This window comes from Mercenaria mercenaria, chromosome 1 (genome assembly GCF_021730395.1).
Source record: "Mercenaria mercenaria strain notata chromosome 1, MADL_Memer_1, whole genome shotgun sequence".
Classification (NCBI taxonomy): domain Eukaryota; kingdom Metazoa; phylum Mollusca; class Bivalvia; order Venerida; family Veneridae; genus Mercenaria; species Mercenaria mercenaria.
Genome location: NC_069361.1, coordinates 37,625,734 through 37,905,153, shown reverse-complemented (window position 1 = coordinate 37,905,153; position 279,420 = coordinate 37,625,734). Strand labels below are relative to the sequence as shown.

Genomic DNA, 279,420 nt, shown 5'->3' with positions numbered 1-279,420 from the left:
TTGATACTAAGATATGTTCCATCAATTTTGATGCAATACAAGTAAGAGAGATGTGCCTGTAGTTGTAAGGGCCATAACTCTGTAATTTTGTCACTGAAAAAAGTAAAACAATTTAAGTTTGGGAAATTTAGCTTTGAAATTGGGAAAAAAGCATTGGGACTGGGGACCAATTTCGGCCCAAATTGGCCAGAAAAATAATTAACACTGTGTTGTGTTAAGATAGAACTCACTGAAAAGTACACAAGAGTGTTTAAACATGTGTACATAAATTTATCGTTCTGGAACGTACGGTGTCCCGATCGGGACGCACTGGTCAAGAGGGCTAAGTCGCTTAATTTCCTTCGGAGGTGAAGGCCCCGAGTTCGATTCCTGGCTACTTTATTACGATTGCCTCGGTCGACCCAGCTGTAATTGGGTACCAGCAAATTGCTGAGGGTAAGGTATAATTTGTTTTAACTGTTCGTTCAAAAGCTCTACAATGCTCAATGTTCCTTTACTGTTACCGTTAGCAGGGCCAGACCCAGGGAGACTGTGCGCTTCCGCCCCCCACCCCCCATCCCCTCAGCTGAGTATACTCGTCAATGTTGCACCAAACTATTTTGGCAAAGGATGTGTCTGTAGGACAAAGGGTGTGCCCCCACTGATATATTTGTCACAAATAAAGGGAAATAATTCAAATGTTTGCAGTTTTAAGGGAATATAGCCTCAACAAACATTTTATATAAAGGATTCATTATTCTGGACCATAAACCTTTTGCGCTATGAGCATCACAAACAAAAATCCAAATTATTTTGGCTATTTCAAGGGCTATAACTCTGTAATAAGCGCTATGAATGTCAAATGCAAGATCACATCATGATAAAGACTCGTGCAAGGTTTCATGAATTTACATCAAATACTTTTTGAGCTTGGCACGTCTTTAGGTGAATATGTGCATTTTCGACTATTTCAGTGGTTATAACATTAAAGATAGGGGGTGGAGCCAGACCAAAAATAAGAGATGCGCAATTTTATATCATGATAAAGACTCATGTAAGTTTTCATCGATTTATATCTAATACTTTTGACCTAGAGGCGTCACAAGGTGAAAATGTGCATTTTTGACTATTTCAGGAGACATAACTCTGTAAATCGGGGGCGGGGTCAGACGAGAAATAGGAGGTGCACAAGTTCATATCATGATAAAGACTCCTGCAAGGTTTAATCAATTTATATGAAATACTTTTTGAGCTAGGCATGTCACAATGTGAATATGTGCATTTTTTTACATTTCAGGGGCCATAACTCTAGAAATAGGGGGTGGAGCCAGACAAAAAATAGGAGGTGCGCAAGTTCATATCACGATAAAGACTCATGCAAGGTTTCATCAATTTATATGAAAAACGTTTTGAGCTAGGCGCGTCACAAGGTGAAAATGTGCATTTTTTGACTATTTTAGGGGCCATAACTCTAAAAATAGGGGGCGGTTCCAGATGAAAATACGAGGTGCGCAAGTTCATATCATGATTAAGACTCATGCAAGGTTACATCAATCTATATCAAATACGTTTTGAGGTAGGCACGTCACAATGTGAAACTGTGCATTTTTTACTATTTCAGGGGCCATTACTCTTACTCTGGAAATAGGGGGCGGAGCCAGACAAAAATTAGGAGATGCGCAAGTTCATATCGTGATAAAGACTCAGGCAAGGTTTTATCAATTTATATCAAATACTTTTTGAGCTAGGTGCGTCACAAACTTCGGACGGACGGACGCACGCACGCATGCACACACGCACGTACAAGACCAAATCTATATGCCCCCACCACTCATGGGGGGGGGGGGGGGGGGGGGGGGCACACAAAGATAAAGCACTTGTTACCAGCGTTTCAAGAAAATCAATACTAGAAGAAATAACAGTCAGAATTTGTGAAGTATTGTAAAATATTGTTAATAAAAGCAATATCGATAACAAAATTACACTGATTTTTTTAAAAAAAAAAAGAAGTCTGTGATGTTTTTGAACTCCTGGTAACGTGCATGGAAGTCAGACAACTTACCATCATGCCACCGTATCATTGGTTATTTATATAGGTTATTTCAGTAATATAGTTATTTTTCAGGCTACAGATATTGCGTAAACTACCGAAAATCCCCGAAAATATTGTCAAACATTAATGAGTGCCAGGTCAATACTTGCAGACAATACGTTTATGATACAGTCAGTGATATCTCGCTGGCCGAGCGGTTACGGTATTCGTAGTATAATTTTTCGTTGGGAGTTCGATTTCCAGATCCGTTAAAATCATGTTTTTAAAACTTTTTTTTCTTCAAACCAGTTTGGGATTCAAATATTCACGTTTCCGTTTATTTGGTGTTTATTAAAAATAAAACTAGAAAAGCCTTTGCTTTATAACTAGAGCCGACAGGCCTAGCTTGCCAGAGAGGGGTCACATTGGCCCAGTGGTGATTTAACTTGACACACTAAAGAACCAGGGAAGGTTCTGGAATTAGTGTTTTCTGCATCTTGCAGTTTCTTCCAACTAAAAATTAGCCTTCTGGAGGAGTTACACATATGGGTTACTGGCGGCAACTGTAAGATATTGTGCGTTTTAATCGACCTGGCAGGGCGGGGTTTCGCGACGGTCCACTGCATTATTGTGCAGGATAATTATGTAGAATATATGTATTTACTATCGTTCTCGTTTTAGTTCATTAATTTTTCTTATAAGGAAAGTAGGTTAAATTTACGTACCTGACCTATGCTTATATAAGGCACGGAATAGGCGGGAATAGGTTATTCGAGGTTCAACGGGCAAACGGTTTTGTTCTATTGATTTCCCTCCCGCCCACCCGTACGTTTAATTATCATTTTTGTTTTATCTCGCATTTGTTTAAAGAGACTGAGTTTTCATAAATAACAATGCTTTGTTAATAACATGAATTTAGTAAATATATTATTATTTTCCAAAGTATTTGATAAGTTCACGAGCTATGTTTATGTTCTCTCGTATACGGATTACATAATAGTATTAATTCACTGTTTGTTACATTCTTTGTCTAAAATTAGAATTCATTATTTGTTCAGTAAAAATAATGTTAATTTTTACTAATTTGTGGTTTAATGGATTCGATGTTTACATATACTGTAATTTGCTTTCTCTTTTGTAGATAAACGAATTTTTGTCGTTTACAAGTTGTGAGAGGATTTACGTTTATATTGGATAAGAGAGGATGGTTTCTGAGACATTTCTTTTATTTATTCTGTTTCTCAACTTATGTTAAGTGCATGGACACAACAACACAATCAGTGTTTTCCTGGATACAGAAGCCATCGGTTGGATGTGGTTAGTGAGTTAGAGTGGTATACTGGGACAGTACTTTGATACATCTTGTATCATGATTTTTCCGTATAATTTATTTGTATAAGTGCACGGACACACTAAATTAGTGACTTACCACATTCTGTGGATTTTTTTTTTCACCCAATACCATTGTGTACGAGTGAATAATATGTTTAATAATTGAAATAAATTAGTTTGCCTGTTGACCACTCCTATCTTTTGTTTGTTGTTTATTATTCAAAGGTTACTTGAGTTAGATGGTAAATTATTTATGTTTGTCTGAATGGAATGAAAGAAAACAGAATTGGCAACCCGATGTCTTATACAGTGGCCATCTACCTTACAGCTCGTTTAAATGGGTCAACCGTGTTGATGCACTTATAAAATAGACTGGCCCGGTTTATAGGTTGGTCAGGGCTACGATATGTATTGTATTTTGCTATCCAAATATTCTTATAAAAGGCTTCTTCCCCTTCCGTTTGGGTCCGTCTATGTTTACAAACAAGTTTGTTTATTTTATGAACTGTACGTTGTAACCAATGTAGCGTTGAATTTTAGTCGTAGTCGTTGGGTTACCGATATATTATGGAATTAAACAATGATATTGCTCTACCTATTTCGCTTGTATTTTTGGGATTAGTATTATTTGCATAAGTCAGAGATTAACTCTGCCCCATCAGGTCAAATAAAACGCACAATACATGGCTTATTTAATAGATAACAAGAGCACCGCCTTGCGGGTGCTGACGCTCATCTGATTTTTTTTAGTGTAATAGAAATATTGTCCTACCCATGATTTTCTAAGTCTAAAAAGGGCCATCATTCTTGCAAAAAGCAGGATAGAGTTATGTTTCTTGATGTACAGTGTCCACTTATGATGGTGAAAAACTGTTGCAAGTTTTAAAGCAATAGCTTTGATAGTTTATGAGAAAAGTTGACTTAAACATAATACTCAACCAAGAAAATGATTTTCTAAGTCCAAAAGGGGCAATAATTATTGCAAAAAGCAGGATGGAGTTATGTTGCTTGCTGTACAGGGTCAGCTTATGATGGTGAACAAGTATTCCAAGTTTCAAAGCAATAGCTTTGATAGTTTAAGAGAAAAAGTTGACCTAAACATAAAACTTAACCAAGAAATCTGATATTTTCTAAGTCCAAAAGGGGCCATAAATCTTGCAAAAAGCAAGATGGAGTTATGTTTCTTGCTATACAGGGTCAGCTTATGATGGTGAACAAGTATTCCAAGTTTCAAAGCAATATCTTTGATAGTTTAGGAGAAAAGCTGACCTAAACATAAAACTTAACCAGGCAACGCCGACGCAGACGCCGACGCCGAGAACCGCTCAAGTGATGACAATAACTCATCATTTTTTTTCAAAAAATCAGATGAGCTAAAAACAAACTAACTCATGACAGATTATAAATTCAGTGGTCGCAAGTTCAACTTTTCAGTTTATCAGTTTCTGACAACTGACAGAAGATTTTTCATTTACAGGAACTAATTTTGTCCACCAGTGCCATTTCTTAGGCAATTTATACATACATGAGGATTTATCACATACATCATTTGAATGGAATTTAAACAGAGCAATAACAAATTTTGCATTCAGACTCAGAAAAAATATGCAGGTACTCTAGATGAATAATTTGATTTTTTGTCCCATTCTGTTATACTCCAATAACAGTGGTTGAACCTTTTTGATAAAATCAATTAACAGTGTCATAAATTTATAAAGGTAAAATCACTTATTTATTTGACCTCTCATAATTATGATATTGGTGGTAATTGTTAACAACTTTTTAGTCAAATTATAGGGTTTTCACTAAACAAACACTAGTAAGTACTGCACCAGGTTTAATACCAGGAACACTCCTAGTAGAGAGACTGCTGTTGTATTCTTAAAGGCATTGACTTGGAGATTTTGGCTAAGAATGATCATGCCAAATCCAGATAAAAACATGTCCAGGTTGGGAATCGAACCAGGGCAACCTCAGCAACAAAATTTTCCCTGCAGTATTGACCAATACACCACGTAGGAATACATACTTAACGATCATTACAGGTTTTTTTGTGGGAGTGAAATAAAGCCATAACAAATTTGGTATTACACTGGTGAAATAAAGTTTCATGTATAGGAAACGTTGGTCAAATTTACTTGGTCTATAACAGGCAAAGAAAGAAAGAAAGAAATGTTGATGTTTCAGCAGGAAAAGCTTACATGTTGTAAACAGAATATTACATTTGTGATGTTCCACATTGAATTTGTTAAACAAGTTGAATAAAATTGATAAAATGCTTAGCACAGCCTGACATTATATTATGTTATTCAACTCATTAATTCAATTTGAAAATGAAAAGACATGTATGATAATATCCTCTATATTATTAATACAGACTTTTAGTACCTGGTACAAATCCGTTAGAAACGCTTTTCAATTTTGAATGGAAACTGGTAAAACAATTCTTATTTGGTTCCACAACAGATAATCTGTCTGAAACTAAGTTTCAAAGCCTTCTTAAGAAATATAGTAATTATTTTCTAATATCTAAAAAATTTCTTCTTTGTACGATCTGAAGGTTGGTGCCTCTAAAGCCACCATCTAAACGATTTTTAAAGTCAATTCAAGCTTTAGAATAAATCAGTTTCATTTCCGCAGAAGTCTAATAAGCTGACTTGAGAAATTTAAGTGACTTAGTCTTTTCAATATATACCTGAATTTGAATGTTATACCAAGAATTACTTTGCTTTCTTAGTGGGGTTAAAGTATACTGGCAATACAGCTGAAAAATTAAAAAGAAAAAAAAAGATTTTTTTTAGAAGTTTTTTTTCTTTCAATTGACACAATTACAACAGTTACTTTGAAATGTGATTGAAATTGGCTAACTGGTATAAAAGGAGATCTGTGGTTTGAAAAAGTATGGGCATGAAAGGAAGGATGGCGAGTAATCACAGAAGCTCATCCCAGCTACAAAATGGAAAAGCTACAAAGAAACATAACAAGGTGTATGTTTTAAAAAGTTTAATTAAAGACACTTTGTAAATTATTATTTCAGATAAATACATATATAGAGCACAATTGTGCTCACTGGCTTCACATATATTCTTGAGACGGTCGCAATTATTTGAAAAATTATTCTTTTGAATTACTGCAACCCAAGTAGTATATATTTGTGTACCTTTGTTAAAGCAAAAGATGGCAGAGTATTAGATTTTTCCATTAATTTATCATAGCACAGTAACTTCTGACGAGTTTACTACGGACAAGGCTAATGATTTCTTCCAAAAACAGAAATATTCACTGTGTCAGATGTTCCATAAACACCTGTTGCATTTTCGATCATGTTTGGTTACTGTATCCTCCTATTTTTGACTGTCAGATTTTCCCCAAGTTTTTGTTAGGATTTCTTAATAATAAGTCCCATAGTCTTTGGTATAAACTTTTCTGGTTACTGCCCTGGCAGCTATTCCTGACTGTTTGATGTTCCATAAACTTCTGTCTGATTTAATAACTGTTTTATTATAAACTAGTCTCCTTGTTAAAATTGATGTCAAACTTACTGTGCACCTAGAAATTTCAGCACTGTTTATGTTCACCTCTCAATTTACCAACATTTTTCCAGCGAATGTGAAATGAAATTTCTTCTGTTCTCCTTAATTTAAATTCTTAGAAATTTCAGCTTTGTACATATTCTCTACTTTCAATCCATACATATTTAAATGCCGCACCAGCTGCCAATGTCATTAGCCTGAAATAAAACCAGAACTTTGAAAATGATTGAAAATATTTCTGCATATTTAAAAAATTGATTGAAAATATTTCTGCATATTTAAAAAATAGATTTAACCAAAATGCATTACCTATTTTCAATCACAGAATCAAATATGATGTAAAGGATCATGTGTTAACTATACTGAATTTTTATTATCTTCAAACAATTGAAAATTAAGCAGTTTCACCAATATGTTGAGAAATTATTTATAATCTAGAGTTAACACATTTTTTTTTATATAGAAAAATCTGCAGAATTCTGAGGGACTGGTTGGTGCATTAACCAATAGGGCGAGTGCAAAAGCATATCCTGAGGGATTCTGCAGATGTTCCAGAAAGAAAGGTGTGTTATCACTATTCTTTCAGCAAACAGTTTATTTTTTTATCAAATGTTTGTTTGTTTGTTTGTTTGTTTGTTTTGGGTTTAACGCCGTTTTTCAACAGTATTTAAGTCATGTAACGGCGGGCAGTTAACCTAACCAGTGTTCCTGGATTCTGTACCAGTACTAACCTGTTCTCCGCAAGTAACTGCCAACTTCCCCACATGAATCAGAGGTGGAGGACTAATGATTTCAGACACAATGTCGTTTATCAAATAGTCACGGAGATTATCAAATGTTAAAATCATTATAAAAGAAATGACTGACATTCGCCTCTTGTTATTTTGTTTGTTTGTTTTGGGTTTAACGCCGTTTTTCAACAGTATTTCAGTCATGTAACGGCGGGCAGTTTACCTAACCAGTGTTCCTAGATTTTGTACCAGTACAAACCTTTTCTCCGCAAGTAACTGCCAACTTCCCCACATGAATCAGAGGTGGAGGACTAATGACTGCAGACACAATGTCGTTTATCAAATAGTCACGGAGAACATACGCCATGCCCGAGGATCGAACTCACGACCCCGTGATCCGTAGACCAACGCTCTTACCTACTGAGCAAAGCGGGCAGGCTGTTATTTTGAAATTTAAGTCATGTGATACTGGATAAAATCAGAACTGTATTTTTTGGAAGCTTTGAAATATTGGATCAGAAACATTCACCAACAATTAAGGCTTGCAAGAATTTTAACAGGCTAAATGATATAAAGCTGTAACTTCTGAGTACAAATGTGTAGAACAACCTTAAAGAGGATATACTTACAAATAGAAGATACTTGCACTTGATTGATGGTAGAAGAGACATGCAAGGGTTGGCACCATTTCCATCAGACTAAAGTTTAACTCCCATATCTGAAAAAAAGAGCCAAAACAGGAAAAGCTGCCAAAATAATTTTATAATAGAACGGTTTGCTTTAATGCGACTAGAATTCAGTTATACAGAAGCGAGTTGAAGTCTGCTTACAAAGAAAAAGTAATCTGTCAACCTTGCCAGTCCTGGTAACGGAAGGCAAATGTTAACAAAATATCTGGAAAAAAAAGAGAAACATCCTGCCTTCGGCTGTTTCCGGCAGGCCTTGAACCTGAAAGAGATATAAATCCTGCCCAATGTACGTTCCGTCCATGTTAAACACACATTAGTTGCCTTAGGCAGGGGGTGTACCTGAAGCAAAGAAAAAATCCTCACAATCCCTGATTCCCATCTCTCGTCACTAAGGAAAAACTATCATCTAGCAACCCGCCGGCGCAGAATTGTAGACCAGTTGCCCCCACACGATTCCATCTTGCGGACATATTGTCACCGGAGCCCTTGATGGTCACGATAGCAGTCTCGATCAATGGTTAAGGGATCTGCCAGGCCTTGAACCCTACAAGAAAAGTTCTGCCATCTGTAAGTACGTACAGCTGCTGTATGCAGACCTTGAATCTGGAAAAGAGAAAATCCTGCCTACCTCATGGAGAGGTTGTCCTAGGCAGGTCTCGGCGCTGAAAGAAATTCCTGCCGATTGTATGTATGGACGGGACATACAGTCAGTTGTCATTGGCAGGGTATGTACCTGAAAGAACAAGAAATCCTCACAATCCCTGATTCCTATCTCTCTCAACTAAGGAACAACCTTCATCTAAATACTGCCGGCGCAGAATTTTAGACCAGTTACTCCCATACGACTCCATCTTGCGGATATATTGGCACCGGAATCCTCGATGGTACCGCTGGCAGTCTCGATCAACAGTTAAGGGATCTGTCAGGCCTTGGCAGCTGTAACAAAAAACAACTCTACCAATCTTCCTCCTTGCAGTCTGGAAGATTGGCAGCAAAAACAATTGCTCACTCAAACTCACTCCTGTATGAAAAAAGACTTATTCCTAGCCATCTTTTATGCTGTTTTATGAAAATGTTATAAAGCTTTTATTCTTTTAACTTACAAAAAGAAAATAATTGAAAAATACCTTATGATACTGGATAAGAAAATGCACCCTAGACTTACAGTAAATGTGTAATTTATACAAAAGGGCCAAGATGGCCCCAGCCCCAGGTCGCTCACCTAAGAACACATCATAGTGTAAACATGTTTGGCCTAGTGATTTCATGGAGACAAATATTCTGACCACTTTTTATTAAGATTGGACCAAAAAGGTGGTCTGTTGAGTGTAAACAAGTATTTTCTTTGATTTGACCTACTGACCTAGTTTTTGACCCCAGATGACCCAGATTCGTGCTTGTCCAAGATTCCATAAAAACAAACATTCTGACAAAGTTTAGGGAAGATTGGAGCAAAAAAGTGGCCTCTAGTGTATACAACCCTTTGATTTGACCTAGTGACCTAGCTTTTGGCCCAAAGTGACCCAGATTCGAAATCATCCAAGACTTTATAAACAAGAGCTGTCTCCATAGGATGACACATGCCCCCGATGGCACTTTGAATGAATAGTTATGGCCGATGTTAGAGTTTAGGACCTTTGAACTACGGACCTGGGTCTTGCGCGGGACACGTCATCTTACTGTGGTACACATTCATGCGTAGTTATTTTAAAATCCATGCATGAATGACAAAGATATGGACCGGACATGCCCATCATTACACTATCATGAAATATGACCTTTAACGTCTAAGTGTGACCTTGACTTTTGGGCTACGGACCTTGGTCTTGCGCGCGACACGTCGTCTTACTGTGGTACACATTCATGCCAAGTTATTTGAAAATCCATCCATGGATGACAAAGATATGGACCGGACACGAAAATTGCGGACAGACAGACAGACGGTTCTAAAACTATATGCCTCCCTTCGGGGGCATAGAAATATTCTGACCAATGAAGGCAGAATAAAAATATGTGGCCCCTAGAGTGTAAACAAGCTTATTTTTTTATTTGACCTGGTGACCTAGTTTTTTACCCCACATGACCCAGATAAAAAGTAATCCGAGATTTCATGCTGACAAACATTCTGACAAAGTTTAATGCACTTCAAATGACAAAATGCAGCCCCTATTGCATACAAAAGGTTTTTCTGTTATTTCAACAAGTGACCTAGTTTTTGACCCCACATGACCCAGATTTGAAATTGGGCTAAAGATCATCAAGATAAACATTTTGACTTAAATTTCATGAAGATATGGTCATAAACGTGGCCTCTAGAGTGTTATCAAGCTTTTCCTTTGATTTGACTGGATGACCTAGTTTTTGACCCAACATGACCCCGATTCAAACTTGACCTAGAGGTCATCAAGACAAACATACTGACCAATTCTCATGAGCTTCAAGACAAATATTCTGATAATTTCTCATGAGTTTCAAACTTAAATTATCGTCTCTAGAGTGTTAACAAGACTCTCCTCTGATCTGGCCTACTGACCTAGTTTTTGACCCTGAATAACCCAGTTTCCAACTTGACCTAGAGATTGTCAAGGCAAATATTCTGACCAAGTTTCATAAAGATTGAGTCATAACTGTGGCCTCTAGAGTGTTCACAAGCTTTTCCTTTGATTTGACCAGGTGACCTAGTTTTTGATCCCACATGACCCAGATTCGAAATTGGGCTAAAGATCATCAAGATAAACATTTTGACCAAACTTCGTGAAGATATGGTCATAAACATGGCCTCTTGAGTGTTTTCAAGCTTTTCCTTTGATTAGACTTGATGACCTAGTTTTTGAACCAACATGACCCCGATTCAAACCTGACCTAGAGGTCATTAAGACAAACATACTGACCAATTCTTATGAGTGTCAAACTTAAACTGTGGACTCCGGAGTGTTAACAAGATTTTCCTTTGATCTCGCCTAACGACCTAGTTTTTGATCCATATGACCCTGTTTCAAATTTGACATAGAGATCATCAAGACAAACATTCTGGCCAAGTTTTGTAAAGATTGAGTCACAACTATGGCCTTGAGAATGTTCACAAGGTTTTCCTTTGCTTTGACCGGATTACCTAGTTTTTGACCCCACACGACCCAGATTCAAACTTGACCTAGCGGTCATCTAGACAAATATTCTGGTAATTAAAGTTTCAAACTTAAATTGAGTGTTCACAAGCTGTTCCTTTGATTTGACCGGGTGACCTAGTTTTTGACCCCACATGACCCAGATTCAAACTTGACCTAGAAATCATCAAGACAAACATTCTGACCAAGTTTCATAAAGACTGAGTCTCTAGTGTTCACAAGCTTTTCCTTTGATCTGGCCTACTGACCTAGTTTTTGACCCCACATGACCCAGTTTTGAACCTGACCTAGAGATCATCAAGTTCTGACCAAGTTTCATACAGATTGGGTCACAACTGTGGCCTCTAGTGTTCACAAGGCAAATATTGACGGACGCCGGACAATGACCGGTCACAATACCTCACCTTGAGCACTGTGCTCAAGTGAGCTAAAAAGAAAAATCAACAAAAATGTTATGCCTGACATAAGAGTTTAGGGAAATGTGTAACATGAGACAAAAGGAAAACAATCAACTGAACATCTCCGAGACTTGCAAAAAAATTTTAGTATAAAAAATTATTCAATATTGGCAACACAATTCAGTGTGGTCCCAATAAAAATTTGAATTATGTATCTAATGTACTAAAAACTGAAACACTTTTGGGCTTTAGAATAACTGACAATCAAAAATTATTTTTATAATATAAAATGCTTTGTGACAGGCAGGGTAAAATCTGGTAATTAAACTAAAGTGAGCTTACAATATGTAAAATAAATTGCCAATGTTGTCTGTTCTAGTGAAGGAAAGTAAAAGATGACAGGACACACAAAAATATGAGCATTAAAAGGCAATTTCTATGACTATACAAAATAGTTCTTGACCTCAGATGCCCAAATTAAATGTCAAAGATTTAACCTAGTAACCCTGATTTTGACCCCAGATGACACAGCCTCTATCAGAGACTAACAACATTTTGACCTCCATTTACACCACTTTTCCAATGTATTTTACAAATTTTCTTAAACAGACATTGCAACTAGATTTTTCCTAGATTAATTATTTTACAAAAATGCCAAATATTTTAAAATGCAATTCATTTAACTTTTTGCAATTTAAGATATACCTATAAATAACCAAAAATATTATGCAGAAGGTTGTAGATCATTTCAATGCTTTTAAAATAATGCAGAAAATTTACATTCTTCTTGCATTTTTATCAATATCTAACTTTTAGTTTGCCCACTTTATCATTTTTCAGTGTCATATAATATACATTCTAGATCTATCCCGAACTTAGTGGAAATGAAACAAACTGTGGGCAAGTACGTAGTTTTAAAAGTAGATCTAATTTATTTTAATTGGATTGCCAGAAAAACAACTGGCACATAACTGTAAAGATGTTGTAGAACTACCATGCAGAAAAATTTTGATACAGCATCTTTACTGAAGCAGTCTAGATAATTTGTAATCTTACCGGTAGTTTTACTTATTCAATAATTTTGACTAATTAAAGGGCCATAACTGAGAATTGGTGCTGATCTAAGCTGATGGTCAGGCATTAAATGTTATAGTAAAACGTTCTTACAAGTAGGATGCCAACTTTTGCAATACTGATTAATTCAAGGGCCATAACTCTGGAGAAACTGGTCCAACATGGCTGATAAATACATACGACCTTGATTACATAGCAAAATATATTTTGTATAAGTATAGTTGAGATAAAAGAACAAATATTCTATTTTGCTGGCACTGTATTTTTTTTTTTGCCATTTTTACTAATACAAAGGAAGCAACTGGAGATACTGGTCCAAACTGGCTACCTTGGCTGCTGGTTTACCTCCAAAAACAAATACCAAGCAACTCAAATGATCTATCTAAATTTTGCCTAGATATGTCTTTATGCCCATAAACATTCTGTCCAAGTTTGGAGAATATTGGATAAGGATAGCTCAAATATATGCGCAACTATTGTTGATCCTGCAAGCTCACCCTGGATGATCCCATAATACAACACATCAAGGCATAAATAATAACAAAGAATATCCCTTGGTTTCTGGACTAGGAATAATTTGCACTTATAAAAAGTTTGAGTTCATGTTCAAATGTTCCTTTTGGAACATGGACATTCCTGCTGAATCTTTGACCTTGTTTCGAAAATAACACCCTTTGATATTTTATTTGATTAATTTTCCCAGAACTTTTTATTGTGTGAAACAACCATTTTGATGCAGATTTTAAAAAAATTTAGACATTATTTTCTAGAATTGCTTAAATAAAGACATAATGCATACAAGCTGGCTTTTTTTGCTATAATCTGAGAGTAGGCTAATTTAACTGGTATAACCTTATCGTTTGGATATACATGCAATTTGAATCAAAATATTTAAAGGACTGAAAGACAGACCAAGGAGAAAGAAAAACAGAGATGATAAGAATATCAGCACAATCAAAGAGCTGACTGAATGGAATATTCAGCTAGCTAGACTGATTGAGGAGGTAGCTAAATGGAATATACAGCCAAAGGGAATGGTGAATGGAATATACAGTAAATAGAATGATAGGGAGAATCAGCATGAGCTAGCTGGCTGCATGCAACATACAACACCTGGTAGCTCAATGAAAGAGAGGCAGCTGCATGGAATATACAGTAAATAGAATGATAGGGAGAATCAGCATGAACTAGCTGGCTGCATGCAACATACAAGACCCGGTAGGCCTTAGCTCAATGAAAGTGAGAGGCAGCTGAATGGAATATACTGTAAATAGAATGATAGGGAGAATCAGCACGAGCTTTGCAACATACATAACCTGGTAGCTCAATGAAAGAGAGAGGCAGCTGCATAGAATATACAGTAAATAGAATGATAGGGAGAATCAGCATGTGCTAGCTAGCTGCATGCAACATACAAACCTGGTAGCACAATGAAAGTGGCAGCTGAATGGAATATACAGTAAACAGAATGATAGGAAGAATCAGCATGAGCTAGCTGGCTTCATGCAACATACAAACCTGGTAGCACAATGAAAGTGGCAGCTGAATGGAATATACAGTAAATAGAATGATAGGGAGAATCAGCATGAGCTAGCTGGCTGCATGCCACATACAACACCTGGTAGAACAATGAAAGAGAGGAAGCTGGGTGAAATATACAGTGAATAGAATGATAGGGAGAATCAGCATGTGCTAGCTGGCTGCATGCAACATACAATACCTGGTAGCTCAATGAAAGAGAGTCAGCTGCATGGAATATACAGTAAATAGAATGATAGGGAGAATCAGCATGTGCTAGCTGGCTGCATGCAGCATACATCACCTGGTAGCACAATGAAAGAGAGGCAGCTGCATGGAATATACAGTAAATAGAATGATAGGGAGAATCAGCATGTGCTAGCTGGCTGCATGCAACATACAATACCTGGTAGCTCAATGGAAGAGAGAGAAAGCTGGATGGAATACTAGTAAAATGATAGGGAGAATCAGCATTGGCTAGCTGGCTGCATACAACACCCGGTAGCACAATGAGAGAGAGAAAGAGTGAGAGGAGAGAGAGAGAGACTGGAATAACGACCCTGATGGCAGCATGTGATGGTAGTTTAACAGATAGAGAAATGAATGTGTAGGATGACAGACAGAATGAATATGACCATATCGTTCAGCCTTTTAAAAACTTATCAATCTTTTCTAAATATTTATTCAGTAATTTATATTTAACTTGTCTTATTTCATTTCATTTTTATATTACTTGAGAAGACAGTAAAGAAATGTGGAGACCACGTAATATATACAAACTCAAATAAGAAATAATTTTCAAATTGCAAAAAAATCCCTTTCAAAGACTAAATTTGTGAATGGAATCAAACTGTTACACGAGTTGCTCAGACATTTTAAATCTGCACTAAAATGGTTTTTCTCATGTTGATATCCCCAAGCCTACACTTTGTTTTAGCTGAATTAGTTCTTAAATGAAAAATCTATTTTTTCTTGGACTTTTTTTCTGAAGCTAGTCCAGCAACAAAGGGACATTCATTCCATAATTAACTAGATAGCTCTTTAAAAAGTGCATGTTTCTCCATACAGCTTCATTTAAATAGTAGGGAGAATTCATTTGTAATAATTCTAACCACAGCTTAAAGAAAAATGTTTTGGCCCACTGAAAGTTGTGCACATTGTCATATGATCTTGAATTAATAGTCTTTTTATGGTAACATTAATTTTGTGGCATATTATCTTAAAATTCTTTCACAGGGTAGCATGTAAACTTGCCTGTGTGACCTTTGTAAACTTGCTTAACTGACTTTTGATCTCACTATACAACCTTGACCTGTGATGACTAACAATTTTGTAAATTTTGTTATTGCAAATATTTCTGTCAAGTTACTCTAAAATTTGTGCTCGGGTTTAACGTTTTTCAACAATTTTTCACTCATATAAACAACGGTTTCTACTTGTAGCAATGAGCAAATTGCCCAACTTTATAGTCTGAATTGGTTCTAAATACGGTTTTAAACATATAAACTTGATCTAGTATGTCTAAAAATGTCAATATAAAATTATTTGAAAATCATTTCAGGGAATAGAGATATAGTGCCAGCATGTAAAATTGCCTATCTGACCTTTGATATCACCATACGTTGACATGACGCAACTAAAATTAACATTTTGTAAGTGGTTTTATTTTGACCAAAAGAAAATAAAAAACACCTTATTTTCTGTCATTTTCATTCAATTAGGTCCTTCAAAAGATATAGAACATATGTAAAATACAACCTGACCTTTGACTGCATGACCTTGACCTTCAAATGATATAACATTTGTGTCAACTCCACTGAAATCCTTCTAACATGTAAAATGATACAGTACTACTAAATTGGCATTTGTTCTCATCATGTAACCTTGATTGTTAACAGACATGGCTGAAAAAAGTTGCATTTTGTGCAACATCTTATTTTGGCAAACCTTTGCTTAAATTTTACTGAAATTCTTCAATCACATATAAAATACAGAGTTTACATATAATACTGCCTGTATGACCTTTGACCTTGCCACAGAACCAGTGTTACATTATAATGATTTTTTGTAGAGATCTACCATATAAAAATGAGGCTTAGTATCTTTGCAAATTTAACCTATCGTTTTTGTCGTGTTGGGCGACTGTGAAGTTTCTACTTTTCTCTATTAGGTTTCAATTTCTCAGTACAAATGAAAACAATGTCTCTTATTAAACACAAGTAGCCAGTAATTACCTAAATCAATCCTGCATTATTTTGTTACAACAGCTATTGGGATAAATTTCCATAGAAACAAGAGCTGTCTCCATAGCAACACATGCCCCCGATGGCACTTTGAATGAATAGTTATGGCCGATGTTAGAGTTTAGGACCTTTGACCTACGGAGCTGGGACTTGCGCGCGACACGTCTTCTTACTGTGTCACACATTCATGCGTAGTTATTTTAAAATCCATGCATGAATGACAAAGATATGGACCGGACACGCCCATTAATGCACTCTCATGAAAAATTACCTTTAACGTCTAAGTGTGACCTTGACCTTTGAGCTACGGACCTGGGTCTTGCGCATGACACGTCGTCTTACTGTGGTACACATTCATGCCAAGTTATTTGAAAATCCATCCATCGATGACAAAGATATGGACCGGACACGCCCATCAATGCACTATCCTTTAACGTCTAAGTGTGACCTTGACCTTTGAGCTACGGACCTGGGTCTTGCGCGCGACACGTCGTCTTACTGTGGTACACATTCATGCCAAGTTATTTGAAAATCCATTCATGGATGACAAAGATATGGACCGGACACGCCCATCAATGCACTACCCTTTAAAGTCTAAGTGTGACCTTGCCCTTTGAGCTTTGGACATGGGTCTTGCGCGCGACACGTCGTCTTACTGTGGTACACATTCATGCCAAGTTATTTGAAAATCCTCCATCGATGACAAAGATATGGACCGGACACGCCCATCAATGCACTATCCTTTAATGTCTAAGTGTGACCTTGACCTTTGAGCTACGGACCTGGGTCTTGCGCGCGACACGTCGTCTTACTGTGGTACACATTCATGCCAAGTTATTTGAAAATCCATCCATCGATGACAAAGATATGGACCGGACACGAAAATTGCGGACAGACTGACAGACCGACAGACCGACAGACGGACAGACGGTTCAAAAACTATATGCCTCCCTTCGGGGGCATAAAAAAATGCAAATGCAAATGCAACAAGAAAACATATTGTTTTTTTTTTACAAATATTTATCCGTAACCCTGCCTGCTAAGGTAGAAATACTGTTATCAATTTTTTGAAATCTTTCCAGGACCTTATATCTACATGTATATGGAAGTTTCAAGACTGATGTAATTTGAACCAATAATTTCATTTTTGTCTAAAATCACGGTTTATTGTTTCAACTGGTTATCAAATTTTAATAAAAGCAAAACCCATGAAATATCTGGGAAAGAAATCCTTAAAACAAACAAAAAAAGTATCTTCCTAAATTGTGCAGAAACAAAAATATGCACCTTTAACATACCATCACTATTTATGAAATTGAGAATAGGATGTAAACTGTAGAAGCCTTGAACACACACTGTACAAATGATATAATAATATTATGAAGTCAAAGTGAAATTGGACATTGTGATTTCACTGTTAATTTGACCTAAAGACCTTGCTACTGTAACTTGGACATTAATTTGACCTAAATACCTTGCTATGGTATCTATGAAAAATTTAACCTAGAGACCCTGCCACTGTATCTTGGACATTAATTGGACCTAAAGACCTTGCTACTGTCTCTTTGACAAATTTAACCTATATAGAGACTCTGCCACTGTATCTTGGACATTAATTTGACCTAGAGACCATGCCACTGTATACTGTATCTTTGGCAAATTTAACCTAGAGACTCCGCTACTGTGTCTTGGACATTAATTTGCCAAAGACCTTGCTACTGTATCTCTGACAAATTTAACCTAGAGACTCTGCCACTGTATCTTGGTCATTAATTTGACATAAAACCTTGCTACTGTATCTCTGACAAATTTAACGAAGATACTCTGCCACTGTATTTCTGACATTAATTTGACCTAAAGACCTTGTTACTGTATCTCTGACAAATTTATCCTATATAGAGACTCTGCCACTGTATCTTGGACATTAATTTGACCTAGAGACCATGTCAATGTATACTTATCTTTGGCAAATTTAACCTAGAGACTCTGCAACTGCATCTTGGACATTAATTTGACCTAAAGGCCTTGCTACTGTATCTTTGATAAATTTAACCTAGAGACTCTGCCACTGTGTCTTGGGTGTAAATTTGACCTAAAGACCTTGCTGCTGTATCTTTGACAAATTTGACATTAATTTGACCTAAAGACCTTGACACTCTATCTTTGACAAATTTAACCTAGAGACCTTGCCACTGTATTTTGGACATTAATTTGACCTAAAGACCTTGATACTGTATCTTTGACAAATTTAACCTAAAGACCTTGCCACTGTTTCTTGGACATTAATTTGACCTAAAGACCTTGCAACTGTATCTTTGACAAATTTAACCTAGAGACTCTGCCACTGTATCTTGGTCATTAATTTGACCTGAAGACCTTGCTACTGTATCTTTGACAAATTTAACCAAGAGACTCTGCCACTGTATCTCGGACACTTATTTGACCTAAAGATCTTGCTACTGTATCTTTGACAAAATAAACCTATATAGAGACTGCCACTGTACCTTGTACATTAATTTGACCTAAAGACCTTGCTACTGTATCTTTGACAAATTTAACCAAGAGACTCTGCCACTGTATCTCGGACACTTATTTCACCTAAAGATCTTGCTACTGTATCTTTGACAAAATTAACCTACATAGAGACTCTGCCACTGTACCTTGGACATTAATTTGACCTAGAGACCATGCCACTGTATACTGTATCTTTGGCAAATTTAACCTAGAGACTCTGCCACTGTATCTTGGACATAAATGTGACCTAAAAACCTTGCTACTGTATGTTTGACAAATTTAACCTAGAGACTGCCACTGTATCTTGGTCATTAATTTGACCTATATAAAGACCTTGCTGCTGTCTCTTAGATAAATGTAACCTAGAGACTCTGCCACTGTGTCTTGGATGTTAATTTGACCTAAAGACCTTACTACTGTATCTTTGACAAATTTGACATTAATTGGACCTAAAGACCTTGATACTGTATCTTTGACAAATTTAACCTAGAGACCATGCCACTGTATTTTGGACATTAATTTGACCTAGAGAAAATGCCACTGTATACTGTATCTTTGGCAAATTTAACCTAGAGACCATGTCACTGTATACTGTATCTTTGACAAATTTAACCTAGAGACCATGCCACTGTGTCTTGGACATTAATTTGACCTAAAGACCTTGCTACTGTTTCTTTGACAAAGGCTTTAGCCTAGAGACTCTGCCACTGTATCTTGGTCATTAATTTGACCTAAAGACCTTGCTACTGTATCTTTGACAAATTTAACCAAGAGACTCTGCCACTGTATCTTGGACATTAATTTGACCTAAAGACCTTGCAACTGTATCTTTGACAAATTTAACCTAAATAGAGACTCTGCCACTGTATCTTGGACATTAATTCGACCTACAGACCATGCCACTGTATACTGCATCTTTGGCAAATTTAACCTAGAGACTCTGCCACTGTATCTTGGACATTAATTTGACCTAAAGACCTTGCTACTGTATCTTTGACAAATTTAACCAAGAGACTCTGCCACTGTATCTTGGACATTAATTTGACCTAAAGACATTGCTACTGTATCTTTGACAGCTTTAACCAAGAGACTCTGCCACTGTATCTTGGACATTAATTCGACCTACAGACCATGCCACTGTATACTGCATCTTTGGCAAATTTAACCTAGAGACTCTGCCACTGTATCTTGGACATTAATTTGACCTAAAGACCTTGTTACTGTATCTTTGACAAATTTAATCTAGAGACTCTGCCACTGTATCTTGGTCATTAATTATACCAAAAGACCTTGCTACTGTCTCTTTGATAAATTCAACCTAGAGACTCTGCCACTGTGTCTTCGATGTTAATTTGACCTAAAGACCTTGCTGCTGTATCTTTGACAAATTTGACTTTAGTTTGACCTAAAGACCTTGATACTATATCTTTGACAAATTTAACCTAGAGACCTTGCCACTGTATTTTGGACATTAATTTCACCTAAAAACCTTGCTACTGTACCTTTGACAAATTTAACATTAATTTGACCTAAAGACCTTGATACTGTATCTTTGACAAATTTAACCTTGAGACCTTGCCACTGTATTTCGGACATTAATTTGACCTAAAGACATTGCTACTATATATTTGACAAATTTAACCTAGAGACTCTGCAACTGTATCTTGGTCATTAATTTGACCTAAAGAGCTTGCTACTGTATCTTTGACAAATTTAACCTAGAGACTCTGCCACTGTATCCTGGACATTAATTTGTCCTAAATACCTTGCTACTGTATCTTTGACAAATTTAACCTAGGGACTGCCACTGTATATTGGTAATTAATTTGACCTATTTAAAGACCTTGCTACTGTCTCTTAGATAAATTTAACCTAGAGACTCTGCCACTGTGTCCTGGATGTTAATTTGACCTAAAGACCTCCCTACTGTATCTTTGAAAAATTTGACATTAATTTGACCTAAAGACCATGCCACTGTATCTTAGACATTAATTTGACCTAAAGACCTTGACACTGTATATTGTATCTTTGGCAAATTTAACCTAGAGACTCTGCCACTGTGTCTTGGACATTAATTTGACCTAAAGACCTTGCTACTGTTTCTTTGACAAATTTAACCTATAGACTCTGCCACTGTATCTTGGTCAATTATTTGACCTGAAGACCTTGCTACTGTATCTTTGACAGATTTAACCAAGAGACTCTGCCACTGTATCTTGGACATTAATTTGACCTAAAGACCATGCCACTGTATACTGTATCTTGGCAAATTTAACCTAGAGACTCTGCCACTGTGTCTTGGACATTAATTTGACCTAGAGACCATGCCACTGTATACTGTATCTTTGGCAAATTTAACCTAGAGACTCTGCCACTGTGTCTTGGACATTAATTTGACCTAAAGACCTTGCTATTGTTTCTTTGACAAATTTAACCTATAGACTCTGCCACTGTATCTTGGTCAATTATTTTACCTGAAGACCTGGCTACTGTATCTTTGACAAATTTAACCAAGAGACTCTGCCACTGTATCTTGGACATTAATTTGACCTAAAGACCTTTCAACTGTATCTTTGACAAATTTAACCTATATAGAGACTCTGCTACTGTATCTTGGACATTAATTTGACCTAAAACCCTTGTTACTGTATCTTTGACAAATTTAACCAAGAGACTCTGCCACTGTATCTTGGACATTAATTTGACCTAAAGACCTTTCAACTGTATCTTTGACAAATTTAACCTATATAGAGACTCTGCCACTGTACCTTGGACATTAATTTGACCTAGAGACCATGCCACTGTATACTGTATCTTTGGCAAATTTAACCTAGAGACTCTGCCACTGTATATTGGACATAAATGTGACCTAAAAACCTTGATACTGTATTTTTGACAAATTTAACCTAGAGACTGCCACTGTATCTTGGTCATTAATTTGACCTATATAAAGACCTTGCTACTGTCTCTTAGATAAATGTAACCTAGAGACTCTGCCACTGTGTCTTGGATGTTAATTTGACCTAAAGACCTTACTACTGTATCTTTGACAAATTTGACATTAATTGGACCTAAAGACCTTGATACTGTATCTTTGACAAATTTAACCTAGAGACCTTGCCACGGTATCTTGGACATTAATTTGACCTAGAGAACATGCCACTGTTTACTGTATCTTTGGCAAATGTAACCTAGAGACCATGCCACTGTATACTGTATCTTTGACAAATTTAACCTAGAGACCATGCCACTGTGTCTTGGACATTAATTTGACCTAAAGACCTTGCTACTGTTTCTTTGACAAATTTAACCTAGAGACTCTGCCACTGTATCTTGGTCATTAATTTGACCTAAAGACCTTGCTACTGTATCTTTGACAAATTTAACCTAGAGACTCTGCCACTGTATCTTGGACATTAATTTGACCTAAAGACCTTGCAACTGTATCTTTGACAAATTTAACCTATATAGAGACTCTGCCACTGTATCTTGGGCATTAATTCGACCTACAGACCATGCCACTGTAAACTGCATCTTTGGCAAATTTAACCTAGAGACTCTGCCACTGTATCTTGGACATTAATTTGACCTAAAGACCTTGTTACTGAATCTTTGACAAATTTAATCTAGAGACTCTGCCACTGTATCTTGGTCATTAATTTGACCAAAAGACCTTGCTACTGTCTCTTTGATAAATTCAACCTAGAGACTCTGCCACTGTGTCTTCGATGTTAATTTGACCTAAAGACCTTGCTGCTGTATCTTTGACAAATTTGACTTTAGTTTGACCTAAAGACCTTGATACTATATCTTTGACAAATTTAACCTAGAGACCTTGCCACTGTATTTAGGACATTAATTTCACCTAAAGACCTTGCTACTGTACCTTTGACAAATTTAACATTAATTTGACCTAAAGACCTTGATACTGTATCTTTGACAAATTTAACCTTGAGACCTTGCCACTATATTTTGGACATTAATTTGACCTAAAGACCTTGATACTGTATTTTTGACAAATTTAACCTAGAGACCCTGCCACAGTATCTTGGACATTAATTTGACCTAAAGACATTCCTACTGTATATTTGACAAATTTTACCTAGAGACTCTGCAACTGTATCTTGGTCATTAATTTGACATAGAGACCTTGCTACTGTTTCTTTGACAAATTTAACCTAGAGACTCTGCCACTGTATCTTGGTCATTAATTTGACCTAAAGACCTTGCTACTGTTTCTTTGACAAATTTAACCTAGAGACTCTGCCACTGTATCTTGGTCATTAATTTGACCTAAAGAGCTTGACTACTGTATCTTTGACAAATTTAACTAGAGACTCTGCACTGTATCCTGGACATTAATTTTGTCCTAAATACTTGCTACTGTTATCTTTGACAAAATTTAACCTAGGAGACTGCCACTGATCTTTGGTAATTAATTTGACCTATTTATAGACCTTGCTACTGTCTCTTAGATAAATTTAACCTAGAGACTGCCACTGTATATTGGTAATTAATTTGACCTATTTAAAGACCTTGCTACTGTCTCTTAGATAAATTTAACCTAGAGACTCTGCCACTGTGTCCTGGATGTTAATTTGACCTAAAGACCTCCCTACTGTATCTTTGAAAAATTTGACATTAATTTGACCTAAAGACCATGCTACTGTATCTTTGACAAATTTAACCTAGGGACTGCCACTGTATATTGGTAATTAATTTGACCTATTTAAAGACCTTGCTACTGTCTCTTAGATAAATTTAACCTAGAGACTCTGCCACTGTGTCCTGGATGTTAATTTGACCTAAAGACCTCCCTACTGTATCTTTGAAAAATTTGACATTAATTTGACCTAAAGACCATGCCACTGTATCTTGGACATTAATTTGACCTAAAGACCTTGACACTGTATACTGTATCTTTGGCAAATTTGACCCAGAAACTCTGCTACTGTATCTGTTTCTTTGACAAATTTAACCTATAGACTCTGGCACTGTATCTTGGTCAATTATTTGACCTGAAGACCTTGCTACTGTATCTTTGACAGCTTTAACCAAGAGACTCTGCCACTGTATCTTGGACATTAATTTGACCTAAAGACCATGCCACTGTATACTGTATCTTGGCAAATTTAACCTAGAGACTCTGCCACTGTGTCTTGGACATTAATTTGACCTAGAGACCTTTCAACTGTATCTTTGACAAATTTAACCTAGAGACCTTGCCACTGTATCTTGAACATTAATTTGACCTAAAGAAGTTGCTATTGTATCTTTGACAAATTTGACCCAGAAACTCTGCTACTGTATCTTGGACATTAATTTGACCTCACTATCTTTGACAAATTTGACTTTAGTTTGACCTTGATACTATATCTTTGACAAATTTAACCTAGAGACCTTGCCACTGTATTTTGGACATTGATTCGACCTAAAGACCTTCCTACTGTATCTTTGGCAAATTTGACCTAAAGACCTTGACACTGTATTTTTGATAAATTTAACCTAGAGACCATGCCACTGTATCTTGGACATTAATTTGACCTAAAGATATTGCTACTGTATCTTTGACAAATTTAACCTAGAGATTCTGCCACTGTATCTTGGATATTCTTTAGATTAAGTCTCTCACACTGTAGCATCACATTAATTTAACCTAAATACCCTGCCACTGACTAACACCTCATCCCACCATTGCGTTTTCAGTATTAAGATAACTTCATGTCTTATGTTGTCACTGTGTCTTATTTAACCTAAGATCATGCCACAGTATCATAGTCATTATTTAACCTCAATACCTTGACACTGCTTCTTTAACTCAAGGCAGTCTGAAAGACAGCTAAATCCCCCGCTACCGTTATGGATAGTGAAAGGCTAAACCTTTGACCTTGAGCTGTGACCTTGACCTTGAACTGACTTGACTGTCTCATGAATTCTGCACATCATCTTGATGAGGTGATCATTTGACCCAAGTTTCAAGAAAACTCTTCAAGGGGTTTAGGAGATATAGAGCACAAACCGTAGACCTTGAGTTGTGACCTTGACCTTGAGTCGACATGGCTGACTCATGAGTTCTTGTTGGGTAATCATTGGACCCAAATTTAATGAAAATCCTTCAAGTGGTTTAGGAGATACAGAGTGGACACAAAATGGAAGGCTCAAACCTTTGTGACCTTGACCTTGAGCCGGCATGGCTGACTCATGAGTTCTGCACATCATCTAGATGAGGTGATCATTTGACCCAGGTTTCATATGAATCCTTCAAGGGGATTAGGAGATACAGAGCAGACACAAAATGGAAGGCTCAAACCTTTGACCTTGCATTGTGACCTTGACCTTAAGCAGACATGGCTGATTCATGAGTTCTGCATATTGTCTTGATGAGGTGATCATTTGACCCAAGTTTCATGAAAATCCTTCAAGGGGTTTAAGAGATATGGAGCAAACACGAAAGTATTACGGACGGACATACGGAAGGATTGTCGTCTTAGTTAACCTAATGGTCATGCAGCAGTATCTTGGCCATTGATATAAATACTGGATACATTCATAATGTTTCTCACACATTAATGTAATGCTGCATCTTGGCAATTAACCTAAACCTTACCACTGTGTAACATTAAATCAACCTAGTTGTCTTATGTAACCTCAACACCATGAGGCAGTACCTTGGATATTAATTAAACTAAACTTGCCCTGCCAGTATATCTCAGACATTAATTTGACCTAAAAATCTTATCGCTGTGTCTTCAATTTTACCTGAAGTCCTTGCTACTATGTCATATACATCAATTTAATCTAGACACCTTGCAACTGGGTCTTTAATTTAACCTAAAGGCATTGCTATTGGTTCAGACACATTACTTTTACCAAGGGACATTTATACCACTTAATCTTAGACATTGATCTAACTTTATACCTTTGCCACTTAATCTTGGACATTAATTTAACTTTATACCTTTGCCACTGTGTCTTGGACATCAATTTAACCAATATGGTCACTGTATCTCAGACATCAATTTAACCAACCTTGACATCAATTTAACCTAAAAGCTTTGCCATTGTGTTTTACACATCAGCTTAAGCTAAAGACTCTGCCACTGCATCCTAAACATAAATTTAACCTGAAGACTTGCAACTATGTCTGACCTAAAGCCATAACCTCTGTATCTTGGTCATTAATCTAACAGGAATGTTGCCACTGTGTCTTTAGCAATAACTTAACCTCAAAACATTGACACTTTATGTCAGACATTGATTCAACCCAAAGACCCTGCAACTAATCAATTAACTTAAAGACATCTGCTGTGTCTTATCAATTTGACCTAAATATTTCACCATTAATATGTTTTACACATCAGTTGAAGATGAAGACCCTGCCCTAGTACCTTCAACATAAATTTTACCTAAAAACTTGCTCCTCTGCCTAATCTGAAGATATAATCTATTTATCTTTTGCCATTAATTTAACCTAGACCTTGCCACTGTGTCTTTAACATGAATTTAATCTAAAAACTTTGGCACTGCATCTCTGACAGACATTTATTTAACCTAAATACCTTGCCACTGTATCTTTAATTAAATCTAAAGACCATGCCACTTACTTACACATCAGTTTAGCACTGTATTTTCTGCATTAGGTTAACCTAATTATGTTGTCCCTGCATCTTATTTGATTTACCGGTAAGACAATGACGCAGTATCATGGACATTAATTTAACCAAATGACCTTTGCAGTCTCTTTAAGATCAAGTAAACCTAAAAACTTTGCCACTGTTGTCTTATATAATCTAAAGTCCATGTGCAGTAACTTTGACATCATATTTATCTAAAGACCTTGATAAATTTATGTTGGACATTAATTTAACCTGAAGACCATACCCATGTGTCTTTTAAGTTTTACCTAAAGGAAATGCTACTTTGTCATAAACATCAATTTAACCTAGACACCTTGCCAATGTACCATGAACATTATTTTAACCTAACGACCTTGCAAATGCGTCTTTAACTTAACCTAAAGATAAGAATATTACCACTATCTTGGATATAAATTTAACCTAAAAACCTTCTGATTCTATCTCGGCCATTCATTTTCCTTATGACTTTGTGTCACTGTGTCTCAATTAGTTTAATTTAACGCCCTTCCACTGTATCAATTTAACCTAAAGTCTTCTGGCCACTGTATCTTGGGACATTAAATTTGACCTGCTGGTATAAACCTTACCATTGTATCTGGTACATTAACTTAACCTAAAGACACTGCCACTGTATGTTGGATGTAAATAACGTTAGAATCTTGCCACAATGTGTAACATTATTTTAACCTTCAGACTCTGCTATACAGATTTAACCTAGTGTCACCTTGCCACTTTTTATGTGACATTACCTGAACCATTGTCTTAGAGACCTTGCCACTGGGTCTTAAACTTCTGTTTAACCTAAAGACGCTGAAACTGTATCTGGGTCATTGCTTTAAACCTTACTTTCACATAAATAACCTGCAACTGTCTTGATTTAACCCATTTTTATATTGCCGCTGTATCTAGGACATTAATTTCTCCAGAACATTGCCACTATATCTTTAACATTATAATTTTTATCTAACTTAAAGACCTTGCCACTGTGTCTTTAACATCAATTTAACCCAAGGACTTTGCCTATGTGTTTTACAAATCAGCTTAAGCAAAAGACATTGCTGCCATTTCTTGGACATAAATGTAACTTGAAGACTTGTCACTGTGTTTTTAACATTAATTTAACCTTATGAACCTGCTGTTGTATCTTAGGCATAAATATTAAGACATTTAACCTAACTAGATGCCCACGCCCGCCAGCTGTCAAAAGGACTAGGAGTTGCACATGACACCCTGTCTCATTGAGGCAAACATTTATGCCAAATAAAAAATGATTGCAAAAAGTTACAACATAAGTTGTTTATAGTAATAACAAAGGGAAGTAAATCTTTAAAAAAAATCCACACAAAAATCCTTAGCAGTAGAGATAGGTCAAAATACACCTCAAAATTGGATGTAACATGCATACTGTACTACAGAAAAGTGGTCTTGACTTTTCCCTATGACCAGTAATAAAAAAGTTACAATATAAGCTATTTACAGTAACAACAAAGGGAAGTAATTAGGTTCTTGCACATGACACTCCGTCTCATGATGGTGAACAATTGTGCCAAGTTACATCAAAATCCCTCTATGCATGAAAAAGAAATGCTCCGGACAAAGTCATTCTTGTATCGGATCTTTGACCTCTTAAGTGTGACCTTGAACTTAGACCTAGGGTCCTGGTTCTTGTGCATGACACTCCCATAACATGGTTGTGAACATTTGTGCCAAGTTACATCAAAATCCCTCCATGCATGAGGAAAAATGCTCCAGACAGTCATTATTGAATTTAACCTTTGACCTCCAAGTGTGACCTTGACCTTTCAGATAGGAACCTGCGGTTTGCGCATGACACTCCGTCTCACTGAGGTTAACATTCATGCCAAATATAAACGAGATTGCTCCATGCATGTCAATTAAAGTTATGGTCTAGACAAACAAATCCAGACGGACGCACGCACATACACCGAACAGCCATTTGGACAAAGTTCTATGTCTTCGCTTCCGCAAGTGGGCTCAACAAAAACACTGTTGCCAATGTGCTTAACCAAAAAACATTGCCACTCATCTTGGCCATTAATTTAACCTAAACTTTGTCGCTGTGTCTTTAACATTAATTTCATCTTAAGACACTGCCACTGTATTGATTTAACCTTAAGTTACTTTGCCACAGTATCTTAAAGACTGATTCAACCCCTGTATCTATGATATTCAGATAACCTGAAGACTGTCACTATGTCTGCAACTTATCTTAAAGACCTTGCCAATGTGTCTTTAATACAATTTGGATGTAAATGTAGCCTTTGAAGCTTTTAACAATGTGTAACATTACTTTAACCTTCAGACTCTATTGTACTGATTTAACCTAATGTTACCTTGCTACAGTATATGCAACATTAATTGAACTAAGAGACCTTGCCACTGAGTCTTAAACTTCAGTTTAGCCTAAAGATCCTGTCATTGTTTTAACCACAACATTACTAGAACCTTAATACCTTTCAATTGTCTTGATTTTCCCCTTGCAATTGTATCTAGGGCATTAATTTTGCCTTTAAGATATTGCCACTATGTCTTAAACATCAATTTAACCATGTGTTTTACAAAGCAACTTAAGCAAAAGACCTTGCTGCTGTATCTTGGACATTAATTTATCCTGAAGACATGCCACTGTGTCTTTAACACTAATTTAACCTAAACAACTTGCCACTTATCTTAGGCATGCATTTAAAGACAAATATTTAACCTAAAGCCACTGTTGTATCTTGGCTGTTAATTTAACCTAGACCTTGCCGCTGTGTCTTTAACATTAATTTAACTTAATCTAAAGACCCTGCCACTGTATTGATTTAACCTAACCTTTCATTGCTACATTATATCTAAGATTAATTTAACCTGAAGAAATTGTTCCCTTATTGACATTAAGTTAACCTGGAGACTGTCAATACATCTCTCTGTTAAAGACCTTGTTACGATGTCTTTAATTTAACCAAAACACCCTGCTACTGCATCTGGAACAATAATTTAACTTAAAGTCACCCTGCCACTGCATCTTAAACACTAATTCAACTTAAGACCCTGACACTGAACTTTGAACATTGATATAACCCAAAGGCCATAACAGTTATCTTTGAAACTTATTTAATCTAAAGACCTTGTCACTGTGTCTTACCCATTAGTTTAAAGACATTTCTATTATCTTAATGGAACTGCCATGCACAGAGGTTTGGATACAGAAATTTTACAGAACAGTCAGACAGAAAAATAATTGTACTTAATCTAGTAACCTAATGGTCTACCCTACTAATATATTCCTCTAACCAAAATGCACTTCCTTTAAAAAAAATTGGATTTTTATTCTTTGAAACATTTTATATTATAATTACAAGATACAGTATCCTATATTACTCATTGCGGAGACAAAAAGTAGAGGAAAAACAACTAAGTCATAGTGTAAAGAATATCCCTTGGTTGCTGGACTAGATTTTGAATAATTTCCTCAAATAATATTTCCAAGATCTTCCCCAAAAATCACTTTATCATTTAATGTTTGATAAATTAGTAGGTATTTATAATTTGTGAATATAAAAACCTTCATAATTATCTTAAAGAAATTCATCTTAGCAGCATTCATTCTGATAACAGGTTGTTAAAAAAGGTAAGGACTGAAAGTCTAGGGTCAAGAAAAAAGAACAATTTAATGGCTGAATTATCACGCAGTGTGATAGAGCCATGTAACAGAAATATACAGCAAATAAGAAGGGGGTGCTGGCTTACTTGAGTATGCAGCACATAAAGAAGAAAGAGAGTGCTGACTTAATGGAATATGCAGCAAATAAGAACTAAGGGGGAGGGGATGGGGGACTGGCTTTATGGACATGCAGCAAACAGGAACCAAGGGAGTGCTAGCATAAAGGAATATGCAGCAAACAAAAAACAAGGAAATGCTAGCTTAATGAAATATGCAGCAAACAAGAAGCAAGGGGTGCTGGCTTAATGGAATATGCAGCAAACAAGAAGCAAGTAGTGCTGGCTTAATGGAACATGCAGATAACAAGAAGCAAGGGGGTGCTGGCTAACTAGAATATGCAGCAAACAAGAAGCAAGGGGTGCTGGCTTAATGGAATATGCAGCAAACAAGAAGCAAGGGGTGCTGGCTTAATGGAATATGCAGCAAACAAGAAGCAAGGGGTGCTGGCTTAATGGAATATGCAGCAAACAAGAAGCAAGGGATGCTGGCTTACTAGAATATGCAGCACATAAGAAGGAAGTGAGTGCTAGCTTAATGAAAAGCTAGCTAGTTGTATACAACATCTAACTTGGTAGCAGCTTGTACTAGCTTGTTGGATGAAGTATACCTCAGTAGCACACAGGAGAGCAAGATGGATGTACTACTGACCCTCATGGCAGCATGGGCTAGTAGCATGGGAGGCCTATGTGGATGTAAGATACACCAGTGTAACACCATGGGATAGCTAGCATAATTTAATACCCATCTAATATGGCAGCAACTTGAGAAAGGTAGCCAGGACCTGCATGGAAAATAATGAGAATAGATAGAAAAGCAGAAGAACAGAATTAAGAGTAAACTGTATAAGAATACAGTCATAAAGTATTGATTGAACCCTTTCCTTCAGTCCCTAGAAAAATCTGCGATGAATCAATTGCAATTTTAGAAAGTTAAGGAATACAGAAAACCATGTACTTTATTTAAACTTAAATTCAGTAGATAAAATCTTACTAAAGTTTTGAAAATTATTTACAGTCTAATGTTACTGTAAATACCTCTATAGTAAAAAGATTTTACAAAATTTCTAATATCAATGCAATAAGGCGTAAAAAAAAATTGTTTGTTTCCGGTATCCCGACCTACCCTAAATTTTCAGCCTGACCCTAAATGTTTTTATGGCCTTGGAGAATTTTTTTTTTCAACTTTTTAACAAAAAGTTGCAAAACTGCACTTTTTATGCTTTAAACATGGCCAATGATGTTAGAAATCAACTTACTGATGCTCTAAAGGCATAACCCCCTTATTTGTATTCATTTTTTTACACAAAAATAATTTCCGAAAAGTCTCCTTTAATAAAAAGAATTTCAAAAAAAAAATTTCCGACCTACCTACCCACCCTAATTTTTTTGAGCATGTTACCGGAAACAAGGAATTTTTTTTTTTAGGCCTAAACAGTAACCTAAAATAATATCATTATGCCAGTCCAGCAACAAATGGATAGTCATTCCATCATTATAATCATTGTTTTTGAAATGGACATTCATCTCAATAAAGCTTTATTCAAACAGCGAGATGAAATGAAATGAGATGTCTGACCACAGATAAAAGCATGGTTTCTTCTTTTGACAAGTGGCAGTTCTGTTTGAACATGATCCTAGTCTTTATACCAAGTTTGATGACTGTTAAGTTTTCTATTTTTAGTAACAGCAACCTTAGATCTGGACTCTAGCAGCATAAAACTGCATCCCAACCTTTAATGGCTTTCCTTCCATTCAAATTCATTACAAAAGTTATTACCTAACAGAGTTTTCAATTTGAAATAATTTCTGTATTTTAAGTGACAATGACCTTGACTTTTGCATAAGCAGTCCCATATACAATTTAAAAGTAAGTCTCCACATAAGTAAGCAACCAACTTTGATGATGACACAGATCAATCTAAACTTAAGTTGAATCAGCCAGAAACTGTTTTCCTTTTTTGGCTATGGTGATCTTGACAATGACAATAGTCTTTCCCAAGAAAAAATTAGCAATCATTGCAATTCCTTTGTATTAACCACATGGCTAGCCAGCATAACGATTGGCTTGTTATTCCCAAGAAAAAAAAAACAGTCATATATCACACTTCCTTAATATTAACCAGTAGACTAGCCAGCATAATGATTGGCTAGTTATACCCAAGAGAAACAAGAGCACCGCCTTGCGGGTGCTGACGCTCATCTGATTTTTTTTGTATAATAGAAATATTGTCCTAACCATGATTTTCTAAGTCTAAAAAGGGCCATCATTCTTGCAAAAAGCAGGATAGAGTTATGTTTCTTGAGGTACAGCGTCCGCTTATGATAGTGAAAAACTGTTGCAAGTTTTAAAGCAATAGCTTTGATAGTTTATGAGAAAAGCTGACTTAAATATAATACTCAACCAAGACAACTGATTTTCTAAGTCCAAAAGGGGCAATAATTATTGCAAAAAGCAGGATGGAGTTATGTTTCTTGATGTACAGGGTCAGCTTATGATGGTGAACAAGTGTTGCAAGTTTCAAAGCAATTACTTTGACAGTTTAAGAGAAAAAGTTGACAAACATAAAACTTAACCAAGAAATCCAATATTTTCTAAGTCCAAAAGGGGCCATAAATCTTTCAAAAAGCAGGACAGAGTTATGTTTCTTGCTGTACAAGGTCAGCTTATGATGGTGAACATGTGTTGCAAGTTTTGAAGCAATAGCTTTGACAGTTTAAGAAAAAAGTTGACCAACATAAAACTTAACCAAGAAATCCAATATTTTCTAAGTCCAAAAGGGGCCATAAATCTTTCAAAAAGCAGGACAGAGTTATGTTTCTTGCTGTACAAGGTCAGCTTATGATGGTGAACAAGTGTTGCAAGTTTTAAAGCAATAGCATTGATAGTTTAGGAAAAAAGCAGGCCTAAACATAAAACTTAACCAAGAAAACTGATTTTCTAAGTCCAAAAGGGGCAATAATTCTTGCAAAAAGCAGGATGGAGTTATGTTTCTTGATGTACAGGGTCAGCTTATGATGGTGAACAAGTGTTGCAAGTTTCAAAGCAATAGCTTTGATAGTTTAGGAAGTTGACCTAAACATAAAACTTAACCAAGAAATCTGATATTTTCTAAGTACAAAAGGGGCCATAAATCTTGCAAAAAGCAGGATGGCGTAATGTTTCTGGCTGTACAGGGTCAGCTGTGATGGTGAACAAGTGTTGCAAGTTTCAAAGCAATAGCTTTGATAGTTTAGGAGAAAAACTGACCTAAACATAAAACTTAACCAGGCAACGCCGACGCCGATCAAGTGATGACAATGACTCATCATTTTTTTCCAAAAAATCAGATGAGCTAAAAAACAGCATCACACTTCCTTAATATTAACCAGCAGACTAGCCAGCATAATGATTGGCTAGTTATTCCCAAGAAAAAAAAAGAGGGAAAAAAGAGGTAAAAACAAACAAACACAAAACAACTATTGTCATCACACTTCCTTAATATTAACCAATAGCCAGAATAATAACTAGCTAACAATCTTTAATTAAATCTCTAATTTGAAAGAAAAAACATAAAAAGCAAAGGCAGTTACCACACTTCTGGAATATGTAACCAATAGTCAGCAAAATAGTTTATAATACACCCCGCCCCACAAAATAACCAAATGCAGTTACCACATTTCTTAATGATAACCAACAGCCGAAGCTACGAGTTTAAAGCAAAGGAGCAAAGGCTTTTTCCTTCACTCCCTCCGCTAGAAAAGGAAAAGATAATCAGCAGCAGTAACAAGTAGCCAACTTGACTGGCTTACAATACACGAGTCCTTAGCAATAGCTTTTATACCTAAAATAAAGATAAGTAAAAGAAGCATAAGTTACTTTTTAAGTGTCCACATTTTGCCCCTTTAAACATAGCTATTTTGACTTATGACATAGTCTGGGCTATTATGGTGGCATAAATAAAGTGATATGATAATGAAAATCATTGAAAAATCCTTCAATATCAATGTGAAACTTGTGCCTTTAAAATGTACAGTGGCAAAAGCCTTAATTCTGATAAGTGATACAGAAATCAGTGGCTTACAATTTCTTAAAGTGTATGTGGTCATTTTATTCCTAAACAGTTACCTATTTCTGGATATCTATCTTAAAATCAGTGGCTATCATTTTCTGCGATCATGTGGTAAATGTTGCATCATTAAAAAATGAAATTTTGCCCCATCACCACCACCCCCCACCCAAGAAAAACGTACCCCAGTCATAAACAAGAGCTGTCCATAAAACAGCGCGCTCGACCTTTCTCAGTGCTTGACTCTGAATTAGAGCTTTGCCAGTGAAAAAAATTCCAAGAGACATAACTCTGTCAAAATTCAAAACAGAGTTATGGGGATTGTTTCCGCGGGTGTAGACTTTGATGGTAAATATGTATTTTAAGTTTCAAGTCAAAAGCTTTGATAGTAACAGAGATATTTGATTTTATCAAAACCTTTAACCAAAAATTCTAAGTTAAAAAGGGGCATAATTCTGTCAAAATTGAAATCAGAGTTATGGGGATTGTTTCTCCTGGTGTAGACTTTGATAGTAAATAACTATTTTAAGTTTCAAGTCAATAGCTTTAATAGTAACAGAGATATTTGACTATTAAAAATTTAAAAAAAAATTCTAAGTTAAAAAGAGGGCATAATTGACCAGTATCACTTTCCCTAGACTTTGATGGTAAATAAGTATTTTAAGTTTCAAGTCAATAGCTTTGATAGTAACAGAGATATTTGACTTTATCAAAAACTTTAACCAAAATATCTTAAGTTAAAAAGGGGCATAATTCTGTCAAAATTCAAATCAGAGTTACGAGGATTGTTTCTCCTGGTGTAGACTTTGATAGTAAATAACTATTTTATATTTCAAGTCTATAGCTTTGATAGTAACAGATATTTGACTTTATCAAAAACTTTAACCAACGGCGACGTAGACGCGGGGGCGAGTACAATAGCTCTACTTTTTCTTCGAAAAGTCGAGCTAAAAAGGAAAGTTACCTGGTTCAAAATTAATAAAAATGTGGCGTATTAAGTGTTGGTTAAATAATCAGCAACAAACAATCCTTAAATATACAGCTGTAATGAGATTTTCATAAAACTCAGTAGCCAAAGTCTACAATATCGATAATTGTTCAATTTCATCCCCCAGTTTTTTCACAGATATGCAAATACATGCTTGTAACCTTGACCTTGAAAGTACTAACTGGACTATTGCCCGTCATCTTGACCTTAGAAGTACTGACTTGACTGTTGCACACACAACTTCTCAATAATGCTTTAACATTCATGTAAAGTTTCGTTGTAATCTCTCCAATTGTTTAAAGTTATGTCTTAGACACGAAATACTATATTTCGAAGTAATTGCCTTTGCCTTGAGGTATAGACCAGACTCTTGCCCTCAGCATAACTGTTCATAAACATTTGTTAGAAGTTTCATTGGAATCACTTGAATTGATGAAAACTTGTGTTAGCAAGACACAAAATACTATAAATGAATGTGTCTTCAAGTTTTTTTTTTTGTCTCTGACCTTGAACTTGGCGGTACTTTACCTTTTCAAGCATGACACATCATGCTTAAATGTTTGGTAAAGTTTTATTGGAATCCTTTCACATAATTTCATGACAGAAAAACTAAACATGCCCTTAAAATGCAAATCAAGAAACCTTTTCCTTTATCCAGTATCACTTTCCCAATGCTGACCTAAGTAAATATACATGCCCTTAAAATGCAAATCATGAATTTGCTGACCTTAGTAAATGTGCATGCCCTTAAAATGCAAATCATGAATTTGAAGAAACCTGTTCCTATAACCAGTATCACTTTCTCTAATGCTGACCCAAGAAAATGCAAATCAAGAAACCTTTTCCTTAGTAACCAGTATCACTTTCCCTTGTAAGTCTTTGGCAAATTGTAATCTTGTAAATTTGTTTCCTTTAGTTTGGAAAGTTATGTTTTTATGAAAGCATATGTGATACCATTTGGTATTACCAATTTGGTAACATTTTTTTTTAGCCATCAGTGTCGCAGCCATCTTGAATTTCAAAAGGAACCTGTTATCACTTTCCTAATGCTGACTAAGAAAATGCCAATCAAGAAACCTTTTCCTACAACCAGTATCACTTTCCCTTAAAGAATGACCTAAGTAAATGTCCTTAAAATGCAAATCATGAAACCTGTTCCTATAACCAGTATCACTTTCCCTTTTGCTATTCTAAATATGGTAAAAGTACATGTCTTTAAAATGCAAATTAAGGAACCTTTTCCTATAACCAATATCACTTGCCCCAATGCGGCCCTAGACAAATGTACATGTCCTTAAATTGCAAATCAAGAAACCTTTTCCTATAACCAGTATCACTTTCCTAATGCTGACCTAAGTAAATGTACATTCCCTTAAAATGCAAATCAAGAAACCTTTTTCTATAACCAGTATCACTTTCCCTAATGCTGACCTAAGTAAATGTACATGTCCTTAAAATGCAAATCATGATTTTGAAGAAACCTGTTCCTGTAACCAGTATCACTTTCCCTATTGCTGACCTAAGTAAAGGTAAATCAAGAAACCTTTTCCTATAACCAGTATCACTTTCCTCAATGATGCCCTTAATAAATGTATATGTCCTTAAAATGCAAATCAAGAATTTGAAGAAACCTGTTCCTATTACCAGTATCACTTTCCCTAAGAATGACCTAAATAAATGTACAAGCCCTTAAAATGCAAGTCAAAACATCTTTTCTTGCATCCAGTATCACTTTCCTTATTTTGTTTCATCAGATGTAACCTTGCCTTGAATTAATGGAAATATCAATTATCTGTAAAATGCAGTGAAGAAAGCAATTATATCAGATAAGTCTAAGGCTGAAAATATTCTTATTCAGTCCCCTACTGAATGCTCATTTTGTTGAACATTTGTGTAAAGTTTCATTGGAATTCAATTGTTTTAAATTCATTATTGTATAGAGTGTATATAAGTGTTCTTGCCTGTCACCTTGACCTTGAACTCACTGACCTAATTATTGACTGTCACTTTGACCTTGACTATTGCACACAAATTTCATTGGAATGCCAAGTCATAAAATACTATAAATGCATGAGTGTGTATATATGTGCCGTTTCTTGTAACTTTGACCTTGAAAGTGCTAACTGGACTATTGCCTGTCATCTTGACCTTGGAAGTATTGACCTGACTGTTGCACACACAACTTCTCATAATATGTGCAACATTCATATAAAGTTTCACTGGAATCTCTCCAATTGTTTAAAGTTATTTCTTAGACATTAAATACTCTATTTTGAAGTAATTGCCCTTGCCTTAAGGTACAGACCAGACTCTTGCCCTCAGCATAACCGTTCATTAACACTAATATAAGAAGTTTCATTGGAATCCCTAGAATTTATGAAAACTTGTTAGCAAGACACAAAATACTACGTAAATGACAACTTATCATCATGCTTTAAGTTTCTGTAAAGTTCCATTGGAATCCTTTGTATGCAAAGCGGTTTAAACGGAAAAACTAAATAGAAACAGTTTGATTATGTGAAGGCATAAAAATTAACAAAATTTTGATGGCACATTATACCAAACTCGACTCAGAACTTTAAGAAGAAGGCAAGCAAAGCGAGGAGTGCATGCTGGGAAATGGAACAGTGCAAGGGAACAGTGCAAGGGGAAGATGCAAAATACTTAAAGCTCCAAGTCAAAGTTTGAGTAGAATTGGCTCAATATATTCTAAACTTTTCTCACCTTAGCAGAACCTTACAATTTAACATTATTTCCAAGAGTTGAAATAATCTGAAAAAAAAATGATAAGCAAAACAGAAAAAAAAAGACATTACAAAGTTCAAATTTTTCTGTATCACCCATTAGAAATATCTCATTAACACTGTAATTACAGAAAAATGAATGACAAAACTATGACTTTATATAGGGGACTGGCAAGAGCCTAATGATCTGTTCCAAATTAAGACAATGACTTTTTAGAAGATACTGTTTCAGTGTCTTATAATCTGTTACCAATTAAGACTATGATATTTTAAAGGATACTGGTTCAGAGTGTTATAATCTGTAACCAATTAAGACAATGATTTTTAAAGGATATTGGTTGAGAGTCTTACAATCTGTTACCAATTAAGACAATGATTTTTTAAAGGATATTGGTTCAGAGTCTTATAATCTGTTACAAATTAAAACAATGATATTTAAAGGATACTGGTTCAGAGTCTTATAATCTGTTACCAATTACGACAATGATATTTTAAATGATACTGGTTCAGAATTTTATAATCTGTTACCAATTAAGACAATGACTTTTTAAAGGATACTGGTTCAGGGTCTTATAATCTGTTACCAATTAAGACAGTGATATTTTAAAGGATACTGGTTCAGTCTTAAAATCTGTTCCCAATTCAGACTGACTTTTTAGAGGATACTGGTTCAGTGTCTTACAATCTGTTCCCAATTAAGACAATGACAGTTTAGAGGATACTGGTTCAGTGTCTTATAATCGGTTACCAATTAAGACAATGACTTTTTAAAGGATACTGTTTCAGAGTCTTATAATCTGTTACCAATTAAGACAATGATATTTGAAAGGATACTGGTTCAGAGTGTTATAATCTGTTACCAATTAAGACAATGATTTTTAAAGAATACTGGTTCAGAGTCTTACAATCTGTTACCAATTAAGACAATGATTTTAAAGAAAGGACTTATAATCTGTTACCAATTAAGACAATGATTTTTTAAAGGATACTGGTTCAGAGTCTTATAATCTGTTTACAAATTCAGACAATTCTTTTTAAAGGACTTATAACCTGTTACCAATTAAGACAATGATTTTTTAAAGGATACTGGTTCAGAGTCTTACAGTCTGTTCCCAATTAAGACAATGACTTTTTAGAGGATACTGGTTCAGTGTCTTATAATCTGTTACCAATTAAGACAATGACTTTTTAAAGGATACTGGTTCAGAGTCCTATTTATAACCTGTTACCAATTAAGACAAAGATTTTTAAAGGATACTGGTTCAGACTCTTACAATCTGTTACCAATTAAGACAATGATACTTTAAAGGATATTGGTTCAGTGTCTTATAATCTGTTACCAATTAAAACAATGACTTTTTAAAGGATATTGGTTCAGAGTCTTATAATCTGTTACCAATTAAGACTATGATTGTTTAAAGGATACTGGTTTAGAGTATTATAATATGTTACCAATTAAGACAATGATTTTTAAAGGATACTGGTTCAGACTCTTACAATCTGTTACCAATTAAGACCATGATTTTTAAAGGATATTGGTTGAGAGTCTTACAATCTGTTACCAATTAAGACAATGATTTTTTAAAGGATATTGGTTCAGAGTCTTGTAATCTGTTACCAATTAAGACAATGATTTTTTAAAGGATACTGGTTCAGAGTCTTATAATCTGTTACAAATTAAGACAATGACATTTTATACGATACTGGTTCAAAGTCTTATAATCTGTTGCTATTAAGACAATGGCCTTTTAGAGGATACTGGTTCAGAGTCTTACAATATGTTCCCATTAAAACAATGACTTTTTAAAGGATACTGGTTCAGAGTCTTACACTCTGCTTCCATTAAGACAATGGCTTTTTTAAAGGATACTGGTTCAGAGTCTTACAATCTATTTTAGAGTACACTGTTTAACAATCTTACAATTTGTTCCCAATTAAGACAATGGCTTTTCAGGAGATACTCAGAGGATACTGCTACAGAGATATGCAATTTGTTCCCAATTATGACTGTGGCTTCAGAGATATGCAATCTGTTCCCAATTATGACAGTGGCTTTTTAGAGATAACTGCTTCAGAGATATGCAATCTGTTTCCAATGATAAAAGTTTCTTTTTGGGAGATACTGCTTCAGAGATATGCAATCTGTTCCCAATTATGACAGTGGCTTTTTAGAGGATACTGCTTCAGAGATATGCAATCTGTTCCCAATTATGACAGTGGCTTTTTAGGGAATACTGCTTCAGAGATATGCAATCTGTTCCCAAATATGAAAGTGGCTTTTTGGGAGATACTGCTTCAGAGATATGCAATCTGTTCCCAATTATAACGGTGGCTTTTTAGAGGATACTGCTTCAGAGATACATGTGTATGCAATCTGTTCCCAATTATGACAGTGGCTTTTTAGGGAATACTGCTTCAGAGATATGCAATCTGTTTCCAATTATGACGGTTGCTTTTTAGAGGATACTGCTTCAGAGATATGCAATCTGTTCTCAATTATGACAGTGGCTTTTTAGATTCAGAACCTTACACTATGTTCCCATTTAATTCTATGGCTTTTTAGAGGATACTGCTTTTGAACCTTAACATTTGTTCCCAATGAAAACAATGTATTTTAGACCATTGGAAGTTCAGAGGCTAACAACGACAATGACTTTTAGGAGATACTGGTTCAGAACCTGTACCAAATAAACAGTGGCTTTTTAGGTGTTGCACATTTCACTCTCAACACCAGTCTCAATCAAACCGAATGGGTGGTTGCCATCTACGCTTCAACAGAACCTACTGGCGGCAAGTCAAGTCTCGGGGAAAAGCAGCATGATATTCAAATTCATCTAATGTAAATAAAAATGAAACCCTAAACATCGAATTCTAGCCCCAAAAAGCAAACATTTAAATGCAAAACTATCAATTTTGCTACCTTCCTAGTGTTCTGGCGCCATTTTTTTTTCTCAGCGAAAATCGTCTCTCTTCTTTGTTCCCTTCTTTATCCTCGAACAGCAACGACTAGACTGAATAGTTAGCGTGAAAAAATGTCACGTGATTAACACTTTACTTACCATCAGCGACCAATGTGAAAACACTAGACGTTACCTGCTACAGAAAGATTACGTTTTAACCGGAACATGGTAAAAAGGCGCTACATTTTATCTTTAGGTAATTCCAAGAAATGTTACAAATTCTACAGTACCGACGTCATAATTGTCAAGGGCGAGTCTTTTTCCGCCGGTCTACACCGTTGCACCAAATGAAACATAACGCATAAATAAAACCTTAGAACATTTTCTATCCAGTAAAACGGACACAGTCAGGAAAAATACGTTTGAACAAATTTTTGGTAAATTTATATTCCTATTTCAACAGTTGTCTTAATTATAAATTAAGTTACTAACCATTACCGTGTAAAAGGCTGAAACATAAATTCTAATATCGTGCGATTGTTCTTTCAGTAGTATAGTGTTGTATTTACTGCATAAGCAACGCATTATGTCAAATAGTCGTAACAGTTTTTGCAGTCAAAGTGGAGTTGCTTAGCTGAAGCTCTTATGAAGCTGTTTACTGTTAAAATGTGTATCAACCCCAATGAATATTGTGGCATTCCAAAGACCAGAACACTAGTTTACATACGATATGTATGCATGCCCGTGGATAATGTGCATTGTGCTGCGACATTGGAACATGTGCTGTTCCAACAGCCTTCATTAGTTTACCCAGGAAGGTCTAATACGCATCGGCCGTTCCAGGTTTACCATTTTGTAGTTTCAAATATCTATTTCTTAACAGTATTTAGCACTTGATTAAATAAATGAATGTAAAGAAAAGGGAAAACCCTGTAAGTACAAGAATGCATTAAGATTGTGTAGTTACCACCTGGATATATGTTCAAAGTACAGTCAAGACTGATTCGGCCTTCGCACTATTTAAACTGCCTAACGCATTTTATATCCAGATTATATAAATAGAGATATCCAGATGGTATAAATAGATATATGAGCCGCGCCATGAGAAAACCAACATAGTGGGTTTGCGACCAGCATGGATCCAGACAAGCCTGTGCATCCGCGCAGTCTGGTCAGGATCCATGCTGTTCGCTTTCAAAGCCTATTGCAATTAGAGAAACCCTTAGCGAACAGCATTGATCCTGACCAGACTGCGCGGATGCGCAGGCTGGTTTGGATCCATGCTGGTCGCAAACGCACTATGTTGGTTTTCTCATGGCGCGGCTCATATCTAGATGGTATAAATAAATATATTCAGATGGTACAAATAATGTATTCCTCAAATAAGATCATGTGGGGTAACATAGAGCTCAACATTATGACATTTGGTTTATAAGTGCGATGTTCGTATAGCGGACAGGTGAATAAGTAAAGGGACAGTACAATATTTGATAATGTATCGGGCTATTTATTCAGAAAGAGTTTGATAAAACATGAATTTGTGGAAAAGTTTTTAAAATCGGACTACAAACAAAAGAGATATTGGTAATTAAGCAGAATAAATTTAATGAAACGACAGCCATTTGGGACACAGTGACGTCGTTATTGTTTCCTTATATATTTGTTAAATACAATTAAAAATAAAACTTAAATTTAAGGTATACACTTTTACACATAAACTAAGATTCATAATTTATCATAATCTATAAAATATGATTCTCTTAGTGGGTTTTTACACTGATTTACCTTGTATGGTAATGTCCATATAAGGAAAGAATGATGACATCATTGTGCCTAAAATAGCTTTCGTTTCATTATACAAATGGTATTCAAATAGTTATATATATATTTGCCTTATGTTCAATTTTCAGAATATTTCGTCAGTGTTATTGTATCACCTAATTCTTTCTAAAAGGAAATGTTGCCAAATGTTGCATATACGCCTTTGATTGTGAGGCTATTTTTGCTTTTTATATCTCAAACATTTAACTTATTCCTTTCTTTTCTTGCGATAAACTGTGTCCTCTGAAAGATTTGTGATTGTGTACATGTGACATGGTATTTGTTAACAAATAAACAATAAATGCAAGAATTTTCTATTTCACCCAAACTGTCAACGGACACACTGTCATTCACATAAAGAATGCTATATTTCATAGAGACAACAGTGTGTTTCAGCGTTTTACAAAGAATACAGCCTGTAATTGCCGTCTTTCTTGTAGACTAAAACAATATTTGCTTTCTTACAAACGCAATTCCAAATGATTTTTTTTTTGGACAAAAATGTAAACTGGGAGATACTTTAAATAAAAGAGTTTTAGAAAATGGTTGCCTGTTTGTTTTTGTCTGGACCAGCAGCTGAAGTCCCGCTCCCCTCTCCATTCAAGGGCCAATACCTCTCTCAGTACACCAGTATCACCTTAAGAAACAAGTCATAATTCGCGTAGCAGATGCACATGGGTGAATTTGTTGGGAGAATTTGGTTAACCAGCCGGAACCTACATATAACCTGATTGACCACCCTTTTTATAACGGTATTCCAAATAAAACTGGTTTTCCTGTGTAGACTACAAAAGATCTGTAGTCCAACAGGAGGATTATGCTGTCAAAAAAACTATGTTGCTGGCAGTATACATTTCGTTCAGGTGTTGCTCTGACTAAAAACGTTCTCCACGAGGTACCAAATGTGAATAACAAACCTTTTTTACTCTTTTTACAAGCTTAACTTATGAACACTAACGTTTAGGACTCGCTGACACGGATTTTTTGCATCAATTTTCTCAGACATTTTCAAGAAATGCGAAACAGGAAGATATCATAACATTATAAATGATATAGCATTTTGATAAATGCATAAACAGTATTGTTAATCAAAAGGTTGGATAAAAGACGCCTTACAAAAAGATAATATTTATCATCGCTTTAAGATACAGTTAAGTGTGCATCCCCATCAACGGGCCATCTTCCACAAGGACACACCACAGTGCGTCTTGCAGAGGCGTATAAGCAGTGTCTCCATTCCCATGGGTAGGTAACACATATTCTTGATATGGACACATTTAGCCATTACAGGCAAGAAAAGCGCATAGATAGACGTAATTACATGTTTTTACAAGAGAATATTGTAGATTGAAAGCATGACGTTGTTTTGGCTGTCCAGGCATTTCGTGGAGATACAGATAGTTTTGACAGATGCAGTCCTCACTCATCAACTTTGAAAAGCTCATACGCCAATGCGTCAGTGTGGCATTTTCTTCTTTTAAGAAGTTTACAAGTGCTTAACAAACTGTTCGTATTGCAAACTTTTCTCGATACAATGTCTTATGAACATTTATTTTTCACAATGGCATCAGGGTTTGTCAAATGTTCATTCTTGTCGACTTTTCACATATAGGCCGATTTTTACCGTATGACATTTTACATCATTTATGTCTAATACACAGTTAACAAGAGCCGTGTCAGTGGTGTGAGGAAGGAGGCGGGGTTACAAATGTAGAATCACACCGACGCCATTTCTTTCTAGCTTTTTTGGTGGAGAAAGTTTTCTAGCGCCCCTCCAGACATACGATCAGGCATGGGTGGGCACTTGGTTAGAACCACCGAGCTTCCGTAAGTCAGTTGTCAATGAATGGCTTCCTCAAAAGAAGAATTTTGCGTCCCAAGCGCGGTTACGAACCCGCACCGGTGAGAGGCAAGTGTTTCGAAGCCATGCAATGACCTTAACCATTCGGATACGGAGCCACCCCAGCCCCATAGCGAAAGTGCAACTTATTAATAACAAAGCAAAGTGTAATATCAACTGAAACAATATCAAGGCAAAGTGTATGATCACTTGAAACAATTCCAAGGATGAAGGGTACCTTGTAACCGGGGTAATTCAAATTAATTGAACTGTGGAAGTTAATTCATTATATTTCATGTATTAAATGTTTTAGCTTATGTCTGTTTTCTTTGTCCCTTCAAGTAAAAACAAATACTCGGGTTTGAAGTACATGACCCTCTAACGGTAATTCATATTGAGAGAAGGATTTAAGACTTTTCATCTATTTTGGGTTTACCCTTATTCGTAGAAGTCTGCGTTGTGTGAAATTTTTATTAGTACATACAGTAGCTTTCTAATATAAGTATAAAATGTGGAGCTCGTGTTGCCATGGTAACGCATTTTCTCTCTTTTTTAAGCAACTATGTATGATAACAGGGTTTTCGACGGCTTCAGTGCCATTTTCTGTATGACCTAAATGAAATATTATGTTTGACATATGAGCAGAATATCAAACACTTTACATTTTATTCTGTCGTATCTTTAAGTTATAAGTAACCATGGCAATAGGGATGATTAAAATATTCTATATATTTTCCCCCATAATTTCTTTAAATAAATTTATCTAGCTTCAAAACATTTTATTTTAAGACAAATAATATTTTAATTTTATTTTTATTTTTGTTTATCGAAACAATTATCAAAGCTTAAAATACTTACTGCAGTAGTCCTCGTTTGACCTTTTTATGGAAAATCATGTATGCTTGCAAATACCATTCTCGAAGATCGTTTTGAAAAACAGTTAAAACCCCGAAACTGTGTTGTTTCATAGCCCGTTATTCTTATAGTTAGATATACAGGTCGCGCGGCTCGTTTTCATGGTGCCATTAATTTAGTTTACGATATCACTATCTTGTCTGAACTATGGACAATGTTTGCATAGTTATTAGTATATAAATACCAAATTACCAATGAAAATGAAAAAAAAAAATAGGTATTACAAATTAAATTGCCCAATTTGTAATTGAAAATGGTCGTGATAATTAACCTTGCATCCGTCTATATTCCCAATACTAGATTGCCCACGGGCAACATGCTGTCAAGATCTGACATGACCTTTGACCTTCAGCTGTGACCTTAACCTTTTCGACAGGAACCTGTGGTTTGCGCATGACTCTCCGTCTCACTGAAGTTAACATTCATGCCAAATACAAACAAGATTGCTCTATGTATGGCAAAATTATGGTCCGGACAAACAAATCCGGACGGACGGACGGACGCACGCACGGGCGTACGCACGCACTTACATACACCTAACAGCCCTTTGGACGACTATGTCTTCGCATCCGCAAGCGGGCTTGACAAAAATCAGTCGCTAACATCTTTTTGCTTACATTCTGCATGACATTTCAATATAAATACATTAAAATACGGACCTCCACATTTTGGTTATAAATGGCCTTTCTTTAAAATTGAAGTTTGGACATAGTGTTAACATTAGCCCATGAGTTTTTGTGTCTAAACTGCCTTAAAAATGCCAAATTAAAAAAATGCCCGAGTCAGGAATTGAACCCGGGCCGCCTCGGCAATACAAAAATTCGAGCATTCAACCAATACACCACGGGACCTAATGACTTTTAAATATAAAAATTGATAAGTAAGGCAGTTTACCTCCGGTACCCCGTTACACTCTTTTCAATTTTGAATAAACAACTACTCACGCGTTTCCATACAGTAGCTAAGTTTTAAACCTTCTTAAACAATACAGCAACAATTCTTTGATATCTTAGATATTTCTTTTCTTTTGTTGCCGTACTATCTGGAGGTCCGAAATACGTTATAAATTCAAAGTGATATAAGCATTATTTATAAGTCTCTGAAAAAAAAAATGTTACAGTAAAATTATATATGAATTTTTCACTAGCTATAATATTTCTACTTTTGGACATAGCTTCAGAATAGCTTCATAGCTAACATATTTTTACTGGCCATTCGCGAGAGATTTCATGAATACCGGATTTCCATTCTAGTTTATTCCTTGCTTGTAATATGTTGATATTATTATATTTCCAAACAAAGACGCGGTGTATTACCAACTTACGCTCCACAGGATGGGGTTGCGATTGTGAACATGTGCTTAACCCCCATTCCGCCCGTGGTTGTTGCTGTAAATTCATTTATTCATTATTTAAACCACTTTCAGTTAAATTTGACAATTTTGCGATCGAATTTAAATTTGAGTCTTTGTGCGAATTCCTGCGTAACGTGCAATTATCCTACTCATCCAATTAGGTCAAATTAGGGCACCTGTCGATTGATTCAGAAGCTGAGTATGTCGATTGGCAGATCGCGGGAAAATTCAATCACGTGACTGATTACACTGATTCGATTGGCTAGCTATGTCAACATTGTAATGATGCATTGGCAAAATGGCTGGAGGAGAGAAACTGTGTATGTGATATATTGTTAATTTCATTCAATATACAGCATGTTTGGATTATAGTCACACCGTATTATAATGGAATGAAGTTATTTAGGTATGCAGAAAGTGGTTGTTACTCACGTGTAATCTGTATATACGAAAGCAGAAGTTAAAGCAACAGGCACATTCTTGATGCTAGTGCTGGTATTGTGTGGGATAATAAATAAAACCTTTTTGGGTAACAGAGTAATGGAATCGGATTAATTCGGTGCGATTTCCTTAGTGTATTGCAACAGAGCTTGTTGCTGTGGGATTATTTCTTGTTTATATGTAGATAATCACAGATTTTTATAAACTTACATCGGTAATAATGCATTAAGCAGTGTCTTATACAGGGCTAGATCTAGATGGTGCACATTTGACATGTATCCCCCTTTATAATCGGTGAGAACAGATTTTTGATTGCCTAAATTGGATGGTACAAATGGAAAAGAGATTAATAACAATAAAAGCTGTGTAATTGTGTCATTTTTAGCTCATCTGATTTTTTGAAAAAAAATGATGAGTTATTGTCATCACTTGAGCGGTTGTCGGCGTCGGCGTCGGTGTCGGCGTCGGCGTCGGCGTCTGCGTCGGCGTTGCCTGGTTAAGTTTTATGTTTAGGTCAGCTTTTCTCCTAAACTATCAAAGCTATTGCTTTGAAACTTGGAATACTTGTTCACCATCATAAGCTGACCCTGTATAGCAAGAAACATAACTCCATCTTGATTTTTGCAAGATTTATGGCCCCTTTTGTACTTAGAAAATATCAGATTTCTTGGTTAAGTTTTATGTTTAGGTCAACTTTTCTCCTAAACTATCAAAGCTATTACTTTGAAACTTGGAATACTTGTTCACCATCATAAGCAGACCCTGTACATCAAGAAACATAACTCCATCTTGCTTTTTGCAAGAATTATTGCCCCTTTTGGACTTAGAAAATCAGTTTTCTTGGTTAAGTTTTATGTTTAGGTCAGCTTTTCTCCTAAACTATCAAAGCTATTGCTTTAAAACTTGCAACACTTGTTCACCATCATAAGTTGACCCTGTACAGCAAGAAACATAACTCCATCCTGCTTTTTGCAAGATTTATGGCCCCTTTTGGACTTAGAAAATATCAGATTTCTTGGTTAAGTTTTATGTTTAGGTCAACTTTTTCTCTTAAACCATCAAAGCTATTGCTTTGAAACTTGCAACACTTGTTCACCATCATAAGCTGATCCTGTACAACAAGCAACATAACTCCATCCTGCTTTTTGCAATAATTATTGCCCCTTTTGGACTTAGAAAATCATTTTCTTGGTTGAGTATTATGTTTAAGTCAACTTTCTTCATAAACTATCAAAGCTATTGCTTTTAAACTTGCAACAGTTTTTCACCATCATAAGTGGACACTGAACATCAAGAAACATAACTCTATCCTGCTTTTTGCAAGAATGATGCCCCTTTTTAGACTTAGAAAATCATGGGTAGGACAATATTTCTATTACACAAAAAAAAAATCAGATGAGCGTCAGCACCCGCAAGGCGGTGCTCTTGTTTTAATTTTAAATTTACAAACTTTCAGCTGGAACAACTGATACGGGGACTGGAAACAGGCATTTATCTTATCTTATGCTGTCGTCCAGTCGAAGCGTATGCCATAGGTTATTCTGCTATTACTCAAACACTTACGCCTTACAGTTTAACTCGTCCTTTCAGTGAAAATCTGGGAAAGCATTTGTTGAATTTTTTGTTGAAATCAAAAGTTCAGCCATGAAATTATTGCCTGCATCTGTTCTTAAATGGAAAATATCTACATTAATGTTACTTTTCGCCCTGCGAAAATGGCTAAATCTAGACTTGTCTTACCCACAGAGAAAGATGTCGTTTTTACATGATATTTGCCTTGTTGATTCAGAGTATTTAGAACAAAAAAATTAGGACATATTTTAATAAAAATAGCAAGTCAAAACTGTAAACTGTTTCCTGAAAATAATTGTTTATGATATTGCTCTGTTCTTCACCATTTAAATGCATGTTAAACCTAGATGATTTTCTGCAGTTTTATCTAAAAGTTCGGAATACTAAATGTAACTTCGTTGTCGGCCTTTTTAAAAAAAATATTGTTATTTTAATTTGAATACATTGTATTTTTCACACATCAGTTTTAAGATTAAATTTATTAAACTAATTTTTGGAGTTTAAACAACAATTTCGTTTGAAACATTCCCTACGTTCAAGAAGAATGTTTGTTTCTGTATGTAGAAATCTGATATTATCAACAGTAATTATAATTGTGGCTCTACAAGATTAAGAAAAGTGTCAGCTTTCTGTTATTTTCCATTTTTTTATTCAAATCCAACAAAAATCGGCCCTTTGATAAAGGTTTGAAGTTACGTGGTAAAATATTTCTTCAGGGAAGTGAGCTCGAGTTAAATCACCACATGCAGTCGCATGCTGTTTTTGCTTCAGAATCCCTTTAGATCAATCTCTGATCATCCAATTATCGCCACTTAACATGTGACTGGTAAACCCTTTGAACAATAAGTGTTATAGCTCCATGATTAACATGAGGTAATATGCTAATTACACGCTAATCGATAGTGGCGAAAACAAAATATCGATCGCTAACGACTAGTCGATATTTACAGGTATGGACGACTGCATAATACAGATAAATGTATTGATTTATAAAGAGTTTCTGCTCCCCGTATTAGACCTTCCTGCTTTCAGGCAGATTTATACCAATTCAGTATCACATGAGATTATATCATTTATTTGCCAAAATTTCCAGGAAGGGGGATGCCACTGAGCCCCTATTAAACCTTTAAGGTACAGGGGGAAATTAGCATGCTACTAATCCCCAATGATAACAAGATTCCCACCGAAATGCGAGGAAGATTCCATTTCATGATAACCGATAAAATACCAATCCATAATGCTTACACATTACCTTCTAAATAATTATTAGTATTTCTTTCATCTTAAATCGACAGTTATTACATGGAAACATAGCTCAGTCTGGTAAACCGCAGATAACAATTGAATATTATATGCAAAACATTTTGTGGGTTCAAATCTTCGTGAGGGTCTTTTTTTCTCATTTTTTGTCTTTTTGTGTATTTTTTCTTCTTTTCGTTTTCATTTTTATTCCTGTATGTTTGTTTCTTTCTTAGGTGGTTCGTATTTGCATGTATGCCTTTATATAAAACAGCAGTATGTTTATTAATTATTTGCATGGCTTAAATGCATGCATTTAGTCAATATCATCTTTCATATATTGGTAAACTTTTCTGATCTACCATATCGGCTAAAGATACTTCTCTGTTGTGTTGTCACATAGTTCATGAAGGAATCTAAATGTTTATGAGAAAAAAATTAATGTTGATGCTGAGTTTCGAACCCACACGACAAAATATCTGTTTAACACGGACTGTATGCTTTACCACTGAGCTAATTTCCAATTGGTATAAAACCTGGAAGTATTTAGATTGTAACATGTTAGAAAAATGTTGAATTCCCTATGTTCCATTTTAATCTATTTATAGTCATGTTTGTAAATATCAAGTTATGGTTGGGGCATAGTAGTGGTCAGGGCTGAATTTTTCTACATACGTAAGGTACAGTGTGTTCAAAGATGAGAACATACGCAATGTACCTGGCCAACCAGTCAAAATCTTTAGAATATATGATTGACCATGCATTAATACAATGTAAGCCATATAACAGTATTATCACGTATGTACATAGTGTAACTTTAAAGCTACTATGTGTGCAGTCATGATACGACTAATCAAGGAAAAAACATGTATGTCTTTACGTAAAGACCCCATTCAGGATCTCTTTGACACATGTTCCATGTACTGAAAGAACATACATAGTGCTATGGAATAACTTTTACTGGAATTGCCCTTTTGCTACAGTTGAAATACACTTTCGGAGTCTGTTAAGAGGATTACTCTGAAGATATTAAAAATTGAAACAACTTTCTTTGAACTTTCAGTTTAACATAATGTCCATGCTGTACTTGTCACAAGCTCATTATAGTAGCCTAATGCAAAGAACATATATAACCGTATGTACATTTTTGTGAACACAGTAGAAGCTTGCAAAGAAATTGTTATTGTAACATTAGCAGCTTTATGAGACATAAATTTGACTTTAACCCTTAGCCTGCTGCAGGCGAATTTAACAGCCTTTGCAAACAGCTTGGAACCAGATCAGACGCCGATTAAATCGGCGTCTGATCAGGTTCCAAGCTGTTTGCTACTCTGACAATATTTCTTCCAATTTTGGAGCAAATTGAATGAACTTAACAATTTTAGCAGACGACATTTCCAGCAGACGACAATTTACCTAGCATGCTAAAGGTTAAATGATCAGAATTTTCGGTCGGACTTTCTGCTGTCAAGGACCCTCATTTAACTTTTCCTGCCAGGGAATATACATTTTTTCAACCTACTTTGTTTAAAATTCCCCAAGAAATATTACAAATAAAGCTTTTGTTAAATTTTTGTTTTTGGTTCTGAAAACTGCTGTCTATAAGGACATTATAAGATAAAATACATTACATAATAAAAAATATTTTTATCAGTGAACAGGTTTTTTTTTTTTGGAGGGCCCTAGTCCCATTCATCCAAAGCAAAAGTAAGGCCCTGCCACTTAGATGTTTTAACTAGATGTCGACCAGTTCATAAGACTTACTGAGCAAAAAATCACATGAAAATAAATGTCTATTTTTAAAAATCACTGGACACTAGACAGGTTTGATTTCTAGGGCAGGCACCCAACTGTCTGCAAATAATCAAGAATTTATTAAAATATGTATGCTATAATCTAGACATTGCATTCAAATTATTTTAGCCTATTTAGGTATCATTGTGTGAATTAATGCACTGGAAGTCGCAGGCTCCCATGCAGTCTGCGTGAATCGCCAAATGATTTGTTGATCAAAGATACATCTACATAAATGGACTAAAATAATTCGAAAGCAATGTCATACTCATATATACCAGTATTTTATTTCCGACTACTAGTGGGCAATGGGGAGACTTATTGTATAAACAGAAGTGTTTTTGATGAAGAGCCTGGTTGTTTTAATTTAAATGAATTTCAGTACTATATCTGTTTATTACTGTTTCGAGTGCTTTGGAGTTGTGAACTTGTGAATAACAAGTATCAGTGAACCCTATTTGCATATTGATAGATCGTACAAAAGGAGCAGTAAACAAGCTTTAATCTCTTACAAGTTTGTTTGAGTTTTAGCAATAAAATTTCTTTTTGATGAAGATTATTTGTTTCACTGGGAATTGATTTGGCTGTTCAAGGCTGATTTCTGTTTCAGCTTGTAGGAAAGCTGTTGAAATCATTGATTTATTGTAGGCATCGCTAGACATTCTTTTGTACAGTTTGGAATAAATGATTAATTTTATTAATCATTTTTGTTATTCGAGTGTTATACGTACAGATTTGTTTTCTGCATACCAAGTTTTATTCAGATTGGTTTTCTGCCTACTAAAACTAATGCTGCATTATAAATACTGCACACTTGGGAGTTGGTGTGGCGAAGACGTCATATCGTTGTAGAGAACAGTTGTTTTTACAAGTAAAAAAACCATTGAACTTAGTTCCATGGCAAACTCGTAGGTGGAGTGGTACAGAGTTTGAGCTCAATCCTGACTCCTAGCGGTTGCGGGTTCAAGTTTCAAGAATAGAATTTGACTCTGGTCTTCACAATCCAGTTATAGGCTCAAGTACCCAGGTTTGGCATCTGGGAAGAAGTCATCTAGAGTGAGTCTACGAAGGATATAAAATACATGTTAAACACTTACCCTGCTAAAGTTCTTTAATGAACTTGTCCATCTTGCAGTTTGGATAGTACCATTAACTCTTAAAAGGGGTGCTTACAAAAAGTTACTGATTGAATGGCGAACAGTGCAGATCGTGATCAGACTGCACAAAATGTGCAGGCTGATCATGATCTACACTGGTAGCAAAGGCAGAAACAGTCGTGTCCAGCATGAAAAGGGTTAAACAAATACTATTGAAATCCTTCTATAGCTAGCAAGAAAAGAGATTAATCCATGAACCTAAATAACAGCAGTTTTCGGGTCACACATTAAACCGGAATCCACCTAAAAACCGGAATACACCGGAATACACTTTGAATAACCGGAATACACCTGTATTTTTTAATTTAAAGGTATTTTTGAAGTGTTTTTGATATAATTCAATCATATTTATCATAAATAATTAACATACGAAAGGAAAATAAAATACGTTCACGCAAAATGATTTTATACGAGATTGAAATTTGGCGACCGCGCCGGAAATTTCCATAACCGAAATACACCCGTATTTTATTAATAAATGGTATTTTGTAGTGTTTTTTTTTTTCAGGAATCATTCGTGTTTAATATAAATAATAAGTTTACAAAAGGAAAATAAAATACTTAACACAAAACGATTTATACGAGATGGAAATTCGGCGACCGCGCCGGAAATTTCCATAACCGTAATACACCCGTATTTTATTAATAAATGGTACTTTGTAGTGTTTTTTTTTCAGGAATCATTCGTGTTTAATATAAATAATAAGTTTACAAAAGGAAAATAAAATACTTAACACATAACGATTTATACGAGATTGAAATTTGGCGACCGCTCGGGAAATTACCATAACCGAAATACACCCGTATTTCTTCAACAAATCGTCACCTCAGCGCAAGAAGTAGATAACTGCATTGACTTAAAGAAGGACTTATTCACTTTTTGCGCTAAGGTGACGAAATGGTATTTTTGAAGTGGTTTATGACTGAATTCAAACATATTTATCATAAATAATTAATTTTCGAAAGGATATTAAAATACTTTTGCGCATTACGTCTTGTAAAAATCGGCGGCGGCACTGAAAATTTGCGCATTCGTGAATGAATTTCCATGTCCTAAAATTCTGTAATATACACCCGTATTTCTTTAATCAATCGTATTTTTAGGGTTTATGACAGAATTAAATCATATCTAAAATGAATAATTAATTTTCAAAAGCAAATTAAAACGCAAAAAACGTTTTTATACGGGGTTGAAAATTTGTTGAGCGCACGGGAAATTTGCGCACTCTTGGATGAACCACAATCGCCATAATTTTGTTAGCTTTCAACTTAGGTAGGTAAATTTCAAGTTTCAATTTTTTAGTTCAAATTATTTCAAAATATCTTTTTATGCTAATATGATATTCCGTTATGACATATTTCAGGTAACAGAGGAATTATTTTACCGACATGAATGAAGAAATAATGATACTTATATGAATTCTGAGTTGTTAAAATCATCGTTTTTTGTCTCTCTCTTTCAGACCACTCTTTATTTACTGAACTTTAATAATAACCAATATAAAATATACTTTTAAATCATTGCTTATCATTCTGTTAAAAGTACCTTATAATTGTTAATAACGAACAGGCATGTTATTCGAGTGTCACCTGTCAATCATCAAGTTGAGCATGTTGAGTGGACACTGATTACTATAGTATCAAACAAAATATTTAAAGAAAGTTAAAGATGTTTTTACGGCTTTTCGTTGTCAAAATAATCTGCCGTCGAGTAAATATGCTTCATTCAATAATATGATATATTAACCATAGACAAAAATATTTGGTGACAGTTACGTTACACGCCTGGAAAATCATACCAAGGGCAATATGCATTAATATATAAATGTGCCTTCTATGGTGTATCTGGAATGTCAAAAGTCGTAAAAAAATTAGGCCAATGTATGATTAAATCTACAATTCATCGCTGTTTTAGTAAAACATTGAATTAGTGTTGATACGTTTAAGTACATATGTATATGGCTATATAAGCTTTTCGTGTGCAAAAAATAAAAATTATACTGAATGTACTTGTTTTTCTTCAATTTTTCAATTTGCAATATCAACAATTAAATGAAATTAAATAAAAGCTTATCATATTTAACTGCACTTCCCTCGTTAGACATTATTTGTCACATGTCACTTGTGTGTGCTTTCAATTGATTTTTCAAAATATATTTTCTTCTTACACAATCAGATTAATTCTGAGGAAATAATTCAATTAGTTCCAATAATAAACATATGTCCGGTCCTTTCCGATCAGCCGATTCAGCGCGGTTTATGCGCTGACATGTGTTTTGTGTATAATTCTTTTAAATATCGAATATTGATATTGTTTTCTCAATTTATTTTCTTTTTTATTTGTTATACGAAATCTGAAGAAATAATTAAATAATTTCCAATAATAAACACGTGACATGCCCCTTCCGATCATGTTATGCCCTTTCCTATCAGCGCGGTTTATGCCACTCGTATTTTGTCTATAATTCATTTTAAAATCGAAAATTGCTATTTTATAATTCCTAATTTATTTTCTCTTTTATTTGTTAAATGAAATATGAAGAAACAATTAATAATTTCAAATAATAAACATATGACAAGCCCTTTCCGATCATGTTAAGCCCTTTCCGATCAGCGCGGTTATGTCATGACCCGTATTTTGTCTATAATTCATTTATAAATTGAATATCGATATTTTTTATCATAAATTATTTTCTTTTTTTCATTTTTTAAATGAAATGTGACGAAACTATTAAATAATTTCCAATAATCAACATTCCGGTATCTAGTCATAGCGACGTAAGCGTGCAACATTTCCGTAAGCTCGCCGAATTTCAATCTCGTATAAAATCGTTTTGCGTTAAAGTATTTCATTTTCCTTTTGTAAACTAATTATTTTATATTATACTCGAATGTTTTCTGCAATAGCCCCTACAAAAATACCATTTATTATTGAATACGGGTGTATTTCGGTTATGGAAATTTCCGGCGCGGACGCCGAACTTCAATCTCGTATAAAATTATTTTGCGTGAACGTATTTTTTTTTCCTTTCGTATGTTAATTATTTATGATAAATATGATTGAATTATATCAAAAACACTTCAGAAATACCTTTAAATTAAAAAATACTGGTGTATTCCGGTTATGCAAAGTGTATTCCGGTGTATTCCGGTTTTTAGGTGGATTCCGGTTTAATGTGTGACCGCAGTTTTCTATCAAAGTTAAATAGAAATTAAGTTAAACAAATGCATTTGATGATTACTTTATTTTTTTAATGAAAGACCTCAGTAGCCAGATTGACTGTCTATAAAGAAACATTGTTTATCTTTTCAGGCTGTTTTGTTTTGATTAAAACATTTTCATTTACTGGTTCTAGTGTAGGTGTTTTGCACTAAAAATGATGTTTAAAAAATGCACATTTTATCAGGAAGTACTATTCTAATCATTGTAGTATTTGGCATAGACATCCAACTCAGGTATAAATGAAATATTTAATGAAACCCAAATAAAAATTTCTGTAATTTAATGAGGATTAACATACTGATACTTGAGATAAGAAAGTATTGAGTAAAAAATGTATAGAGCTATACTTGCTTCAGTTGTATGCTTTCATTTTGTACCTTCTTAGGAAATAAGTACTTACATAAAGGTCAGTTTTGTATTAATCTTACAGGATAGATCATTTTATACCTCTCTTAATCCTATCTTCATATCTGATGAAGAAAAGTATTTACAACAAAGATAGCAAGTACTGCCCTGTATAATGTACTGAAGGAACTTTTACTAAAATCCACCAGACTGGTTGTTAATTTTAACAATGCAAAACGTACATGTTCTTGTAGTCCAGTGGTGGCCTGCAGAAGTTACACTTGAAACTCGATATCTCAAACTTGCTTGTTTGCTTGTTTTAAAATTCTGGCTATCTTGAAGACATTTTCAAGTCCAGTCACCCCCCCCCCCCCCCCCCCCCCCCCCGCAAACATGTGCACAAAATATCAAATGTCAAATTACGGTTATCTCGAAATAAAACCCTACATCCCTTGAAATTCGAGACACTGAGTTTCAACTGTATTTGCAATGTATTGCACAGTATTATGGTGCTTTAAAATGTAACCGCACATTAGAGTGGTAAAATTTTAATATAAGTATTAGTTCATTATAAAATTTTACCAATACAATTATTAATTCCTCAGTGGTCCCCCCCATGGCTCACTGTGAATTTGATCCTTAGGTACATGTATGCATACATGTTTTTTTGAGAGAAGTCATTCTTAGTTGATAAATATTTATCATTGGGCCCTTGAAGATCAGGGAAATATTTTAAGGTGTTTTAAGCTTTCAAAGACAGTTTTCCATTCAGTCATTGAAAAGTAAGGCCCAAAGAAGAGTTTACCTCAATTTTCTGCTGTCAGAAAATGGAGGCATCTTGTGAGTCAGAGATATTTCTGCCACAGTAGTTTGTTACTATTGTGTATTGGATTGTAATCATATCCAATCAAGAACAAATATGCCAGACAATGCTATATTATTATCTTGCTTAATGGATAACTGTGTCTCGGGAATTTATTGACTCTGTTACTGCCATACTGATTTAGCTCTGTGCTCAATATTCTGATTGCAGAATCATAAACATAAAAGTAGACGTTTATGAGGATCTGGGTTTATGAGGATCTGGTGTAAGGTTATGACGTATTAATCTTTTAATAGTTCCTAATATATCCATACTTTTATTATAGTGGCCAATTTCTGCTTAATAATTATTGTCTAGTCATTAAGAGTTTAAGGGGCCTGTGCCTGTTACTTGAGGAGTGGGGGACAGTAGCTTGGTATTTGGGCAAGTGGGATGTAGTGTCGTCATAACAACAGCAGCATAACCGTTGTTATAACAACTTTACATCCCACTTGCCCAAATACCAAGCAACTTCACCCCCCCCCCCCCCAAGTAACAGGGACAAGCCACAGTTCTCATCCAGATGCCTGTGTATAAGCTGACAGCCCCAAAATATCAAAATTTATTGAGCATGGACATCTATATGCTTTATGATGAAAGCAAATTCATAAAGATTTATTATAAACTAACTACTTTCATTGTAGGAGGGAACAGGATGTGAAAGTATTTTGAATGAAAATATATTTAGTTGTACAATGTATTATTTGCAGTATAAATGTTGACTGAATAAACTCCCACTGAAATGCATTGATATCCAGTTAATGTAAAAATCATGGGGTAAAAGATTTTTGAATACCCTATGAAGTTTTAGAATAAGCCAATACCCAGTACCAATACCACTTTCACTCTGAAAGCTTATTTGATGCTCTAGTCATATTTACGAGGGTTCAACGCAATAAGGGCGTATCTACATATAATAATCATATGTAGATATGCCCTTATTGCACTGAACCCTCGATTAATGGAATAAGAAATTTTCTGAGGGGAAGGGGCCTGTAAATGGCCTAGCTCTGCTATAGAAAGAAAAGAAACATTCCAAGTTGTTGTGCTAGAACAGGGCAACACAACAACTTTGACATATAAGATGTTGTGTTGGTGCCGTGCTATGTCTTCACCCCTACATTACAACAGGTGGTCAGATTTTTAAAAAAATCGCAGGGCAGGCATTTTCGTATATGTCAACTAAAAACTCAACAAAAAATCTGTTGAGCTTGTGTGAAATCAAGTCAAGTTGTCTTGCTTGTTGTGTCTATTCCAGCGAACATGATAACTCAGCATGGCAGACAGCAGCTACCATACTTTTATGAGTACCTGTTGTAATTAATGTGCTATCATTAAAGCTTACATTGCAGATTATTTTATTAATATGGCCATAATTCAAGTTGTGTATTGCTTAGAGAATGCTTTAAAACACAAGTCACCTTTTCTGAAACAACATTCTGGATATCTTGTTTATGAAAGATATATCAAATCTCTGTATATTTTCTTAAGGGTTTAACTGCCAAGGATTAATTGGAGATAGAGGAATTGTTTGCAAATACACATTAGCGGAAATGTTTACTTAACCAAAGATCCACCCTCTGTGTAAAATATACTTCAGTTGGTTTTTTCCCCATTATTAGTACATCAATTTCATTTATTTATATATTTAGGCCATGGAAAAAAAGGTTCTGAAGCTACAGTGGTTTTATATTTGTTTAGGTAATCAGGGCTTTCTTGGAATTTTCTAGAATTTTTTCTCCTGGATATGTTCATTCTGGGATACAAATTCAAATGGGATTTTGTGAAATATAATATGTCTAAATGATTAACAAATCATTGTCTAGTATGGTTTACAATAAAACATAATGACATATAAATGTATGTTTAAAATATCCTTTTTAAAATTGAGAAATTATATTAAAAGGGAGAAATTTCTGATATTCGTATATTTTAACGATGGTGATTTTGAATGTGAAAAATATCCAGGTTTCAAACCTTATGCATGGTAAAGTTGATTACGAGTATTTACAAGAATTTTCCTTAATATGTGTGTCATGTGGTGTTTAAAATGATAATATATTTTAGACATTCGTTGATCTTGATAAGGAAAATACTTGCAATGGTGCAGCACCTTCTTTTCCCATTTTCATGTTGTTAGTATGAGGGATCCTACCAGCATGCTAACAGGTTACTATTTCACTGGTTCAGATTGTTGAGTTTTTAATCACTTGCTCTTCACTGCTATGGGTTCGGAACCTCATTAGGTGTAGAATTCTTTCATGTGATGTAGCCATCAGGCCCGCTTGCAGAAATTAAATGGTTTTGCCAAGATGCCCTCCCATGTTTTTAAACAGTGCCTGGAGACGCACTTTGTGTTTTCCTCAGATCAGCCATCAAAAGCAGGAAAAGTCGTCATACAACCTAAATTGTGTCTGTGACTCGAAACCCAACAAAACATAAAAAACAAACGAGATTCCTCACATAAAATCTTGATTTATTATCTTTTGAACAGAGTTTTCTGAAAATTATTACCAAGCAATAAAAATGTAGCATTTTCTCAAAAATCCTCATAAAGTGAAATCTTCATTTTTTCCACATAATGAATAATTTACAGTAAAAAAAAAAACAAGTAGCAGTTTTGGAGGGGTTGATGAACAGACTTTTCATGCTAGGACTTATTGAAAAAAGTGTTGTAATTCATTTAACTTTTGACAATGAATTACCGACTGAGCTACCTGGCCACCTACTCACCTTCTCCCCATTTTTAGCTCACCTGTCACATAGTGACAAGGTGAGCTTTTGTGATCACCCTTCGTCCGCCGTCCGTCCGTGCATCCGTCCGTGCGTCAACAATTTCTTGTGTGCACGATAGTGGTTTCATTTATGATTTTATTTTAACCAAACTTGCACACAACTTGTATCACCATAAGATTTCGGTTCCTTTCTTGAAGTGGCCAGATCCCGTTATGGGTTACAGAGTTATGGCCCCTGAAAGGGCCAGAATTAGCTATTTTGACCTTGTCTGCACAATAGCAGCTTCATTTATGATTTGAATTTAATCAAACTTGCACAAAACTTGAGTCACCATAAGATCTTGGTTCATTTCTTGAACCGGCCAGAGTTATGGCCCCTGAAAAGGCCAAAATAAGCTATTTTGACTTTGTCTGCACAATAACAGCTTTATTTATGATTTGATTTTAACCAGACTTGCACACAACTTGTATCACCACAAGATCTTGGTTCCTTTGTTGAACTGGCCAGATTCCATCATGGGTTCCAGAGTTATGGCCCCTAAAAGGTCCAAAATTGGGCTTTTGCAGCCATATAGAGACTTCATTTATGGTTTGATTTGATACAAACGTCCAAAATATCTTCAACAACAATAAATCTTGGATTGCATGACAAATCTGTCAGATGCAATCGTAGGTTCCAGAGTTATTTTTATCAAAATGGATTTATATCAGTAAGTACTTATAGGACTTATTTGAAATTTCATTATTGTCATTAGTTGGACTGAGACAATCAGGGTAGATAACTATGGACTGATTTTATGTCAGATTACCTCCCTTTATTTCAAATTAAAATGGGTATATCTCTGTAACTAATGAAGATACTAATCTGAAATTTCATCTATGTCAACAGATGGACTTGGACAATCAGTGAAGATACATATTGACTGAATTGATGACAAATTACCTCCCTTTATTTTTTATCTAAATGAATACACCTTAGCAGCTTTTAATGAGACTGGTTTGAAACGTTATTTATGTCTTCCATGGTAAGAAATAGTCATATTAGGTAACTCTTGATTGAACATTTACCAATATGAATACTTTACTAATATATTGTTGTGTAGGCTTGTACTCTGTATCTTCGACATGCATATACCAATGCATGATTACCTCCCCTGATTTTAATAAAAATGGATTTATCTCAGTAAATATTTATAGAACTTGTTTGAAATTTCATTATTGTCTTTAGTTGGAGTGAGGCAATCAGGGTAGATAGCTATGGACTGATTTTATGTCAAATTACCTCCCTTTGTTTCAAATTAAAAAGGGTGTATCTCAGTAACTAATGAAGATACTGATTTGAAATGTCATTTGTGCCATCGGATGGACTTGGACAATCAGGGCAGATTACTTTTGACTGAATTTATGACAAATTACCTCCCTTTATTTTATGTAAACGAAAATATCTCAACAGCATCTAATGAGATTGGTTTTAAATGTTATTTAAGTCTTCCAGGTATGGAATAGTCATGTTAGTACAAAAATGCAGCATTTGGGCCTAGGACCCTCAAACTTGGTATGGAAATTGGCCCTGACTAGGTCAAAAGGGACTGTTACAGAAAATGTTTATCCCGAGGCCTAAAAAAAAATTCTTTGTTTCCGGTAACATGCTAAAAAAAATTAGGGTAGGTAGGTCGGAATTTTTTTTTTTTTTGGAATTTTTTTTAGCTCACCTGTCACAAAGTGACAAGGTGAGCTTTTGTGATCGCGCAGTGTCCGTCGTCCGTCGTCCGTGCGTGCGTCCGTCCGTAAACTTTTGCTTGTGACCACTCTAGAGGTCACATTTTTCATGGGATCTTTATGAAAATTGGTCAGAATGTTCATGTTGATGATATCTAGGTCAAGTTCGAAACTGGGTCACGTGCCGTCAAAAACTAGGTCAGTAGGTCTAAAAATAGAAAAACCTTGTGACCTCTCTAGAGGCCATATATTTCACAAGATCTTCATGAAAATTGCTCAGAATGTTCACCTTGATGATATCTAGGTCAAATTTGAAACTGGGTCACGTGCCATCAAAAACTAGGTCAGTAGGTCTAAAAATAGAAAAACCTTGTGACCTCTCTAGAGGCCATATATTTCACAAGATCTTCATGAAAATTGGTCAGAACATTCACCTTGATGATATCTAGGTCAAGTTCGAAACTGGATCACATGCCATCAAAAACTAGGTCAGTAGGTCTAAAAATAGAAAAACCTTGTGACCTCTCTAGAGGCCATATTTTTCATGGGATCTTCATGAAAATTGATCAGAACATTCACCATGATGATATCTAGATCAAGTTCGAAACTGGGTCACGTGCCGTCAAAAACTAGGTCTGTAGGTCAAATAATAGAAAAACCTTGTGACCTCTCTAAAGGCCATATTTTTCATGGGATCTGTATGAAAGTTGGTCTGAATGTTCATCTTGATGATATCTAGGTCAAGTTTAAAACTGGGTCTAGTCCGGTCAAAAACTAGGTCAGTAGGTCTAAAAATAGAAAAAGTTTGTGACCTCTCTAGAGGCCATATATTTCATGAGATCTTCATGAAAATTGGTCAGAATGTTCACCTTGATGATATCTAGGTCAAGTTCGAAAGTGGGTCACGTGCCTTCAAAAACTAGGTCAGTAGGTCAAATAATAGAAAAACCTTGTGACCTCTCTAGAGGCCATATTTTTCATGGGATCTGTATGAAAGTTAGTCTGAATGTTCGTCTTGATGATATCTAGGTCAAGTTTGAAAATGGGTCACGTGCCGTCAAAAACTAGGTCAGTAGGTCAGATATTGGAAAAACTTTGTGACCTCTCTAAAGGCCATATTTTTCATGGGATCTGTATGAAAATTGGTCTGAATGTTCATCTTGATGATATCTAGGTCAAGTTCGAAACAGGGTCATGTGCGGTCAAAAACTAGGTCAGTAGGTCTAAAAATAGAAAAACCTTGTGACCCCTCTAGAGGCCAAACTTGTGAATGGATCTCCATAAAAATTGGTCAGAATGTTCACCTTGATGATATCTAGATCAAGTTTGAAACTGGGTCACGTGCCTTAAAAAACTAGGTCAGTAGGTCAAATAATAAAAAAACCTTGTGACCTCTCTAGAGGCCATACTTTTCATGGGATCTGTATGAAAGTTGGTCTGAATGTTCATCTTGATGATATCTAGGTCAAGTTTGAAACTGGGTCAACTGCGGTCAAAAACTAGGTCAGTAGGTCTAAAATTATCAAAATCTTTTGACCTCTCTAGAGGCCATATTTTTCAATGGATCTTCATGAAAATTGATCTGAATGTTCACCTTGATGATATCTAGGTCAGTTCCGAAACTGGGTCATGTGCGGTCAAAAACTAGGCCAGTAGGTATAAAGATAGAAAAACATTGTGACCTCTCTAGAGGCCATGTTTTTCATGAGATCTTCATGAAAATAGTGAGAATGTTCACCTTGATGATATCTAGATAAAGGTCAAAACAGGGTCACGTACCTTCGAAAACTAGGTCAATAGGTCAAATAATAGAAAAACCTTGTGACCTCTCTAGAGACCATATTTTTCAATGGATCTTCATGAAAATTGGTCAGAATTTTTATCTTGATAATATCTAGGTCAAGTTCAACACTGGGTCACATGAGCTGAAAAACTAGGTCACTATGTCAAATAATAGAAAAAACGACGTCATACTCAAAACTGTGTCATGTGGGAATAGGTGAGCGATTCAGGACCATCATGGTCCTCTTGTTTTATTAAGGGAGACTTTTCAGAAAATATTTTTGTGTTAAAAAATGAATACAAACAAGGGGGTTTAGAGCATCAGTAAGTTGATTTTTAACATCACTGAGCATGTTTAAAGCATAAAAAGTGCAGTTTTGCAATTTTTTGTTAAAAAGTTGAAAAAAATACTCTCCTAGGCCATAAAAACATTTAGGGTCGGGCCAAAAATTTAGTGTAGGTCGGGATACCGGAAACAAACAATTTTTTTTTTTACGCCTGATGATATTGAATGTGTATGCCTATGTGCTCTATGTCAAAACTTGATCATATCATTTTGAGCAATGGTACTCAGGTGAGCAATACAGGGCCATCATGGCCTTCTTGTAATATTAAAGTCCTATACCGTGACATACTTTCCCACCATTTTGAAATTCGTCCTTGAATTTCAGCGGGTACTTTATAAATCAAGCTATTACAGATGTCAGAGACTAACTAGTGTATTAATGCTGGCATGGCCCTTCTTTGGGCACCAAATGTCACATGGTGAGAAAAATGTGCAGCCAGACCAGGACTCAAACCCGGGGCCTCGGAATACCGTTCCGATGCTCTACCGACTGAGCTACCCTGCCGCCTACACACCTTCTCTTTGCTTTAATATTCAAGTCTATAAATTATGTTCAGTCGAATATTTTTAAAGATTTTGATTGGATGACCAATTCAGTTTTGAACTGTGTCAGTTTTGTGAAACAATTTTTGGCCTAATATATTTTGGTTTTCAATTTGTATTCAAGTCCAGTGTAAGCACACAGAGAATTTCAGTGTTTAATAAAGGATATGCAGTAGTTCTCGTTTCATTGTACAGAATATTAATCTGTGTTAACGACACCTCTGTAGAACAGATACCTCCGTGTAAAGCTGTCAGTTCTTCCTTTCTAGACAACTTTTGTACTGAATTTACCTGTCCAAAGGTGCTAAATAGACAATGGTTTTTGTGCCTTTTTAGCTCACCTGAGCACGAAGTGCTCAAAGGTGAGCTTTTGTGATCGCCCTGTGTCCGTCATCCATCATCTGTCCATCTGTCCGTCGTCCGTCCGTCGTCAACAATTTGACTGTTAACACTCTAGAGGTCACAATTCTGGCTCAGTCTTAATGAAACTTGGTCAGAATGTTACCTTCAATAAAATTTTGCATGATTTCTATTTTCTATATTGGGTCATCTGGGGGCAAAAACTAGGTCACCAGGTCAAATCAAAGGAAAAGCTTGTTAACACTCTAGAGGTCACAATTTTGGTCCAATCATAATGAAACTAGGTCAGAATGTTACCCTCAATAAAATCTTGGATGAGTTTCATATTGGGTCATCTGGGGTCAAAAACTAGGTCACCAGGTCAAATCAAAGGAAAAGCTTGTAAACACTCTAGAGGTCACAATTTTGGCCCAATCTTAATGAAACTTATTCAGAATATTACTCTCAATAAAATCTTGAACAAGTTTGATATTGGGTCATCTGGGGTCAAAAACTAGGTCACCAGGTCAAATTAAAGGAAAAGATTGTTAACACTCTAGAGGTCACAATTTTGGCCCAATCTTAATGAAACTTGGTCAGAATATTACTCTAAATAAAATCTTGGACGAGTTTGATATTGGGTCATCTGGGATCAAAAACTAGGTCACCAGGTCAGATCAAAGGAAAAGCTTGTTAACACTCTAGAGGTCACAATTTTGGCCCAATCTAAATGAAACTTGGTCAGAATATTACTGTCAATAAAATCTTGGACGAGTTCGATATTGGGTCATCTTGGTTAAAAAACTAGGTCAGCAGGTCAAATTAAAGGAAAAGCTTGTTAACACTCTAGAGGTCACAATTTCGGCCTACTCTTAATGAAACTTGGTCAGAATATTACTGTCAATAAAATCTTGGACAAGTTCGATATTGGGTCATCTAGGGTCAAAAACTAGGTCACCAGGTCAAATCAAATGAAAAGCTTGTTAACACTCTAGAGGTCACAATTTTGGCCCAATCTTAATGAAACTTGGTCAGAATGTTATCCTCAGTAAAATCTTGGACAAGTTCAATATTGGGTCGTCTGGGGTCAAAAACTAGGTCACCTGGTCAAATCAAAGGAAATGCTTTTTAATACTGTAGAGGTCACATTTATGACGGTATCTTCATGAACATTGGTCAAAATGTTAATCCTGATGGTCTCAAGGTCCAGGTTGAATCTGGGTCATGTGGGATCAAAAACTAGGTCACCAGGTCAAATCAAAGGAAAAGCTAGTTAACACTGTAGAGGCCACATTTATGACCATATCTTAATGAAATTTGATCAGAATGTTGATCATGATGATCTATAGATCAGGTTCAAATCTTTGTCAGGTGGGGTCAAAAACTAGGTCACAAGATCAAATCAAAGGAAAAGCTAGTTAACACTCTAGAGGCCACATTTATGACTATATTTTCATGAAACGTGGTCAGATTATTAATTTTGATGATCTTTAGGTCAAGTTTGAATCTGGGTCATGTGGGGTCAAAAACTAGGGCATCGGGTCAAATCAAAGGAAAAGCTAGTTAACACTTAAGAGATCACATTTATGACCATATCTTTATGAAACTTGGTCAGAATGTTAATCTTGATGATCTTTAGGTCAATAGGTCAGTGAGCGGTACAGGGCCTTCATGGCCGTCTTGTTTACAGTTTTTAATTAGTTAGTTAGCATGTCTGTTTAATGTGGTACATTTCATTAGCATAAACTTCCATGGTTTTGGCCAAAATGGCAATTTGTGTTGGCAAGAATTTGTTTATTTCAAAATTCATAAATAATATGTATAAAAAACTTTATTTGTTCTTTTGGATAGAATTACACAGATTGATCAAACCGTGAAATCCACATAAGTTTGTAGTTATATATTATGCTGACTACAAATGAGCAAATTTTATGTCCGTCTATCTTTGATGAACAGCTCTTTGAATTTTCTTTCTTTACAGTGAATGTATTGTTTCGTATTTCAGGAGCTATTGTGATGTATAGTGTTCTGGAATGGCCAAAGCCTTCGACTTCCAGTGGCGTATCCCTGTACCGGAGCGACTACAAATAGGAGATATATTTGAACGCTGGGATGAGGTTAGCTGCTTTTTGATTGGTTTTAACCTTTTACCTGCTTAATTTTTAAAATGGACTGGTCCATCTTTCAATTTGTGCAGTACCACTTATTATTCGAAGGGGTATTCACAGAAAATTTACTGACTGAATAGCAAACAGTGTAGACCATGGTCCATGCAGGCTGATCTTGGTCTGGATTGGTCGCAAAGGCAGAATCACTTGCCGCCAATAGGCTAAAGGTTAAAGGGGAATATGCAGCATTTGGCAACAATTCATATTAGAACTAGGTGAAACAGTAACTAACGAAAAAAGTATCAAAATTGGACTACAAACAAAAAAGATGGAAAATCAGTGAATAACAACCAGACGAAACATATTTTGTGGGCCATAATATAATATGAACCTTAAATTTAAATTTTAAGCTTCATGTTTAGTTTAACATAATTTTGCCATAAATACAATACTTGGTAATGCCCATATAAGGAAAGGACAATGAAGTCACTGTGCCCAAAATGGCTGCATTTAATTAATTGATAATATTTAAATTGACATGTACCTTTTTATATGCCCGTCTCTGAAAGAGCGGGACGTATTATGTGAACACCCGTGGTGGCGGTGGGCGGGCGTCCGGCGTCAAAAGCATGTCCGCTCTCTAAGTCGAACAGTTTTCATCTGATCTTCACCAAACTTGCTGACAATGTTTGTGGGCATATTATCTTGGCCAAGTTTGATAACCAGCCAAACATCCCAGGCAGTCTTGGATTATGGCCCTTTAATTACTGGTAAAACAGCGAATTTAGCCTTGTCCGCTCTCTAAGTCCAACAGTTTTCATCTGATCTTCACCAAACTTGCTGACAGTGTTTGTGGGCATAATATCTCGGCCAAGTTCAAAAACCAGCCAAATTGCCCCAGGCATTCTTGGATTATGGCCCTTGAATTACTTGAAAAACTGCAAATTTAGCCGTGTCTGCTCTCTTAAGTCGAACAGTTTTCATTCGATCTTCACCAAACTCCCTGACAATATTTGTGGGCCTAATATCTCGGCCAAGTTCGATAACCAGCCAAATTGCCCCAGGCACTCTTGGATTATGGCCCTTGAATTACTAAAAAAACTGCTAATTTAGCCTTGTCCTCACTCTTAAGTCGAACAGTATTCATCCAATCTTCACCAAACTTGCTGACAATGTTTGTGGACATAATATCTCGGTCAAGTATGATAACCACCCAAATCGCCCCTGGCACTCTTGGATTATTCTCCTTGAATTAGGCTTAGTTCGATGACGGGTGTATTTGGTGACAGTCTGGCACTCTTGTTTGTTTGTAGTCCGATTTTTATAATTTTTTCACCAGGGATTTCACTAGGGATTGAATTTAACTTTTTTTCCAACTAGCAAATTTTTGCTAGTGCCATTTTTTTCCACTAGCAAAGTGATTGGTTCCACAAGCAATTATTTAAAAGCTGTTTACCTGCTAAATTTTAGTTGTTTTGTTATTGTTTGGTTTCATATAAAAGTTCATGGTCCAGACAGGCTTGGGAATTTCTGGTTTTGAAAGTACAATACAAACCAGAGTACTCAATGATTCTTTGGACTTTTGGCTGGACGTTGATATTTTAAGTTTTTCTCAGGTCACTGCCGGTAATGTTGCTAGCATTTTCGAGCTCCGCAGGCCTTTTTGCACCAAGAAACATGTTATTTTCCTCTCCATTTTCGCAGAACTTTGCAAATTACAGACGTCCAAAATGAAAACAAATATTGCCTAGACACTTACTTGCATATCCGATAATTACTTTTGTATAAAGCGACAAGCGTCTAGAAGCAGTCGCATGATTATCGGTAAAATAACTGCCCGAAAGGAGTTTTTAAAGAGAAAAGGACAGTTTGAACGAATTCCCTGATTTTCGAACGTGTTCGCGAAAATATTCGAGTGCCATGATTTTCTACTCGCATTTTTTTATTCTTACTCGAATTTTGCGAGTTAGCAACCGTTAAAATCGATCCCTGAATATATTTGAATATTTGGCTTGTTTTAATGGAAGCTTTAAATTCTGATTAGGTGATGGGCATATTTAAATATAGCAAATAGTTTTAAAGATATAACATAAAAACAATATATGCCGGTGTTTAAAAGTGAATCATCATAGGTAATAAGGCCTAAAAATGTTTGTTTCCCCTTACAGAAGAAAAAGGCCTGCTGTGTACTCTTGCTGTGTACATACAGCGTATATGATGCGTACATGATGTGTACTGAAAACAAGGGCTTTAAATAGTACGCAGGATATACACCGCACATACACCGATAGTACGTTTGTAGTACACTTTTGACATGCAAATGAGCTCTGCCGCGTACTACTTGCGGCGTACATGCTGTGGACTACATAGTACACAGGATGTACGCTGGAGGAATTTAGTATGCGAAAAATAGTACGCAGCATGTATGCGGCACATACACTTTTCACATGCAAATGAGCCTGCGGTGTACTACCCCTGCGGCGTACATGCTGTGTACTCCTGTGGCGTACATGCTGTGTACTCCTGCGGCGTACATTCTGTGTACTCCTGGCCTGAGTCCTGTGGCGTACATGCTGTGTACTCCTGCTGCATACATGCTGTGTACTCTTGTGGCGAAACTGCTGTGATAAAAGTAAATTCCTTACCCCACCAACTTTCTTATGCAAATGCAGATCATTTGGACAGAAAAAAAACAGAAAAAAGATAAGTGACATGCATCAATAAGTATTTACCCTTACCAAAATAATGTAGATTGATGTTATCAAATAAATTAGTATGCTTTTCTTCGTCCACTTTTCAATGAAATAAATCAATTTTTGTAGCATGTAATTTGGTAAACATCTGAAGAAAATGGCGTAATGCATCAAGGGGAAACAACTTTAATGCAAACTAAATATAAGTGTTATAAAATTTTGAAGTATCTGCGGTGTACATGCAGTGTACTATTTTCTTGTACAAGTCCCTCCTGCTTACATGCAGTGTACTCCTTAAATTTTCAGAGTCTGTGCTGCGTACTTTAAGTGTACTAGTGACCTCCTGCGTACATGCTGTGTACTCGTCGAAATAGTACGCGGCATGTACACGGCATGCGGTGTATGTAAAATGTACTCCTCTGGCGTACTACTGTGTTCGCGGCATATACACAGCAAATACGCAGCATGTTCGCCACAGAGGCTTGCTTCTGTAAGGGTCGGGTAACCCGACCTACCTAGTTAAACCCGCCAACCCTAGCGTTTTATTTCACGATTCTGTCAGTATAATCATGAACAATTAATCATTAACTAATTCAGTGTTTTAGCTTCAAAATGTTACACAAAAAAAAAAGAAAAAACATTCGGATCGTTTAAAATTTAGACTGTCGCAACTTTATCTAAAAATAGCACGTCGTCCAGTTCAAGCATGGGTCGCGCTGTTGTATTACTGCAGCCATTTTGAAAATTTTCAATCGGAGTGTAAAACGCTTAAAAACTTAACGAGAACAGACTTAAACCTCATTCAGCATGATCGTATATATCAATCGTATGTTATTTCTTGATTTTATCATAAACTACTTCAAAATTTATTTCAAATAAGGGCGATTTAGATAAATGAATATCAGTGAATGAAACCGATTCTGCGGACGGTCTGAAATATCGTACAAAATATTGTAAAAAGATTGCCAATATCTATATGTTTGGTATTGTTTTCGAAAACAAATAATAAATTCTAAAATTTGTTACATAAAACAGGTGCCAATAAAAATGAACAAAAGATAAAAAGGCGTCACACTTATGCCTGTTACAAACTGTTAAATCCCGATTTTTTCACCTTGCCTCCTGTGTCCTGACCAAAACCATAATTCTCCCGCTTTTCAAACAAAGAAAAACAAAAAATCAATATTATGTCTCGGTTGATAATTACCGAGGAGTGCAAAACATGTTTACACAGTAAATCAAAGTGTCGCCGACTGTTGTGATTCTACATGTTTGATACACATGTGGCTGGAGGAAAGAGTTGTTTTTCACAGGTGAAATTTGATAACATGATTAATTGTTTGTTCTGATAAAGGATTAGCCAAGCAGGGCCTTTTCCATCTCTCTCACGGGGCCGAATATCAGCCCACTCACCATGCCAATTTAGTTATTAGGCTCCATTTTTAGCTCGCCTGAGCACAAAGTGCTCAAAGGTGAGCTTTTGTGATCACCCTGTGTCCGTCGTCCGTAGCCGTCAACAATTTGACTGTTACCACTCTAGAGGTCACAATTTTGGCCCAATCTGAATGAAACTTGGTCAGAATGTTACCCTCAATAAAATCTTGGACGAGTTCGATATTGGGTCATCTGGGGTCAAAAACTAGGTCACAAGGTCAAATCAAAGGAAAAGCTTGTTAACACTCTAGAGGTCACAATTTTGGTCCAATCTTAATTAAACTTGGTCAGAATGTTACCCTCAATAAAATCTTGGACGAGTTCGATATTGGGTCATCTGGGGTCAAAAACTAGGTCACCAGGTCAAATCTAAGGAAAAGCTTGTTAACACTCTAGAGGCCACATTTATGAATATATCTTCATGAAACTTGGTCAGAATGTTAATCTTGATGATCTTTAGGTCAAGTTCGAATCTGGGTCAGGTGGGGTCAAAAACTAGGTCACCAGATCGAATCAAAGGAAAAGCTTGTTAACACTCTAGAGGTCACAATTTTGGTCCAATCTTAATTAAACTTGGTCAGAATGTTACTTTCAATAAAATCTTGGACAAGTTCGATATTGGGTCATCTGGGGTCAAAAACTAGGTCACCAGGTCAAATCTAAGGAAAAGCTTGTTAACACTCTAGAGGCCACATTTATGAATATATCTTCATGAAACTTGGTCAGAATGTTAATCTTGATGATCTTTAGGTCAAGTTCAAATCTGGGTCATGTGGGGTCAAAAACTAGGTCACCAGGTCAAATCAAAGGAAAAGCTTGTTAACACTCTAGACGCCAAATTTGTGACTTTTTCTTCATGAACCTCAATCAGAATGTTAGTCTTGATGATCTGTAGATCAAGTTCGAATCTGGGTCATGTGGGGTCAAAAACTAGGTCACCAGGTCAAATCAAAGGAAAAGCTAGTTAACACTCTAGAAGCCACATTTATGACCATATCTTAATAAAACTTGGTCAGAATGTTAATCTTGATGATCTTTAGGTCAGATTTTAATCTGGGTCATGTCGGGTCAAAAACTAGGTCACTGGGTCAAATCAAAGGAAAAGCTAGTTAACACTCTAGAAGCCACATTTATGACCATATCTTAATGAAATTTGGTCAAGTTCTAATCTGGGTTAAGTGGGGTCAAAAACTAGGTCACTGGGTCAAATCAAAGGAAAAGCTACTTAACATTCTAGAGGCCCCATTCATGACCATTTCTTAATGAAACTTGGTCAGAATGTTAATCTTGAAAGTCTTTAGCTTAAGTGTCAATCTTGGTCAGGTAGGGTCAAAAACTAGGTCACCAGGTCAAATCAAAGGTAAAGCTTGTTAACACTGTAGAGACTTAATTTTAAGTTTGAAACTCATGGGAAGTTATCAGAATGTTTGTCTTGATGACCACTAGGTCAGGTTCGAATCTGGGTCATATGGGGTCCAAAACTAGGTCACCAAGTCAAATCAAAGGTAAAGCTTGTTAGCAATCTAGAGGTCAAATTTATGACTGTATCTTCATGAAACTTGGTCAGAATGTTAATCTTGATGATCTTTAGGTCAAATTGGAATCTGGGTCATGGGGGGGGTCAAAAACTAGGTCACCAGGTCAAATCAAAGGAAAAGCTAGTGAACACTGGAGACCACATTCATGACCATACCTTTATGAAACTTGGTCAGAATGTTAATCTTAATGATCTTAAGCTTAAGTTCCAATCTGGGTCAGGTGGGGTCAAAAATTAGGTCACCAGGTCAAATCAAAAGTAAAGCTTGTTAACAATCTAGAAGCCACATTTATGAGTGTATCTTCATGAAAGTTGGTCAGACTGTTAATCTTGATGATCTTAGTCAAAACTAGGTCACTAGGTCAAATTAAAGGAAAAAGTAGTTAACACTCTAGAGGACACATTTATGACCATATCTTAATGAAACTTTGTCAGAATGTTAATCTTGATGATCTTTGGGTCAGTAGGTCAGGTGAGGGATACAGGGCCTTCATGGCCCTCTTGTTTCAGTCCTAGTAGTAGCCTATAAATGCATGTTCACCACAATTTCAGACCTAAACTGAGACTTTGTTTCAACAAATTGAATCTGTTAAGGAAGTTTTAAGTTAGAACAAGAGGGAGCATATGTAAGACAGCATGCTCGATTTTTCTCAGCTTTGCCAGTAAAAGGGGCAATTAAAGCTTTGCCAGTAAAAGGGGCATAATAGTCAATAGCTTTGAATGTAACAGAGATATTGGACATTATATAAACTTTAACCAAAAAATGTAAGTTAAAAAGTGGCATAACTCTTGTCAAAATTCAAATCAATAGTTATGAGGATTGTTTCTTCTGGTGTAGACTTATGCGTTATTGTGTGGGCTCAGATATTGGATTTTGTCTCTAAGTTTTGTATCCGCGCGCTTAATTTATGTCGATAAAAAACCTCCAGTTTTGAGACCCAAACTCCAGCTGAAAAATTGCAAACCTCCAGTTTTGGATTCTGAACTTATCACATGTATGTAATTGGACAATATTTGACATGCTTCACATTTACGCCTGTTGCAAACTGTTCATTCGTGACTGCCAATTATGCAATGCAATTTTCTTGTTGATTGGATAATTTTTGATATGCGATAAACAAACACGACAGAACAAACAGTTTTATTCTGCAGAATTAGCATGCTTATATTGCCCAAAATCAGTGATACTTATTTTATTTAAAAGATTATTCATTAATTTACGAATTATGTCTCCCCCAGGAGACATATTGTTTTTGCCCTGTCCGTCCGTACGTACGTCACACTTCATTTCCAAGCAATAACTGGAGAACCATTTGACCTAGAACCTTCAAACTTCATAGGGTTGTAGAGCTGCTGGAGTAGACGACCCCTATTGTTTTTGGGGTCACTCCGTCAAAGGTCAAGGTCACAGGGGCCTGAACATTGAAAACCATTTCCGATCAATAACTAGAGAACCACTTGACCCAGAATGTTGAAACTTCATAGGATGATTGGTCATGAAGAGTAGACGACCCCTATTGATTTTGGGGTCACTCCGTCAAAGGTCAAGGTCACAGGGGCCTGAATATTGAAAACCATTTCCGATCAATAACTAGAGAACCACTTGACCCAGAATGTTGAAACTTCATAGGATGATTGGTCATGAAGAGTAGACAACCCCTATTGATTTTGGGGTCACTCCGTCAAAGGTCAAGGTCACAGGGGCCTGAACATTGAAAACCATTTCCGATCAATAACTAGAGAACCACTTGACCCAGAATGTTGAAACTTCAGAGGATGATTGGTCATAAAGAGTAGATGACCCCTATTGATTTTGGGGTCACTCCATCAAAGGTCAAGGTCACAGGGGCCTAAACATGGAAAACCATTTCCGATCAATAACTAGAGAACCACTTGACCCAGAATGTTGAAACTTCATAGGATGATTGTACATGCAAAGTAGATGACCCCTATCGATTTTGGGGTCACTCCATTAAAGGTCAAGGTCACAGGGGCCTGAACATTGAAAACCATTTCCGGTCAGTAACTTGAGAACCACTTGACCCAGAATGTTGAAACTCCATAGGATGATTGGTCATGCAGAGTAGATGACCCCTAACGATTTTGGGGTCACTCTGTCAAAGGTGAAGGTCACAGGGGCCTGAACATTGAAAACCATTTCCGGTCAGTAACTTGAGAACCACTTGACCCAGAATGATGAAACTTCATAGGATGATTGGTCATGCAGAGTAGATGACCCCTAACGATTTTAGGGTCACTGTTAAAGGTCAAGGCCATAGGGGCCTGAACATGGAAAACCATTTCCAATCAATAACTTGAGAACCTCTCGATCCAGAATGTTGAAACTTCATAGGATGATTGTTCATGCAGAGTAAATGACCCCTATTGTTTTTGGGGTCACTCCATTAAAGGTCAAGGTCACAGGGACCTGAACATTGATAACCAGTGCCGATCAATAACTTGAGAACCACTTGACCCAGAATGTTGAACTTCATAGGATGATTGTTCATGCAGAGTAGATGACCCCTATTGACTTTTGGGGTCACTCTATTAAAGGTCAAGGTCACAGTGGCCTGTTCATTAAAATCATTTTTTAGAAATAACTTGAGAACCACTTGACCTACAATGTTGAAACTTAATAGGATGATTGGACATGCAGAGTAGATGACCCCTATTTATTTTGAGGTCGCTTGATCAAAGGTCAAGGTCACAGGAGCCTGAACAGTGACTTGAGAACCACTAGGCCAAGAGTGTTGAAATTTAGCGTGATGACTGGACATGCCAAGTAGATGATCCCTATTGCAGCTAACCATCAGTGTCTCTTTGACTTTCGCTCCTGGCCCCTATTGACTTCTTGCCTATAGGACTTTGCATTGGGGGAGACATGCGCTTTTTTACAAAAACATTTTCTAGTATTCGAATTTGATTTTCATATTCGAATATTCAGCCGATTTTCGAAAATTCGAACATTCGTTCACATCCCTAGTTTATAGTATTCATTGAATTCTTTCTAAATATATACATTGTCAAATGTTGAATATTCTTCTTTAAGTAATTGACACACCAAAAGTCAGTTGAGATCAAGAAATCTTTACAAATTATTCCCCAAGATACAAAGTATGATTATAGGGTCTTTATTGGAGTCATGCATGTCTATCTGTCTGTCAGTAATTTGTACATTTTACTTTCCAAGCATCGAAGCGTTGTGGATATTGATTACCTTAAGTGATAAGTCTAGTTTTTTTCTTTTTTCCTGAAATATAGCATAAAAGTGTTGATATTGTCATTTTTCAATTAAATGTAGACCACATGCTGTTAACACACTTTCTTTATATGCAAGCAGTCTGTGACATTTGCTGGCATATTTCCTTTTGACATTTAATTAAAACAAGTTTGAGAAGAGATGAATGCTTATTGAGAACATATATTCATCCAGTCCCATCTGTGTTGTTAGTTTTACATATTGTACATCATTCTAAAGTACACTTATTCCTTCTCACTAATTATAGGAATGCTCAGCACTAGAGTCGGGTTGCCTGGTGAAGGTTGATGAGAATGGTTTCTTCATCTACTGGAAAAGTGACGGCAAGGTAAGTTGGAATAATGCCGAAATACTGTATACCTACAGGAAAAGTGAGGGCAAACTACTGCAAATTTGAGGGCAAGGTAAGTCATGGAATACTGTCTAAAAACCTGTATACCTACTGGAAAAGTGAGGGCAAACTACTGCAAATTTGAGGGCAAGGTAAGTCATGGAATACTGTCTAAAAACTGTATATCTACTAGAAAAAAAGGGGGCAAACTGCTGCAAATTTGAGGGCAAGGTAAGTCATGGAATACTGTCTAAAAACTGTATATCTACTGGAAAAGTGAGGGCAAACTACTGCAAATTTGAGGGCAAGGTAAGTCATGGAATACTGTCTAAAAACTGTATACCTACTGGAAAAGTGAGGGCAAACTACTGCAAATTTGAGGGCAAGGTAAGTCATGGAATACTGTCTAAAAACTGTATATCTACTGGAAAAGTGAGGGCAAACTACTGGAAAATTGAAGGCAATTACTGTTACCAACTGGAGAAGTGAGGGTAAGGTAAGTCATGGGATAATGTCGAAATACTGTATATGACGTGGAGAAGTGAGGATAGGGTTAATCCTGGGTAATGTCCAAATTTTATAAACCTTTGGAGTAAGGTTAGTGATGGGGGAGATGTGAATTAAAATTCTGATGTAGTAGGGAAATCTACATGAGAAAAAGAGGATTATAAACTGCCCTTACTATAGAAGAAAAAAGTTGTGGCAAGGTATGTCATAAATAGCTGCCAAATACAATAGAAACAACATGACTTGTTAAATGAGAAGCAAAGCAACAAACATGAAACATCCAAAGAAAATGTCAGTTTTGGAATTACTAATCATTCATTATTCCATGGGAGACTAACTTTCATGGATTTTGTTGTTGCATAAATCAGTGAAAACAAAATCACCAATAATTTTAGCATTAAAAATTCATGTTCCTACAAAACAGAATTCTCCATGGCCTGAACTCAGAAATTGTATGCCATTGAATTTAAATGATTTCAGAGTAGTTGTTTGGCATTCATTCTATTCATAATGAACCACAAAGGCAGTTACAAAAATTGTACAATTATATTATTATCTCTTGATCATGCAATGGAAACCATCTGGTTATATTGTACATAATGTTTTGCTGTGTAACTGCATTTCAGATATTAACTTCTGTTCAATCACTCCTATTTGATGAGTTGTAACAACATCTAAGTCCTACTTGTTACACACTTTTGCATTGCCTATTAACCCTTTGCCTGCTGGCGGCAAGTGATTCTGCCTTTGCGACCAGTGCAGACCAAGATCAGCCTGCACATCCGTGCAGTCTGATCATGGTCTGCACTGTTCGCTATTCTGTCAGTAAATTTTCAGTGAAAACCCCTTTGAGTAATAAGTGGTACTGTCCAAATTGAAAGATGGACCAGTCCATTATAGAAATTTAGCAGGCTAAGGGTTAAAGCAACTCGATCACATGTATTCGTCAAAAAATTCTTTTAATTTAAAAATGCATAAGTACATATTTATAGACATATTAATTTTACAAGCTGTCCTAAGAAATAACCACAAAATATTGTGCAAAAAGGAGTATATCACTGCAACACTTAATAATGGAGAAAATCAACTAGTATTTTCACTTTCAATGTCATATAGTCAATGCCAAGCCTTATGGTTGACTTTTTTGCACTTGAAATGAGCTAAATATACCTGGAATTCCTGTAAGTAGAAGTCTGTGTAATGTTGCGCTCAATAGATTTTTACTTCTTAATGTAACAAGTGTACTTGTATGTCTTAATCAGAAGTAGTTTGTTGTGTGCAAATAACTGACAAAATTCTCATCTGGGAGATGTTCATGAACTTTGACATACTTATGATTTTTGTAGAATGATGTGGAAGAAGATACTACTAAATGGATACATGAAGCTGCCTATTGCTTGGGCATGTTGATATAAGTTCAGTTTTTGGGAACTTGTTAAATTAGGGATACACCATGAGTAGATAAAAAATAATCTTATATATGACACCGAGTTTAGATTCAGAACAACAGTACCTCATAACAGTATTTTACTGGTTATGACGATTTGTGACAAAAGAAACACCAATATGTAACACTTGCTTTGTTCAGACTGTGCATTGGAATTGCTGCATTACTATTCTGTTGGTTCAAACCTTGGAAACTGTCACAAATTGACAGTAACAAGTTCTGTGGAAGTGGTTGCTTAACTTTGTTGACAATTATTTGTGAAGAACAAGTCAGACAGTACAGTAATCCAGGACCACTTAGTCTTGATGACAACATTTAATATTTGTCAAAAGTATGGTCACAATAATCCTGAGTATGAAATTATTCCTTTAGGCAAGGGAAAATAAGATGTTTAACCCTTAGCCTGCTGGCGGCAGATGATTCTGCCTTTGCGACCAGTGCAGACCAAGATCAGCCTGCACATCCGTGCAGTCTGATCATGGTCTACACTGTTCGCTATTCAGTCAGTAAATTTTCAGTGAAAACCCCTTTGAGTAATAAGTGGTACTGTCCAAATTGAAAGATGGACCAGTCCATTAGAGAAATATAGCAGGTTAAGGGTTAAACATCAACTTGAGTTTGAATTGATATACTGTCAAATCATTAATATTCATGGAGGAGTAAATTTTGTGATCAGTTAAGAAAATTACATCCCATTCATTGTATGTATCCACAAATATATATTCCCACAATTAAAACAGCCATTTTGGCCAAAACCAAGAAATTTTGTGCCAAAAATTTTCAGTGATTTCACAGTATTAAAGTTTCTTACTAGTGTGTCATTTAATTCCCCAGAGCTGCTCCAGGTATCAGTTGTCTTTTTCTTTTTATGTTAATTTTTAATGGCAATTCGTGCTAGTATAATTATTCTTTTGTTCAGAATGCAAGTTGATACAAATAAAGTATTAAGTGAATCATTGTCAAGTTTTTTAGGTATCTACCAGGCAAAAAAAAAAAAGTGTTGATGAAATTTACACACATGAACAGTATATCTACATGTAGGTTCAAGCAGTAATGGTATTTTAAGCTATTGTAGCATCTTCATATTTATAATGTTGGAAGTGCTTTAAATTTTATGTTAAAAACAGATAAAACAGCTGTCCTAATACATGTTGGCTAGAAAAGCACTACCCTCAATACTGCACATGAAATTACACTGTCACAGTCATCAAGGGAGTTAATAAAAAATCCTGGATTCAGTAAAACGTTCTCCTTTTGGGTTTAACAAGAAATTAATATACTTCATATTCATAACAAAAATGTGGCAGTCACATTATAAACAAAGACATTATAAGCCTTTAAACCTAATGTAATAATTCTGTAATTAATACAACTTACAATTGTGATTATGTTTTTAGCCTTGTCATTGGCATTTTTATCATTTTCAGAATTTTTTTTTTCTATCAGACAGCCAAGAACCTTCCAGCCCAAGGACACTAAACATAGATCCATTTTTATATGGACTAAATTTAAGCATTATAACTTATGCATTTTTTGCTATATTGTGTGTTGGTGTTAACGGGAAAAGCAAATCTCTTACCTGAACATAGGAAAGCAGTTTACCGATATTAGAGATATCACTTATGCCAATGATCTTAAGTAAGATTGCTTTGACGCTCCTTATAGGTCAGCCGTATAACTAATTCATATTCAGTATTTTAAAGTGGAAATCTATGTTGGACTGAAAGGATTTTCATTTCACCAATATAATCAGTAGTAATTCATACGCTTTTCTTATTTTCCAATATTAAGCATCAGAAATGTTAAATATTTCTCTAATGGAAAACTAGCATATATCCATATGAACAGCCGTCTACAAAAGAAATGTTTGCATCTGGGATGAATCTGGACTAAATTTTTATCACCCTCCATTGATTTCTTTTCAATGCCATAAAATGGGTCTACATAGCTTAGATTTAAAGTTTTACATCCAATCATCAACTCTAAACTACAGTGCCATTCATAGAGCAACACTGTGTTTGTTGTATAGAGGTTTTTGTTCTGGAAAGGTAAATTTGTAAGGAAAACTGTGAAATTGAAATGGAGAATGTCATTATAAAGACTAATTTTCTCTCAAGAGTTGTCTTGTGTCTAAAAGGATCTTTACTAACCATTACATATTACTGCAAAGAAACTGGTCCCATGGTCCCAAATTAAATGCTTTCTCAGGAATGTCCCTGCATCAGTTAAGACAACTGAGGAATTGTTAAATCTGCAGCTGCAGGGCCGACAGTACAGTGCTGTGGAAACAGCTGCAGAGCCGACAGTACAGTGCTGTGGAAAAAATTTATGAGGAAAGCAATTCTTCCGGCAAAAAGAACAGTAGAAACGCTCAGCATAAGTAAATTGCTGTGCAATAAAGCCTTACATTTCCAGGTGTTTTTTTCACACATCTGCTCTGCATTCATTTTGATACATTAGTCAGTAGACAAACTAATTCAGAACACCTTTGGTTTGTTAATTATTGTTATTCATAAATGAATTGTTCATGTGTTTGTACTTCACTGTTCACCTTTAGACAGAAAGCTACATGCAAGACGATCATAGGGACATAGGTCAAAGATCAAGGTCGCATCATGTGGGATTAATCAGTCAGAGATACAGGCATCTTCATTCAAGATCAGTAGGTCAAAGGTCAAGGTCTCTTGATAGAAGATAAATAGGTCAAAGTATATCTTGAAATTGAAGACCACTTTTTGAAAAAAGTAGATGTATTGCCATGTTAGATGTTAGACTAACATTCATGTGAGAAATTCAGTTCTAAATTATTTTCTCATATTTCTAGATGTGTCATAGATAATTCCAGTCTGGAAAACATTGTTACCTGGTAATTTGTTTTTGTAAAATGTGTGAATAACACAGCAGTTACTAAAAGAAATCAATCTATGAAGTATGAACAGGTATCACATAGAAAAATTATTATGCCAGAAAACAGCCATATATTTTAATAAAAGGCTGAAATAAATATCTAAAAAGTTTGATTCAGATATTTTGTTGGTTGTTGGAGTTTCTGGCATTTTATCTCCTTCCTAGTGCTCCTGAACTATCATTTTTCACCAGGTTTTCAACTGGCAAAGCAGTTTTATAACTGTAAGAGGGCAGTGAACCAGATTTCATAATTATTTTCAGAATCCTTTAATTGTAATATTGACCATGAAACACTGTAAGCAATTTCAAGTTTTGTGATTGCACCTTAGGTCAGTGGGGTCATGGTCAGTGTTGGGATTTAGATGGGAAATCTGACCTGCAGGTCAGTTAAAGTGAGACCAAAATTGCGATCGCAAAAAGAATGACCAGTAAGGTCAAGGTCATTGTTACTGAAAATAGAGAAATGATCAGTTAGGATGCAGTGAATGAAATCAAATTTGGGCTATCATATTCTAGTTGGGATTGCATGTTGGTGCAAGTGCTGTCGAGGTCAGTGATTCTTATATTTACTTAGGTGGAAAAGAAAACTGTTTTGCCTTAAAAAAGGTTTGTTGTTTCAAGAACCTAGATTGTGTTTAATTTCCATTTCCCTTGTTTACTGTCTGTTTCTCAGTTACATGTATGAATATAGGATGTAGATGGGCATACACATCTTTGATCTGAGCGATTGTTTATAACAAGAATAAATTTACAGTGTATTGATATAGATGTATACATGAGCTGTGTATAAAGAAAAATTATTGTTATTGTTATGTTTTTTCCAGGAAGGCCAGGTACTGGAGATCTCACAGGTGAATGATATCAGATTAGGCCTGCCACCCAAGATTAATGTAAGTGAAACACTTATAATTCCCATAATAACACTAATGAGGTAACAATAGAACTATTTTCAGTCACACTTTTATATCAAACCACCTGTACAGACATTCCTATAAAAATTGCTTTTTCCTATCATGCTGAGATTATTTTGGATTTAAGAAATAATAAATCTGTTCCTATATTTTATCAGTTAATAAAATATGGGCAGGAGTTTGGATGCGTAATAATTAAATCACGAGTGCGTAGCACGAGTGATTTAATTATTCGCATCCAAACGACTGCCCATGTTTTATTAATTTATAAAATTATTGGAACATATTTATTATTTCGATTCTAACAACGCAAATAATTCGCATTTTACAGTAGATCTACTACATTTTCAGCGTAATATACGTCATTCGGGTCATATGCTGTTACAATTTACCCCCTATGGTTAGAAAGTGTTGCATAGCCAATGGAACGTATAGATATTTGTTTCTTTTTATCAGAATTTTGAGAAGTATCCTTAAATTAGTAATCTAACAGCTCGCAAACTAGTTATGAACAGAATTATCAAATTAGGCGAGTTGACCCTGTGTTACGAGTGACAAGCTTAACTTTTATATGACGTCACATCATAATGACGTCATACTTTATGTCATACATTTATGACCTCACCGCTGAATCATAATTAAGCTAATTGAATTCGCTCGTAGAGATCAGAACGTGTTTTACGGACCTACACATAAGTCAGTATGACTTTTTATTATATTTATGTTTTTGAAATGCTGTTTTCAACCGTTTGGCCCTGAAATAATTCGTATGTAATGGAACTGAAGTAGAATCTCTTATGTTACAATCATAGGGGGGTGAAATGTAACAGCCAACCATATTTTATCGTAGATTCATGTATAGGCGATTTCGCTATATGTTTATATAGCAATTGCTGCGAATCGTGTTAGAATGCAACATACAAAAAGAATTCATGTTGTAATATCGAAGAGTGATTTTTAATGCTTAAGACTCTGTTACCAAGGGCTTAATTGAAAATCCAGTCAGATTTATATTTAGGTCTCTGTACTGAGTTTAGTACACAAGTTGTTTTAGCAATTTTGTCTGGCCAGAAAGGGAAAGATTTTGATTCTGTCATTTTGCAAAGCCTTTAATGCTTCTCTCATCTACAGAATTTTTAGAGTTTACAGAGATAGATTCCAGAGAGTCTGTGCCATGTCCCCTGTGAATAGTTCTGTATAATAAAGTAAAACTAGAAGAGATGTTGACTCTTATAAGTCTTGAACAAATCAGCAATATATTTACATAATTTACAGTTTTTACATACATTTCACAGAGTACTACTGCTGTGGCATTTCTTCATATCAAAATGGATAGGAAATGATGTTATGTGTAACTACTGTAAAACTACTGAATGTTTACTTTACTTAATTGCACAATTTTTATTTGCATTTTGATGAATTTACTTTCAAGATTACAGTTGAGGGGCTACTTGTATTAAGCAGGTCATAAGTGCGACAACTTTTGAAAGCAGTCAGACAGTCAGCTGACTTCCCAAATTGGCTTTTCGTTCTAAATTTTAACTTGTATTTAGCAGTCAGATTGTTTGCTTCCCCTGGACTGGCTGCTAAAAGCAGGTTTGACTGTATATTCAAGATACATGAAAACTAATTTCCATTTTGTTTCTTGCTTAAGGTAAAGGACCCATAATGACAATCGACAATATCTGTGCAATTCTGTATTCTCGAATTTAATGTCAGCCTTCTTCGGTCGTAATTTTAGCTTGTACAAGCAGTGTTTACTGTAACACATGGAGAGTGCTGAAATCATAGGTGGAGAAAACATTACCAAAGGGAAATAACTGATTGTCATTAAAGCTGAACTATCTTAAGGCAAGTTTGGATAAAAAAAAAATTCTACTAATTTTATGAAACCTTGATTTTTCAAAACCTTCAGAATATACTTAGAAAATTCGGCAAATAAAAAAAATTAAAAAAGATAGGGTCGCGATGTTGATTTTATTGCTAGACTGGTCTGATAAAATTGGACATCACATAAGTTTTCATTATGGGAAGGTAACGACTTTGATAACATTTTCCCAAATAGAATTTTTTCTACATTTAGGCTAGAGTTTTTTTTTTTTTAGCTCACCTGAGCATGAAGTGCTCAAAGGTTAGCTTTTGTGATCGCCCTGTGTCCGTCGTCCGTCGGCGTCAACAATTTGACTGTTAACACTCTAGAGGTCACAATTTTGGCCCAATCTTAATGAATACTCCCAATAAAATCTTGGATGAGTTCGATATTGGGTCATCTGGGGTCAAAAACTAGGTCACCAGGTCAAACCAAAGAAAAGCTTGTTAGCACTCTGGAGGTTACAATTTTGGCCCAATCTTAATGAATCTTGGTCAGAATGTTACCCTCAATAAAATCTTGGACTAGTTCGATATTGGGTCATCTGCGGTAAAAAACTAGGTCAAATCAAAGGAAAAGCTTGTTAACACTCTAGAGGTCACATTTTTGGCCCAATCTTAATGAAACTTGGTCAGAATGTTATACTCAATAAAATCTTGGATGAGTTCGATATTGGGTTATCTGGGGTCAAAAACTAGGTCTCCAGGTCAAATAAAAGGAAAAGCTTCTGAACACTGTAGAGACTATATTTATGACTGTATTTTCATGAAACTTGGTCAGAATGTTAATCTTGATGATCTCAAGGTCCAGTTTGAATCTGGATCATGTAGGATCAAAAACTAGGTCACCAGGTCAAAACAAAGGAAAAGCTTGTTAACACTGTAGAGGCCACATTTATGACCATATCTTAATGAAACTTGGTCAGAATGTTAATCTTGATGATCTATAGGTCACAATTAAATCTGGGTCAGGTGGGGTCAAAAACTAGGTCACTATGTCAAATCAAAGGAGAAGCTTGTTCACACTCTGGATGCCACATTTATGAGTATATCTTCATGAATCTTAGTCAGAATCTTAATCTTGTTGATCTTTAGGTCTTGTTCGAATCTGGGTCCTGTGGGGTCAGAAACTGGACACCGGGTCAAATCAAAGGAAAAGCTAGTTAACACTTCAGAGGCCACATTTATGTCCATATCTGAATGAAACTTGGTCAGAATGTTAATCTTGATGATCTTTAGGTCAAAAGGTCAGGTGAGCGATACAGACCTTCATGGCCCTCTTGTTATTTTTTGTTTTACGTGAATATTTTTTAAAAATGAGCAGTAGTTGGAGGATATAAAAATAAAAGTAGGAAAAGTGAGGAGTCGATAAAAAAATAAAATGGAGATTTTTTCTTTCTTTTTTATTCTAGGAACAATTTTTTAAAGTGGTTTGTACTCATTGTTTTCTGGTCTTGGGCACTGAAATTCACACTGGTCAACCAGTCTGTTTTTGCAAGAAAAAAATATCACCTTTTAATCAGAAATCAGGATGGTTACCCGCAAAGGGAATTTCAGTGTCCATTTATAATAGAGGTATTAAAGTAGTAGTGTAGCATTTCTGGTGGTTTGGTGTGCTTGCTTGACTTTTCACTTGCTATTAATAATAGCTGTGTGTATTTTCATCAATGGCAATGTACCAAAGGTAGCTTTAAACTTCAAATCCCCCTTCTGGGGATTTGCACTGGATAAAGTAGGCACTAAATTATTGCAAATGCTTGCATAAAATACACTGTCAGCATTTTTACTATGCTAAACAAGCCAGTCTGAAAGACAGCTATAACCCCTGCCGCTGTTATGGATAGTGAAAGGATTGATGGTATTGGGTGGAAGCATTGACATTGTTAAGTATATTTTATAGTCCATGTATGACGGCATCAATGAATTTGAAAATACTTCAGGGGGTTTAGGAGATACAGAGTGGACACAAAATGTAAGGCTCAAACCTTTGACCTTGAGTTGTGCCCTTGACCTTGAGCCAACATGGCTGACTCAAGAGTTCTACACATCGTCTTGATGAGGTGGTCATTTGACCCAAGTTTCATGAAAATCCTTCCAGGGGTTTAGGAGATACAGAGCTCAAACCTTTGACTTTGAGCCGTCGTGGCTGACTCACGAGTTCTTCACATCGTCATGATGAGGTGATCATTTGACCCAAGTTTCATGAAAATCCTTCAAGGGGTTTAGGAGATACAGAGCAGACACAATATGGAAGGCTCATACCTTTGACCTTGAGTTGTGACCGTGACCTTGAGCTAACATGGCTGACTTATGGGTTCTGCAGACTGTCTTGATGAGGTGATCATTTGACCCAAGTTTCATGAAAATCCTTCAAGGGGTTTAGGAGATGCAGAGCAGACACAAAATGTTACGGACAGACGGAAGGATGGATGAATGGAGACCATTCCTATAACCCCCCACCACTCGTGGCGGCGAAAAATTAAGCATTTTACAAGGTTGAGAGTGCCAGTAAGGCATTGCCAAAAATGCTAACAATCTCTTACCAAATCAAAACAAAAATGCCCATCATTTCAACTATCATTTTATTCAAGTATTTAAACACAGCTCACAACCAAAGTTTTCTTTTGAAAGTAAAACCTCTCAATTTTCTTGATGATGATAGTATGAACAACATAGTTGTTGGCTTTTAATTATAAGGAGTAGTTGTATATCCTTTTGACGGCCAGCACATTTTTGGTTGCGGGTTTATCCCGCAAACAAAGTTAAGTGTATTTCTGACAATCATGTAGCATCTTTATTTGATTCCAAATCACAATTAAAGGAATTTGTTCATGTGCTACACAAAGTAGTCCCATTCATGAACAATGGGGATGAATTATCAATGATCAAGCATTTCTTATTCATCCTCTATCCATTCACACTGGCCATTTAGATTATATAAGATTTGTCAATGATTAGGTATTCCGGCCCATGGTTACATCACTGACTTCCAGCTGTTCATGTAAGGTCAGACAGAGTTTATCTTAGATTAAGGCATATTAGTATTTGTTTCTTATACATGTATATTTATAGATCGGCATTTAAAATGAAAATAAACATAGCAAAACCCGCAACCACCAGACATCTCAAGGCTTTGATTATACAATCTCGCCAGGCATATGTATGTTTTTTACAATACAGAAAATGAAGTCAGTTGACCTTCAGCTTTCCCGGAAGTAAAGAAAATGAAAGTACACAGGCTAAACTTGAAAACGAAAGTCGCATTTCCATTGGTTGATAGTCAGGTTGTTTTTTTTGCTAATGAGGAGTCACTTTTCAGCACTTTAGAACAAATTGAAAATACCTGGGCTTTAGCACGACATGTCAGCTTTTTATCTATGAAAAGATATTTGCACTCAGAATAAACACAAATCCGACAGGGGTCCGTAATGGAGCAAGGGTATATGGAGATTTTTGGAACGTCATCAAATCGTTCAAAAGGTCCTTTTTGATGTTGTCTAAAAGTGTCAGTATATGCCTCGGATGTCAGATATTTCCATATTTGAGAGCTGCAGACATACACATTTCAGAAATATTTTCAAAATGAATTTCCTTTAATAAATGTTGATTCTACGGAACACCGAAATCTAATCTAATACGTTTTATTACGTTATGGCTGCGGAAAGGATATAACCTTAGGACGGCCAGCACATATTTATGCAACCTCTCCAGGTATATGTATGTTTTTGTATATGTATGTTTTTGACAACACAGAAAATGACGTCACTTGACCTTCAGCTATTGCTATTCAGCTTTTGCTATTGGGGAGCCAATTTTCAGCACTTTATCACGAATTGAAATTACCTGGGCTTTAGTACAGCATGTCAGCTTTTAATCTGTTAAAAAGTATTTGAGCTCTGGATAAACACAAACCCCACAGGAGTCCTTAACGGACCAAGGGTACATTGATAATTTCGGAACTTCATCAAATCGCTCAAATTGTCATTTTTGATGTTGTCTGAGAGTGTCAGTATATGCCTCAGATGTAAGATATAACCGTATTTGAGAGCTGCAAACCTAGACATTTCAGAAATATTTTCAAAATAAGTTTCGTGTAATAAATGTTCTTTCTACGGAAGCGTGAAAGGGCCATCAGACGCTAATACGTTTTAGTACGTTAAGGCTGCAGAAAGGATATACAGATTTCCTAAAATGCATTTTAATTTAGCCATTTTTGTCTCAAACGTTAGTTTTCGTTTAGACGTGTAAAAAAATGTCGAAAAAGCACTGATTTTTGGATAAAAAATGATTTCTCTAATAACCTTAGGACGGCCTGCACATATTTATGCAACCTCGCCAGGTATATGTATGTTTTTTGACAACACAGAAAATGACGTCACTTGACCTTCAGCTATTTCCGGAAGTAAATAAAATGAAAGTAGAAATGCTAAACTTGAAAACGAAAGCCGCATTTTGATTTGTAGATAGTCAGGGGTCACGCGCAGGGGTCACCCCGTCTAAATGTATGCGCGTGGACTTCTTCTTTTTTTTTTTTTTTTTTTTTTTTTTTTTTTGCTATTGGGGAGCCAATTTTCAGCACTTTATCACGAATTGAAATTACCTGGGCTTCAGTACAGCATGTCAGCTTTTAATCTGTTAAAAGTATTTGAGCTCTGGATAAACACAAACCCCACAGGGGTCCATAATGGACCAAGGGTACATTGATAATTTCAGAACTTCATCAAATGGCTCAAATTGTCATTTTTGATGTTGTCTGAGAGTGTCAGTATATGCCTCAGATGTAAGATATAACTGTATTTGAGAGCTGCAAACCTAGACATTTCAGAAATATTTTCAAAATAAGTTTCGTGTAATAAATGTTCTTTCTACGGAAGCGTGAAAGGGCCATCAGACGCTAATACGTTTTAGTACGTTAAGGCTGCGGAAAGGATATAAGATATAAACTTGGTGAACTCCCACTACAGTAATTAGCAGTTTTTGACGTGTGAAATGTCTATGTCCCCGCGAGGGGTTTGACTTAATTGGAAGATAGACAGATAAGATAATAGTCTAATGCAAAATGCCAGTAGTCTCTTTTGTTTTTCACTTTCATTTTGGATTTTTTTGCCAAATTTTCAAATATCCGATGAAATTTTCATTTTCAACACACAAGACTACCTAGATAAGCATATTGCACACATGAAAATGACCTGTTTTTGAGAAAAGATGTTTTGAGTAAAGAAGAATTTGACCATAAGTATTCAAAAAAAATTGTTTAGAAAAGAAACAGTACATCCCAGAACAAAATATTCATTGTAGAAAGCTTGTATATATATAATACTTCTTGCAAACAGTTTTGGGCTTGTCATATGTGTCTAGCTTGTTCATAAAGGTCAAAAATGAGGGGCAAAATTCATTTTGGGGGCCTCTTCACAAGACTTAAAACAAGAATCTTAAATGAGTAATATTATGTTGCTCAATTGTGGACAAAACAACTAGGGTAGAAAGAAATCACAAGTCTTTACAAGTAGACGGGAGAAAACTGTCCGAGGCAGCATACTATATTTTACGACCTCCGCTTGCATTCAAGAGACACCTCAGGAAGTTCAAATCGCTAAAATAAACAAAAACTAACAAACCTAAGTTCTAGACAAGCTTACTCTTGCTGAGTGGCTGCTTTTTAATTGCTGACATTTGCAGCCCCTTACAGTTTGACCTGTCACACTTTAAAACAAACTGTATGTGACGGATAAGTTCTACTAACCCATGTTCCTGAACTACTTGTACCACATGTCGAGCCGGCACAAGAATGGAAGTGTGTCAATCCTTCCTGTCTATATAGATGATCCTGGATATCATCTATGAAAGAGCCGTGGCCACATCTTCATCAAGTACGAGTTTGACAAGCTCAGATCTCTCGTTTTTCTTCTCAAAAGAACGAACAACAGCATTTTTTTACCAAAATACTCAGTGAAATTAGGCCCCATTTCCCACACAGGGTAGTATGTTTTTCCCCTTCTTGATGTGTAAAATGCTCCTCCGAAAAAAAAAAAATCACCAATCAATTGAATCATAATTTACTATAACTTGTTAATTATGTCTCCCCCAGGAGACATATTGTTTTTGCCCTGTCCGTCCGTCCGTACGCCACACTTCATTTCCGAGCAATAACTGGAGAACCATTTGACCTAGAACCTTCAAACTTCATACGGTTGTAGGGCTGCTGGAGTAGACGACCCCTATCGATTTTGGGGTCAGTCCATTTAAGGTCAAGGTCACAGGAGCCTGAACATTGAAAACCATTTCCGGTCAGTAACTTGAGAACCACTTGACCCAGAATGTTGAAACTTAATAGGATGATTGGTCATGCAGAGTAGATGACCCCTATTGATTTTGGGGTCACTCTGTGAAAGGTCAAGGTCACAGGGGCCTGAACATTGAAAACCATTTCCGGTCAGTAACTTGAGAACCACTTGACCCAGAATGATGAAACTTCATAGGATGATTGGTCATGCAGAGTAGATGACCCCTAACTATTTTAGGGTCACTCTGTTAAAGGTCAAGGCCACAGGGGCCTGAACATGGAAAACCATTTCCAATCAATAACTTGAGAACCTCTCGACCCAGAATGTTGAAACTTCATAGGATGATTGTTCATGCAGAGTAAATGACCCCTATTGTTTTTGGGGTCACTCCGTTAAGGTCAAGGTCACAGGGGCCTGAACATTGATAACCAGTTCCGATCAATAACTTGAGAACCACTTGACCCAGAATGTTGAAACTTCATAGGATGATTGAACATGCAGAGTAGATGACCCCTATTGATTTTGGGGTCAGTCTGTTAAAGGTCAAGGTCACAGTGGCCTGTTCATGTAAAATCATTTTTTGGAAATAACTTTGAGAACCATTTGACCTAAAATGTTGAAACTTAATAGGATGATTGGACATGCAGAGTAGATGACCCCTATATATTTTGAGGTCACTTCATCAAAGGTCAAGGTCACAGGAGCCTGAACAGTGACTTGAGAACCACTAGGCCAAGAGTGTTGAAATTTAGCGGGATGACTGGACATGCCAAGTAGATGATCCCTATTGCAGCCAACCATCAGTGTCTCTTTGACTTTCACTCCTGACCCCTATTGACTTCTTGCCTATAGGACTTTGCATTGGGGGAGACATGCACTTTTTTACAAAAGCATTTTCTAGTTTTTATATAGAAAACAGTCCACCATGATACCTAGATCTTTCATTTTGTTTACATCGACACCGGTATTACGAGTAACTTCCCTTGATACATTAGTATCATCGAAGTGCTTTATTATGTCGCACAACGCTAATTCTTACAGGAAAACACCAACAAAAATTACAGGAAAGGAAAACACAATACTACTAATGTATGAGGTCACAAGTTTGTTTCCTGGGCAAATATGTAATGTTGTCAATGATGACTTGATGTAAGGCATGTAAACAAGTTCAACCTGAGATTTATGTGGGGGGGGGTGGAGATTTTAGGTCCTGCTAGGAACTAGTTTTGAGTCTTGGAATATTTGGAAGGTTTACTGATTGTTGATTCATACAGTCATGTCACTGAAATACTGAAAAATGCTGTTAAAATCACTTCAAGTAAAAGCAAAAGATCAGAGCTTTTCTATTCAAATCAGTAAAGAGACAAATTGTCATGTCATTTTCTGAGACACTTTTTCAATAAATCCTTGCAAACGGCTTCTAATATTTTCTCAGTTTGTCAATATGAATGCTCATATCTCCACATCAGTTTTGCAAAAAAAAACAACATAACAGTTTTCATGTGTCTCTTTGTCTTCTTTATTCTGTAGATGCTTGTGCATTTGTAATTTAATGCATAGGAATGTATCATTTTGATGTATTGCTAACCTTTTCCTACTGTAATAAAATTAATATTTTCCTCAGTCAATTGATTTCTCTAGAATGAATTTGAATCAGCGTTTTGTATGATTGATACACTGTGTATTTGATTCAGCATAATCGATTAATTGATAAGTGCACTGTGTATTTGATTTGGCAAGACTGATTAATCGATAAAAGTGCAATGGGGACATAGAAATAGGCTGCGTCCTTCGGTCCATCTGTCTGTTACACTTTGTTTCCAGTCCGTAACTTTGCCATCCATGGATTGATTTTGAAATAACTTAGAGTAAATTTTCCCCATAATGAGACAATGTGTTATGCGCAAGACCAAGACCCCTAGCTGCAAGGTCAAGGTCTTACTTAGAGGTCAAAAGTTAACAGGGTCTGTTTCGTGTCCGGTCCATAACTCTGCCATATTACTCTGTTACAAAGTCTTGTTTATTTAGTAAGATTGATAAATTAATAATAATGCAGTGTGTATTTGATTAACCATCATTGATTAATTCATAAAAGTGCATTGCATATTTGATTCAGCGAGATTGATTAATTGATAAAGGAATTAAAAGCTGAATTTAGATGGAATTTCACTAACATCAGCATGGTAGATTATTGAGGCACCTCAGGAAGGCAAAACATTGTAAGAGATTCTAACACGATCTGCAGCAATTGCTATATAAACATATAGTGAAATCGTCTATACATGAATCTACGATAAAATATGGTTGGCTGTTACATTTCACCCCCTTATGATTGTAACATAAGAGATTCTACTTCAGTTCCATTACATACGAATTATTTCAGGGCCAAACGGTTGAAAACAGCATTTCAAAAACATAAATATAATAAAAAGTCATACTGACCTATGTGTAGGTCCGTAAAACACACTCTGATCTTAACGAGCGAATTCAATTAGCTTAATTATGATTCAGCGGTGACGTCATAAATGTATGACATAAAGTATGACGTCATCATGATGTGACGTCATATAAAAGTTAATCTCGTCACTCGTAATACAGGGTCAACTCGCTTATTTTGATGATTCTGTTCATAATTAGTTTGCGAGCTGTTAGATTACTAAATTATAAATACTTCTCAAAATTCTGATAAAAAATAAACAAATATATATACGTTCCATTGGCTATGCAACACTTTCTACCCATAGGGGGTAAATTGTTAACAGCATATGACCCGAATGACGTATTACGCTGAAAATGTAGTAATGTAAAATGCGAATTATTTGCGTTGTTAGAATCGAAATAATAAATATGTTCCAATAATTTTATCAATTAATAAAACATGGGCAGTCGTTTGGATGCGAATAATTAAATCACTCGTGCTGCGCACTCGTGATTTAATTATTACACATCCAAACTCCTGCCCATATTTTATTAACTGATAAAATATAGGAACAGATTTATTATTTCTTAAATACAGTTTGGCTAAGGCAAACAAACAAACTAGGATGGCCAGTTAATCAGTTTAGTACCATTAAATTGATAATAAAGATTAATCTAATTTGGCTATTATTCTGAGGTATGGTCACTTGAGTTTTGAAAATATTTTGCAAATGTCATGATAGTACTGTATGATTCTTAGAGCTGTAACATTGAGTTTGGTCAACTTCTGTTACTCACATGAGGTATTGGCATACAACAGTTCCCCTGAGAGAGCTGCTTTCCCATTTAGAACGACTGTTTCTGATGTTTTGGTCTTGCCTGTCAGTCTTAAGAAGTTATCTTATTGATGGGTTTATGAATTTTATGGATTTTTCATCAATAAAGATAGTTAGACCACAATAATAAAATCAGCAGTTCAGATCATTAATATTAGCAAATTCTTCATGGCATGTTGTTTCTTATGGGCTCAGTAGTTACAAGGATTTGCATGACTAGTCTTCGGTCAGTGTGAATAGATTTCCCTGCCAGTATACCATAAAACATCAGATAAGCATTGCAGACTTCTTTCATTTCCTTTCTTACAGAATGATGATAATTGTCCAAACCATTGTCATGACATTTTTTGTTCAGTTTTATTAATGTATATCTAGCAAAGACTGATATATCAGGAGAACATGACCAGTCTTTGGTCAGTGTTCTTCTTTTATTTCTAGCCATTGTTGATGGGCCAAACACAACATGGTATGCCATCTTTTTAAGTGCTCAGCCATGTCTGTTAAGCCAAAGCAACATGGTCAGTCTTTGTTCAGTGCATAGCCATTATTTCCAGTCATGGCTGATGAGTCAAAGCAACATGGTCAGTCTATGTTCAGTGCTTAGCCATTATTTCCAATCATCCAATCATGGCTGATGAGTCAAAGCAACATGGCCAGTCTTTGTTCATTGCTTAGCCATTATTTCCAATCATGGCTGATGAATTAAAACAACTCGGCCAGCCTTTGTTCAGTGCTTAGCCATTATTTCTATTCATGGCTGACAAGTCAAAACAACATGGCACATTTTAGTCTGATTGGCCAGAACAACAGGACAGACCTTCGTCCAGTGCTTATTCTTTTTCCCATTATAATCTGTCTAGCCAGATGAGTCAAAACAACATGGCCAGTCTTTGTTCAGTGTTTAGCCTTTATTTCCAATCATGGCTGATGAATTAAAACAACTTGGGCAGCCTTTGTTCAGTGCATAGCCATTATTTCTATTGGTGGCTGACAAGTCAAAACAACATGGCACATTTTAGTCTGATTGGCCAGAACAACAGGACAGACCTTCGTCCAGTGCTTATCCTTCATTGCCATTATAATCTGTCTGGCCAGAACAACAGGACAGACCTTCGTCCAGTGCTTATCTTTCATTCCCATTATAATCTGTCTGGCCAGAACAACAGGACAGACCTTCGTCCAGTGCTTATTGTTCATTGCCATTATAATCTGTCTGGCCAGAACAACAGGACAGACCTTCGTCCAATGCTTATCGTTCATTCCCATTGTAATCTGTCTGGCCAGAACAACAGGACAGACCTTCGTCCAGTGCTTATTGTTCATTGCCATTATAATCTGTCTGGCCAGAACAACCCCACAGGCACTTCGTCTTAAGCTCATCTTTTATTCCCAGCATACCTTAATGTGCCAGAACAATACATCAGACTTTTGACCAATGCTTATATTATTCCCAGCATGACAAGCCATTGTACAGTGCAAGCAAGACTAATGCTTAATTCTATTTAATCAGTTTGGCCAGAACAACACCACAGACCTTTGTCAAATTCCCAGCATACAATAATATGCCAGAACAATACCACAGACCTTTGTCAAGTTCCCAGCATACAATAATATGCCAGAACAACACAGCACACCTTTGTCCAATTCTCGCCTTTTATTCCTATTTATAATCTAATTGACCAGAGCAACATGACAGACCTTTGTCCTCTGCTCATCTTTAATTCCCAGCATACACTAATTGACCAGAGCAACATGACAGACTTTTGTCATGTGCTCATCTTTTATTCCCAGCATACACTAATTGGCGAGAACAACATGACAGTCGTTTTATTCCCATTATAATCTAATTGACCAGAGCAACTTTAATTGCTATTATTCCCAGAAATGTGCTGAGGGCAACTCTGAACTCTGCTCTTTGAGAGCGAAATATTTCTGCTAATGCTAAAGGCAAGACAAGAATGACAGTGTGAGGAATAGGATCTGTACTTTATTCAATTACAGTCTGGAGAATAAAATTGCTAAAAAGAGTTACTGTATTTTCTGTTGAAGTTGTAGATCAGTGCTTTTCTATGGCTTATGGAATACAGTCCAACCTGCCCTAACGGTCACCTCCGATCAGCGGTCACCTCCGGTCAGCGGTCATTTCGTGACGCCCCCGACGAATTTTCCTCTATTTTATCACTTTATTCAGCGGTCACCTCCCTGTGATGGCATCGCGTCACACCTTGGTTAAGTTTTTCGTACCAGTCCACATTTTGACAAAACCTTTTGAGATAAAGCTTTGAAACTTTCAACACTTCTGAACAATCACCATGTCCAGGCAAGAGTACATAACTCCATAAAGGATTTTGGCTGAATTCTGTCCCCTTTTAACTTAAAAATCTGGTTAAGTTATTCATACTAGTTCATATTTTGTGTAAACTGTTTGACATTATGGCTTTGAAACTTTCATCAATTTTTTATTATAACAGTCTCTGTAGGTAAAAGTACGTAACCCTGTCATCTGTTTTGGCTGAATTGTGGCCCTTTTTGGACTTGGAAATTGGTTCAGTTTTCGTACAAGTCCACGTTTTGTCAAAACAATTTGACATGTGGCTTTTAAACTTTGAACACTTGCTTATCATTATGATTTTCATCTGTAGGCAAGAATGCATAACTCTAAATGACCCTTTTTGGACTTGGAAATTGGATCAGTTTTCGTTCAAGTCTATGTTTTGTCAAATCTGTTTGACAGTTATGGCTTTGAAACTTTGAACACTTGTTTATCCTCATGATTTCCATCTCTTGGCAAGAGTACATAACTCTGTCAACTATTTTGACTGAATTATGGCCCTATTTGGACTTGGAAATCAGTTAAATATTTCATGCTGGTCTATATTTTGCCTAACCTGTTAGTCATATGGCTTTGAAACTTTGACCATAGTTTACCATCATAGTCTGCATATGCAGACAAGACTACATAAATAGGACAAGGACTTAAGCTCAGTTATGGCCCTTTTTAGACATAGAAATTAGTTAAGTTTTGCATGCCATTCCATATTTTGTCTAAACTATTTGATATATGGCTTTGAAACTTGAAACACTTGCTTTCCATCATGGTCACACATTGCCATATAGTGCAAGATTTATCCAAATCCACAAATACAGGTACATTATTTGTCTTATCTATTTTTCTTCCTTTGTCTGAAATTCTCTGGTAAAATTTTGACCCCATACTTCCATCAGTTCTTCGAATAGTTGAGCGCGCTGTCAACAGACGGCTCTTGTTTTTGTAATGAATATTAGTTCTTATGTAAGTTTAATAGAAACTCCATTACAGCATGATTATTTTTTCAGGACCCTAAAGTGATCATTGACTTGGAACAGAAAGGTACAGGTGGGCTTGAGGCTCGAACTGTCACAATCTGCAGTGGTTTGGACTTTGTCAATATCAATTATACCCCAATGATAGCAAGAGATCCAGAGACAGCCAAGGTAATGTACCAGAGTACTACAGCAATTAGATGGGCACTTTTGCCCGGAAATTACCATAACTTAAAAAATAAATTAGTCTGTAACTTGGTACAATTAGGGCTGCTTTTTTTTGAAGTGGCTTTGAAGTGGCTTATATAGTTCGTGAAAGTAAGTGTATCACAGTATGCTTTTATCCATTCAGTATTGTCCTCAGGCGTATTGAGCAGTCTTGGAAGTATTTGGCAAAAATGGTTAAATGTTTTGAGCATAATTTGACAGGCCAGGTCACTATTTTAAAGATCAAGGTCTAAGACTTATGAGTCGAGGGATGGGGGTGGGGGGCAGGGAAGGGAGACGCGGTATGCTAAGGGGGTCAGGAAAACTGACAATAATTTCATGATTTACTCTTGTTTATTGAAAATGTTCATGGCTAAATCTAAAAATATGTAGGAAGTTGAATTTTGCATGAATAACAAGAAAATAAGCATGAAAGCTCTCTCTTCACATCAGATATGCATTATGGTATTACACATAATTTGCTTTCCATATTTTCTGAGAATCTTGGAATGCTGACCTTATCAGCTTTAATTTGTGCAGGAGGGAAGAACATGCTGAATCATTGATACCATATTGTAAAAAAAGTGTTGGCCTGCTTAACACATCTGGCTCCAATTTTATTCTTGTTTTTAAAAGGGTTATACATATATTGTGCTTGGGTAGAAATTGAAAAAAAAAATGTCTGAATATGAGCAAAGAAGATTATAAGTGCTTAAAGCGGCAGACCAAAAAAAAAGGTAAAAGAACTAGAAATGTGTCATGTGGACGTGCTTTCTGTGCATTCATAATGAGTGTTCAGTCAGTGAAAGTTCGAACCAGCCCACAAGTGAAATGGAGGAATGTATTGAGAAACAAGATCAAACTGTTATTCCAGGCTATCTGCTATATTCTTTGTAGTGCATAGCATTAGATCTAGGTTGATAATATTGATCAAAAGGTAAATGGGATAAAAAAAATAAATATGATGTTGGTGATAATTTTTTTTTTGTTAATTAATGCCTTGAACAATTAATGCATTCCTCTGATTTTATGTATGAAATGCTCTTGTTGCAACTTCTCAAGAAGTTTATTAGTTGGCTGTGTACATTTTTTTTACAATTTATAGGTTGTGATGTTTTTTGTTCTCTGATTTACAATAAAAAGCAAGATTGTATGAATACAATGTTCTGACAGGTGTTAATGGTGGTAAACTCTAAATTCTATTATAGATAGTCATACCTGGCAAATTCCAGGCAAGTTCAAGGCTTAGAGTTTGAGATTGTTGGAAATATTATGTCAGTTTTAAGCCTAACAAAACAAACATTCTGGTGCTGGTGCCACAATGCTTAAATGGGACATTGTTAGCCTTGTTGATCAAGCATCAAGAGAACTCTTGTTAAATTATGCCCCCCTTTGAAGAAGGAGGGGTATATTGTTTTGCAAATGTCAGTCAGTTGGTCCATAGACCAATCTGTTTCCAGATGATAACTCAAGAACGCTTGGGCCTAGGATCGTGAAAGTTGATAGGGAAGTTAGTCATGACAAACAGATAATCCCTGTTGATTTTTAGGTGAGAAGGTCAGATGTCAAGGTCACAGTGACCTGGAACTGTTAAACAGTTTCCAGATGATAATTCAAGAATGCTTGGGCCTAGGATCATGAAAGTTAATAGGGAGGTTGGTTATGACCAGCAGATGACCCCTAAAAAATTTGTGGTCAGTAGGTCAAAGGTCAAGGTCACAGTGACCCGAAACAGTTAAATGGTTTCCAGATGATAAGTCGAGAATGCTTTGGCCTAGGATCATGAAAGTTGATAGTGAACTTGGTCATGACCAGCAGATGATTGATCTTGAGATCAATAGGTCAAAAGTCAGGGTCACAGTGACCCGGAACAGTAAAACCGTTTATTGATGATAACTTGAGAACGCATGTGCCTAGGATCACGAAACTTTATAGGGAGGTTGATCATGACCAGCAGAAGACTCCAATTATTGATTTTGAGGTCAGTTCTTAAAGGACAAGGTCATTTTGACCCAGAACATGTAAACCATTTCCAGATAATAATTTGAGAACGCTTGGGCCTGGGATCACAAAACTTAATAGGGAGGTTGATTTTGACCAGCAGATGACCCCTATTGATTTTGAGGTCAGTAGGTCAAAGGTCAAGGTCACATTGACCCAGAAGAGTAGAACTTTTTTTGCCAAATAACTAGTCTAAGTTCACATTTGATACGGAGGTCACTTATGACTGGTAAATGACCAATAATTGTTGATTTTAGGTCAGTATTTCAAATGTCCAGTGCACAGTGACCAAATAATTTCTGTTCCTTGTGCAGTTACTGAATGCATCAAGATGGACATTTCGTGTTCTAACAGCTCTTGTATACTAAAGATTTTCTAAAAGAAACCATGCTTGAACAGAAAGCAGGGTGATAATCAGTGGCTGTTAGAATGTGGTTTTATGGCAGTTTTAGTGTGGTGTGCTGTGCTTTCATTTTCTTGCAGACACCATAACCAAACTGGCAGGAATAAATCAGTGTAGAAAATTCCCCCTAACAGTCTGAGTGTAATAAGTCTTTGGAATTGACTTGTGGAAATATTTAATCTCCATTCATATGCCAGAATAAACCAGTGATAGATATTGATGACATCCTTTGACCTCTATCTCCCTGCAGGCAAAATGATTGATTTGATAAGAAGAAAGTAACATATATAATTGTTAATTATTACAAGAATTATTCTACCATGTTAATAATTAGGTAATGTTAAACGCATTTATATGATTATCAGTATACTTGTAAATAGAAAATATAATCAGTTTTCAGTTACAAGGCCTTTAGGAGAATTAGGAATTGGTGTCCACTAACCTACATTCATTAACAGTTTTATTCATTCTAGCATTAAAAAACTGCTGTTCTTGTCACTTTTCGGGGGTGTTTTAACAGGAGAGAAAACTTGTGTTAACGGAGAGATTCTCGCGCTCGTGTGCTGTTATAACACGTTTTTATATACCGTATGCTTGTTCCATGGCAAAGCGTAAACGTCATTCGGCCCCAAAACGGATAATTCTAAACGAAATGACATCAACGTAGAAAATAACTCAAACATTCCCGCGCATTTCATAGAAATTTAATGACCTTGAGTGACATGGTATACTTTAATCAGTTTTTACGAGTTATATGCTAGAATAGCGTTAGCGCATGTTCATTTCGTGTTATAACATTTGCAGAATCCCTCGGGATACGTTGGTACCCTCGCCCTAACGGGCTCGGGCACCAACCAATCCCTTGGGATTCTGCAGATGTTATAACACGAAAAAACATGCGTTATCCCTACATTAACACACTATAGATTTGTAGCAAGTATCAGTTCCACACAGTGAAAAGTAAAAAAGTCAAATTACTGTTAAAGATGCTAACTTCAAAGCTGTATAGGTTTGAAACACCATTTGGAATGATGCCAAGGTTTGAGGCAGATCAGTGGGTTTGCCATACCCACCCCCCATACCCCCACACACACACCCATCTCCACACCCACAACACACACACAAGGTGACTGCTGGTGCCAGAAAGAGTATCTGGCTGAGTACCCTTAAATCTTCCTTTTTTTATCATAATGGCCTAAATTGTGTTGGTATTTTTAAAACTCATCAGAACAAGCTAAACATAAGACTGTGAAAAGACTTCTTTAGTGCTGCTTGTGGAATTGTAACAAGTTTTGGTCTGACTTTTGGAATGAAGTATTTTTGTTCTAATGTTTTCAGATACTCAAAGAAGTTTCGTAATTTCACCAGTTTAGTTGTTAAAGCCACCTGTAATTCAGATATCACTGCAAAATCTGGGTTTAACTCCTGAAAATTCCAATTGTGTTATTACTCTGTTGGATTGAAGCCAGTTATCAGGAAATAAAAAGTTAGTAATCGGGTAGATATTTGATGTGATTAGCAGAAATAAGAAAATTACTTATTATATTTGCACTTATATAATTAGGTACATACTGTTATCTTATTCATATCCCATTAAAATGCCCTTCTTCAATGAAGAATGGTTACATTGTTTGTTTATTTTGTCTGTTGGAAGGCTGGTCTGTCATTCAGTTGGTAGACAATTTAGTTTCCATTCCGTTTGGATTGCATTTATTAAACTTAAGAGAATGAGTGCTTTGTAGCAGTAGGTGACCCCTACCTATTGTTTAAGAGGTCAGTAAGTTAAAGCTCTGAAAACTTTTCTCAGTAACTGGAGAAGCATTGAGGATACATTGGTTAAACTTCATAACGAGAATGCTTGTTGTCAGTAGATGACCTTCATTGTTTCAGGAATCAGTCGGGCAAAGGTCAAGGTCAGAATTAACTCAAACTGTTTCCTATAGCTGGAACTTTGTCTAGGAATGTCTAGACTTCATAGGACAATTTTGTTATTGTTTATGGTCACAAGATGACCTCGTTTGTCCTTGGGGTCAGTTAACTTAGACAAAAGTCAAGTTAATATTGACCGTAAGGCTAAAAATTCTTCATCAGTGTGTGGAAAATGCTTGGTCCATCAAACATCATGGCATTGTTGTCATTAGTCAGTAGATGGCTATTGTTTTAAGGTCTGAATGTCAAAGGTCAATATCGTTTTGAACTTGAGACTAAAAATTAAATAGGATCTATCGCTTGAGAATGCTTGGGTCTTTTGCCGTCAAACTTAGTAACCTTGACTTTGTCTGGTCAGTCGCTGACCCACTTCCATTTTGATTGTTAACAAATGAAAACTCAAGGTCACAGCAAACTTCAAGTTGAAGTTATATAATATTATCTGAGAGACCATCATGGACGTTGTATGTGTTTTACAAACAGCTCTTGTTTTTATGCCCCCGAAGGGAGGCATATAGTTTTTGAACCGTCGGTCTGTCGGTCTGTCAGTCTGTCGGTCTGTCCGCATTTTTCGTGTCCGGTCCATATCTTTGTCATCGATGGATGGATTTTCAAATAAATTGGCATGAATGTGTACCACAGTAAGACGATGTGTCGCGCGCAAGACCCAGGTCCGTAGCTCAAAGGTCAAGGTCACACTTAGACATTAAAGGTTATTGCATTGATGGGCGTGTCCGGTCAATATCTTTGTCATCGATGGATGGATTTTCAAATAACTTGGCATGAATGTGTACCACAGTAAGACGACGTGTCGCACGCAAGACCCAGGTCCGTACCTCAAAGGTCAAGGTCACACTTAGACATTAAGGGATAGTGCATTGATGGGCGTGTCCGGTCCATATCTTCGTCATCGATGGATGGATTTTCAAATACCTTGGCATGAATGTGTACCACAGTAAGACGACGTGTCGCGCACAAGACCCAGGTCCGTATCTCAAAGGTCAAGGTCACACTTAGACATTAAGGGATAATGCTTGATGGGCGTGTCCGGTCCATATCTTTGTCATCGATGGATGGATTTTCAAATAACTTGGCATGAATGTGTACCACAGTAAGACGATGTGTCATGCGCAAGACCCAGGTCCGTAGCTCAAAGGTCAAGGTCACACTTAGATGTTAAAGGTCTTTTTTCATGATAGTGCATTGATGGGCGTGTCCGGTCCATATCTTTGTCATTCATGCATGGATTTTATAATAACTACGCATAAATGTGTGACACAGTAAGACGACGTGTCGCGCGCAAGACCTAGCTCCGTAGGTCGAAGGTCCTAAACTCGAACATCGGCCATAACTATTCATTTAAAGTGCCATCGGGGGCATGTGTCATCCTATGGAGACAGCTCTTGTTCATATACTTTTTGTGAGATGTAGGAATATGATTTTACTAATGATTATTTTTCTATCCAAGTCCTGTTATATTTATTCTCGTCTTGTCTCAAAGATTTGTTGCAAGACTAATAGTTTTTTAAGTTCATCTAGTTTGTGCTTACCCTAATTTCCCTGAATACCATAGTAATTTCGGGAAACTTTGATATTCTGTTACTACTAGAGATATCCTGAGAAAATCATTAGTAGCATAGATACAAAGTAGGGCACTCAGTTGTATGGATTGCCATTACCTTAACAAAATGGATAAATTTGCTACAACACTAATGTTGTTGTGGTGGTATATTTGCAAATTTGTGTTAGAATGTCTTTTCGACAATATTATATATCATACCCTCGAAACTGTTGTTAGAATGTCTTCCTCGGTATATCATAATTGCTTAATATCTCAGAAATTTTTCCCTTGTCATATTTGTTTCATTTCAGTTATGCTTCCTCTGTCATGTTTGCTTTTTTCTATCAGAATACTTCCCTGCCATTGTTGCTTCATCAGTCAGAATACTTCCCTGCCATTGTTGCTTCTTCAGTCAGAATACCTCCCTGCCATTGTTGCTTCTTCAGTCAGAATACCTCCCTACCATTGTTGCTTCATCAGTCATAATACTTCCCCGTCATTGTTGCTTCTTCTGTCAGAATACTTCCCTGCCATTGTTGCTTCATCAGTCAGAATACGTCCCTGCCATTGTTGCTTCATCAGTCAGTATACTTCCCTGCCATTGTTGCTTCATCAGTCAGAATACTTCCCTGCCATTGTTGCTTCATCAGTCAGAATACGTCCCTGCCATTGTTGCTTCTTCAGTCAGAATACTTCACTGCCATTGTTGCTTCATCAGTCAGAATACTTCGCTGCCATTGTTGCTTCATCAGTCAGAATACTTCTCTGCCATTGTTGCTTTTTCAGTCAGAATACTTCCCTGCCATTGTTGCTTCATTAGTCAGAATACTTCCCTGTCATTGTTGCTTCTTCTGTCAGAATACTTCGCTGCCATTGTTGCTTCATCAGTCAGAATACTTCCCCGCCATTGTTGCTTCTTCAGCCAGAATACTTGTCCACCATTGTTGCTTCTTCAGTCAGAATTCTTCCCTGCCATTGTTGCTTCTTCAACAGAAATGCTTCCTTTTTGCAGTGTCTTCATCAGTTTGAATGCTTCCAAGCCACTGCTGTTTCATCAGTCAGAATGCTTCCCATCATTGTTACTTTTTTCAGTATGAAATGCTTCCCTGTCAGTGTTTTCTTCAGTCAGAATCGTTGAACCTTGAGTCAGAATGCTTCCTTTCCACTAATGTTTCATCTATCAGAATTTCTTCCTTGCCACTTTTAGCTTCATCAGTCAGAATGCTTCCCTGCCATTTTTGCTTCTTTTTTGCTAATATTGCTTCATCTGTCAGCTTTCTTGTCAAAATTGCTTCCCTTGTTGCTGCATAATTATGTCTAAATTACTTCCTCCCTCATATTTGCTGAACCTATTATAATACTGTCCTTCTTCATAGTTACTTCATCTTCCCTGCCATTGTTACTTCATCATTTAGAAAACTTCAAAGCCATTGTTGCTTCATCTATTAGGATGTTACCCTGTCATTGTTGCTTCATGTATTAGAATGTTTCCCTGTCATTGTTGCTTCATCATTTAGACTGTTTCCCTGTCATTGTTGCTTCATCTGCTAGAATTTTTCCCTGTCATTGTTTTTTCATCTGTTAGAATTTTTCCCTGTCATTGTTGCTTCATCTGTTAGAATGTTTCCTTGTCATTGTTGCTTCATTTGTTAGAATGTTTCCCTGCCACTGTTGCTTCATTTCTCTGCCATTGTTGCTTCATCTATTAGAATTTTTCCATGTCATTGTTGCTTCATCAGTTAGAATATTACCCTGTCATTGTTGTTTCATCTGTTAGAATGTTACCCTGTCATTGTTGTTTCGTCTATTAGAATGTTTCCCTGTCATTGTTACTCTTCTTTTAGAATGTTACCCTGTCATTGTTGCTTCATCAGTTAGAATGTTACCCTGTCATTGTTGTTTCATCTGTTAGAATGTTTCCCTGTCATTGTTGCTTCATCTATTAGAATGTTTCCCTGTCATTGTTACTCTTCTTTTAGAATGTTTCCCTGTCATTGTTGCTTCATCTATTAGAATGTTTCCCTGTCATTGTTGCTTCATCTATTAGAATGTTTCTCAGTCATTGTTGCTTCATTAGTTAGAATGTTTCCCAGTCATTGTTGCTTCATCTATTAGAATGTTTCCCTGTCATTGTTGCTTCATCAGTTAGAATGTTACCCTGTCATTGTTGCTTCATCTGTTACAGTATTTCCCTGTCATTGTTGCTTCATCAGTTAGAATGTTACCCTGTCATTGTTGCTTCATCAATTAGAATGTTTCCCTGTCATTGTTGCTTCATCTATTAGAATGTTTCCCTGTCATTGTTACTCTTCTTTTAGAATATTTCCCTGTCATTGTTGCTTCATCTATTAGAATGTTTCCCTGTCATTATTGCTTCATCTATTAGAATGTTTCCCAGTCATTGTTGCTTCATTAGTTAGAATGTTTCCCAGTCATTGTTGCTTCATCTATTAGAATGTTTCCCTGTCATTGTTGCTTCATCAGTTAGAATGTTACCCTGTCATTGTTGCTTCATCTATTACAGTATTTCCCTGTCATTGTTGCTTCATCAGTTAGAATGTTACCCTGTCATTGTTGCTTCATCTATTAGAATGTTACCCTGTCATTGTTGCTTCATCTGTTAGAATGTTTCCCTGTCATTTTTGTTTCATCTGTTAGAATGTTACCCTGTCATTGTTGCTTCATCTATTAGAATGTTTCCCTGTCATTGTTGCTTCATCAGTTAGAATGTTTCCCTGTCATTGTTGCTTCATCTATTAGAATGTTTCCCAGTCATTGTTGCATCATTAGTTAGAATGTTTCCCCGTCATTGTTGCTTCATCAGTTAGAATGTTACCCTGTCATTGTTGCTTCATCTATTAGAATATTTCCCTGTCATTGTTGCTTCATCTATTAGAATGTTTCCCTGTCATTGTTGCTTCATCAGTTAGAATGTTTCCCAGTCATTGTTGCTTCATTATTTAGAATGTTTCCCTGTCATTGTTGCTTCATCTATTAGAATGTTTCCCTGTCATTGTTGCTTCATCAGTTAGAATGTTACCCTGTCATTGTTGCTTCATCTATTACAGTATTTCCCTGTCATTGTTGCTTCATCAGTTAGAATGTTACCCTGTCATTGTTGCTTCATCTATTAGAATGTTACCCTGTCATTGTTGCTTCATCTGTTAGAATGTTTCCCTGTCATTTTTAGCTCACCTGAGCAATGCTCAGGTGAGTTTTTCTGATCGCTCGATGTCCGGCGTCTGTCGTCCGTCGTCTGTCGTCTGTCGTCTGTCGTCCGTCGTCTGTCAACATTTAGCTTGTGTATGCGATAGAGGCTATATTTTTCAATTAATCTTCATGAATATTGGTCAGAATGATAACCTTGATGAAATCTAGGCCGAGTTCGAAAATGGGTCATCTCGGGTCAAAAACTAGGTCACTAGGTCAAATCAAAGAAAAACCTTGTGTATGCGATAGAGGCTGTATTTTTCATTTAATCTTCATGAATGTTGGTCAGAATGATAACCTTGATGAAATCTAGGCCGAGTTCGAAAATGGGTCATCTCGGGTCAAAAACTAGGTCACTAGGTCAAATCAAAGAAAAACCTTGTGTATGCGATAGAGGCTGTATTTTTCATTTAATCTTCATGAATATTGGTCAGAATGATAACTTTGGTGAAATCTAGGCCGAGTTCGAAAATGGGTCATCTCGGGTCAAAAACTAGGTCACTAGGTCAAATCAAAGAAAAACCTTGTGTATGCGATAGAGGCGGTATTTTTCAATTAATCTTCATGAATATTGGTCAGAATGATAACCTTGATGAAATCTAGGCCGAGTTCGAAAATGGGTCATCTCGGGTCAAAAACTAGGTCACTAGGTCAAATCAAAGAAAAACCTTGTGTATGCGATAGAGGCTGTATTTTTCAATTGATCTTCATTAATTTTGGTCAGAATGATTGCCTTGATGAAATCTAGGCCGAGTTCGAAAATGGGTCATCTCGGGTCAAAAACTAGGTCACTAGGTCAAATCAAAGAAAAACCTTGTGTATGCAATAGAGGTGGTATTTTTCAATTGATCTTCATGAATTTTGGTCAGAGTGATTACCTTGATGAAATCTAGGCCGAATTCGAAAATGGGTCATCTGGGTTCAAAAACTAGGTCACTAGGTCATATCACGTAAAATCCTTGTGTATGCGATAGAGGCTGTATTTTTCAATTGAACTTCATGAATTTTGGTCAGAATGGTACCCTTGATGAAATTTAGACCAAGTTCGAAAATGGGTCATCTGGGGTCAAAAACTAGGTCACTAGGTCAAATCAAAGAAAAAACCTTGTGTATGCAATAGAGGCGGTATTTTTCAACTGATCTTCATGAAATTTAGCCAGAATGATTACCTTGATAAAATCTAGGCCGAGTTCGAAAATGGGTCATCTGGGGTAAAAAACTAGGTCACTAGGTCAAATCGAAGAAAAACATTGTGTATGCAATAGAGGATGTATTTTTCAATTGATCTTCATGAAATTTGGTCAGAGTGATTGCGTTGATGAAATCTAGGTCGATTTTGAATATGGGTTATCTGAGGTCAAAAACTAGGTCACTAGGTCAAATTAAAGAAAAATCTTGTGTATGCGATAGAGACTGTTTTTTTTCAATTGATTTGTATGAAATTCGGTCAGGTTGATTGCCTTAATGAAATCTAGGTCGAATTTGAATATGGGTTATCTGAGGTCAAAAACTAGGTCACTTGGTCAAATCACAGAAAAAACTTCTGTATGTGATAGAGGCTGTATTTTTCAGTTGATCTTCATGAATTTTGGTCAGAATGATTGCCTTGATAAAATCTAGGTCGAGTTTGAACATGGGTCATCTAGGGTCAAAAACTAGGTCATATCTAAGAAAATGCTTGTTTTATCGCAAGAGACCAATTTTTTGGTCCAATCTTAATGAAAATTGGTCAGAATATTTGTTTCCATGAAATCACTAGGTCAAACATGTTTTACACTGTTACGGAGTGTTTCTTAGGTGAGCGACCTAGGGCCATCTTGGCCCTCTTGTTAGCTCACCTGAGCAGGTGAGTTTTTCTGATCACTCGATGTCCGGTGTCTGTCTGTCTGTCTGTCGTCTGTCAACATTTAGCTTGTGTATGCGATAGAGGCTGTATTTTTCAATTAATCTTCATGAATATTGGTCAGAATGATAACCTTGATGAAATCTAGGCCGAGTTCGAAAATGGGTCATCTCGGGTCAAAAACTAGGTCACTAGGTCAAATCAAAGAAAAACCTTGTGTATGCGATAGAGGCTGTATTTTTCAATTGATCTTCATGAATTTTGGTCAGAATGATAACCTTGATGAAATCTAGGCCGAGTTCGAAAATGGGTCATCTCGGGTCAGAAACTAGGTCACTAGGTCAAATCAAAGAAAAACCTTGTGTATGCGATAGAGGCTGTATTTTTCAATTGATCTTCATGAATATTGGTCAGAATGATTGCCTTGATGAAATCTAGGCCGAGTTCGAAAATGGGTTATCTGAGGTCAAAAACTAGGTCACTAGGTCAAATTAAAGAAAAATCTTGTGTATGCGATAGAGGCTGTATTTTTCATTTGATCTTCATGAATATTGATCAGAATGATTGCCTTGATGAAATCTAGGCCGAGTTCGAAAATGGGTCATCTAGGGTCAAAAACTAGGTCACTAGGTCAAATCAAAGAAAAACCTTGTGTATGCGATAGAGGCGGTATTTTTCAATTGATCTTCATGAATTTTGGTCAGAATGATTACCCTGATGAAATCTAGGCTGAGTTCGAAAATGGGTCATCTCGGATCAAAAACTAGGTCACTAGGTCAAATCAAGGAAAAACCTTGTGTATGCGATAGAGGCTATATTTTTCAACTGATCTTCATGAAATTTAGCCAGAATGATTACTTTGATAAAATCTAGGCCGAGTTCGAAAATCGGTCATCTCGGGTCAAAAACTAGGTCACTAGGTCAAATCGAAGAAAAACATTGTGTATGCAATAGTGGATGTAGTTTTCAATTGATATTCATGAAATTTGGTCAGAGTGATTGCCTTGATGAAATTTAGGTCGAGTTTGAATATGGGTTATCTGAGGTCAAAAACTAGGTCACTAGGTCAAATTAAAGAAAAATCTTGTGTATGCGATAGAGACTATTTTTTTCAATTGATTTTTATGAAATTTGGTCAGGATGATTGCCTTAATGAAATCTAGGTCGAATTTGAATATTGGTCATCTGAGGTTAAAAACTAGGTCACTTGGTCAAATCAAAGAAAAAACTTGTGTATATGATAGAGGCTGTATTTTTCAATTGATCTTCATGAATTTTGGTCAGAATGATTGCCTTGATAAAATCTAGGTCAAGTTTGAACATGGGTCATCTAGGGTCAAAAACTAGGTCATATCTAAGAAAATGCTTGTTTTTATCGCAAGAGACCAATTTTTTGGTCCAGTCTTAATGAAAATTGGTCAGAATATTTGTTTCCATGAAATCACTAGGTCAAACATGTTTTACACTGTTATGGTGTGTTTCTTAGGTGAGCGGCCTAGGGCCATCTTGGCCCTCTTGTTGTTTCATCTATTAGAATGTTTCCCTGTAATTGTTGCTTCATCAGTTAGAATGTTTTCCAGTCATTGTTGCTTCATCAGTTAGAATGTTACCCTGTCATTGTTCCTTCATCTGTTAGAATGTTTCCCTGTCATTGTTGCTTCATCTGTTAGAATGTTTCCCTGTCATTGTTGCTTCATCTGTTAGAATGTTTCCCTGTCATTTTTGTTTCATCTGTTAGAATATTTACCTGTCATTGTTGCTTCATCAGTTAGAATGTTACCCTGTCATTGTTGCTTCATCTATTAGAATGTTTTCCCAGTCATTGTTGCTTCATCAATTAGAATGTTACCCTGTCATTGTTGCTTCATCTATTAGAGTGTGTCCCTGTCATTGTTGCTTCATCTATTAGAATGTGTTCCTGTCATTGTTGCTTCATCAGTTAGAATGTTACCCTGTCATTGTTGCTTCATCTATTAGAATGTTACCCTGTCATTGTTGCTTCATCTGTTAGAATGTTTCCCTGTCATTTTTGTTTCATCTATTAGAATGTTTCCCTGTAATTGTTGCTTCATCAGTTAGAATGTTTCCCAGTCATTGTTGTTCATCAGTTAGAATGTTACCTGTCATTGTTGCTTCATCTATTAGAATGTTTCCCTGTCATTGTTGCTTCATCAGTTAGAATGCTTCCCTGTCATTGTTGCTTCATCTGTTAGAATATTTCCCTGTCATTTTTGTTTCATCTGTTAGAATATTTCCCTGTCATTGTTGCTTCATCAGTTAGAATGTTACCCTGTCATTGTTGCTTCATCTATTAGAATGTTTTCCCAGTCATTGTTGCTTCATCAGTTAGAATGTTTCCCTGTCATTGTTGCTTCATCAATTAGAATGTTACCCTGTCATTGTTGCTTCATCTATTAGAGTGTGTCCCTGTCATTGTTGCTTCATCTATTAGAATGTGTTCCTGTCATTGTTGCTTCATCAGTTAGAATACATCTCAGTCTGTATTACTTTCTCTGTCATACTTGTCTCATCTTTCTGAATAGCATCCTTGCCAATGTTACTTTATCAGCCAGGGTTTCTTTCTCTGTCATAATTATTTGCTGCAACTTCAGCCATTATGGCTCATTTTTTGGCTGCATTTGTCAGAATTACTAAATACATCAAAGCTACTTAATATGTCAGAATTGATTCCTTGTCTTTGTACACATGTATGTTGAATTTCATAAAGGACAAGTGGTTGCCAAACAGAATTTCATAGAGCTGGCAGCTTAATGCCACATTGTTACAAACCTGTTCTGGTCTGTTTCTAGTTGAGCATCAAGGCAAGAGATACAGGACTATTACAGCCCTCTGTATAAAATCATAAAATATTCCTCCCTTATATTGTTCACTGTTCTTGTGGCATATAGTTATTGAAGTGTGTACAAATTTTTGCTTTTCTCCTGTTTATCCCTGAAAAGCTAGATTTTATCTAAATATGATACAGTAATAAATGGACATTCCTCCAAGGCTTTTGTGCAGAAATAAATAAGTTATTGTCTGTTGTTTCATAGTTTTGTTCTCATGCCTGTAAGCTGATTCCATAGGGACTTGAAATCAGATATTTTGAGACTATACTTATTACATGAAGGCTGATCTATAGAGGTCATATTTCCACCCACTCTCTGGACTGGGGAGTTTCATTTATTGGCACCAGACATAATGAATGAAAATTTTGCTGATTTTTCTAGCCCATTTGGAACAAAGCCAGAGCTATTTTGATCTGTGACCTGCAAATGTCTCTAATCCTTCATCTTTTTCATTGAATTACTTCTCATGAATCTGGATTAATTTTCTCCAAACCAGGGGTTTAAAATCCCTCTCGCTCCTTCACATTAGCGAGTTTAAGTCAGGATAAGTGGACCTTGCAGTATACTTGAACAACCCAGTGAGTGGTTTTAATGTTGCAACTTTACCAAAATTCAACAAAAATGTTCTGATTTACCTCTAAAAAAAATAACAATCTTTGAGCCGGTAGACACTTCAAAATTCAATTGCACAATAATTATTAACAGGTGCGCATTAGACCGTGATTATTATTATTATCGATGCAATCATGTACTGTAAGCTTGTCAAGATAAAAGATATTTTATCGGAATTAATGTTATTATAATCACTATTTATTTTCCCATACTTTGTCAAAGCATGTGTTCAAACTCCAAACAAAGCAACATCAGTAGTTTATTTGGAAAGCAGCCTGGTGGTGGCGATGATGAAAACTGGAAAAAGAAAAAGGGAAAAAACGTCTTGCAGAGAAAGGAACTTTAAGCAGAAAGAATAGGATTAAACACAAAAAGGAAACATAGTGTACAAGAAAATATTTTTATTTGCAATTTGTTTGTAGTTAATAATACTGCATTCATAAATGTGACAGTTGTATTAAAAAGAGATCATTAAATTTAGTTGTAATTTTGTTATAGCGAATGAGTAGATTTTACTGGTTACTAGTCCTGCAGGGCGAGCAGTAGGAAAAAACATTTTACACTCGTGCAAATTTGGTCAAAAGCTCAGGTCTGCATGGATCTTTTTCAGATTCTTTGAGATGGTACAACTTGGCTGCACTTATAGTCATGGTTCAAAAATCAGTTTCATGTAATTAACTTGTCTCACAGTTCTAGTCATGGTCCAGAAATCAAAATCATTTGAGCAACTTGTTTCACAGTTATAGTCATGGTACAAAAATCAAGATCATGCGAGCAACTTGCTTAAGTCATACCGTATATACTCTCGTATAAGGCACACTCGCTTATAAGACGCATCCTGATATTGGACTATCGATCGGGGAGGTTTTGCACTGACCCTCATATAAGACGCAGTCATATTTTTATACAAACTATATCAGAAATTTGTAGAGATGCATTATTTTCCCCAACACTCTATGATTTGTAATAGAAAATTGCAGAAAATGGACAATTTTATTGTAAAAATGCAAAAGGTCTTGGTTCACTTATAGGTGAAAATGGCACAACATCAAATGTTGTTGAAATATTATTATAATGAATGATCAACAACTCAGAATGCAAAATCTCATATTTTAATTCATTTGAAATTGTGCTGTTGCCATGGCAACCGATTGATTTTCTTTATGGAAACACGAAAATCTCTTATAACAATTACATCAGAACGTATAATTAACATTCAGATATGCTAAGATATAACCCTAAGCAACGCCTATAATTTGAGGCAAAAAAATATGTGGTTGCCATGGAAACGGAGATAAAAATGAGAATATTTGCTATGTCTGTTTTTTATGGAATAAAACCAATTTAGGTCATTCTTTAAGAAAAATAACATATGTAATTTGTTTGTGAAGATCATTATTCACAAATAATACAATATATTTCTGTTGCTATGGTTACAATGGAGTTGCAGTATATGCTTCAATGAGACAACAATGACGTTTTTGCTAACTTATTGTAGAACACTTTCAGCTTTTACCATTAAATGTAAAAATTTAAAAAAATGCACCACTGTAAAGTGTTCTTCAAACAATGTTTTTTTTTCAAGACATAATATAGAACAACAGAAAAATGTTTCCATGGTTACGCAGTTAATTCCGTAAACATAATACTACATAATCTCATTTAACACACAGTAATAGTTTAAGAAAACTGCCTTATTAAATGTCTTGATCATATTAAAAGTAGGGCTGTCATCGATAGAAACGATATCGATGTATCAACGATATTTTTTTGTCGATCGATGATCGATTCCCATTTTCAAAAATCGATATTTTAAGGAGAGAAAAAACTACCCAAATAAACACGCAGACCCTAAAAAACAACTAAAGTTCACAAAGTTGTAAACTTGGATAAATGCAAAAAAAGGAGTGAAGGCAAAATAAAAATGAAAGATGTTATTAATTTTTATGTATTTCTTTTATTTCATAAATACAAATACAACACAATCAAACAGAAATATGGAAAGTAGGCAATAAAACTTAAAATAGCATTTACAGGAAGGTATATAGTATCATATGAACAAATATGTCGTTAATCTAACTTAATAATCAATATATCGATGTATCGTCGATATTTGTCTTCTGATATATCGGTATCGTCGATACGCCTAAGACCCAATCAATGACAGCCCTAATTAAAAGAGTTAGATGGTACTAACGGCAATAATATATAATTAGACATACAAAAACTAAATTGTTTCCACAATAATCCAATGTATGTTTTACAAATTATACATATATTGTGCTTTCAAGACAGGTTAAATTAATTGTTCATGAAAAGGGAAAATAAACATGATACTGCCTACAGAAATGATTACATGCAGTTTGAATACAGCAGAAAATATTCGTAGATCTATATAATCCAACTGTCGTAATGAAAAAAAATGTACATTACTACCATATATATTACAATTATTGTTGAAAAATCTTCCAGTGATTTAGAGGAATTTCACATTTATATTGTGTTCAGCCTTACATGTATATAGTGAGTCAATATTTAACAAATGCATAGTACTGTTGACACCATAAAATAGTTAATTCAATGTTTACATAAACTTTATGTATCATTTGTTCTTTTTCAAATATATGGAATTTGGGTCTAGTACATCTTCAAAAAATCAAAAACACTTTCAAATTAATCAAAATTTCAGAGCTCTTTCTCTGTATTACTTTAAATGTTAAACACTTTTTTCCATTCATTCTTCGATTTAAATGACTTGAATTATCAATTTTAATGGCTTTGACACTGCTGGCTTTGAGCATACATTGCTGTTGCTGCAAAGGGGCGCTATTTCATTATACAGGTACCACTGTAGACTGGCATCCAGCTCAGGAATGGCAATACGGTTGGTGAATTTGCCTGTCATGCCAACCCCCTGCCTAAAAATATTAATCTCCGTCTCTGTGTTGAAGTTAAAACCCTTCAAGAATACTATCTATACCAGGTCATGCAGAAGACATTCTGTAACGATAAATGTATCAAATATTTAAGACAAAGAACACATAAGCTTTTCATCAATCCTCAACAACAGCATTCCAAAAGACATCCCACACATAATTACATTAAATAACATTTTAGAATTTTATTACAGTAATAACTTCTTTTCATGAAAATATTCAACCATCGCACATATTCTACATCAAGTAAGGGCCATGATTTTGATCTCATTTTAACAAATAGTTCTTTAACCTGGTTAAGAAAAAACAGTTACTTTATTAGAATTATGTTATTTCTGATTAACTTGCTTGCAGTGAGCTAGACACTGTTTAACAACACAAACATAAACAGAAACTGTGGTATTTTAATGTAAGTGGCCTCTTTACAGACATGATCTCTGCAGCAAGTTTTATCAATACTTGATTATTAATAAAAACATAATTGATTAAAGAGGCTCAAGCCAAATATACCTAAACATGTTCATGACTGAATTCTGTATGCCGGGCCTCAATCAGGTTGTACTCCAAGTCATCATGTAGACCCATCATAACAAGCCACATTCCATACCTAAAATTACGGGTATATTTAAACAATGAATTCTTAAACAAAAACTTATAAGTAGCAATAGTGAGTCCTTAGAATATAACATAGCATCACTTTATTAAAACAAATAAATGCCAGCTACACAGTTTATTTTTAGCCCACCATCATCAGATGGTGGGCTATTCAAATCACTCTGCGTCCGTGGTCCGACGTCCGTCCTTCCGTCCTGCCGTCCTTCCGTTAACAATTTCTCGTTATCGCATCTCCTCAGAAACTACTGGGGGGATTTTGACCAAACTTTGTCAGAATGATGTATTGGTACCCTAGTTGTGTCCCCCTGAAAATCAGACTGGTTCAACAATTTATGAGTGAATTATGGCCCTTTGTTTATTTCTTTATTTTACATAGATTTATATAGGGAAAAGCTTTGAAAACATTCTTGTCCAAAACCACAGAGCCTAGGGCTTTGATATTTGGTTTGAAGCATCATCTAGTGGTCCTCTACCAAAATTATTCAAATTATTTCTCTGGGGTCAAATATGGCCCCGCCCTGGGGGTCACATGGTTTATATAGACTTATATAGGGAAAAACTTTGAATAACAGCTTGTCCAAAGCCACAGGGCCTAGGGCTTTGATATTTTGTATGTGACGTTATCTAGTGGTCTTCAATTAAGATTGTTCAAATTATACCCCTAGGGTCAAAAATGGCCCCGCCCTGGGGGTCATATTGTTTACATAGACTTATATAGGGAAAAACTTTGAAAATCTCCTTGTCCAAACCACAAAGCCTAGGGCTTTGATACTTGTAATGTAGCATCATCTAGTGGTTCTCTACCAGGTTTGTTCAAATTATGCCCCTAGGGTCAAAAATGGCCCCGCCCCGGGGGTCACATGGTTCATATAGACTTATATAGGGAAAAGGTTTTAAAATGTTCTTGTCAATAACTACAACATTCAAATTTGGACCACATGTATATTTTTAAGTGGCAAGATGAACCTTGACATGAGTTGACCTTGATTTTGACCTAGTGACCTACTTTCACATTTCTGTAGCTACAACCTTCAAATTTGGACCACATGTATATTTTTGAGTGGCAAGATGAACCTTGATATGAGTTGACCTTGATTTTGACCTAGTGACCTACTTTCACATTTCTGTAGCTACAGCATTCAAATTTGGACCACATGCACAGTTTTGTGCACTGGAAAAAACTTTGACCTTGATTTTGACCTTGTGACCTACTTTCACATTTTTGAAGGTACAGGCTTCAAATTTGGACCATATGCATAGTTCCGTCTTTCAAAATTAAATTTGACATTGATTTTGACCTAGTGACCTACTTTCACATTTCTCAAGCTACAGCCTTCAAATTTTGACCAAGTGCATAGTTTTGTGTACTGAAAAAAACTTTGACCTTCACATTGACCTAGTGACCTACTTTCACATTTTTGAAGGTACAGGCTTCAAATTTGGACCACATGCATAGTTTTGTATTTCGAAATAAAATTTGACCTTGATTTTGACCTAGTGACCTACTTTTACATTTCTCAAGCTACAGCCTTCAAATTTAGACCACTTGCATAGTTTTGTGTACTGAAATGAACTTTGACCTTTACATTGACCTAGTGACCTACTTTCACATTTTTAAGGTACAGGCTTCAAATTCGGACCACATGCATAGTTTTGTATTCCAAAATAAAATTTGACCTTGATTTTGACCTAGTGACCTACTTTTACATTTTTCAAGCTACAGCTTTCAAATTTGGACCACATGCATAGTTTTGTGTACCGAAACAAACTTTGACCTTTACATTGACCTAGTGACCTACTTTCACATTTTTGAAGGTACAGGCTTCAAATTTGGACCACATGCATAGTTTTGTATTCCAAAATAAAATTTGACTTTGATTTTGACCTAGTGACCTACTTTTACATTTCTCAAGCTACAGCCTTCAAATTTAGACCACTTGCATAGTTTTGTGTACTGAAATGAACTTTGACCTTAAGATTGACCTAGTGACCTACTTTCACATGTCTGTAGCTACAGGCTTCAAATTTAGACCACATGCATAGGATTGTGTACCGAAACAAACTTTGACCTTGACATTGACCTAGTGACCTACTTTCACATTTCTCAAGCTACAGCTTTCGAATTGGGACCACATGCACAGTATTGTGTATGGAAATGAAATTTGACCTTGAGCTAGTCAATAAGTCTAGAAATTTGGAACACTCAAAAATGGCACATTGGTGGGCGCCAAGATCACTCTGTGATCTCTTGTCTTACAAACACACCTAAGTCTTAATAAAGTATGTTGTGTAAGTATGCAATATTCAAGTTGTTATTCAATGTTTATCAGTGGAGATATTATTTTTCATTTAGATAAAATGATGCACATTATATATATAAACTGGAAACTAGTGACTTTCCAAACTGAAGTGTATAAACACACTGTGAAATTAAATATTTCAACATCAAATTCTGTGTGCTTAATAAATATTTCTTTATTTATTGGGAATTCTTACCTTATTACAACACTTTTCTTATTTTTTCCACTATAATTGTCCATATGTAATGAAACATTCTTTTCTCCATAGCCATAATGCTTGAAGTGATGGTGGACCATAGATACCACACTGTTTGCTCCTCTTCCAACAGCAGTACTCTACTTTTCATACAAAAACAAGAACAGTTTATAAGAAATGTATTAAATTCCCATCAAAAATGGAGTGAATCAACACTTACCAAACAGTTCATCCTTTCTTATAGATATTGCTTAACATTAACTTGTATTTATCAAAATTTAATTGAATTCCAATTCACAGTGCTTATGATATAGCATCTTTATTATAAAGCAATGCAGTATTTTCAACCCAATTTCAGGGATTTACAGAAAGTTCAGTGAAAAAAAAAAACCCATAGAAATTAGTAATATCAAGTCTTAACAAAACATAACTTCCTTTAGATAATTTTACTTGACAAAATTTCTGCAAAGGTGTCACTATAATTCCAATGTTAAATGTGCACTGCAGTCTGAAGCTTTTATTCATAGTCATGATATGTTTGAAGACTATGGAATTTAATTTAGTGATATATGGAATTACATAGTTAAAATTGATATTGAAAAAGTGCATTTGAGGATATTGACACTGATATGAATGTAAACACTAACTTCAAAATCTTATACCTGTATGAGGATTCACAGAAATACAAGGGCCCTACTTGCTGAGCATAGTATGGGGTCAATACTTGTTGAGCACTCAAAACTGCAGTGAAACTTTATATTTCTTACTGCTGGAGGTTACCCTGAAAAATATAAAAAAAAAGAATTTCTCATTTATTTAGTAGCCTACCAGCATGCTGTCTACCAGTAATGGCAGTAGTGAGAATGAAAACAAGTAGTTTTTATTGTAATTTGCATGTAGATTTTTTAAGAAATTTTCAGGAGGTCTATTTTAGTTGCTATAATTACAACAAAAAGTGACAATTTAAAACACCACTTTTTCTGTTCACATCTGTGACAGTTTAAACAATGTACAATATCATGTAATATTGGGCTATTCAAGAAAATATCCACTCCCTCCCTGTGGAAGCAGTTTTTTTGGTACAACCTGAGAGGAGGGGAGGTGGGGGTATTTGGAGGGATCCTATTGGGAGGAAGGGGAGGGGGGTGTTTGAGGTAACCGGGGTGTGGGAGGGGGGTATTTGAGGTAACCGGGGTGTGGAAGGGGGAGGGGGGATATTTTCTGAAATAACCCGAGAGGAGGGGAGGGGGAGTATTTGGAGGGATCCTATTGGGAGGAAGGGGAGGGGGGTATTTTCAGGCAACCGGGGTGGGGGAGAGGGGGTGGGGTAAAATGTCTCCAGGAATGGGGGGTGGGGGGGGGTTAATTTTCTCTGAAAAAACTGCTTCCACATTGGGGGGTGGATATTTTCTGGAATAGCCCATTCCTGTTCATCAGTTCATTTACCTCTTTATAATTTCTAGATAGAAAGTTTCATACAGAATGTAGGCCTACTTAACATAGTAGATGCCCGACTGTCTTGGCTACAAGTATATTCTGCCATCATGAAAACTTACAAATACACAGGAAAGATATTAAAAGTATTTGACAGCAGACCCCTTACAGAAGAAAAAGGCCTGCTGCGTACTCTTGCTGTGTACATACAGCGTATATGATGCGTACATGATGTGTACTGAAGTCAAGGGCTTTAAATAGTACGCAGGATATACACCGCACATACACCGATAGTACGTTTGTAGTACACTTTTGACATGCAAATGAGCTCTGCCGCATACTACTTGCTGCGTACATGCTGTGGACTACATAGTACACAGGATGTACGCTGGAGGAATTTAGTATGCGGGAAATAGTACGCAGCATGTACGCGGCACATACACTTTTCACATGCAAATGAGCCTGCGGTGTACTACCCCTGCGGCGTACATGCTGTGTACTCCTGTGGCGTACATGCTGTGTACTTCTGCGGCGTACATGCTGTGTACTCCTGCGGCGTATATGCTGTGTACTCCTGGCCCGAGTCCTGCGGCGTACATGCTGTGTACTCCTGCTGCATACATGCTGTGTACTCTTGTGATAATGTAAATTCCTTACCCCACCAACTTTTGTATGCAAATGCTGATCATTTGGACAGAAAGAAACAGAAAAAAGATAAGTGACATGCATCAATAAGTATTTACCCTTACCAAAATAATGTAGACTGATGTTATCAAATAAATTAGTACGCTTTCCTTCATCCACTTTTCAATGAAATAAATCAATTTTTGTAGCATGTAATTTGGTAAACATTTGAAGAAAATGGCGTAACTGCATCAAGGGGAAACAACTTTAATGCAACTAAATATAAGTGTTATGATTTATTATAGATGATGTGTGCGTACTATGTATTTATTTTGATTAAAATCCATCTGAGAACAATCTAGGACTGGAATTATATAAGCATTTATACACTTTTATGTCCGTAAAAAGTAGCGCACCAAAAAATTTTGGATTCATTTTTTCCAATGGGGCGAGCGCAATATAGAGCTGAAAATATACGAGCGGCAAATCCGATGAACAACTTTTTAATCTGGTGAGGCCTTAATGAGTTAACATAATGAGCAGTAAAGCCTTTATAAAACATGATAGAATGGTGTTTTGCTTAAGAGTATTCAAATAACAGTGAGAGCTATTAATTCTTCTCATTCGGGCGCTGTTGAGGCATTATTTTGGTAATTATTTCATGTATTACAAAATGTAATGCAACGAAGTTCAAATAAGGCTTTTCAATTATCCAAGTTAGAAAGCTCCAGGATTAATTCAAAATGAAAAAGAATATATTTTTACACTGCATGCAAGGTGCAGCTCAGAAATCACTAAGATGTAAGCTTCACAAATGAACATTGCAAATAGTAAATGGCAAATTTTCATTGTTCAGAATACCAGTAATCTGAACTATTCTATGCTATTAAGATAAAAGTTACTCGGAAATCAAGTTCTTGCTTCCAAAAAAAAAAAAATGTACAAATCCTTCCTGCATGAAGTGTACTTCAGACTTTTACCTAAAAAAATTCAAAGTATAAACACCAAAAGAAAATGAACAAGTCCCTCCCACATATATGAAGTTTACTTCAGACTTTAACTTATAAAAAAAAAACTGAGTATAAATGCCAAAAGAAATTGTACAAGTCTTTCCCGCGTATATGAAGTGTACTGCACAAATTTCAAAGTATCTGCAGTGTACATGCAGTGTACTATTTTCTTGTACAAGTCCCTCCTGTGTACATGCAATGTACTCCTTAAATTTTCAGAGTCTGTGCTGCGTACTTGAAGTGTACTAGTGACCTCCTGCGTACATGCTGTGTACTCGTCGAAATAGTACGCGGCATGTATGCGGCATGCGGTGTATGTAAAATGTACTCCTCTGGCGTACTGCTGTGTTCGCGGCATATACACAGCAAATACACAGCATGTACGCCACAGAGGCTTGCTTCTGTAAGGGACAGTCGAATCGAAATGTCAACACTGCTATTTTTCGCTGCAAAGTTGTATCTTCGATAAGTCAGCAAACGAAGCGGTCTGTCCATTTTGTTTTGCCTCCAATTACGAATAAATTTATAATGAAAATTAACACTTACCATAACAATTATTAAATCCGCCATGCACTTTAAATGTCCGCGTATATTCAGAGCAATAACTGCATGTATTCTCTTACCCAGTTTCAGACATGTATCCACCGATAATGGCGTGTTGATTTCAAAGGGAAACAATTCGCTAATTCACTCATTAGGTTTGTGATATTTCACTAAATGTTGAAACATTTAAACTTAAAAATCTTCGTCCGATATTATTGATTTTAACACTAGCTCTAATGGTTGTTGCTTGAAAAACAAATTAATGAAAACAAATATTTAATTAAGTGACGTCAACTTCAACGTCATTTTACCGAAATCGAGGCTTGTGTAATTTCGGATAAAAATGTGTCTCTAAGACGGACGTTTTTTTTCGTTTTTTAATATGGCGGCATTGCTCACCAGCGATGATTTTTGCACTCTTTGTTGGTTTTTAATGTACGAAGTAGTGGTTAAAGTATTAAGACTGGTAAAGGATGCCGCCAGGGCGAAAATCATAAATAAAGTCTCAAATTTCATGGAAAATTCACATTTTTTTGGAAAGTGGAGCATGTTTGGAGTAATATATAAACACAACAACACATTATTTTTCTAAGTTTATTACTTATATATGAAGCATTGTGTTTACTTGTTACGAACAGCATATGTATCAATGTAGAATAAGTAATGTATAATATGGCAAAATTCGGTGCCATTTTCATACATTAGTGAACCAAGCCCTTTAAATGAATTAGTAACAGCGGAAAAAGGTTAAAGAAAGGCTGAAATTTTGACAATATTCGCCGATTTTAATTTTAAAAGAACTTGCAGACTTGTTTTATATTATGTTGAATAAAATAAAGTATTTTAAAATCCAATTTCGTGTGTAAACATGCAATGTAATAACTTCTAAACGGCGAAATGACGTCTAGAAAACGGCGGAAAATTGATGATTTTCGCCGATTTTATTTTTGAAAGAATTTGAAAACCTGTTTCATAATATGTAGAATAAAATAAAGTATTCTTAAATCCACTTTCATTGATAATAATATGCACAAAAAATCTCCGAAACAGGGAAATTATGTCTAGAATTACGTCTAGGAATTTGATGATATTCGCCCATATTACTCAATGCTTAGAAACGCTGAATGTTCGGCCATGTTTCCATAACAGTAACACAGAATGTTTAGGAAAATAATGTATTTCTTGCAATTATTCGAGGATACGCAATTTTTAAATTGCTTTCAAAGGATCTCCCATACATGTTCAGGATTTTTCATTCGAACATGCGCTGCATACAGTGAGAGAATTAATGAGATTAAAATTAATATCCTCACCAATTTATCACATATTTCAAACACACAAAATTAATCATATAATTTTAAAACATGTGTGTACACATATTGCAAACAAATTGACAGATAAGTTATCGACACTTTAATCTTCAAACAAAATTTTAACATCAAGTTCATTTCATCAGTTTTTCATATCACATTTATTGCAAATTTAAATGACTTTAACACCACGACCAGTCATAAAATCAATGAATCTCAATGAATCTTGATAGCGTCATCACCGTTATTCACAGTTATTTTCTTGCATCAGATCTTACATCACATCATCAAACCCCTCAAATTCCTCATCATCGCTATCACCAAATAATTCATCAAATTGTTCACTTGTAATGTTTTCATCATATATCCACTGATCATCACATTCATCATCACTGATATCATCTGTACCAGCATCTGTGGCTTCTTCGCAGTCGCGCACTAAGTCACTGAATAGTTCATCATCTTGTGTACCGTCCATTGAGTTCAAGATTCCACATTTGAGGAAGGATTTGATTACCATTTCATGGGGAATTTCATTCCACGAATCTATCACCCACTGGCACACTAATGCATGATCTGGACGCTTAAGATTGCCAGCCTTCGTAAGCTGCTTTTCATCGTTAACCATCCATTCATTCCATTTGTTTCTCATGTTCATTTTAAACGGTTTATTTAAACATACATCCAGAGGTTGTAACACAGAAGTACATCCTCCTGGGATCACACTGATATGAGCGACGCGATTTCAATTTATTCGTCACTTTTTCAAGAAGATGAGCCCTAAATATGTCCCACAGTAACAATGATTTATGATTCAACAAAGCGCCAGGACGTTGGAACCAAACTTCTTCAAGCCATTTCATAAGAACACATTCATCTACCCAACCTTTATCCTGCACAAACACCACGATGTCAGAAGGTAACTTTTCTTTCGGCATGGTTTTCCGCTTAAACACTACTGCGGGTTTCAGCTTTGTTCCGTCGGCCAGACATGATAACACTACCGTAAAATGGGCTTTTTCACTGCCGGACGTTTTCACAGTTACTGATTTAGTCCCTTTAATATCAACTGTTTGATTGCCCGGCATGTCGAAGAACATCGGCGTTTCATCCATATTTCCTATAACACCCAAATCAAAATCATGTCCCTTTCTGAAATCAGTCACAAACTTATTAAAAGAGTCATCCTTATTGTCTAGATCTTTCGGCAATTTCTGCGCGATGTGTGTTTTCTATCTCAATACCAGATCTTCATGAATCGCGAGCACCAACCACTTGAAGCTATAAACTCTGAATATCCATTTTCCTTCGCAAGTTGTAACGCTCGAAAACGGATCGTGGCACGTGTAACAATATATCCATTGTTGCGCGTATCTATAATCCAGTCTTTCAACTTTCCCTCAGTATCATCATACGGCGATATCACAGTTCTCATTTTCTTCACAGATCTAGAATCAGCGTTTAACATTTTGGTTTCTTTATTTCTCCAATCTCTCACCATTTTTTCTGTCGCACCAAATTCTCTTTCGGCAGCGCGGTTTGAATTTGCTTTTGCATATTCCACAACTTTAAGTTTAAATGTCACATCGTAAGAATTCCTTTTGCGTTTAATTGTTTCGGCAATTAAGGTGACAATAACGTATCGATTGATTACTGATAAGATAGCAAACCAGGTGGCGAGATTAGGATACATGTACTTTTATGGCAGTAAATCTGACAAATTTGTCAATCAAATATGGATATGCCCACTTCGAAATGTTATCCAATCATATTCGAGTTCCGAGTAGCTAGACATCTCTACTGTACCTTCATTTGACTAGAGGGCAGAATTAAAATAATTGCAGCCGACTATTCTGTGAAGTCACCAATTAACATCAATCAGTGTTTATGATACATCTATTTCTATACACGTGTTTACTTAACAGTTTGCAACTTCAGATGATTTATAATGGATGCGGTTTAACAGTTTACACTTGCAACAATTATAGTACCGTATCATATGCAATTGGCAATAATTAACTTTTAATAACTTTCGGTTTGCGGGCGGTGAAAAAGTATTTTCTTTGCTCAATTATATCAGTCATTTCCAATTTAACTAAAGCTAATTCTTCAGATTTTCTGAAAGAATTTTGATTTTAAAAGAAAAAAAATACATTTGTAAATAAAAAATTTCGATATTAAACTATCAAATCGTAAAATAAGTAAGAAATGGATCGTTATTGAGGACCGAAACACGGTGCGTGTCCGTTTAGATTTTAATACCGATATGCAATGGCTGATGAAAAACGTAAGTAGCGGGTTGCAGACTCGGAAAAAATACATTTGTAAATAAAATATACTTTCGATATTAATATATCAAATCATAAAATAAGTAAATAATAAATCTTTATAGCGGACCGAAATACGGTACGTGTCCGTAAAGTTTTTAGCACTGCTATGCGCAATGGCTGCCGAAAAACGAAAGTACATGTCTGCAGACGTGGAAATAAGATGCCCTAGCTTAGCTGTAAACTCGGGACTTTTTAAAATTTTTCACTTAATTTTCTTGTAGTATGCGCTTATAAGACGCCTGCCCTTCATGGAACCGAAGATATGATCCCAAAAACTGTGTCTTATATGCGAATATAGACAGTAGTCCAAAAGTCAAGATCTTGTTAAGCTTTAGCAACTTGTTTCACAGTTCTAGTCATGGTCAAAAAATCAAGATCATATGAACAACTTGTTTCACAGTTCTAGTCATGGTCCAGAAATGAAGGTCATGTTAGCAACTTGTTTCACAGTTCTAGTCAAGGTAAAAGAATCAAGGTCATGTGAACAACTTGTTTCACAGTTACAGTCATGGTCCAAAAATCAAGATTATGTGAGCAACATGTTTCACAGTTATACATAGTCATTGTAAAAAATTCAATGTCAAGTAAGTAACTTTGGGTATCATGGCCCTCTTGTCTATTATATGAGATTAAATAATCTTAATGTATTGATATAATTAGATTACACTGTGCTTGCCGTTTCTATGAATTCATACATAATTATTTATTTTGGAGATTTGAAAAAAATTGGCTAATAGGAAAATGTTGTGAGATGCAGTTGAACAAACTTTACAGTGAGTTAGGAAAGTTTTTTGTCTGATCTGTTGAAGTAGTGTTTTCCTCTGTTATCTAGTATATGGAAAATGGTAAATAGAAAACATCTTGAGTGAACATGGCTTTGATTGATGTGTGTTTTATTGACCCTTGCTTGTCTTAAGCCACAAGTCTTTTCAGGTTCCTGGATGAAAGGTTATTGACATTAGAAATCTAAAAGATGGGCATAAAACAGATCAAAACTGTCTTGGATCTGAATGATACTGAACTTGTTTTCAGCTCACCTGAATTTTGTTCAGGGTGAGCCATTAGTATAGGTGGATGGTCCTTCATCCATCAACCTCCATCAACATTTTTACTTAAAAATCTTCTCCTCTGACATTGCTAAAAATAATTAAACCTTTAAACAACTTATTCTCATGAACCACTTGATGGATCTTCCCAAAACAGGTCAGTCAATTCTTTGTGTTGACGTCACCCAAATTTGATACTCAAAAGGTTCTACTTGGCCCTTTTAGAGAGCTAAAAGTAAAAAATATTTAAACACCAGAGTTGTCTTTAGCATTCTTGTGTAGTTTTTAGCTCAACTATACGAAGTATGGAGAGCTATCCTACTCGACCTGGCGTCGGCATTGGCGTCCTTCCACCTCCGCACTTTGGTTAAAGTTTTGATGCACTTTCTCTTTATCTTTGTTATTACTTGATGGATTTACTTCAAACTTAAAGTAGTTGTTCCTCATCATCACCCACATCATATGGCACAACGGTCATAACTCTGGCATCAATATTTGATGAATTATCCCCCCTTTTTACTCAGAATTTAAGGTTAAAGTTTTGGTGCACTTTCACTTTATCTCAGTTATTACTAAATGGATTTGATTCAAACTTAAAATAGTTGTTCAACATCATCACCCACATCATATGGCACAAGGGTCATAACTCTGGCTCCAATATTTCATGAATTATCCCCCTTTTTACTTAGAATTTCAGGTTAAAGTTTTGGTGCACTTTCACTTTATCTCAATTATAACTAAGTGGATTTGATTCAGACTTAAAATAGTTGTTCAACATCATCACTCACATCATATGACACAAGGGTCATAACTCTTGCACCATTATTTCATGAATTATCCCCCCTTTTTACTTAGAATTTCAGGTTAAAGTTTTTGTGCACTTTCACTCCATCTCAGTTATTGCTAAATGGATTTGATTCAAACTTAAAATAGTTGTTCAGCATCATCACTCACATATGACACAAGGGCCATAACTCTTGCACCATTATTTCATGAATTATCCCCCTTTTTACTTACAATTTCAGTTTAAAGTTTTGATGCACTTTCACTCTAACTCAGTTATTACTGAATGGATTTGATTCAAACTTAAAATAGTTGTTTCACCTTATCACCCACATCATATGATACAAGGTCCATAACTCTGGCACCAGTTTTTCATGAATTATGCTCCTTTTTTTTAGCTCACCTGCTCAAAGGTGAGCTTTTGTGATTGCCCTGTGTCCGTCGTCCGTCGTCAGTCGTCAACAATTTGACTGTTAACAACTTAGAGGTCACAATTTTGGCCCAAACTTAATGAAACTTGGTCAGAATGTTACCCTCAATAAAATCTTGGACGAGTTTGATATCGGGTCATCTGGGGTTAAAACCTAGGTCACCAGGTCAAATCAAAGGAAAAGCTTGTTAACACTCTATAGGTCACAATTTGGGCCCAATCTTAATGAAACTTGGTCAGAATGTTACTCTCAATAAAATATTGGACGAGTTTGATATTGGGTCAATCGGGGTCAAAAACTAGGTCACCAGATCAAATCAAAGGAAAAGCTTGTTAACACTGTAGATGCCAGATTTATGACTGTATCTTCATGAAACTTGGTCAGTATGTTAGTCTCGATGATCTATAGGCCAAGTTCAAATCTGGGTCAGATGGGATCAAAAACTAGGTCACTAGGTCAAATCAAAGGAAAAGCTTGTTAACACTCTAGAGGCCACATTTATGACTGTATCTTCATGGAACTTGGTCAAAATGTTAATCTTAATGATGTTAAGGTCCAGTTTGAATCTGGGTCATGTAGGATCAAAATATAGGTCACAAGTTCAGATCAAAGGAAAAGCTTGTTAACACTTTAGAGGCCACATTTATGACCATATCTTAATGAAACATGGTCAAAATGTTAGTCTTGATGATCTTTAGGCCAATAGGTCAGGTGAGCGATACAGGGCCTTCGTGGCTCTCTTGTCTTAGAATTAAAGGTTAATTTTGATGCATTTTCACTGTATCTCAAGTTATTACAAAATGTATTTGACCAACATGACACAAGGTGCATTACTGTTGCACCAATATTTCATGAATTATGCCCCCTTTTTGCTAAGAATTATACTTAATATTTAATGTTTTGATACACTTGATCCTTCTCTCTCTTATTACTTAATACTTTTGACACAGACTCAAGCTATTATCCATTATTTCATCCACGTTGGAGTCATTAAACACTCAAGTGACAGCTCCAGCCTCGTCAAATGTGCCCAGTTTCACTATCCAGCATCGAAATAGTCGAGCGCGCTGTCTCCTGTGACAGCTCTTGTTAACTCACCAGAGCACGAAGTGCTCAATGTGAGCTATTGGGACCGGTGATTGTCTGGCATCCGTCAACATTTGTTACACTCTAGAGGCTACATTTATTACCCTATTTTCATGAAACTTGGTCAGAATGTTTATCTTGATCATGTTTAGGCTAAATTCGAAACTGGGTCATGTGGGATCAAAAACTAGGTCACTAGACCAGATCAAAGGAAAATATTGTTAACACTCTAGAGACCACATTTTAAGTTTGAAACTCATGAGAATTGGTCAGAATGTTTGTCTTGATGACCTCTAGGTCAAGTTCGAATCTGGGTCATGTGGGGTCAAAAACTAGGTCACCCGGTCAAATCAGAGGAAAAGCTTGTTAACACACTGAGGGCCGCATTTATGACCCTATCTTCATGAAACTTGGTCAGGAGGTTTATCTTGATGATCTTGAGGCCAAATTCGAAACTGGGTCATGTGGGTTAAAAACTAGGTCACTAGGCCAGATCAAAGGAAAATCTTGTTAACACTCTAGAGACCACATTTTAAGTTTGAAACTCATATGAATTGGTCAGAATGTTTGTCTTGATGACCTCTAAGTCAAGGTCAAATTTGGGTCATATAGGATCAAAAACTAGGTCAGCGGGTCAAATCAAAGGAAAAGCTTGTTAACACTCTAGAGGCCACATTTATGACATGAAACTTAGTCAAAATGTTATCTTGATGATCCCTAGGCCAAGTTTGAATCTGGGTCATGTGGGAATAAAAACTAGGTCACTAGGCCAGATCAAAGGAAAATCTTCTAGAGACCACATTTTAAGTTTGAAACTCATGGGAATTGGTCAGAATGTTTGTTTTGATGAAATCTAGGTCAAGTTCTAATATTGGTAATCTTGGTTCAAAACCAGGTCACCTGGTCAAATCAGAGATGAACCTTGTGTATGCAATAGGGGCTGCATTTTTCATCTGGTGTGCATGAAACTTGGTCAGAATGTTTCTCTATGAAATCTCGGATGAATTTTTATCTGGGTCAAGTAGGGTAAAAAGCTAGGTCACCAGGTCAAATCAATGAAAAAGCTTGTTTACACTCTAGGGGTCGCATTTTTTATTCAATCTTCATAAAACTTGGTCAGAATGTTTGGTATCATGAAGTCTTGCATGATTTCGAATCTAGGTCATGTAGGGTCAAAAACTAGGTCACTTGGTAAAATCAAAGGAAAAGCTTGTTTACACTCTAGAGGTCACTTTTTTGCTCCAATCTTCACAAAACTTTGTCAGAATAATTGTTTCTTGAAATCATGGACGGGTTCTAATCTGGGTCATGTGGGGTGAAAAACTAGGTCACTAGGCCAAATCGAAGAAAAATTTTGTTTACACTCTAGAGGCCACACTTTTGCTCCAGTCTTCATGAAACTAAGTCAGAATGTTTATCTCCTTGAAAACTCAAATGATTTTGAAACTGGGTTATGTGGTGTCAAAAACTGGTCACTAGGTCAAACATGTTTACATTGTTATGGTGTGTTACACTGGTGAGCGACCTAGGGCATCTTGGCCCTCTTGTTTGGTTTAGCTTTGCTACTTTGAAGGGCTGCGAGAGCTGAGAAAGGAAAGGAAAATCTTTAAACAACTTCTTCTCATCTCTCGAACCAATTTATAAATCTTCACCAAACTTGGTCAGTGTTGTCCTTGTATAGACTTCTATAATATTTGTTTAAATGGTTTCAGTTGATATCTTTTTGGGGTTGTGAGAACTAAAAGTAGAAAAACATTTAAATTACTTCAACTTATGAACCACTTGATAGAACTCTACCAAACTTTGACTGTAGCATCCTTGTATAGACCTTTTTAAAAGTTGTTCAATTGATTTAACTTGGCCCATTTAGGGGCTGCAAGAGCTAAAAATAGAGAAAGGACAATTTAATGACTTTTTCTCAACAACATAAATGATCTTCACCAAACTTAGTATGCAACATCCTTGTGTGGTCCACTGTTTTTGTTCAAATCATTCCACTTGACACCTGTTTAGGGCCACCAGAGCTAAACAGTAGAAAAACATTTAAACATTCTTTTCTCATGAACAGCTTGTTGGATCTTCACTAAGCTTGGTCTGAAGCATCCTTGGATAGACCACTCAATGATTCTGCTTGGCCCATTTTAGGAGCCACCAGAGCTTAAATTAGAAAAATCCTTTAACAACAGCTTCTCCTAAACTAAACCACTTGAATGATCTTCATCAAACTTGGTCTCTAGCATCCTTGTATGGTCCTGTGGTTCTGTTTGGCCTCTTAGAGGGGCAACCAAAAATAGAGAGCTAAAAATAAAAAATCTTTTAACAACTTCTTGTCATTAACTACTTGGTCTGTATCGTTTTTCAATGGACCTCCCAGTATTTTCAAATGATTCCACAACCCATTCTTGGGGACTGCCAGAGCTAAAAATTTAATAAACTGCTTTATGGACTTGGTCAGAAGCAAGGTCAGTGTCCTCAGGTGAGCGACTTAGGCCAATTGGGCCACTTTTGTTGTAGAAACTGCATAAACAAAGCTTCTGGATTTGATATGTGTAAGAATGTATAGTAAACTGTGTGGGCAGGCAGCTAAAATTTCTTCAGACTGTAATAATCTTTAGGGATGATGATTTATAGATAAGGCTAAGAGGATTTTCTTCTCTAGCACAGCAGGTCTGCATAATGTGACTAATACACTTGACAGTCCTTTTGCAAACAATTTATAAATTTTGCATTTTTTCAGCTCACCAGAGCATTTTTAGCTCACCTGTCACAAAGTGAGCTTTTGTGATCGCGCAGCGTCCGTCGTCCGTCCGTGCGTGCGTGCGTGCGTAAACTTTTGCTTGTGACCGCTCTAGAGGTCACATTTTTCATGGGATCTTTATGAAAATTGGTCAGAATGTTCCCCTTGATGATATCTAGGTCAAGTTTGAAACTGGGTCACGTGCGGTCAAAAACTAGGTCAGTACGTCTAAAAATAGAAAAACCTTGTGACCTCTCTAGAGGCCATATATTTCACAAGATCTTCATGAAAATTGGTCAGAATGTTCACCTTGATGATATCTAGGTCAAGTTCGAAACTGGGTCACGTGGCTTCAAAAACTAGGTCACTAGGTCAAATAATAGAAAAACCTTGTGACCTCTCTAGAGGCCATATTTTTCATGGGATCTGTATGAAAGTTGGTCTGAATGTTCACCTTGATGATATCTAGGTCAAATTCGAAACTGGGTCACGTGCAGTCAAAAACTAGGTCAGTATGTCTAAAAATAGAAAAACCTTGTGACCTCTCTAGAGGCCATACTTGTGAATGGATCTTCATAAAAATTAGTCAGAATGTTCACCTTGATGATATCTAGGTCAAATTCGAAACTGGGTCACGTGCGGTCAAAAACTAGGTCAGTAGGTCTAAAAATAGAAAAACCTTATGACCTCTCTAGAGGCCATATATTTCATGAGATCTTCATGAAAATTGGTCAACATGTTCATCTTGATGATATCTAGGTCAGATTCGAAAGTGGGTCACGTGCCGTCAAAAACTAGGTCAGTAGGTCAAATAATAGAAAAACTTTGTGACCTCTCTAGAGGCCATATTTTTCAAGGGATCTGTATGAAAGTTGGTCTGAAAGTTCATCTTGATGATATCTAGGTCAAGTTCGAAACAGGGTCATGAGCGGTCAAAAACTAGGTCAGAAGGTCTAAAAATAGAAAAACCTTGTGACCTCTCTAGAGGCCATACTTGTGAATGGATCTCCATAAAAATTGGTCAGAATGTTCATCTTGATGATATCTAGGTCAAGTTCAAAAGTGGGTCACGTGCCTTCAAAAAGTAGGTCAGTAGGTCAAATAATGAAAAAATGTTGTGACCTCTCTAGAGGCCATATTTTTCATGGGATCTGTATGAAAGTTGGTCTGAATGTTTATCTTGATGATATATAGGTCAAGTTTGAAACTGGGTCAACTGGGATCAAAAACTATGTCAGTAGGTCTTATAATAGCAAAACCTTGTGACCTCTCTAGAGGCCATACCCTTGAATGGATCTTCATGAAAATTGGTCAGAATGTTCATCCTTGATGATATCTAGGTCAAGTTAGAAACTGGGTCACGTGCCATCAAAAACTAGGTCAGTAGGTCAAATAATAAAAAAACCTTGTGACCTCTCTAGAGGCCATACGTTTTATGGGATTTGTATGAAAATTGGTCTGAATGTTCCTCTTGATGATATCTAGGTCAGGTTTGAAACTGGGTCAACTGCGGTCAAAAACTAGGTCAGTAGGTCTAAAATTAGAAAAATCTTTTGACCTCTCTAGAGGCCATATTTTTCAATGGATCTTCATGAAAATTGATCTGAATGTTCACCTTGATGATATCTAGGTCAGTTTCGAAACTGGGTCACGTTGGGTCAAAAACTAGGCCAGTAGGTATAAAAATAGAAAAACCTTGTGACCTCTCTAGAGGCCATATTTTTCATGAGATCTTCATGAAAATTAGTGAGAATGTTCACCTTGATGATATCTAGGTAAAGTTCAAAACAGGGTCACGTACCTTCGAAAACTAGGTCAATAGGTCAAATAATAGAAAAACCTTGTGACCTCTCTTGAGACCATATTTTTCAATAGATCTTCATGAAAATTGGTCAGAATTTTTACCTTGATAATATCTAGGTCAAGTTCAAAACTGGGTCACATGAGCTCAAAAAGTAGGTCACTATGTCAAATAATAGAAAAAACGAAGTCATACTCAAAACTGGGTCATGTGGGAACAGGTGAGCGATTCAGGACCATCATGGTCCTCTTGTACTAGATGAGCTATTGTGATCACTTTATGTCCATCAGCTGTTGTCTACACTTTTCTTTACCCAAATGATTGGACTTGGATGCACATAGAGGCCACTAGAGCTAAAAATAGAAAAATCTTCAAACAAGGTCGCCAAAACCGCTGGTCAAATGATTGGACTTGGATGCACATAGAGGCCACTAGGGCTAAAAATAGAAAAATCTTCAAACAAGGTCACCAAAACTGCTGGTCAAATGATTGGACTTGGATGCACATAGAGGCCACTAGAGCTAAAAATAGAAAAATCTTCAAACAAGGTCGCAAAAACCACTGGTCAAATTTTGATATAATTTCTAAAAAATGTTCCTTGGGAGACCCTCTGCCAAGATTTCGCAGATGATTTTGATTTATAAGCAGATATGACTGCACATTTCTCTGTAATGTTAAGGTGTGAACTTAATAAAATCTACATGTCTGAAATTTTTGGTCTGATTTAAAATGATTTCCATCAAATGTTCCTTGGGCGATTGGGTAAACCTTTACAGAGATTGTTCAGAAAAAAAAAAAATCTGCCAGAGGGCATGGTCATTCTGTTACCCTATATAAGGATTGTTCCAATTATTATGTCTCCCACCACACAGCGGTGTGGGAGACATATTGATTTACTCCAGTTTGTGTGTGTGTGTGTCTGTGTGTCTGTCACAAAGCTTGTCCGCACTCTTTAAGTCGAACATTTCTCATCCAATTTTCACCAAACTTGAACAAAATGTGTTTGACCATAAGAGCTCAGCCAAGTTCGATAACTAGCCAAATCGGTCCAGGCGTCTTGGAGTTATGGCCCTTGAATTACCAAAAATAGGCCTTTTTACTCTTGTCCGCACTGTAATTCAAACATTTCTCATCTGATTTTCACCAGACTTGAACAAAATGTGTTTGACCATGAGACCTCGGCCAAGTTCGATAACAAGCCAAATCGGTCCAGGCATTTTGGAGTTACGGCCCTTGAATTATCGAAAAATTGGCAGTTTTACTCTTGTCTGCACTCTAAGTCGAACATTTCTCATCGATCTTCACCAAACTTGAACAAAATGTGTTTGACCATGAGACCTCGGCCAGGTTTGATAACTAGCCAAATCGGTATAGGCATTTTGGAGTTACGGCCCTTGAATTATCGAAAAATTGGCAGTTTTACTCTTGTCCGCTCTCTAAATCCAACATTTCTCATCTGATCTTCACTAAACTTCAACAAAATGCGTTTGGCCATAAGACTTTAACCAAGTTCGATAACTAGCCAAATCCACCCAAGCACTTTTGATTTATGGCCCTTGAATTACGATTGGATCCACTCATCCAGACCATATAATTGGATCCACTCGTCTAAACCATCTAAAGAAACTAGACATTTTACATAGGGGCAGTTGTGGGAGACATGCGCTTTTCTCAAAAGCATCTCTAGTTCTGATTTGTAAAACAAATACTATGTAGTAATTTTACACTAGATACTTGTTTGGTGTTAGTGAAATGAAAATTGTTTGATTAAAGTCAAAGTCAACATCACTTGAAATGGTTTACAGTTTGGAAAACCTGGTTTTCATGGAATTCTCATGTCTTTGTTTCATATATAGCAGTGAAAATATAGCTGGTTTATAGAATTTGTAGAGGTAGATCAATCAGTACTTTATGTAAATTTTGCCAATTCTGAATTTATGTTTTTTGTTGTATTTTCAGGCATGGTTTCAATGTCTCCGCCAGCTGACTCCCAACACAAAGGCCAACAATATATGTCCGATGTCATCACTTAAAAAACAGTAAGTTTATATGTTGTTATGATACAGAAATAAATAAAAACAAATGTGTTAGTCATCTTTGGAAGTAGCATGTTATTGGGTGGCCATTACCACATTGTCAGTTACAAAGTCTCATCAAGAAAATTACTGGACCTTCCCTTATCCCTTTTAAAGATTCAAAGGAGCAGAGACTATTTGTACAAATGTTAACCAATAAAATGGTCCAAATTCTTGGAATAGTGACCTTCTTAAATTTCATGAAGATATGCAAAAATGATAAAATCCAATATGTACCAGTTTGGTTGTATAAAACAGACTTTGGTTATGCCAAACTAAAAGGTACCTGTGTTTAGGGTTGTCTGGATGTCCATCAAATTGAGCCCTGGCTAATGCTTTTTATGTCTTGAACAAAAAAAAACAACTTCTTTTCTTGCTATTGGAAGTGAACATTAGGGATATTTTGGTAACATTTGTTTAAAATTCTTTCATCAGAATTTTGATTTGTAGTTATAGTAACTTTTTTGACACTTTAACTATGAAGTACAAAATAAGAAAGAAGAAAAAAATAAATTCTCATCTGTTTACCCAGTCTTGGGATCAGCAACCCTAAGCACACAGGAACTTTTTGTTTGGCCTCAGCATGGTTTTGTACAAATGTTAACCAATAAAATGGTCCAAGTTCTTGGAATAGTGACCTTCTTAAATTTCATTAAGTAACAGGTTTTAGTGACATGTACTAGTATCAATATTGACTGAATCAATATGCTTAGCATGCTAGTGACAATAGAGCATTGTACTGTATAGAAATTATAGATAGGTACATGGCAAGGAGAACAAGCTTGAAACTATTAGCATGCAACCACATCCCCCATATTATCCTCGATTTTGGCTTGACAGTATGTCTGTAGCTAAAAATCATTGATAACTTCCAAACAGTATTCTAACATTTACCTTATATCCATAGCTATCAATGATTGACAACTTCTAAACAGTATTCTGACATTTACCTTATATCCATAGTTATCAATGATTGACAACTTCTGAACATTATTCTAACATTTACCTTATATCCATAGTTATCAATGATTGGCAACTTCTAAACATTATTATAACATTTGCCTTATATCCATAGTTATCAATGATTGGCAACTTCTAAACATTATTATAACATTTGCCTTATATCCATAGTTATCAATGATTGGCAACTTCTAAACATTATTATAACATTTGCCTTATATCCATAGCTATCAATGATTGGTAACTTCTAAACAGTATTCTGACATTTACCTTATATCCATAACTATCAATGATTGACAACTTCCAAACATTATTCTAACATTTGCCTTATATCCATAGTTATCAATGATTGGCAACTTCTAAACAGTATTCTGACATTTACCTTATATCCATAGCTATCAATGATTGACAACTTCTAAACAGTTTTCTGACATTTACCTTATATCCATAACTATCAATGATTGACAACTTCTAAACAGTATTCTCACATTTACCTTATATCCATAGTTATCAATGATTGACAACTTCTGAACATTATTCTGACATTTGCCTTATATCCATAGCTATCAATGATTGGCAACTTCTAAACATTATTATAACATTTGCCTTATATCCATAACTATCAATGATTGACAACTTCTAAACAGTATTCTAACATTTACCTTATATCCATAGTTATCAATGATTGGTAACTTCTGAACATTATTATAACATTTGCCTTATATCCATAACTATCAATGATTGGTAACTTCTGAACAGTATTCTAACATTTACCTTATATCCATAACTATCAATGATTGACAACTTCTGAACAGTATTCTAACATTTACCTTATATCCATAACTATCAATGATTGACAACTTCCAAACAGTATTCTAACATTTACCTTATATCCATAGCTATCAATGATTGACAACTTCTGAACAGTATTCTGACATTTACCTTATATCCATAGCTATCAATGATTGACAACTTCTGAACAGTATTCTGACATTTACCTTATATCCATAGCTATCAGTGATTGACAACTTCTGAACAGTATTCTAACATTTATCTTATATCCATAGCTATCAATGATTGACAACTTCTAAACAGTTTTCTAACATTTACCTTATATCCATAGCTATCAATGATTGGCAACTTCTGAACATTATTCTGACATTTACCTTATATCCATAGCTATCAATGATTGACAACTTCTGAACATTATTCTGACATTTACCTTATATCCATAGTTATCAATGATTGACAACTTCCAAACAGTATTCTAACATTTACCTTATATCCATAGCTATCAATGATTGACAACTTCTGAACATTATTCTGACATTTACCTTATATCCATAACTATCAATGATTGACAACTTCTAAACAGTATTCTAACATTTACCTTATATCCATAGCTATCAATGATTGACAACTTCTGAACATTATTCTGACATTTACCTTATATCCGTAGCTATCAATGATTGACAACTTCTGAACATTATTCTGACATTTACCTTGAACCACAGACAACTTCCAAACATTGTCCTGACATTCACCTTGTTACCATAGCTATCAGCCATAGATAACTCCAAACATTATTCATTATTCTGATATTTACCTTGAATCATTGACAACTTTCAAACATTATCCTGACATTTACCTTTAATCCATTTGGAATCAATCATTGCTAACTCTAAGATATTATTCTAGCATTTACATTGAATCATTGGCAACTTCTAGACATTATGCTAACTATGAATCCATAGCTACCAGTCATTGACAGCTTCCAAACATTATTCTGACATTCACTGTTTTACCACAGCTATCAATCATTGACAGCTTCCAAACATTATCCTGACATTCACCTTGTTACTACAGCTATCTATCATTTACAACTTCCTAACATTATAATAGTTTTTACCTTCTATCTATTGTAATCAGTCATTGGCCATTTCCTGATATTATCCTGACATTTGCTTTGTATCTATAGCAGCAAAAAGTGTAGGTACCAGATATTTACCTTGTATCCATAACAGTTGGTCATTGACTTTTTCCCAACTTTATCCTGATATTTATCTTGTATATTTATGCACCCCTCCCCCCCAACTTCGAAGAAGGAGGGGTATATTGTTTTGCAGATGTTGGTCGGTATGTTTCCGGATGATAACTCGAGAGCGCTTGGGCCTAGAATCATGAAAGTTGATAGGGAGGTTGTTTATGATCAGCAGATGAGATCAGTAGGTCAAATGTCAAGGTCACAGTGACCTGGAACGGTTAAATGGTTTCCAGATGATAAGTTTAGAAAGCTTGTGCCTAGGATCATGAAAGTTGATAGGGAGGATGGTCATGACCAGAAGATGACCCCCAAATGATTTTGAGATCAGTAGGTTAAAGGTCAAGGTCATATTGACCCGAAACAGTTAAACCATTTCCTGACTATAACATAAAAATGCTTTGGCCTAGGATCACAAAACTTATTAGGGAGGTTGATCATGACCTGCATATGACCCCTACTGATTTTGAAGTCAATAGGTCAAAGGTCAAGGTCATATTGACCCAGAGCAGTAGAACTTTTTTGTACAGTGACCATATAATTTCTGTTTCTTGTGCAATTACTGAATGCATCAAGGGGGCATTTCGTGTTCTACGAGCAGTCATTGACCTTTTCCTGATATTACCCTGACATTTACTTTTTATCCATATTAGCAGAAAGTGAAGGCTCCTGATATTTAGCTTGTATCTATTGCAGTCAGTCATTGACTTTTCCCCTACATTATCCTGGACATTTATCTTGTATTCAATCATTGACCTTTTCTCCACATTTTCCTGACATTATTTTTGCAGCTTCCATTCATCATACATTTTACCTTGTATGATATCTATCATGTGCACAATAAATGGATTTCACAACCTTCACCACTGGGCTTGGTATGTATATTTCTACCATGTGAAAATGTGATCCAGCTGGTTAAAGGAATGTTGGTGGTTCTGTCTAATTGTCCTCTGGCAAATAATGTCTGGAGAGGCATATGTCGGGTCCTCCTCTACCATGAATCATGGAAAGTTGCCAGATGACCTATATTGTGTCTCAGTAACTAAAAGCCAGTAAAACCCTTATTTACTATTTTGCTGTGTAGTAACCTTCATGCAGACTTTAAGATAGGAAAAAAAGGGAGAAAAATTATAGAAGGAAAGCAAGCACATTGCTAAGCCGCTTATGAGTAGTACATTGCTAATCTCTTAAGTAAGCTATTATGTTTCCATTTACAGAAACTGTGGATCATTCATGGAACAGAATAGCAATTATAGACATGACTTTATCCTTATTTTCCAAGTATGGTAAAATCTGTTTCTGTTTTGGCAGCTTCTCTAGGAAAAAAAATGGAATATTCTCACGTAATCAGTGTTGCGTCTCAAATTAAGTTGGACAGATGAAATATTACCATTGAATGCCATCATGGCTGATGGAAAATGTCTTTACTTGAATTAACAGTGGAATCCTTTAAGTAATGGGAGAAAATCTGTTGTGTTTGTTTTTTCTTCAGGCACTTTGTATTCAAGTAAGAGACCCAATTAAGCTGAAATTTTCATTTATTTTCACTTCTTGCTTTAGAAACTGAGTAGAACCTTTGTTAAAATTTAAATTTTGTTTCATGTACATGGCCAGTTAAAAAAAACTTGCAAGTCAGCTATTTATGGTATGACTGGAAGACTTCTGCTTTGTATTTCACCATGAATAGAGTAATAAAAAAATTGAGTTATGGTCCTTTGGTCTGAATACAATGTTAATGGAATAATCTTGAGGTCTTGAAATGAAAGAATTTTTATGGCCTTAAAGTTTTTTGAATTGTGTAAATTAAAAAGTAAAAACTTTATGTCAGTTATAGTACATAGTTAAGGTCTAGAGTTCTTGGTCCCTGAACAGGTCAGGCTTTGTTAGTCAAATGCTTTTCTTGCAGTGCTGTTATTAAAACTCTAGTAGTAGATATACAGCTGAACCTGCTTTAACAGCTACCTGTATTGAGCAGCCAGTCTGGTGACATATCATATAGACACTTTGTTCTGATTTCAACTTGTCTTAAACAGCCACCTGCCTTAAACCCATGCTGGACACGATTGGTTTTGCTTTTGCGACCAGTGTAGATCATGATCAGCCTGCACATCCATGCAGTCTGATCATGATCTGCACTGGTCGCTTTTCAGCCAGTATCGTTTTGGTAAGCACCCCTTTTAACAGTTAATGGTACTGTCCAAATTGAAAGATGGACAAGTTCATTATAGAAATTTAGCAGGATAAGGGTTAAGCAGCCAGATTGTGTAGCTCCCTTGGCTGGCTGCTTATTTCAGGTTAGACTGTTTATAATACCTTTGCTTTTTTGAAGCATAAATTTAAAAGCACTGAAGTCTTTGATTATCTGCCAGACTGTGAAATTTAAAGCTGGATGAAATGAGATCCCATCAACAGCTTTGTCAACAAAATTAGTTTTTGCTGTATCATAAAATTTCAAGAATGCATTTCGCTGTGAAATACTGAAGTCTGCGGAGAACCATAAATGATACTCAATGACACTATTTGTCAAGTTGTAAAAATTTGTTATTCCAGATGTGCAGAATTACATTAAATGGATGGAATGACAGCAAGTTTTATTAAAATGCATCAACTCTTTCTTGAAAGATGATTTTAAGATCTCAAATGATGCATCAAGTTAATATAATTATTATCTGATGATAATGTGCAAAGGTATTCCGTACCCAAGTTTATGCCATCTGTAGCAGTTTCTGTTTGTGCAGTTAAAGGCTATTAGCTTTGGTCCGTTTCTAAGGCTGGAAATGATTACATGTCAAAACTGTTTTGTTAATATTCATGAAAAGGAAAAAATAATTCATCTTATGTCACACCAACACAATGATAGCTAGGTCATTATAAGGTTCTCCCAGCCATCAGCAGATGGAGAATTAAGGTGCTCGTTGGGCATAATATGTTAGGCACTGATGTGCATCAAGATAGAAAGCTCACTGAATAGATTCTGTGAATGAAGTAGTTCTACACACAGAGCATGGTCCATAACCACTTGACCAAGGAGGTCCAAGTCTTTCACACTTGAGCTGTAAGCATAAGTAAAAAAAATCAGTTACAAAAAATCTTCAAATAAAAGAATTTCAGAAAGTTTTTGATAATACGAAGAGGAGCTTTCTTGATGGCCACTTTATTCCTTGAAAGTTTTGATTTAATATTATCATATTTTTTTTAGATAGGGTTTAACTGTTGTTTTTTTTAGCTCACCTGAGCACAAAGTGCTCAGGGTGAGGTATTGTGATCACTCACCGTCCGGTGTCCGTCCGTCCGTCCACACTTTCCTTTAAACAACATCTCCTCCTAAACCAACAGGCCAATTTTGATGAAACTTCACAGGGTTGTTCCTTGGATGGTCTTCTTTAAAAATTGTTCAAAGAATTGAATTCCATACAGAATTCTGGTTGCCATGGCAACCAAAAGTAAAAACTTTAAAAATCTTCTTCTCAAAAACCAGAAGCCCTAGAGCTTAGATATTTGGTGTGAAGCATTGCCTAGTGGACCTCTACCAAGTTTGTTCAAATCATGACCCCTGGGTCAAAATTGACCCCGCCCTGGGGGTCACTTGATTTTACATAGGAAAATCTTAAAAAATCTTCTTCTCAAAAACCAGAAGCCCTAGAGCTTAGATATTTGACATGTAGCATTGCCTAGTGGACCTCTACTAAAATTGTTCAAATCAAGACCCCGGGGTCAAAATTGACCTCGCCCCAGGGGTCACTTGATTTTACATAGGAAAATCTTCAAAAAAATTCTAAAAATAAACCAGAAGGCTTAGAGCTTAGATATTTGACATGTAGCATTGCCTAGTGGACCTCTACAAAATTTGTTCAAATCATGACCCCCGGGTCAAAGTTGACCCCACCCAAGGGGTCACTTGATTTTACATAGGAAAATCTTCAAAAATTTTCTAAAAATAAACCAGAAGGCCTAGGTCTTAGATATTTGACATGGAGCATTGCCTAGTAGACTTCTACAAAATTTATTCAAATCATGACCCCCGGGGTCAAATTGACCCCGCCCCATGGGATTACTTGATTGTACATAGAAAAATCTTCAAAATAAACCAGAAGGCCTAGAGCTTAGATATTTCATATGTAGCATTGCCTAGTGGACCTCTACAAAATTTGTTCAAATCATGACCCCCGGGGTTAAAATTGACCCCACCCCAGGGGTCACTTGATTTTACATAGGAAAATCTTCAAAAAATTTCTAAAAATAAACCAGAAGGCTTAGATCTTAGATATTTGACATGTAGCATTGCCTAGTAGACTTCTACAAAATTTGTTCAAATCATTACCTCCGGGGTCAAATTGACCCCACCCCATGGGGTTATTTGTTTAGCTTTAGCAAAGAATTTTTTTCAAGAAAGCAATTAAACTCAGGTGAGCGATATAGGGCCATCATGGCCCTCTTGTTTTTTTATCAAACATCAAAGATGTATTTATTTTATAGACAGTTTATGGAAATAAGATTTTCCAAGGATCGAAAAAAAGAGAAAGAATCTCTTGGGAGAGATGTTAATAGTGTTATAGTAATAGCAAATACTTGCTGTCTGATATGCTTCTGGGATTCGCAAGGAATTGGTTTCTCTTAAAGTTCGACTTTTAGCTTGCCTGGTCATTATAGAGTGCTCATTTTGACTATTAGGTTCATTGAATGTCAGGCGGGCTATCTGTTGGTTTATTTACACATTAGCAGCAGTTTTAATCACAATTGAACATCATGTATATGTATATAAAATCTTGGATTGATTATTTGATTTATCAAAAACTGTTAAATTTCACTGTCTTAACACATTACCCGGTATTCAGGTGAGTGATATACAGTCACCATGGACCTCTTGTTAAGTTATATTTCCAGTATCTATTAATTCAAGCAATTTGATTGGGTTGAGACATTCACATATGTATGAACTTCTTTTATCATTTTGTATTCATGTGGGTATTTCAGCATTTAGTAAACAGAATGTGTTTAACACACTCATTAACATAAAGCCAACACAAAGCCCCTTTGGGACTTTATTCATTGTGTGCATTATTCGGTACTATTTACACATGCATGAACATCAGAAAAAAAGATCTAATCCGAGCCCTAAATAATATACTGTCTTATCCAACTAATCTGTTACAGGTTTTTATGCTTTCCAAAGGGGTAGCATATACATCGCTGCTTTGTTCATCCGTCCTGCAATTCTTGTCCGAAGTATTACTGGAATTAAGCAAAACTTCATAGGAAACTTCACTCCCAAGAGGAGATAGGCATATTTTCTTCATCTTCCAGTACTACAATTTTTCAGTGTCTCAACTTACTGCCCTCTGATTATTCAACATTAGTAAACTATAGTACCATTTCTTGTCTGGAGTATTCCTCAGCAACGATTTCCTGGAATTCAGCAACACTTCATAGGAAGCTTCAATTCCAAAAGGAGATATCTTTATTTTCTTCATGTTCCAGTGTGATGATTTTTCACTGAGTTATTGCCCTTTCATTAGTGCTTATTCTAAGACGCGCGATTGCGAGAATCAGTGCACTAGATTTTTCCAGATCCTGCACCTTTCTGGGTTGTGTGCTTGATAGGGCATGTGCATAGACAGGCATTCATAGATTATATGACATGTTTTAATTGTTCTACTTAATGATTCCCCATGACCTCCATCTATAATACATAATACGAGTTTCAGGCTTAAAAGATCATCAGCTTTTGATCTGTTTCATGAAAATAAATGTCTCTTAATTAAAGATCAATTGGCTTTTAATATATGGAAAAGAATGGATTTAATAACTTGTTGGCTTTTTCCTGACGTGTTGTGAATTGAAAGTTTTTGTCTGTGCTACCAACACAGGTAGTGCCGTTTTGCAGATGAAAATTCTAATGCAAATAATTAGAATGTTGAAAAGAAAGAGAATCACAGATTTTTTCCAAACTTCCCAATCAGAGCCATCAACACTGCATAAATGAATAGCATTTTAGGAAGGAAAATGTTCTACATGATCTTTAAAGGCTACTGAGAAGTTAATATCTAAATAGCTAAGTCAGGTCTAGGCAATTTCAGTTCCTGATATGGTATCTGGAAAGGACAAAACAAATATTGGTAGAACATATTCATTCAGTTGTAATACTACCTTCTCATATTGCTTCTCTTTATTTAAATATTCTGGACACCTTTTCGCCTGGTTAGAAGGCATTAAAAACATCACTACCTTCTCATATTGTTTCTCTTTATTAATATTCTGGACACCTTTTCACCTGGGTTAGAAGGCAGTAAAAACATTATTGTTACGTCAAGAAAACTGAATGTTTGAGGAAGGAGTAAGTATTTAACAGATGTTCTTATAGTAGGATCTTGTTTATATAAAGATAAACACTACAGATTAGAAAAGAAGAGATGTTTCATTGAATGTTTATTTTTTGTCTATTTCAGTTGGATGAAGCTATGTTTTATGGTAAACCCAAGTGGCAAAATACCAGTTAGAAGGTAAGAAAATAAATCTGGGATGCTTTTTTAGCCTATATTTAAGCAGGTGGTATGCTTGAAAATGAAGTTTATAGTATGAAAGCCTACTGAAAACTTTTTTATATAAAGAATTAATGATGTTAGTTTTGCCTGAAGGAAAATTCTTCCTTCCTTTTGTGATGTATACTGATAGTTACCTTAGCATATACTGAGGAAATATTTTATCCCTATTATCAAGTCTCCTTTGAAGGTAATGATAATATAATCATCCACTGCATAGGGAAAATATATTATTAGCAGGTTCAAAGGATGTATGGTCTATAAATTGAGTCAACACACATCCCTTCCTTGATCCTCTTGTCTGTCCGAAGGTGGGCATATTAAAATCGCACTGTCTGTGCGTGCGTGCATCCGTGTAAATTCTTGTCCGGGCTGTAACTCTGCCATCCCTGAAGGGATTTTAAAATAAGTAAGACCCCAAGCTCCAAGGTCAAGGTCACACTTACAGGTCAAAGATTAACAGGGTCTGATTTGTGTGCAGTTCGTAACTCTGCTATTCATGAAGGGATTTTAAAATTACTTGGCACAAATGTTCCTCATAATGAGACGATGTGTCATGCGCAAGATCCAGACCCTTAGCTCTAAGGTGAAGGTCACATTTAGAGGTTAAAGGTTAACATGGTCTGTTTCTTGTCCTGTCCATAACCCTGATGAAGGGATTTTAAAATTACTTGGCATAAATGTTCCCTATATTGAGATGATGTGTCTTGCGCAAGACCCAGACCCCCTAGTTCCAAGGTCAAGGTCACAGAAATCAAAGGTTATCAGGGTCTGTTTCTTGTACGGTCAACTCTTCAAACTCTTCCATTCATGAAGGGATTTTAAAATTACTTTGCACAAATGTTCCCTATAATGAGTTGATTTGTCATGCGCAAGACCCAGATCCCTAGCTCAAAGGTCAAGGTTACCTTTGGAGAACATTTTTTTTTTGTCACAAAATGATTCATACCGAAACAATTATGGCATATTTTGCTGCAGACAACTGTAGTATTCTTGGGCATGCTTCGTGGGCATTTGTCACTAATAGTGACAATCATGAGCATTTGTCACAAGTAGTGACAACTCTTGTTTCAAATTTGCCATAATTTCAAGGTTGTTATATTTGCATCAAAGGGAATATTTGGGATGTAATAGCTGATATTCAGTTTCATTGCCTTTGATATTATCTTCTGATCTTCAGTAAGTGACATTACAAAATTGGAAAAATTACCATTTGATGAAAAAAGAAGGCCTTTTTACATTGTTGTGCCAAAACATTGATAAGATAAGTATGGGAATTATGAAAAGGTCAGTTTTGTTACACAAAGAAAAAAATTAAAATTTGGAACCCGAAAAAAGGAGATGATATGAATTAATTCATACACAGCTAAACTTAACCCTTATCTAGCTGGACACAATTGATTCTGCCTTTGCGACCAGTGCAGATCATGATCAGCCTACACAGCTGTGCAGTCTGACCATGGGGTGCACTGCTCGCCATTCAGTCAGTATGTTTTTGGTAAACACCCCTTTTAGCAGTTAATGATACTGTCCAAATTGAAAGATGGACAAGTTCATTGTAGAAATTTAGCAGGGTAAGGGTTAATTATTATTGCACAGTGTTATAGTTGGCAGTGGTACCAAGGCGTTCCTGTGTTTGTTTGTTTTGTCCACGTGTGTTGCTTTGTATGTTAGTGTGTGTGTGAAAAGTGTGCTGTGAGTTTCATTTTAGGAAGACTGTGTTTTCAGAACGTGTACTTCCCTGTTTGATATTTTTCCGTGTTAATTTTTTCAGTTTAAAAAATCTGAAGATAACATCTTAAATAGGAAATTATTTGAAAGCAAGGACTTACTATATTTCAGCAAGTAACACAGCAGGTTATATATACACAGTTATCCTGGAAGGAAAACAGAGGTTGGATTACATAGATGTTTTTCCACTAAAATGAGAGATTTCATTTCTCATATCAAATGCAAGAGCTAGGAATGTGTTCTGTTATTTTTTCTTGCTGAGTACATTCAGGTGTCAGAAATCAAGGTTAAATTTGAACGAAATGTACAACATGAATTGATTTATTATAAAAAATCTCTGGCAAGTATGCACTGGAAGTACAATTTAGATCATGATACAGAAGTAAATATTTTCTTATACAAATGCAACATAAAATACACTTTTTGCATAGAACTAAGATAAAGGAAAGCTCTTTCCAATGTTCAATGGGAAAGGAAAAAATACCAGATTATAATCTATGACTGGGAAATCTACATTGACAATTGTCTGACAAAATTGGTGAGTCTTCTGCTTTGAAAATAAGATTTCCATTGATTTTTCATGATAATTAGCCAAGTGGGAAGCCAGAATTTAATTATGCTGATGCCAGCAGAGCAATCTTCCCTTGCATAAAATAGAATTGTAATTAAAATGGAGAGTTTAATTGTTAACTTGACAAACTGGAGGCTGATTGTTAAAGGTTTTGTTAGAGTAACAGGTTTCAGACATATTTGGTTGATTTCTACAAGTAAAAGTACTTAGAAGAATAGGTATTGTACATTCATTGAAGAAAAAAAAACACATCTTTTTGTAGTGTGGATCAAATACAGGTAAGAATGTGACACAGAAAAGGGACCTCAGGCTGGACCTACACTGTATAATTATTATCAACAGCTAAAAACAGCAATGACTATGCACTGCAGTGAAATCAAATAAGATGTGAAAAATAAAAAGAATAAATGGAGCCGCACCATGAGAAAACCAGCATAGTGGCTTTGCGACCAGCATGGATCCAGACCAGCCTGCGCATCAGCACAGTCTGGTCAGGATCCATGCTGTTTGCTTTCAAAGCCTATTGCAATTAGAGAAACCATTACCGAACAGCATGGATCCTGACCAGACTGCATGGATGCGCAGGCTGGTCTGGATCCATGCTGTTCGTAAAGCCACTATGTTGTTTTTTTCAATTTCAAATTATTGTACTATGTTGAAATGCTACAACCTCAAATATCATGATTTCGAAAATACAGTACAGACTTGTGCCAAAATTTTAGTTCTTCATTTGTTTAGATAGTGCAGTAAACAAAAATGGTTACATTATTTTGCTATTACTGAAACAAAGTTCATGTTTTAACTGTCCTATAGAGCCTGTCTCCTGCAGATGCCAGTTTCTAGCTAAACTACTGTATGACATCTTCCCCATTAATTTGAAAAAAAAGTTTTACATAATTATTTCTGTAATGTCATTGTCTGACTGAATTTCCCGTAATTCCAGGAATGTTATGCTGCTTCAGATGCAATATTAGAATGTATAATCTAGATGATGTTCAGTGACATTGTCTTTGGTGCAATGTTCTCTGCTCTTCAATCAAATTTAAAATTCTAAGTTCCTTGTAAAATAATAGAAAAGGCTAGAATAGGAAGAGGCTGCATTAGTATTTTGTGTATAAAAAATATGAATGGTCATTTTCTTGACAATAAAAGAAATAGAAAGTAGGAATTTCACTTGAAAGAGTCATTCAGATGCAGCCATAAAAGCTACTGGAACCTGATATTTGTTAAGCTTAATTACATAGTTTGTCAGGATTTTGTGTGAAAGATGATGATTACTGTTGCATTATGTAACTTGAGCAGTCAGGCGCTGTGGTTGAATCTTTTGCTTTCGGTTCACAGAATCTAGTGACAAAATAGATAGGAACTTACTGGGAAACAGGTACTTTCATGATTTCAGAAAGTAATTTATTAAAACTAAGACAGAACACAGATCTTAAACATGTACGGCCTCGAGAGGTTTCAGTGCAGATGCAAGGAACATTTTCTGTTATATTCCTGAGTATATCAAGAAGTCAGAAGTCAATACTAGTTACACAAATACACAATACATTAAACCTGTCACTGAAGGTCCAAACATTTTCTTTGACTAATAAGCACTGACATATGTGTTATTTGTGTCTGGATTGTTATTTTGAGTGATAGGATACCCATTGAACTGTCCTGATTAACCCTTAGCTTGCTGGCGGCAAGTGATTCTGCCTTTGCGACCAGTGCAGACCAAGATCAGCCTGCACATCCGTGCAGTCTGATCATGGTCTGCACTGTTCGCTATTCAGTCAGTAAATTTTTAGTAATCGCCCCTTCAAATGATAAATGGTACTGCCCAAATTGGAAGATGGACCAGTCCATTATAGAAATTTAGCATGGTAAGGATTAATCCATCTCTGCAATGACAATTGTCTCACAACATTGGCAAGTCTTCTTTCTTGAAAATAAGATTTTTATTCTAATTATGCTGATGCTAGCAGAGCAGTCTCTTCTTGCATTAAAATGAATTGTAATTGTTAATTTGACAGAGGGGGTTCTTTAGATTGGCTATTTGTTTGATTAAGGAAATGTCAGGTTTGAAAAAGGTCTGACTTTTTTCTACATGTAATAATGGAAAAAAAATAGAAAAATTCAATCTAAAAGTTGATCACTGTTAAAAGTTATTTGCATTAGCTAATGGAAATGGTTGCATTGGTTGAAAAGATCATGTTGTAACTGAACTTTAAGGTAAATGACCTGTCGTCAAGCAGACATCAGCACCAAGCTTCTGATATTGATGTATTCTCACATTAATTTAATAAAAAAATGTCAATTATTTCAGTAATTTTTTGTCATTCTGTCTCTGACTAAATTTTTAATAATTCCAGGGTTGTTAGGTAGCTTCAAAAGGAATTTTTAGGATGTAATAGATAACATTCAGTTGCATTTGCTTTGATATACCCTTTTGATGATTGCAAAACTCAGAAATTATTAAAAGATGACAGAAACGAGAATTGTCTATGATTGTGCTAGGTTATTTCAGAAAAAAGGAAATCATGATGAAGAGGCTGCATTAGCATTTCTGAAAATGTCAATTTCATTCTATAAGGAATATCCATATATTTGCAGCAATAAAAGCAATTGGAACCTGATGACCAAAGATAATGATACATATTAACACATACACATCATATTTCAGAATATTTGTATTACTGTTTTACCATTTGCAGTTGTTCCATGGTCAAGGTCATATTTGAAGGTCAAATGTCAAATAGCTTTACTTTGTGTCTTCTCCTTGGTCTAAGCCACTTGCCATATTTTCATAAAACTAGCATCCATTGTTTACCAGGATCAAGATGATGTGCGAAGCAAGCAACCCAGGTCACTAGGTCCAATGTCATTGTTACACTTATTGATCAAAGGTCAAATTGCTTACAGGTCAAATAGCTTTAAATTTTTGTCTGTCCCAGATAAAAAAAGCATTGAAACCTCATCCATAGTTACTTGCAGAATGCACAACCTGGTCTGTAGGTCCAAGATCAAGGTCACACTTGGTTTTCAACATTCCGACACAGATTCCAATCCTTATACCGGATGATGATGATGACACTGAGGGGTCAAAGATCAAATAGTTAAAACTTTGATCTTATTTTCTTTAAACTAACATCAGTTAATTGTTAACCTCATTAAGACAGTATGCAAATTGCACAAACTGTGGTTCTTGATCCAAGATCAAGGTCACACTTGGCCAAAGGAAACAAGCATATCATATATTACTTTGCCTGTATCAGAGTGTCGTCTATAAGTGTTAATCTGCTTGAGTGATAGCTCTAGTTTTTGTTTTGTTTATTATATTGAGAGTTCAATAAACCCATTTAACTGTCCTGTTTAATCCATCTTCGACTAATGGAAAATGTACATTGACAATTGTCTCACAAAACTGGTGAATTTTCTGTCTTGAAAATAAGGTTTCCATCGATTTTCTATGGTAATTATAGCCATGTGGGAAGTTGGAATTTAATTAGGCTGATGCTAGCAAAGCAATCTTTTCTTGCACTAAGTAGAATTATAATTAAAATTGAGAGTTTGTTTGTTAATTTAACAGAGGGAGTTCTTTGGAGAGGTTGTTTGTTTGATTAAGGAAATGAAAAAATGACAGGTTTGAAACAGGTTTGGTTTGTTTCTATGAGTAATAATGGATTTAAAAAAAGATTTAAAAAAATATTTTTTATTGTTCTATGTATTGTTGTTACAGAATCAATGATCATGGTTTTGAAAATACTGCAGCAGGGTTTCTGCATTTTTAGCTCACCTGAGCACAAAGTGCTCAAAGGAGGGCTTTAGTGATCGCCCTGTGTCTGTCGTCCGTCAGTCATCCGTCGTCAACAATTTGACTGTTAACACTCTAGAGGTCACAATTTTGGCCCAAACTTAATGAAACTTGGTCAGAATGTTACACTCAATAAAATCTTGGGACGAGTTTGATATTGGGTCATCTGGGCTCAAAAACTAGGTCACCAGGTCAAATCAAAGGAAAAGCTTGTTAACATTCTAGAGGTCACAATTTTGACCCGATCTTAATGAAACTTGGTCAGAATGTTACCCTCAATAAAATCTTGGACAAGGTCAATATTGGGTCATCTGGCGTCAAAAACTAGGTCACCAGGTCAAATTGAAGGAAAAGCTTGTTAATACTCTAGAGGTCACATTTTTGGCCCAATCTTAATGAAACTTGGTCAGAATGTTACCTTCAATAAAATCTTGGACATTTTCGATATTGGGTCATCTGGGTTCAAAAACCAGGTCACCAGGTCAAATCAAAGGAAAAGCTTGTTAACACTCTAGAGGTCACAATTTGGGCCCAATCTAATGAAACTTGGTCAGAATGTTACCGTCAATAAAGTCTTGGACGAGTTCAGTATTGGGTCATCCAGGGTAAAAAACTAGGTCACCAGGTCAAATCAAAGGAAAAGCTTGTTAACACTGTAGAGGCCACATTTATGACTGTACCTTCATGAAACTTGGTCAGAATGTTAATCTTGATGATCTCAAGGTCCAGTTTGAATCTGGGTCATGTAGGATCAAAAACTAGGTCACCAGGTCAAATCAAAGGAAAAGCTAGTTTACACTGTTGTGGCCACATTTATGACCATATCTTAATGAAACTTGGTCAGAATGTTAATCTTGATGATCTATAAGTCAGGTTCAAATCTGGGTCAGGTAGGGTCAAAAACTAGGTCACTAGTTCAAATCAAAGGAAAAGCTTGTTAACACTTTAGAGGCCACATTTATGACTGTATCTTCATGAAACTTAGTGAGAATGTTAATCTTTGTGATCTTTAGGTCAAGTTCGAATCTAGGTCATGTCTGGTCAAAAACTAGATCACTGGGTCAAATCGAAGGAAAAGCTATTTAACACTTTAGAGGCCACATTTATGACCATATCATAATGAAACTTGGTCATAATGTTAATTTTGATGATCTTTAGGTCAAACGGTCAGGTGAGCGATACAGGGCCTTCATGACCCTCTTGTATTGAGTTAGGAGCCTACTGTGTCCATCATCTACTTCTATTGTCAGTAATCATCACTTTTGATTGTATGCTCATTTTGCAGCATTTTGTCAACCTCCATTACAGTAAGCTGAGGAAACCTGTTCATATATTTCATGAAATTTTGTACATCTCTGGTAGGAGGGACAGATCATTGAAGTTTTCCATGGCATTGTGATTTTGATGGTTCTTTTTCAAAGTTGTTCAAATGCTTCTGCTTCAGTTGAACATTATGGTTCACTATGTTTAGAAATAGGTATTCGGATGTCAGATTTTAAAAACCTTCTCTGAAGGGATAATAGCTAGAGCCTTAATATTTTTCTTGTGATATCAGGGTTTGACTCTCTAACATAATTGTTAAAATTATTGCCCTAGAGTCAGAAATGGTGACGCCCCCGTGTGTGAGATGTATATACTACTATATGCTTATATATAAGAAACTTTGAAAACCTTCTCTGAAGGCAAACAAGTGACAGCTTTGGTATTTGGCATGTGATATAAGGGTTTGACTGTCTGCTATAATTTATTGCTAAGGTTCAAAAATGGCCATGCCCCTGTGTGAGATTATGGGCTTATGTATAAGAAACTTTGAAATCTTCTTCTCTGAATCCATTATAGGTAATGTTTTGATGTGTGACTTGTGATATCATGATTTGACTGTCTACTGTAATTGTTTAAATTATTGCCCAAGGTTAAAAAATGGCCATGCCCATGTCTGTGACATGTATACAATTTAGGCAAATACCGATATAAAGGTATAAAAGAAACTTTGAAATCTTCTTCCCTGAATCCATAATAGCTAGAGCTGTGATTTTTATATAAATCTAACTCTGTACTTGTACCATTACCTCATACAAGCACACTAACTCTTTAAGCCTTTTACACATGTGAGCACTTTAGGGTCATTGGCCCTCTAGTAATAATACAAAATCTTGTTTCATATAGGGTATATAAGGAAGGAACAGGACCGGTACCTATTTCAGATTCCAGTTAAATATATTAAGGTTTTGATAAAAACTGCTACAATACCAGAAGTAATAGAAAATTCAACAGATGGAATGAGAAGGTAATTTGGGAACTGAACTCTGAAAGTGTGAATATTTCTGTCTACTGGGCTTTTCATGTAGAAATTTGAACTGACATGCTTGAATACTCAAATCTTGAGAAATGAACTGTCTGATCAATTTGTTTTTGACTGCCCTCAGTTATCTCCAAAATGGCCAAACTTTGTCTTGAAAATAAGGTTTTCATTGATTTTCCACATGAATTAGCCAAGTTTTAAGTCAGAATTTAATTAAGCTAATGCTGTCAGCCATCATTTACTTACATTTAATAAAAATATGATTAAAATTTTGTTTGTTAATTTGAGGGGGGGGGGGGGGGGGGGGATGGGGGGTGCGTCCTAAATTTTAGAAGCTGTTGATGTCATGAAGGAGATGACAGAATTAATAACATGTTGATTGGTTTATGTTTGCAAAACTGGAAAAATGTATGGTGTTGTACTAAATGATCTTTGTTCAGATTTTCAGCATTGAGAAATATGCCTCAAGTGCTGCTGAAAGTAAAATCACAGAGATAAGACTCCAGAAAGTCAGAGAATTTTGTCTGCTCTTGTTTTAAGTTAGAAGATGCAAGTATTGATCTTTCAGTTAGTAGAAGCAGTGCTTTAGGAAGTGTGCAGAGCGAAAAGAAATACATATGTACACATTCATGCTAATCATTCCAGTAAGCAAGAGGCTTTAGGTCTCATTAGAACTGACCTGGGTTCTTTTAAATAGTTTAAGGCAATTAACAAGTTTTCAAAATTAGCAAAGAAGTGAGAAAACTACATTGCAATATCTTTGAAAAATACACCCTGTGTAAACATTTTTAGCTCACCTGAACTTTGATCAGGGTGGTGTGTTAGTATTGGTGGATGGTCTGGCAGTCTTCGTCTTGCGTTTGGGGGTTGCCAGAGCTAAAAGTAGAACAACCTTTAAACCTGTTCCCATGCCTCTTTTGATAGATCGTCACCAAACTTGGTTGGTCTGTAGTATCCTTGTAAGTTCTTCACTAACTTTTCCAAGTTGTTGTGCTTGGCCTCTTATAGGGGCCATTAGAAATAGAATAAAATGAAACAATTTCTGATAATGAACTAGTTTATGGATCTTCACTAAACTTGGTCAGACACATCCTTGTAAAATAACTGCATAATTTTCTCAACTCTTTAAGTTTGTTCAAAGGTTTTGCTCAACCCCTTTTAGAGGCTGCCTGACCTAAAAACAGAAAAAGTTTTTAACAACTAGTGCTCATGAACCACTTGGTAGACCTTCAGTAAACTGTGTACTCCTGTCACTTTTGTTCGGATAGTTCTACTTATTAAAACTAAAAGTAGAAACAGTCTTTAAACTGCTTCTTCTTATGAACCACTTGAAATAAACTTGATAATTATGTAACATTGTTTGGTAGACCTTGCAGTAGGGACTGCCTAAGTGGAAAAATTGTTATGATAAACTTCTTGTCATGGACTTGATGGGCAAAACTTGATTTGGTTGGACAGTCTGTCAAGTTTGCTCTAATGGTTAGGCATTGGGCCATCACAGCAAAAAAATAGAAAAAGCTTTAGAAAGCTTTGAATTATAACTGCATAACTGATGTTCACTAAACTTGCTCAAAAATTAATGTCCTCAATTGGTGGGAGGCTTATGCTTCTAACTGTCATTATATCTTTTTAAATAATAATCTTATTTTAAATGTTTTTTCAGTGTTATGAACGGCTGAACAATGGCTTTCATATAAGATCAAGTTGTGTTTAGCCCTTCCTTGCTCTTCAATTATATAACAATTCAGGATTGATCTTTGTCATATGGATGGTTGAGGTGCAATGTCATTAATGTTGTTATGGGTTAAAAACACTTGATATTGTCATGCATTGTTATTAATAGGAGTTAATGAAGGAAGCTTTCATAGAATTTTATGTGCAAACATTTGACATTTCCTTGATCCTTTGCTATTTCAAGTAGTTTGAATTGTAAATATCTGTAATAAAAAATGTATCCTGGTAGTATGTATGTACATTGTTTTTTAGCTCACCTGAGCACAAAGTGCTCAAGGTGAGCTTTTGTGATCGCCCTTTGTCCGTCGGACTAAATGAAACTTAGTCAGAATGTTACCCTCAATAAAATCTTGGACGAGTTCGTTATTGGGTCATCTGGGATCAAAAACTAGGTCACCAGGTCAACTCAAAGGAAAAGTTTGTTAACACTCTAGAGGTCACAATTTTGACCCGATCTTAATGAAACTTGGTCAGAATGTTACCCTCAATAAAATCTTGGACGAGTTTGATATTGGGTCATCTGGGATCAAAAACTAGGTCACCAGGTCAAATCAAAGGAAAAGCTTGTTAACACTCTAGAGGTCACATATTTGGCCCAATCTTAATGAAACTTGGTCAGAAGGTTACCCTCAATAAAATCTTGGATGAGTTTGATATTGGGTCATCTGGGGTCAAAAACTAGGTCACCAGGTCAAATCAAAGGAAAGGCTTGTTAACACTCTAGAGGACACAATTTGGGCCCAATCTTAATAAAACTTGGCCAGAATGTTACTGTCAATAAAGTCTTGGAAGAGTTTGATATTGGGTCATCCGGGGTCAAAAACTAGGTCACCAGGTCAAAACAAAGGAAAAACTTGTTAACAATGTAGAAGCCACATTTATGACTGTATCTTCATGAAACTTGGTCAGAATGTTAATCTTGATTATCTATAGGTCAAGTTCAAATCTGGGTTAGGTGGGGTCAAAACCTAGGTCACAAGGTCATTTCAAAGGAAAAGCTTGTTAACACTCTAGAGGCCACATTTATGACTGTATCTTCATGAAAATTGGTCAGAATGTTAATCTTGATGATCTTTAGGTAAAGTTTTAATCTGGGTCAGGTGGGGTCAAAAACTGGGTCACTAGGTCATTTCAAAGGAAAAGCTTGTTAACACTCTAGAGGCCACATTTATGACTGTATCTTTATGAAACTTAGTCAGAATGTTAATCTTGATGATCTTTAGGTCAAGTTTGAATCTTGGTCATGTGGGATCAAAACCTAGGTCACAGGGTCAAATCAAAGGAAAAGCTAGTTTACATTGTAGAGGCCACATTTATGATTGTATCTTCATGAAACTTAGTCAGAATGTTAATCTTGGTGATCTTTAGGTCAAGTTCGAATCTTGGTCATGTGGGGTCAAAAACTAGGTCACAGCGTCAAATCAAAGGAATTTTATTCATGAAAAATGCTTGAAGATAAATGCTTGAAACATTACAGACAAATTATGAGCATTTTTGGACTATTTTATGAAGTATAATTTGACCCAAGAACTGCCTGATATTCATATTTGTCTGAGATTTTGAAGACCAGGTGAAATATTGATTGTCAGATGACCATGGACTACTGTCCATGCAACCATTGAAACTGATAGTCAAGCATGTTTTGTTAAACCAGGCACCACAGTTTTCAAACACTACGGTAGACCGTGGTTTTTATTCAGTGGTCCACCATGGTTGTTAATGATGGTTGACCATGCATGCAGATTATGGTTAACCATTGACTTGTAACTGTCAAAAACCATGGAGCCATTTAACAAAACATGGTTGACCTTGGTTTTCCGTAGTTGTATGACCTGGTAATAAATAAATATCTCCTCTCTTTTCCCTGTCAAAATCTGCATAAAAGAGCAGACCGTGGTTGTGTGTTGCATTTCTTGTATACGTAAGAAAGAGTGGAAATACTTAGACCTTATATTTTTTAAACAAAGTTTTAATGACTTTTGAGTTTAACAGCTTAACATTCTGCTTTCAAGAAGAAAATCTTTCAAAGGGAAATGTGTGGGGTGAAAACCAAGCCTTTTTTTGCACTTAAATTGTACCATATGCACATATGAAAACATTATGTTGAATGGGTGTGTATCTAAGTTCACTAATTATTGTATATCTGCAGTCATAACAGTTACATGGGCAACTCCTTTTCCAGAATGGATTTCTGTAGAAGTTGAAGTTTTAACCAATCTTTGCTGCAAATTTTAAGTGATCTACCATTGAAGAGTCATGAAATTTAATTAAGATATAAAGTCCTGATATATAAATTTTGTAGTCTAATCTAGTAACATATCAGGTGCAAGTTTGTGAGAGCTTTGAAATGAATTCTTTAAATTGAACTAACATATTTACCTTTTCTGATAAGAGTTGTTAATTTAAGTCAGAAATTAAAACTATTCTAAATATAATTTTCTAAAAAAAGAAACGTCTGAAGCCATACAATAATATCTTAAATAACAATATAACCCTTAGCATGCTAGATAAATTGTCGTCTGCTGGAAATGTCATCTACTAAAATTGTAAAGTTCATTCAATTTGCTCCAAAATTGGAAGAAATATTGTCAGAGTAGCAAACAGCTTGGAACCTGATCAGACGCCGATTTAATCGGCGTCTGATCTGGTTCCAAGCTGTTTGCAAAGGCTGTTAAATTCGCCTGCAGCAGGCTAAGGGATAATAATGTAAAGGAATGGCAACATTAAACTTTACAGGAGGTGGCAAATGTATAAATAGACAGCAGAAAATACAGCAAGACTCACCTTACAAATGAAATTATTTTATCACTCTGAAAGCGATGATCAAAATAGATGTCATTGGTTTTATATCTACAGGTACAGATTTTAAGTAGCTAGAGCCCCATGTTGTTCTGGGACGATCTATGTATGAAAAGAATTGGAACCACTGCCTTACCCTTGCATGATCGTAAGAGACGACTTATAGGTCTTAACACTTGGTTTTGCTGTAACTGTGATTCCAGCAGGTATGCAAATTTTGATTCCGTACCTCATGTTTTTATTTCGATGTAAATGAGATGTGAAATCAAAATTTGTAGTCCTGTTTGGCACCATATAACCTATACTGTGTTGGTGCGCCGTAAACCCCAAATAAATAAATTCAAGTAGCTAGAAAGTTATGGTCACGCGGCTATATCTTCTGCATAAGGAGAGGTTCATATATTCTTAGAAATCCTTTTTGAAACTGGTACATTCTTGTTTTTTCACTTGCTTTTCACAGACTGACTCACTGACCCACCAGACCTGGCTTCTGTATGGCAGTACGACAGAAGACCACATTCAAGTAAATGTAAATACTCTTTACAAATGACATTATTAAGACAACTTGCAAAGACTTTTGAAGATGAATTCTTTTATTTGATTTATTTTGACAGCATGTTAAGCATCACATTAATGGATAGATGAATCAATCCTATAAGAAATTATACATCTGAGGATAACTCAAGTGATTCTCACAGTTTGATGAAGCAGTTCAAGATACCTCTAGTGAGAAAGTGTCAAGCTTGATCAAGATGGAAAAGAAATATTATAAGAACCAGTGTTAGAAGTCAACAGAAATCTGTGTTATTTAGCTTGTTTATGTCTAGACAAAATTATATGAGGGTTTACTGCATGATCTTGTATTATAGTATATCTGGTATCATTTCATGTTTGTGTTGGAATTATATTTTCTTTGAAGCAAAAATCTTATCTTGGAGCTCCTCTGCATTAAATCTTCTGCTTCACAAAGGTAAATTTAAAATGTGGCAAAAGTACTGTTTGATGAAGGTGTTACTTTTGGCACATCATGGACCTAGTGCAGGGTAGTCATAAAATCTTGATTTACTGCAACACTTCTACATTAAATTAATATTTATTAATGCAGATTTAACCATTTGCAAATGAATGTTTTTACAGTTTTTTTGTACGTCATCATTTATGAATAATTCATACGATAAGCTCTTTACATCAACTAGGTATATTTTACATCAGATACTCTATATTTACTTGTTGCTTGAATTTCATGCAGCTGTAGACATTTCTTTATTTTGCTATTTGTAAGATGTGTTATTAAATGTATTTCTGATCGGCTTACATTGATTTTATGCAAAATGCATTAAAATCTCTTCTGGTGCAGATGCTACAGGCAATTGCACTTTTTAATCATTGACTTCTAAGCTACAGTGTTACCATTTACTTCCATATAAACCACACCACTTCTAACTAATACCCTCTTCCACAAGAATAATTTTTGTCATCAGCGCATATATGAATATCTGTGTCAGTTTGGTAAAATATAGTATAATTCATACATGAAAAGTTTCATTTTATGTTATATTCACTAAATAAAATTTAAATGGGCACTTAAATTTACATGCCCCTTTACAAAATGCAATGTAAGGTGCATATATTGGGAAGAGTGTGTGTGTGTTTGTGGGGTGGGGGTGTATGGAAGCATTATGGTAGTTCTCATAGAACTCAATTATTGCAAGCAATCAACTCGGTTGAAACTTGAATTCATACAAGGTCTCTGGATGTATCTGAGACCAAAATTTATGTTTTAAATAGTAGGGAAATGTTAAAATTATGGATATTGTGCATCAACAACATTTGAAATTCCTTGAACAGAAATTGATTTGATTCTGAGAAATGATGCATAATCCAAGATTAATGTATCTGTCTGGCTGTTGAAAGCATAATAATCCTGAATTAATTTGCGTTATTGGAGAAATTGTTTTTGTTGGTTTGAAAGCAGTTTACATCTGTTATAAACCCAATGACTGTGGTTTTGCCTTTGCAACCAGTGCAGACCAATTTGCAGGCTGATCATGGTCTGCACTGTTGGCTATTCAATATGTAAATTTTCAGTGAACACCTCTTCGAATAAGAAGTGGTACTGCCCAAATTGAATGATGGACCAATGCATTTTAGAAATTTAGCAGGGTTAGTGTACAAATCATATATACCGATAACCTGTCAATTGAGCAGAGAAATATTACAGTATTATAGTTGTTTTTAATAAGTGGATATATATATTGAACTGCTTTGCTGTTCAGTGGGTAAGTAGACTAAAGGTGAAGGTCATTTATGTTCTTTGAGGCTGGAAAGGGTTCCAAGTCATGAGCAAGAAGACCTACAAACCAACTGTAGTGATAGATGACCTGTATTGATTTTGGAGCAGAGTGCAAAGTCATGCTAATATATTTCATTAAACTGAAAATACTTTTACCAGTGGTTCAGTCTATGGATGACACTTTTATGGTCAGTATATTAGGTCAAGGTCACAGTGATATAGTTAATAAGACTCCTAGTATGTGGCATTTTTCACAGCACATGATCAATTGGACTGATAAGCAATCTGCATCTCTGAGGAAATCTGCAGTGATTCTAAGAGTTTTATGCTTAGTTTTATGTTACTGATTTAGAGTATGCTATAATGTCTCAAGCTTGATCAAGTTATAAGTGAAATGGTTGCAAAAAAGATTTTAAAAAGCCTTGAGTTGTTAATACTGTCAGCATGAGCTTGTTAATTTCTGCCCAGACAGATATTCCATTGTATAATTTTATCAGCATAAAGAATAATTTATAATGGCTTGGAAGTCTGGTGTTCACCCTTATAAATTGTTCAAGTTTGACATTTGTGATAGCGACACCCCAACACACCCTTTAAATGATAGTTACCCCTCTTTGTGCGTGTGTCTGTACTTGCATGTGTATGAATGTTCTCCTGTGTGTTTATAAAATTTTGTCCAGCCTAATTGTCAGATTTGAAAATAACCAAAAAATAATATGACAGATGCTGCATAAAAGACATAGACCTCATCTTCAAAGGTCAAGGTCACAGAAGTCAAAGATTTTCTTGTCCACTCAATAACTTTCTTGTGCATGCAAGAATATTCAAATAACATTATATAAACAGGTGCTATAACAAGACTATTATGCTATTTGCAACTTAAAAGTCAAGGTCATTCTTAGAGGTCAAAGATTTACTTTGTATGAATGTATAGATATTCAAATAACCAGGCACAAACATTTATCATAAATAGGCAATGTGTAACATGAAAGACATAGACCCTTAGCTCAAACATAAAGGTCACGCATATAGGTCAAAGATTTTGCTTCCTTATTGTCTTGTGTCTTTAACTTTTGTATACATGGATGGATATTGCATAACAAGACAATGTATCAAGTGCAAGACCCAGTGCTCCAGCGCAGAGGTGAAGGACACTCTGAAGAGGTCAAATTTATTTATGTCATTCTCTTGGCAGTGAGTAGTTTTTGTATGAAAGTATATTCAAATGCATTGGTACAGACATTCAGCTTAACAAGACAATGTGTCTTGTACAAGGTCAAGACCCCTAGTTTAAAAGGAAATGTCAAATATGTAAGATATGTTGTATAACCTGGGCCTTGTTAATTATAACAAGGAAAGACTGACCGCTAACTCAAAGGTCAAGGTCTTACTAATGGTTCTGTGTCCAATTGTTCCGTTGTCAGAGTGATATTTGACTCTTTGTGTCCTAACATATTGATATAGCAGGGGCATCCATGTCTTATGGACACATTTCTTGTCTTGGACTAGTATCTACTCTGAAACTATGGTTACATATTGTGGAATTCTTTTTGATTTAACTTTCTAAACTTTGCTGATATGCTATACTTCCTACTATACAGGGTTCTCTTTTTAACTACTTCGATCAAGGGAGGTAACTTTATTCTACCATGGAACATGTTTTTCGTTCCATTCGCTTCCAAGTGCAGTGTAGTCATAAAGGCCTGATTTATTGCAACAGTACTGCAGTGGATTAAATATGTATTTATTTATTATTTATTAATGCAAATTAAACCATTATTTAACATGCACTTGCAAATGCATTTTTTGAGAATTTTTTTTGTACTTTATCATTTATGAATAATTCATATGACATGTACTTTTATGTATAATTTGCATAGAATACACTTTTTTTTGTGTTGCAGTTGGAGACATTTCTTGGTTAACAGATTGTTCTCAGTTATTTACAGAATGTGTTCTTGAACGAATGCTGATCATTTTACTGTAGTCTTATGCAAAATGATAGTCTTAACATTAAAATCTCTTTCAGCGCAGACAGGCAGTCATTCTTGAAAAACGGAAATTTTAGTCATTGAATATGCTTTATAAAGTTGTTCATTTTCCTGTGTTTAGCCTTGTGAATAGCGTCTTACATAGCTTTTAAAGTTAATTCTGTATAACTAACTAATGTAGTCTTTTAGATAAAGGAAAACATATCGAAGATGGTTATATGGTTATATCTTTTCTGAAATTCTATAAAAATGTGCTATCCAGTTGTGTATTTGGTACAAAAATGAAGTTTCTAGACACAACATGTTGAATAGTACTTGGGAAATTGTGCTTCAAAAAGCTTTTAAATTCAGTGAGGCAGGGGGTTGGGTGGGAGAGGGGTGAGGGGGTGGCGGGAGTTATGGTGGTTCTCATACAACTCAATTGATGCATGGAAAGAAAAACACTTTAATTCAAACAGTAAGGTCTGGGGTGAGATTTTACGGACAAAATAAATTGTGCATCAACAACTTTAGAAATTCAGTGAACAGGATCTAATTTGATTCTGAGAAATGATGCATAAGCCCAGATTAATTGATATATCTGTCTGGCCTGTAGGAAGCACATTATAGTGTTTGGTACATAAAACAATCCTGAATTAATTTGTATTGTTAGAGAGAGGACAGATCACAATGTTATAATTCCAATGATTGCAGTTTATAAATGCCAGTGTGGGCAGGGAGGTCTACAGACAATTTATTGATGGGTTGGACTTTAGAGATGACAGATTGATAAAGGAAGACTTGTTATTTTTAAATCCCAACCAATTGAGTTTTTGGAGATGAGCTGTATAAGAACCAGCTTGTCATGTCCAACTGGAAATTTTAAGACAATGACTTGTAAAAGATTTAATGAAGCTAAATGACACAATTCTAGATGGCAAAGATAGGAAGTGAATAGCACAGCAAATATGGCTCTAGTAATCTTGGATTATTGTAAAGTTGTCACTGTTTGTTACTCTCCGGAACATATAGGATTGTTGGAATTTTGTCCGCTGTCCTGAGTCTGTCATCATCAGCAGTTTCTTTAAAGACCATCTCTAAAACCACAAAATCAGTTTCCACCAAACTTTGCCTACGTTAACACTCAAGAGCCACGTACATTTCCTACAATTTTGAACATAGTTGAAATACTTTGACTTACTGAAATTCTTGATACAGTGTCATCATAGCCTGTTTGGTTGGTTTGTTTGTTTGATGGTGTTTGATGCCATTTATCAACAGTATTTTAGTTCTGCTGGGCAAGATTGTTGTGTCTAAGAGATATTGCAACATTACTGTCAAGTAATTGAAGACACTGTTGATAAACAAAGCATATTAATCAAAGCAGGATTCCATTTCCTTGTGCATCACATCGTTTCCTGAATTGACAAATCTTAGGAGACAGTTATTATTCCCTAAAGAAGATATATCCTGATGCGATCAAGAAGTTTTGACCTTTTGTTAACTTATAGCAGAATTAGGTCTTAGGTCACTTTATTGCCTGCATTGAAATACTTTGTGCCCTCAAAGAAATTTGGCAGATATATTTGCCTTTGTCATGCAACGTTATGTTTTCACAAGTCATGTAAGTCTTAACTATTTAAATAGGCAAGATTATTTGAAATTTCATGACTGTACTTTGTAACAAAATATTCAGCTGCCTTGTTTTCTGCTAGTCAGCCCTGTTTAATACTGGAGGCAAAGAAATGTGTTACAAGGCATTCTTGTCAAGTTAAACCACTTCGTTTGTCTAGATTTTGTTTCAGAAGTGCAAGACTACATTTTTAGCTCACCTGTCACATAGTGACAAGGTGAGCTTTTGTGATCACCCTTCGTCCGTCGTCAGTCCGTGCATGCGTCAACAATTTCTTGTCTGCACGATAGTGGTTTCATTTATGATTTTATTTTAACCAAACTTGCACACAACTTGTAATACCATAAGATCTTGGTTCCTTTCTTGAACTGGCCAGATCCCATTATGGGTTCCAGAGTTATGGCCCCTGAAAGGGCCAAAATCAGCTATTTTGACCTTGTCTGCACAATAGCAGCTTTATTTATGATTTGATTTTTACCAAACTGGCACACAACTTGTATCACCATAAGATCTTGGTTCCTTTCTTGAACTGGCCAGATCCCCTAATGGGTTCCAGAGTTATGGCCCCTGAAAGGGCCAGAATCAGCTATTTTGACCTTGTCTGCACAATAGCAGCTTCATTTATGATTTTATTTTAACCAAACTTGCACACAACTTGTATAGCTATAAGATCTTGGTTCCTTTCTTGAACTGGCTAGATTCCATTATGGGTTCCAGAGTTATGGCACCTGAAAGGGCCAGAATTAGCTATTTTGACCTTTTCTGCGCAATAGCAGCTTCATTTATGATTTAAATTTAATCAAACTTTCACAAAACTGTTGCCATAAGGTCTCAGTTCCTTTGTTGAACCGGCCAGATCCCCTAATGGGTTCCAGAGTTATGGCCCCTGAAAGGGCCAAAATTAGCTATTTTGACCTTGTCTGCGCAATAGCAACTTCATTTATGATTAGATTTTAACCAGACTTGCACACAACTTGTATCACCACAAGATCTTGGTTCCTTTCTTGAACTGGCCAGATTCCATCATGGGTTCCAGAGTTATGGCCCCTTAAAGGTCCAAAATCGGCTATTTTGGCTTTTGCAGCCATATAGAGACTTCATTTATGGTTTTATTAGCCCACCATCATCAGATGGTGGGCTATTCAAATCACTCTGTGTCCGTGGTCCGGCGTCCTTCCGTCCGTCCGTCCGTCCATCCTTCCGTTAACAATTTCTCGTTATCGCATCTCCTCAGAAACTACCAGGGGGATTTTGACCAAACTTTGTCAGAATGATGTATTGGTACCCTAGTTGTGTCCCCCTGAAAATCAGACTGGTTCAACAAATTTTTAGTAAGTTATGGCCCTTTGTTTATTTCTATAATTTACATAGATTTTTATAGGGAAAAACTTTGAAAATCTTCTTGCCCAAAACCACAGAGCCTAGGGCTTTGATATTTGGCATGAAGCATCATCTAGTGGTCCTCTACCAAGATGATTGAAATTATTTCCCTGGGGTCTAATATGGCCCCGCCCCGGGGGTCACATGGTTTATATAGACTTATATAGGGAAAAACTTTGAAAAACCTCTTGTCCAAAACCACAGGGCCTAGGGCTTTTATATTTTGTATGTGACATCATCTAGTGGTCTTCTACTAAGATTGTTCAAACTATCCCCCTAGGGTCAAATATGGCCCCGCCCCGGGGGTCACATGGTTTACATAGACTTATATAGGGAAAAACTTTGAAAATCTTCTTGTCCAAACCACAAAGCCTAGGGCTTTGATATTGTAATGTAGCATCGCCTGGTGGTTCTCTACCAAGTTTGTTAAAATTATCCCCCTAGGGTCAAATATGGCCCCGCCCTGGGGTCACATGGTTCATATAGACTTATATAGGGAAAAGCTTTTAAAAACTTCTTGTCAATAACCTACAACATTCAAATTTGGACCACATGTATGGTTTTGAGTGGCAAGATGAACCTTGACATGAGTTGACCTTGATTTTGACCTAGTGACCTACTTTCACATTTCTGTAGCTACAACCTTCAAATTTGGACCACATGCATAGTTTTGTGCACTGAAATAAACTTTGACCTTGACATTGACCTAGTGACCTACTTTCACATTTTTGAAGGTACAGGCTTCAAATTTGGACCACATGCATAATTTCGTGTTCCGAAATGAAATTTGACCTTGATTTTGACCCAGTGACCTACTTTCACATTTCTCAAGCTACAGCCTTCAAATTTGAACCACATGCATGGTTTTATGTACTGAAACAAACTTTAACCTTTACATTGACCTAGTGACCTACTTTCACATTTTTGAAGGTACAGGCTTCAAATTTGGACCACATGCATAGTTCTGTATTCCAAAATAAAATTTGACCTTGATTTTGACCTAGTGACCTACTTTCACATTTCTCAAGCTACAGCCTTCAAATTTGGACCACTTGCGTAGTTTTGTGTACCGAAATGAACTTTGACCTTAAGATTGAACTAGTGACCTACTTTCACATTTTTGTAGCTACAGGCTTCAAATTTAGACCACATGCATGGTTTTGTGTACCGAAACAAACTTTGACCTTTACATTGACCTAGTGACCTACTTTCACATTTCTCAAGCTACAGCCTTCAAATTTGGACTACTTGCGTAGTTTTGTGCACCGAAATGAACTTTGACCTTAAGATTGACCTAATGACCTACTTTCGCATTTCTGTAGCTACAGGCTTCAAATTTGGACCACTTGCATAGTTTTGTGTACCGAATTAAACTTTGACCTTAAGATTGATCTAGTGACCTACTTTCACATTTCTCAAGCTACAGCTTTCGAATTTGGACCACATGCACAGTGTTGTGTATGGAAATGAAATTTGACCTTGAGCTAGTCAGTAAGTCTTGAAATTTGGAACACTCAAAAATGGCACATTGGTGGGCGCCAAGATCACTCTGTGATCTCTTGTTTGAGACAAACTTCCAAAATATCTTCAACAACAATAAATCTTGGATTCCATGACAAATCAAATCCAGTCGTAGTTTCCAGAGTTATTTTATCTGATTACCTCCCCTGATTGTATTCAAAATGGATTTATATCAGTAAGTACTTATAGGACTTACTTGAAATTTCATTATTGTCATTAGTTTGACTGAGCCAATCAGGGTAGATAACTATGGACTGATTTTATGTCAAATTACCTCCCTTGATTTCAAATTAAAATTGGTATATCTCCGTAACTAATGAAGATACTGATCTGAAATTTCATTTATGTCAACAGATTTATTTGGCAGATCCTTCTTTTGTTCACTTACAGTAATTTTCTTATTTATTACTTCCCTTTTACATTACTATAAATAGCTTATTTTTAGTAAGTTTTTTATTATTGGCCGTAAGAAAACCCCGAGACCACTTTTCTGTGGTACAACATGGATGGTACCTCCAATTTTTAGGTGTATTTTGACATATCTGTACCTTGTAAGAATTTTGTTTTTCTGTTTGGTTAAATTTCTTATTTTGTTGTTCCTGTCCTTTGGACTTAGATATTTTTTCTGAGGACCTTCTTGTCCTCAAGTGCAATGATAACAGGTGAGCGATATAGGGCCATCATGGCCCTCTTGTCTTGCATCTTAGTAACAAAAAGAAAATGACCTAAGTTAATTCTGCTAGTTGCTACTAATAATAATTATAAACTGTTTAAAAAAAAAAAAAATTGTTATGTATTTCAGTATTACTCGCACATTTGCATCAGGCAGAACAGAAAAGATGATTATGCAGTCTTTGAAAGATTTAGGGCTTCCAGGGGGAAAGGTAAGATAGCATGCAATAATAGACCTACTCATGTGTTTTGTTCTGGAAATGAATGGAAGTGAAGTACTTTACCAGTGATAAGTTAGTAATAGCCTTTGCTTGACATTGTGCCTTTACTGGGCAACAGCGTAAATATGAAATAATAAATTTATGTTTTGAGAGTGAGAAAATGTTGGGAGTAGTGTTGTGAAAAAAGCAACAGAGTGTTTTGTTATATTTTGATTCCAACTGATACTGTTCACTGCTACTCAGCTTCTTGTTATTCAGCTGTCATAGTTGGTAAATGTGAGCTAATCCTCAATTGATGTAGTGTTTGGAGAAATTTGTTTTACCATAATAAAAAGCTGTATTATTTTCGTTGGGGCTATCCCCTGCGAAATGAAACGTTACTGTTCATGAACAGTGCATGCATATTTCATGAATGGAGTTCATGAACACTTCATGAATTGTTCGTGAAGATAAAATGGCACAAATTCTTGAAACATTCTTAAATACTGTGTTCATGAACAGTGCATGAAAAGTGAAGGATGACTTAAAGAACTAATGTACATGAACAACTCATGAACTATTAACTTCATGAATAGTTCTTGATATTTTGTTGAACATGAATAGTTCATGAACTTCTTGCTATTTGTTTTTATTGTGCCATTTTATCTTCACGAACTAGCAGTGAACCATTCATGAACATCATTCTTCATTAGTTCATGAACTACCTATCATGAGTAGTGCATGAAAGATTTAAGAAAATAACATCATGATTGTTCCTTTAACCTTTTATCATGGACAATTCAGAACTCTGTGTGATTCTTTAGTGGTTCATGAACACTTTGTAAGGACAGTTCATGACCAAAAATTCATGAACACAAATCAAGAACTGTTGAAGGTAAGTTCATGAACAGTTCTTTAATGTTTTGAAGTGTTCATGATTTCAAGAACTGCATTTCGCAGGGGATGAGACTAGCAGTAGTTGAAGTTACCTCCCGTACAAGTTTACTGATTTTGTTATGTTTTGTTTTGTTTGTTGTTTCAGAGTGAGGAAATAGAAATATCAGCATTTACTTTTGAGAAGTTTTATGAACTGTATCACAAAATATGTCCACGTACCGATATAGAGGATCTCTTCAAAGAATGGTATGTATTTTACAGTAGAATAGTATATGTCCACGTACCGATATAGAGGATCTCTTCAAAGAATGATATGTATTTTACAGTAGAATATGTCCACGTACCGATATAGAGGATCTCTTCAAAGAATGGTATGTACTTTACAGTAGAATAGTATGTAATTCTCTCCGCTGCTTAACTCACAAGGAGAGCGCAGATCTAAGGATCAATTTGTCACAAGTTATAACACCAGGCCGAGTTTATGTTCTCTGTGACAATTTGATAAAAGACATTGTGTCTTAACTCACTATGGCAAAGAATCCAGGAACAAGCACTGGCTAAGTTAAGGTAACTGCCAACCATTACCTAACAATAGTACTGTTGACGAACGGCATTAAAGCCAGACAAACTAACCTCATCTTAAGTGAGTAGTGTTTTATATCTATGCCTGCAGTGTCATTTGTAGCGTTTTACACTAATATGAGAGATGAAGCATAACCCTTGCAGACGTTCATAATATTCTGTTAAATAGGTTTGCGTTAAGTTTCTGCATCCTAATTATTTCTCTTGGCCAGAAATGTCTGCAAGATTTGTCTGAACTTTCACAGTTGTAGCAAATTATGAAGAAAAAATACAGAAGCTGGCCAAGATTTTTGTTGGCCAGTCTGTTTTCAATAGACAGTTGATAAGCAGCTGACCCTGTTATTATGCAAATAGCAAAATAAATTTCATATAAACACAATGCATCTTTTACAACCATTACCTTTGATATAAAACCATCTTTGAGTTTGCCAAATACAATAAAGTGAAATACTTGATGTACAGTCTAACCTGTCTTAAGCAGCCAGCCAAGGGAAGCAGACAATTTGGCCGCTAAAGCCAGGTGACCGCTGACCGGAGGTGTAGCCAGTATATGTATTTTTCAGACTTCTGACCAGTCTATAGCCTTTAGGCCCGTTTCTTTTTGGGTTTTCCATTATTATTTTACCAGGATACAATAACGTGCATTTGCCTTCGCAATACGAATGGTTTTCTTAGCAATCTAAAACTCCGGCGTGTTTTTTTTTTTACTACAAAAATTGTTACAGACAATTTTCCAACTTCAAAACAAGTTTGTTTACAATTTTCGCCATTTTGGTAAGGGAAGCTACTCTCGGCGCTTATTGTCTACGCTAAATCTAAGATTGCCGTTACGTTCCGTAAAAGATAGAGTGGTTTATATTTTTTTCAAACACAATTAATTTCGTATAAATTTAATAGTATTTTGATGACAGAAGTATAAAAAAAAATCACAGATATTATGCTACTAATTAGTTATCGAATATTATCTTTAACCGAGGTCAAACTGTGAACAACAAAATTGACACGAGGTGACACGCTAATTATCGATAATTACTGGCCATTTGATCATAACAAAAGGGGATTACACCTTTGGTTATCAGTTTTAATTGAGAAGCTCATGTCATTTTGTCGTTCCTGTGGTGAAGTCCCGCGAAACTTAGCAACCACGTGCTTCTCAAAATCGGGTATCTTCGGCGATTATTGCCTAAAAATAATTGGTTTTGGAAGAAAAATGGCCGCTGAAAGGGGTCAAAAACGGCGGTCGGGAGGCAATTTCGGTGGCCGCTGGCCGCGGACGGCAGGTGGCCGCTGAATAAAGTGATAAAATAGAGGAAAATCCGTCGGGGGCGTCATAAAATGGCCGCTGAACGGAGGTGACCGCTGATCGGAGGTGACCGTTAGTACAGGTTAGACTGTAATTCTTTTGACGTTTTATTCAGTAATGTGACTTTGCCTCTTTGTTTTTTTGGCATTAGACATTATTCTTGACGATAAAATGGATTGATATCAGGAAAAGAACTTGAGAGGCCTCACATAAATGGGGTACTTAAAAGCATTTTGTCAGTTTTAAAGGTTAATTCAGATTAATTTATTTGTTATAATCTTATTCAACAAGAAAGTACCACTAATTTCAGTAGTAAATACAAGCTACAACAGACATTGTGTCTTTTTGTTTCATGTTTGATACCACTTTATGTTTTTTGCTGGGTACTTTTTACCATGCAGAGGCACATTAAAAATCTATTTACAACACTTTGTTTTCATTTTAGGGGGAAAGAAATTTAGAAGTAGTATGACTGTAGATTTTTCAAGTTGCCTAGCTTTACAGAAGAACTAGTCATGTGTAATAAGAAATTAGGTGTTGCCTATCTTGACAGACGACCGAGTTAGTCATGCCATATATGAAATGTCATATCAACAGAATTGTCCTTTTGGGGTTTTTTTTCCACAAAAAAAGTTAATTTTAGTGCTTTCTGCATGAAGGGTTTTTCTTTCTAGTGTTTTTTGCTCACCTGAATACAAAGTAAATAACTCATTATGTCCTCCACCTTATTATACGTCCAAAGGGACGTATTATGTTATGGTCCCGGTGTCCGTCTGTCCGTCGTATATAGGAACGTCCGTCTGTTAGCAATTTCGTGTCCGCTCTGTAACTCTTGAACCCCTTGAAGGATTTCAAAGAAACTTGACACAAATGTTCACTACACCAAGACGATGTGCAGAGCGCATGTTTTGGATGTGTCATTTCAAGGTCAAGGTCACACTTAGGGGTCAAAGGCCATATAAGTGCGTTTCGTGTCCGCTCTGTAACTCTTGAACTGCTCGAAGGATTTCAAAGAAACTTGGCACAAATGTTCACCACACTGAGACGACGTGCAGAGCGCTTGTTTCGGATGACTAGCTTCAAGGTCAAGGTCACACTTAGCAGTGAAAGGTCATATGAGTGTATTTCGTGTCCGCTCTGTAACTTTTGAACTCCTTGAATGATTTCAAAGAAACTTGGCACAAATGTTCACCACACTGAGGCGACGTGCAGAGCTCATGTTTTGGTTGACTCGCTTCAAGGTCAAGGTCACACTTAGGGGTCAAAGGTCATATATGACTTTGCTTTGTGTATATTGCTCTGCATTGCAGTGCTTGTTTTTATTAGCTCACCTGTCACAAAGTGACAAGGCGAGCTTTTCTAATCACCCTTCGTCCGTCGTGTGTCTGTCCGTCCGTCAACAATTTCTTGTCTGCACGATAGTGGTTTCATTTATGATTTTATTTTAACCAAACTTGCACACAACTTGTATCACCATAAGATCTCAGTTCCTTTCTTGAACTGGCCAGATCCCTTTATGGGTTCCAGAGTTATGGCCCCTGAAAGGGCCAAAATCAGCTATTTTGACCTTGTCTGCACAATAGCAGCATTATTTATGATTTGATTTTTACCAAACTGGCACACAACTTGTATCACCATAAGATCTTGGTTCCTTTCTTGAACTGGCCAGATTCCATTATGGGTTCCAGAGTTATGGCCCACGAAAGGGCCAGAATTAGCTATTTTGACCTTGTCTGCACAATAGCAGCTTCATTTTTTATTTGATTTTAACCAAACTTGTACACAACTTGTATCACTATAAGATCTTGGTTCCTTTCTTGAACTGGCTAGATTCCATTATGGGTTCCAGAGTTATGGCCCCTGAAAGGGCCAGAATTAGCTATTTTGACCTTGTCGGCACAATAGCAGCTTCATTTATGATTTAAATTTAATCAAACTTGCTAAAAACTTGTGTTGCCATAAGATCTCAGTTCCTTTATTGAACCGGCCAGATCCCATACAGGGTTCCAGAGTTATGGCCCCTGAAAGGGCCAGAATTAGCTATTTTGATCTTGTCTGCACAATAGCAACTTCATTTATGATTTGATTTTAACCAAACTTGCACACAACTTGTATCACCACAAGATCTTGATTCCTTTCTTGAACTGGCCAGATTCCTTCATGGGTTCCAGATTTATGGCCCCTTAAAGGTCCAAAATTGGCTATTTTGGCTTTTGCAGCCATATAGAGACTTCATTTATGGTTTTATTTGATACAAACTTCCAAAATATCTTCAACAACAATAAATCTTGGATTCCATGACAAATCAGATCCAATCGTAGGTTCCAGTGTTATTTTATATCTGATTACCTCCCCTGATTGTAGTCAAAATGGATTTATATCAGTAAGTACTTACAGGACTTATTTGAAATTTCATTATTGTCATTAGTTGGACTGAGCCAATCAGGGTAGATAACTATGGACTGATTTTATGTCAAATTACCTCCCTTGATTTCAAATTAAAATGGGTATATCTCCATAACTTATGAAGATATCGATCTGAAATTTCATTTATGTCAACAGATTTATTTGGCAGATCCTTCTTTTGTTCACTTACAATAATTTTCTTTTTAATTACTTCCCTTTTACGTTACTATAAATAGCTTATTTTTAGTAACTATTTTATTATTGGCCGTAGGGAAAAACCGAGACCACTTTTCTGTGGTACAACATGGATGGTACCTCTAATTTTTAGGTGTTTTTTGACATATGTGTACCTTGTAAGAATTTTTTTTTCTTTTTGGTTAAATTTCTTTCCTTTGTTGTTCCTGTCCTTTGGACTTAGATATTTTTTCTGAGGACCTTCTTGTCCTCAAGTGCAATGATAACAGGTGAGCGATATAGGGCCATCATGGCCCTCTTGTTTTGCATATCCTTTTTTGTTCTCTTACAATAATTTTTGTTTTTGAATTACTTCCCTCTTTTGTTACTATAAATAGCTTATTTTGAATCTTTTTTATTATTGGCCGTAGGGAAAAACCGAGCCCACTTTTCTGTGGTACAATGTGGATGGTACATCCAATTTTTAGATGTATTTTGACATAACTTTAACTGGTAAGAATTTTTTTGTGAACTTAGAAATTTTTTTTTTTGGAATTTCTTCTTTCTGGTTGTTCCTGTCCTTTGGGCTTCAACAGTCAAGTTTATAAAATTTTGCTCCCATCCTCTGATGTAACCCTTCGGGTGTATATTGCCCCGCTTGGCGGCGCTCTTGTTTCCTTCGTTATGAAATCATCAAGTAATCTTTAGTTAGGATGAATTTTAATGAACTTCAGTTGACATCTGAAAAAAGGAATTTTAAGTCCTTACAATCACATTTCTTTGCATGTGCTGCTCTGCAATGAATGGAATTTTCATTTGAAAATTGATTAAAATTTTGCAACCTTGTCTAATGCAGTTTCTTAAAAAAAAATCTGGGTCACAAAATGTGTGACAAGAGAATACAAGGAAGAACTGCAGACAGTGTATATTTAACAAGAAAGAAAATAGCCATGGTGAATAACAGCGAGAATAATTCCTTTCTGTACCCATAGCAACATCATCAAATGCTAGCACATCTTGATAAAAAACAAAAATGCGTCTTGTGGCAGTACCATTGCCGTAGTTCCTCAAGATGATTCCTTAAAAGTGAGCTGTCAGACAAAGTAGCTGTATATGGATAAGTGGAAACCTCAGTAATCAATAGTTATTCTTGCTGTTTCCTGTAATTCCTAATATATCATTTTGACAGGCCGAGATCTGTTTATGAGAGGAAATCTTTGATGGCACCTTTGTGGGCAATTATAGCAATGTGTAAATGATTATACCCAGTTTTCCATCTTTCATGACTAGAAGGTATAAATGACAAAACACAGTGTTTATTATATGAGAATCATTTGTTTTTATTGCCAAATTTATACTCAAAATACATACGCAGGCTAGGAACAACCAAAAACCCAAGTAATTCTATCTGATTTAATTGGCCAAAGTGGCTTGATACACCATGACTAGGAGAATATGCTAAATTTCATTACAGGTTACATAAATTGAAGTCATTTAAAGTATAAGTCTGGTGTAATCGAGCCAGTCTGCAGCAATCTTTCTTGGGGACAAGGCTGTTAATGAATAGCAGAATGCCCAAAAAGAACCTCTGCAGCCACATTCAGCTAAGACATATACTGTTGGAGGCAGAAGGAGGTTCTTCCCCAAGAAAGTTTGCTAAGTCCCCATTGAGCAATACGGAAGACGAATAACATAACAAAGCAGAATGATATTGCAATACAAAGTGTGACAACAATGCAAAAGTGTACAGTAATAAACCAGACTCAGGAAGTTTATGTTTAGTCCTACGATGACAGACTGAGAGCAAATGATGTTGAAGTCTACAGTCTACAGTGGTAGACTATAGCAGACTTGAAAAAGCCTATGGTGGCAGGCTGCAGGCAAATGATGTTGAAGGCTACAGTCTATGATGGCAGACTATGGCAGACTTCAAGAAGCCTACGGTGGCAGGCTGCGGGCAGCGTGTGCAAAAGTCTTCAATGGTAGACTTGGTTGTATTAGCCTATGATGGCAGGCTGCTGGCAACGGATGCAGAGGTCTACAGTGGCAGACCATACTCAAAAAGCCTACGATGGCAGGCTGCAGGCAAATGATGTTGAAGGCTACAGTCTATGGTGGCAGACTATTGCAGACTTCAAAAAGCCTACGGTGGCAGGCTGCGGGCAACGGATGCAAAAGTCTACGATGGCAGACTTGGTTGTAATAACCAACGATGGCAGGCTGTAGGCAACAGATGCAAAAGTCTATGATGGCAGACTTGGGTGGTATAGACTACGATGGCAGGCTGCAGGCAACGGATGTGGAGGTCTATGATGGCAGACCTTTCTCAAAAAGCCTATGATGGCAGGCTGCAGGAAATGATATTGAAGTCTACATATACAACAATTATTTTTTACAGTTTTAACATGATGGTCTTGTAGGTCTAAACAATAACAGTTGATTCTAGCATCCTTTGATAGAAACTTTAAATTGCTTATATTCAGTTTGTTAATGAGTGATACAATGCACACTATGCATGTGTTATAAAATTATATGAAACTTTTGAGAAGCCGACAGTTCAAAATGCGCTAGAAAAATATGCATGCATTCCACCCCTGTAAATCACCGCCAAAGATCTTCACTGACTCCTCTGGGGTGAGATTGGATGGATAGACCCAAATAAGATGCAAAGATAAGTTCACAGATCTTAAAGCTGTTGTTGAAAGGTTCCATTATATTAATGGTAGGATTTCTACTGTCATTGTTCTATGGTTATTATAATAAAAGATTCTTTTTAGACACTAAACAAAAAGCTTAAATTGACTTTGTCAGTTTCTACCATATCTGCCAACATTATCATCATTATTTCAGACATTTCTGTAACAGAATTTGATTATAATTGTAAGGATTGGCTTACTAATTGACCAAATGTCAGCTTCTTTTGTACTGCATATCTTCTTTGGGATTCTTGAGCAAAATAATTATGTTTGGTACATTCACACTTCTGTTAGTGTAATACTGGGCCAGTTTTCAACAGCATCCCAAATAATGAAACAGCATTTCCAGTAATTAAACTAGTTGACACGAGTTTTCAACAGCATTCTAAATAATCAGACTGGTTAATCCCTTTTTTCATCAGCATTCCAAATCATCAGGCTGGTTAACACCATTTTTCAACAGCATTCCATTTATGTTAAGTGATCAGTTATCTTTTGATTGTTAATGGCTTTGATTTGCCCCACAAGTAAGTTAAACCTTCCCTGAATTAATTAAAAGTTTAGGATCAGTGACTGACAACTTAAGTCTTTTGTCAAATCCTTTTCAAGAACATTCATGTTGCCACTGGGTGTAACTAGTGACATCAGATTCAGTACCCGTTCACTCACAAAGAATTTGGGTTCATTTTTAAAATTATTTCATACATGTTGTCTGTAACAGATCTACAAGAAGATTTACTGAAAACAGTATCTAAGCAATTTTTCCACATCTTCAACATTCCCCTGTTCGTGGAAACCATCAATTTGAGATTACAAATTACTTTCATCCCCAAAGAGTGTTCAGCTATATAATTAATTCTGGTAATGTGTCTTGGTTTTACTGAAATGTATCATTATTAGAAAGTGTCTGATACTGATGACGTTTTCGAGGGTGGATTAGAAAAATGGTGTTACACATAGAAATTAGAAACAGCTTTTTAGGTGTTTTAGTTAAAGGCTTGATCATCCATCCCAAGTTACTTCTGTATTCCAGTAGGGAGTTGTATTGTATATTTTTTATGTATTGTGGTGCTCTGTGTACAGTTGTGTGCAAAAAAAGGTTCTGGAAACATGGAAACTGAAATTGAACCATTAAAACAAATTGATAGAAATACTGCACATATATATAAAAAAAAAATTATTAAGACTAAAATATCATAAGTAACATATGACTCACAAATAGAGGACATTGTATAAGAGCCTTTCCTTACTGAATTTACTAACAAGTTAAATAAAAAAAATATAATGACTCTGCTTAGCATTTCATCTTCTTTTTAGCTCACCTGAGCAATGCTTAGGTGAGCTTTTCTGATCGCTCGATGTCCGGCGTCTGTCTGTCGTCCGTCAACATTTAGCTTGTGTATGCGATAGAGGCTGTATTTTTCAACTGATCTTCATGAAGTTTGGTCAGAATGATAACCTTGATGAAATCTAGGCCGAGTTTGAAAATGGGTCATCTCGGGTCAAAAACTAGGTCACTAGGTCAAATCAAAGAAAAACCTTGTGTATGCGATAGAGGCTGTATTTTTCAGTTGATCTTCATGAATTTTTGTCAGAATGATTACTTTGATGAAATCTAGGCCGAGTTCGAAAATGGGTCATCTAGGGTCAAAAACTAGGTCACTAGGTCAAATCAAAGAAAAACCTTGTTTATGCGATAGAGGCTGTATTTTTCAACTGATCTTCATGAAATTTGGTCAGAATGATAACCTTGATAAAATCTAGGCCAAGTTAGAAAATGGGTCATCTGGGGTCAAAAACTAGGTCACTAGGTCAAATCAAAGAAAAACCTTGTGTGTGCGATAGAAGCTGTATTTTTCAATTGATGTTCATGAATTTTGATCAGAATGATTACCTTGATGAAATCTAGGCCAAGTTCGAAAATGGGTCATCTGGGGTCAAAAACTAGGTCACTAGGTCAGATCAAAGAAAAACCGTGTGTATGCGATAGAGGCTGTATTTTTCAATTGATCTTCATGAAATTTGGTCAGAATGATTGCCTTGATGAAATCTAGGCCAGTTACGAATATGGGTCATCTGGGGTCAAAAACTAGGACACAAGGTCAAATCAAAGAAAACCCTTGTGTATGCAATAGGGGCTGCATTTTACACCGGATCTTCATGAAATTTGATCAGAATGTTTGTCTGGATAAAATCTAGGGTGAGTTTGAATATGGGTCATCTAGGGTCAAAAACTAGGTCACTCGGTCAAATTAAAGAAAAACCTTGTGTACGCAATAGGGGCTGCATTTTACTCTGGATATACATACAATTTAGTCAGAATGATTGCCTTAATGAAATCTAGGTCAAGTTAGAATATGGGTCATCTGTGGTTAAAAACTAGGTCACTAGGTCAAATAAAAAAAACTCTTGTGTATGCGATAGAGACTGTATTTTTCAATTGATCTTCATGAAATTTGGTCAGAATGATAGCCTTGATGAAATTAAGGTCAATTTTGAATACGGGTCATCTGGGATCAAAAACTAGGTCGCTAGGACAAATCAAAGAAAAAGTTTTTGTATGCGATAGAGGCTGTATTTTTCAATTGAGGTTCATGAAAGTTAGCCAGAATGATTGCCTTGATCAAATCTAGGCCATGTTTGAATATAGGTTACCTAGGCTTAAAAACTAGGTCGTTGTGTTAAATTGAAGAAAATACTTGTTTACACTTCAAGAGACATTTTTGGTCTAATCTTAATGAAAATTGGTCAGAATATTTGTTTCCATGAAATAACTATGTCAAACATGGTAACACTGTTATGGTGTGTTTAGGTGAGCGACCTAGGGCCATCTTGGCCCTCTTGTTACTAGGTCAGTTTGATAAAGTCAGTGGTATTCCTCTGACAACATGTAAGCTTTTACAGCTGAATCATTGAAATTGTATCTTTCTGTAACTTTCACAGATCAAGTCAATTCAACCAACATTGTCTATAAGTTTTGGAAACATCATATCACTAGTGTAATAGCAAAATTGTGTAAATAATTGTCTTTATGTCACTACCACCAAGTCAAACTGTGATGATGTAAAATAAGATAATTATATTATAGTATAGTTATTAAACTTACTGAGAATGAATAATTTTATGGCGAGCCATCTACACACTTGTTGCAATCTAGATATGTCAGATATAAAGCTGTTAGATATTGTAAGGCAGTGACTCTTGACCTTTGTTGATGATAGGCTATTAGAGACTTTCACTGGTATTAGTCTTTCGTAGTGGTGGGTCTGTACTGAAAACAGAATAAACAACTTTTATGCTGTTGAACTTTAAGAACAACTGGTGTGCCATTAAGTCTGCTAGTAAACACTAGAAATGAAAGGTTGTATGATAAGATGAGACAGAAGTTCCTGTAGATTATGTCAGTTAGAGTATTGTGGACTGAGCTCTCCTGTTGGTCATCTGTCAATGTCAGCGATGGGGAAAATATCAATGCATAGAATCACATTAGGGCATAGACATTTATATGGCAGTATTTAATACAGTGAAACACCACATGCTGGAACACAAGGGCTGACGTGAGCAATTCATGTAGTCCCTTGCTGTATAACTTATAATCTTTACCAAACCCCTGGATTGTTTGAGCTTTTTGCTCATTGTCTTGCAAGTTTTAGCAATAGGGGTTTTTGTCGAGTCTGCTTGTGGAAGGGAAGACATAGTTGTCCAAATGGCTGTTCGGTGTATGTGCGTCCCTGCGTGCATGCGTCCGTCCGGATTTGTTTGTCCGGACCATAACTGACATGGGTGGAGCAATCTCATTTATATTTGGCATGAATGTTAACGTCAATGAGATGGAGTGTCATGCGCAAACCGCAGGTTCCTATCTTAAAGGTCAAGGTCACACTTGGAGGTCAAAGGTTAAATTCAATAATGACTTTGTCCGGAGCATTTCTTCTTCATGCATGGAGGGATTTTGATGTAACTTGGCACAAATGTTCACAACCATGTGACAGAGTGTCTTGCGCAAGAACCAGGACCCTAGGTCTAAGGTCAAGGTCACACTTAGAGGTCAAAGGTCAGATACAAGAATGACTTTGTCCGGAGCATTTCTTTTTCATGCATGGAGGGATTTTGATGTAACTTGGCACAATTGTACACCATCACGAGACGGAGTGCCATGTGCAAGAACCTAGAATTACTTCCCTATGTTGTTACTATAAATAGCTTATATTGTAACTTTTTTATTATTGGGCGTAGGGAAAAATCAAGACCACTTTTCTGTAGTACAATATGCATGTTACATCCAATTTTGAGGTGTATTTTGACCTATCTCTACTTGTAAGGATTTTTGTGTGGACTTAGATTTTTTTTAAAGATTTACTTCCTTTTGTTGTTACTATAAATAACTTATATTGTAACTTTTTGCAATCATTTTTCATTTGGCATAAATGTTTGCCGCAGTGAGACAGGGTGTCATGTACAACTCCTAGTCCTTTGGACAGCTGGCGGGCTCAACATGTTGCCCATGAGCATCTAGTATTTAATATCAGACTGTTTTAGAGGTTATGATGAAAACTGAAAAAAACTAAAAATGACCAAGGTCTTGCCAGATGTAGCATCTGATTTTTCTTATTAAGGAAACTAGTGAATAATTAAAAAAAGATGTTTGAGCTGCATGCACATATTTTGTATTGGCAATTTACTTGGAATAACATTCTCAGATAATTATGCTTAACTTTATATCTTGGTCACATGATCAGATCAAATTTTCTCAAGTAGAAACTTCAGATAGAAATTGTTCCAAGAATCTATAATTTAAATAAGGCTAGTTCTCTTCTGTAACATATATTTCAATTATTGAAAGTATAAGGTTGATAGAAGGAAATGTTTGTGGGAAAATGGTTCTAAGGAATGCTCTAGAGACATAAAACTTCAACACTTGATCAAATAGAAGAAAAGATAAGTAGTATCATTTTTAAATTTTCTGAAGGTCAAAGGTCATCATTGTTTGTTTATCTTTGCAGGAGCAGTAACAGGCCATATTTGACAGATGAAACCATGATTAATTTTTGTAATGAGGTAAGATTATTTTGTTTAGTTTAGTTTATACTGATTTATTTTAGCTTGATTGTGATGAAAGGAACCACTCTTGAGTCCGTCCACTGCCTGGAAAAGCCAGTACAGTGGTTTCATACGAGGAGTGGTCATGACCTCAAAGGGGCTTGAGCCCACGACCGACAGGTTGACTGGCCGACACCTTAACCACTAGACCACTGCCACTTTCTTTATTGGGTTTTTACATTTTTTCTTAACAATGCGTGCAGTTAACATAACTATGCAGTGTTAGTGAATTTTGACTAGTCAACACCACAGTGCAGAAACTTGGTAAGTGCTTCTTTATTTCAGTGCACTTACCCACTTTCTGCGCTGAAGTGACAACTTGTTCTCAAACAAGTAACTGACAACTAACTCTCATAGACAATCACTTCAGACAGTGTCTTGTTACCTCCTGTAAAATTGTCAAAGAAAAAATTTGCCTCACCATGATATTCTCTTTGCTACCTTTGGATTCATAGTCTGGTACTTGACCTACTAAGCTGACATAGAAAAATCTGTCCTGTTAGAGTGATTCACATTGCCACAAAGATTATGCCATTGTTTTTTTTGAAAATAAGAAAGATCTCTCAGGTGTTGCATTGTTTAGATGGCGGCAATGGTTATGATAAAATAAAAAGAGTTGAGAACACTACTTGTTTAAGGAAAACAGTGTCTGCCAAAATATTGACTTATACCAGAAAAAGTAATAAAAACAACAAGAAGGAATTGGCAGATAGTGCCTCTGGGAGTTCAGCATATATGCTACTGAGTCTGATTTTATGGCATTGAAGTTGTACCTCCTGAAAATTTTCACATATTTATGAAGTTAAAGGCAAATAAAAGATCGAGATTAAAATACAGTTATGAAGAAAAAAAGTAATATTAGGGAGGGATTTAGCAGAAAAAAGACCGATTTGTTAAAATTGAATCATAAAAAGCTATAAAATATTTAAAGTACAAAGAAGGTGTTAAAAATGACAAGGAGGAGATTTTTTCACATTTTATAGGCAAAAAAACCAGACAACTTCCAAACACTGCCATTTGACTGTTATTGACTGCAGTTCACTGAAGGCTCCACTCTAATAGGTCTTTCATGATCCCCTGATGGAGAAAGATTATATCCGTTGCTTTCATCTTTTTATTCCTAAATAAGTCTTGACAGCTTGTTTTGAAGAAATCTTTAGGGAAATCAGACCAAAAAAATATAAAACCAAAGTTTTCAGTAAAGATAAGAATTTTTATCTGTTACAATAGCAGTTATATAAGACACATGAGAATTTTTTTTTGAAAATTTAATTATGGAAGACACAGTTTTTAGAACTCATAGGTTGTGTAAAATATAAAATTGTTTTATCACTGTAAATCTTGCTTCTGCTTTCTGTTAAGCAAACAAGAAAATAAAAAAAAATAAAAACTAAATTTTGAAGTGGCAAATAATAGTGTTTGAGATTTCAAGATGTGTCCCAGTATGCTTGTGCGTAGAACCCCAGTATATGTGAGCCTATGTACAGAAAATATACCTATATGTTTACATGTATTTATATGTTTACATGTATGCCCATGTGCAGAAAACCCCTATATGTTTACATGTATGTCTGTGTGCAGAAAACCCCTATGTCACATGGGTTGGCCAATCAGAGTCTCTATTTTAAACCTATGCTGTTGCTCATTGCAAATGACCTGAAATGTATTTTTCATTTCCAATCATCAAGTGAGGTACAATAATTCTTTGTTAATAAAACCATAAAAAGATTTTTATTGAAAATGAAGTGGTGATTCCAGGGGAAGAAGATACTCTTGGCCATATCATTAATCTTTCTATATAAAGCATGTTGTAAAATACAGATTAGTTATGACGTTAAAATCTGTTTGACGTAGATGATTATAAAATGACATTTTTCGCAAGAGAAAAAGGTGGATTAAATGACATCAGAAGTTATTTCAGATCAGAAAAGCCAGTGATGACGTAGATATTAGTCTCTGGGGAAAACAAGTTTGCCTGTAGAAGATATTTAGGTCTGTGTGAAATTATTATAAAGATTGCCTGTTGCAGATATTACAATGTATGGGGAATGATTAAAATGTAAACCTTTTGCAGGTATTATAGTTTGCAGAGAATGATTAAAAAGTTAGCCTGTTGTATATATTATAGTCTATGGAGAGTGACTGAAAATTTGGGGTTGTGCAGGTACTGTGAAATCATTTTTATTTGTGTAGGACGAATTTTTGCGTATTTCGCGCCAGGACTGATGCGCGAATTTAAGACCGCGCTATTATTATTTTTTATTATATTTTTCATTGCTATAATTGAAAATGCGCTAATTAAAGCCCGCGAAACAGTCCTTCCTCACGTTTACGTGAAATTTCATGTCAGCGAATTTAAATGATTTCACAGTATAACATTCTGTGGGGATGATTAAAATGTATGCCTTGTGCAGATATAACAGCCTGTTGGGAATGATTAAAAGTTAGCCGGTTGATTCTCTGCTTGATTAAGAACTGAAATAGTTCATGTATCAAGTCAAGAAGAACCATTGCTAAAATTTGCTATTAAACCCAGTAAAGCATAAAGAACTTTCTCCAGTTTGAACATTAACTAGCATTTCTGTTCTTCATGCAGTTGCAGGAACAGGTTGTGGGTGTGATTTGCATTGCACATGTTTTTACAGATTGATATTACTTATTTTACAGAAACAAAGAGATCCACGATTAAATGAAATCCTATTCCCAGAATACAACAGAAAAAGTGTCACAAAAATAATACAGACGTATGAATTAGATTCAGAATATAGGAACAAAAGTAAGTATGGGAGAACTATTTTTTGTCCAATCCTGCCTCAAAGTGTTAGCAGACTCAATTTGAAGCTCATTAATTTTAATCACTGTCAAGTTTCATTTCGAAAGTAGTACCTGAGGCACACTTTGCTTGAATTATAACTGAAAGATTTGTGGGAAGGATTGCACTTATGTCAAGTAGACTTCTGCAGGTGTGCGGAAATAAAGTAAATGGAATCTCCTAAAGGCAAAGTTTTGAGGAAATTTCATTTGTTGGTAAATTGTGAGGCATAAGTGAGAATAAAATGATTTATTGAATTCTAGAAAGATTCTTTGAATTCAGAGCTCTTGGTAAGAATTTCAGTCAAAGGGTATTTTTATGGCCTCGAAGGTGGGCATATTAAAATCGCACTGTCTGTCCATTCATCCCTGTAAATTCTTCTCCGGGCTTTAACTCTGCCATCCGTAAAGGGATTTTGAAATTACTTGGCATAAATGTTCACTACACTGAGGCAACTTGTCATGTGCAAGACCCAGACCCCTAGCTCCGAGGTCAAGGTCACAGAGGTCGAAGGTTAACAGGGTCTGTTTCTTGTCCGGTCCATAACTCTGCCATCCATGAAGGGATTTTGAAATAACATGGCATAATTTTTTACCATAATGAGACAATATGTTATGCGCAAGACCCAGATCCCTAACTTCAAAGTCAAGGTCACACTTCGAAGTCAACGATTAACAGGGTCTGTTCCGAATCTGGTTCATAACTCTGCCATTCATCAAGGGATTTTGAAATTACTTGGCATAAAATGTTCCCCATAAGGAGACAACATGTCATGTGCAAGATCCAGGCCCCTATCTCCAAGGTCAAGGTCACACTTGGAGGTTAAAGGTTAACATGATCTGTTTCTTGTCCAGTCCGTAAAGCTGCCATCCATTAAGGGATTTTAAAGTTACTTGGCATAAATGTTCCCTATAATGAGATGACCTGTCTTGCATAAGACCGAGGCCCCTAGCTCTAAGGTCAAGGTCACACTTACAAGTCAAAGGTTAACATGGTCTGTTTCTTGTCTGGTCCATAACTCTGTCATTTATCAAGGGATTTTAAAATAATTTGACACAAATGTTAATCATATTGAGAAGTAATATTGCCCTTATGACCCAGGTTTCTCAGGTCAAGATCAAGGTCACAAAATGATTCATACATAAGCTATTCTGGGATATTTTGCACCGACAACAGTAGCATTCTTGGGCATGCTTCGGGGACATCTGCCGCTAATAGTGACAGCTCTTGTTCTATAAATAACTTCTACACTGTTACTTGCCATACTACAGCCATTGGGGGTCGAAATGTGACATACACCCTTAGTATCATCCCATGCTGGATATTTTAAAACACTTGACACAGTAATTACAAAAGAAGTTGTTTATGTATAACACTGTTCTTTTTGCTTTCGAAATCGGTGCCATTCTTACTGATGCACTTGATTGGATAAGGGATGCACTTGGTGTAATAAAAAAAAGTGATATGCAATTTGATCAAATCTAATATGAATTCAGTGTGTATGGGTATGCATTGCTCTGATTTTCAATGGCTCTTTTGGGCAAATTCTAAAATGGATTAAGTTATCTTGAGCTGTTTGATAACTTTTTTCATAGCATTTAAGTTTTTTACAAATGCAAAGGACATTGCTGTTTATAATAAAGATTTTGGCATGTACATATTGAGATATGACCTGTTAGAATATTAAAGTACTGTAAAATTTCTTTTTTGCTATGACAAATGAAATTTGAAATGCTCTTTCAAAAGTGTTTATTAAGGTAAGTAAATTTGAGGCCATTTCCGCACATTGATCTTGTGTAGGGCTTGGAGTCGGACTTTTTATTGCAATGAAGCCATTTTGTTGGTATGCAGAAGATCATTGGTTTTACTGGCATTTCTGAATTGATGACTTAAGTAGAAACATTGGGTCTTTCTCCAAAAAAGCTAAAAAATCATATGACCTGAAGTGTGTGTTTGTTTTTTAGGTTACAGTGAAAGCTTCTGGAATATGCAGTAAGGGATTGTTTTAAGTAACTATTAACACCATACTGTATTATATAGGACTGTTTCATATTTTGTCAGATTGGTTAAGTTTAGACGGGTTTTGTCGGTATCTGATGTCAGATGACAACGCTCCAGTATTTCTCGATCGGTTGGATATATATCAGGATATGGAGCAGCCATTGTCTCATTACTACATCAACTCTTCCCACAATACATATCTGACGGGACGACAGTTTGGCGGGCGCTCATCAGTGGAGATGTACAGACAGGTCCTGCTAGCAGGTTGCCGGTACGTTGTAACATATTTCTGTAGAAGAGTAGGCTTTCATTGCACAGAAATGTTTTGGGTTGATGCCGTTTGGTATTGAAAAATAATGACAGGAATGTGTAACATTGAAATGAACAAGATTACAAAACTCACTCTGATAATTAGTTAAAACTGATATCATATATTGTATCTGTATTTAGTAATTTATGACCGACTTACTGTATTTGCTGCAAATTTGTTGGCAGTATTAAAATTTTGCTTATTTTTTCCAATAACAGGAGAAGCAATGCAGAATTTTTCTTATTAGTAAAAGAACACTCGGCTACTAAGGGAAATATGAGGTTCCATCTATAATTCTATTTCCTGGCTTCATTGTGAGTTGTGTGTGTATGAAGCTGAGATCAGTTTTGCTAAATGTGGACTTGTCACATGCAACAGGAAGTTGTTTGACACGATGTTCATTTTGTATTGTACATTTTAAGCTTGGATAAGCAATATTTATGAAAGAAACAGTGATCAGTAAAAGACACAGGGTTTTTTCTTGCTGTTTTGGGAACATAGCCTGTACCTGCAAAATTGGGAATTTTGACGCGTAAATGTTCCAAATTGGGAATTATTTAGTCCCATAGGATATAGTAAGGATGTGTTTAAGCACTTTCTCATACACTTGTTTCACATTGTACAACCTCTTTAACATACTTCCATTACAAAATTGTTCATAATTTGGTCAATGTTTGTCCAATTTTGATGAAATTTTTTTCTGAATGTAGATTGGGAATTTTTGCACTCATTTTGGGAAAAATACATACTTTTTGGCATTGGGAATATAGCCGAATAACGGCTATAAAAACGGCCAAAAAAAAACCCCCTGAGACATGATGTCATGCTCATTATTCAGGCCCATCAGCTCAAAGGGGCATGTTTCACTGTAAATGTCTTTCATTTCCTATCTTGTCTGAGCTGGAATTTTGACATTTAGCAATGAAGTTATGTTGCACAAACATTTGCCTGTGGGGGATAAGATTCTGTTAACAATCTTACATTTCCTTTAACCTTCGTCTCCTGATTTAAAAGCAGGTTAGATTGTATATCGCTCTTGAGACGCCAAACTGACAGTATTGATGCTGATATCACTGCCCTGTAGATTTGTGGCCAAGAAAAAATTCTTTCTGTCAAATAAACTACACTCCTACACATTTTATCACCAAATGGTGTTCTGTCTGTTGTGAGCATGAGAACGACATTTTCATATGCCAATCAGTATCAAGATTGTTTTATTACCCTCCACTGAAGGCTTAAGGGATATTGTTTTGGCATTATCAGTCTGGCTGTTTGTCTGTCCATCCAAAACTGAATTTTTTTTTTATAATTCAAAAAGTATTTTTAGCTACAATTACCAAACCTCACATAGTTATTAAATATGTCTGCCCCCCCCCCCCCCCCCCCCCCACTCTGGGGGAGACATATTGTTTTTGTCCTGTCCGTCCGTCCGTATGTCACACTTCATTTCCGAGCAATAACTGGAGAACCATTTGACCTAGAACCTTCAAACTTCATAGGGTTGTAGGGCTGCTGGAATAGACGACCCCTATTGTTTTTATATAACTAGAGAACCACATGACCCAGAATGTTGAAACTTCATAGGATGATTGATCATGAAGAATAGATGACCCCTATTGATTTTGGGGTCACTCCATCAAAGGTCAAGGTCACAGGGGCCTGAACATTGAAAACCATTTCCGATCAATAACTAGAGAACCACTTGACCCAGAATGTTGAAACTTCATAGGATGATTGGTCATAAAGAGTAGATGACCCGTATTGATTTTGGGGTCACTCCGTCAAAGGTCAAGGTCACAGGGGCCTGAACCTTGAAAACCATTTCCAATCAATAACTAGAGAACCACTTGACCCAGAATGTTGAAACTTCATAGGATGATTGGTCATGAAGAGTAGATGACCGCTATCGATTTTGGGTTCACTCCGTCAAAGATCAAGGTCACAGGGGCCTGAACATTGAAAACCATTTCCGATCAATAACTGGAGAACCACTTGACCCAGAATGTTGAAACTTCATAGGATGGTTGTTCATGAAGAGTAGATGACCCCTATTGATTTTGGGGTCACTCCATCAAAGATCAAGGTCACGGGCCCGAACATTGAAAACCATTTCCAATCAATAACTAGAGAACCACTTGACCCAGAATGTTGAAACTTCATAGGATGATTACATGCAAAGTAGATGACCCCTATCGATTTTGGGGTCACTCCGTTAAAGGTCAAGGTCACAGGGGCCTGAACATTGAAAACCATTTCTGGTCAGTAACTTGAGAACCACTTGACCCAGAATGTTGAAACTTAATAGGATGATTGATTATGTAGAGTAGATGACCCCTAACGATTTTGGGTTCACTCTGTTAAAGGTCAAGGTCACAGGGGCCCGAACATTGAAAACCATTTCCGGTCAGTAACTTGAGAACCACTTGACCCAGAATGATGAAACTTCATAGGATGATTGGTCATGTAGAGTAGATGACCCCTAACGATTTTGGGATCACTCTGTTAAAGGTCAAGGTCACAGGGGCCTGAACTTTGAAAACCATTTCCAATCAATAACTTGAGAACCTCTCGACTCAGAATGTTGAAACTTCATAGGATGATTGTTCATGCAGAGTAAATGACCCCTATTGTTTTTGGGGTCACTCCGTTAAAGGTCAAGGTCACAGGAGCCTGAACATTGATAACCAGTTCTGATCAATAACTTGAGAACCACTTGACCCAGAATGTTGAAACTTCATAGCATGATTGAACATGCAGAGTAGATGACCCCTATTGATTTTGGGGTCAGTCTATTAAAGGTCAAGGTCACAGTGGCCTGTTCATGTAAAATCATTTTTTGGAAATAACTTGAGAACCACTTGACCTAGAATGTTGAAACTTAATAGGATGATTGGACATGCAGAGTAGATCACAGGAGCCTGAACAGTGACTTGAGAACAACTAGGCCAAGAGTGTTGAAATTTAGCGGGATGACTGGACATGCCAAGTAGCTGATCCCTATTGCTGCCATCATCAGTGTCTCTTTGACTTTCGCTCCTGACCCCTATTGACTTCTTGCCTATAGGACTTTGCATTGGGGGAGACATACGCTTTTTTACAAAAGCATTTTCTAGTTAGCCCGCTCCTTTTCTTCACATATAGTATTTACACCCCCCCCCCCCCCCCCCCCCCCCCCCACACACACACTTGACCCAGTAAAGCAGGGTTTTTCCGCTTGATTTGGTAGCGGAAAAAATAATTCAGAAAGTGTTTTAGCTAGAACTACCAAACCTCAGTTATTAATGCGTCACATGTAGTATTATCCCCCACGGCCTAGTTAAAGCAGGTTTATGCCCCTTGATTTGGTAAAAAATGGTTATAATTCAAAAAGTGTTTTAGTTATAATCACATGACATCACATAATTATTAGTAAGCTCACCCCCTTGATCCAGTACAGGAAAGTTTTCCCTCTGATTTGGTGAAAAATAGGAATTGTTTGACTGTATCTAAGTAACCTGTTGATGGCTCTTCATGAAACTGTACAAATGTAGATTGCTATGGAATGGTGATGCATATGTTACTTTTGTTAGGATCACTTCAGTTGTTGCCCTTTAATTGTTTAACAGTCAATAAATTTCCATGCAAGAAAGAAATCTATTGATCTTCATGAAGTTTTAACAAACAGAGATCAATATAGGGCAATGGTGCATGCACATCAGTCATCCGGATCTCTTCAGTTACTGCAGAGTTATTGCCCTTTGATTGTTTTAAAATTGATTAATTCTCATAGAACAAAGTAACCCAAAGATGGATCTTCATGAAACTAAATACAAATATAGATCACATTAGTGCAGAGGTTATCTTGTTTTATCAGACTTCTCTTCCAGACAGCAGACCTTTAAAGGACATTGACATAATCCTAGCTGGAATCTTGAAGTGACAGACAGGAAATCATAGACATCTGACACGCTCTGACCTGTCTTAATTTTAGTCTACTGTATGTATAGGTTATAGATCATTTATTGAACTTCTATTGCAATTAAGTTTGCCGAAACGGAGCGTAGTGTAGTGAAGGCAAAACTTAATGCATTTAGAAGTTCAATAAGTGATCTATAACCGGCTTATAGTTTAACGCCCCATTTCAGGTCAAAACTGCAAAAAGTTCTCTCTGAAGTAAACTAACCATGCCTTCTGTTAATTCATTGGCTAGTCTTATCTTCACTCATGGTGGAGAAGTACATGTTTACTACAACTTTATACAAGGTCATTTTAGTGCCAACCTTTAGCAAAACAGCGGTTGATCCAGTGCTGATTTTAATTTAGTTTATATCATAAATACATCAGTCTTATCGAGTACTTTGTGGAACACGATCTTATATTCTTATTCAATGGAAATATGATATGCAGGTTTAACTCGTAATGATGTAACAGTACAAGTCAAGCAACTACATGTATAAATAAAACAAGACAAAGTAGAATTTAAGTGTACCCTGGTTTATTTTTAGACCAGTAGAGGTAGTGAAAGATACAGAAAGGTCAAACTTGATCTATGAAAGTACAGCTTGCATTAAAATATTTGAGCCGCGCCAGACGTCTGGTCAGGATCTATGCTGTTCGCTTTCAAAGCCTATTGTAATTAGAGAAACTGTTAATAAGCGAACAGCATGGATCCTGACCACACTGTGCGGATGCGCAGGCTGGTCTAGATCCATGCTGATCGCAAACCCACTATGTTGGTTTTCACATGGCACAGCTCATTTATCTACTTGGTCCGTTTATTAGATCTACATAGACACATTGCTTGTATGCAGTCCATGCTTTGGTAATTGCTCCGTCTCCTAGAATGTGGGAAATCCATAATAGGCGGAACAATGAATACTCATTAATTTTGAACTACTTCATGATTAAGTGGATCAGATTCTTCAGTTTTGAAACAATATGAAAATAAGTTGGTTACTTTTTTTGAAAATCCCTCGCTTGTCATTGGATAAAAACGATGGTTGAACTATAAGTACTGAAAGTGTTCCTTGGCAGTACAAGATGAATGAAAGTTAAAATGACCTTTGTCTGGATGCGTAATCAGACTGTATACCTTTCAAGGAGATTCACATAATAAAGAGCATAAATCATATATATGTTGGATTGTGGAGCATTAGCTTGAATTGTAAAATATCTGTCTGAAATATATCAGTCTTATATCCTGTCTCTTGTTTGTCCAGAAATGATTCTCAACAGTATAAACAGAAAATCAAAAGATTATTTTTTTTTTAAAAAGGAACATTGTGCACAACTCTGTTATGGCAAAAATTTTGTTTTGTAGATTTTGTTTAAAAACTGGTTAATGTTACCAGGGGACCAGTTTAGGGGACTATAAGATTGAGCTTTTCCATCCATCAGTCATTCTGTCCATCAGAACACACTTTCTTACCATGTCCACAACTCTGTCATCCATTAAGGGATTATTATTATTTGGCACATATGTTCCCCATAATGAGATGACATGTCATATGCAAAGCCCAGACCCCTAGTTCAGATGTCAAGGTCAAACTTGGAGCTCAAAGGTCAATGAAGATTTTTCCTATTTGGTTTATAACTCATTTTAGGTAAGTTCAGATTGAGAAATATTGTCAGCAATCTTGAGGTATACTAAGGTTTTTATAAAGATCTAGTCTGAGATTGTATTTAGGGCTGTTGGGTTAAGGTCAAATTTTATAAATCTAATTGCCATGTAAAAAATATAATGTACCAGACAAAAGACCTGTAAACAACATTGACGTATTGAACCTAAGTCGTTCATAAGTAACAGGTGAGAGATTACAGGACATTGACATAAGCATATGTCTTGAAGAAAACAGGCACAAAATTTCAAAACTTCTGCCATGCCAATTGATCAGTCTGTGTTGTAAACTTTGTTGTTCCAAAATGTTTGCCAGAATGAAAATCGACATAAGTTCAGAAGTGTAAAAGGAATGATGCTGTGTTCAAGTGTGTGCAATATCTTTTCATGTAAAAAAATTTGAATGAACATTTGAAAAATGCAACCACATATGCAATGGATTTGTTATTGCCTATGATAAAATGTCCATGTGTTGAATTCTGTCTTATCAATACCAACTGTATGCACTTGTGATGAAACCACAACTGGATTGATGCAATGTAAATTATGATTATAGAATAGTATACACATGTTTGATAAGATTTTGTGTAGACAGTGGGCAAACTAAAAAAAGAGTTTATTTAGTTATGCTTTTCTTGTCCAGACAAACAAAAACAATGAGAATTTCAAAAGCATTTCATAAATTAACTGACAGTGTGCCATACTACAGGTCCCCCTTACTTATGTAAAATATTTTGTTGGTATACAATTTTCTGCAGAAAATTCCTTTCAGAAAGAGTAACATAGGACATGTTATTTAAGTGTACCAAATAACTTCACTTTTCAGTTGTGTGAAAAAAGTGTGTAGGGGTTTTCTATATGTAAGTGTATATGAAATTTCAACCACACTATTCATGTATTTATATAATTTATTATGTATTATATGTTAATTTTACCAGGTGTGTAGAGCTGGACTGTTGGGATGGTAGGAATGAAGACCAGGAGCCCATTATCACACATGGAAAGGCAATGTGTACTGATATCCTCTTCAGAGTAAGTGCACTTTATTGTGTAGGATGAAGTGACTACAGTTGAGGGTATAGATATAAGTCTTGCCCAATGATATTGCATTTCCGGCACGAATTAAATGACAGGTCCAGTCCATCATAATAAATTGTATTCGTAAATATCACATTATTTTGGAGGATAGTACATTGCGAGGGGTGAATGCAAAAATGTTCTAAGTGCTTCTTTATTTAAATGCTCTTAGAACTCTTTCGCATTCACCCCTCGATTGTATCAAGGCTTCAATTTACTTGTGCAATGTTGTTATAATCAATCTTGAAATAAACGCGGATTGGCTACAAGAAATAGTGTTAAGAATTCCAGTGACATTGAGTATGAAGTAACTTCCCAGTTCCCCAGCCAACTGAATGGTTTGTGTTTGAAAGCTTGCATTTTCCTGGAATACGAAACTTCACCATAGTGTTTCCTTGGTAACTGGTAAATATAAAATTGTAAAACTAGGCTAGGCATTGATCATGCACCGAAAAATTGGGTGATTAAGCCCTCTACCACAAAACTCGTTAGTTTCATGCATGTTGAAATACAGTGTGGAGTTTAAATGAAAATTTAATTGTTCTGAATAATTGAAATTGCTAATTGTTTGTTAATTGTTGCAAATTAGCTTTCATTTTGCTTGTTGTGCTCAAGAGATTTCTAAGTGAAGATTTACCAGCCCATCAACTAATTGAATATTGTTCTTTAAGTAAATAATCGGTGCCTTTGTTTTATTTGTTAGCAGATTTACAATGGTTCTGACTCATATGTGCAGGAATTGAACCACAAGCAAACTGAACAATGAACCATGGTAAATTTGATCATAAAGCACAAAAAGGCATGGTTTATTTTCATTATTACATGCTCAATAAAACATGATAAAATTATGCTTTACCCAGTTTATCCAGACTATCTGAGTAGTAATGAACTAGACTTTATGTTGCTATTTGATACAAAATGTTGACTGACTTGTCTTAATGCCAATCATTGTTTATTGCAGAATATACAATGCTTGACTTTTTTCCATGTTTAACTGACAAAAGGTTGAGCCATGTTAGACCCTTTCTTCATGTTCAGACCTCAGGATGTAGTTGTTGTAATCAAGAATTAAAGAAATATTACCCTCCTAGGTGTTAAAGCTCACCTAAGCCAACAGGTGAACTATCCTAATTAAGTGCCACCTAAGACAAGAGATGAAGCATATAATCATCTGTCACCCAACAGGTGATTTGTATAATCATCTGCCACAGCAGATTTTATAATCAGAAATTTATAATCATCTGCTACCTAAAGACAACAGAATGATCTATTGATCTATATAATCACCTGCCACAAAAGCAAACAAATGATCTGTGTAATCATCTGTCACCGAAGCCAACAGATAACCTGCATAATCATCTGCCAGCTAGTAAGCCAGTGATAAACTGTATATTCATCTGTCATCAAAGCCAACAGTTGATATGTATAATCATCTGTCACTAAAGCAAACAGATAAGCTATTCAAATCACCCATTATCCATTGTCATATGGACAGGACAGCACTCCTAGTTGTCATGGGATGCAGCAGATCTTTCAGGTTATATATTTATAAGAGAATGAGTTCCATTCATAAAATGACCCAAATCTGTTCTCCTTCCCAGTTTATTGACAAAGTGGGACTCTATAAATTGTCTGGAACTCTGCTGAATGGCAGATTTGTTGTGGGAGGTTTGTCACAGGCAAAGCCAAGTGTTTGAAGAGTGAGGTGTTAAATCAATCTACAAGAAGCTTATGGGATTAGATGTGGGAGGGTTCTTATGCCAGGCTGGGAATGGAGGTTCTTCTAAAAAAAAAAAATCAGAAATGTCTTTCAAGCAATACAAAAAAAGCCAGTTGACAATGCACTTCATAAAACTCCAGCATATTTGCAAGCATAACAAACTGAGCATAAACAAAATGGCATGAAAAAGAAACTTCATTCACATGAAAAATTTCTGTGTTTTCAAAATTGTTACAGACATTATAGTGTAAATGTTGTATATTTCAGGATGTTATACAAGCCATTCAAGAAACTGCATTTGTCACCTCAGAGTATCCTGTCATTTTATCATTTGAAAATCATTGTAGGTAAGTGCAGTATTGATTGTATCAGATTTGATATACTGACAAGTGACAGACTGTGATTAACTGCACACAAATTACAAACTTTAAAATCTTTAGGGGTCTCTGTGGCTGAGTGGTTATGGTCACTGACTTCAAATTACTTGCCCCTCACCAATGTGGGTTTGAGCCTCACTCTGGGCGTTGAATTCTTCATGTGAGGAAGCCATCCAGCTGGCTTACGGAAGGTTGGTGGTTCTACCAAGGTTCCCGCCTGTGATGAAATAATGCACGGAGGGGCACTGGGGGTCTTCTTCCACCATTAAAGCTGTAAAGTCGCCGTATGACCTATAATTGTGTTGGTGCGCCGTTAAAGCTAACAAAAAATAATAATATAAAATCTTTGTTATATGTATATTAGGAAATTTGGATATGTGTACTTAGTAAAAGATGTTGTTTTTATATTTTCAGCAAGTTTCAGCAATACAAAATGTCCAAGTACTGTGAAGAGATCCTTGGTGATTTACTGCTTAAACAACCTCTACCTGAAAATGGCGTAAGTTGCTCCTTGGTGATTTACTAGAACAGCCTTTACTTGATATTTCTATAAATTGCTTCTTGCGGATTTAGTGCATACACAACCTCTACCTGAAAATTCTGCAAGTTGCTCCTTGATGATTGACTAAACATATACCTAAAAATTCTATAAATTGCTTCATGGTGATTTACTGCATACACAGTCTATACCTGAACATTTTGAAAGTTGCTTCTTAGTGAGTTACTGCTTAAAAAACTTAAAGAACAAACGGCATCTGCCTGAAAATTCAGTAAGATTTACAGTGCATAAAATATATAAAGGCTCGACAAATCCACTCGCCTGCATGAAAGTATGAATAGAAATCAGCTCAAGGAAGGTGGAACTTGCTGTAGTACTTGTCATGCAGGATAATTTTTGACCAGAAATATAATAAATCTAATGAAAATAGAGTGAGCAGAAGTCAGGATATTAAAGTGATTTAAACAGAATTTGATATTTTGTCTGCAACTCTTTAACCTATCCTGTTATTATAGTTATTATAAGGAATGATGATTGCAATAGATAGATGCTCCATAGTCCATGTATAGATTCCTATAAGATTCTTTCACTGGTTATAGGTGCAGATGGAAATTTCCGGCCTCGAGAGTAACTGTTTAGGCGGTAACGAGGTTCCTACCGAGTTACCGCCTAAACAGTTACCCGAGAGCCGGATATTCCCATCTGCACCTATAACCAGTGACAGAATCTTTTTCTTGCATACCGATATCAAGATATAATAATAAAAATAAATTCAGTCGAACGGCTTTCTTTTTAGAACTATTTCTTATAGTAGCGTATTTTAACAAAGCGCGGGAAATCAACGTCCGTAAACAGGAAAGACGTCATGGCGTTACAAAGACAAATAACAATGTTTAGTTCCGGTTTTATTTTATCAGTTCCAGCGTAACGTTATGAATTTTTGATAAAATAACGTGTTTTGAATGGAGAAATATACTATCAGGTACAAAGAGGAACTGTCAAGGTATTGGATTTTATTCCGTTTTTCGAAATAAAATATAAATAACTACATAAATCTTCTTCATATATGTAGTTCGTAATACGTCATTTAAAGCACGGGAGTCATCTTATACCCCGGGGTGTAAGATGGATTTTTCCAGCACCGGTAAAAATACCGGAAATCCCCGTCTGGTATGCAAGAAAGTACCGTAAAAACAAATATATTACGCAGTTTATTTGGATTTTTTGTTTTATTTTCTCAAAAGGGTGCGTAATATACACCAAGGTAAAGCTTCAAACATTTTTTCCCAGCTTGAAAACCCGAAAATATCGGTGAAAATCCGACAGTTTTGTCAACTGTCACGTGTTTACATTTTTGGCCATGCTTTTTTAACCTCCTCTTGAAGAGCGTTTTATTGGGTAGGTCTAAAAACACGTACGGAACCGAACCTCTGATGATATATGGTAATGTTGGTTTTGATTGCGAGTTTAAATTTTTGTATTAAATTTTGTAAATTTAATTAATAAATATGCACTGGATAATGTGTCAGTTTAATAATTAGGCAAAATACAAAATTTCGCAGTTCCGGGTTGTAGGTGTTTGATCATTAAAATCATTGTCTTTCAAGGATGCTCAAATAAATTGCAATTGAAACAGATTGTTTGTTATTTCTTTATTTCCAGCCAATTATTACTGATCACTACAGCCGCTCGTATATTGGCAAACAAACATGCCAATTAACCGCGATTTTCTCATTTGATGTGCCCATAATTATGAGTAGTTTGTTCGCACGTCTGTTATTGTTAAAGCGTACTAAGGTGTTGACAGCTTGAGAAAGTTCTCAAATACTTTAGAAAGAATTTGTCTCTGATATTTTCACTGTTGTCTATAACCTATTATGCAGCAATTGCTATTTTCACGAGAAATCGTGATATATTCGAGTTTTTATGGTATTTTACATTTTCATTAGCCTTTAAAATAGACTCTGTGGATAAAAATTGTTTTTCTTAAGTAAATTGCTGGAGGGGTACAAATTGCACGAGGATAAGTGAAACTTCTAGGCAGCTCGTCCTGCAGGACAAATTACTTTCTAAGAACTTTTTAAGCCCTCACTGAGATTTTATTTATTCTGTCTGAAGCCATATTTAAAAAAATTAGTAGAATTGAATCATTAATATTCCTATAAGCAGTACTGCATGTTCGGTCATAGCTATAGATGGACAGAAAAAGAAATATCTGGGGTCATTGGTCCCAAACGATGCTTATATTTACAGACTACCATTACATTGTTGCGAACAGTTGAAAATGACATTTAACAGTCATGTAAAGCATACAAGCAAAGTTCTCTTTTTTGGAACAGTTTGGGACTTAACATACTGTATAATTAAAATATGGTGTTATCGTTTCAGCTTGAGCCTGGTACTGTATTACCCTCGCCAAATCAGTTGAAACGAAAAATTCTTATCAAGAACAAAAGATTAAAACCGGAGGTAGAAAAACGTAAGTCTTGTTTTCACTTTTAGCTACATTACAGCAGTGGAATATGCTTAAACTTTGATTATGTTATTAATTGCCATGATCTTGGGGCAATATTTGATAAGATGTAGATAAACAGAAAGGCCTTACAGGAACTGGCAGAAAATAATTGTACATAGTATGTATATTTTTGGAAATTAGATATCTATATACAATATTCAAAATAATTCCTTCATTCACAGAATAACCTATTTGGCAGTGGATATGAACTCACTGAATTACCTGTTAATATTGTTCACAATGAAATTACAAACCTTGAAGAAATGCTGATTAGAGAATAAAAAAATTATCTTTAGACAACAGATTATGAACAGTTTATACCCCAAAAAAGAATTTTCTTTTCCAGGTCAGATGGAATTATTTTTGAAAGGTCAAGACGCAATTAACGATGATCTTCCTGGTGAGGACCCGGAGGTGGTGGCTGAGGCAATTGATGGGGAGGCCGGGCCTTTAAATGGTTTGTATTCTGTCTCACTTCAGTAAATATATAGAATTCTGTGCACATTTTATTTCCAAACTTTTAGTAGGATTTGCTTTAATTTTAATATTTACTTATTAAAAACTCCTAATTCTCTGGTAGTTTGGAAGTAACGCGTGGTAGTAAATATGTAGAATTTTTATCGTACACGTTTAGAATATATTTCTACATTTTTTTCTTTTATTCAACTTCCACATTTTTTTCTTAAAGCCATTTTCTAAAAATGCATGTTTATTTTTATGCATAAATTGTTGTTTTTTTTTAAACCTTGAAAAATCGTCCCAGATTCATTTTTTAAAACTTTTTTTTCATTTTGTGAAAAAATCTGTGTTTGCTTGTCTTTCACTGTTGACAACAACTGTTTCTGTATATATATATATATACTGTGAGGTTATGCATATGGTCATGTTATGATTAGGCTTGAATGAGACTGCATTTTGTAAGTTTTGTGGTCATGAGACGTGAAGTGTTTTACATATGCTTGAACTGTTGTGGGGCCTTTGCAACTGCTCTCCTGGTTAGAGTTATTTTTAGAAACAGTTCATAGAGTTGACTTAACAAATGTTATTATTAATTGTTTGAGCCCTTAAAACTGTTCGATTTACATTCACAAGTATTTCGGGGAAAGAAATCAGAATGTTCTGTCCTAAAAGATAAAGGTTATATCCTTCTACCTGGCAGGGTTGCCAACAACCATGACAAGTTGGGGAATTTTGAAAAAAATCAGTGAAAATGAGAAAGTTATGAGCATTTAAATATTTGATCAAAATGGTGGCCATTTTGTTTCCATGGTGTCAAAAACAAAATGGTGGATTTATTAAATTTCTAGATACATATTTGAAATGCATTTACTTATATCTGTGAAATAATTTCTCTACTTTTTCCAGCTACAATTTACCATGTTTTATATCTTACACTAAAGAAACATATAAAATTATTCTTTTTAAATGTTATTTGCTAGATGAAGAATTCAGCAGTGTTTGAATGATGTCATAACCTTACTTAAATGGTTGCCTCCATGATTAACCATTTTCTTAAATTTCAAACTGCCATATCTTTTTCAATAGTGGTCCGATTTTAAAAATTTGTTCAGCTTTATGAAAGGCTTGAGGGTGACTATCACATAAAATTAACTTATTGTCAGGCATTCCTTGCCATTTAAGTTTTATAAGTTTTGCATAAAAGAAAATTACATCAAATTTAATTAAAATTTAGGTTTGATTGTTAAAGGTGTAAATCAAACAGTTAATTAAAGCTTTCTGATGCCTCCATTGTATTTAAGCTTACCTGAGCACAAAGTGCTTGTGATCACACAGTCAGTCTGTCATTTCTTCAAACTTCAGTCCACTGGTTGAAGTTGATGAAACTTAGCCTGGATGCTCCTTGGTGGTCCTCTTCCAGATTATTTTTGATTCATCAGAAAATCATTTTCTTCTTAGAAAATGTTGATAAGATTTTAATATTGACAAGATATTAAGATAATTCCAGTCAATTGTTCTTCAGTGACCCTTACTAAGGCTTGAAAAATAAAACCCAAAACATGAGTGCCAGGAAGCATGGTTTCTTTTCCTTGTCTGTATATTTATGTTTTGAGCTGGCATAGATCATAATTTGTCGGAATTTCAGTGTTGCTACAAGTACGTAGGCTACTATAGTTATTTTCAAACCAGGTAACATCTGCTTTCTGATGACTATAGATATATTCAAACTTGGAAGCATTGGCTTTCTACCAAATGTGAAAGCCTAGTTTCGGTTAATAGGAATCCATTTTGATTACCAGTTTAGTGGTATGAAAAGCTAACTAATCCTTTGTACACAGACTTTTCGAATACTTGATTCCATTCTCAATTATGTTTTAATTAAAAGTATGACTTTGCTACTTTGAGTTTTAAATTTTTGTGAAAAGTAGGGCCATCCTTAAAAAATTGTTTGTTTGCGGTAACGCGACAGACTCACGAAAATCGCCGCGACTCAAACAATTTTTTAACCCAAAACTAGGAATTTTTTTTTATCGGTGCCATGTTTTTATTCTTTCCTGTTTCTTTATTTCTTTTGGGTAACTATTTGTATTTGTATAAGTTTTCCTAGACAGTGTTCGTTGAGGTTCAACTACATGAATGATCGATATGACTGATAAGAAACAAAATATGTGAATGTTACGCTTTCTGTATACTGCTAATTAACAAGTGACACAAATACGATAATAGGCTGCTCTTCTATGCATTGTTTATCAATTAACTTTTACACATTGATCAATAAATACTTTTGGCTATGACGGACATTATTGTACTAAATACAAACCGCGAGAAGCCCACGTGTCAGTCGGCGCATGGCATGATATCTGCCAGAAGCTGATTAATATACCAAGCTCCGCCTACTGCCATACTTCCGCTTATGGCAGCGAACAATATTCGAATTCACCGGGATTTTGATTGACAAGGGGCAGTTCTTTCGAACTCGAGACGCATAAAAGAAAATTTCCTTGGGTCAAGCCGACGCACGGGAAATTTTTTTGTGCGGGTCAGATACGAGTTTTTCTCGATAAGTGCGAGTGAAAACCCAGAACCTCGGGTCTACCGAACGCCCTGCCGATTTCCTGATATACTACAAAAATTCATGCAAGAAGTTGTTTAAAAAATTCCACATGGACAAATCGTGGTACATAGTGTTATCTGTGCAAAACTGCAGACGTATTTAACCGAGTTTTAGATTTGTAAAATAATGATTTTTTTCGTATGTAAAACATCTGGGATAGATAAATTCTTGGATATCATTCTGTCATAATTTCTCAAACAATTTTGCAAACAAATAATAATTTTAGTTTCGATCTTTTGTCGTTGCATAATCTTTTTAATCTGCCCCGAGGATAAAACTGCAGTGGCACTGCACAAGTCACTTGGAAAGAGCACAATAAACGTCAAAAATATTAGACAAACAAAATTTTCTTACCTGAAAATTTATTTATAAAAGTTAAACATCCTTTCAATGCAATGACTAAAACCAGTGAAAGAAATCCATAATGTTAACATTTCTAGATTTTCCTATTTGCATGAAATTAAATTTCTATGGGTCCACTTTTTCCTATTTTTCAAAACCCAGACTTTAGAAACATAGTTATTATTACTGAAACTTTCTGTGACTTAAATAATGTAACTGAAATTCATGCAAATTTTTGACACCTGCCATCAGAAACTGGGTTTAATCTGTTTGACAACTGTTTCTTTTAATGTGTGCGGACAGTAGCAGATCAAAGAAAACACTAGCAGATCAAAGAAGAGGTGTATTATGTGTGATGTCATAGTGATGTCACTGCTATTGACATGTATTTAATTCAAGAAGTGACTGTGAAATGCTTTTATGGGATTTTGTGTTTTGACTTTGAGTGTATTAGCAATGGAAGCTTGATTTATTTTTGCTGATATAGAATTAACCTAGCTTTTTTTAATTGTGTTCATATTCAGATTAGGTTTTTCTTCGTTAAGGCAGTCATTGCAAGAGTGAAAAAAACTTTAATTTGCAGTTTAATCACATTAGATTCACAAGGATAAGAAATTAGGTTTACATTGATAAGTATATTTAGTTCCATTTTGAACTTGCATATCATGGCGCTATTAAAAATCTTTCCGCGTTTCTCTACAAAATCACTCCACCTCTCCCTAAAATCTCTCCACTTCTCCATAATCTTAGCTGAGGAAGAAATGACTTCTCCCTAAAATATTAACATAGCTTAAGCCCCGAGTAAACAATGTAAAACAATTAAGTATTGTCTTAAAATTACATGATACATAGGCTTTGAAGGAGTGCGGTGCAAGTAATCAGACTCAGGTCTACAGGATATTAAAATATCAAAGATTTTGCTATGTACTTCAATGCTGAATCCTAAGGAATGTAATGTTTTTTAATTACCCTAGCCAGTGCAAGGACATTCAAAAGGTCTGGCCAATTATTTTTGTTTAATATATTGATAATCTTAAATTTTTAAGTTCATATGGAGATAATAAGCTCTGTTTCTGACTGGTGTCAGGCTATCTGTTGTTTTTATTGTTATTAAAAAAGTGATATTACTAGTAATATTAGTATTCATACTATGTGAAAACTACCAGCCTTGCAGATATGTTACAATCAAGTTAGCATTCTACAGAGAAGTGCTAGTACCCAGAAGGTGTATAAACCAGAGGGTTAAAAAGAAAATGCAGGTGTTGTACAATTAGCATACAAAAAAAAAAAAAAAAAAAAAAAAAACCGAAAAAAAAAAATCCCTACCCACCTACTCACACTAAAAATTCTGGGTCGCGTTACTGCAAACAACCAATTTTTTAAGGATGGCTTAAGCTACAGAAAAAGATTGGTTTACAGAAAAAAATGTAGGTTTTTCTCTTGACATCGGCTCAAAACATTAATACCTATATCCATCACTTTGGGTGAGCATCTATACTAATTTGTTTTACTTGAAGGAGAGTTCATGAATGGTAAATGAACTATTGAAACCTCATGTCTCTTTATGGTTCACATTATTGAGTAAAGATATATCAAGAATGGATGGAAAACTGGTGTAGCTCATATCGAATAAAGAAGGAGTTACAGTCAAACTTTCTTAACTCGAACTTGGATAATTCGTACACCACCTTTCTCTCGAACTCGTCATCAGGTCAAGGAAAAATCCCTGTATAATGAACTTTGTTTAATGGCTCGAACCACCGATCTCTCGAACAAATTTTGCTTGTCGCATTGAGTTTGAGTTAATGAAGTTCGACTGTACATCAGTTTTCCGTTTAGACCTTGGTATGGTAGTTGATTAAATGATATCATATTTGAAATTTATGCACCATATTATGTCTTAAACTTATAATTTGGTACATCTGTTTCAATAATTTGGGGGGAAAAACAAACTTTGAAACATTACTCTTTAAGTATATATATACACCTAGTTTCATTTCTGTATGCATAACCGTACACTTACCTCTTTTTATCATACCACACTTTAATATTCACTCACTGAATTTCCTGTAGATAAATACCCCATGTATTGTTGTTGAAGGGGAGATTTTACGTCTACTATTTTAAGGAAGGGAGACACCTCTGGTTAACCAGTTATAACATGTTTGCTTTGGATCAAGGAGTCTATGCTTGCTGTTTTTTACTAAATGGAGGCAATTCTCATGCTTAAAAATGGGAGTTAAGTGTGCTTTTTGAAAAATACATATATCTCATGTTATAAAGGGAGATAATGTCTGCTTTGTGATAAAGGGAGACAATTCTTGTTATGTTTGCTCTTTCTCCAGATGATAGCAGTAGTTCAAGTTCGGATTCCCCGATAACCACCCCGATTACAGAACTCCCGCCAGTTTTACCACAAAGAGACAGGGGTACTTAAACCATGTTGTATATATCGAATGTTGCATTACATACTTACTGCTATAATTGTGTCTGTAGACAGTACTCACTTTTTATAAGCTCAGCTGAACCAGAGGTTCAGAGTGAGCTGTTAGTATTGGTGGACAGTACGACATTCATTATCCGTTGTCCATGAACTATCATCAACATTATTACTTACATACCTTTTCCTTTTGAAAATACCAGTTTGAATTACAGGTGCCCTCCTGGCATAGATCTTTCTCATGTTTAATCCCCCGCCACGAGTGGTGGGGTGTTATAGGAATGGTCTCCGTCCATTCTTCCATCCGTAACAATTGTGCCCACTCCATTTAACTTAAACTCCTTAAAGGATTTTCATGAAACTTGGGTCAAATGATCACCTCATCAAGATGATGTGCAGAACTCATGAGTCAGCCATGTCGGCTCAAGGTCAAGGTCACAACTCAACCTCAAAGGTTTGAGCCTTCTATTTTTTGTCCACTATCTCGTAAACCCATTGAAGGATTTTCATGAAACTTGGATCAAATGATCACCTCATCAAGACGATATGCAAAACTCATGAGTCAGCCTTGTTGGCTCAAGGTCAAGTCACAACTCGAGGTCAAAGATTTTAGCCTTCCATTTTATGTCTGCTCTGTATCTCCTAAACCCCTTGAAGGATTTTCATGAAACTTTGGTCAAATGATCACCTCATCAAGACAATGTGCAGAACTCATGAGTCAAGTCACAACAGTGGCGGAGGATATAGCTGTCTTTCAGACTGCCTTGTCCACATGATTCTGCTGTACTTCATTCAATGACAACCGGATCTAAAAATAGAAAAAAAACTTTCAAAAACTATTTCATTAATTGTTTGATGAATGTGTACCTAAGTTGGTTCAAAATGTCAAGGTCAGGTGAGTGACTTGGAGCCGTCATGGCCCTCTTTGATCATATACTTCTACTTTTTATGTTCTTTTATTTCTTATTTGAATTGTCTTAAAATTTGCCAGACAAATGAGTTTTCATTTTTCCAGAAAAAATCTTATTTTCCTTATAACTGTCTGCAAAAGTTCTGTATAAGGACTTAAAGGCTACTGTCTAGTATACAACCACTAGAAGATAATCTTCCTTTATACTCAGATAGCTGCAGAAAAACAAACTTGTTTCTATGATGTGACCCCCAACTTTTGGTCTGGCAAATTTTTTGTTTGCTGATTTTTCTTTTTTTGTGTTTAGTTCTTACTCAAGTAGGTTAGCAATGGTAGTATAGGAATGATAGATGTATTAACGGCTGCAGAAGCCCAAGCCCGAGGGATTGTTGTGTCTGAAGCTGAAAGTGTAAGGTTCCCAACATATCCTGAGGGTTTTTGCAAATGTTATTGCATACAACAAACATGTAATTTGCTATTCTTGCATAAAAATATCATACAGAAAACTAGATGTATTGTTTTTTAGCTCACCTGTCACAAAGTGACAAGGTGAGCTTTTGTGATCGCGCGGCGTCCGTCGTCCGTCCGTGCGTGCGTGCGTGCGTCCGTAAACTTTTGCTTGTGACCACTCTAGAGGTCACATTTTTCATGGGATCTTTATGAAAATTGGTCAAAATGTTCACCTTGATGATATCTAGGTCAAGTTCGAAACTGGGTCACGTGCCGTCAAAAACTAGGTCAGTAGGTCTAAAAATAGAAAAACCTTGTGACCTCTCTAGAGGCCATATATTTCACAAGATCTTCATGAAAATTGGTCAGGATGTTCACCTTGATGATATCTAGGTCAAGTTCGAAACTGGGTCACGTGCGGTCAAAAACTAGGTCAGTAGGTCTAAAAATAGAAAAACCTTGTGACCTCTCTAGAGGCCATATTTTTCATGAGATCTTCATGAATATTGGTCAGAATGTTCACCTTGATGATATCTAGGTCAAGTTCGAAACTGGGTCACGTGGGGTCAAAAACTAGGTCAGTAGGTCTAAAAATAGAAAAACCTTGTGACCTCTCTAGAGGCCATATTTTTCATGAGATCTTCATGAATATTGGTCAGAATGTTCACATTGATGATATCTAGGTCAAGTTCGAAACTGGGTCACGTGGGGTCAAAAACTAGGTCATTAGGTCTAAAAATAGAAAAACCTTGTGACCTCTCTAGAGGCCATATTTCTCAATGGATCTTCATGAAAATTGGTCAGAATGTTCAGCTTGATGATATCTAGGTCAAGTTCGAAACTGGGTCACGTGGGGGTAAAAACTAGGTCAGTAGATCTAAAAATAGAAAAACCTTGTGACCTCTCTAGAGGCCATATTTTTCATGAGATCTTCATGAATATTGGTCAAAATGTTCACCTTGATGATATGTAGGTCAAGTTTGAAACTGGGTCACGTGCGGTCAAAAACTAGGTCAGTAGGTCTAAAAATAGAAAAACCTTGTGACCTCTCTAGAGGCCATATTTTTCAATGGATCTTCATGAAAATTGGTCAGAATGTTTACCTTGATGATATCTAGATCAAGTTCGAAACTGGTTCACGTGGGGTTAAAAACTAGGTCAGTAGATCTAAAAATAGAAAAACCTTGTGACCTCTCTAGAGGCCATATTTTTCATGAGATCTTCATGAAAATTGGTGAGACTGTTCAGCTTGATGATATCTAGGTCAGGTTCGTAACTGGGTCATGTGCCGTCAAAAACTAGGTCAGTAGGTCGAAAAATAGAAAAACCTTGTGACCTTTCTAGAGGCCATATTTTTCACGAGATCTTCATGAAAATTGGTGAGAATGTTCACCTTGATGATATCTAGGTCAAGTTTAAAAGTGGGTCACGTGCCTTCAAAAACTAGGTCATTAGGTCAAATAATAGAAAAACCTTGTGACCTCTCTAGAGGCCATATTTTTCAATGGATCTTCATGAAAATTGGTCAGAATTTTTTATCTTGATGATATCTAGGTCACATGTGCTGAAAAACTAGGTCACTTTGTCAAATAATAGAAATAACGACGTCATACTCGGTTCAACACTGGGTCATGTGGGGATAGGTGAGCGATTCAGGACCATCATGGTCCTCTTGTATAGGTGATGGTCTCGTGATTTCCTTAAAATTTTATTTACTTGTTCATTCTGATTAACTGTCAGCTTCATTAGATTCAAATATCCATAACCAGGGTGCACAAATCAACAACATTACCGGTTACTGTATTACGTGTTTAAAATGATAGGCTTTACTTTTCTGTTTTACAAACATTACATTAACAATACTAAGCATATTTTTAATAAATTGGTAAACAGGAATAGAATTTCAAAACATTTAAAAAGAATTGCTCCAAATTTGTCTGAGTGTGATCAAGTTGACCTGCTGAAATTTGTGAGAAATTGAATAAAAACATGCTGGTTTTTATGCTTCCTTAATAATGTCTCCCCCACCACCCTGGTCTGAGGGAGACATATTGTTTTTGCCCTGTCCGTCTGTCACACTTCATTTCCGATCAATAACTGGAGAACCATTTGAACCATTCTAAAACCTTCAAACTTCATATTAGGGTTGTAGGGCTGCTGGAGTAGACAACCCCTATTGTTTTTGGGGTCACTCCATCAAAGGCCAAGGTCACAGGGGCCTGAACATTGAATACCATTTCCGATCAATAACTTGAGTACCACTTGACCCAGAATGTTGAAACTTCATAGGATGATTGTACATGCAAAATAGATGACCCCTATTGATTTTGGGGTCAGTCTGTTAAAGGTCAAGGTCACAGGGGCCTGAACATTGAAAACCATTTCCGATCAATAACTTGAGTACCACTTGACCCAGAATGTTGAAACTTCATAGGATGATTGTACATGCAAAATAGATGACCCCTATTGATTTTGGGGTCACTCTGTTAAAGGTCAAGGTCACAGGGGCCTGAACATGGAAAACTGTTTCCGGTCAGTAACTTGAGAACCACTAGACCCAGAATGTTGAAACTTCATAGGATGATTGGTCATGCAGAGTAAATGACCCCTATTGTTTTTGGGATCACTCCGTTAAAGGTCAAGGTCACAGGGGCCTGAACATTGATAACCATTTCCGATCAATAACTTGAGAACTTCTTGATCCAGAATGTTGAAACTTCATAGGATGATTGAACTTGCAGAGTAGATGAGCCGTATCGATTTTGGGGTCACTCTTTTAAAGGTCAAGGTCACAGGAGCCTGAACATGGAAACCAATTTCCGATCAATAACTTGAGAACCACTTGACCCAGAATGTTGAAACTTCATAGGATGATTGAACATGCAGAGTAGATGACCCCTATTGATTTTTGGGTCAGTCTGTTAAAGGTCAAGGTCACAGGGGCCTGGTCATGTAAAATCATTTCCGGAAAATAACTTGAGAACCACTTGACCTAGAATGTTGAAACTTAATAAGATGATTGGACATGCAGAGTAGATGACCCCTATTTATTTTGGGGTCTCTTCATCAAAGGTCAAGGTCCCAGGAGCCTGAACAGTGACTTGAGAACCACTAGGCCAAGAGTGTTGAAACTTAGCGGGATGACTGGACATGCCAAGTAGATGATCCCTATTGCAGCCAACCATCAGTGTCTCTTTGACTTTTGCTCCTGACCCCTATTGACTTCTTGCCTATACGACTTTGCATGGGGGGAGACATGCGCTTTTTAGCTCACCTTTCACATAGTGACAAGGTGAGCTTTTGTGATCACCCTTCGTCTGTCGTCAGTCCGTGCATCCGTCCGTCTGTCCATCAACAATTTCTTGTCTGCACGATAGTGGTTTCATTTATGATTTTATTTTAACCGAACTTGCACACAACTTGTATCACCATAAGATCTCGGTTCCTTTCTTGAACTGGCCAGATCCCATTATGGGTTCCAGAGTTATGGCCCCTGAAAGGGCCAAAATTAGCTATTTTGACCTTGTCTGCACAATAGCAGCTTTATTTACGATTTGATTTTTACCAAACTGGCACACAACTTGTATCACCGTAAAATCTCGGTTCCTTTCTTGAACTGGCCAGATTTCTTTATGGGTTCCAGAGTTATGGCCCCTGAAAGGGCCAGAATAAGCTATTTGACCTTGTCTGCACAATAGCAGCTTCATTTATGATTTGATTTTAACGAAACTTGCACACATTTTGTATCACCACAAGATCTTGGTTCCTTTCTTGAACTGGCGAGATTCCTTTATGGTTTCCAGAGTTATGGCCCCTGAAAGGGCAAGAATTAGCTATTTTGACCTTGTCTGCACAATAGCAGCTTCATTTATGGTTTGAATTTTGACCTCATTCATCCGTCCATCAACAATTTCTTGTCTGCACGATAGTGGTTTCATTTATGATTTTATTTTAACCAAACTTGCACACAACTTGTATCACCATAAGATCTCGGTTCCTTTCTTGAACTGGCCAGATCCCTTTATAGGGTCCAGAGTTCTGGCCCCTGAAAGGGTCAAAATTAGCTATTTTGACCTTGTCTGCACAATAGCAGCTTTATTTATAATTTGATTTTTACCAAACTTGCACACAACTTGTATCACCATAAGATCTAGGTTCCTTTGTTGAACTGGCCAGATTCCATTATGGGTTCCAGAGTTATGGCCTCTAAAAGGGCCAGAATTAGCTATTTTGACCTTGTCTGCACAATAGCAACTTCATTTATGATTTTATTTTAACCAAACTTGCACACAACTTGTATCACTATAAGATCTTGGTTCCTTTTCTGAACTGGCAAGATTCCATTATGGGTTCCAGAGTTATGCCCCCTGAAAGGGCCAGAATTAGCTATTTTGATCTTGTCTGCACAATAGCAGCTTCATTTATGGTTTAAATTTAATCAAACTTGCACAAAACTTGTGTTGCCATAAGATCTCAGTTCCTGTGTTGAATTGGCCAGAACCCATACAGGGTTCCAGAGTTATGGCCCCTGAAAGGGCAAAAATTAGCTATTTTGACCTTGTCTGCACAATAGCAACTTCATTTATGATTTTATTTTAACCCAACTTGCGCACAACTTGTATTACCACAAGGTCTTGGTTCCTTTCTTTAACTGGCTCGATTCCATCATGGTTTCCAGAGTTATGGCCCCTTAAAGGTCCAAAATTGGCTATTTTGGCTTTTGCAGCCATATAGAGACTTCATTTATGGTTTTACTTGATACAAACTTCCAAAATATCTTCAACAACAATAAATCTTGGATTCCATGACAAATCAGATCCAATCGTAGGTTCCAGTGTTATTTTATATCTGATTACCTCCCCTGATTGTAGTCAAAATGGATTTATATCAGTAAGTACTTATAGGACTTATTTGAAATTTCATTACTGTCATTAGTTGGACTGAATCAATCAGGGTAGATAACTATGGACTGATTTTATGTCAAATCACCTCCCTTTTTTCAAATTAAAATAGGTATATCTCTGTAACTAATGAAGATACTGATCTGAAATTTCATTTATATCAACAGATTTATTTGGCAGATCCTTCTTTTGTTCACTTGCAATAATTTTCTTTTTAATTAGTTCCCTTTTACGTTACTATAAATAGGTTATTTTTAGTAACTTTTTTATTATTGGCCGTAGGGAAAAACCAAGACCACTTTTCTGTGGTACAACATGGATGGTACCTCCAATATTTAGGTTTATTTTGACATATCTGTACCTTGTAAGAATTTTTCTTTTCTTTTTGGTTAAATTTCTTTCCTTTGTTGTTCCTGTCGTTTGGACTTAGATATTTTTTCTGAGGGCCTTCTTGTCCTCAAGTGCAGTGGTAACAGGTGAGCAATATAGGGCCATCATGGGCCTCTTGTTTACAAAAGCATCTTCTAGTTCATTGATGTGATTCCTAAAAATGAAATCACACAAATTTTGTGTAGTTCAATATATTCATGTTTATCAACAAAAAATAAAATGCCTCTTGGTAAAGCAATGTCAGAAATAGTAAACGGGGGGAGTAAGCGAGGAAACAAATTTTTGTTTTGGAGATGACAATGCGAAGGGGTTAGTAGCTAATGAGGCAAAACTTACAGTAAGGATCAGATTGCATCTTTTAATGCTACAAAAATGTGAGAATTAAATTTTGTGCTAAAAAAAAAAAAGACCTTGATTCGAATGTTCATTTGCGCAAAAATAAATATTTGGCAGTGGCACAACATTTAAAAAAATAAAAAAGATATGTATTGACTGCAATATGAATGTCTTTAAGAATACATGCTTTTCTCCCATAAACTGTACTTGTATCCATTGAAAAAAGTAAACTACTTTAGTATTTATGCAAGAATGTTTATTTTACAGGTTTGATTTTTTATGTTTTACTGTGGTAGGATAGTCTTGCACACATATAATTATGTTTGTTGGTGATAACTGATGTGGAGGTCATTATAGTCAATTTGATTGAGTATATGTATATATATTTTTTCCTGAAAATAATTTGTATTTTGTCAATATAACATAAATAGGAGATGCATCACCATAATAATAAATATATACTTATTAATTAAGTAAATGGCAATAGCAGGCCTGAAGTGGTTATTAGCGCGACTAAACCTGTATTGCACGAGGGCGTAGTGTGAGTGCCAATATTGATTCAGGAGTGCTTATAACCATGTAAGGAACATCATAGCCATTCATTGAGTTGTTTATTATATACCTAAAGACAATAATGATTACTGGATTGTTCAAATCAATTAATCATAAAGAATATAGACGTTAAATTTTTTATCACGGCGACACAGGGTAAAATGACGTCACTCATCAAGGGCGGGCAAGTAACCTGTAATAATGCCTGCTTCTGGTTATTTGGCCCGAGTTACAGGATTTTGTCCAATGCAGTTTTGTTACTATTTATAGTAAAGTATATAATAATTGTTGTTATGCCCCTAGAAGTTGAATGTTATTATGTCCAAAAATTAAGGAATATAGTAGTCATAGTGGAAGTCTATAATTATGTCAAGAGTACTTCTGTTGTTTCTAAGTCTTAACTCACTGACTATTCAAGCAATTTCAATGAAACTTCACACAAATGTTAAACATGCTGGCACAAGTCATGTCCATACCTCTAAGGTCAAGGACACAGACAAAGGCACTTGAGTGAGGGTTAGGATGAGCACATCTTAGCGATTATTAATTATACCCCCACCAAACATGTTTGGAGGGGGGTATATGGGAGTCAGTTTTGTCGCGTCGCGTCGCCTCCTGTCCCGTCCCGAAATCTATTATCTCAGTTATTACTATATGGATTTGATTCAAACTTAAAATAGATGTTCCACCTTATCACCCACATCATGTGACACATGGTGCATAACTCTGACCCCAAGTTTTCATGAATTAAGTCACCTTTTACTTAGAATTTAAGGTTAATTTTGTTGTATTTTCACTATATCTCAGTTATTACTAAATGGATTTGATTCAAACTTAAAATAGTTGTTCCACCTCATCACCCACATCATGTGACATAAGGTGCTTAGCTCTGACATCAATTTTTAGCTCACCTGTCACAAAGTGACAAGGTGAGCTTTTGTGATCGCGCGTCGTCCGTCGTCCGTCCGTCCGTCCGTGCGTCCGTCCGTCCGTAAACTTTTGCTTGTGACCACTCTAGAGGTCACATTTTTCATGGGATCTTTATGAAAGTTGGTCAGAATGTTCACCTTGATGATATCTAGGACAAGTTCGAAACTGGGTCACGTGCCATCAAAAACTAGGTCAGTAGGTCTAAAAATAGAAAAACCTTGTGACCTCTCTAGAGGCCATATATTTCACAAGATCTTCATGAAAATTGGTCAGAATGTTCACCTTGATGATATCTAGGTCAAGTTCGAAACTGGGTCACGTGGGGTCAAAAACTAGGTCAGTAGGTCTAAAAATAGAAAAACCTTGTGACCTCTCTAGAGGCCATATTTTTCATGAGATCTTCATGAATATTGTTTAGAATGTTCACCTTGATGATATCTAGGTCAAGTTCGAAACTGGGTCAGGTGGGGTCAAAAACTAGGTCAGTAGGTCTAAAAATAGAAAACCTTTTGACCTCTCTAGAGGCCATATTTCTCAATGGATCTTAATGAAAATTGGTCAGAATGTTCACCTTGATGATATCTAGGTCAAGTTCGAAACTGGGTCACGTGGGGGTAAAAACTAGGTCAGTAGATCTAAAAATAGAAAAACCTTGTGACCTCTCTAGAGGCCATATTTTTCATGAGATCTTCATGAATGTTGGTCAGAATGTTCACCTTAATGATATCTAGGTCAAGTTCAATACTGGGTCATGTTGGATCAAAAACTAGGTCAGTAGGTCTAAAAATAGAAAAACCTTGTGACCTCTCTAGAGGCCATATTTCTCAATGGATCTTCATGAAAATTGGTCAGAATGTTCACCTTGATGATATCTAGGTCAAGTTCGAAACTGGGTCACATGCGGTCAAAAACTAGGTCAGTAGGTCTAAAAATAGAAAAACCTTGTGACCTCTCTAGAGGCCATATTTTTCAATGGATCTTCAGGAAAATTGGTCAGAATGTTTACCTTGATGATATCTAGATCAAGTTCGAAACTGGGTCACGTGGGGTTAAAAACTAGGTCAGTAGATCTAAAAATAGAGAAACCTTGTGACCTCTCTAGAGGCCGTATTTTTCATGAGATCTTCATGAATTTTGGTCAGAATGTTCACCTTGATGATATCTAGGTCAGGTTCGAAACTGGGTCACGTGGGGTCAAAAACTAGGTCAGTAGGTCTAAAAATAGAAAAACCTTGTGACCTCTCTAGAGGCCATATTTCTCAATGGATCTTCATGAAAACTGGTGAGAATATTCAGCTTGATGATATCTAGGTCAGGTTCGTAACTGGGTCATGTGCGGTCAAAAACTAGGTCAGTAGGTCGAAAAATAGAAAAACCTTGTGACCTCTGTAGAGGCCAAATTGGTGAGAATGTTCACCTTGATGATATCTAGGTCAAGTTTAAAAGTGGGTCACGTGCCTTCAAAAACTAGGTCATTAGGTCAAATAATAGAAAAAGCTTGTGACCTCTCTAGAGGCCATATTTTTCAATGGATCTTCATGAAAATTGGTCAGAATTTTTTATCTTGATGATATCTAGGTCACATGTGCTCAAAAACTAGGTCACTTTGTCAAATAATAGAAATAACGACGTCATACTCAGTTCAACACTGGGTCTTGTGGGGATAGGTGAGCGATTCAGGACCATCATGGTCCTCTTGTTTATGAATTATGTCCCCTTCTTACTTTAAATTTAAGGTTGATTTTGATGTATTTTCACTATATCCCAGTTATTACAAAATGGATTTGATTCAAACTTAAAATAGATGTTCCACCTCATCACCCACATCATGTGACACAAGGTGCATAACTCTGACACCAATTTTTCATGAATTATGCCCCTTTTTACTTAGAATTAAAGGTTAATTTTGATGTATATTCACTGTATCTCAGTTACTACTAAATGGATTTGATTTAAACTTAAAATAGATGTTCCACCTCATCACCCACATCATTTGACACAAGGTGCATAACTCTGACACCAATTTTTCTTGAATTATGTCCCCTTTTACTTAGAATTTTAGGTTAATTTTGATGTATTTTCACTATATCTCATTCTGATTGGCTTAGAGCCAAAGGGAAGTAACCTTTTTTAGCTCACCTGTCACATAGTGACAAGGTGAGCTTTTGTGATCACCCTTCGTCCGTCGTCAGTCCGTCCGTGCGTCTCGTGCGTCCGTGCCTGCGTCAACAATTTCTTGTCTGCACGATAGTGGTTTCATTTATGATTTTATTTTAACCAAACTTGCACACAACTTGTATCACCATAAGATCTCGGTTCCTTTCTTGAACTGGCCAGATCCCTTTATAGGGTCCAGAGTTCTGGCCCCTGAAAGGGCCAAAATTAGCTATTTTGACCTTGTCTGCACAATAGCAGCTTTATTTATGATTTGATTTTTACCAAACTGGCACACAACTTGTATCACCATAAGATCTTGGTTCCTTTCTTGAACTGGTCAGATTCCATTATGGGTTTCAGAGTTATGGCCCCTGAAAGGGCCAGAATAAGCTATTTTGACCTTGTCTGCACAATAGCAGCTTCATTTATGACTTTATTTTAACCAAACTTGCACAAAACTTGTATCACCATAACATTTTGGTTCCTTTCTTGAACTGGCCGGATTCCTTTATGGGTTCCAGAGTTATGGCCCCTGAAAGGGCCAGAATTAGCTATTTTGACCTTGTCTGCACAATAGCAGCTTCATTTATGATTTGAATTTAATCAAACTTGCACAAAACTTGTGTCACCATAAGATCTGAGTTCCTTTCTTGAACCGGCCAGATCTCATAATGGATTCCAGAGTTATTGCCCCTGAAAGGGCCAAAATCAGCTATTTTGACCTTGTCTGCACAATAGCAGCTTCATTTATGATTTAATTTTAACCAAACTTGCACAAAACTTGTATCACCACAAGATCTTAGTTCCTTTCTTTAACTGGCCAGATTCCATCATGGGTTCCAGAGTTATGGCCCCTTAAAGACCCAAAATTGGCTATTTTGGCTTTTGCAGCCATATAGAGACTTCTTTTATGGTTTTATTTGATATAAACTTCCAAAATATCTTCAACAACAATAAATCTTGGATTCCATGACAAATCAGATCCATTCGTAGGTTCCAGAGTTATTTTATATCTGATTACCTCCCCTTATTGTAATCAAAATGGATTTATATCAGTAAGTACTTATAGGACTTATTTGAAATTTTATTATTGTCATTAGTTGGACTGAGCCAATGAGGGTAGATAACTATGGACTGATTTTATGTCAAATTACCTCCCTTTATTTCAAATTAAAATAGGTATATCTCTGTAACTAATGAAGATACTGATCTGAAATTTCATTTATGTCAACAGATTTATTTGACAGATCCTTCTTTTGTTCACTTACAATATTTTTTTTTAATTACTTCCCTTTTACGTTACTATAAATAGGTTATTTTTAGTAACTTTTTTATTATTGGCCGTAGGGAAAAACCGAGACCACTTTTCTGTGGCATAACATGGATGGTACCTCCAGTTTTTAGGTGTATTTTGACATATCTGTACCTTGTAAGAATTTTTTTTTCTTTTTTGTTAAATTTCTTCCCTTTGTTGCTCCTGTCCTTTGGATTTAGATATTTTTTCTGAGGACCTTCTTGTCCTCAAGTGCAATGATAACAGGTGAGCGATATAGGGCCATCATGGCCCTCTTGTTTAACTTTTGTACTGAGTTTCTTCCCCTTAAATTCCAAGAATTAGTCTATTTCTAGAAATCCTATTTTTAGATTTTCAATATTTTTGTTATTTTTCTAACTTTTTTATTATCAGTCATATGTAAAAAGTAAATAATTTTTCTGTGGTAACATGGGTGGGTAAGACACTTGTTTGTATTCAGTTTTAGTGTATCTCTCATATTAGAAATTTTTTATATTTACCACATCCCTCATCCAGGGCACATAATCATACTAGTATTACTTATATGTGGAAGCCCAGGATGAAGTACTCCAAAGACGAGTAAACTTATTTTTAAGTATTAAGCTTTTTTGACATTTTTATATTATTCTAAGTATTTTTAAGATTACTTGGTTGCCATTCTTCTGTTACAAGACCGTATGGTGGGGGTATGAGTCACTCCTGTGACAGTTCTAGTTATATATGATTCAAGAGATGCTGTTGAAACTTTACCCCCCAATGTTTTGCATGGTGAAAAGATTATGTCATGTGCAAGTGGCATGTCTTTACTGTCAGAGTCACAGAAAATAACCAATGAGCATGTCTCAGCTAAAGCTTTTGAAACATTTAAAAGATTTCACTGAAATTTTACACATCTCTTAAGCACAATAGAATTTGATCCATACCTCGAATATCTAGGTCAGAGGCAAGGACTTTGGTTAGTGTTACAATTTGGCAATAACAGTACCATGTTATTTAAAAGATCACTTTGGCTAAAGATAGAGTCAGTAACTGGCTTGAAAGTTCGACCCTGTTCTATTTTAAATACATTTCATTCTATCAAACTATTTTGTAGTGCTGTAAGTTTTTGAAAAAAAACAAAAAAAACAATCATATTGACTTAAAAAAAACATAGAAGAAACAAAGCAAGGATTGTCTTTAATTGTTAATATATGTATGATATTTGTAACAAGTAAGATTTGCAGTATGTTGAAAATCCTTACATGTACAGTGCATGTTATGCAATATGCATGTGATGTTTGTAGGTCAGTGGTGAAATTTGAAATATATTGTGGTCCTTAGATTTTTGGTATATTTGTATTATTAGTCCCCTACTGGTTGAAAACTAGTTTCGGGGACTATAGGAATGCACTTTTCCGTCATTCCGTCCGTCCGTCTGTCCGTCCGTCCGTCCGTCCGCAATTTTGTGTCCGGTCCATAACTCTGTCATCCATGAAGGGATTTTAATGTTACTTGGCACAAATGTTCCCCATGATGAGACGACGTGTCATGCGCAAAACCCGGACCCCTAGCTCAAAGGTCAAGGTCACAATTGGAGGTCAAAGGTCAACAGGGCTTTTTTCCTGTCCGGTTCACAACTCTCCCATCCTTGAAGGGATTTTAGTGTTACTTGGCACAAATGTTCCCCATGATGAGATGATGTGTCATGCGCAAATCCCGGACCCCTAGCTCAAAGGTCAAGGTCACAATTGGAGGTCAAAGGTCAACAGGGCTTTTTTCCTGTCCGGTCCATAACTCTCCCATCCATGAAGAGATTTTAATATTACTTGGCACAAATGTTCCCCATGAGGAGATAACATGTCATGCGCAAAACCTGGACCCCTAGCTTAAAGGTCAAGGTCACAATTGGAGGTCAAAGGTCAACAAGGCTTTTTTCCTGTCCGGTCCATAACTCTCCCATCTATGAAGGGATTTTAATATTACTTGGCAGAAATGTACCTCATAATAAGACGATGTGTCATGCACAACTTTCAGACCCCTAGCTCAAAGGTCAAGGTCACACTAAACAGTCAAATGTTAACATAGCATGAACAGGGTCTGTTTCGTGTCCGGTCCATAACTCTGACATTCATTAAGGGATTTTAATATCACTTAGCACAAGTGTTCCCCATGATGAGACGACGTGTCATGCGCAAATCCGGGACCCCTAGCTCAAAGGTCAAGGTCACAATTGGGGGTCAAAGGTCAACAGAGTTTTTTTCCTGTCCCGTCCATAACTGTGCCATCCATGAAGGGATTTTAATATTACTTGGCACAAATGTTTCCCATGATGAGACGACGTGTCATGCGCAACACCCAGTACCCTAGCTTAAAGGTCAAGGTCACACTGAGATCAAAGGTCAAGAGGATTTTTTTCCTGTCCGGTCTATAACTTTGTCATGCAAAGCAGGATTTAGATATCAGTTGGCACAAATATTCCCCTGGATGAGACAACATGTCATGCGCAAGAACCAGGTCCCTAGGTCTAAGGTCAAGGTCATATTTAGAGGTCAAAGGTCAAATTCAAGAATGACTTTGTACGGAACATTTCTTCTTCATGCATGGAGGGATTTTGATGTAACTTGGAACAAATGTTCACCACCATGAGGCACCCTTGTTTTTAGAATTACGTCCCTTTGTTAATCCCCCGCCGTGGCGGAGGGATTATAGGAATGGTCTGCGTCCGTCCTTCCGTCCGTCCGTCCTTCCGTCCGTAACAAATTCGTGTCCGGTCCATATCTCCTAAACCCCTTGAAGGATTTTCATGAAACTTGGGTCAAATGATCACCTCATCAAGACGATGTGCAGAACCCATGAGTCAGCCTTGTCGGTTCAAGGTCAAGGTCACAACTCAAGGTCAAAGGTTTGAGCCTGCCATTTTGTGTCCGCTCTATATCTCCTAAACCCCTTGAAGGAATTTTATAAAACTTGGGTCAAATGATCACCTCATCAAGACGATGTGCAGAACCCATGAGTCAGCCATGCCGGCTCAAGGTCAAGGTCACAACTCAAGGTCAAAGGTTTGAGCTTTCCATTTTGTGTCCGCTCTATATCTCTTAAACCCCTTGAAGGAATTTTATAAAACTTGGGTCAAATGATCACCTCATCAAGACGATGTGCAGAACCCATGAGTCAGTCATGCCGGCTCAAGGTCAAGGTCACAACTTAGGGTCAAAGGTTTGAACCTTCCATTTTGTGTCCGCTCTATATCTCCTAAACCCCTTGAAGGATTTTCATCAAACTTGAGTCAAACGATCACCTCATCAAGGCGATGTGCAGAACTTATGAGTCAGCCATGTCAGCTCAAGGTCAAGGTCACAACTGAAGGTCAAAGGTTTTAGCCTTCCATTTCGTGTCCACTCTATATCTCCTAAACCCCTTGAAGGAATTTTATAAAACCTGGGTCAAATGATTACCTCATCAAGACGATGAGTCAACCATGCCAGCTCAAGGTCAAGGTCACAACTATGGGTCGAAGGTTTGAGCCTTCCATTTGGTGTCCACTCTGTATCTCCTTAACCCCTTGAAGGATTTTCATCAAACTTTGGTCAAATGATCACCTCATCAAGAACTCATGAGACAGCCATGTCAACTCAAAGCCAAGGTCACAACTGAAGGTCAAAGGTTTCAGCTCTGTATCTCCTAAACCCCTTGAAGGATTTTCATGAAACTTTGGTCAGATGATCACCTCATCAAGACGTTGTGCAGAATTCATGAGTCAGCCGTGTCAGTTCAAGGTCAAGGTCACAGCTAAAATCAAAGGTTTTACCCTTTCACTATCCATAGCAGTGGCGGGGGATTTAGCTGTCTTTCAGACTGCCTTGTTGTTACTATAAATAGATTTTATTGTAACTTTTTTATTACTGGCGGTAGAGAAAAATCGAGACCACTTTTCTGTGGTACAGCATGCATGTTACATCCAATTTTTAGGTGTATTTTGACCTATCTCTACCTGGTAAAGGGTTTCTTGTGGACTTATATTATATAGATTTTTTTTTTTTTTTTTTTTTTTTTAAAGATTAATTTCCCTTTGTTGTTACTATAAATAACTTACATGATAACATTTTTATAATCAGCCAAAAAAATTCAATATGAAAATAACTGTGGGTTTTTATATATGCACATTTTAATCCAAGTGTGTTGTTATAATATATTGTATATGTAGTACAATATTGTTTATACATCATTGACAGATATCAGTTCATTATGTTATACTGCAGTAGAGAAAATTAGGTGTCTTCCAGTAGGGGACTTTGTATTGCATGGCAATACTTCATTCACTTGTTATAGTAGTTATGAAGACATATGCAAGCATTACAGGCTTTTGTCTAGCCTCATTGGGTTTGAACCCAAATGTGCTAAACCATGAGAAAACCAACATAGTGCATTTGCGACCAGCATGGATCCAGACCAGGCGCAGTCTGGTTAGGATCCATGCTGTTCGCTTTCAAAGCCTTTTGCAATTAGAGAAACCGTTAGTGAACAGCATGGATCCTGACCAGACTGCGTGGATGCGCAGGATGGTCTGGATCCATGCTGGTCGCAAATGCACTATGTTGGTTGTGAAATGGTGCGGCTCAAATGTAGATGTAGAATCCTTTCATTTGAGGAAGTCATCTAGGTTACGGAAGTTCAGTGGTTTTACCTGGATGTCTGCAAATGCCTGAAATATTTCTTTAAACTTTAGCCTGCTAAATTTCTAAAAAGGACTGGTCCATCATTCAATTTGGGCAGTACCATTAATTATTCGAAGGGGTTTTCACTAAAAATTTACTGACTGAATAGCGAACAGTGCAGACCATGATCAGCCTGCACAGATGTGCAGGCTGATCTTGGTCTGCACTGGTCGCAAAGGCAGAATCACTTGCCGCCAGCAGGCTAAAGTCTAAGGGTCATCTGGAGTCTTCTCCCAACCATCAAAAGCAAGAACCTCACCATATGACCTATGTTGTGTTACTGTAACTTAAACTCCAACAAATCAAAGGTTAATTCATTGTACAGAATCATTTCCTATCTATAAATTAATGTTTCTTGTCACAACATATTTCAAACATCCTAGACATTGTTGAAGTAGACAATATTGTAAATATTGAATAAATAGTCGGCAATTTCATGATATTCATCACTCTAGCAGTTTCTTCTAGACTGATCGTTTTAAGAAATAAATTTACAGTTTAGTACCTCGTTTCCTGTTGGGTGTGAAATACCTTGGCGTGTTTCAGATGATGGTGTACTTCTAATACAACGATCTATTTCATATACAAATGGAATTCAATAAACTGTGGTTCATTTTACACCTTTGCAGTGTCATAAAACATTTTTTCATCCATTGTTGCTTAAGTGTTCAGCTTTTATGACCACATAAAAAAACCTAGCTTAATAAAATATGAAGGTTGTCTAGACATCGAAGGTCACGCAATGTAGAAAGCTTGTGTTTACTCACATAATAGGCAATGTTATAGTCTTTTATTACTTGATGTCATGCTGATCTTTACATAAGGATTTTTTTATGGTTCAGAAATGTTCTATTAATGACAGTTTTATGCTGTGTGTTACAAGAAATCTTGGCCAAAAAGACCAAAGTCAGGGTCACAATGAAAGACCTGGATCCAAGGTTATAATAGTTAGATGCGAGTCCAGTCTCAGAAAATGCTGTTTTCCTATTGGTCAGTTTCAAAAATGTTCTTGGAAACAACCTATCAGATTCTAGAGTTTGAGAGTGGTCTCCAGCCTCAGGTTTATAATCTTGGACCCCTGTGTATTTCTTGTGTTGGGTTAGCTGGAGGTCAAGCACTAGACTTACACCCTGGATACCCAAAGTTTGATTCCAGTTTAGCAGTAACTGTTGTCAGTTGACTTTTAAGGGAAAATGTTACTTGCTTTGAAGTTTGTCTCTGGTTTTGACAACTGAATATAGAATAAACTAAAGAAAATGTTAATAATATGGATGTATATTCCTGATTGATGGCCGTTTCATACCATTTGCATTGTATATGATGTCCATTTCTACATGAAGTTTGTATGTAACATAGACATGTTATGAAGATATGTTATTTGATACATCCTTTCAAAAGCTAACACGGCTGGGGCGGTGAAAATATGTTTGTTGTACAAAGATAATTGCTCTATGGGTTTTCAGTTATTAAGAATCTTAACATACAGTTAAACCTGCCTTAGCAGACACCTGTGTTAAGCAGTCAGTCAGCTAACTTCCCAATTCGACATTTTGTTCTAATTTTAATTTGACTGAAGGATTCATCTGCCATAAGCAGCCATATTGTATAACTCCCTTCCCTTGGCTGGCAGCTAAGTTCAGGTTTGACTGCACTTGTAAACAAGATTTCTGCATTTGTAGTTTGGTGTTTGTAGGAGGAATGCTAAACAGAGGTTATCCTGTATATATAAACAGCCAGAAATTGGGGCATATTTGTTATGTGTCTGTGGTGATTCATTTTTGTAACCAGTTAGGTCAGTCTATGCACAGTAATCTGTACATTGGTATCTGTTGTGTTTGTTATTGAACTGAAATATTTACATAATTTGAGGAAAGAATAACAATCTTTTCCTTCCTTGAACTTCTTCAAAAGACAAATTCTTCGTGTAAATTTTATCTCCTTTGTAAAATTCAAGATTATGAAGTACTCTATAATTTTGGTTTTGCTAAATTTACAGGGTTGAATTTTTCATCTTCCAGTCAAAGCTTTTATACATTCTTCATCCATGATCATGTACTTGTGAATTTTTGTGTTCTATAAAAGCCCCTGGGATATTGTATTTTGCAAATTGGGGGTGGGGGGGATGGGTGTTAATATAGGAACCCAATTTAAACAAACAAAAAAGAAAAAATGATCAAGAAAAATTCAATTTAGCTAAGTAAATGTAGCTATAAAATATAACTTCTTATGAATGAATACAAACAGTTGTTACTGTAATAGTGCTAAAAGAAAGTAGAAAATGGTGCTTATAAGTGGGAATACTTTAATTTACAAGGCACTATCCGGGAAATGTTTTCCCCTGATACCATGTTGAATAATTATCTTTTTAAAACAGTAACATGTAGCTTTTATCTCCCTTCTCAATACATTGTTGTTTTTAGCTCACCTGAGCCAAAGTCTCAGGGTGAGCTATTGTGATTGCTCACCGTCAGGCGTTCATCAGTCCAAACTTTCCTTTAAACAACATCTCCTCCTAAACCACCAGTTCAATTTTGATGAAACTTCACAGGAATGATCCTTGGACGGCCCCCTTTCAAAATTGTTCAAAGATTTGAATTCCACACAGAACTCTGGTTGCCATGGCAAATGGCAACCGAAATGAAAAACTTAAAAAATCTTCTTGTCCAAAACCACAGGTCCTAGGGCTTTGATATTTGGTATGTAGCATCATCTAGTGGTCCTCCACCAAGATTGTTCAAATTACCCCCCTAGGGTCAAATATGGCCCCGCCCTGGGGGTCACATGGTTTGCATAGACTTATATAGGGAAAAACTTTGAAAATCTTCTTGTCCAAAACAACAGGGCCTAGGGCTTTGATATTTGGTATGTAGCATCATCTAGTGGTCCTCTACCAATTTTGTTCAAATTATCCCCCTAGGGTCAAATATGGCCCTGCCCTTGGGGTCACGTGGTTTATATAGATTTATATAGGGAAAAACTTTGAAAATCTTCTTGTCCAAAACCACAGGGCCTAGGGCTTTGATATTTGATATGTAGCATCATCTAGTGGTCCAATATCATGATTGTTCAAATTATCCCCCTAGGGTTAAATACCTACTTTTTCATTTTTGAAGGTACAGCATAGAAATTTGGACCACATGTATAATTTTTGATACAGATTTCAATACTCATCTTGAATAGTCTTAATCTTGACCTACTGACCTACTTTCTTGTTTTTGAAGCTACAGCATTGAAATTTGGACCGTGTGTATAATTTTTGATGCAAATTTCAATACTCCTCTTCAGTATTCTAAAACCCTGACCTACTGACCTACTTTCTTGTTTTTGAAGCTGCAGCAAAGAGATTTGGCTTTGGATATTTTTTTAACAGATTTCAGTTGTTATCTTGAATAATCTTTACCATGACCTACTCACCTAGTTTTTTGTTTTTGAAGCTGCAGCAAAGAAATTTGTTCTAGCGAGCAAGTAAACTCAGGTGAGTGATATAGGGCCATCTTGGCCCTCTTGTTTTCTTAGAAGGATAAGAAAAAGTAAAACTAAATTACTGTGAAATCTTTTAATATCTTAGGCATGAAACTGTTTCCAGCCAAAACAGCAATGCCATAGGGGCACAAATTCATTATGGATTCTAAGTTTTATGGATAAAAAAGAAAAGGCAGTTTATACTCACATGGATATTTGATTTCTTGGAATGACACCATGGAGAATCCATAAAAATAAGTCCCCACAGATGATATTGATTTCACAGTATTATTATATAGCATAGGGTATTTTGAAAGTTTCATATTTACCTTGAAATAACATTGAACAATTTCTGGTTTTATATCAATAAATTGGTGTAAATATACTTTTTATACTGATAGACATTTTATATTTGTTTCAGACTTGAATCCAACCCCCGTTAGCACAGACACTGATCCCCACCCTGAGTATATGATACCCATAACCCCAGACCTTATAGAAGAAGATGATATAAACATGAAAGTTAAGGTATGTATAGGATGTTGAAATGTTAAGGTATGTATATGATATAGAATTGTTAATGTATGCATTTGAAGGTGAAATGTTAAGGTGTGCATTTGAGGGTGAAATGTTAAAGTATGTATATGAGGGTGAAATGTTTAGGTATGTATATGAGGGTGAAATGTTAAGGTATGTATATGAGGGTGAAATGTTAAGGTATGCATATGAGTGTGAAATGTTAAGGTATGCATATGAGTGTGAAATGTTAAAAGTATGTATATGAGTGTGAAATGTTAAGGTATGCATATGAGTGTGAAATGTTAAGGTATGCATATGAGTGTGAAATGTTAAGGTATGCATATGAGTGTGAAATGTTAAGGTATGCATATGAGTGTGAAATGTTAAAAGTATGTATATGGGTGTGAAATGTTAAGGTATGCATATGAGTGTGAAATGTTAAGGTATGCATATGAGTGTGAAATGTTAAAAGTATGCATATGAGTGTGAAATGTTAAGGTATGCATATGAGTGTGAAATGTTAAGGTATGCATATGAGTGTGAAATGTTAAAAGTATGTATATGAGTGTGAAATGTTAAGGTATGTATATGAGGGTGAAATGTTAAGGTATGCATTTGAGGGTGAAATGTTAAGGTATGCATTTGAGGGTGAAATGTTAAGGTATAATAGGATGTTGAAATGTTAAGGAGGTAGGTTATTTTGATATTTGTAAGTGCGCATGTCCAACCGGAAGCTAACGTGACGATTTACGACGACGTTTACGACAAACTAAATGTGTTTGTATATCCATTCTTCTGGAAATAAATGTTGAACCTGCCTCCGATCTTATGTTTAATGGTTTAATAACGCAGAAATAATGAATGAATTGCCGCAGAAACGCTTCAAAACATTGTTGCCTTAAAATGACGTCATTGACGTCATGACGTTACGTGTCAGTTACCGCGCAAAATTAATAGCTTTTATTTTGAAAGTACGTTATTCTGTGCTTTTTCTTTATTTGAACTATTTTTAAACAGCCATTATTTGCTGAAATACTTTTTATTAGGCTTTTGCTCTGAAAAATGATCAATATTTTGCTTCTTTTATGTAATTATATTGAAATGTTATGCGGAATGTAAGAAAATGGATGATGGTAACTGATATGATTGGGAATATAGTTAGCTGAAAGGTAACTTATTGCGGTCATTTACAAATAAAAATTGGGCAGTTTGATTTGTTATACCTATTTCCCAGTTTCCGTTGATAATTTGTTACTTAAATACTAAAACTAAGCTCTAAAATTGTTCAAATTTCAGTATAAAATTGTGGTGTCTTGAATTAAATTGATGTTACCATGGAAACGAAGCCCATGACCTATATGTCTAATTGTAAAATTCAAAAGCGTTGACACTGGTCTATTTAAGGAACACGGCTTCGGCTTTTTATTTTCATTTCAACAATATCCATGAGAATAATAGCAGCATGTAAAACGATTTTTCAATAAAAATGTCAGACGACGGGCACTGCTGTAAGTATTTTAAGCTGTGAAATTTGTTAAATTTACTGCAATTCATACGAAAATATTACTAACGTTAGAAATAAGATGTTTTAAAGCTACATTAACAAGAAAGATAATTTTATATAATATTTTTTTATAAGAAATTACGATAAAAAGCAACATATAAGCTATTTTAAACATCTCTGTTGCCATGGTTACTCTAAACTTTAAGAAAAACATAGTACCATGTAAAGTTCTTGGTATTTTGCTAATCATATTACCCAAATATTCCATGTTGGTCAATAACAGAATGGCACTGAAGCCTTCGAAAAACCCGTTTTCATACATAATTGTTGAAAAATGAGAGAAAATGCGTTACCATGGAAACACGAGCCCCGCGACATATACATTTTAAGCTTTTATTAGAAAGCTAATGCGCATACTAGTAAAACTATTAATTATGCAGACTTCTACGGATAACAATGAAACCAAAATACACTGAAAAGTGTTAAATATCCGTATTTTCCTTCTTCTTTCTATATAAAATACCTTAAGAGGGTCATGTACTTCAAACCTGGATAAAAATTGTACTTGAAGGGACAGAGATAAACGGAACTGAGATTGTAGCAGTTAAAACATTAAATTACACGAAAAACAAAAAATCACTGCGGTTCAACTAATTTGAATTTACCCTGGTAACAAGGTAACCTACCTCCTTAAGGTATGTATAGGATGTTGAAATGTTAAGGTATGTATGTGATACAGAATTGTTAATATATGCATTTGAAGGTGAAATGTTAAGGTGTGCATTTGAGGGTGAAATGTTAGAAGTATGTATATGAGGGTGAAATGTTAAGGTATGTATATGAGTGTGAAATGTTAAGGTATGCATATGAGGGTGAAATGTTAGAAGTATGTATATGAGGGTGAAATGTTAAAGTATGTATATGAGGGTGAAATGTTAAGGTGTGCATATGAGGGTGAAATGTTAAGGTGTGCATTTGAGGGTGAAATGTTAGAAGTATGTATATGAGGGTGAAATGTTAAAGTATGTATATGAGGGTGAAATGTTAAGGTGTGCATTTGAGGGTGAAATGTTACAGTATGCATATGAGGGTGAAATGTTAAGGTATGCATGAGGGTGAAATGTTAAAGTATGCTTATGAGGGTGAAATGTTAGGGTATGCATATAAGGGGGAAATGTTGAAGTATGTATATGAGGGTGAAATGTTAAGGTATGTTTACGTGTGTGAAATGTTAAGGTATGCATATGAGGGTGAAATGTTAAGGTATGTTTATGAGGGTGAAATGTTAAGGTATGTGTATGAGGGTGCATTGTTAGGTATTAAATGAGATTTTACCAGGTTAAAACAATAATTTAAGTTGAAATTCAAAGTCAGTAAATCATTGTAAAATGTGGTGGGTAAAGCTATTAAAGACAAAGGTTTGCTGTCAGTAATAATTGTAAAATGTAATTGTTAAAGCCAGTACACTTAAAAGTCAAAGTAAGTAGTTAGAAAATGTGAAGGCCAGTTAATTATTGTAAAATTGGAAGGTTGAATCCAAGAAAGTGTCAGAAGTTATTGTAGGCATCATTATGCAGTTTCAGAAAGGTAGGGACCCAGTGGTTAACTAAGTAAGTAAACAGGCCTGAATTAAGACATAAATGTTGAGGTAAAAGCCAGAAAAACTGCAACATGAAATAAAGGTTTGTATAGAGGGGAAAATATGGTTAATGCAAGGACAACTTTTTAATGGAATTTATAAGTCCGTAAACTATATTGGTGGCAAGGTGAATTAAAGAACAGGTTCAGAATCAGTGTGGAAGGGCAGTCAGTGTATTTAATGACAATATCACTATCGAAGTCAAGACAGCTGGAGAGAGACTGCAAATAGCAGTATTAAGTGTGAAAATGTCAATATCATAGCCATTTCAACTTCAAAACAAAGTTAATGTCTGGATATAATATTCTTGTTTCATGGTACATATTTCTGTTTTTCAGGGTGCTTTAACTGCTGATGAAGAACAGGCCTTGATGTCGACCTACCATTATACTGGAGCTACAACAAATATCCATCCAGCACTGTCTGCTCTTGTAAACTATGCTCAGCCAGTCAAGTTCCAGGGATTTGATGTGGCCGAAGGTTTGTAAATCACACACCCCTATTCATTTCAAATTAGGGCTACTGTAATAAGTACCTATCTAAAATTCTCAAACAAATTTCAGAAATTAAAAAAAAGTAATACAGGCTAAGAATGGAATATAACTTAAGAAATGATAAGTCAGATCATATATTACATGCTTAAATATTTGAGTGTTAATAAGTGTGGTTTATTTTCTTCTTCTGTTTTTTAAAGCTTTGTTGTGTCAAGAAGTCACCTTAAAATAGAACTTGCCATTCTGAAAGTCCCTTTATAATCTGAACATCAAGATTATAAGTTCTCAAATGCAAGTAGATCTTAATGAAAGCTTCACGCAAAGGGAGCATTATTTTGCAGCAGACATCTAAAATTAAGCATTTTAAATTACTGATTTTTAAGTGTTTTTTTTTTTTTCATTATTTTCATTAAAGATTTCATTACGGACTGAACAGGAAGTTGAAAGATTGCTAGACTGAGACTGTTAATTCATTGAAATTAGAACAGAAAATGGCTTCATAGTTCATGAAAATTAGGTGAAGTGGTTTCATCCTTTCTCTATTGATATCTTTAAGGCCTCTCTGCCAGATGATTAAGGCCACAGATATAGAACTTATCGCCTCTCTTGTAATAATCTGTGAGGATAGCGCTGGAATTTGACACTTGCACATTTGCAAAATGTCTGTGAAAAATCAAAGATGCAAATAGTTTTTTAGCTCACCTGTCACATAGTGACAAGGTGAGCTTTTGTGATCACCCTTCGTCCGTCGTCAGTCCGTCCGTCCGTGCGTCCGTCAACAATTTCTTGTCTGCACGATAGTGGTTTCATTTTTGATTTTATTTTAACCAAACTTGCACACAACCTGTATCACCATAAGATCTTGGTTCCTTTCTTGAACTGGCCAGATTCCATTATGGGTTCCAGAGTTATGGCAACTGAAAGGGCCAGAATTAGCTATTTTGACCTTGTCTGCAAAACAGCAGCTTCATTAGCTCATCTGACTTTTTGAAAAAAATGATGAGTCATTGTTATCACTTGATCGGTGTCGGTGTCTGCGCCGGCGTTGCCTGGTTAAGTTTTATGTTTAGGTCAGCTTTTCTCCTAAACTATCAAAGCTATTACTTTGAAACTTGCAACACTTGTTCACCATCATAAGCTGACCCTGTACAGCAAGAAACATAACTCCATCCTGCTTTTTGCAAGATTTATGGCCCCTTTTAGACTTAGAAAATATCAGATTTCTTGGTTAAGTTTTATGTTTAGGTCAACTTTTCTCCAAAACTATCAAAGCTATTGCTTTGAAACTTGCAATACTTGTTCGCCATCATAAGCTGACCCCGTACATCAAGAAACATAACTCCATCTTGCTTTTTGCAAGAATTATTGCCCCTTTTGGACTTAGAAAATCAGTTTTCTTGGTAAAGTTTTATGTTTAGGTCAGCTTTTCTCATAATCTATCAATGCTATTGCTTTAAAACTTGCAACACTTGTTCACCATCATAAGCTGACCCTTTACAGCAAGAAACATAACTCCATCCTGCTTTTTTGCAAGAATTATTGCCCCTTTTGGACTTAGAAAATCAGTTTTCTTGGTTAAGTTTTATGTTTAGGTCAGCTTTTCTCCTAATCTATCAATGCTATTGCTTTAAAACTTGCAACACTTGATCACCATCATAAGCTGACCCTGTACAGCAAGAAACATAACTCCATCCTGCTTTTTGCAAGATTTATGGCCCCTTTTGGACTTAGAAAATATCAGATTTCTTGGTTAAGTTTTATGTTTAGGTCAACTTTTTCTCTTGAACTATCAAAGCTATTGCTTTGAAACTTGCAATACTTGTTCACCATCATAAGCTGACCTTGTACAGCAAGAAACATAACTCCATCTTGCTTTTTGCAAGAATTATTGCCCCTTTTGGACTTAGAAAATCAGTTTTCTTGGTAAAGTTTTATGTTTAGGTCAGCTTTTCTCATAATCTATCAAAGCTATTTCTTTAAAACTTGCAACAGTTTTTCACCATCATAAGCGGACACTGTACATCAAGAAACATGACTCTATCCTGCTTTTTGCAAGAATGATGACCCTTTTTAGACTTAGAAAATCATGGGTAGGACTATATTTCTATTATACAAAAAAAATCAGATGAGCGTCACCACCCGCAAGGCGGTGCTCTTGTTTTTGATTTGAATTTAATCAAACTTGCACAAAACTTGTGTCATCATAAGATCTCGTTTCCTTTCTTGAACTGGCCAGATCCCATAATGGGTTCCAGAGTTATGGCCCCTGAATGGGCCAAAATTAGCTATTTTGACCTTGTCTGCACAATAGCAGCTTCATTTATGACTTGAATTTAATCAGACTTGCACAAAACTTGTATCACCTCAAGATCTTGGAACCTTTCTTGAACCGGCCAGATCCCATAATGGGTTCCAGAGTTATGGCCCCTGAAAGGGCCAAAGTTAGATATTTATGTCTCCCCAAGGAGACATATTGTTTTTGCCCTGTCCGTCCGTCCGTACGTCACACTTCATTTCCGAGCAATAACTGGAGAACCATTTGACCTAGAACCTTTAAACTTCATAGGGTTGTAGGGCTGCTGGAGTAGACGACCCCTATTGTTTTTGGGGTCACTCCGCCAAAGGTCAAGGTCACAGGGGCCCGAACATTGAAAACCATTTTCGATCAATAACTAGAGAACCACTTGACCCAGAATGTTGAAACTTCATAGGGAGATTGGTCATAAAGAGAAGATGACCCCTATTGATTTTGGGGTCACTCCATCAAAGGTCAAGGTCACAGGGGCCTGAACATTGAAAACCATTTCTGGTCAGTAACTTGAGAACCACTTGACCAAGAATGTTGAAACTTCGTAGGATGATTGTTCATGCAAAGTAGATGACCCCTATCGATTTTAGGGTCACTCCATTAAAGGTCAAGGTCACAGGGGCCCGAACATTGAAAACCATTTCCGATCAATAACTAGAGAACCACTTGACCCAGAATGTTGAAACTTCATAGGATGATTGATCATCAAGAGTAGATGACCCCTATTGATTTTGGGGTCATTCTGTGAAAGGTCAAGGTCACAGGGGCCTGAACATTGAAAACCATTTCCGACCAATAACTAGAGAACCACTTGACCCAGAATGTTGAAACCTCATAGGATTATTGATCATGAAGAGTAGATGACCCCTATTGATTTTGGGGTCACTCCGCCAAAGGTCAAGGTCACAGGGGCCTGAACATTGAAAACCATTTTCGATCAATAACTAGAGATCCACTTGACCCAGAATGTTGAAACTTCATAGGGTGATTGGTCATAAAGAGAAGATGACCCCTATTGATTTTGGGGTCACTCCATCAAAGGTCAAGGTCACAGGGGCCTGAACATGGAAAACCATTTCCGGTCAGTAACTTGAGAACCACTTGACCCAGAATGTTGAAACTTCATAGGATGATTGTTCATGCAAAGTAGATGACCCCTATCGATTTTAGGGTCACTTCATTAAAGGTCAAGGTCACAGGGGCCCGAACATTGAAAACCATTTACGATCAATAAATAGAGAACCACTTGACCCAGAATGTTGAAACTTCATAGGATGATTGGTCATGTAGAGTAGATGACCCCTATTGATTTTGGGGTCATTCTGTGAAAGGTCAAGGTCACAGGGGCCTGAACATTGAAAACCATTTCGGATCAATAACTAGAGAACCACTTGACCCAGAATGTTGAAACTTCATAGGATGATTGATCATGAATAGTAGATGACCCCTATTGATTTTGGGGTCACTCCGTCAAAGGTCAAGGTCACAGGGGCCTGAACATTGAAAACCATTTCTGATCAATAACTAGAGAACCACTTGACCCAGAATGTTGAAACTTCATAGGATGATTGTACAGGCAAAGTAGATAATCCCTGTCGATTTTGGGGTCACTCCATTAAAGGTCAAGGTCACAGGGGCCTGAACATTAAAAACCATTTCCGGTCATTAACTTGAGAACCACTTGACCCAGAATGTTGAAACTTAATAGGATGATTGGTCATAAAGAGTAGATGACCCCTAACGATTTTGGGGTCACTCTGTGAAAGGTCACAGGGGCCTGAACATTGAAAACCATTTCCGGTCAGTAACTTAAGAACCACTTGACCCAGAATGATGAAACTTCATAGGATGATTGGTCATGCAGAATAGATGACCCCCAACGATTTAAGGGTCACTCTATTAAAGGTCAAGGCCACAGGGGCCTGAACATGGAAAACCATTTCCAATCAATAACTTGAGAACCTCTCGACCCAGAATGTTGAAACTTCATAGGCTGATTGTTCATGCAGAGTAAATGACCCCTATTGTTTTTGGGGTCACTCCGTTAAAGGTCAAGGTCTCAGGGACCTGAACATTGATAACCAGTTCCGATCAATAACTTGAGAACCACTTGACCAGAATGTTGAAACTTCATAGGATGATTGAACATGCAGAGTAGATGACCCCTATTGATTTTGGGGTCAGTCTATTAAAGGTCAAGGTCACAGTGGCCTGTTCATGTAAATCATTTTTTGGAAATAACTTGAGAACCACTTGACCTACAATGTTGAAACTTAATAGGATGATTGGACATGCAGAGTAGATGACCCCTATTTATTTTGAGGTCACTTGTTCAAAGGTCAAGGTCACAGAAGCCTGAACAGTGACTTGAGAACCACTAGGCCAAGAGTGTTGAAATTTAGAGGGATGATTGGACATGCCAAGTAGATGATCCCTATTGCAGCCAACCATCAGTTTCTCTTTGACTTTCGCTCCTGACCCCTATTGACTTCTTGCCTATAGGACTTTGCATTGGGGGAGATATGTTCTTTTTTACAAAAGCATTTTCTAGTTTGACCTTGTCTGCACAATAGCAGCTTCATTTATGATTTGATTTTAACCAGACTTGCACACAACTTGTATCACCATAAGATCTTGATTCCTTTTTATATGCCCGAAGGGACGTATTATGTTATCGCCTCAGTGTCCGTCTGTCTGTTGGTTAGCAATTTCCCTTCCGCCCTGTAACTCTTGAACCCCTTGAAGGATTTCAGAGAAACCTGACACAAATGTTCACCCCAAGTGAAACGACGTGCAGAGCGCATGTTTCGGATGGCTCACTTCAAGGTCAAGGTCACACTTAGGGGTCAAAGGTCATATGACTTTGTTTTGTGTGTATATTGCTCTGCATTTGCGTTGCATTGCAGTGCCCTTGTTTTTATTTGGCAGAGCCTTCTTTTGTTCACTTACAATAATTTTTTTTCAGCTCACCTGTCACAAAGTGACAAGGTGAGCTTTTGTGATTGCGCGGTGTCCGTCGTGCATCCATGCGTCCGTAAACTTTTCCTTGTGACATCTCTAGAGGTCACATTTTTCATGGGATCTTTATGAAAATGGGTCAGAATGTTCATCTTTGTAAATTCTAGGTCAAGTTCAAAACTGGGTCACGTGCCATCAAAAACTAGGTCAGTAGGTCTAAAAATAGAAAATCCTTGTGACCTCTCTAGAGGCCATATATTTCACAAAATCTTCATGAAAATTGGTCTGAATGTTCACCTTGATGATATCTAGGTCAAGTTCGAAACTGGGTCATGTGCCTTCAAAAACTAGGTCAGGAGGTCTAAAAATAGAAAAACCTTGTGACCTCTCTAAAGGCCATATATTTCACAAGATCTTCATGAAAATTGGTCAAAACGTTCAGCTTGACGATATTTAGGTCAGGTTCGAAACTGGGTCACGTGTGGTCAAAAACTAGGTCAGTAGGTCTAAAAATAGAAAAACCTTGTGACCTTTCTAGAGGCCATATATTTCACAAGATCTTCATGAAAATTGGTCAGAACGTTCAGCTTGATGATATCTAGGTCAAGTTCGAAAGTGGGTCACGTGCCCTCAAAAACTAGGTCAGTAGGTCAAATAATAGAAAAACCTTGTGACCTCTCTAAAGGCCATATTATTCATGGGATCTGTATGTCTGAATGTTCATCTGGATGATATCTAGGTCAAGTTCGAAACTGGGTCACATGCGGTGAAAAACTAGGTCAGTAGGTCTAAAAATAGAAAAACCTTGTGATCTCTCTAGAGGCCATATATTTCATGAAATCTTCATGAAAATTGGTCAGAATGTTCACCTTGATGAAGTCAAGTTCGAAAGTGGGTCATGTGCCGTCAAAAACTAGGTCAGTAGGTCAAATAATAGAAAAACCTTGTGACCTCTCTAGAGGCCATATTTTCCATGGGATCTGTATGGAAGTTGGTCTGAATGTTCATCTTGATGATATCTAGGTCAAGTTTGAAAGTGGGTCACGTGCCCTCAAAAACTAGGTCAGTAGGTCAAATAATAGAAAAACCTTGTGACCTCTCTAAAGGCCATATTTTTCAATGGATCTTCATGAAAGTTGGTCTGAATGTTCGTCTTGATGATATCTAGATCAAGTTCGAAACAGGGTCATGTGCGGTCAAAAACTAGGTCAGTAGGTCTAAAAATAGAAAAACCTTGTGACCTCTCTAGAGGCCATACTTGTGAATGGATCTCCATAAAAATTGATCAGAATGTTCATCTTGATGATATCTAGGTCAAGTTCGAAAGTGGGTCACGTGCCATCAAAAAGTAGGTCAGTAGGTCAAAAAATGAAAAAACGTGACCTCTCTAGAGGCCATATTTTTCATTGGATCTGTATGAAAGTTGGTCTGAATGTGTATCTTGATGATATCTAGGTCAAGTTTGAAACTGGGTCAACTGCGATCAAAAACTAGGTCAGTAGGTCTTGAAATAGAAAAACCTTGTGACCTCTCTAGAGGCCATACCCTTGAATGGATTTTCATGAAAATTGGTCAGAATGTTGACCTTGATGATATCTAGGTCAAGTTTGAAACTGGGTCATGTGCCTTAAAAAACTAGGTCAATAGGTCAAATAATAGAAAAACCTTGTGACCTCTCTAGAGACCATATTTTTCAATGGATCTTCATGAAAATTGGTCAGAATTTTCATCTTGATAATATCTAGGTCAAGTTCAAAACTGGGTCACATGAGCTCAAAAACTAGGTCACTATGTCAAATAATAGAAAAAACGACGTCATACTCAAAACTGGATCATGTGGGAAGAGGTGAGCGATTCAGGACCATCATGGTCCTCTTGTTTAATTACTTCCCTTTTATGTTACTATAAATAGCTTATATAGTAACTTTTTATGCCCCCGGCATCTACTGATGCGGGAGGCATATAGTGATTGTCCTGTCCATTCGTCCGTCCGTACGATGTTAACCAAATGGGACCGTTTCGTCTAGCATCAATTTCCCTAACTAGAATGACTTGATACTAATGCAGATGTAACCTGTGACCATTCCTCATCTTCAGACGTCACCTGACCTCAGTTTGACCTTGAACTTGACCTCGTTTTGGACTTAGGTTGCTTTGTATCGACAAGGATGCCACCGGGGGGAGGGGGGGGAGCATCAAGCGTTTATTCAACGCAGCTACTTGTTTATTATTGGCCGTAGGGAAAAACCAAGACCACTTTTCTGTGGTACAACATGGATGGTACCTCCAATTTTTAGGTGCATTTTGACATATCTGTACCTTGTAAGAATTTTTTTTATCTTTTTGGTTAAATTTCTTCCCTTTGTTGTTCCTGTCCTTTGGACTTTGATTATGATTTTTTGACCTTCTTGTCCTTAAGTGCAATGATAACAGGTGAGCGATATAGGGCCATTATGGCCCTCTTGTTACACTGTACACATCAGTTGATGATGTTTAACAGTTTTACACTTTGCGCATACTGCTTTGTTGATATGATATTTTATTTGCATATTTTGATACACACTGACAGTCAATTTAAGGTAGTTCTGCACGTTTGGAACGAAATTTTTTCTACAATGTAGAATTTGATTAAACTCTGATTTTTCAAAACTTCATATATACCTAGAAAATTTAGCAAATAAAAAAGATAGGGTCGTGTGCTTGATTTTTTGCTAGACTGATTTGAAAAATTTGGACCTCATGCAATATTTCATAATGGGAGTCTATGGGAAAATCATAACTTTCATAACATTTTCAAAAATAGAATTTTTTCTACAATGTAGATTTTGATGAAACTCCACACGGTTGTTAATAAACATATGGCCTTTAATTTGGTGAAATAAAATATATAGGTCGGTGTGCTTATTTTTGAGATATGTGATCATGATTAAAGTGAACCGGACATTTCACGCTAATTTTAAGACATTATTTTGATTTTTTAACGTGCCATATGTTTTAATGTCATATTTTGACTTTAGAAATATAGCAACAGTGTCATTGTAATAAATTTACTCACAGGTTTCGATTAATTCATAAATTGATTTTCATTTCCGTACGCCGAATCCAGGCTTTATTCTACGTTTTCCGGATAAATGACGTTACGATATCACTTCCGGTTTTTCAAACGTGCAGAACCACCTTAATATGACTCTGCAAATTGCAGGCCAAAAAAAAAACAAGAGCTCGTCGAACACGAAATGCCCCCCTTGATGCATTCAGTAATTGCACAAGGAACAGAAATTATATGCTCACTGTAAACAAAAGTTCTACCATTCTGGTTTAATCTGACCTTGACCTTTAACCTATTTACCTAACAAGAGATTACAGAGTGATCTTGGCGCCATCCACTTAGCCATTTTTGAATGTTCCAAATTTCAAGACTAGCTCAAGGTCAAAATCAAGGTCAAATTTAATTTTGGTACAAAACAATGTGTATGTGGTCCAGATTTGAAAGCTGTGGCTTGAGAAATGTGAAAGCAGGTCACTAGATCAATTTCAAGGTCAAAGTTCATTTTGGTAGACAGAACTATGCATGTGCTTCAGATTTGGAGGTTGTAGCTTGAGAAATGTGAAAGTAGGTAATAGGTAAAAATCAATGTCAAATTTCAATTCAGAACACAAAAATATGCATGCGGTCCAAATTTGAAGCCTGTAGCTTCAGAAATGTGAAAGTAGGTCACTAGGTCAATCTCAAGATCAAAGTTCATTTCGGTACACAAAACTATGCATGTGGTTCAAATTTGAAGGCTGTAGCTTGAGAAATGTGAAAGTAGGTCAATAGGTCAGAATCAAGGTCAAAATTTATTTCAGAACACAAAACTATGCAAGTGGTCCAAATTTGAAGCCTGTACCTTAAGAAATGTGAAAGTAGGTCACTAGGTCAGTCTCAAGATCAAAGTTCATTTCAGTACACAAAACTATGCTTGTGGTTCAAATTTGAAGGCTGTAGCTTGAGAAATGTGAAAGTAGGTCACTAGGTCAAAATCAAGGTCAAATTTTGTTTTTGAACAAAAAGCTATGCATGTGGTCCAAATTTAAAGCCTGTACCTTCAAAAATGTGAAAGAAGTCACTAGGTCAATAACAAGTTCAAAGTTTTTTTCGGTACACAGACCTATGCATGTGGTCCAAATTTGAAGGCTGTAGCTACAGAAATGTGAAAGTAGGTCACTAGGTCAAGATCAAGGTCAACTCATGTCAAGGTTCATCTTGCCATTCAAAACTATACATGTGGTCCAAATTTGAATGATGTAAGTTATGGACATGAAGATTCTAAGTTTTTCCCTATATAAGTCTATATGAACCATATGACCCCTGGGGCGGGGTTATATTTGACCCTAGAGGGATAATTTGAACAAACTTGTTAGAGAACCACTAAATGATGCTACATTACAAAATATCAAAGCCATAGTCTTTGTGGTTTGGACAAGAAGATTTTCAAAGTTTTTCCCTATATAAGTCTATATAAACCATGTGACCCCCGGGGTGGGTGCATATTTGACCCCAGTGAAATAATCTCAACAATCTTAGTAGAGGACCACTAGATTTTGCTACATACCAAATATCAAAGCCCTGGGCCTTATGGTTTTGGACAAGAAGATCAGAAACCGTTTCACTCTTCCTGGCCAGTGTGACCTTGACCTTTGACCTAATGACCTCAAAATCAATAGGGATCATCTGCTGGTCATGGCCAACCTATCTATCAATTTTCCTGACACTAAACCAAAGCGTTCTTGAGATATTGCCTGGATACCATTTTACTGTTCCTGGTCACTGTGACCTTGACCTTTGACCTACTGACCTCAAAATCAATAGGGGTCATCTGCTGGTCATGACCAACCTCCCTATCAACTTTCGTGACCCTAGGCCTAAGCGTTCTTGAGTTATCATCCGGAAACCGTTTTACTATTCAGGGTCACTGTGACCTTGACCTTTAACATATTGACCTCAAAATCAATAGGGGTCATCTGCTGGACATTACCAACCTTCTTATAAACTTTCAGGATCCTAGGCCCAAGTGTTCTTGAGTTATCATCTGGAAACCGTTTTACTATTCAGGGTCACTGTGACCTTGACCTTTAACATACTGACCTCAAAATCAGTAGGGGTCATCTACTGGTGATGACCAACCTCCCTATCAACTTTCATGATCCTAGGCCCAAGCGTTCTTGAGTTATCATCCGGAAACGGATTGGTCTACATTCCGACCGACCGACCGACCGACCGACCGACAACTGCAAAACAATATACCCCTCCTTCTTCGAAAGGGGGCATAATAACTAGGTATTCCTGTATATAAGATTTCTGTGAAAATAGTTGATTTTTTGAGTAAACATTTGAGTAAAGTTGATATTTTGCAAGTTGAAATTTCTTGTACTACCAAAAAAATGCAGATGCAAAAGAAGTTAATTTCTAGCCTTGGAAGAGGGTATCCAGTTTACTTGTGAAAGGTCAATGGTTGAAAATGTGCATCCACCTTAGAATTAAATAAAGTCAAGATATGCATCTAGGGTTTTGCTGCATTGTTTAACCTTTAGCCTGCTGGCAGCAATTGATTCTGCCTTTGCGACCAGTGCAGACCAAGATCAGTCTGCACATCCGTGCAGGCTGATCATGGTCTGCACTGTTCGCTATTTAGTCAGTAAAATTTCAGTGAACATCCCTTCGAATAAAAGAAAATGGTATTGCCCAAATTGAATGATGGACCAGTCTAATTTAGAAATTTAGCAGGGTAAAGGTTAATAGAAATGTGTGAAAATTGCTATACCTAAGACTCAACAGAAAAATAAGGTGGCTTCTTACACAGGTATTAACCATCATGTTCCAGTGTTATGTTTGACACATTTTCCCATAATGCCTTACATCACAGTGTTGTCTGTGTTATGTTTTTCAGATAGGAATTTTCACTATCACATGTCCTCCTTTAATGAAAACACTGGCCTTGGTTATCTTAAGACACAAGCTATAGAATTTGTTAAGTATCCTTTCTCCTAGGATATTTTGTTTATTTTTTTTCTTGCATTTTTCTTTCACTCTTTTGTGTTGTGTAAATGAGGACAGTTTAGGTCTGATTTCAAAATGCATGCTGAAAGCATTCTTATTGCATTTTTGAGAAGTGGTTGCTATGAAATTGTGTTGTTTTGACTGTTGTGTGTTTTTAGTGGTGCATTTTGTTATGCCCGAAGGGATGTATTATGTGATGGCACAGGTTGTCTGTCTGTTTGTTTGCAATTTCATTTCACCTCAATAAGTTAAGAATGCTTTGATCTTTGATCCTTAAGTCTGATGCTTGGTTTGCTCATGGCCAGTGGATGACCCCTATTGATTTTGAGGTTGTTGTCTCAAAGGTCAAGATCACAGTGTCTGTTAGTACAATAAACACTTCTACTCACAATCTTAAGAACCGTTACACCTATGATCCTTATACTTTGCAGGCACTGTCAATGGGCATTGCTTGAACCTGTTGATTTTAAAGGTCGTTGCCACAGTGACTGTTCATACCAAAAGCATTTCTGCTCAAAGTCATATACCGTATTTTCCCGAATAAATGCCCCCGGGGGGCGTTACATTTTCCAAAGAGGGGGCGTTCATTTGAGGTAAAAAAAAAATAAAAAATGAAAATTTTTTACAAAACTTAAAAACATCGTTCAAACCAACTGTAAAGTGTTTCTGTGTTGTTTAATTCCCCCAAAACGTAATTATTTGGCATCCAATTTAATGCAGTGTGTCTTAAAATTATGCATTTAAATACGGTACCTCATGTATTCCGTGACACACATTACACATTACATCATCATACCCAAACAGCTGTGTACTCCGATAATATTTTCCTTGGTATATGCGGGTGGCAATACACAATGTCAGTGGTTTGACATGCTGCTTATGTGTCGGCTTTTAAATTAAAAGTTATTAAAACTGCCGAAGAAAAGGTTAACATTTTGCTGCAAATTTGTTTAAAGTCGACAGGAAGCTTGTGCGCGGGTGGTGCAAAAACAAACCAAAAATGGATTTACCGTTTGATTTTCTATTTGATGATTGGATACGTACCGTACTTGGTATAAACGTTTTGCATTTACGGTACATGAACTGTTTAAAAGTGTGTTTAATTCTTAATACATTGGATACTTACTGTAAATTACTTATTATGTGGACTTATAAAAATGAGGTAGGTGATTTTTTTTCCGTTCTTGTTGACTTTTTTCCCTCCAAAACGGGTGGGGGGCGTTAATTAGAGGGGGGCCTTAATTCGGGAAAATACGGTAAACCCTTTAACCAATGATCCTTAAACTTGGCAGATATTTTGCCCATGGGTAATGCATGACCTGTTTTGTTTTTGAGGTCAAAGAACAAGGTCACAGTGACTTAGTATAAAACTTTATATCTTGAAAGTACCTTTACCTTAGATCTTCAAACTTTGCAGGCACATTGCCCATGGTCAGTGCATTATCCTTTTAAATTTAAAGTTCATTGGGTCAATTGCGGAAATGAAAGTAACTGTTGGAACAAAATCCTTTTCCATTTAATATTTTGAGAATGCCTTTGACCACAGTTGTCTTACTTCTCAGGCACATTGCCAATGGGCAGTGTATGACCCCTTTGATTTTGAGGTCAATGGGTCAAAGGTTAATATCACACTGACTGCTAGCACAAAAGGTTTTCACACAATATCTTGGGAATATCTTGACCTATGATCTCAGGCTTTTCAGGCACATTGCCCATGGGCAGTGGAGGACCCTTCCCCACACATTAATGTTGAGGTCAGCGGGTCAAGGACACAGTGACTTAGTACAAAAACTGTTTATGCCCAATATCTTAAAACATCCTTGACATAGATCCTCTGACTTGGTATGCTGCAGATTACACTTATTGATTTGAGGTTATAGGGTCAAGGTCATAGTGACTTGTGCAAAAAACCTTTTTGCTCAATATCATGCGAATGACAACCTTTGGCCCCCAAACTATGGAGACACGTTGCCAGTGGGCAGTGAATAACCCTGAATGATCTTGAGGTTAGTCAACTTAGTGGGTGAAAGATGTAGATCACATTGACCTTTGGTACAAAAGGAACATTCACCACTGACCCTTCTTAATTTTGAGATTTGTTAGTCAAAGGTCATGTTCTTTGTCATGTGAAGTGATCAGATGGATGTATTCTATGATGAGATAAGAAAGACCTCCATTCTTGAGGAAAAAATTAACGCACAAGTTACATGTAATATTTTGTAGAAATTAAGTCTCCCCATTTTGTGGGAGACACATACTGCTTTTGCCTTTGCTATCTGTTTGCACTTAGCTTTTCTATACTCCTAAAAAAACTCGGGTCAGATTTAAATGAAACTTTACCGGAGTGATTGGTATATATCCAAGTTTTGCGTATTATTGATATTACCTGCACAGATTAGATTTGAATGAAACTTGATAGGAACAATCAGTACTAAGCCTTGTTTTGCATATACTACAGGTTTTACAGTTGAATGATTTTTCACTGAGTTATGGCCCTTTGTAATACAAAGAAGTTTATGTAAAAGTTCTTGTCTATGCTTGATCTTAAAAACCCCTCTCTGTTCAGTGAAACTGTAGAGGAGAAGTTGGTGTAAAGCATAGTTGTGTGTATGTTTGGTGCATCTCGCTTGATTGATTTGCGCAGAGTTACAGTCCCTTTAAGTTCTTTTTATTTTAAATAAAACTTATCTTAGCTACTTCATGTATTCTAATGCATTGACTGTCAAAACCTAAAACATTAGCAAGAAGAGAAAAGGCACCATAATTCCAGGCATTATTCTATCAAACATCCAAGCTATAGAAAATGCAGCAGCGGTAATTCTGAAATAATAGAAGTTGTGTATAAATGCAGGTATAAGATTTCAACAAGGTTCATCAGAAATAATTTCTTTCTGTGACCAACATTTCTTTTCCTGAAAAATGAAGGAGCAGTAACTGCATTATGAAGAGTATATGCATAGGGAGACATGCAATTTTTCACCCATCCAGTTGAATCATATACTACATGTACTTGATTTTATTAGCATTACACTTTTGCATGAAATTAACTAAAATTGTACCTTTTTATTTGAATGTAGTGAATTGTTCAGTGTTTTACAATATTTGCATGTATTTTTTTCAAACAGCTCGACGGATTTGTTGCCATATGTCGTCTTTCAATGAAAGAAGTGCCTTGGGTCTAATAGCCAATTCGTGCATTGAATTTGTTAAGTATCCTTGTCTTGCACCCGTGTCATGTGACTTTTTTGCATGCCAGTTGTGAAATCAATTAATAGTTTTCTTTAATCAGAATGTTCGTTAGGTAAAATAAGAAGGTTTGTATTCTGTGTTGTGTTTTTTTTTTTCATTTCTTTACCCTATCATAATATTAACAGTCATTCCAATTCCCAGAAAAAAACAACATATTTACTGTTGCAAAAGCAGATTTTTATGCAAAATCTTTTTCAGATAAAATATTCTTTAAAGAAATTTAAATAAATGATTGCTTTTAAATAAGAGAAAGACTTCCAAAAGTCAAATAGTACTGCAGCTTCTTGTGTTCAGTTACCTAATTACTTTTCTGTAAACATGTAGTTTTCATTGATTTAGCTTACAGTTGAAACTGCTTAGAAGCCACTTCCTTTAGCTGCCACTCTGCTAATTTCCCAAACTGATTTTTTGTTCTAATTAGTCCTCTGCTACGAGTGGTGCGGGGTTTTAGGAATGGTCTCCATCATCCGTCGGTCAGTCCGTCTGTCCGTTAAACTTTGTGTCTGCTCTGTATCTCCTAAACCCCTTGAAGGATTTTCATGAAACTTGGGTCAAATGATCACCTCATCAAGACGATGTGTAGAATTTATGAGTCGGCCATGTCAGCTCAAGGTCAGGTCACAACTCATGGTCAAAGGTTTGAGCCATCCATTTTGTGTCCGCTCTGTATCTCCTAAGCCTCTTAAAGGATTTTCATGAAACTCGAAGTCAAAGGTTTGAGTCTTCTATTTTATGTCCTCTCTGTATCTCCTAAACCCCTTGAAGAATTTTCATGAAACTTGGGTCAATGATCACCTCATCAAGACTATATGCAGAACTCATGAGTCAGCTCAAGGTCAAGGTCACAACTCAAGGTAAAAGGTTTGAGCCTTCCATTTTGTGTTTGCTCTGTATCTCCTAAACCCTTCGAAGGATTTTCAAATTCCTTGATGTTGTCATACATGAACTATAAAATATACTTAACAACGTCAGTGGTTCCTCCCAATACCATCAACTTTTTCACTATCCATAACAGTGGCGGGGGATATAGCTGTCTTTCAGACTGCCTTGTTTCCACTTGTCTTAAGCAGCTTCTTGCCTTAGGCAGCCAGATTGTGTTGCTTCCTTGGTTAGCTGCTTAATACAGGCTTGACTGTATAAAAAGAGAAAAATTTAAAATGATGAATTTTAGAAACCAAAGTTCTCAATTGCCCAATCTTTTTAGCAGATTTTAAATTTTTTTTTCTCCCAAGATAACAAGCCCATTTTCTTGAAATTCAAAATATTTAAAATCCTCATTTATGTCAGCAGTCAGCTTTTACAGGAGAAGGTCACTAAATCATTTCATTTAGGCTTTACTTAAAGGTGATCTGAAACATTTTAGCAACATTGTTTGACCGTTTTCATTTTTCAGATTTGCCTCAAACTTTACAAGTGATTATTGCCAAACCTCATTGTGTATATCATTGGCATTTTTAGGTTTGATGATTTTCAGTGGCGTTATGGCCCTTGATTTGGCAAATTTTATGATGTTTTGGTGGCCTACATATTTTTCGGCACTTTCTGGTCTGATGATTTTCATCAAAAATGTGCTCTTGATTTATCAAATTTTATGATGTTTCAGCCACTTCTCTTTTATTATTTGGTGAAATTCCACCAAATATTAAAGGAGTTATCAGTACCATGCCTCATTGTGCGTATTGTTGGCATATTCCAGTTCAGTTCAGTGATTTTCAGTGGCGTTATGACCTTAAATTTGTTGGATTTACCTTGTCCGGGCAACTGCTCCCAGGATTTACATCAAACTTCACAAAAGTGATCATTGTCATGCCTACATAATGTCTTGTGCATATTATGGACATGTTCAGGTTCAATGTTTTTAGCTCACCTGTCACAAAGTGACAAGGTGAGCTTTTGTGATCACGCAGCGTCCGTCGTCCGTCGTCCGTCCGTGCGTTAGTCCGTCCGTGCGTGCGTAAACTTTTACTTGTGACCACTCTAGAGGTCACATTTTTCATGGGATCTTTATGAAAATTGGTCAGAATGTTCAGCTTGATGATATCTAGGTCAAGTTCGAAACTGGGTCACGTGCAGTCAAAAACTAGGTCAGTAGGTCTAAAAATAGAAAAACCTTGTGACCTCTCTAAAGGCCATATATTTCACAAGATCTTCATGAAAATTGATCAGAATGTTCATCTTGATGATATCTAGGTCAAGTTCGAAACTGGGTCACGTGCCTTCAAAAACTAGGTCAGTAGGTCAAATAATAGAAAAACCTTGTGACCTCTCTAAAGGCCATATTTTTCATGGGATCTGTATGAAAATTAGTCTGAATGTTCATCTTGATGATATCTAGGTCAAGTTTGAAACTGGGTCACGTGGGGTCAAAAACTAGGTCAGTAGGTCTAAAAATAGAAAAACCTTATGACCTCTGTAGAGGCCATACTTATGAATAGATCTTCATAAAAATTGGTCAGAATGTTCACCTTGATTATATCTAGGTCAAGTTCGAAAGTGGGTCACGTGTTTTCAAAAAGTAGGTCAGTAGGTCAAATAATGAAAAAACCTTGTGACCTCTCTAGAGGCCATATTTTTCATGGGATCTGTATGAAAGTTGGTCTGAGTGTTCATCTTGATGATATCTAGGTCAGGTTTGAAACTGGGTCAACTGCAGTCAAAAACTAGGTCAGTAGGTCTAAAAATAGAAAAATCTTGTGACCTCTCTAGAGAGCATACTTTTCAATGGATCTTCATGAAAATTGGTCAGAATGTTCACCTTGATGACATCTAGGTCAAGTTCGAAACTGGGTCACATGCCATCAAAAACTAGGTCAGTAGGTCAAATAATAAAAAAACCTTGTGACCTCTCTAGAGGCCATATTTTTCATGGGATCTGTATGGAAGTTGGTCTGAATATTCATCTTGATGATATCTAGGTCAAGTTCGAAACTGGGTCAACTGTGGTCAAAAACTAGGTCAGTAGGTCTAAATATAGAAAAACCTTTTGACCACTCTAGAGGCCATATTTTTCAATGGATCTTCATGAAAATTTGTCTGAATGTTCACCTTGATGATATCTAGATAAAATTTGAAACTGGGTCACATGTTGCCAAAATTAGGTCAGTAGGTATAAAAATAGAAAAACCTTGTGACCTCTCTAGAGGCCATACTCTTCATGAGATCTTTATGAAAATTGGTGAGAATGTTCACCTTGATAATATCTAGGTCAAGATCAGAACTGGGTCATGTGCCTTCAAAAACTAGGTCATTAGGTCAGATAATAGAAAAACCTTGTGACCTCTCTAGAAGCCATATTTTTCAATGGATCTTCATGAAAATTGGGTCATGTGGAGACAGGTGAGCGATTCAGGACCATCATGGTCCTCTTGTTTAATAGAGTTATAGCCCGTGATTTGTCAAATAACATGATGTTTTAGCCATGTAGCTTGTATAATACAGTGCATTTCCACCAAACCTTACAAGAGTGATTAGGACCAAGTCTTACTATGCATATTAACAGCATGTTCCACCTCTGTGATATTCAGTGATTATTGCCAAGCCTTGTTTCAGGCTTTATGGCCCTTTATGTCAAATTTAATGATATATTGGCAACTTCTTTACACCATTGGGCATATTTCCACTAAACCTTAAAGGATTTATAAGTGTCAAGCCCAGTTATACATATCATTGGAATGTTCTGCTTCAGTGATTTTCAGCAGAGTTATGACCCTTGATTTGTGATATTTTACACTACTTACTGTATACAGTTAGGCTGAATTTCACCAAACCTCACGAGTGATTAGTGTTAAGTGTAGTTGTGCATATTAACATCACGTTCTGATTAAATGATTTTCAGCTGAGTCATGATCCTTGATTTGTCCGATTCTTTTGATCTTTGCTACTTCTATACCACTGGTTGGAATTTCACCAAACTTTACATCAGTTACCACTGCCAAGCCTAGTTGTGTACATCATTGGAATATTATGGTTCAATGTTTTTCCCTGGAGTTATAGCCCTTAATTTGTGGCATTTTAAAATTTCTGCAAAGTAAGTTACAGGAGATATCTGTTGTTTTTTTGTGTGTGAAAAAAACCTCTAGTTTTTATTTGATATTGTAATTATCCCCCTTTGATAAAAAAAATGTATAAAAAAGGGACTTTCTTTGAGTTCAATATAATTTCTTGTTTTATAATTGCATTTGGTACATATTAGGATATTTATACAATATAACCTAAAAGTCAAGTTTTAAAACAGCCTGTAGCTTCCAATTTCAAATCTGTCTTGGCTGTGCAACCAAGCTAGGCACAGGGAGGTAATAATAATTTTTTTACGAGTATCGGCTAAATTTGTAATAATAAATGCAATTTTTTAAAAAAAAATATGATAATCATACAATTCCTTAATCATAGTATGTTTATGAAATTTGTATTGCTAGAATAAGTGTCTAGGATGGTGAACTAGGATTGGAACCATTAAAAGTACTTCAAATGAAAATCTAACATGTTTTTAGCATTTTTTTAGCAAAAAAAAAAACTTGTGTAAGTGATCAGTAGTTAACAGTTTCAAAGAAATCCATTACTTAACCAAAATCAAAATCTGATTAACAATCCTTAAAGCACTAAAAGTCAACAATGTATAAAGCTGAAACTCGTCTAAATATGAGTCGCTCCATGAGAAAACCACCATAGTGTGTTTATGACCAGCATGGATCCAGACCAGCCTGCGCATCCGTGCAGTCTGGTCAGGATCCATGCTGTTCGCTTTCAAAGCCTATTGCCATTAGAGAAACTGTTAGCGAACAGCATGGATCCTGACCAGACTGCACGGATACGCAGGCTGGTCTGGATCCATGCTGGTCACAAACACACTATGTTGGTTTTCTCATGGCACGGCTCATATGTTACTTTAATTATTCCTGTTTTAGACTGAAGAGAAAAAAAATAAGCTTCTTTTTAACTGAAACATTTCAACTGCATGATTGTTTTAATGCAATGTTGTTGTGGCAGTGTATATGCATGTTATTATAAACATGTTTATGGCTTTTATATTAATACATTTATGGATCGTAGGATTTTCATCTTACACTCAGCATTTCAAGATATATATACAAAATCACTGTGCAAGAATAATTGTAGCTGCATCATCATTTTTTGTGGCCTATGACTTTTAAACATTATAATATATTATGTATTCTAACATTATTTTAAATATTTATTTAATTTGGGCTAACAGACTTCCCTATTACTCTACTGTCAAGTTGTGCCAAACACTTGTTAATGTCTGTATATTTGGTCATGATTAAGGTAGAGTCAGACAAATATTTTTTTAATCAATTCATTATACTGTCTGCATATTTAATCTTAATGTAAATTTGCTCTTGCTCTCAAATGAATATTTTTCAGAGGTTCTGCATGCAATTTTATGTTAGTTTATGTCATGTATTCCCTAGCAAAATTTATGCAAAGACACTTCACTCTAAATGCCACCATTTGCAAGTTTGAGTCACAAGTGAGAAATAATTTCCTTAACCAGTTCAGTTATAATAAGCGCCAGATGAGTCGTATATACCCAAAAGGGGGTCGTGTGGACTCCAGTAACTACATGCCTCAGATCTTTTGGAATGCCGGCTGCCAAATGGTAGCACTTAACTTCCAGACCCCAGACTTGGCCATGCAACTCAATCAGGGAAAATTTGAATACAATGGGAACTGTGGGTAAGTTTTCATTCTTTTGATCTTTCAGGCAATAGATATACAAATTAGCTGTCATGTCTTCATAGATATTATGGTAAAATGATGAAAACTAGGGCAGATTGAAATCTTGTTGAATTATTAGTAATTGACTTAATACAGATACATTAAAACTTGTTTTAAGCAAACACACATCAGAATAAGAAACATTGATCATGTATTGGAGTTGATTTCTCAATAGAGGTCATTGTGATCATGAGTCAAAGAACTGAAGGAAAATGCAAAATGGAGAACAAATTTGAATTTTTGATTAAGCTGAAGATAACAAAATACCAGTCTGAATTGAAGTTAATGTTTTAAGTAAAATGATACTTTTGTATTGAAGCTTTTTAAGTAGATTATGCATATTATATTACTATATTTTCATTAAATCGATCATGAATGTCACTTGAAAAAGCAAAAATTATTGCAACAAACATGGACACCTCCAAATATACAAGATTGGTGCCGTGACCAGGATTTGAATATGCAATGCCAGTTTTAACTTTACAGTCAGTACTAAGTTTATGGTGTTTATTGTTTATACAGGTTTCTGTTGAAGCCAGATTTTATGCGGCGTCCAGATAGAACATTTGATCCTTTCTCAGAAAGTCCAATATCAGGTGTAATAGCAGCATGCTGTACTGTACAGGTAAGAAAATTAACTCTTTATGTTTTAGAATTAACAGTTATTTGCTACAAGACTGGTGTTGCTTTTTCATTTGGGGTAGTTCAGTATGTACAATATAAGACTTCGAATCGAGAGGCTGCCAGTTTGATACCTTAGGATGCAAAAGTTCTTCGTGACTGTTTGTTTTCCCACTTCTATTCATGTGGGGAAGTTGTTGTTACTTAGGCTTCATGAGTTGGTACTGGTACAAAATCCAGGAACCCTGGTAAGGTTAACTGTCTGTTGTTATATAACTGAAATACTTTTGAAAAAAGCAGTGCCAACTCAAAATCAAATGTACAAATAGTGTTTGTTAGACATGTAAAAAGGAAGTTATACACTATATTGCGCTAAAAGTATAATGCCATGCTATATAATACTTCAAACTTTTGGATGCTGTATTCTGTATTTAGGTGCTGTCAGGCCAGTTCTTGTCAGACAAGAAGATTGGAACATACGTTGAGGTTGACATGTATGGTTTGCCAACAGATACGATTAGGAAAGAATTTCGTACCAAAGTTGTCCCAGCTAATGGCCTGAATCCCGTATATAATGCTGAAGAATTTGTTTTCAGAAAGGTAAGATTTTTAGCTCACCAGAGCCAAAGGTTCAGGGTGAGCTATTAGGATGGGTCACTGTCCGGCGTCCGTCCGTAAACTTTTTACTTTAAATGACATCTCCTCATAAACCGCTAGGCCAATTTCATCCAAACTTCACAGGAATGTTCCTTGGGTGAAGCTCTACAAAAATTGTTCAAAGAATTGAATTCCATGCAGAACTCTGGTTGCCATGGCAACCGGAAGGAAAAACTTTAAAAATCTTTAAAAGCATTGCCTAGTGGACCTCTACAAAATTTGTTCAAATCATGACCCCCGGGGTCAAAATTGACCCCGCCCCAGGGGTCACTTGATTTTACATAGGAAAATCTTCAACAATTGTCTAAAAATAAACCAGAAGGCCTAGATCTTAGATATTTGACATGTAGCATTGCCTAGTAGATTTGTACAAAATTTGTTCAAATCATGACCCCCAAGGCCAAAATTGACCCCGTCCCATGGGGTTTCTTGATTGTACATAGAAAAATCTTCAAAATTTTCTAAAAATAAACCAGAAGGCCTAGAGCTTAGATATTTGACATGTAGCATTGCCTAGTGGACCTCTACAAAATTTATTCAAATCATGACCCCCAAGGCCAAAATTGACCCCGCCTTAGGGGTCACTTGATTTTACATAGGAAAATCTTCAAAAATTTTCTAAAAATAAACCAGAAGGCCTAGAGCTTAGATATTTCACATTTAGCATTGCCTAGTGGACCTCTACAAAATTTGTTCAAATCATGAACCCCGGGGTCAAAATTGACCCCGCCCCAGGGGTCACTTGATTTTACATAGGAAAATCTTCAAACATTTTCTAAAAATAAACCAGAAGGCCTAGATCTTAGATATTTGACATGTGGGATTTCCTAGTAGACTTCTACAAAATTTGTTCAAATCATGACCCCCAGGGTCAAATTTACCCCGCCCCATGGAGTTATTTGATTGTACATAGAAAAATCTTCAAAATTTTCTAAAAAAAAACAACAGAAGGTCTAGAGCTTAGATATTTGACATGAAGCATTGCCTAGGGGACCTCTACAAAAGTTGTTCAAATCTTGACCCCCCCAGGGTCAAATTGACCCAGCCCCAGGGGTTACTTGATTGTACATAGGGAAATCTTCATAAATTTGCTAAAAATAAACCAGAAGGCCTAGATCTTAGATATTTGATATGTAACATTGCCTAGTAGACTGCTACAAACTTTGTTCAAATCATGACCCTTGGGGGTAAAATTGGCCCCGCCCCAGGGGTTACTTGATAGTACATAGGAAAATCTTCCAAAATATTTCTAAAAATCATCAGTTTGACATTTGAAACATGTAGCTAATATTACTCTGGTGAGCGATCCAGGGTCATCATGACCCTCTTGTATCATTTTGTTATTATGAAAATGTTTGAATAAATATTTCTTTGCAATAACTAGTTTACATGCAAAGCTTGTTTTGATAAGTTAAATCTAGTATTAGACCCTACTTTGTGGTTAGGGAATGTATGAACTAGAGATGTTACTTTTTCAGTTTAGGATAAACAGTAGACATGTTTCTACAAATAACTGATTGCAAAGGCAGACATTCAAGGGTCAAGCAAAAAGAGGTCTAACATGCCCCACAGTAAAGTCTTCCCAGCTAGACCAGTTTCGTAAATTTCTGCAGGATATTCACCTTTTTTAAAACAAAGAAATACCAGCCTTCCAAAAGGATTTTTATCTGTGTTATAACAAAAAATAACATATTTTACAGGTAGTATTACCGGACTTGGCTGTGTTACGTATTGCTGTATTTGAGGAGACTGGTCGTATGATAGGGCAGAGAATTCTACCTCTAGATGGCTTACAGGCAGGGTACCGACATATACCACTACGTACAGAGGGCAACTTTCCTCTCTCCTTACCTACTGTATTCTGCTGTATTAGTCTCAAGACATACGTCCCAGAAGAGTTTCAAGGTCAGTGATCAGTTCATTCTTGTACAATTTGAAACAGTTGAAATAACAATTTTGGCTCACTTGAAACAAAGGTTCAGAGTGAGTTTAATGAATATAGGTGGGTAATTTGTAACCTTTGTCAGGCAGCAGCAATACAATATGTTTGTTAACAGTTTTTTCCCCAATCTTAATGAAACTTGGTCAGAATGTTTATCTGAAGAAATTCTCGTATCAGTTTGAAACTTAGTCATCTGGTGTAAAAAATGAGGTCAAGTCTAAGAAAAATCTTTTCAACTTTTGAGGCTATATTTTGTACCTGATCTTTGTGAAACCTGGTCAGAATGTTTGTCTTTATGAAATCTATGTCAAGCTCGAAACTGGGTTATCTTTGGTCAGATTTTAAAAACACCATTTTAACAGGGTAGAGTCCAGATTTTCTACCTCATTTATATGACATGGACCATATTCTCCACCTGATCTATATGACACTTGGTCAGAATGTTTGTCTTAATGAAATCAAGGCAAAAATTGAATCCTGGTCATCTGAGATGAAAATCCATTCCACTTAAGGTCAAATAATCACCTTGTTAACACTCCAGAGACCATATTCTCCACTTGATCTATATGAAACTCAGTTATGAGGACTATTGATTCACCTAGGTGCACAGTAAAGACTGCAAAGCCCAAATCTAGTCACATAGATTTTTCTCCATATATAAACCTAGAAAATTGATTTTACTTTTTAAGACAAATGACAAAATAGAGCCAAGCAAGTTTCATCAACTTTCCTAAGAATTCTTTTAAATACTTGAGCCAAGCTTACACCATTTGGCATAATGGATGGTTTTTCTGATATTGTTTTCTTCAAGCAATGAAAGACATTAGACCAGAGTTTCTGAAATTGTGTGCATCTGCCTGACATCAGCTACTTTTGTTCTTAATTGCTCTCTTGATTTAACTTTCAGATATTGTGTCCTCACTATTCAAACCCCAGCTACCATTGACCAATCAGATCATGAAGATGGGGATTGATGAGAAAGATATCGGCGACATTCCTATTGTGTCTAAACGCCACTCTTCTGCGGGAAATGGAAAATTGCCGGCACAAGCCCAGAATAGCACTGATGGAACCAAGATCTCAAAGAAAGAAGGTAGGTCTCACAGCAGATAGATAGGGCATGCTTTATGAACAGAGCTTGAAGAAAACAAAAATTCAGAAATTCATGGAAGGAGAATGTACAGAATGATTATAAATTTCTTAGAGACTATTAGATGGTTTATGCTCTGTGTTAGTTTATAAAACAGTCAGGGAATCATTAACGATTAAGAGAATGCTTTTGTCCATTTAATGTAATATTCCTATACATTAGATGTTTCTGACCTTCTTTTCACAACTATGTATGCAGATGTCAGCTTTTTTAACATCAAGGTATATATATAATTTTTATGTAAGAAGTTGTACATTCAGAAACAAATGATCTGGAACATTTAGCTGAAAATAATTTCTATTTTAATCCAGTGTTACTGGGATATTTTAGGACAGTATAAATTTTTAATGACAGTGTTTTTGTCAATCAAATATCCTCAGATGAGATGAGAGTTCATAAACCCAGACATTAATTTTGATGATTGCAATGAAGCCTTTACAAAGATTATAATAAATATATATCAGTGATAGAGATAAAATCTTCATGATTGAAACTGCTAAGTAGATAGACTAGGTAGTCCCAGCAGTGTTATATTATACTACTTTATGCACAGGAGTTGATGTATGACCTTCTTCAATATTCCTAATGCATAGAAATAGTCTCTGAACCTTTCTTGGTTATAGATTGGAGTGAACTAGTTTTCTGCAAGTAACTGACAATTTTTCATTATGAGAAAAAATATTTTGATGAAACTTGCATGCATGATTATCATATAAATGACAGTTTCTTTTCCAAGTTATCACTTTAAAAGTGCAAGCTTAAAGGTATGTTAGGCTTACATTCAGTCTTCTAATCCCACAAACAGTTGATCCTATCTCTGTTTCACATTTCAACAAAACTCAAAAAAAGCTTTTGGATTAAGGATGTTGGAGTGGAGGGTGATGTGTGAATTATTCAAGTTTGAGCGAACGAAGTTTGACTGTATGTTACTTAAAATGCTTGCTTGATTTTAAGATGTTTCCTTGGTGACTTGCTTCCAAGATCATTAAATTATTCCTTTTTGTCAAAACAACAAAATTACCATTATTAAAAATAGAAAAAAAGTTTGAACTATATTTTCTCATGAACCACTGGTCCCATTTTGAAATCATTTCACAAAGAGGGATCTTAGGCGACCATCTGGCAAGACTGTAAACTATATAATTATTTTCTCTTGAACCACTGGTCCCATTTTGAAATCATTTCACAAAGAGGGATCTTAGGCGACCATCTGGCAAGACTGTAAACTATATAATTATTTTCTCTTGAACCACTGGTCCCATTTTGAAATCATTTCACAAAGACTGATCTTAGGCGACCATCTGGCAAGACTGTAAACTATATAATTATTTTCTCTTGAACCACTGGTTCCATTTTGAAATCATTTCACAAAGACCGATCTTAGGCGACCATCTGGCAAGACTGTAAACTATATAATTATTTTCTCATGAACCACTGGTCCCATTTTGAAATCATTTCACAAAGAGGGATCTTAGGCGACCATCTGGCAAGACTGTAAACTGTATAATTATTTTCTCTTGAACCACTGGTCCCATTTTGAAATCATTTCACAAAGACTGATCTTAGGCGACCATCTGGCAAGACTGTAAACTATATAATTATTTTCTCTTGAACCACTGGTTCCATTTTGAAATCATTTCACAAAGACCGATCTTAGGCGACCATCTGGCAAGACTGTAAACTATATAATTATTTTCTCTTGAACCACTGGTCCCATTTTGAAATCTTTTCACAAAGACCGATCTTAGGCGACCATCTGGCAAGACTGTAAACTATATAATTATTTTCTCTTGAACCACTGGTCCCATTTTGAAATCATTTCACAAAGACCGATCTTAGGCGACCATCTGGCAAGACTGTAAACTATATAATTATTTTCTCTTGAACCACTGGTCCCATTTTGAAATCATTTCACAAAGACCGATCTTAGGCGACCATCTGGCAAGACTGTAAACTATATAATTATTTTCTCTTGAACCACTGGTCCAATTTTGAAATCATTTCACCAAGACCGATCTTAGGCGACCATCTGGCAAGACTGTAAACTATATAATTATTTTCTCTTGAACCACTGGTCCCACTTTGAAATCATTTCAGAAAGACTGATCTTAGGCGACCATCTGGCAAGACTGTATATAATTTTCTTTCAAAAAGAAGTATGTTGTGGATGAAGCTACCAAAATTATTACCTAATGACCCTCTTGTTGTTAAATGTTGTAAAACCTAGCTGAAACAATTAGCTCACATTGTAATACTTAAAAAAAAAATCTGTTGTTTTTCTTTACAGAGGAGCCATGTTTTGAAGCAATAAATCGTGATAATTTAAAACTAGACAAAGTGTTTCAAAAATTATTAAAAAAACAGTGTAAGGATTTAGAGAATTTAAAAAAGAAGCAACAGAAAGAAAGATCCACCATGCAAAGACAGCATTGTTTAGTGGTAGACAAACTTGTAGCATGTCATGACAAAGAGAAAATAGCAACAGAAAAACAAGTAGAAAAAATGATCAAAAAGAAAGGGTGAGTACAATTGGTTCATAGCTTAATGCATCCTTATATGTTTAGGATATATTCTCTATAATGTATGAAGACAACCACATCCACTGAGATGTGCAGGAGATACTGGCCTCCTGTCTCTTACATTTCTGCAAGGTGCTATATGGTACATTGTTCATGTGAGTTTCCAAAGGGAGTTGTGTATAACGCTTATCATGAGGAAAATTTTGTCTTTTTGCGTAATAGTTGTGAATATTGAGGCAGTGTCACTATGTACAGTTGATTATAGGAGCCAAGATTAAGCATATAGTCAAACCTGTCTTAAGCAGGCAATCAAGAGAAAAATTGTCTTTTAAGACAGGTTATTGCTTAGTACAGGTCAGTTTGGAAAGTTTTGGCTGCTAAAGACTAGTGACTTTTTAAATAGAGGTGGCAGATATTACAGGTTTAACTGTATATTGTTGATTTTCTAGGAGTGAGAACAAGTCTGGCAACCAGGGTAAGGTAATGTCCTTAACTAATGATCACAAAGAGAAGGTACACCGTCTTGTTGTTGATCAGACACGAGAGTGGTCCGACATGGTAATGAGGCAGCTAACCGAAGAACATGATCTGAAGAAGGAACATATAGTACAACAAAATGAATGTTTACTTAAACTGCTGCTTGAAGCACACACTGGACAGTTGAAGGAACTGGAGGTCAGACAAGAGAGGTTAGTACAATTCTTCTGTTTGACCAAGATGAAGATTTATGAGCTTTGACTGGAGATTGAGTCTGCAATGTTTTATATGTACAAAACAAAAAGTAACACAGTTAAAAGAGTCTGTACAGTTAAGTATATCTGCTGGAGGTATTTCTTATGGTTATTGTGTACATTTTTTGGGGGGAAATTGAAGTAACCCCTATAGTCTGTACAGTCAAGTTAATGTGTTAGCTTTGTTTACCATCCGTTCTCGCATATAAGGCGCACTCGCTTTAAGACACACCCCAACATTGGACTCTTAAATTTGGGGTTTTGCACTGACCGTCCCATAAAGAGAAGAAGTATTTCTTGTAATGATTAATGTGTACATGTTTTCAGAGACAATGAGGAACCAGAAGACAACCCATGCCATGTAGTCTGTAAACTACAGGTAAATATGTGAGGTTTGTGTAGGGGTAGGTCCTTAAATATTTTATGTTTACATGTTTTCAGGGACAATAAGGAACAAAAGGCAGGTCAGGCAAAGCAGTCTGTAGAGTCCAGTAAATCTGTGATGAGTGACAAGTCTATCAAAAACAAGGCAGAAAGAGAAAGGTAAAACATGTAAACTTGTAACATACTGTATATTCCCAAATAAACAAACACATTTTCCATTCCACTCCTCCATTTTCAATAGTTAATTTAGAACTTGAAATGAATACTGTAATCGTATGAGTATAGGTCTGATTAATGTATAAGACGCAGTGAAAAATAATCTACAGATTTCTGGGAAAATTCTTATAGCTATGTATTGGTTGCAGAAAAAAAGCATGTAAATTTGTATGGAAATGCAATTTTCCTGGCATTGTTCAGCCATTGCTGCGGCACCTGTAACTTTAAAAATGTTGTGAAAATGACTTATTTAAATCGCGAGGTGAGATACTACTAAATTGTCAGTTTCATTATAGTATGAGATGCTATCAAAAACACGGGTATTTTTAAAGTCTCAAAACTTCTTAACACCTCTTCAATCTCATCACCTTCTCAGACATCTCCTAATTATAAACTAGTGTGTGTGGCAACTTGTAATTACGGTTGGTTTGATGTACTTGCAAAATGTGTGAAAACACCAATTTGGGAGGGTTTTACACAGGTTTTGCTAAAAACTTAATGATGAGTTATAGTAATGCGTTGTAAAATATATTTTAATGAAAAACAGCTTTTCTTTAAAGCTTTTGCGGGAGCTCTTTAATTTTACATTTTATACAAAATCCATTTAAGATGCCGGGTCCGGATACTGGCTTTTACCTATGCCCGAGTCATAGGTAGTTACTCCCCTTGAATTCTCTTTAATGTAAAGGTATTGGTATAAACAAAGATCGATTTTCTTAATTTTTTGAGCCAGGGAAAAAATGTGGTCTTGTCATATATCCATGTATAGGTCGCATTGGTCCTTCTTAACCAGAAACTCAGTAAAAAAGGTGTGACCTATACTCGTACGATTACTGTACCAGCGCTATGACATTGGTGTTATTGTTAAACCTTAAACTTAGTAAAAGATGCAAAAAATTAGCATCTGGGGGCAGTAATAAGGGATTATACAGTATTTACTTTTGTTGTCTTCCCATATTAACTTTAAGAACTTAGAGTGATCTTATTTTTGTGCCCGCGCTTTGAGTAGTGGGAGCATATAGATTTGGTCTTGTTGGTGTGAATTTGTGCACCTCCTATTTTTAGCTCACCTGAGCCAAAGGCTCATGGTGAGCTTTTGTGACTGCTCAATGTCCGTCGTGCGTAGTGTGTCCGTCAACAATTCCTAAAAAAATCTTCTTCTTGAAAACCACTTGGCAGAATTACACCAAACTTCACAGGAATGATCCTTGGGTGGCCCCCTTTGAAGTTTCAAAATTGTTCAAAGAATTTAATTCCAAGCAGAACTCTGGTTGCCATGGCAACCGAAAGGAAAAACTTAAAAAATCTTCTTGTCCAAAACCACAGAGCCTAGGGCTTTGATATTTGGTATGTAGCATCATATAATGGTTCTCTACCAAGATTGTTCAAATGATTCCCCTAGGGTCAAATATGGCCCCGCCCCGGGGGTCACATGGTTTATATAGACTTATATATGAAAAAACTTTAAAAATCTTCTTGTCTGAAACCACAAGACCTAGACCATTGATATTTGGTATGTAGCATTGCCTTATGGTCGTCTACTAAGATTGTTCAAATTATGCCCCTTGGGTGAAAAGAGGCCCTGCCCCGGGGGTACCAAGTTTTACATAGACTTATATAGGAAAAACTTAAAAAATCTTTTTGTCTGAAACTGCAAGGCCTAGGCTTTTGATATTTGATATGTAGTATTGCCTAGTGGTCCTCTACCAAGATGATTCAAATTATGCCTCTGGGTTGAAAAGAGGCCCCACCCAGGAGGACCCAAATTTAACATAGACTTATATAGGAAAAAAACTTTAAAAATCTTCTTGCCTGAAACTGAAAGGCCAAGGCTTTTGATATTTATTTTGTTGCATTGCCTAGTGGTCTTCTACCATAATTGTTCAAATTATGCCCCTGGGGTGAAAAGAGGCCCTGCCCCGGGGGCCCCAAGTTTTACATTGATTTATATAGGAAAAAATTTAAAAAAATCTTGTATGAAAGTTCAAGGCTTAAGCCTTTGATATTTGGTATGTAGCATTGCTTAGTGGTTCTCTAACAAGATTGTTCAAGTTATGCCTCTGGGGCGAGAAGAGGCCCTGCCCCAGGGGTCACTTGTATATGAGTTATATAGGAAAATATACTTCAAAAATTATCTGATCATATTTCCTAGACTGTTAAATTATAATTACCTGATGACCCCAAGTAATTAGGGGTCACTTGACTGTGACCTTGACCTTCTGACCTACATGTTCTAAGCCCTGACCTACTGACCTACTTTCTTGTTTTTGAAGCTACAGCAAAAAGATTTGGACCACATGTATACTGTTTGATACAGATTTTGATACTCATCTTGAATAGTCTTAATCAGGTGAGCGATATAGGGCCATCATGGCCCTCTTGTTTATCTGGCTCTGCACCCCCCACCCTCCCCTATTTCCAGAGTTACGGCCCCTGAAGTAGTCAAAAATGCACATTTTCACCTTGTGACTTGCCTAGCTCAAAAAGTATTTCATGTAAATTGATGAAACCTTGCTTGAGTCTTTATCATGATATGAACTTGTGCACTTACTATTTTTCGTCTTGATCCAGCCCCAATTTCCAGAGTTATGGCCCCTGAAATAGTAAAAAACGCACATTTTTACCTTGTGACGCGCCTAGCTCAAAAAGTATTTCATATAAATTGATGAAACCTTGCATGAGTCTTTATTATGATATGAACTTGCGCATTTCTTATTTTTCTGTCGGGCTGTGCCCCCTGTTTCCAGAGTCATGGCCCTTGAAATAGTCAAAAATGCACATTTTCACCTAGTGATGTACAAGGCTGAAAAAGTGTTTGATATGAATTAATGAAAACTTGCATGTTTTTTTATCATGCTATAATCTTGTGCGCCTCTTATTTTTTGTTTGGCTCCACCCCCTATTTTCAAAGTTATGGCCCTTGAAATAGTAAAAATGCACATCTCACCTAAAGACGTGCATAGTTCAAAAAGTGTTTGATGTAAATTCATGAAACCTTGCATTAGTCTTTATCATGATATGTCCTTACACTCTTGGGATTCTTCTTTAGATTTGAGCACTAATTTCAGAGTTACAACCCAAAAAAAGGCCAAAATAGTGTATTTTTTGTTTGTGATGCTCATAGCTCAAAAATATATGGCCTAGCATAATGGATCCTTTGTACAAAATGTTTGTTGAGGCTTTTCCCCCTTAAGACTGCAAACATTTGCATTATTGCCCCTTATTTGTGACAAGTGTACCAGTGGGGGCACACCCTGTGTCCTGCAGACACATTCTAGTTTTTACAAAACATTAGGTAATAGACATTACTGGATGCACATGCCATTAAAAGGGTCATGAAATTGGCCTTAATTTTTTCAAACGTTTTTAACAGAGTTTTAACAGGTCACCATTAAAATTCACCTATTACTTCTTACTATTTAATGGGATTTTCATGACCATAGTTTTAATGCCATACATTAAAAAGCCATTAAATAAGTATATTAAAACCCTGGTAAAATATTCCTTGTTAAAATGATTTTGATGGCCATGAAAAGCTGCTTAAAATAAACCATTAAAATAAGTTAACAGGCTCCTTAAAACTCCATGAAAATTTTTAATTGGCATGAAATTAATGTGCCATTAAAAAAAGTACCCCTTAATTCCACATTAGTTAGTAAATACTAATGGGGCCGTTAATTTTTTTAATACTCTGTTAATGGCCGTTAATTATTAAAAAATTGATTAATGGTCTCATTAAATATGTCAGATTCCATTTTAATGGGTTCGTAATATTTTAATGGTATATCAGATTAAGGGCCATGAAAATTTGCCGTCAGAATTAGACATCTTAAGATAATCAACTTCATATTGATATTTGCCGTATTGATTTAAACTACGTATTACTACACATGTAATAGTATGTATACATATGTACTGTTTTGTAAAATGCTAGAAGAATATTTGTTTCTTCTGTTTTCACTCATTATTTTGTAACGTAAACACATGTAACAGCCTCGTACAAACATTTGTCATATTGTATGCTTATTCTATCATATGTTCATATGAAATGAGAAAATAAATGGATATTGTATTGTATTGTGTTGTACTGAGAAGGGTTTAATAGATCAAGTGACCATGTGGGTAGTTTTAACTATTCAACATTTTTATATTGACGAACATTCTGACCAAGTATTTATTGGTACTGACATTAGGCATCAGGTGTATTCAAAAAGCAACTGTTGATGACAATGTCAGCGCACAATGGGCAATCACAATTTAGCTCTACTTCAGTACTTTGTGCTCAGGTGCATGCACTTAAACAGCTAAGAGCAAATGTTTGAGGGATTGCATCACAAGTAGCTTCTCCCCCATCAAGCGTTCCACACTCCTTGATTCATTGAAACGAAGAAGTGGTTGATCTGCCCATGCCCCAAATGAATTTAAATCAGACTGTAAATCTTCACAATCATGTGTACTGTTCACTTCTCTATAAACCTTAGTTTCTACTCAAGGATTGGAAAATTTGAAAATCTAAACTGGTCTGAACACATTTCATAATGTAAATTCCTTTCCCCACCCACTTTCTTATACAAATGCTGATTATTTGGACAGGAAAAACAAAAAACAGAAAAAGTGGCATGCATCAATACGTATTTACCCTTACCAAAATAATGTAGATTGATGTTATCAAATAAATTAATATGTTTTCATCCGACTTTCATTGAAATAAATCCGATTTTTTGTAGGAACAGAATTTAGCGAAAATTTGAAAAAAATGGCGTAACTGCATCAAGGGGAAATAACTTTAATGCAACTAAATATAACATCAGGATATATAATAGACGATGTGTGCGTAGTATGTATTTATTGTGATTAAAGTCCATTTTATAACAATATGGGACTGGAATTATAAGCATTCAATGGGAGTGCAAAGCCAAAAAGCAAAAAAGAAAATATACGAATCAAATTTTACAGAATGTAGGATTTAATGGGCATCACATTGCTGTTAAGGGCCATTAAGTTTACTTTTAAATGAAATCGTACAGAACCTGAACATTTAATGGCATTAAATTCAATTTAAGGGCCATGAATAATCCTGTTAAATTCAAAATATACAGAATTTCACTATTTTTTCAAAGCCATTCACTCTTTTAGCTACCAAACTAAATTTTTTATGGCATGATTCATGGTCAAAAATGGGTGTTTTAATGGTATTTTAACATGTAACCCATTAATATTGTGAAACCTGTTAAATAAAGTGATGCAAGAATTAATGGGGTTAATTAACAGTTTTTCCTGTTTTAATGGATATTTTACAGAGTTTTAAACCATGTTTAATGGAATGTGCATCCAGTAGTGAGATTTCAAAACGCTTCTCGGAAGCTTTTCAATTTTTTTAACATCTTATCCTCAGAAAAAAATAGTTTTGTGCTTGATACACAAACTTTAAATAAGTTCTTAATTTTTTATCCCCCGCCGATGAAATCAGGAGGGGGGGTATTGAAATGGGGTTGGCTGTCTGTCACATCCGTGTGTGCGTGCCTCCATCCGCAGCCATATCTCAGTAACTAGCAGGTAGAATTTCATGAAACTTGAAATAAACATGAACCAACATACTGCGATGATGCCCGTCAAGTTTATTTTTTGATTGGTCAATTTTCCTTAGAGTTATTGTCCTTGATTTAATGAAAAATGCCCAAAAATGTCCGTCCGCAGCCATTTCTTCGTAACAAGCTGGTAGAATTTCATGAAACTTGAAATAAATATGAACCAACATACTTCAATGATGCCTATGGCTTTTTTTTTTTAATTGGTCAATTTTTCTCAGAGTTATTGCCCTTTTACTGTTTAAAAATCTACAGATTTGTACATAACAAACCAACCAATTGGTAGAATTTCATTAAACTTCTTTCATTCTTTTCCATGAACATTTATTATAAACATGTGAAGTTGTGTACCCACACCTGGTCCCCCCCCCCCCCCCCCCAAAAGATAATTTTTCATTCCTTTTTATTTATTTTTTAAACCTTCCATGAATATTTATCAAAATGCAAAGTTGTACCATTCCCCCACCTCACTCTTCCACCCATTCAGGCCCACCACCCCAAGCATGCATCACCCCCCCCCCCCATACACACCAAAAAATAGCATTCATTTTCTGTTAAATTGATGTTGACTAATGAAATTATTTGCCTCTTAGTAACATCCTTAACTTTTTGCCGGATATACAGTGTTTTGCCGTTCCTCACCACAAACCCTTTCAGCGGGGGATACCAATTCATCATATTTGCTTGTTTTTAATGAATCTTGATTCCTTTTTGTAGCTTAGTTTCGTGAATTAAAATCATTCTAATGAAAGTTGAATAAGAATTTTAATAAAGAATTCATATTTCTGTAGACGGTTTCGAGAGATTAACGAGAACAACATGAAGAAGTTTATAGAAGAGAGGAAGAGATTGACAATGAAGCACTACAGACAGGTAGAACAGCTGAAGAAAGTACATCAGGAACAGATAGATAAGTTTGCCAAAGATTCTGGAAAGGTAAATTTTATAAAAGCAGGGTTATTACCAAGGATACTGCTAAGGTAAATGTTGTATCACATAGGCAGTGATACTGGAAAGGTAAATGTTGAAATGAAAGGGGTGGTCATATCTATGGATACTGCTATGGTAAATGTTTTAATGTAAGAGATGATCACAGCTGAGGATAGTGCTCAGGTAAATGTTGTAATAAAACAGGTGATCACAGCCAAGGATACTGCAAAGGTAAGATATTAATGTTTTAATAGGTGATCATAGCCAAGGATACTGCTTAGGTCAATGTTGTAATGTAAGAAATGATCATATCCAAGGATACTTCTAAGGTAAATGTTGTAATGTAATAGGTGATCATAGCCAAGGATACTGCTTAGGTAAATGTTGTTATTAAATAGTTGACCATACTCAAGGATACTGCTTAGGTAAATGTTGTAATGTAATAGGTGATCATACCCAATGATACTGCTTAGGTAAATGCTGTAATGTAATAGGTGACCATACTCAAGGATACTGCTTAGGTAAATGTTGTAATGTAATAGGTGATAATAGTCAAGGATACTGCTAAGGTAAATGTTGAAATGTAATAGGTGATCATATTCAAGGATACTGCTAAGGTAAATGTTGTAATAGGTGATCATAGCCAAGGATACTGCTTAGGTAAATGTTGTAATGTAAAAGGTGATAATAGTCAAGGATACTGCTAAGGTAAATGTTGTAATGTAATAGGTGACCATACTCAAGGATACTGCTAAGGTAAATGCTGTAATGTAATAGGTTGACCATTCTCAAGGATACTGCTTAGGTAAATGCTGTAATGTAATAGGTGACCATACTCAAGGATACTGCTTAGGTAAATGCTGTAATGTAATAGGTGACCATACTCAAGGATACTGCTTAGGTAAATGCTGTAATGTAATAGGTGACCATAGTCAAGGATACTGCTAAGGTAAATGATGTAATGTAATAGGTGACCATAGTCAAGGATACTGCTTAGGTAAATGATGTAATGTAATAGGTGACCATAGTCAGGGATACTGCTTAGGTAAATGATGTAATGTAATAGGTGACCATAGTCAGGGATACTGCTAAAGTAAATGTTGTAATGTAATAGGTGATCATAGTCAAGGATACTGCTAAGGTAAATGTTGTAATGTAATAGGTGATCATAGTCAAGGATACTGCTAAGGTAAATGCTGTAATGTAATAGGTGATTATAGTCAAGGATACTGCTAAGGTAAATGCTGAAATGTAATAGGTGATCATAGTCAAGGATACTGCTAAGGTAAATGTTGTAATGTAATAGGTGATCATAGTCAAGGATACTGCTAAGGTAAATGCTGTAATGTAATAGGTGATCATAGTCAAGGACACTGCTTAGGTAAATGCTGTAATGTAATAGGTGATCATACTCAAGGATACTGCTTAGGTAAATGATGTAATGTAATAGGTGACCATAGTCAAGGATACTGCTAAGATAAATGTTGAAATAGGTGATCATAGCAAAGGATACTGCTTAGGTAAATGTTGTAATGTAATAGGTGATCATACTCAATGATACTGTTTAGGTAAATGTTGTAATGTAATAGTTGATCATACTCAATGATACTGCTTAGGTAAATGTTGTAATGTAATAGGTGACCATAGTCAAGGATACTGCTAAGGTAAATGATGTAATGTAATAGGTGATCATACTCAAGGATACTGCTAAGGTAAATGATGTAATGTAATAGGTGACCATAGTCAAGGATACTGCTAAGGTAAATGATGTAATGTAATAGGTGATCATAGTCAAGGATACTGCTTAGGTAAATGATGTAATGTAATAGGTGACCATAGTCAAGGATACTGCTAAGGTAAATGTTGTAATGTAATAGGTGACCATAGTCAAGGATACTGCTTAGGTAAATGATGTAATGTAATAGGTGATCATACTCAAGGATACTGCTTAGGTAAATGATGTAATGTAATAGGTGACCATAGTCAAGGATACTGCTAAGGTAAATGTTGTAATTTAATAGGTGACTATAGTCAAGGATACTGCTAAAGTAAATGTTGTAATGTAATAGGTGACCATACTCAAGGATACTGCTTAGGTAAATGTTGTAATGTAATAGGTGACCATAGTCAAGGATACTGCTAAAGTAAATGTTGTAATGTAATAGGTGATCATAATCAAGAATACTGCTTAGGTAAATGTTGTAATGTAATAGGTGATCATAGTCAAGGATACTGCTAAGAAAAGCATTGTAATGGAAGATGCAATTTTAGTATTATAATAGTGGAAAGGTATATAGTGCATGAATGTGATTTTAGCTAAGGATACTGATAAGGTATATATTGTATTGGAAGAGATTATCATAACCAAGTATACTTCTAAGCTTATCTGATAGTTGTTACAAGACAGGGAATTTTTAGTACTTTAAGTACAGAAAGTCAAGATTTAGATATTGCAAAGATAGATACAAAAAAAAGTGCAATTAAGAATATGCAAGGATATTATAAGCAGACAATCATAGTCCATGGACATATCTGATGAAACATTTAGATTATTCTACATAGTTTGCACAATATAGCCTAACAGTGCTTGATTTGAATACTAAATTTAAATATGTTTTACAATTTTCAGGAATTGGAAGTCGCAGATATGGTAAGAACAGAAGCAAAGTTTGCTATGAAGCCAGAGACAGATGTATGATGCATACTGAATTTTGTAGGTCATGTGATCATCTCTCATCCAGTCAAGTTTTACCATTTAGCAGTGTTGTTGTTTCAGAAAGTTTGTGTTGTCAACTTTAGGAATATATTTAAGAATTTTGAATCGGTTATACCAAATTTTTTCTTAGTTATGTGTTACATCAACCTATAATATTTGGTCAGCACCCATGTATTTCAAATGGTTTCATTCAAATGATAAGTAGCAATGTTATTTAAGTTTGTGAAAGAATTGATGTACTTCTGGGTAATTTTCTTTATTTATACAGAAGATTTTACTGTCTGGGCAATACAGTGAATGTGGGCAATACAATAAATGTGGGTAATACAATAAATGAATGTATGACTCCTTGAAAAAAAAACATAGTCGTGAAAAACTTGAACAGCATGTAAATGTATCTGCGCAGTCTGGTCAGGATCCATGCAGTTCGCTTTCAAAGCCTATTGCAGTTAGAGAAACCATCAGCGAACAGCATGGATCCAGACCAGCCTGCGCATCCGTGCAGTCTGGTCAGCAAATGCTCTTTGTTGGTTTTTGTCGAGCCCGCTTGCGAAAGCGAAGACATAGTTGTCCAAATGGCTGTTCAGTGTGCGTCCATCCAGATTTGTTTGTCCGGACCATAACTTTGACATGCATGGAGCAATCTTGTTTATATTTGGCATGAATGTTAACCTCAGCAAGACGGAGTGTCATGCGCAAACCCCAGCTTTCTATCTCAAAGGTCAAGGTCACACTTACAGGTCAAAGGTCAAATTCAAAAATGACTTTGTCTGGAGCATTATTTCTTCATGCATGGAGGGATTTTGATGTAACTTGGCACAATTGTTCACCATCATGAGATGGAGTGTCATGCGCAAGAACCAGGTCCCTAGGTCTAAGGTCAAGGTCACACTTAGAGGTCAAAGGATACAAGAATGACAACTTTGTCCGGAGCATTTCTTCTTCATGCATGGAGGGATTTTGATGTAACTTGGCACAAATGTTCACCACCATGAGACAGAGTGTCATGCGCAAGAACCAGGTCCCTAGGTCTAAGGTCAAGGTCACATTTAGAGGTCAAAAGTCAGATACAAGAATGACTTTGTCTGGAGCATTTCTTTTTGATGCATTGAGGGATTTTGATGTAACTTGGCACCATTGTTCATCATCATGAGACGGAGTGTCATGCGCAAGATCTTAGAATTACTTCCCTTTGTTGTTACTATAAATAGCTTATATTTGTAACTTTTTAGCTCACCTGTCACAAAGTGACAAGGTGAGCTTTTGTGATCGTGCGGTGTCCGTCGTCCGTGCGTGCGTGCGTCCGGCCGTCCATAAACTTTTGCTTGCGACCACTAGAGGTCACATTTTTCATGGGATCTTTATGAAAGTTGGTCTGAATGTTCATCTTGATGATATCTAGGTCAAGTTCGAAACAGGGTCATGTGCGGTCAAAAAGTAGGTCATTAGGTCTAAAAATAGAAAAACCTTGTGACCTCTCTAGAGACCATACTTGTGAATGGATCTCCATAAAAATTGGTCAGAATGTTCACCTTGATGATATCTAGGTCAAGTTTGAAACTGGGTCACCCGCCTTAAAAAACTAGGTCAGTAGGTCAAATAATAAAAAAACCTTGTGACCTCTCTAGAGGCCATACTTTTCATGGGATCTGTATGAAAGATGGTCTGAATGTTCATCTTGATGATATCTAGGTCAGGTTTGAAACTGGGTTAACTGCGGTCAAAAACTAGGTCAGTAGGTCTAAAATTATTAAAATCTTTTGACCTCTCTAGAGACCATATTTTTCAATGGATCTTCATGAAAATTGGTCAGAATTTTTATCTTGATAATATCTAGGTTAAGTTCAAAACTGGGTCACATGAGCTCAAAAACTAGGTCACTATGTCAAATAATAGAAAAAATAACGTCATACTCAAAACTGGGTCATGTGGGAAGAGGTGAGCGATTCAGGACCATCATGGTCCTCTTGTTTATAACTGGTCGTAGGGAAAAATCAAGACCACTTTTTTGTAGTACAACATGCATGTTACATTTTTTTTTTTTTTTTTTTTTTTTTTTTTTAAAGATTTATGTTCCTTTGTTGTTACTTTAAATTACTTATATTGTAACTTTTTGCAATCTCTTTTTTATTTGGCATAAATGTTTGCCTCAATGAGACAAGGAGTGTCATGTGCAACCCCCAGTCCTTTTGACAGCTGGCGGGCTCGACATGTTGCCCATGGGCATCTAGTCTCATGGTGTGGCTCAAATATGCCACTAGACTGTAGGTGTAGTGGTCTGCATTGTGCATCCTACATTTACCACAGGTACCCGCCCGCTTAGCTCAGTAGGTAAGAGCGTTGGTCTATGGATCGCGGGTTCGCGAGTTCGATCCTCGGGCGGGGCGTATGTTCTCCGTGACTGTTTGATAAACAACATTGTGTCTGAAATCATTAGTCCTCCACCTCTGAGTGATGAGGGGCAGTTGGCAGTTACTTGCGGAGAACAGGTTTGTACTAGTACAGAATCCAGGAACACTGGTTAGGTTAACTGCCCGCCGTTATATGACTGAAATACTGTTGAAAAACGGTGTTAAACCCAAAACAAACAAACATTTACCACAACAGAAACAATGTAAAAATTCTTGCTTAGTTTCAATTTGCCATATTTTCTAGGCACAAAAATATAACCACCTCATAGAATACATTACTCAATTAAAATTTGGTATGGCCATAAATGGGGATCTTTGTAAATAGGTCTATATGTAGACCCAATGTATGGCGGCTAGAAGGTAGGATTTATATCAAAATATAATTAATACGGATTTTGTTCTTATTTCTTACTGTTAAGAGTAATATTTGACCTAGTATTGTCTTAATCGTGTTATTTTGTATTTGAAAATACATTTTTTTGTGTGATTTTATTTTAGAGATGAAAGGTTAATTGTTATTGAAGTATGGGAGTTGATCAAGTTGTAAAGTCAGTGGAGCAAAAGAAAAAAAGAACATGCATACTTAACAGAAATCAGTAAAATTTCTTAAAAGTTCCCTTGTCTATTTGCGATGTTTTCTGAAAATATAGAAATGATATATCTCATACATATCAACATATATAGAAAGTTGATATTGATAACATCACAATTCAACATTTTTGTCAATTTGTTCACACTGTATATATACAGCAAACCTGCTATAAGGTCACGCAACATTGACATTACTTCTAGATCAACTCCACTTGCTTAAAGATGTCAAGTTTTTATAAATATTTTGGAAGGGAAAATATTAACTGATTGTTTAAATTTTTCTTCATGTTTGACATGTTGCAGTAACATTTTAAAAAATTATTTTCATTTTTGTTTTCTCAAACGGATGTGTCACTGTAGAATGCTGATAGAGAAATTATTTCAAATGCATCTCAGATATTTTACACCTTTCAAAACAAAGTTTTTATCTGTTACATGGATTCATTGAAACAGTACAGCAATAAGGTTATATCAAAGGCTACTTTAATAATACACACTTTTTAACAGATTTTGAGATTAGCTCTTCACCAGGTCCTAGATTTTAAAACTGAGTTGGGAAACCAGTATCTGAATGCAGCCTTACCATTGGTCAGTTATAAAATTGTTCTGATTGCATTATCAGGTTGTTGTGTTTTTAAAGTATCTTGAACAGTTTGATTATACATTGCTCACACTGTTGTGAAACTGTTGTTTTGTGTTTTGTCAAGTTGAGGCAGTATTTAAAATGACAGACTTTTTACTGTAATTTTTATCATGTAAGGAACAGTTCATGGTATTGTTTAAGGATATAAATAAGTGAATTGCATTACAAATTATTGTTGTTCATGTTAAGGCTGACTTTTAATGGAATATTTAGTATCATTGTTTAAAAAAAAGCTAGTCACTGATTTTGATAAATCTCATGACATACTATTCACTTTAATGAAAGGATAACTGGTCTTCAATGATCTGGGCCCAGTTGTTTGAAACTTTAACCGCCTGTTAAATTTTGATTAAAAATATTAAGCAAGATGGAAACCACCAGCATGATGTTTTAATTTTACTGTTTACAGTTATAGTGTTCATAATTCTTAAATTATATTATGTTTTACTAAGTCTTCTAAAATGTCAAAATGTAACTCTATAAGTTAAATAACCGTTAGCTTAATCACCTGTTAAAGTTTCGAACAACTCCAGGGCCCTGTTGATTGAACTTGGTGAAATATTTGTTTTTAAACTGAGATGTGAGAAACTGTGTACAGATAGATACGTAATTAATTTGTCAATATTTACTGAGATAGTTTCCTTGTACATTTTGTTCTTGATGTTCTGTGTGTCTTTTATTTAAAGTTGTTGTGTAAAATTACCTACCTACCTACCTACTTATCTTTTATTGTAGAGTTCTTCCAAACAACTGGTCATGCTCAAATTTCATTAAGGAAATAAGGACACAGAATTCTTAAGTATATATATATTATCAAGTGAACATAGCTTATTAGTTTGTAATCCACAGATCTACCTGAATCTTGAACACAGAAAGTAATGCTGGCTCCCTACCATTACCATGTGTAGTACACAAACAAAAACATACCTTTCTTGAATCTTATCAAGTGTGACAGCATGCTATTTGCAAGCATCTGCCTTCCCTTATGCAATTAATGGTAGAGGTTCTTTGGTTTTAAGCTCACCTGAGCACAAAGTCCTCAAGGTGAGCTATTGTGGTCACCCTGTGTTGGTCATCATGGGTAATTCTTTGTCCATAATTAGACTAGAAATCGCAATTATTGCCTAATCTTATTGAAACTTTGTCAGAATGTTACCCTCAGCCCGCAGTAAAATCTGGGACAAGTTCATTGCTGTATTGCTTGGGGTCAACAACTAGGTCACTGAGTCAGTTAACAAGGAAAACCTTGTTAACTCTCCAGAGGCCACATTTTCTACCTAATTTTTATTAAATTTTGTCAGAATGTTTGTCTCAAAAAAATCAACGTCAAGTTTGAAACTGGGTTACCCGAGGTTTTAAACCATGTCACTCAGTTAAATCATATAAAAATCTTGTTAAAACTATTAAAGAGCTAGGCCACATTTTCTACTTGATCATCATGATACTTTGTCAGAATGTTTGCCTCTTTAAAATCTAGGGTACATTTTTGTCTTGGTCACTTGGGTGAAAAACGGTTCAGATCTATTGAAGACAAACTTGGTTAATGATCTGCCTAATTTACTTAAAAACATGGTCATAACCTTTGTCTCTATGATTGAATAATATGACAGAAATGTTATACCAAGTTTGTTCAGATTGTTCCGGTTTGTTGAAAACAAGGCCGCCAGAGGTGGTAGTCACTTTTTCATAATGTATACTATAATATGTTTACAGTATTTTCTGTAACTGAAAAAAATCTTCTTTTTAGAAAACACTGGCCCAGTTTCAAAATGATTTCACATATATTTACCATGTGTGACCTTTTTCCAAAAATGTTCACTAAGGTGAGCAAGCTAGGGCCATCATAGTGCTCTTGTTTTTGGTGGAAAACTGGGCAGGGTGTTGATAATCAAGCATAGTGCTGAGCTCAACATAAATGTCAGCTGTGTAAATAGTACCAGTCTCTGTTCATTCAAACATAATTTAGTAAATTTGGTGTTACTGTGGGCAGATTGCTATTATGAGAAAAAGTTACTCTAACCACAGTTTATAGAAACTGTTCATACTCCACCCTTCAGCAGCAGTTTAAAAAAAGCTTTTAATATTCATTTGAACTCGAGTCTTTGCATATTTGTTTCCTCTTTCATCGATGAAGTGAATAGAGCACTATGTAAGCAATATAAGATACATTACTGGAGTTTTTTTTCTATTAGTGTGCTGTTGCAAATTTATTGTACAGGAACTGAAATATAACTTATGTGCTTAATTTATGACATTTTTTCATTTTATCCATTTTTTATTTTGTACATATTTTCATGTTGAATCAAAATATTTGCTGTATTTTGAATGGTTTACGAAGGTTACATTTTGTCCTTTAATTCTGTATGTACAAAAAGTTACCCAAGTGTGACATAATGATTTTGTCATGTCTGTCTGTTAGTCACAAACGTTTGTGCAGCTTACCTTTCCAGAACTGCAATAATTTAGGTTTTCAGTCAAAGTTAATAAAAAGGGGCAAGCGTCTAGTCCAGATTTGTTTATCTTCAACACTATGCTTTAATGACTGCCTTGAATGATTTACTGCCCTCTGTAAAGATTCCCTTAGTCTTGACTAGACTACATCACCATAAATGCTGATTGGATTTCAGCTTAACATTGAGAAAGGAATAATACCAAGGCTGGTTTCAAGAAATGCTTACATTTTTTTTTCTTTGTATGTGTAATGGCCATTTAAAGTGTTTTGTGAATACAAGGATTGTGTGTGACCACTACTTGAGCATTATGGTGCATATTGCTAATTGTTCAATTAGACATTTTTGACTTCAGAATACTCCCATGTAGTTACAGTCAGTGCAAGCATAGAATTGTCATGTTCCATGAATGAGGCAGTAAATGGAGGCATTGTACATTTCACTAAGTGAAGATAAAGTTATATGAGCCGCGCCATGAGAAAACCAACATAGTGGCTTTGCGACCAGCATGGATCCAGACCAGCCTGCGCATCCGCGCAGTCTGGTCAGGATCCATGCTGTTGGCTTTTAAAGCCTACTACAATTAGAGAAACCGTTAGCGAACAGCATGGATCCTGACCAGACTGCGCGGATGCGCAGGCTGGTCTGGATCCATGCTGGTCGCAAAGCCACTATGTTGGTTTTCCCATGGCGCGGCTCAATTATGATATTTTTGGCTTCTGGCTGAATTTCCAACCTTAAATAAGGTGCATTAAAAACATGGACCTTATAAGTCTACATTGTTTTCACTGATGTTTTTTTTCTTTAATACTACTTAAATAAAACATTTAAGTACATTTTCTGTTAAACATGAACATGCTAATATTTCAGGATCTGAATATGTCAACATACATGACATTGTATTTTTTACTTCTGTTGTTACTTATTTAATTTACACTCTGAAGTTTTAGTTATTTATCTATGTGATAGCAAATTTAACCTGATTTTAAGCGCAATTTTTTTTTAAAAAATGGTGCTTGAGCATAATAAGTTTTAATTTTAGTATTGAATTATAAGTAAGTATGTATTATGATGAACCTGTCACAAATGAATATCTTGTCATATGTTTCAGACATACACAAGTCATTGAGCAATTTAAACAGTATTTGAACATTTTTATCATGCATTGTCTTCAGATGGTGCTCAAATGTAACGTGTCCCCAAATTACAGACTTGATTAAACACATTCGTTAAATTCGTTGGCATTCGTTAAATGATTCACATAACCAATTTCATTGTACTGCAGGTGTGATTTTTATCTGGTAACAAATTTTATTTCACTGCAATCATCACTTATTGTACCACATGAAATTTCACAAAGTTAAAGCCATAAAAGACATTTTTACTGGTCATTGCTGCACATATTGTGCTGTAAACAGAGCCCCTTCTACTGCATCCTGATGTTCTGGTACACGATATACCCTAGGTGACAGCTTGGCACTGTTCATGTGAAAGTCAGCACCACATAGTCTGTTTAATTGCTTTACATCAAAGAAATAATAAACAGCACAAGTTTATCTTGCCATCTTCCATATGGATCATGATCACCTTGATCAATTTATCAAATGGTTATACATTTCATAAGAAAAGTGCAAATAAAGCGTCTTTACTGATCTGCAAGATCTCAGTTTGTTATCAAGAGACTTTAATCTTAGCCAGCTGGTGGCAAGTGATTTTGCCTTTGTGACGTCCGTGCAGGCTGACCATGGTCTACACTGTTCACTATTCAGTCAGTAAATTCATTGAACACCCATTTGAATAATAAATGGTACTGCCCAAATTGAACGATGGATCAGTCCATTTTAGAAATTTAGCAGGGTGAAGGTTAAGAAATTTCAGTGTATGTTCTTATGGAAGTTTCAGATCTGTTTTATTGATCTTTGATAACATTGCCAAAGTAAGCATTACTGTTCCACCGTAATTGTCAACTTCACAACAATGTATCGGGGTTTATTGCCCCAATAAATAATGAATGCCAATATTCTGTAACTGTTATAAGATTTTGTTAAATACTTACATGCAGCTTATATACACTTTGAACAAATAATTGTCTCTTACAGTGCAATATACAACTTGTCTTTATTTTATTTTTATTTTGGTTGCTGTTGATTGTTATGGTGCTTGTTCTTACTTGTTGATTGTTTTACTATGTACTATGTATTTTACTTTGTTAAGCTATCTTTTGTGAAGACATCTCAACTAAATTGTGATTCTATACACATTTGTAATAATCCAGTTATCTGGCATAATTGTTTTAGTGTCAGTGGAAATTTTGCAATAATTATTTTTTTTTCTCAGTTTTTGCGACCTATCTCTGATATCATATTGATGTATAATTGAGTGGCACCATGAGAAAACCAACATAGTGCATTTGCGACCAGCATGGATCCCGACCAGCCTGCACATCCATGCAGTCTGGTCATGATCCATGCTGTTTGCTTTCAGATCCTATTTCAATTAGAGAAACCGTTACCAAACAGCATGGATCCTGACCAGACTGCGCAGATGTGCGGGCTGGTCTGGATCAGTGCTGGTCAGGAATGCACTATGTTGGTTTTCTCATGGCGCGGCTCAAATACTGGTCCTAAATACAGTTGAAACTCCATATCTGGAACTCGCTTATCTCAAAATTCCATCTATCTCGAAGACATTTGTGTACAAAATAGCATTTTAAGTAAAATTTCCATTATCCCAAAGTAAAACGCTCGATCCCTTGGAATTTGAGATACCTTTTAAAGTTTAAACTGCAATTTCATTTTTAGCTTTCTTTACATAAAACTATGGACTAAATTCTCTAGGAGCTCATTTTCATGAACAAGAATTGAAGGGAGTGGACCAATCATGACTCGACAGTTTTCATTTGATTACTTAATGTATAGTCTCGGTGCTAGGTACTGGCGTTCCTCAACTGGTATAGATACAGTGAAGAATACAAGATGAGCACTACTGTACAAAAAACAAATGTTAGGTTTTTACGACCAGTATTGATCTAGATCAGTTTGCACATCCGTGCAGTCTTATCTGGATCAACAGTTGCATACAAGTACTGAAATTGATAAACAAGCAGTATGGATGTGCACTGATTTGCATCCTTGCTGATCACAAAGCCGTAACGTTGGTTTTCACTTGGCGGTGCTTGGATGAAAACATTAACGATTGTCATGATAAGTCTGTTATGTTAATGGTTATAATTCATGAAATTTTTTAGCAAAAACTTCTTTGTTTACATTGATGAAATCCAGTCAGTTCTAAGTTTTTTTCCATGTTATATGTTTTAGGCTTCCTATATTGTCTCGTATGAATATATGTTATGTAATTATTTAAGCCTACTAGAATGAAAGCCAAAATGTTCTTTTATCATTGTTCTCTTGTCTGATACTTGGTGCAAGATGCAAGAATTTCACATAAATGCTGCCAAATTAAAAATGTCAGGTTCTAATAGTACTGATGTAATTTGATTTTGTCCATCATTGAGAGGCATGTGTGTTTTTTTGACAGGTTTGCAAAGAGGAATCTAGTGTTTTCAGAAAATGTATAGATGTATTTAGAATGTATTTTTAAGAAAAATTAAAGTGAAATTTGAATACAGTATAAGATAATACAGTGTTTACATTCTGACAAGATATTTTTAATGCAATGAACACATAGTAACAATGTATAGTCTTATATAGGTAGGGACAATTAGAATTAGATTCTGTTTTAGAATTAAGATTGGCTTTGAAATGTTCAGGACAGTTTTTAAAAAAATTTACCCAATCGATCAGCTGTCTGCAATCTATTTCTCATCGATTAGTGAAAATATATAAATTTTGGAAATTAATAATAAAAGATATTAATTTGTACAACTGATTTCATGTAATTTCCCCAAATTCACTGGCATGCAAACACTAGTTAAAACTTCCTGGAATTTATTCAGGAGACGTGTCATACATTGAATATAGTTTCTAGCAAATTAGTCCTGGGCGGGCAAGTTGTAGCCGAGGTTGGCTCTTGATTGAAGTACGATTTTAACTTATGCTGAAAACTATTACACGGTCATGTGTTTTGTGTTTATAATATGTGATAATTTTGTTACTTATAGCTGTCTTAATGAGGTAGAATAAATACATGAATTTAAACATTGGTTTTAATGTTGTGTCTTCTATGTCCTTAGACCTTCCGCTTGGCTCAATAGGGAGAGCGCAGACTATGGATCGCAGGGTCATGAGTTCAATCCCCGGGTGTAGCGTGTATGTTCCCTGTGACTATTTGATAAAAGACATTGGGTCTGACATCATTTGTCTTCCACCTCTGATTCATGTGGGGAAGTTGACAGTAACTTGTGGAGAACAGGTTTGTACTGGTACATAATCCAGGAATACTGGTTAGGTTAACTGCCCGCCGTTATATTACTGAAATACTGTTGAAAAACGGTGTTAAACCCAGAACAAACAAATCTATGTCCTTATATGGTAACATTTAGAAAGGAAAAAAAATAAGCCCATGGAATAGTGGTAAATGTATTGGTCTGCATTCAGGGTTCAGCAGGAGTAATTTACTCCAAAATTACGTAATTTTTTGAGAATATTTACAATTTCGTGGTTTTGGTTAGAATACCTATCCCATGGGGATATGAATATGTGGAATTCTACTTTTAAACATAAAATGAATTTACTTGTTCATTGGAATTGTCATTGACTGAACCTCAAAACCTATGAAAATTAGTCCCCCATGTATGTTAATAATTTCACGGAAGGATGAAACAGTTGGCTTTTAAAAGGTCTGTAATTCTATCTAGATGCACCCTAATGTCGAGCAGTGCTAATAAGGGCAACTACAGATCTTCCTTGTCCATTTAAGCAGGAAAACTGCTATCTTTCAATAATTGAATAAACAGACACAAAACAAACTTTTTTGTGCAACAACGGAGTAATTATTTTCCTAGACAGTGTACGGTAGAGTAAAAGATTAAGGTTTAGTATTCTCTTAGCAATGTTGTCTTGCAAAACTTGATCTGTTGCTGTACTGTAAGTTGAAGTATTCAACAGAAAACGAGTTGGTTCTGGGGAACAGGTAAGTATGAAAATGTATGGGATCTACTGCTTTCCATTCAGTCTGTAACTGAAATACTTTTGAAAAAGTGGCTTTGCATATGTTTTATTTGTGTTCAAAACTTCTGTCTGGTGCATTGTAAATAGATAAAATATCTAAACAGAACCTGTGAAAGTAGCCTAAGATTGGTTTGAAGTTGCCTCACTGTAGTTGCACCACTACTTCAGGTTTGAAATAGAAAACTAAACTAGCCATTAGAAGGATAAAAATACTTGCATTTTTAGCGCACCTGTCACAAAGTGACAAGGTGAGCTTTTGTGATCGCGCGGTGTCCGTCCGTCCGTCCTTAAACTTTTGCTTCTGACCACTCTAGAGGTCACATTTTTCATGGGATCTTTATGAAATTTGGTCAGAATGTTCACCTTGTTGATATCTAGGTCAAGTTCGAAACTGGGTCATGTGCTATCAAAAACTAGGTCAGTAGGTCTAAAAATAGAAAAACCTTGTGACCTCTCTAGAGGCCAAAATTTTCAATGGATCTTCATGAAAATTGGTCAGAATATTCATCTTGATGATATCTAGGTTAAGTTCGAAACTGGGTCACGTGCCTTCAAAAACTAGGTCAGTAGGTCTAAAAATAGAAAAACATTGTGACCTCTCTAGAGGCCATATATTTCATAAGATCTTCATGAAAATTGGTCAGAACGTTCACCTCGATGATATCTAGGTCAAGTTCGAAACTGGGTCACGTGCCTTCAAAAACTAGGTCAGTAGGTCAAATAATAGAAAAACCTTGTGACCTCTCTAAAGGCCATATTTTTCATGCGATCTGTATGAAAGTTGGTCTGAAAGTTCATCTTGATGATATCTAGGTCAAGTTCAAAACTGGGTCACGTGCGGTCATAAACTAGGTCAGTAGCTCTAAAAACAGAAAAACCTTGTGACCTTTCTAGAGGCTATATATTTCACAAGATCTTCATGAAAATTGGTCAGAACGTTCACCTTGATGATATCTAGGTCAAGTTCGAAACTGGGTCACGTGCCATCAAAAACTAGGTCAGTAGGTCAAATAATGAAAAAATGTTAGGACCTCTCTAGAAGTCATATTTTTCATGGGATCTGTATGAAAGTTGGTCTGAATGTTCATCTTGATGATATCTAGGTCAAGTTCGAAACTGGGTCACGTGCTGTCTAAAACTAGGTCAGTAGGTCTAAAAGTAGAAAAAACCTTGTGACCTCTCTAGAGGCCATATATTTCATGAAATCTTCATGAAAATTGGTCAGAATGTTCACCTTGATGATATCTAAGTCAAGTTCGAAAGTGGGTCACGTGCCTTCAAAAACTAGGTCAGTAGGTCAAATAATAGAAAAACCTTGTGACCTCTTTAGAGGCCATATTTTCCATGGGATCTGTATGAAAGTTGGTCTGAATGTTCATCTTGATGATATCTAGATCAAGTTCGAAAGTGGGTCACATGCGGTCAAAAACTAGGTCAGTAGGTCAAATAATAGAAAAACCTTGTGACCTCTCTAAAGGCCATATTTTTCAATGGATCTTCATGAACTTTGGTCTGAATGTTCATCTTGATGATATCTAGGTCAAGTTCGAAACAGGATCATGTGCGGTCAAAAACTAGGTCAGTAGGTCTAAAAATAGAAAAACCTTGTGACCTCTTTAGAGGCCATACTTGTGAATGGATCTCCATAAAAATTGGTCAGAATGTTCATCTTGATGATATCTAGGTCAAGTTCAAAAGTGGGTCACATGCCTTCAAAAAATAGGTCAGTAGGTCAAATAATGAAAAAACGTTGTGACCTCTCTAGAGGCTATATTTTTCATGGGATCTGTATAAAAGTTGGTCTGAATGTTTATCTTGATGATATCTAGGTCAAGTTTGAAACTGGGTCAACTGCGATCAAAAACTAGGTCAGTAGGTCTTGAAATAGAAAAACCTTGTGACCTCTCTAGAGGCCATACCCTTAAATGGATCTTCATGAAAATTGGTCAGAATGTTCACCTTGATGATATCTAGGTCATGTTTGAAACTGGGTCACGTGCCTTAAAAAGCTAGGTCAACAGGTCAAATAATAGAAAAACCTTGTGACCTCTCTAGAGACCATATTTTTCAATGGATCTTCATGAAAAATGGTCAGAATTTTTATCTTGATAATATCTAGGTCAAGTTCAAAACTGGGTCACATGAGCTCAAAAACTAGGTCACTATGTCAAATAATAGAAAAAAGAGGACCATGATGGTCCTGAATCGCTCACCTGTCCCAACATGACCCAGTTTTGAACTGAGTATGACGTCATTTTTTTTTAGCTCACCTGTCACAAAGTGACAAGGTGAGCTTTTGTGATCGCGCGGTGTCCGTCGTCCGTCGTCCGTCCGTGCGTCCGTAAACTTTTGCTTGTGACCACTCTAGAGGTCACATTTTTCATGGGATCTTTATGAAAGTTGGTCAGAATGTTCATCTTGATGATATCTAGGTCAAGTTCGAAACTGGGTCATGTGCCGTCAAAATCTAGGTCAGTAGGTCTAAAAATAGAAAAACCTTGTGACCTCTCTAGAGGCCATATATATCACAAGATCTTCATGAAAATTTGTCAGAATGTTCACCTTGATGATATCTAGGTCAACATTCTGACCAACTTTCATAAAGATCCCATGAAAAATGTGACCTAGTTTTTAACCACAGTTGACCCAGTTTGGAACTTGGCCTAGATATCATCAAGATAAACATTCAGACCAACCTTCATACAGATCCCATGAAAAATATGGCCTCTAGAGAGGTCACAAGGTTTTTTTCATTATTTGACCTACTGACCTAGTTATTTACGGCTAGTGACCCAGTTTCGAACCTGACCTAGATATTACCAAGGTGAACAATCTGACCAATTTTCATGAAGATCCATTCAAAAGTATGACCTCTAGAGAGGTCACAAGGTTTTTCTAATTTTAGACCTAATGACCTATTTTTTGACCGCAGCCGACCCAGTTTCAAACTTAACCTAGATATCATCAAGATGAACATTCAGACCAATTTTCATACAGATCCCATGAAAAATATGGCCTCTAGAGAGGTCACAAGGTTTTTCTATTATTTGACCTACTGACCTAGTTTTTGATGGCACGTGACCCAGTTTCGAACTTGACCTAGATATCATCAAGGTGAACATTCTGACCAATTTTCATGAAGATCTTGTGAAAAATATGGCCTCTAGAGAGGTCACAAGGTTTTTCTATTTTTAGACCT

The 279,420-nt window shown here is 36.0% G+C and overlaps 1 protein-coding gene and 2 long non-coding RNA genes across 6 annotated transcripts; 1 reads left to right on the top strand and 2 right to left on the bottom strand.

The window, feature by feature from the left end:
- Positions 1 to 6,331: 6,331 nt before the first annotated feature.
- Positions 6,332 to 41,387, bottom strand: LOC123545669 (uncharacterized). The gene is made up of 3 exons (XR_006685413.2): positions 41,230 to 41,387; positions 8,237 to 8,325; positions 6,332 to 7,073 (listed from the first exon to the last, which is right to left on the bottom strand). It is a non-coding gene; the product is annotated as an uncharacterized LOC123545669 (long non-coding RNA).
- Positions 41,388 to 47,425: 6,038 nt separating this feature from the next.
- Positions 47,426 to 275,254, top strand: LOC123523369 (1-phosphatidylinositol 4,5-bisphosphate phosphodiesterase beta-4-like). 4 transcript variants are annotated; one of them, XM_053544704.1, is made up of 31 exons: positions 47,426 to 47,545; positions 67,242 to 67,353; positions 76,518 to 76,598; positions 82,287 to 82,352; positions 97,117 to 97,254; positions 134,840 to 134,919; positions 144,403 to 144,456; positions 167,031 to 167,112; positions 168,143 to 168,243; positions 180,162 to 180,216; positions 182,926 to 183,034; positions 185,132 to 185,342; positions 191,916 to 192,009; positions 194,042 to 194,121; positions 194,566 to 194,650; positions 197,039 to 197,129; positions 197,512 to 197,622; positions 202,926 to 203,009; positions 223,518 to 223,624; positions 227,097 to 227,238; positions 238,449 to 238,533; positions 247,325 to 247,501; positions 248,066 to 248,168; positions 248,600 to 248,764; positions 250,522 to 250,726; positions 251,671 to 251,856; positions 254,201 to 254,432; positions 254,882 to 255,121; positions 255,605 to 255,706; positions 262,143 to 262,287; positions 264,911 to 275,254. In XM_053544704.1, the coding sequence occupies exons 2-31, from the start codon at positions 67,270 to 67,272 to the stop codon at positions 264,977 to 264,979; spliced, it is 3,564 nt and encodes a 1,187-aa protein (XP_053400679.1). In that variant the 5' UTR covers positions 47,426 to 47,545; positions 67,242 to 67,269; the 3' UTR covers positions 264,980 to 275,254. The 4 variants fall into 4 exon arrangements, with proteins under 4 accessions (XP_053400679.1, XP_053400686.1, XP_053400691.1 ...); XM_053544711.1 differs by having other exon boundaries at positions 47,432 to 47,459; XM_053544716.1 differs by lacking the exon at positions 238,449 to 238,533 and adding an exon at positions 241,684 to 241,768 and having other exon boundaries at positions 47,503 to 47,545.
- Positions 112,795 to 122,044, bottom strand: LOC128557389 (uncharacterized). Its single transcript, XR_008371146.1, has 5 exons — positions 121,360 to 122,044; positions 118,408 to 118,526; positions 117,746 to 117,888; positions 115,145 to 115,241; positions 112,795 to 114,698 (listed from the first exon to the last, which is right to left on the bottom strand). It is a non-coding gene; the product is annotated as an uncharacterized LOC128557389 (long non-coding RNA).
- Positions 275,255 to 279,420: the final 4,166 nt, after the last annotated feature.

What these genes read in the sequence shown, in the direction of transcription:
- LOC123523369 (XM_053544704.1), top strand. Translation starts at nt 67,270, where the DNA reads ATGGCCAAAGCCTTCGACTTCCAGTGGCGTATCCCTGTACCGGAGCGA. An exon ending in ACTGGAAAAGTGACGGCAAG is followed by an intron (nt 76,599 to 82,286) that starts GTAAGTTGGAAT and finishes TGTTTTTTCCAG; the next exon opens with GAAGGCCAGGTACTGGAGAT. An exon ending in CAGCATGCTGTACTGTACAG is followed by an intron (nt 248,169 to 248,599) that starts GTAAGAAAATTA and finishes TTCTGTATTTAG; the next exon opens with GTGCTGTCAGGCCAGTTCTT.